At 51.8% G+C, this 244,457-nt stretch overlaps 14 protein-coding genes across 30 annotated transcripts; 6 read left to right on the top strand and 8 right to left on the bottom strand.

Annotated features, from left to right (window-relative positions):
• Positions 1-664: 664 nt before the first annotated feature.
• Comp (cartilage oligomeric matrix protein) lies at positions 665-8,045 on the top strand. The gene is made up of 19 exons (XM_051178078.1): positions 665-751; positions 973-1,058; positions 1,431-1,482; positions 1,856-2,025; positions 2,810-2,947; positions 3,099-3,173; positions 3,254-3,412; positions 3,495-3,599; positions 3,684-3,791; positions 4,148-4,307; positions 4,870-4,988; positions 5,159-5,211; positions 5,296-5,477; positions 5,614-5,792; positions 5,879-5,927; positions 6,332-6,528; positions 7,320-7,492; positions 7,703-7,842; positions 7,917-8,045. Exons 1-19 carry the CDS (start codon positions 676-678, stop codon positions 7,961-7,963), a joined length of 2,268 nt encoding a protein of 755 aa, XP_051034035.1. The 5' UTR covers positions 665-675; the 3' UTR covers positions 7,964-8,045.
• Positions 8,046-11,652: 3,607 nt separating this feature from the next.
• Crtc1 (CREB regulated transcription coactivator 1) lies at positions 11,653-60,461 on the bottom strand. 2 transcript variants are annotated; one of them, XM_051178079.1, is made up of 14 exons: positions 60,297-60,461; positions 35,112-35,228; positions 32,386-32,523; positions 31,503-31,564; positions 27,761-27,855; positions 27,235-27,320; positions 25,485-25,525; positions 24,957-25,165; positions 19,722-19,855; positions 18,454-18,756; positions 16,532-16,633; positions 14,058-14,144; positions 13,487-13,667; positions 11,653-12,463 (listed from the first exon to the last, which is right to left on the bottom strand). In XM_051178079.1, the coding sequence occupies exons 1-14, from the start codon at positions 60,420-60,422 to the stop codon at positions 12,252-12,254; spliced, it is 1,893 nt and encodes a 630-aa protein (XP_051034036.1). In that variant the 5' UTR covers positions 60,423-60,461; the 3' UTR covers positions 11,653-12,251. The 2 variants fall into 2 exon arrangements, with proteins under 2 accessions (XP_051034036.1, XP_051034037.1); XM_051178080.1 differs by lacking the exon at positions 14,058-14,144.
• Positions 60,462-68,649: 8,188 nt separating this feature from the next.
• Klhl26 (kelch like family member 26) lies at positions 68,650-90,522 on the bottom strand. The gene is made up of 3 exons (XM_051178081.1): positions 90,412-90,522; positions 73,538-73,720; positions 68,650-71,156 (listed from the first exon to the last, which is right to left on the bottom strand). Exons 1-3 carry the CDS (start codon positions 90,465-90,467, stop codon positions 69,575-69,577), a joined length of 1,821 nt encoding a protein of 606 aa, XP_051034038.1. The 5' UTR covers positions 90,468-90,522; the 3' UTR covers positions 68,650-69,574.
• Positions 90,523-97,320: 6,798 nt separating this feature from the next.
• On the bottom strand, positions 97,321-100,544 carry Tmem59l (transmembrane protein 59 like). The gene is made up of 8 exons (XM_051178083.1): positions 100,374-100,544; positions 99,429-99,573; positions 99,244-99,341; positions 98,896-99,042; positions 98,344-98,446; positions 98,035-98,146; positions 97,827-97,944; positions 97,321-97,707 (listed from the first exon to the last, which is right to left on the bottom strand). Exons 1-8 carry the CDS (start codon positions 100,527-100,529, stop codon positions 97,579-97,581), a joined length of 1,008 nt encoding a protein of 335 aa, XP_051034040.1. The 5' UTR covers positions 100,530-100,544; the 3' UTR covers positions 97,321-97,578.
• A 5,410-nt stretch (positions 100,545-105,954) lies between these two features.
• Positions 105,955-117,001, top strand: Crlf1 (cytokine receptor like factor 1). Of its 2 annotated transcripts, none has more exons than XM_051178084.1 (9): positions 105,955-106,190; positions 111,630-111,911; positions 112,134-112,263; positions 112,385-112,554; positions 113,796-113,953; positions 114,022-114,190; positions 116,186-116,373; positions 116,463-116,510; positions 116,727-117,001. In XM_051178084.1, exons 1-9 carry the CDS (start codon positions 106,067-106,069, stop codon positions 116,745-116,747), a joined length of 1,290 nt encoding a protein of 429 aa, XP_051034041.1. In that variant the 5' UTR covers positions 105,955-106,066; the 3' UTR covers positions 116,748-117,001. The 2 variants fall into 2 exon arrangements, with proteins under 2 accessions (XP_051034041.1, XP_051034042.1); XM_051178085.1 differs by having other exon boundaries at positions 116,468-116,510.
• Positions 117,002-117,207: 206 nt separating this feature from the next.
• Positions 117,208-119,753, bottom strand: Rex1bd (required for excision 1-B domain containing). The gene is made up of 5 exons (XM_051178086.1): positions 119,682-119,753; positions 119,518-119,600; positions 118,736-118,940; positions 117,879-117,958; positions 117,208-117,420 (listed from the first exon to the last, which is right to left on the bottom strand). The coding sequence occupies exons 1-5, from the start codon at positions 119,751-119,753 to the stop codon at positions 117,348-117,350; spliced, it is 513 nt and encodes a 170-aa protein (XP_051034043.1). The 3' UTR covers positions 117,208-117,347.
• A 1,171-nt stretch (positions 119,754-120,924) lies between these two features.
• On the bottom strand, positions 120,925-123,393 carry Uba52 (ubiquitin A-52 residue ribosomal protein fusion product 1). The gene is made up of 4 exons (XM_051178109.1): positions 123,356-123,393; positions 122,478-122,591; positions 122,216-122,302; positions 120,925-121,183 (listed from the first exon to the last, which is right to left on the bottom strand). The coding sequence occupies exons 2-4, from the start codon at positions 122,578-122,580 to the stop codon at positions 120,987-120,989; spliced, it is 387 nt and encodes a 128-aa protein (XP_051034066.1). The 5' UTR covers positions 122,581-122,591; positions 123,356-123,393; the 3' UTR covers positions 120,925-120,986.
• Positions 123,394-125,917: 2,524 nt separating this feature from the next.
• On the bottom strand, positions 125,918-135,447 carry Kxd1 (KxDL motif containing 1). Its single transcript, XM_051178108.1, has 5 exons — positions 135,399-135,447; positions 131,194-131,318; positions 130,139-130,291; positions 127,664-127,710; positions 125,918-126,674 (listed from the first exon to the last, which is right to left on the bottom strand). Exons 2-5 carry the CDS (start codon positions 131,292-131,294, stop codon positions 126,442-126,444), a joined length of 534 nt encoding a protein of 177 aa, XP_051034065.1. The 5' UTR covers positions 131,295-131,318; positions 135,399-135,447; the 3' UTR covers positions 125,918-126,441.
• Positions 135,448-139,647: 4,200 nt separating this feature from the next.
• On the top strand, positions 139,648-146,664 carry Fkbp8 (FKBP prolyl isomerase 8). 7 transcript variants are annotated; one of them, XM_051178093.1, is made up of 9 exons: positions 139,648-139,750; positions 141,134-141,435; positions 142,887-143,056; positions 143,133-143,221; positions 143,409-143,629; positions 144,391-144,563; positions 145,510-145,587; positions 145,847-145,978; positions 146,249-146,664. In XM_051178093.1, the coding sequence occupies exons 2-9, from the start codon at positions 141,159-141,161 to the stop codon at positions 146,333-146,335; spliced, it is 1,227 nt and encodes a 408-aa protein (XP_051034050.1). In that variant the 5' UTR covers positions 139,648-139,750; positions 141,134-141,158; the 3' UTR covers positions 146,336-146,664. The 7 variants fall into 7 exon arrangements, with proteins under 7 accessions (XP_051034050.1, XP_051034054.1, XP_051034053.1 ...); XM_051178097.1 differs by having other exon boundaries at positions 141,155-141,435; XM_051178096.1 differs by having other exon boundaries at positions 141,158-141,435.
• Positions 146,665-151,185: 4,521 nt separating this feature from the next.
• Ell (elongation factor for RNA polymerase II) lies at positions 151,186-196,979 on the top strand. Of its 2 annotated transcripts, none has more exons than XM_051178087.1 (12): positions 151,186-151,354; positions 180,574-180,621; positions 185,276-185,397; positions 185,533-185,696; positions 188,826-189,091; positions 190,861-190,985; positions 192,421-192,508; positions 192,864-193,362; positions 194,847-194,907; positions 195,008-195,179; positions 195,481-195,525; positions 195,621-196,979. In XM_051178087.1, the coding sequence occupies exons 1-12, from the start codon at positions 151,220-151,222 to the stop codon at positions 195,735-195,737; spliced, it is 1,842 nt and encodes a 613-aa protein (XP_051034044.1). In that variant the 5' UTR covers positions 151,186-151,219; the 3' UTR covers positions 195,738-196,979. The 2 variants fall into 2 exon arrangements, with proteins under 2 accessions (XP_051034044.1, XP_051034045.1); XM_051178088.1 differs by having other exon boundaries at positions 151,187-151,354; positions 192,885-193,362.
• Positions 196,980-198,749: 1,770 nt separating this feature from the next.
• Isyna1 (inositol-3-phosphate synthase 1) lies at positions 198,750-201,381 on the top strand. 2 transcript variants are annotated; one of them, XM_051178089.1, is made up of 10 exons: positions 198,750-198,878; positions 198,956-199,117; positions 199,280-199,412; positions 199,501-199,694; positions 199,850-199,999; positions 200,083-200,298; positions 200,422-200,586; positions 200,664-200,777; positions 200,864-201,081; positions 201,162-201,381. In XM_051178089.1, the coding sequence occupies exons 1-10, from the start codon at positions 198,759-198,761 to the stop codon at positions 201,364-201,366; spliced, it is 1,677 nt and encodes a 558-aa protein (XP_051034046.1). In that variant the 5' UTR covers positions 198,750-198,758; the 3' UTR covers positions 201,367-201,381. The 2 variants fall into 2 exon arrangements, with proteins under 2 accessions (XP_051034046.1, XP_051034048.1); XM_051178091.1 differs by lacking the exon at positions 200,864-201,081 and having other exon boundaries at positions 201,162-201,338.
• Positions 201,382-201,684: 303 nt separating this feature from the next.
• On the bottom strand, positions 201,685-211,210 carry Ssbp4 (single stranded DNA binding protein 4). 4 transcript variants are annotated; one of them, XM_051178100.1, is made up of 17 exons: positions 211,038-211,209; positions 206,757-206,829; positions 206,568-206,629; positions 206,402-206,486; positions 204,654-204,740; positions 204,112-204,171; positions 203,963-204,032; positions 203,769-203,839; positions 203,620-203,690; positions 203,379-203,424; positions 203,255-203,290; positions 203,122-203,176; positions 202,971-203,041; positions 202,807-202,885; positions 202,483-202,511; positions 202,296-202,403; positions 201,685-202,047 (listed from the first exon to the last, which is right to left on the bottom strand). In XM_051178100.1, the coding sequence occupies exons 1-17, from the start codon at positions 211,091-211,093 to the stop codon at positions 202,018-202,020; spliced, it is 1,089 nt and encodes a 362-aa protein (XP_051034057.1). In that variant the 5' UTR covers positions 211,094-211,209; the 3' UTR covers positions 201,685-202,017. The 4 variants fall into 4 exon arrangements, with proteins under 4 accessions (XP_051034057.1, XP_051034059.1, XP_051034056.1 ...); XM_051178099.1 differs by having other exon boundaries at positions 201,991-202,047; positions 202,180-202,403; positions 211,038-211,210; XM_051178102.1 differs by lacking the exon at positions 204,654-204,740 and having other exon boundaries at positions 211,038-211,210.
• An 8,691-nt stretch (positions 211,211-219,901) lies between these two features.
• Positions 219,902-224,197, top strand: Lrrc25 (leucine rich repeat containing 25). 4 transcript variants are annotated; one of them, XR_007834081.1, is made up of 4 exons: positions 219,902-220,188; positions 220,764-221,551; positions 223,081-223,255; positions 223,912-224,197. XR_007834081.1 is itself a non-coding variant. In XM_051178106.1 (3 exons), the coding sequence occupies exons 2-3, from the start codon at positions 220,773-220,775 to the stop codon at positions 223,184-223,186; spliced, it is 885 nt and encodes a 294-aa protein (XP_051034063.1). In that variant the 5' UTR covers positions 219,902-220,270; positions 220,764-220,772; the 3' UTR covers positions 223,187-224,197. The 4 variants fall into 4 exon arrangements, 3 of the variants coding, with proteins under 3 accessions (XP_051034063.1, XP_051034062.1, XP_051034064.1); XM_051178106.1 differs by having other exon boundaries at positions 219,902-220,270; positions 223,081-224,197; XM_051178105.1 differs by having other exon boundaries at positions 223,081-224,197.
• Positions 224,198-229,699: 5,502 nt separating this feature from the next.
• Positions 229,700-231,685, bottom strand: Gdf15 (growth differentiation factor 15). Its single transcript, XM_051178103.1, has 2 exons — positions 231,408-231,685; positions 229,700-230,460 (listed from the first exon to the last, which is right to left on the bottom strand). The coding sequence occupies exons 1-2, from the start codon at positions 231,679-231,681 to the stop codon at positions 229,829-229,831; spliced, it is 906 nt and encodes a 301-aa protein (XP_051034060.1). The 5' UTR covers positions 231,682-231,685; the 3' UTR covers positions 229,700-229,828.
• Between the last annotated feature and the right edge of the window lie 12,772 nt (positions 231,686-244,457).

The raw sequence follows: 244,457 nt of genomic DNA on the forward strand, positions 1-244,457 counted from the left end.
TTTTCAGTTCCCAGCCGTTTTCATTTTTATGACAGGCTGTCTCCCTAGCGGCGGGGGAGCAAAGCTGGGTGCAGCCCACTGAGAACAGAACCCCTGGGAAGCGGAGGTCCCCTACTTTACTCCATGCCCAGCACCCCTACTGTTTTCTCCACAGTAAAAAGGGGAAACTGAGGCACAGACATCATTTACTGGGGATTCTGTTTGTTTGGAGGTGCTAGGGCCCCCACAGTCCCCAAGCCCCCTATGGACCCTGCCTGAGCCACGTCCGTCCACAGTCCCTCCTGTCCCCAGCAGAGCCATGTCCACAGTCTCCTTTGCAGGGACCCAAAAAGTGGAGGGAGTGTAGGAACTAGAGCGCGTGGACCTTTTGATCACTTGTGACCACCAAATGTTACCTGAGAGGAGCGGAAAGAAATTGTCTTGCTCCCCGGAGTGCGATCCGGGAGCTCCACTTGACTCCCCGGAGGCTCATCCCTCTCTCTCTCTCCCCCCATCATGGTCTGATCAGCTGTAAGTCATCTCGTGGGGCTGTAGGGTGCGGCCCTGAATACAGAGCCCAGCCTGTTTACCTTGTGGCGGGCTCTGGGCAGGGCCGTGGGGGCTGTCCTGGGCTGGGCGCGGGAATAAATAGGGCTCAAGCTCGAGGGCGCAGTCAGTAGCCACAGCTCCGACGCCATGGGCCCCACCGCCTGTGTTCTAGTGCTCGCCCTGGCTGCCATGTGCGCGACAGGACAGGGCCAGATTCCGCTGGGTAAAGCCGCTAGGTGGGGGACATGTGTGGACAGGAGGCCTCCCTCCTGGCTAGAGATTCTGGCTCCTTGGAGTTTGGGGTCTTCTCTCCAGAGAGATTAGGCGGCGGGTGGAGCTGGAGCAGCAGGGTGGATTTGGAGGGTCCCGGAGGGGTGATGGGTGATAGTTGGCGAGAGGTGATGAGGTGGTTGAGTCGCCCATCAGTGACCCCTGCGGACGCAGGTGGAGACCTGGCCCTACAGATGCTACGAGAACTTCAGGAGACCAACGCGGCTCTACAGGACATGAGGGAGCTGTTGCGACAGCAGGTAAGGGAACAGAGGGAGACTGTTGGGACAGAACAGGGACAGGGTTGGGGGGGGCGGCACAGCACAGTGACGAGCAGAGGACAGGTGACAGAAAAGGACAGAGAAGGAGGCAGTGAGGGGACCGAGAGGACACGACAACAGAGCGGGCAGGAGTGTAGGACAGAGTGGAAACGGGGCGCGGGACAGAGCGCGGGGACCGGACACACGTGGTCACAGCCGGGGAGACAGTGGATCCGGCAGGGGCTGTGCAAAAGGAGTTAGAAAGAGGGAGAGGGGATACAGGCACCGGACTTCCCTGGGAGGGGGTCGTAGGAGGAGGGCAACCACGAGGAGGCACACAGGGAGGCATCCCATTGACCTCCTGCCGGACAGGTCAAGGAGATCATGTTCCTGAAGAATACCGTGATGGAGTGTGACGCGTGCGGTGAGCACAGCGGGGACTCGAGGGCCGAAGGAGGGTGGGGAAACAGAGCGTAAGGAAGGAAAAAGGGCTGGGGAAGGAGGCTGGCAGGGACAGGAATGAACGGGGACGGAGCGGATTGGACACCTGAGAGATGCGCGCAGAACCGTGACAGCGACGAACCGAAGGACCGCGCAGCGACAGGACGCACGCGCGAGTATGCCGCGCCCAAGCGGGCTAAAAAGAGCCCTCTTGAGGGTCGTGGTCAAGAACGGCTCCACCCTGGGCGGATCAAGCTATTCTGCTTGTGGGCGCGACCTTAAGGCTCCTCCCCTGGATGTGGTTCAGAGAGGCTCCCCCCCCCCCCAAGCTTGGCCTAATTGCTCCGCCTCCAAAGGGATGCAGCCGGCGCGCACTCCTGTCCTGAGCCTGCGGCCAGTACCGCTCTGCGCACCCGGTTCCTGCTTCCCCAGCGTGGTCTGCACTGAGACGGCGAACGGCGCGCGCTGTGGCCCCTGCCCTCCCGGCTACACCGGCAACGGCTCGCACTGCACCGACGTTAATGAGGTGCGCGGGCTCCCCATACCCTCACCGTCCTGACGCTACCCGGACCTACTCCACCACAAACTCCTTCCTTCCCGACAACCCCTTTATCCACCGAGGGTGCCCTCCTAACCCCGGGCACAAATCCAGAAGACCTCACATCTACCGCGGGAGCCCCACTCAGGTCTTCTCCATCACAGTCCCAGACGCATGCCCTGACCACGCCTTCTGCTCCTACTGACGCCCACCCGGACGACCCCTTGGGCGTTGAGGGTAGCTCTCCCCAACCCTTCTCTTCACCACTGGGGCTCGCTGGCCCCGACCACTCGTCTACATTGGAGAGTCGCCCTCTTCGAGCACCTGGCGATCGCCGCCGTTCCTGCACGTCCCGTCGGCCACTTCCTCCCTCGGCTGGGGATGCCCGTCCCCCAAGTTCATTTCCTCACTCCTAAGGGGTCACAACCCCATGTCCATCAAAGCAAAATCGTCAGCGATCCTTGGGGGTCTCTATTTGGTGTGGCACCCTACTCCAAGAGCTAGTTGATGGCCCTAGCTGCAAACCATTCTGGTCTAGTGGCTCACGCTTTTGGCCCCAGCTCCGGAGAGGCAGAGGCAGGCTGATCTCTTGAGTTCGAGACCAGCCTGCTCTACATGGTGTGTTTCAGGACAGCCAGGGCTATGCAGTGAGGCTATGTCTCCAATCAAACAACAAAAACAAACAAATCCATGTCCAAATCCGGGAAGCTCCAAGGTGCGGCTCTCGCGATCCAGCTAGGGGCCCAAAATCTTATGTGTTCCTTTCTCACAGTGCAACGCTCACCCCTGTTTCCCGCGCGTGCGATGTATCAACATCAGCCCCGGCTTTCGCTGCGAAGCCTGTCCATCCGGGTACAGCGGCACCACTCATGAGGGCGTGGGGCTAGCCTTCGCGAAGACCAACAAACAGGTAAGGGAAGCATATATTCGACGTTTATGTTAGAAAATTCGATCCACATCCTCTTTCCAGCGAGGAAGTAAGGGTGGAGAGACGGTTGCAAAGAGGAATGGTCCGAGTGGGGTGAAACGTGTGTTGTCTGCCGGTGATCTCCGTCCTCCAGGTTTGCACGGATATTAACGAATGTGAGACCGGGCAGCACGACTGCGTTCCAAACTCCGTGTGCGTCAACACCCGGGTAAGGAAGGCAGGAATGATGAGAATGGCGCGGGCGAGGCGTGGGTGGGTGCCCGGTTGACGGACTGCGCTTGCACACAGGGCTCCTTCCAATGTGGCCCCTGCCAGCCCGGCTTCGTGGGTGACCAGACATCAGGCTGCCAGCGGCGCCCGCAGCGTTTTTGCCCCGACGGGTTACCCAGTCCGTGCCATGAGAAAGCAGACTGCATCCTGGAGCGCGACGGCTCGAGGTCTTGCGTGGTGAGTGCCGGCACACAGGCTGTGGAGAAGGGGTCCGGGAGCTCGGGCGTGCATGGACACTGACACCGACTCCCCTGCGCAGTGTGCCGTGGGCTGGGCCGGCAATGGGCTCCTATGCGGCCGTGACACGGACCTTGACGGTTTCCCAGATGAGAAGCTTCGTTGCTCAGAGCCCCAGTGCCAAAAGGTGGGTGTGTCTGGGAGGGCATGATCGGGAGGGCGTGGTGAAGCCAGGTAGACACACCCTTCTCCTGGCGTACCCTCTCCCCAGGATAACTGCATGAAGGTGCCCAACTCGGGGCAGGAGGATGTGGATCGCGACGGCATCGGAGACGCTTGTGACCCGGACGCAGACGGGGATGGGATCCCAAATGAGCAGGTAAGACTGTGGGAGGGTTCGTGGGTGGGGCTTGGTCTCGCTGGTTATCTAGCTTCTGGTGGAGGGGCGGGACCTCTTGGAGATCTACGTGTCTGGAAATTTTTTTTTGTTTTGCTTTTTTAATTTATTTATTTACTTATTTGTGTGTGTGTGTGTGTGTGTGTGTGAGTGTGTGTGTGTTCCTGCCAGTGTGACACCGTATGTCTACTTGCAGGAATTGGTGTAGGCTCAGGGGAAAATTGAACTAAAGCTATGAGCCTTTAGTCAGGGCTCCCATCCCTCTGGCAACCAATCGGGACGTGATCTCTGTCCCTCCCCACCGTTACCTGGCTTCACTTGTCCTTTTTCCTATCTAGGACAACTGCCCGCTAGTTCGAAACCCAGACCAGCGCAACTCGGACAGTGATAAGTGGGGAGATGCTTGCGACAACTGCCGGTCCCAGAAGAATGATGATCAGAAAGATACAGATCGGGATGGCCAAGGCGATGCCTGTGATGATGACATTGATGGCGATCGTGAGCATGGATGGGGAGTGGAGGGTGGGACCCATCTCCCAGTGGAGGTGCTTTCAAGGCTTGGAGTTAAATGGTGACCTGCCCTGGTGTGGCCAAAGTCAAGCTGAGGAAAACATGAAGCCAGGGCTGGAGGAGAAGGGTTGAGGCAGGAACGTGTGGTACAGAAGGCCTCCCTGTGTACCTACCCAGTTTAGTATCCTGGGGTGGCATAGCAGAGGATGGCCTTGAGACAGGGCCTTAGCCTAGAGCTTTGGCTGTCCTAGAACTCACTATGCAGATCAGGCTGGCTTTGAATTCATGGAGATGTGCCTGCCTCTGCCTCTAGAGTGACAAAACTAGCTTTTTATTACATCTTAATTTATCTATTCTGTGTACCTGCACCTGTGTGCATGAGTGCCGTAGCACACATTGGAGGTCAGAGGGCAACCCGCATTGCATGCGGGTCCCAGACTCAAGCTCAGGCCAGCCCCTTGGCTGCCCATGCTGTCCCATGACTTGTCTGGTTCTGACACCATCCTAGCCTCACTCTTCAGATTCCTCCTTATTCCCTGACTTATCTCAGGACTAAGAAATGTAGCTGACAATTGTCCTAAGGTGCCAAACCCTGACCAGAACGACAGCGATGGCGATGGTGTTGGCGATGCCTGTGACAACTGTCCCCAGAAAGACAACCCAGACCAGGTGGGCCACTTCCTATGTGAGCCTTAGGTTTGGGGAGGGCACATGATGGATCCTGCCAAGGGCAACCTGGGAGTGGGGATTCTTGACTGGGGAGGACCTGGCTGTGGATTTGGGGGTGGGGACAGCTTCTGAGTCCTCAGCCCTGACTGTGACCCCTGACCCCATTTCAGAGGGATGTGGATCACGACTTTGTGGGTGATGCCTGTGACAGTGACCAAGACCAGTAAGGAGCCCTTGAGAAGGTGGCGACTGAGTGGTGCATGACAACACCTTCCCAGCGTACCATCGTCCCACCTCTTCACTCTAGGGATGGTGACGGACACCAGGACTCCCGGGACAACTGCCCCACAGTGCCCAACAGTGCCCAGCAGGACTCGGACCACGATGGCAAGGGTGATGCCTGTGATGATGACGATGACAATGATGGAGTGCCTGACAACCTAGACAACTGCCGCCTGGTACCCAACTCGGGCCAGGAGGACAATGACAGTAAGGGCAGCGAAGGCATGGTTATTATTAGTTGGTGTCTGGTCTCTGATGTGTGGGCATGGCCAGGAGCTTGCATAGCCTATTGGGAGGGGCTGAGCTGAGCCCACAGTGGCAGCTGTGCCCCATCTCCATTCAGGGGATGGCGTGGGTGATGCGTGTCAGGGCGACTTCGACGCTGACAAGGTTGTGGACAAGATTGATGTGTGCCCCGAGAATGCCGAGGTTACCCTCACCGACTTCAGGGCCTTCCAGACAGTTGTACTGGACCCCGAGGGGGACGCGCAGATTGATCCCAATTGGGTGGTGCTCAACCAGGTGCGGCCAGGGCTGGGGTGGTGGTTTAAGGGAGCCCAGGTGCCCCCTGCACAGGCCTGAGACTCTTGTTCTTCTGGCCTCCCCAGGGAATGGAGATCGTGCAGACCATGAACAGCGACCCTGGCCTAGCTGTGGGTGAGGTGGGGCAGGGCAAGGAGGGGCTATGGGGTGTGGCCACAGAGCAGGACTTGTCAACCTAGTCCCAGGAAGGGTGGAGAAGAGGGGAGACTAAGATGAGGACAAATGGCAGGTTGCTGGAGTGGGTATGGTAATGGAGGGGCAGGGGTTGGTTGGTCTGAGACCTGGGAAGGGTGAGTCTGGGACCGAGGGGGCTTTGGGGGCATGGACATAGGAGGCGTGGCCCTTGCGAGCTAGGGGGATTTGGAAGTGCATTAGGATGTGGCCAATGGTATGTTGGTGGTATGGTCGAATTTGGGGAACCCGGTTGAGATGGAACAGTCTCGGAGGTTCGGGTCTGGCTCTGTGTGTTTAGAGCCAGCACGGTTTGGGAGGCTCCATTCCTCTCTCCCCTTGTACAGGTTACACGGCCTTCAATGGCGTAGACTTTGAGGGCACATTCCATGTGAACACTGCCACCGATGATGACTACGCTGGCTTCATCTTTGGCTACCAAGACAGCTCGAGTTTCTATGTGGTCATGTGGAAACAGATGGAGCAGACCTACTGGCAGGCCAATCCCTTCCGGGCGGTGGCTGAGCCGGGGATCCAGCTCAAGGTGCTGGCTGGGCTCTGCCCTCTGGTCCCTGTGCCCTACACACACTATATCTCCCAATTTCACCCCAAAGCCTTCCAGCACTGTCCCATAGCCCTCAAAGTTGTCACCATCCCTCATTCTTCCTGCCCCACTCCCAGCCATTGCCACAGCTCACATCTTCCCACAAGCACACACACACCCTGAAGGGCTGGGGAGAAGCCTCCAGGTTGATGGGATCACAAGAATGGAGGCACAAGCATGGGGACTGGAGTTTGGATGCCCAGAACCCATGTAAATGCTGGGTCTGCATGGCAGCCACCTGATTCCAGACTTGAAAGGTAGAGACAGGAGCCCCAGAGCAAGCTGCCTAGTCAATCTAGTCACACTGGGGAGTTCTAGGCTTCATTGTAGACCCTGCCTTACAGAACAAGGTGGCAAACTATGAGGATAAACCTAACAGCAGCTTCCGTCCTTCACCTCCATGTGCATACACCCATATACATGCAGAAACATGCATCAGAGTCCCACATTTCCCTGGCCACCACACTTCTACAGACACCTGCAACAAGTTGACAGGTTCTCAGACCCCAGCTTATCCCAGCAGGCACCTGCAGCCTACAAGCCACCAGACCTGATAGATCCCCTAAGGTGCTCCTAAACTTCCACTACTACTCCCAGTGGCCTACCCAGGAGCCCTTGCTTGGTCTGTCCTCCCAGAAGGGCCTTCTGTATATTCCACCACTCATCACCCCTATCTGCTCTAACTAGATGGGGCTCTGATCCTCTTCCTCTCCTCCCCTGGCCTGTGGCAGGCTGTCAAGTCCTCTACAGGTCCTGGGGAACAGCTCCGAAATGCGCTGTGGCACACAGGAGACACAGCATCCCAGGTTCGGCTGCTGTGGAAGGATCCTCGAAATGTGGGCTGGAAAGATAAGACATCCTACCGCTGGTTCCTGCAGCACCGGCCTCAAGTTGGCTACATCAGGTGCGGACTGCCCTTGGGATGTTCTGCTTTGTTGTAGCTCTAGGAGAAATGGGCTCCATTTACAGTAGTGTGGGACTCTGGGCAGATGGCCCTGATTGGAACTGACAGGACCTGGCACTCGTCCCCGCTGTGGACCAGAGCTCTCAAGTGTGAGCCAGAGATGAAGGGGAGCAGAGGATGGGAATCCCACTTTACTGGTTCCACTCACAGGGTGCGTTTCTATGAGGGTCCTGAGCTAGTGGCTGACAGTAACGTGGTGCTGGACACAGCCATGCGTGGTGGCCGCCTGGGCGTCTTCTGTTTCTCCCAAGAGAACATCATTTGGGCTAACCTGCGCTACCGCTGCAATGGTGAGCTAGGAGCCAGTGGGCCTGACCCAGAAGGCTCCAGAATGCATTCTTACCTGTTGCCTCTCAATCTGCAGACACAATTCCTGAGGACTATGAGAGTCACCAGCTGCGGAGGGCCTAGGGACCTCAAGAGAGGCACCAATGCCTGATGGACTGTAGTAGCCTGAGCTACATGGGTCTGCAGGTCTGGTATCCCTCTGGAGGGGTGTCTGGCCTGGGGAGGAAAGGCTAATAAATAAAGTATGAATGTGGGGGACAGGCTGGCTCTGGTCTCTGCTGCAGGGGGCTGTGTGAATGGGCCTCCAGGAGGTCCAGGTCTGTACTCTGGTCACTCCAATAGCCAGGGGCATGCACCTTACTGCAGATGCTAACACCCCTGGAGTACTTCACCTTACTACAGATGCTAACACCCCTGGAGTACTACTGGGTATGAGTAGATGGGTACCCCAAGGTTGAGGAACCCCAGTCACTGAATGACTCAGTGGGAGGTGTGCAAAAGGCTCAGGCCTTCGTGGAGCACAGACACAGGAAGAACAAGATATCGAGGATAGGGGAGGAAAAGAGGGAGAGGCCCAGACGAAAACATTGGGTTTTTATTACATTTCATTACAAAGGGCGCAAAAATACAAAGAAGCGTCTGCGCCAGAAGGTGGGGTGGGCGGCCGTGCATGCCCTGAGCAACCTGACCCCCCATGTTGTCCACGGACATCCACAGCAGTGGAGTGCACATGCTGGGGACAGAGCCAGCCTGGGCACCAGGAAGGGGATGTGGAACCAGCCATTTGCATATATCAGAGGGGCTGCCAAGCCCATGTCGTTCTGTTTCCCACTAAGGGGTGAGATACCACCTGAAGACCAAAGCTGGCCTCTGGAATTAAGGCCACAGCTCTGTCCTTGTGTCCCCTATGTGATCAGAACTGTTTGGCCAGCTGGGGTGGATTAGCCTGGGCCTTGGTCACCTTGGGATTCTAGAGCCCCAAGCCCCAAAAGATGGGGGAAGCCCCTACTCCATGTGATGTATCTCTAGCCCACGGGAAAGGCTGAGAGCAGAAGGTGCAGCTGGCACTGTCATGGGGCCCTGCCAATGTCCCCATCCTGCTCAAAGGGTTGGGCCCCTGACCCCAGCAAGGTTGAGATAGTCATGGAAGGGAAACTGAGGCTCAGGGGACCCTTTGCCCTTGGGAGTACTCCAGCACCCAGGTCTGGGAGGGTATGGGTTCCTCCATCTTCTGCCCCAATAGGAGCCATGGCTATGACTAATGGGGTGGTGAGCAATTGTACCACGATGAGGGTCATGCCTGAGACAGGAATGATCATGGTTCCCAAGTCACCCCAAGTTGATCCCTGAAGGAAGTAGGGACACAGGAGTCAAGGAGAAGAGGGTATAAAAAGGACCAGGTACCGCCACACTTGAGGTGTGAAAGACCTCATCTGCCTCCAGCAGTTGAGACCACACAGTGTAGACTCTGCACCATGGTGCCCTCATCTGGACACCTCTTGAGGGACAATAGCCAGGCCTAGGGTGCAACTATACTACTGACCTGACCCCATGCCTGTGCTACATAGCCTCATCACAACCCTGATCCCCTCAGCCCTCTCCACCTGCAGCTCTACTGGGCATGGAAATCGTAGGAAAAACACAAAACCCAGGGTGCAGTGAACCAACTCCAGGCCCACTGTGATAGTGGCCAGTGTTGGCACAGGGTGGCTACCCCCATACCTCTTGCCTGTTCTTGTCCTGCATGCCAGGGCTATGACTCTGACATCAGGCCCAGTGTGACAGCCTTGTGTGCTGTGTGGTGGAATGTGGACCCCCGTATAAGAAGGTTAGGCTAAATATGCAATAAACTTTAGAGCACTCCCTGGCACAGATAGCCACTAGGCAGTGTTACAGAGAAGGAACATGACAGGGCCTGTGGTTGGGAGGCAAGTAATTTCTTAGGACACAGACAGGGGCTGGGACTAGCTGCATGCCCAGTCTGGAGACCTTTGGGTGGATAACCACTGCTGCAGGAGCGTAAAAGGGCAAGGTAAACTGACACCTGAGCAGAGTGCATTAAGATGCCCTGCTCTCATTTCTGAGATGGGGAAATGGGTCAGACAACTGCATGGCTGAAGACAGTGGTCAGGGGAGAAAGCATGGATGTGGGCAGAGGGTCTATGTACATGTTGCAGGGACTCCAGGGTGGTTGTTCCTAGCACACACAGCTCAATGGGTCACAGTATGTGCATGTCACCAGCTGGGAGTCCCCATGGCCTTGAGGGGTCATCTGGGATGTCTTGGCAATACTAGACAGGTGACTGGCATCTAGAAAACAAAGGTCACCCCCCCAAAGTCCCCCTGACACTCTAGGCCCAGGGTAGGGGAGAGTGAGTCCTTCCAGAACGTGCAGGTACCCCTGGGATGCTGTGGCAAGGACCTGTTACCTCATCATGGGACTTGGCAATGAAGAGTCACTTTATCACAGCCACATGCACTCCTGGCTGTGGGGCACTGAAAACCAGGCCACAAGCTTGGGAGGGTCATGGGGCCATGTCCCCCATGCCCTGGCTCACTGAGAACTTGTTGGAAGCAGGGGCCTTGCCTGAGAACTACATCAGGCTCTCTGCTCTTCTAAGGCCATTTGTTCAGGCTTCTACAACTTGGGGACAATCAGTCTCCAAGCACATGTACTCTTTGTTTTGGACTTTTTACACTGGGTCTCACATAGTACAGGCAGACCTTGAGTCTCCTGTCTCTACCTCTCTAGAGCTGGGGTGAGAGCTGTGCACTCCCATGCATGTCTCCTAAGGATGATGATGATGTCCTTAATATTCCTCCAAGGCCGCACCATGTGACAAAAGCCTGTCACTTGTACAGGTAAATCGGACAGACCAATGCTATGTCTCCAAGTCCAGGGGCATAGGGAGGCATGGAGATGGAGGGGCAGTAGCTTTCTCATGCAGGCAGCCACATAGTGGCTTGGGGAAGGACACACACAGTTCCTGTGCTCCCCAAGCCCCCAGCATGGGCAGTGGGCAACATCACTGAGAAACAAGTACAAGGTGCAGCCCTGGCAGACAGGCATGTAACAGCATCGAGCTATAACTTAGGGCGGTAGGGGAGAGCTTACAGGCTAAAAGTTGCCCACAAAAGAAAAGCCAGGTCCATGGCCCCCATCACAGGGAATGTTAGCATAGAGACTGGGCCACCAGTCACCTGCTGAGATCTGGCTGGTACCCTGGGGATGCTCAGAGGGAGTGGGTTCTCCAGAGCAGAGGCTTGTACCTAGAAGTCTTACAGACCTGTAGTTCTTACAGACATGTTCAGTCATCAGGACCTCACATCCAGTCCCCTCCTTGCCCACCCAGATCTTTGGAGTTGAGACTAAATTCAGGTGAGTGAAGTCTGGGTGTGCAGCCAGGCAGCTGGGCTTGCAAGTGCTTCAGGTTACGTATGGTTCCAGTCTGCTTTAAAAAAAGGTCAAGTGGGACTAGGGCTAACACATGCTTCCAGGCCAGAGAGGCTGGAGGATCAGCCACCAAACACTAATACAAAGAAAAGCAAAACCCACAGGGTTGCTGCCACCTGAGTCCCACATCCTAAGTAGCAGTAGGGACGGATCATGGGATTGGAAGGAAGGATGAAAATGGGCAGGTGGCCTATGACCCTCCATCTGCCCAGTACTGCCGTGCTGGGCATTGCCTGGCAGTGGGCAAAGGGTGCTTGAGAGAGGGTCAAGGAGGGGGCACTGGGCTGCTTCCATGGGCTCTGTCCACACCACATTCAGCCACAAGTCGATTGTCATGCTCTGAGAGCACTCAGGAATATAGAAGGCAGCCATCCAAATAGTGTTTATTCTGCTCGGGTCTGTCCCTTTGCTCTGCCATCTTCGCCCTGGGCATGATGGGCATGCGTGACCTGACCAGGGCTGGGGATGATGGTAGGAAGGGTAGGGATGAAGGAAGGCAGTGACAGCTGAGAACAGTCGGATGGACAGTGCACCTCAGCCTCTAGGGCGCTCCCACGCTCATGGCCCAGCCCCCCTCGTGCAGCACATCCAGGAGTGAGTGACACTTTGGGTATCTTGGAAGTGGACCACTGATGAGAGCTCTCACATCCCCAGGGAGGGGCCGGGGAGCGAGCGTGGGAAAAGTCCATGGGGGCCAGGCACTCATGGCCTCTGTGATCAGCCTGGCTCCAGGTGGACAGATGGACAGACAGATAGCCAGCCTGGTACACAGTGGCCTTGCGCCAGGCATCATGGGAGGCAAACAACCGGGGTAGCGGCTGGCAGGGGGTGCTGGGCAGCGTTGCAAGCTCAGAACCACAAGCTTGGCCGTTGGCAAAGGAGGACGGAACACTGCCATCCCCAGGTTTGGAGTGCGCCGTTTGGAACTGACCAGTGGTGGGTGGCGGGCAAGGCCACTCACAGGCGGTCCATTCGGAAGGTATCCTCGGTGGCTGGGTCAGCTAGGACCATATCAGGGTCATTCAACATATGAAGTCCGTCCAGGGTCAGAGGGTCGATCTTCAGTTCATCCAGTGGGAACTGATGGTCCGAGTCAAAGCTAACATCACTGACCCCTGCCAGTGAGCTGCTCAGTTCTTTAGAGAGGCTGGGGGGGGACTCTCCTGTCACTGTGGGGTGGGGACAAATGATAAGGCTCAGCCTTGGCTCCAGGGAACCAGAGTCAGGCCATTACACCTCCCACCAGTGTGAGAAGCAGTGGTGTGGGTGGGGGGTGGGGGCAGTTCACATCAGGGCTGGCTCTGCAGAGGGCATCAGAGTACCTAGGGCACCTGTCAGTGCAGACACTGGCACTATGTGCACTGAGCATGAGCTGGGCTCAGTCCTGAGTACAGATTGAGACCAGATATTTACAAAGCCACTTGCTTGTTGGCAGTATAACCTGCAGGGTGCACCCGCCTGACTCAGGGTCTAAGGTGCACATGTGGGTCATGGCTTCATGGCTACTCCCTGCCTGGCTGGTTCCCAGGCCCAGAGAGGAGACTGTCCTTTCTAGACTACTGAGTCCATTAGTGGTGGGGGACTGACCACAGAGCCTACCCTACAAGCCATAGGGACCCTGGGTGTGCCACAGGAGGGTGACACTATTCTCAACAGAGCAAATCATACTGAAAGCAATCCCTTCTTCAGGGAGTAAAAGAAAAAGGGAGATGGTGAGGGAGCTCAGGGTGGGGCAGCTATTGGAAACGCTGGGTTCTGGGCTGTAGAGTGAGGTGTGGCCACTTCTCTGCAGGATGGAAAGGCCTGTACCCTGGACATGGGTGTGGGGCTCTGCCAGCAAATGGCAGAGAGTAATGGGTTCAAATGTGACCAGCTTGGTCCTAACAGAAGGCTCTGGACACCCACCCTGTGGATGACAACTCTCCCTGGCTGGCTGAAGATGAGGACAAGAATTCATGTATGTGATGAGACAGTTGAGGGGTGACTAGAGGTGGGAACAGAGTGCAGCGTGAGAAGACCCTGAAGGGGGGAACCCATGTCATGTCTGCAGTAGGATGCGGGGACCATTTGGCCCCTCTGTCCCCCATCCTATGTAGGAACCCAGCCTCACCCCTGTCACCTGTCTGGCAAGGTGGTCTGTGAGGATACTCTTCATGCCCCCCAGGCTCCAGGCCTCCTGGAGTCAGCCTCACCCGTGAGGATGATGTTGGGAATTCCGCCGTGGCCTGTGTAGCTGAGCTGCTGGGGGTCCTGCAGGCCTCCATGGCTCCCGCTCAGGCCCATCATGGCAGCCTGGGAGTAGTTGAGTGTGGAGCCTGGGCTATACAGGCTGCTGGAGCTGATGGCGTTCTCCATCATGTTGAATTGTTCCAGCTATGAAGGGACCAAGAGAGGCCATGAGGACAAGGGATAGCAACAGTTCCTCCCACCCCGAGGCCATTCCTCACACCCATGGCCCTGTTGGTAAGGTGATGGATGGATGATGGATGGGCAAATGAAACTCAAGGCCACCACCAAATCCTCCCAGGCTTCTCCCTCCAGCAGAGCCCACTGTGCTACTGCATGGTGCTGGATGCCTACCCTTCCTCCCCTATGCCCTCAAACTCCACTCTGCAAGCTGAAGAGAGGTCAAGGAAGGTGTGGTCAAGTCACTCTTGCCAGGACCTTTGCCTCCACAGCCTGACAGCATGACAGTGGGCAGAGCAGTGAAGCCTAGGATGGTGCACAGGTTCCCGTGAAGCCTGGTCCTGGGTACCCGCTCACCTGGCGGGACAGCGCATTGGCCTGCCTGGCTGTCATCTGCTGCTCATAGAATGCATCCCCAAACACGCTGCCCAGGGTGGACGTGTGCTGTGGACAGAAAAGAGGCCTCCTGTGGTTGCACCCTGAGACCCAGGGATGGGGTGGGGACCTCTGCGTGGGTGGCAGGGTGTTCATAAAGTCCATGCTTCCACACAGCCCCTCTGTGGGGGTCTCACAGAGAGCATGCCCCAATGCTGGGGTGACTACTCCTTCCAAAACCCACTCCCAGAGCAGAGCGTTCCAAAGCACTGCTCTACCCTCCGCCCCCAGAGCCTTCATAGGGGAGGGAGGCAGAGACTGCAGGGAGGCCTTGGCTAACCCTGAAGCTGAGGATAGGCAGAGTGCACATATTGTATTTGGGATGTATTATGTTCTTGGGGAGACATGGGGACAGTGCTTAGGACACAGGACACAGACAGGGACAAGTCACTGCCTACCTAGGGCTGCCTGCCTATGAGACCCTGGGCTCTGTGGGGGGGCACATTAGGCAGAATGACAGAGGCTCTTTAGGAGCCATGGGAAAGCCAGAAGGAGCTCTTGTAGGTTGCACTGAGGACATGGCCTGGAGCAGGCTGGGACATGAACAAAAGCGCATGGATGGCCATAAATGTGGTTGTCACACCCAAAGCACCTAATAGTCCAGCCAGAATTACAGCTATCACAGGCCTGACAGGTCACTGAAGATGGGGACCCACTTTCTTTTCTGTGATAGAGTAGCTCAAAGAAGCCACTGGACCCCAGGCACTCCTGAATATGGTATGCAGTGCATATACCCAGTGAGACTCTAGGAGACATGTCCACAGCTTCCAGCTTAGTATGAACTTCACCTAGGCTGAAAGACAGACGTCAGCCTCACCAGCAGCTCAGGATTTCATCCAAGGGGAGACAGGGCTATTTTGGGGTGCTTGGGGTACTTCTGAGATGGTGGCTGATTCTTTTCCAGAGCCTTATGAAGCTACCCTTGAAGAAAGCAACTCAGGGTGCTCAGGGGTGGGGCTTGAATTCTAGCAGAGGACCAGGTCTGGCTGGACAGACATGGCATCATGCTCAAGCGATATGAGAGGGCACATGGCCAAGGCCCAATGGACATGTCTAAGAAACTCAATAGGAAGCCAGATGTGGTCTTGCTCAGGCATCTCTGGGTTCTAGTGGAACCCTGTGCCTCTGTAGTCTCCCACTGGAGCCAAATACCATGAGTCCTGTCCTCACCAGCAAGAGGTCTTTTGCACATCAGCAAATGAAAAACACCAGACACATAAGCTGAATGACACAGGGTGAGCGCCTGCCTGGACTAGGACAACCTGTTTCCTTCTGGGACAAAGAATATCCTATAATTATTTTCAGAAGTGTGCTCTGTGGACTCCTCCTTTGTCCTAGCTGCGTCTCTGTGTCCCTGGAGCTCCACAGCTCAGTGTGAATGGACTGGGAGGTCTTGACACCAGGTGGGCAGTCATGAAGCAGGTGGATGGCCCCTATTGGGGACTCCTATCCTTTTCTTTGTTTCTCAGAAGCAAGGCTCCCTGGTGCTCCTTCTGGTTCTAGCCTAGAAGGAAGTTATTGCTCCTGTACTTGGACTGCCCCTGTTCAGGGGCTGGGGCATTATTACAAAGGCCAATAAAAGTCTCTCTGCCTGGTGATATTTTAGGGTAGGGTGGACCCAGGATGGTGAGCCCCTAACAGGAGTTCTGCACAGAATGTGGGCCTGATGAGACTGAGCCACACCTTGAACCCTGAGTTAAGTATGGAACAGCAGGGCAGGAAGCCAGGAATACTTTCTTAGGCTGACCTGGGTCAAGGCAGGGGTCAGATCTGGGCCTGGTAAGGGAATCTGGGATTTGGTGCTCACCTGTACCAGGCCAGCAGAAAATCTGGTATGATGATTCACACTGATGCACTGGGGAGGCTGAAGCAGGAAGATTCAGAGTTTGAGGCCACTTAGGCTACACAGTGAATGAGGGGGATAGCCTGGGCTACATAAGATCCTGTCTCAAAAGCACAACCCAAATAAAACAAAGCCCACACCAGCCAAGTGCAGTCACCTACAGTCTGCTGTGTTGACAACAACTGGATCCAGGGTTGGAGGCTAAACAGCCACCACAGACTGGCTGATCATTGCAGCTGTGTCCTAGTGAGCTACCCCTTCACTTTTACAGGCCTTGAAGCTCCGGAACCTCTGAGCCACACTATGGGGCTGTTCTGTTATTCCGAGGACCTCTGAACTATGTGACGGGTAGCTCTGGGGCTATGGTTATCTATGCTGTGACTAACTTCCACGTCCTGCCCTGTGTCCTGTCATATTGGTGCAGGTGGCCTCTTTGGTGGGTGCACAACCCTGGGCTGATGGAGAGGACAGATGGCATGGAGTGGGTGACAGCACAGGTGAGCACTGGGCACATGGGATAAGTGATGTGCCCCAGGGCCAGGGGAGGCCCTACCTGTGGGGAACTTCCAGGGGAGAAGCCTTGATTGGAGACTGGAGAGGTGGGAGACTGGTTGGCTGGTGAGCCTGCACTCGTGCGGTACTGCAGAGCTGGTGCCTGTGATGACAGATGGGTCAGGGTTTGCTGACTTCTGCACTGGTCCAACAAACCCCAGCTGATGCCTAGACCCTCAACAATGGATGCCATGCAGGTAGTCAGTGTGGTTCCTGAGAATCCAGGTGTCTACCTTGAGCTAGGAGCTGGAGGTTCTGACTGATGTCTCTTCCTGAGGGTGCATGGAGGGTTGCAGGGACCCATTTGGAGCCCACAGCAGGGACTCCTGTCTGATGCAAAACCCTGGCCCTGTTCACAGCCAACAGCATTGGACACAGCACACTCTGGACACACTTGCACACACACCCCTGACATGTTTGCACATATACACTGTAATCCACACACTTCTATAAGCATAACACATGAACACTCATACAAATGCCACTCACCTGAACAACCCCACTCATGAACACCCCCCACTTGTGAATACAAACATTCCATTCATGAACACACATAAAACACCCACAAACACAGTTGCACACACTACCAACCTACATCCACACTCGCCCACAAACACAGTTGCACACACCATAGCATGCACCACTTACATGAACATATACATATGTGTGCACATCCATGGACACAGCCATCTTTATATGTACCCATGTCTCATCATGCATTGACATAATGCCTGCACACCTAGGCACATGACACACACATTACACACCTGCTGCATGTACCCTACAGGTGTGCTGAAATTCACACATTTACATGCCCATTCAAACCCCGACCCTGTACATTGGGCAGGAACAGCAGTTTCGCATGCTGGGGATGGACTTTTGGCCCATTGCCCTTAGCCACACATCCTAGCTGGGTCTCCATGACTACAGCAACACACTGGGCTACACAAAGACTGCAAGGAGCACATGACACACAGCCCATAGGGACCAGCCTGCCTAGGTCACACCCTCTGACACCTGAGGGGTGACTACCTCCTTGCCTGCTCAAGGCATTACCAGGTCCCAGCATCCTCAGAGGCAGGCTATGCAGGGGCAGGGCCTGAATTCTGACCATCTTCCAGCCCAGAGGCTGCATGCACCCACAGTTTTCCTGGTCTCTTGCTCTTGGTAAAGCTCAGTCTCCCAAGAGTATTTAGTGGCCTATGTGAGCAGGCTGGGGTGAAGTCAAATCCATATTTGGTATGGGGAAGATATGAGTGAAGGAGGGACCAGCAAGGTCACACTGTGAGGCAAGCTAGGTCTCAGAATTGGCAAGGAACGATGAGTATGGAGAATCCGCATGAGCGGTGAGCCACCCGGGTCTACTGTCCTTGGAGGCCAGCAGTCCCTGGGATGGGGGCCAGGCTCTGCTGAGTCTCTTCGTATAGATGGAGAACAGTGCTACCCTTGTCCCTGCATGGGTACTTCCATCTGGGCTCCCTCAGCAGGTTTCCTCTGAGGCTCAGAGCTGCTTGGTGGCATTGCCTCTTACTTGCTGGGTCACTGATCACCACATTCAGGTCAGTAGCCTGGGCTGAAATGGAAAAATGGGAAAAGCTCACAGTGTTCCCAAATGAGCCCTGCCATGTGGATGAACAGGAATGGGACCTGTCACCCCCATATTCAGCAAGGCACAGAGGTCATGGCTAAAATGGTGCAGCCCAGCACCTGTCTCTTCAACCTGAATCTGGGCCCCATGAGTCTCTCCCTTGCTTGTGCCTCACAGTCTAACCCAGTCCCTTCAGCTAAGAGGTGTAGTCTGGGATTTGTGACACTGTTTGTTTGTACCTGCATTTCTCCAGATAAACACTTATAACTGCCCAAGCTTAAACAGTGCAAGCTGTGAGCCCACTGAGTGTTCCGGAACCCCCTTCTCAGGCTTACCGAGGTGGTGTCAATCCCCATTGGTGGCTGGCTGGGGTTCTCTGCAGGAGACTGGGGCAGAGTGGATGGTACAGTGACTGACAGCGGTGGCAGCTGGGGCCCCCGTGTCAGACTAGCACTGGGCAGCAGTGGGCCGCCCTGGGGGAGGCCTACAGACACCTGTGGAGGTGGTGGCTGCTGTTGGGATACAGGTGGAGGTGGAGGCGGTGGCTGTGGCTGTGGCGGTGGCTGCTGGGAGCCAGCCTGAGTGAAGAAGGCGTAGGGCAGCTGTTGTTCCAGGGACAGTGCATCCATGGCCACGGCCTGCAGCAGAGGACAAGGATGAGGAGGAGGTGCTGGGCCTTGGTGCCGGCAGTGGTAAGGGAGGAACTGTGGGTCTGATCCCCACAGCCTGCTCTCCCTAGAGCAAGGAGGCCACACTCAGTGAGGGTGAACCTTAACCAGGCAGGAAATAACAAATTCTCTAGTAGGGCATAAAAAATAAACAGAGAGAGACCCTGGGCAGGGGGTGCACACCTGTCATCCAGCACTCAGGAGGCTGAGGCAGGTAGGTCATTCTAAGTATTCAGTCAGCCTAAGCTGCTGCTTCTGCCTAGTCCCCTTGATGCCTGCTGTTGGCCTCTCTACTACTCCAAGTCCACTAATTTAGCCGGGAGTGGCAACACCGGAGATGGGAACAGAAGGACGACGAGGTCAAGGTCATTGTTAGCTCCTCAGTGGGGCATGAACCTTGTCTTAACAGCAGACAAAAATACTCCAAAATAAGTACCATAAAAACACTGAGTTGTAGCCAGACAGTGGTGGTGCATGCCTTTAATCCCAGCACTCAGGAGGCAGAGGCAGGAGGATCTCTGAGTTCGAGGCCAGCCTGGACTACAGAGTGAGTTCTACGGCAGCCAGGGATACAGAGAGAAACTCTGTCTACAAAAAAACCAAAAGCCAAAACAAGCAAACCTACTGATTTATGTAGTATTTCTCTGAAATTGTCTTGATAATAGCACAAACAGGGCTGGAGAGTTGGCTTAGGAACTGAGAATGACAGCTACTCTTACAGAGGACAGGGGTTTAGTTCTCACACCCTCTGGTCTCCAAGGGAACGTGTACACGCATGGTGTACATAAACTCACTCAAACACATACACACATATACATAAAAATAAATAAACATATAAAACTGGTAAAAACAGGACCAAAATCCAGATCCTATAGGCCAGTGGGAAAAGAGGGGTTGGTGGATTCCCATCATCCCCACCCACCTCACCCTCGCACCTGAGTGATGGGTGATAACGGGGACAAGGTGGGTGACACTTGCTGGGCCTGCTGCCGCCTGGCTTCTGTGCTCAGGGACAGGGGGCTGATGACTGCCGGCTGGTGCTGTGGAGAAGAGCTGGGGGTGTTCATACCTGTAAAGGAAGAAGGGGGCTGAGGAAAGGTGGCCACATGGGCACAGTCCAGCTGCTCAGAGAAAAGCCAGTGGGTGCTGCATGTGGTCAAACCCAGGATGGGGCTTTGAGGAGGGCCGTCCCAGCAGTGATCATTCTGGGTCTCCAGCACAGCAGCCTACTTCTTGGCTTTGGTAGCCAAAGAGGGGTGTGTCCTATAGCCCTTGCCAATCAGCACTGCCCCCACGTAACGAATTGGAGCCATCTTGGGATCTTGGACATCATTCCTGGAAGTGCTGCCCATCATGGTAGAGGGCAGTTGTCAGCCATAGAAGGCTAGGAACCCTATAGACCTCTGGTGACAGGGAGAGCGGCATTTGTCCCTACCCAGCCCCATGGTGTTTCCTGGCTTTAGAAGATAATATCCTTTCCTACTGATGTATATCTATATTTATTTATTAAAATTTATTTAATTAATGTGTGTCAGTGTTTTGTACCATGTGTGTGCTCAATGACTGTGGAGGACAAAAGAGGCCATCAGATCCCCTGTAACTGGAGTTATGGATGGCAGTGAACCACCATGTATGTGCTGGGTCCTCTGTAAGAACAGCAACTGCTCTTGATCACTGAGCCAACTCTTCAGCCCATGTATAGTATGCATGCATGCATGTATGTATGCTTTGTTTTTCAAAACAGGATTTCTCTATGTATAGCCACTATGTATGTATGTATGTATGTATGTATGTATGTATGTATGTATGCATGCTTTGTTTTTCAAAACAGGATTTCTCTGTGTGTAGCCTTGGCTATCCTGGAACTCACTCTGTAGACCAGGCTGGCCTCAACTTCACAGAGAATTGCCTGCCTCTGCCTCTGCCTCTCAGGTGCTAGGATTAAAGGCATGTGCCACCACCGCCTGGCCCCTTTTTATATTTTTACTTATTCTTCTGAGATAGGGATTTGTGTAGCTTAGGCTGCTCTCAAGCTGGCTATGTAGTGAGAATGACCTTAAATTCCCAAGCAGCCTCCTGCCTCTGCCAGACTGCTGAGATGACAGGTATAAGCCAGCATGCCCAGATTTTGCTGTATTAGGGGCTGACCCAGGGGCTTTGTGCATGGTAACCCGACAACTGAGCTGTAAGCACTACACCAAAATGGACTTCAAGCTCCCATGCTGTTAACTGATAGGTAGCCCAGGTTGGCTTTAGTCTCAGAGGAATCTTGTCTCCCAGTGCTAGATCCCTGTGTCACTATAGCCCATCTCCCTTTCTGGCTTGACTCAGGCAACTCCATCCTAAGGGTTTCTGCTACATCAGGGTCCGCCCCAAACATGTCCTTTCCCCCTAAGGCACCTCTTAACGACATAGTAACCTGCATCCACATCTTTCTTCGGCACCTTCAGGGTGGTGGGGTTCCCTCCTTCTCCTACCAAGGCTGCCTGAACTGAAACCAGGTTCCTTCCCACTGCCCCAGCCCTACCCTGGAGTGACATGCCTGCACCTGCCAGGGCTTCTGCAGGCTGTGCTGCCCCTTCCCTCACCCCTTCCTGCCCTGAAGGCTCTGATCCCTGAATGTTGAGGTGATGAGGGATCTGGGTGAGATCAAGGGCAAAGGGGCAGAGTGGGGACCTTCTGCCTCATCCTGGGCATCAAGCCAAGCAGGCAATAGGCCTTTTTGATGACAGGGGAACCCTAAGGGCTTGCACTTGACACCTGCTTCCCCCATGTTCACAGCAGGGGCCAGCAGATGTTAACAGCACCCTCAGGCAGTCAAGGCAAGGTCCCAGTGTTGTGAGCATAGGGAGAACTTGGCACCATCAGAGCCAGGTGACAGTGCCTGACTCACCAGGAGATCTGGGGGCCTGTCTGCCTGCTCTGCCACCCAATCCACCTTGTTCCTGAAGCTGGGAGGGTGGGACCACACCCAACATGCCCAGGGGAAATGAGAGGGCAAAACACCTGTGTCCAGGCCAGGTCTTGTGGGGCAGCCTGCACTTATTCTCACATTCTGGTGGGTTGGTTGGGGTTGGCTCCTCTGCTCCAGTGGCAGAGCTGAGGCACTGTCTGGGAGGCAGTACTCAGCTTCCTTAGGGCCAGGACTCTGGGCTGCTGCCTTGCCTCTGAGTGACAGCCTCTCCTGTATCTATCAGGGCTGAGACATCTGCTGCTCAGATCTAGAGCATACACAGCCAATAAGGACCCACAGCCACTGTAAGAAGTGGTACAGGGGCTGCAGAGATGGCCCAGTGCTTAAAAGCACTGGTTGCTCTTGCAGAGGACCTAAGTTCAGTTCTCAGCATTCACATGGGCTCACAACTGTCGGTAACTCTAGTCTCAGGGAATCCTATAGTCTCTTCTGACCTCCTAGGACACCAGGCACATATATGGTGCACAGACATGTATACAGGCAAAACACTCACACACATAAAATACCTAATAATAGTGATAATAATAATAATACTAAACTAGATGCGGAAGGCTGGGACTTGACTGATAAGAGTGCTTGGAGCTCAGTTGGTAGAGTACATGCCTAGAACACACAAGGTTCTGTTTTAGTCCCTGACACATCACACTTGGGAGATGGAGGCAGGAGGATTAGGGAGGGGATTGAGGTCATGCCTGACTATACAGCAAGCTCTAGTTCAGCCTGGCCTCCCATGAGACTCTGTCTCCAAAAAACAAAGGAACAAAGTAAGTGGGGGTGAGGTGGGGCTGGAGAGATGGCTCAGTGGTAAAGAAGAACCCTTGCTTTGGTGGCAAATGCCTTTAATCCCAGCACTTGGGAGGAAGAGGCAGATATATCTCTGTGAATTTGAGGTCAGGCTGGTCTACAGAGTGAGTTCCAGGACAGATTCCAAAGCTACAGATAAACCCTGCCTCGACCCCCCACCCCAAAAGAACACTTGCTGCTCTTGGAGAGGACCCAACACCCTCTTCTAGCTTCAGTAGGCAACCAGGCATGCACGTGGTACACACAGATACAGACACACACACACACACACACACACACCACACCACACCATACCACACCACACCACACCACGGGCTGCAGGAATCACACTGCTGGCTGGTGTTTAGCCCCTGGTCTTCTGATCACACAAAGGCATTTTTAATTCTTGTCTAAGCACCACCACACCCAGAGAAGCCAGATGGGCAGGCAAACCACACAAGCACCCTGCTGGCAGGTTCCTCTGCCCAGCCTGGATCACCTATGGAGCGTAGCTAGCTGGAGGGGAAGTCTGGGCAGAGGAGGGCAGGGCGGGCTGGCCAGGTGGCAGTGTCCTGGCTTTGGCATGTAAGCCCTGCAGGTGGGGCCCTGTCAACCTCTATACTACAGCCAACAGTGGACACCGGGTTAGCCTGTGTACTGGCCTGCTGATAGGGTGGGGGAGGGGCCATGGTTCCCTAGCCGCCCCCCTCCAACCAGAGTCTGGCTGTGGGGTGGAGAGTTGGAGACTGTCTTGATCAAAAAGGTGCCCAGAATATGAAGTCCCTGTGAAGGGAGTGGTTGGCACATTTTACTGGGGTAGGGTTGTTTACAGCAGTGGCCTAGCAACAATGTCACATAAAGTCTTTTCCTGTGCTTGTTTACACTGTAATTGTTGGTGGGGGAGCCCTGGAGCAGGAGGTAGAGAAAAGAAGATAAAGGTTTGGATGTGGCAGCCTCTGCAGGGTCAAGGACCCCTGCTTCTAAACACCTGGACCCTCCCTGTGCCCTGGGCTTCAGTGCTAAGCACTGATAGGCATGTGACCAGGGGCAGCTCTCAAGTTCTGGCCCCACCTGCTCACCTAGAAGCCTAGGAAAGGGGCTGGGGAGGTGGTGTGTATGGCTCAGTGGTAAAGTGCTGGCTGGCACAGTTCTGTCTTTAGCATCTATGGAGCAGACACAAGGCCCCAGATTTCAGCCCTAGCTGAACAAGACCCTTGTATTCAATCTCAGGAAATAAAAACACCTAGGCTTACTGGTACCATTCCACCTGCTATTCCCCCTGACACACTAATATCAATGACAAACATGGCGGTCCCTTGTCTCAACTCCCTGATCAACCATGCCTCAGGGGTCACAGGTCTCTTTAGCAGCCCTTAATTCCAGGTCTGTAGAGCAGCTCCGGACAGAGCCCCCACCCCCACCTTTCATGCATTCCACCATCTGTCCTAACCCACGTTATAACCCACAGCACTAACAGCCTGGGGTTTGCTGTGTCACATCAGGGACAAGGGAGGCACAGGCCCACACTGAGGGAGGCTCAAGAGAAGGTGCTAGTTGGTACAGTGTGAGTGACGCATCACAAGAAGGAGCTGCCACACACAGGTGGCTTGTGCAAAGACTATGGAGTGAACAGGAGTACCCTTGAGGTCAGGGCTGGGAAAGAGTTAGAAGAGGGAGTATAGACTCAGCTTTCATGGGGTGGGGTAGGAACAAGGGGCAGGAGAAGAAGCTGAGAAAGTTCTATCTCTTGGTAGGGCTGACAGGTCATGCATTTAATGAGTAGGGGGTAAAAATAAAGAGGACACAATCACAGTAGCCAGGAAAAGCAGTATTGTGTCAAACTGGGAGCCAGGGGAATGGGCAAGGAGAAGCTGGGGCATGGAACAGGCCAAGGGTTTGAAAAATAAGCTTTTCAAAGGTGAGGGCAGCCTGGAGTGATGGATGTCCCAGTGGTTAGAGCCCTGGCTGCTGGAAGAGCCAGGTTCAACTCCCAGCATGCACATGGTGGCTCTCAACCACCTGTGACTCCAGATCCAAGGATTCAGCGCCCTCTTCTGTCCTCAGAAAGTACTGTGCACACATGGTGTACAGTCATAAATGTGGGCAAAACACTCATACACATAAAATATTAAAAAAAAAAAAAGTGAGCTTGGAAGGGTCAAGTCAAAGTGTCATTGGCAAATAAAGTCAAAGGCATTAGGGTTCCCTGCTGGCTCCCAGCCCTTCCTTGAAGCTGGGCGCTTCAGCGCCCAGCCATAAAACCACTTCTTGATTCCTATAGGCAATGCTCACTTCCCTACTGGCTGTGCTCTACAGAGTTTTGAGGACAGATGTGTCAGCCCTAGACACAGTCCCATGAACTCCTCACTGCACTGCATGCTGCTGTGGGATATGGGCAGCATGGGGGTCTTACCCTGACCAGCGCTGCTGACGCCGAGATGTGCGAGGCTGCCAGTGCTGCTAGAGCTGGTGAGAGCGGGGAACGGGGGCTCCTCGGGGTCCAGCGGCGTCGGGAGTGGGGAGGGAAAATGGGTGTTGGTGAGGTCAGGAAGGGAGCCTCCTGTGTTGTGGGTAGCAGGGATCAGGGCTGCCGTGCTCTCCTGCTCTGCAGATGGGAAGATGCTGGGGAGGCAGATGAAGACAGGATGTGAGGTCTGGGACTAGCTGGCCAGCCATGCCACCCCAGGACAACTGCAGTGGTACAGGAGGGGACTGCGAGGATCAGTGGTTACAAAGGACCATCTCTCAGTGAGCTGTGAATATGATAGGACCCCTGGAGGGGAGGAGAGCTGTCCACAGGGAGAGAGGACATGTATGCCATCAAATGACAGGGGTACCCTGGGTACCCACTGGTCATATGCTCATTTTCTCCCCTGCAAGCAGGTACAGGCTTGGAGATGGAAAAGTTCTGGTAACAGAGGGGTAAGGGGGCCAGACTTACTTGATTCCGGGAACCTCGCAGGACTTGGGCCTGGGACCCGTCTGAAAGAGAGCAGAACAGATGGCGGGTAGCAGGCAAGGCTGCCTGTGTGATGTTCCCTGCCCAGGGTCAGCAATCATGCAGTGCAGGGGTGGCTGGGAGGAGACCAGGGCAGAGCCAGGAACTATAGAAGGTCAATGGGGAGGGACTTCTCACATCCTCCCAGATCCTGGAGCTGCTCTTCTGGGTGGGCATAGCCAGGGTCTTTGCCAAAGCCCCAAGCTGAGCTCTAGGTTGCAGCACTGGGGACTCCTGGCTGCCTGTGGGCTCTGTGGTCCTCTGGGAAGCAGTGCTTCAGGCTAGAGTACAGGCCAGAGGATGCAGGGCAGGCAGGCCATAACTGGGTAGCTTGTGACTAGCAGCCTGGCTAGTTTATGGGACTCTGGCTGGGGAAGATTTGGAAAAGCTTTCTGGGCCAGCAATATGGCTCAACCAGTAAAAGAGCTTGCCACCATAGGTTGATGGTCTGAGTTCGATTCTCAGGACCCACATGGCAGGAGAGACCCAACTCCTAAAGTTGTCACAATACATTTAAAAACTGTAATTAAAAAAGAGAAAGACAAGTAATCCATGGACTCAGAAACCCCAATGGCTTTCTTAGCTGTGTGTGGCAAAGCCTCTGAGGTCTCTGAACATAAATTCATTCTGTTTCTATATTTTTATTTTGGCAAACTCATATAGCCTAGGTTGGTTGCAAACTCCTGCTCCTCCTGCCTTGGCCTCAGGGTGCTGAGATGAGGTAAGCATCATGCTATGAGACAGCTGTGTGACAGGCCACACCCACCCTGCTTCTGAACTGAGTCAAAGAGTTTACAGCTGTTGGGAAAGTCAGAAACTCTTTTCTTCTGTTTATTGAGGTTTTGGTTTGAGACAAGGTTTCTCTGAGTAGTCTGGGCTATCCTGAAACTCTCTATGTAGATCCACCTGGCATCAAACTCCACCTGCTTTGGCTTACTTGCTGGGATTAAAAGTGTGTAAGACCAAACCCGGCCAAATTATTCTTTCTTCAGTGTTGGGAATGGAATCCACACATTCTAGGCTCAGGTTACCCCTGACCCACACCCCCCAGTCTCCCTTTTACTTTGAAAGAAAAATGTTTATTTTTGTAATGTGTATTTTGCCTGCCTGCATGAATCTGTACCAGGTGTGTGTCAGAAGAGGGCATGGGTGATTGTAAGTCACTTCCTGGATACAGGGAACCAGACCTGGATCCCTGCAAGAGCCTTTGTACCTTTGTACCTTTTCCTTTTCTAAAACATTTGTTATTTATTTGTGTGTGCATGTGAAGAGTCTGGGCATGCTTGTGCGATTACAGGTGTGTGGAGGTAAGAGGACAATTTGAAGGAGTTAGCCCTCCTATCATGTGGCTCCTAGGGATGGAACTAGGTCACCAGGCTTGGAGAGCCCTCACCAGTCCTGCTTCTATTTTGTATTCTGAAGCAAGGCCTTGCTCTATGGCTCCTGCCTGTGCCTGGACACCAAATGCTGGGTCCCAGCTGGGACAAGTGTCTGTCCTTTTCACCACTGTGACCAGCCATAGATGTTAAATCCTTGAGCTGTTTCTAGGCAGTTTGACAGGGCTGCTGTTAATGTCAAAGCTTGGGTGCCAATCAAGCCAAACAAGAGTCCCACCTTGGCGAAGATGGTGCCACCTAGTCATTTGTTTCCAGGCTGGGTTTGGAAAAAGGTTGGCCCACCCAGCAGCTCTTACCTTCTTTGAGTCCCATGACTGCTTAGAAAGGGTCTTGTCCGTCTCAGACCTGGTCTCCTCCATGCCTGGGACGGCAAGCAGTAACACTGGGTGTGGGGGAAGAAAAGGATCAGGAAGACATGACTACACAGCCAAGTCATGTAAGGGCCACACTGACTGCATGGTCCTAACAGCAAGCTTAGGGGTTTACTGACACTGTAAAAGAGAGCCTAGTCAACAAGACAGACCTGCATAAGAGCTATCAGCTGACTTCATAGCACAAAGAAGCCAAGATGGTGACTGGAGCCAGGGGCCAGCCCCGAGAGCAGAAACACACACACAGGCCCAGAATATAGCCAGCACTCACTGCCTAGGCAAGGTTCCTACAAAACACATGCATTCATCAACACCCAGCTCCAGTAGCCGCACCCGAGCAACAGTCCCTGATAACATCTGATCTGCTCTGATTCTTCCTCTAAGAATGTCCACTACAGTCTGGTGACCTCAGGGGACGAGGGGCCACCTGAGACCAGGTTGCCTGGCATACCTCTCTTCTGGTGTGCATCCTGGGACCCTCCTGAGAAGGGTTCTGCCGGGGTGGGTGTCAATGTGCTCTGATGCAGGGCAGAGTCAGAGTTGGTCCTGGGGATAGAGAGATGGTGACACTCAGGCTCAGCCTTGATCTATCCATGTTAGATACAGCCTTAGTCCCTATAAACATCCAGAAACCGCCCCAGGGGCAGCCTGTGTGGGTCATTCCACCAGCTGTGTGATCACAGGTCTGCCTGGACATCTCTGGGCTCAATTTTATTATGGGCAAAATGGACACAAAAACAGCTTACAGCCTAGGACTGTTTCTACAGTCTCATGTAGGCCAGGCTGGCCACAAACTCACTGTACAGCTACCTTGGGCCTCTGAACTTCCTGTCTCTCCCTCCTGAGTGCTATGATCACATGGTGTGGCATGCATGTAGGGGCCTTTCCAGCCTGGCCTCCTCAGAACCCTCCTGTGTTCCTCAGGCTGCTCAGCATATCTCACTGAGTATGCTAGGATTTCAGATGTGTGCTACTGTGTCTGAATCCATGTGGGTTACAGGATTTGAACTCAGGGCCTTGTGAGTTGCCACCCAGCTTTCCATTCCCAATTTTTTTCTTTTTAAAGAATTGTGGTATTTTTAAAGACACACACACACACACACACACACACACACACACACACACACACACACGGTTTTTTTTGAGACAGGGTTTTTGGTAGTTTTGGAGCCTGTCTTGGAACTTGTTTTGTAATCCAGGCTGGCCATGAACTCACAGAGTTCTACCTACCTCTGACTCCTGAGTGCTAGGATTAAAAGGCATGCACCACCACCAACTGGCTAGATTTATTTATTGTTTATGTACAGGTATTCTGCCTGCATATATGCCTATGCACCATGTGACTGCCTGGTATCCATGGAAGACAGAAGAGGGCATCAGATCCCCAGGAACTGGAGTTACAGATGGCTGTGAAATACCATGTGGGTGCTGGGAATCAACCTGGGTCCTCTGGATGAACAGTCCATGCTCTTAGCTACTGAGCTGTCTCTCCAGAGCAGTTTTATATGGAGCTGAGGATGGAACCCAGACTTCATGCATGCTAAGTGAGCACTACCAACTGAACATCAAGCACTCCACAGCCCCATCCCAGTCTGGTTTGTTTTAAGAGAGTGTTATCCAGGGATGGTCCTAGCAACAGTGAAGACAGAAAGGTTGCTTGCACCCAGAAGTGTGAGGCCTGCCTGAGGAGCACAGTGAGAAACCATGTTTGAAAAACAATTGGGCCAGCAAGAGAGCACAGAAGCTTGCTGCCAACCAAGTCTGATGATCTAGGTATTAGCCCTGGGACCCAAGTGGCAGAAGAGAGATGCTCAAGCTGACCTGTGATCCCCACCTGTGGCACACATGCTCTCCCCCACAAAGCCAGGTGTGGTGGCACACACCTTTAATCCCAGTACTTGGAGGCGGAGACAGGAGGATCTCTGTGAGTTTGAGGCCAGCCTGGTCTACCGAGAGAGTTCCAGGACAGCCAGGGCTACAGAGCGAGAACCTGTCTCAAATGAGCCATAACTCAGTGGCTGAGTGCTCTCTTAGTACTCATAAGGCCTTAAGTTTCATCCCAAGCACCACATAAACTGGGTGTGGTGACACAGGCCTGTTACTTCAGTGGCTAAGGCTAAAGGGCAGGTGTTGAAGTTCATTCCCAGCTACATAGTTAAGTCCAGGGTTGGCCTAAGTCCATGAGACCCTCCCTCAGAGTATGTTAGTAAGTATCTCCACTATCTATAAACTGAGTCCTTGGGAATGTGCAGGACTCTGAGCCCATGTAGCTCAGATCTGACCAGCATCCCTCTGGTACAACAGTGCAGTGTTGGCGCAGAACCTTCACATCCTCCCAAGATGTCAGTGCCTCTGAGTGACAGGGCACTGGATGTGATGCAATTATTATATTGTTTTTATCCCCAAGATTTATTTTATGTGAATGTGTGTGCATGTAGTTCCTTTGGAGACCAGAAGAGGGTGTCAGACAGGGCGCTTGTGAGCTGCCATATGGTACTGGGACTCAAACCCAAGTCCTTTGGCGGCTGAGCTGTCTCTGCAGCCCCTTGTTTTGAGACAAGGTCTTACTGTGGAGTCCTGAATAACCTGGAGCTCACAGAGATCTGCCTGTCTCTGCCCCCCACATACTGAGACGACAGGTGGGGACCACCATATCCAGCAAATACCAATAAGCAGCAATTCCCATAGGTTCCTTTTGTGGTGCTGGGGATAGAAGCAGGGTACTCAGGCAAGGCACATGGTGCTTGCCACAGATCTGCATCTCATTGCCAAATTTAGATCATGTGTCTGAAATGCTATTTCCGTAGAGGAGAATGCCAGGCTTGGTGGAACACACTCTGTTCCTGCCACTCAGGAGGCTGAGGACCACTTCAGCCTGGCAATTTGTAGCTAGTCTGGGCTACAGAGTGAGAGGCTGTCTCATTAAGAGAACAAAATAAAAACAAAATAAGCAAGATACACCGCTGACTATTCAATTCTGAAAAGAAATAAGTAAGTAATATAAGCTGGGAGGTGGTGGCACATGCCTTTAATTCCAGAAATTGGGAGGCAAACACAGGTGGATCTCTGAGTTTGAGGTCAGCCTGGGCTATAAATTGAGTTCCAGGACAGCGAGTACTACACAATGAAACCCTGTCTTGAAAAACAAACAAACAAAAAGAAATATATAGAGAGAGAAGAAAGGAGGAAGGGGAAGAGGAGGAGCAGGAGGAGGAGGGAGAAGCAGGAGCAGGAGGAGGGAGGAGCAGGGAGGAGGAGCAGGGAGGAGGAGCAGGGAGGAACAGGAGAAAGAGCAAGAGAGCAGGAGAGAGGAGCAGGAGGAGGGAGGAGGAGCAGGAGGAGGAAGGAGGAGGGAGGAGGAGCAGGAGGAGGGAGGAGGAGCAGGAGGAAGGGAGGGAGGAGCAGGAGGAGGGAGGAGGAGCAGGAGGAGGGAGGAGGAGCAGGAGGAGGAAGGAGGAGGGAGGAGGAGCAGGAGGAGGGAGGAGGAGCAGGAAGGAGGAGGGAGGAGCAGGAGGAGCAGGAGGGAGGAGCAGAAGGGAGGAGCAGGAGCAGGGAGGAGGGAGGAGGAGCAGGAGGAGGAGCAGGAGCAGGGAGGAGGAAGGAGGAGGGAGGAGGAGCAGGAGGAGCAGAGGAGGGAGGAGGAGCAGGAGGAGGGAGGAGGAGCAGGAGGGAGGAGGAGCAGGAGGAGCAGGAGAGAGGAGGAGCAGGAGGAGGGAGGAGGAGCAGGAGGAGGGAGGAGCAGGAGGAGCAGGAGGAGGAGGAGGGAGGAGGAGCAGGAGCGAGGAGGGAGGAGGAGCAGGAGGAGGGAGGAGGAGCAGGAGGGAGGAGGAGCAGGAGGAGGGAGGAGCAGGAGGAGGGAGGAGCAGGAGGAGGGAGGAGCAGGAGGAGGGAGGAGCAGGAGGAGGAGCAGGAGGAGGGAGGAGCAGGAGGAGGGAGGAGCAGGAGGAGGGAGGAGCAGGAGGAGGAGCAGGAGGAGAGAGGAGGAGCAGAGGAGGAAGAACAGGGAGAGAAGTGGGGTTTAAAGGCTCCTGAAGACTTATCTCCACATTATGGAGAGAGTTGATGTCTGGAACCCTTTGGAAGCATCTGGCTCACTTGGTCACTTTCCAGTGATTGTGCCCTGCCTCTCCACACACAACTGTAGCAAATGTGTACACTGTGTCCTCCAGGAGGCAGGTGTCCCTGGCACTGACCTCCTCCAGCTGGTATCCGCAGGAGGCGAGAGGTACACGGTACTGTAGGGGCAGCTGTCAGCGTGGATGGGTTAAGGGAACCTTGAAGTGGGTTCTGAAACCTCCTGTGCCCATATGCTGTGGCCACAGCACAGGAAACCCAATGCACAGGCTGTGGAGCCAGGCTGCTGAGAGCTCCTGGGAGCAGCCTGGGCTCCCAGCTTGTGGCTAGGCCTGCAGACAGCTGGCCAGGAGGGCAAGGGGTGTTTCCTGCCTGGCTGGAAGCAGCTGCTGGTGCAGGGGCTCCCAGCAAGGCCAGACCCCTTCACCTACAATTCAGCACTATCCTCTAAGCCATTCCAATGGTGCCTCACAATGGTGCCCAGATGCCTCAGGGAGGCCAAATTCAACTGACCTCTTCAATTGAGGTGGCACCCAGCATCAAAGGCTCAGAAGCAAGAAGCAGGGAGCAGACAGATAGCTCCATCTTGCAGAGTTGGGAGTGGGGACTAGAATAACCTGGGATGGGGATCTCACTGAGGCAGCCAAGTTTGGAAGAGGACCCTGGCTGGAGTCCACCCTTCAAATAACAGAGCCCAACTGTATATGTGGAGTCACCATTGTGTCCATCTGGGCCTGGCTCTGTCTGTAGCCTTAATCAGAAGATCTTCTACTTCCTTGAAGGCTGCGCTCCTGACCATTCCTTGTGGTCCAGTGCTCTGTGGTTTGGAGCCACTCTCCTTAACTCTTCCCTTTGTCCCACTGACCCCACCGCTGACTCCAGCACACTGACTATCTCCAGGCTGCCCCCTAGATTTCCCCAATTTGGTGCCCACAGGCAACAGTGTGTGCCTGTTCCCCTGTTCCCTCCCAATCCCACATACATCCTCTTCAAAAAGGATATCTGTCGCCCATGCTTGTCAACTGACAGGGGCCGCCGGTGCGGAGAGCCAAGTCTACCTCGCTCACGATATACTCTGTCCACAAGCCCATGATGTCGTGTAGTCCGACTCGTGTCCAGGCCTGAGGACTGAAACGGTGTCTGGAGAGAAGGATAGGTCATGAATGGGGGTTAAGAAAGGAGAGGGAAGACCCGAACCCAGGTCACTGGCTTAGGCCTGAGGTTCCCCCAGCTCTACCCTCAGGGACCCCTGATCTGCAACATACCATATTCAAACCTCTCCACAGGCTTCTCTGGCAGCCCAAGCTCCAGCTGAACCATGAGACTGAGGTACAAAAGCTGACAGGGATGTCCCAGGAAGGGCAGGAGGCATGCAGTGCAGCCTGCATGTTCAGGCCAGACTGGGAGGTACAAGCTTTGCCTGGGTGCCAAGGGTAGCTCTCCCCAGCTGGCCAGGTGCAGACAGGCCTCCACCCTTTCTCCCAGGCCTGGCCAGCCTCCTGTCCCCACTTACGTCATCTCTGGAGGGTCCTGCCAAGAGAGGCCCCTAGGGCTTCAAGCCCAGAGATGCTGTAGGGCCCACCTGGCCTAGCATTTGCTCCCAAGAGGATTGAGGCAGAGCCCAGAACTGCTCTGGATTGAGCTGTGGGCCCCCTCTCCTACCCCCTCTGCTGCTCCCATCCCCAGCATCTCAGCCAGGCGCCACTGGGAGCCAATTACAGGCGCCTTCCAGGGCTATGGCCTGGCTGGCTGGGGATGCTTACCCACACCTGGTCTGGCACAAGGCTCCAGGCAAGCCTCTGAGTCCCCAAGGCTGCCAGAAACCTGTCACCATGTTAGGGTGAACTCAGCTGTCTAAGCCAGCCCAGGACATATCTTGGGCCCATGACTGCCTGGCTTCCTGGGCCCTGGGTCCCTCTGTCCCAAGTCACAAAATGAAAGCCATTCTGATATTCAAACAGGTTTCCTGCCAGTGGTGGCTGGAATGGACTGGCCACTTCTTTCTGTGTGTCTGCCTTCAGGGCTGGCTAAGAAGTGGCCACTGCCAAATCTCTCTGTGACCCAGAAAAAGAGCTTGCTGATTTAGAACTTTTCTATATATTTCCCCATGAAAAGGGACTGATCCCCAAAAATGGCCATGAACCTCACCGCCAGGGCCTGGGGAAAGAAGAGGCCAGTCATTTCTCTGAGACATCTATAAGCCCAAGGGGAAACTGAGGCATCCACCTCTCTAGGAAAGAAATGCCCCCACACATTAGGTCCCTCCCAGCTCTCTGCTCCCATTAGCAATCAAGACCCATCCTGCAAACAGACCACTAGCCCTCTAGACCCCACCCAGTCTTCCAATCCCCACCACTTCTCCAGGCCCCTCCCAGCTCTCCAGTCCTATTTGGGATCCAGCATTTGAGCATGTGCATGCTTCGGGGCTTGGACCATGCAGCTTAGGACACATGTGTGGACTCTGCTGCAACAGACCCCAGGTCAGGATATGTGCACATGGCATCTGCCCAAGAAGACCCCAAGAGTCCTGGGGGACTTTGAGCAGCACCCATACACACTTCCCAAGATGGCTGGCACAGAGTAGATTTGCTTCGGGAAGGTGGATGGAAGGGGAACCTCCCAGAGAGTCATAGGGACAGTTGTGGTGCACCCAGTGCCCACATATGGGTCAAGGTCTTACTGGCTGGAGCTGGACAAGGACAGCCTCAGCCTGGGGCTCAGTTACCAGAGACACCAAGCTGTGTCCAGGGCTAGCCCCCAAAATCCACTGCACTGAAGATGCAAAGAACCAACACCAGTGAGCATGTGTACCTCGGGCAAATGTGGGCCTAGTAGGGTCCCTTGTGCCCCGGCACTGAAAAGTGCATTGTGGTGACCATGCATGGTCAAGTGAAGATGCTGGAGTGGAGGGGGGTAGCTGGGAGGAAGATAAAATAGAGGTCACCGGCCCCAGAAAGCCAGTGACTTCAGTACACCAAGCCCTGGTACTCCACAGGGTGATTGATGTCCCCCAGGACCGAGCTAGCAGACCTGAGCAAAGCCAGGTAAAGGCTGCCTATCCCAGCAGCAGGTAGGAGAAGAGTCATGACTCAGGAGCCTGCCAGCTCTTTGGGGACATGCTTGTTCCCAGACGGTTGGTAGCACTGTGTTTGATGGCTGGAGGGCCCTGTCTGCACCCCCTCCTTGTACTTCTCCTGAAGACTGCGGTCTGGGGAGAGGAGCTGGCCCTTATCTACATTATTTTGACAGCGGCCTGTGGCCTGAGGGAGCCATGATGGGTGTGCAGCTCTGCCAAGAACCATCTGCAGACAAGTGGGGTCAGGCGGCAGGGGCTTCCTTCTGAGAACTGCAGATCAGTGAGGCAGCTGGAGCCAAGTCCCCCCTCCCCCCGAGGCCCAGAGCTCTTCCTGAGACCTCAAAAGCCTGCTGGCAGGTGCAGCAGCTGCTGAGTATTATGAGCAGCAGAGTGGGGGTGGGGATGAGGATGGGGGCTAATTCCAGGAGTCTGTGGAGCTCAGGGAACCCCACTAGGCTGCCAGGCTGCCCCACCTCCTCCAGCCCCAGGATATAAGAGAAGTGGGTGGAAAACAGCTCAGCCTGTGGGCCACCCAGTTGTCCCTGGAGTCTGTGGCTGAGGGGGGGCCCAGGATGGGGGGGCAAAGTTGAGACAGGAAGACTTGGAGTATTACCTAGGAGAGGGAAAGTGCCAGGAGTACAGGGAGGCTCACCTGGAAGGAGAAATCCATGCTGCCACTTCCAATCTGGTTCACGTTGGGCAGGGATCCACCATAGTACTGGCCGCGGCTGGGGCCCAGCTGTAGGTACTGGGATTTTTGCAGTTGAAGCTGGAGAAGCAAAGTCATCAGCTGTTACCATGCAGGAGGGGACATATTCTAAGGGAGCCCCACAGAGTACTCATATCTAGAAGGTTCAAGTGGTGGGGTTCAAGACCTATGTGGACCCTGTGACTGAGATTCTGAAAGAGGCAGAACCTACTGTGGATAGTCCTCCCTGAAGAGCCCCTGACAGTGAGCTACCTGGCTCACTCTGCTGAGAGCCCTGGGGAAGCCTGGCCAGAAACCACAGATATGCTAGCCACTGGGAAGCCTCTTTCAATGGTGGGAAACTGGTTACCAATGTAATATGTGTCCCAAGTCCCACAGGGCTGTGGGGCTGTCTGACCCTCAAGCTCTTGTCTGAGCACTAAGGATCCTGCATAAGCCTCTAGCTCCTTAGGGCCCTGAGGAAACAGGTGCAGCCACACATTTAGGTAATATGCCTGCTTGTCTCCAGATCTGCTCAGGAATGAGGAGATGGCCTCTGTGAATTGTAAGGGACAAGGGCAAATGTTTAATTGAGGGGCATGGCACATGGGGAAGAGAAAACGCTGTGTGCTCCGGCTGGGTCTGTGGTTGCTAGGGTCCCACACTGTGTATACAACATGGGCTGATTTTCAGTTCTCTCACATACAACTATCGACCCAACCTCCCACCCTTCCCACACCAGCCCTTGCTTCCTGGGGAGGCTTGGACCTTGGAGAGGGAAGCAGAACTCCAATTGGCTGCACACCAGGCCCAGCACCTCACCCAGGTGGACAGCTACTTCCTGTGGGCCTCAGTGGAGGAAGATGAACAGGCCTGGTTCTTAGGTGCCTATATTGGGTCTGTACTGGAGGTACCTACATTCTCAGTGGATGCCAGCTGGTCCCACCCACAACTCTCACTGAGTTCTTCCCAGCAGCTATGAAATATGGAAAGGGGCTGACAAGATGGTTCAGGAAGAAAAGGCGTTTTCTGCTAAGCCTGATGACCCAAGTTCAATCCTTAAGTCCCAGAGAGGACTGACTCCCACAAGTTGTCCTCTGACCTCCACAAACACTTTGTGTGGGATTTCACCCACACAAGTAAGTGTAATTAAAATTATGAACCAAGCACCAGGCAGTGGTGGCTCACACCTTTAGTCCCAGCACTTGGGAGGCAGAGGCAGGGGGATCTCTGTGAGTTTGAGGCCAGTCTGGTCTACAGAGCGAGTTCCAGGATAAACTCCAAAGTTACAGAGAAACCCTGTCTCAAAAAGAAAAAAAAAAGGAAAAGGAAAAGAAAAGAGAAGATACAAGTCAGAAGACGGTGCTTCCCATTGCCCACCCTGTCTAGGGCTGTGTCTCTCCTGACTTCCTGGGTCACATCCTTAGGTTCCCCCCCCCTTATCTGACTGAGCCTCAGTTTCCCACATCCTAGTCTGTGCTCTACCAGCCCCTGTGGTGACAGAAATGGCACTCTATGGAAGGACAGAGCCACAGTTCTTGGAGAACTAGGTACCAGGGCAGAACACATCAGGGCCATTGTGTTTATATCCTGGAATTTGGGGGCAAATCTCAGAACTGGGTCTGACCAGTAGGGCAATCGGGGCTCCTGAGCCCACCCTGCACAAGCCTTGCTCTCCTGCCATGTCCAAGCCTGCCCACCTTGCTCAGCACCCTGGGCCTTGCAGCTAACACCTTGTATCTAGGCTGGCATGGTGGGGACTCCACTATCCCTAGGGAAGTCAGGCCCTGTGTTCCTTGTCCCCAGGTGACTTGGAGGCCTTCAGCATATCCTCTCCATCAGAGTACCACTGTGACAGGGTATGGAGGTGACCTGTCATTCCAGCACACCCGGGCTGAGGCAGGAAGGGCAGGAGGTCAAGGTCAGTATCTTAAGTGTTTCTACTGCTGCGATGAGAAATCATGCCCAAAAAGCAAATTGGGGAGGAAAGAGTTTATTTGGCTTACACTTCCACAGCACTGTTCACCATGGAAGGTACTCAGCACAGGAACTCACACACAAGGCAGGAACCTGGAGGCAGGAGCTGATACCGAAGCCATGGAGGGTGCTGCTTACTGGCTTGCTCCTCATGGCCTGCTCAGCTGCTTTCTTACAGAACCCAGGACCACCAGGCCAGGAATAGCACTTCCTACGGTGAGCTGGACCCTCCCTCATCGATCACTAATTAAGAACATGCTCCACAGGCTACTCTACAGCCAGATCTTAAGAGGCATTTTCTCAGTTGAGGTCCCACCTCTTAGATGACTCCAGCGAGGACAACTATTCTTAACTACATGAGACTCTAACACAATTACTTGAAGCAGGAAACTTTGAGGCGACTCAGTAGAACAGCAGAAGATTTCTCTGTTAGTTTAGCCTCCATGGGGAAACCCTGGTAGTGTGGATATGAACAGTGGATGAAGACTGAGGCCTCTCTTTGGCAAGGAAAAGCGCCACAGCTCCCTTCAGAGCAACAGTGACAGCACCAAGAAGCTCTCAGTCTGACAGCAGTGTGCTGAGCCACCAAGAGCCTGAGAATGACCACAAATGGGCCGGCCATGCAACAAAGAACTCGAAACCCTGCCCTCCAAATCCTATCAGGGTTCGAGCCTTCCTTCCTCCCTCCCTCCCTTTCTTCCTGACAGGGTTTCACTGTGCAGCCCTGGCTGCCGTCACAAAGATCCACCTGCCTCTTCCTCCTGAGTATTGGGATTAAAAGTGTGCCACTACCACACTAGCTTTTTAAAGAGCATCACCATGTACATGGGGCTTCAAGGTCACCTTTCATTAGCTTGACCTCTGAGGAAGCTGGACACTGGACACTGAAGTCACCCATGCTGGTGGTCACTCAGTCCGCAAGACTGACCTCCAACCAGAACCCTGATAATCCTGATACCCTGGCAATACGGCCGTGCTGGCACACACTGGTTGGGCAGGCCAACCATGCCCATGTGGTGCCATGAGGATGGGACAACTGGAAAGCCTGCCCCCTGTCTCCTTTCTGGTTTAAACTCTGTAAGTCAAAGGACTTTCAGTACATGGTCAGTACATGAGTCTTTTCAGTACATGGTCAGGACAGAGGGTGACCCTGGAGTGATGAGATCCTGGCTTGTACCCTGTAAGTCTCTCTTCCTGCAGCCAAGCAACATGCCCTGAACCTGTCACACTGTGTTTCCTGAAGACACAGAGCATGTCTACAGAGGCATGCCAACCTGTATCTGCTGAGGAGCATGTGAATGAAGGAGTGAGCAGGTAAGCAAGCACGTGGATTGATACATGAGATTGAGGAATGATGGTACACACATGAACAGAAGCATGGCTGGACGTACCCAGTTTTCTTCAGGACTGCCCACAAGGATAGCCCCTCTGAAGCCATACTGCACCTAAAGCAGTAGTTTGAAACCTGTGGGTCAAAACCCTCTGAGGGTCAAATGATCCTTTCACAGGGGTCATATAACAGACATTTACATTACTGTTCCTAACAGTAGCAAAATTAGTTATGAAGTAGCAATGCAATGCTTTTATGGTTGGGGGTCATCCCAACATATGTGACTGTATTAAAGAGCCATGGTATTATGAAGGTTGAGAACCACCAAAAGTTAAATCACTTGTCCCTGATCCCCAGGCTATGCTAGCCACCTTGACAAGAGCAAGTGCATGTGGACACTGGCCCCTGAGGTACCAACTTCCTGGGAGATACAGTAACTCCCACTGTTCTGGGCAGAGCCCGTGGGATGCTTCCTCCACACCCTCCCAGCTGCTAGCAAGGGGTCGCAACACAGCATTACTTCTCAAGTCCTGTGAATCAAGCCCAGGGCCCAAGTCTATAAACAGCCCTCTCCAAGATCCTGAGAGCCTTGACAGAGGGTAGGCAGGCACCCACACACTCACTTCAGCCTGCCACCTTCTACTTGCCCTACTGAGGAAGGGCTGCCTTGACCTTCTGAGTGCCTACATTACAGGTATGTGCACCACAGAGAAAAACAAAGACACAGCTGGGAGCCAAAGTGCCACACTGCTGGATACCATCCAAACTAAAGGAAGGATCCAGCACTGGCCTGGTCACAGGCTCTGCTTGTAACTTCTTGACCCCCCACCACCATTGCCCTTAGCTACCAGCTGGTCTGCACTCCTGGATCTTGACTCTGCTGCAGAGAGCTCATGAGACCTGGAAGCTGCTGTGTTTAGAACCAGACTGTGAGTAAAGCCTGCAAGTGGGGTCTCCCTTCCTGACTCCTGGCTCTAGCCTTGGATCCTTCCAGAATGTCAGTCCCTGTCCATGCTGACCACCCTTCTACACAGTGCCTAACCATGGAGTCAAGGTGGCAGGTATCCCTGCCATGCCTTTCACTGCTGTTTTGTGATTAAGGGGACTGGGAGAGAAGCAGCCTGTCTCACCCTGTGGCCATGCTGGACATGTTCCATAAACATGGCATCTGGATGGGTAGCAGCTAGATGGGGCAACTCTTCTGTGTTCCCTGAGCCCTTCCACCCCAGAACAAATCCCAGGTGAACATGACAAGACCGGGTTAGAATTCTAGAGTTGTCCAAGTGCCATGAGCTGGGTAGCTTAAAGCCATGGGCATTCCTTGCCTCAATTCCCCCTGGAGACCCCTTCCTGCCTCATCCATCTTCTACACACTCTGGGCAGTCTAGGACTTGGGGTCATAGCTCCAGTGTCCCTGTCCCATGATGTAGCAGTCTTTGTCTCAGCCTTAGGTCATGCAGGGCTCTTTCCTCCCCTCAGGATCTGTGGGCCCCATGATCAATGGTCCCAGAAAAAAAAGATCACTGCATTTTTCCAAGAACCCCTAGATTCCCATGATTCCCTAAATGCCACTGTGGCAATTCCCAGAGACTCAACACTACCTGAGTACTCCTGGAATTCTGTGTCCACAGAGCCCCTGGCACTCGACACCCACAGATACCAAGGGGTGATAAACTGGCCCCTGGATCTCAACTTAATTGAGGTGAACTCTTTTTAAAAACATGTATTTTAGCAGGGGGTGGTGGCACATGCCTTTAATCCCAGCACTTAGTAGGCAGATCTCTATGAGTCTGAGGCCATCCTGACCTACACAGCAAGTTCCAGGACAACCTAGGCTACTCAAAGAAACCCTCACCCAAAACCATCATTTATTTGTTTGTTTGTTTATTTGAGACAAGGTTTCTCTGTAGACCAGTCTGGCCTCAAAACTCAGAGAGATCCACCTGCCCTGCCTCTGAGTGCTGGGATTAAAGGTGTGTGCCACCACCGCCCCAGCAGTATTTATTTTAATTACATGCACTTGTGCATAAGTTCACAGATGCCAGAAGGGGTCATTGGATCCCACAGAGCCTGAAGGAACCCAGGTTCTCTGCAGGAACAGCACTCAAACTCCTAACTCCTGCGCCATCTCTCTGGACCCTAAGAATTTTATTCCTGCAGACCCTGGGTCCTGAGCATGAGGATGCACTGCTGGGGAGATACTCTCTCAGGACAGTACTCTACTCCTCTGATGGACAACTCAAGCAAGCCTGGCAGGGAGACAGGGCCTGCCTAGCTAGGAGGTGGCTAAGCATGGTGGGGCTGTCCCCCAGACTAGGGCTCAGACTCCTCCAAGAACCCTCCCACTGCATATGGAGCACCTCTTCAGGAGGAAGACTCAATAGAGCCCCATTGGCCTCTCCTTGAGTGGGCTGGTCAGGGCATCATAGAAAAGCTACCTCTGGCTTTGTGTGAAGCCACTGTGGGAACCTCTTGGGGATTGGAAAGGACCTGGCAGTTTCCCAGGAAGACCTGTGCAGCCCCCACAACCACTAGCCCCTCCCAGCTTCACTGCTCAGATAGAGTGGCCTTGGGCAGGCCAGGACTGGCTGTAGTCACCATGGCAACAGGCCGGCCTTGTAAAGAGATTAAGAGGAACTGGCCAGCTGATGCTGGGGCTCTGTCCTTGTGCAGGGACTATGGTGAAAAGGAGCAGGGAAGGGGAGGAGAGGAATGAATGCTCTGTGTATGCCTCAGTTTCCCCTCACTTGTCTGACCCTCTGATCTCCCTAACCTCATTGTGCCTCTACCAGATAAGCCAGGTGCAGCTGCCTCAGGGTCTCTGCATGGGTACCAGCAAGGAGACTTGCTACTGCCTAGAACTCCACCGGGTTCTCCCTTCTGCACTTTGAACCTCCTTGAATAGGGACTGTCCTCTGTCACACTGTGACCTCCACAGTGGCCAAAAGCAGAGCCTGCAATAGAAGTAGAGCTTGGATGTGCCACAAGCAGCTAGAAAAATGCTTGAAAGACTGACCAGAAGAGCAGTTCTGGGTCCCTGGCTAGGAACACAGCTTTTCCCATGCCTACAGAGGACAACTGCCCCGCCTCTCATGGCTGTAATGGGGAAAGAGGTTCAGACACCAACCACACTTTCCCAGTGCTGAGGCCAGCAGAGGCTAAGGTCCAGCACACAAAGGCCCAGGGGTTCACACACTTGGACCCTGCGGCCTTGTAGCACAGTTACAGAAGAAGGCCAAGGGCAGGGGACTCTGGACATGGCCACCTTCCCAGTGTTCTCTGAGAGGGAGATTCTGCAAGTTCAGCAAAGGCCTCAAGGAGCTAGTGAGGTGCAGGAAGGGCTGGTACAAAGGCCCTGGAGCAGGGGCCTCAGATAGCGCCAGCCACCAGGAAGGGAACAGAAGCCACACAGCGCTACTCAGCACTGACAGAGACTGGAGCTCCTCAATTACTGCAAAGGATACCTCCCTGCCCATGCTGCCCCAGCCTTGTCAACCACCCACATCCCCAAGCTCTCCCCAGGAGGAGCCATCTGCTCCCTGCAGCTAAGCCCTCAGATTCTAAAGAGCAGGATGTTGCACCATCACAGGGATCCCAGCTCACCCTAACCCTGGTGGAGCAGAACCAGCCCCCGGGGCCAAGTGATCAGGCTGCTGACTGGCTAGTTATAAACAAAGCAAGGAAGCTGACAACATTTCACCCAACCCACTCCCCAAGTCCTGCCAGAAGGTGGGGAGAAGGCTTATGCTCCCCAAGTAATAGCAACAAGAATTTGGAATACCTGGCCCCTAGCTTTTCCCACTCTGTACTGGTATGGGAGTGGAGCCTCATGCATGGGGAGTGAAGACAGGGGCCTACCATGCTCAGCAGAATGGCACACAGCCCCACATGTGCTGGGCAAGTGCTCTACCCCTGAGCTGCACCCCAGCCTTCCACAAGCTCTGCTCCCTTGAGGGCCTAAAGGAAAGCATCCCAGACCCGAAGAACCCATATGTATTTTTCTTACATGCCCCACACTCCCTGACAGACCTCCAATTTAGCACAGTCCAGTGACCTAGGCTACCAGAGGCTTCACTGTGGCAGCAATGTACGACAGGGTGTGTGGGGGTGAATGCTACACCTGCAAAGGAAAGCCTGGTGTGCAAGCTGGGGACAATGTGTGAGGGGCTCTGGGATAGCTGATCCTGGGTGAGGGCGCTATGTCTCAGCTCACCTGCACTGAAGCCAGTCCCTCCCCACCCTGACAGTTCCAACTCTGTTTCTCATCTCTCTGGATGCTCTGGACATCTCTCAGCCCCACAGCTATGCAAGATGTGGCCTTTCATGTCTGGCTTCTGTCATGTCCTGACTGTCTGAGATTCATCTGGCCCACTGCATGCCCCTGGATGGGCACACCACATTACTGTTTATTTATTCCTCAGATGATTGACACTTGGCATACTTTTCCATCTTTTAGTGATTGGGAATAATCTGTGAATACAGTGTGCAAGTGTGCACACTTGGGGGGGTAGAACCATGGTTCTGGTGCTTCTGGGCTTCTCTGTGGCGTCTTCCCTGATAGCTAGCTGCATGTGTCACACTCCCACAAGCTTGAAGCTTCCAGCCTCACCTCCTCCCCAACACTTGTTCCTTTTTGGGTCTCTTTGTTTTTACAGTGCTGGGGGTGGAACCCAGGACTAGAAGCACACTATGCAAGTGCTCTACCCCTGACAGGAAGAATCTCAAACTCAGAGCAATCCTTCTGCTGTAGAGTCTCCTAACACTGGGGTTACAAGAGTGTACTACTATGTTCCATTTTAATTTTTATTAATTTATTTAAATCTTTTATAATTACTTGTGTGTGGATTTGTGCACATACAGGAGCCCACAGGAACAGAGATTTTGGAGCCTGCCTGAAGTAGGTACTGGGAGTCAAACTCAGGTCTCTGCAAGAGCAGCCAGCTCTCCTGATGCTCTAGCCCCTCAACCTTTTTTCTTTTCTTTTCTTTTTCTCCTTTTTTGTTTACTTTTGAGACAGGGTGTCATGTAGCCCAGGCGGGCTCTGAGCCTATGCTACAGTCTCTGAGTGCAGGAGTGACAGGTATGCCACTCACCAGCTGATATATATGCTTTTGATTTTGAAGGAACCAAAGGTTCCAACTCTTACATTTGCACTGTTTATAAATAAATAAATAACCAAAACTTTAATTATTTTATTTTTGAGACATGGTCTCACCACATATGAACTCATTTTATCCACCTGCCTCTGCCTCCTAAGCACAGGGATTAAAGGTGTATGTCACCATACCCAGCACGTTTGGATTTATGTCTGTTCCCTGCTGCAATGCTGCCAGGGTCCTGCTGGGTGACCAGGCTGAACTAGCACACTGAGGGCACTCTGCCCACAGGAGGGAATGAATGGAGAAAGACACAGGCATGTAGATTCCAGGCTGAGTCACCTTGGCCCCGGGTGGGCCTCCAGCCTCCCTGTGTCTCCAGCCCACTGTAAACACAGACTTGAGTACACAGGCACTGTGGAGCCAGGAATGCCTTTAATCAGGCTCCACAGCCGCTGCCAAATTTCCAGACCCGGGAATGAGGGGGAATGAGGGGGTCTGTGGCGGGCGGCGCCGGCTGTTTCTCCAGACAGTGGTGGAGGTTGGACACAGGCACTTGGGCCCAGAACTGTGACGGGTCCCTAGAGATCTGTACAGCACAGCTGGTTCTGTGGGGCCCTCTTCCCTCTATAGGGTACTCAGCCCTCCCCATTGGCCCAGTGCCCATTTCTGAGTGAGGCCTCACAAAGGGATGAGATACTCCTGAGTCCCCAATTTGCAAGAGCTACCAAGGGACCACAGGTTAACTGAGGGCAGAAAGCAGTCTATTACAAGCCAGGCTGTTTTGTGAGTCAATGGGGTGTCTTTTGCCACCATTCTTGTCTGTAGCTCTCTATGAAGATTCCATTAACAGCTGTACTGGGTCACACACCTTTCATTCCAGCACTCTGGGTGCAGAGACAGGCGGAACTCTGTGAGTTCCAAGTCAGCTAGATCTATATAGAGAGACCCTGTCTCAAAAAAAAAAAAAAAAAAAAAAAAAAAACCCAAAACAAAATCAAACCAAAAAAACACTTGTATTAGAGATTGGAGATAGATCTCAGTGCTGGTAGTTCAGTGGGTAGGGTGTGGTAGCTCAGTGGGTGGAGTGCTTGCCAAGCATGCACAAAACCCTGGGTTCTACTCCTAGCACCATATAAACTGGGCATGATGGCACAAGCTTGTAACTCAAAAGATGGAGGTAGAAGGATGAGGAGTTTGAGGTCATCCTGGTCTTTGTAAAACGCTATCTCAAACAACAAAAAAATCGGAAGCCTGGAATATCCACATACCTCAAGCCTTGGGGATGCAGTACCTCAGCCTGATAAAACCAGGGAGAGCCCTGAGGTGCCAGGGTCCTTCTGCGGGAGCCCATAGCAGTGTGGTTCTGCAGGGGTCTCTTGGCCTGGGCTCTGATGTGACCTGAGGTGTATGGCTGACCAGCTACTACCTCCTCCCCAAGTGGTTTGACTGGGACATGCCAGGCTGGTAACTATGGAAGTGTTCTGGGTTTAGATACCATGCTTGAGTCACACACCTACCTACCATGGGAGCCAGCAGGTGAGTAAGGTGATCACACAGGGTTTGAATCTAGGTAGCCCAGAGTAAATAGCCTGCACTACACAAAACTATGCCCTGCCAAGAAAATCATGCCCACCCAACCCTCCAAAGAGTCAGTTAAAAAATTAGCCCTGGACTTAATGAGAGAGATGTGGCCAGAAGCCAGGGGATGGCAGAATGGCTAGAGCCAAAGGAAGCCACAAGCAAGGGCAGAAAGAGAACTGTGCCCTGTTCTGCCCTCCCAATCCCACAAACCCACAACATTGAACTTCATCTCACTGTGATGTGGGGCTCGGCAAAGGCTCAGAGCATAGCAGGGACACAGCCAGCATCCTGAGTCTGGGCCATGGGCAGTAGAGGACTCTCAAAGTGGGCCCTTGGAAATGACGGAAAATTATGGCCATGTCTTCACAGCTGAGCTCCTCCCAGATGGGTTCTGCTTCTAGAACCTGCTGCCGAGAGGACCAAGGACAAAGCCTTTCTGTGGACATGTGAACTCATGCTGGCACAATACGGACACAGATCAACCTTAGGTGTACTTGGGCGTTGTCCCCTGGGTTTGTTTTGAGCATGACATGGTGTCACAGGGCCACACATCTTGCTCTGTCCCTCCCCATATTTTATACATTACTTTTACATTTATTTGTTTAATGGGGGGTAAGATGGATGCATGTGCCAAGAATACATGTGGAGGGTAAAGGAAAACATGGAGGACTCAGTTCTTTCCATGTGGGGCCTGGAGACAGACATCAGATTGCCAGCCTTGGTGGCAAGAGCCTTTACTGGTCGAGCCATCTTGCCAGCTCCCTTCCCCTATTTTTTGGGGAACAGGCCTCTCACTGGCCTGAGCTTCCTAATTAGACTAACTGAGCTGAGTAGCAAGCTCCAGGGATCCTGTTGTCCCAACTTTCCCAGTGCTAGGATCACACACATATGCCATCTTGCTTTGCCATCTTGCTTGGCTCTGACCTGGTGCCATGGACTAGAGGCTACAAAGAGCCAGCTCCCAGCTCCCTCCCACCTTTTTCTTCTTGAGACAGGCTCACTATGCAACTCAGACACTCTGGCCTCCTGAGTGCTGGCATGGCAGGCATATACCACATGTCCAGCCTTTACTCTTGTTACCAGGCCTCTCTGATAATCTGGGCACACACTGTGAGGTTCCAGTCCCCAAACAAATGGTCACTCAGTAGGAAATGCCTCACAGACGCCTTTCTTGCTTCCCAGAGTTGCAGAAGGCACGGAGCTCACAGGACTCAGAGACAGGCTGTACTGCATTCTGCAAGGTTCAGTGGCCTGGAGTCCTGTGCACATGGGAGAAATTGGGCTAGGCTAGATGTATGTGCATGAAGGAGATAGGTGGTATGGGAAAGACATCACCTCCAACTACAGGGAATCAGGACTAAAGCAGGGCTCCTGGGACCTTGGCAGCATGCCTGTGGGTCACTGTGCTCTAGAAACCTTATGTTCAAGTTGGGAGATGTGGCACATCTGTCACCCCAGTACTTGGGAGATGGAGGAAAGGGGACCTGGAGTTTAAGGTCATATTCCTGGCTGCAGGGTGAGTTCAAGGCCAGCCTGGACTGTAAGAGACTGTCTCCAAAACAAAAAATAAGGGGGGAAAATATGAGAGTTAAAACTGTGGGCACAGTTAGGTGTGGTAGCACACGCCTTTTATCCCAGCACTCAGAGGCAGAGGCAGGGGATCTCTGTAAGTTCCAGGCCAGCCTGCTTTACACAGTGAGAGCCTGTCCAACAAAATAAAAAAACAAAAAAAACCCAGAAACTTTGGTACCCTCTCACCTTCATGAGTAGAACAGACTGGGACAGAAGGGGACCTTTGAAAATGAGAAGAGGGTTTGGCAGGCAGCTCAGTCAGTTAGAGTGCCTACCACAAAAGCAAAGACCTGAGTTCTGACCCTCCTCACCATGTAAAGAGTTAGGCAGGCAACATATACAGCCAGTAGCCTCAGTGCTGGTGTGGTGTGGTGGGTAGGCAGATCCCTGAGGTTTACTGCCTGGATCTGACTCCACAGGACCAGAGAGACAAGAGGATCCTGGAAGCTAGCAGGTTTCCTGTTCACTGAGAGAACAGAAACAGAGTGCAGTTGTTCAGTGGACATAGAGATTTAGTTTTGTAAGGAGAAAAAGTTCTAGATATCTTTTCAATAATGGGCACTTGACACATTGTATTATATTTTACATTTAAATTGTTAAGTTAACAAATGTTTATGTGTCTTATTACAATAAAAATGTCCATCACCTGGAAATAGGAGTCTATTTCTCAACTCTCAATTCTATTTTTTAACTAAAAAAATATTTAATGCAATAAACAGTATTCCTTTTGATATATTTTATAGTCTACAAATATTAGTAACATCTTCTATGTCTTATGTTGAGAGAATATAACTGCTAAATCCAAAATGATATAGTACTTCAGCTACTGATCTGTGTCTGTCATTATACAGCTAATATATACCTTAGTTACTCTAGCTTTGTATTAAGTTTTGAAAGTGAAAAATCCTCCATCTTTATTATTTTGAGTTTAAGGTACTGTCTTATTTCATTTTTAATGAAGAGCAAGCAAAAGAAAATGGGAAGAGATGGAGGGCAGCAGGCTATATCACAGTGCAGACTGAGGAGCACAGTCCTGCCAGCCTAGGGCACTGGAGCAAGCAGAGACAGGAAGGAGCCTCTGAGCAAACAAGGCCCCTGGCTCATGCAGAAGGACTTGTCCTGAGCCAGAACACATGGCTGTGGGCCTAAGTCCCTAGGTTTGCCTCTGTAGTCCCAGGATTGCAAGCCTATTTGAATGCATGCATATGAGTATATATGTCCACATGGCCACATCTGAATGTGTGGAATCATATGTTTGCATGTGAGAGCACACACATGTGGATGTGTGTATGTACATGTGTGTTACACTGTACTATTCTGTGCCTCAGTGAGTCTCTGGGCCTTGGAACCACACCCTTTAGCAGTTCAACTTTAAATCCCACCAATGGGGTTAGAGGCTACTTGAGGCTGGACCACCTCAGGCAGACCAGACTGGCCTCCAACTTAGAGAACCACCAGCTTCTGGCTGGGATGAAGATATACACCATCATGCCCAAATGCAGGTGAACAAAATGGTGGCCTTCTCCAACCAAAGAACTTCTTTGGAAAGTGATCTGCACACTGCCATGCCACCTCACTCAGGTCATGGCTGAAAGTGGCCTGCTGCTCCCCAGGGCTTCCCCAAGGGTGATGGAGCCACAGGGAGATAAAGCAAAGCTGAGGTGGCCTCATTACTATGGCCCAAAATAGCTAGAATGCACTGAATTTCAGGAGTGCTCAGCATTGTTATGTAAGAATTCAGGGTTAGGGGCGGGGCTACAACCCAGGCCCAGCTAGCATCCCATAGGAACCTCACACTTAACTTCCACAGGCCCTGGGCATGTGAGTGCTCACAGGGCATAAGGCAGGGCTGGTGCCCACCCCAGTCAGACCATCCTATGCTATCATAGCTGCAGTGGCCTGCTCTGCCAGCACTGTGTCACACAGCTCAAATGCCTTGCTCTGTCTTTTCTTCTTTTGCCACACCAGTAGGTTTCTGTTCTATTTAAAATAAAGCCAACTTGCTTAGAACTCCACAAATAAAATATGAAATTACAGTATGACCTGAACTCCATTCCCAGGGCAGGCCCAATGAAAGGGAGAAGATATGCAAGCACATATTCATGGTGGCATGGCAAACAGGAGCAAAAAAGGGAAAACCCAGTTTCCAAGCAGAAATGTGTGACTACACATAAACTGGGGTATGAGAATGTTGCTCAGCCCTGAAAAAGGATGACACTCTGACATACCACAAGGACACACCTTGAAAACATGCCACGGTGTATCAGAAGCCAGAGAATAAGGCATGCACTCAAACCTACAGAGAAGGGCTGCAGACCAGGGGCTGCCATGGCTGCAAGAAGTGGGTGACTGCTTATGGTGAAAAGCTCTCCTTTTAGAGACATGGGGTGTTCTAGAGCCAGGTATGAGTTAACAGTTACACTGCAGGATAAATGCATTCAATGCCACAGAAATAGGCTGGGGAGGCTTCATTGAAATTAATAAATAGGAAAATGAGATGCAAACCCAGCCCTGCCCTGGGGCTGGCTGATGGAATGAACGAGGTTATCCACTACAGTGAGAGCTGGGGGCGTAGCTCAGAGGTGGAGCCCTGTTTAGAGTCCCCCAGTGAAAGGCTGGGGGCATGACTCAGGTGGAGCCCCTGCTTAGAAACCCCCAGTGAGGGGCTGGGGCGTGGCTCAGGGGTAGAGCCCTAGCCTAGAGTCCCCCCAATGAGGGGCTGGGGGCATAGCTCAGGGGTAGAGCCCCTGCCTGGAATCCCCCCAGTAAGGAGGCTGGGGGCATGGCTCAGGGGTAGAGCCCCTGCCTAGAGGTCCCCAGTGAGGGGCTAGGGTGTGGCTCAGGGGTAGAGCCCCTGTCTAGACTCCCCAGTGAGGGGCTAGAGGTATGGCTCAGGGATGGAGCCCTGCTTAGAATCCCCCCAGTGAGGGCCTGGGGGTGGGCTCAGGGGTGGAGACCCTGCCTAGTAAGTCTGAGGCCCTCAATAAAATGTGAACAAATGGGAAGTTCTCAGCAGAAAGGATGTGGGGCCTATCTGTCCCAGGGATGCAGGCCCCATAGACCCCAGTATCTCACAGTCCCTCTCATCCCACACAGGAAATCCCTGTTCTTTAACAGCAGGCTCTAAGCTGGGCCTGGAGGTACATCCCAGAGAGTCCTGAAGACCATGGGCCATCTCCAGATCTGCTCCTGCCTGTTCCCTGTGGTAGCAGATTGACCGGTCGTCCCCACAAAATGATGAACGTGTACCATGGTGGATGGTACATCTCTTTATGTTTAAAGTATCAGACAATTGCTTCCCAGTTACTCTCTGACTTTCACATGTGTGTGGCCTGACCCCAGCAAATAAACATAAAAAAAACAAGTTTAAAAAAATTAAGGTCATGGTGGTGCAAATCTTTAATTTCAGCACTTGGGAGGCAGAGGCAGGCAGATCTTCCAAGTTTGAGACCAGTCTGGTCTACAAAGACCAGTGGTTCTCAACCTTCCTGATGCTGGAACCCTTTAATACAGTATACAGTTAGTTCTTTTGGTTGAGGGTCACCACAACACAAACTCTCAACCCTCAACCATCAAACTATTTTTGTTGCTACTTCATAACAGTATTTTTGCTACTGTTATGAATCATAATGTAAATATCTGTGTTTTCTGAAAGTCTTAGGTAACCCCTGTGAAAGGATTTTTTACCTCAAAGACATCATAGCCCACATGTTGAGAACTATTAACAGAGTTTCAGACCAGCCAAAGTTACACAGGAAGGCCATGTATTTAAAAACAAAACAACAACAACAAAGCCAAACAGTGTTGAACCAACAAGATAGAATACTCTAGAAACAAGCCCTCATGGAAACAGTTGAGTAATTGCTGACATTGGTAGCCAGATACTAGATGAGAAAGAGTAGTCTTTGTATAAAGGGCTCTTTGAAAATTGCATTTTCACACATGGAGACAGGAATCTGGACAGCTCAGAATCCACACTCAAAGACCTGAGGTAGAACCTGCCACCAAGCCCAGCTCTGTCTGAGAAACAGCAGACCTATGAGGCAAGCAGCCTGGCCTGCACCTCAGGAACGCAGGAGTCATGTAGACTTGGCAGCCATTTTCTTGGATATAACACCAAACTCAAGCAATGAAAGAAAACAAAACAAAACAAAAAACCAACCAAGAATTAGTGTTTGTCAAAATTAAAAATAGTCATGCGTCAAAAGGCACCATGGATGGGGTGAGAGGAGGCTTGCTCCCACAGGAGAAAGACCGCTTGCAGCAATGCCTCTGATTAGAGTTAACCCATGGAGCCATGGGCTGCAGAAGATCTGAGCCAGCACCTGGGCAAGCACTAGGGAGCCAGGAGGACCTGGGACCCTCTCAAATTCTTGGTGTGACAGTGGCACTGCAGCCACCATGCAGAGTGGCACAGCAGACCATTTAAGCATGGGGTTGTGCTGGTACAGGCCAGTGACATGGGCAGTCAGGAGGCTGAAGCAGGAGGTTGCCCCAAGTTTCAGGCCAGCCTGGGATCCTCTGTCTCATGGAGGTGACCCCAACATTTGAGGGATTGAGGATCCAGCATTGGCTACATACACCCTGCCTCAAAATAAAACAAAACAAAACAAAACAAAAACCAAACAACTGAACTGCAGAGCCTGGCTGGGTGGACATAGAGCCCTAACCTTTGCAGGGAGCACAGCTCTTGTGTTCATTTCCAGCCTTCACAGAGAAGAAACTGAGACCCAGATGGGAATGATAATTGCTCCTCTACTGGGTTAGAGTGATATTTAATGGGCTATATGCCTGGGATGGGGGTGGCAGCAGGACTCCTGAGTTGAGTGTCCCCAGGTAGGCACCCTCCCAGGTCATCCATGCCATGCATCTATTTGCACTTGGCCTCGAAGTCATCCAAGTCTCCAGGGGTTGTGCATTCAACTGTACCACTAGTCACCATACCTGCTTGGTATAACGCTAAGGCTAGATCAGGATATCCCTGAGCGATGGACCTCCAACCATGGGTGACACTTCTTCAGGGTTACCAGAGGCTGCTGGTGAATACACAATGCATATCTGCTGAGTGCCTGCTGGATACACCACACACCTGCTAAATGCCTTCTGAGTACAGCCTATGCCTGTTGAATTTTGACTGGATACCATACACCTGCTGAGTGTGCCCCAGATGCCTGCCAGCAACACAGTACATCACAGTCAGCTGCTACAAGGACACTGGTACTGAACTCCTCTCTCCTCACAATGGTAGACAGAGGCCATGCAACCCAACTCACCTCTCCAAAGGGGTGCAGAGCTGAATAGCACAGGATGCAGCCTACCAAGCCAGAGACAGTGCTGCACCCTACATCCTCTTCCCAGGAGGACCAGGCTGGCCACACCTCATTTCCTCTTAGCAATGCTAATGTTGACTCTGCATCTGTGACCCTCAAGGCTCACAGTGGCTTCTTCATTTGTCCAGTCACGGCCACAGGGCCACACCTGTCTGGCACCCATCCAGCAAAGGCTACACAGCCACACCTGTATGGCACAGGCACCCACTTGAACAGGCTGTGCTGAATGGATAGTACAAGAGGAGTGACAAGAGGCTGTCCCCAGCCACAGTTGCCCATAAGCTCCAGGACAGACCTCCCACACCCCACACTGCTGCCAGAACCCCACTGACCCGTCACTGCCACAGCCTCAGAACCCAAGCCTTCCTCAAGCTTTGTACCTTTTCTTACTACTAGAGAACACACAAGGACAAGTGACCTAGAGGAGTTCACATCCAGCATGCACAGGGGCAGACAGATGTGCCTCACAGCAAATGAATGTGTTGGGGTCCACATCTGGTGTTGGAAGGCCAGGGACACTAGTATGAGACACAGGTTAGAAGCCACATGACATCTCACCTGAGCAACACAGATGTGTGATGTGTTCCTCCCTGGGAGCTACCATCAATACAGGAGCACCTCCAACCCTATACCAGCCCATCTCTTACACTGCCTTTTTGTGCAGTCTTCCATGGCCCCTGTTACCTACACCCTTTCTACTTCCCTCCCTGCCTACCTGCCACTCCCACCACAAAGTCTCTACTCTGAAAGCCATTTCTCTGCACATGGGTTCTGGCAGGCTGGCACACCCTGCCACAGCCTGATGGGCTGGCATGCTCCCAAACTACATGATATGATAGAAGTCACCCTGGCTATTGATGGGTCAGTCTGGTTTACCCAACTGGTGCTCTATGACATAAGCTCTCTGGGTCTCATGTTCCTATCTAAAGGGTGCTATCAGCGTCCCAGCACTGGTTGTGACATATGGCTGGGTTTCATGCAGTCATAGCTTCCACACACCCTCTCTACGCACACCCTATACACACTCAGGAACACTCCTCCTCTTCAGTGGACACTGCACAACACCCCTATGTCAGGCTTAGCTTCACGTAAGCTCTCTATGGAATAGCCAGTGGGGGTCTGCCATGGTGCTAAGACTAGGCTACAACCTACAATCCTCTTGCCTCAGCCTCCACAATGGTTAGGCAGGGGTGCACTGATGGTTGCTTGGTTAGAGTCTCAATATGTAATCAAAGCTGAGCTCAAAGTGGCAGCAATCTTCCCACCTCTAATGCTGGGATTATAGCCATGAACCACTATACTTGGTCTATGCTGCATACACGTATATCCGTCGGCACATGGAGGCCACAGGCTGATGCTCATGTTTCCTAAATTGCTTCTACTTTCCTTCTCTCGAGACGAACTCTTTCAGTAAACCACAGCTCACTGTCTGGGCAGCACCAGGAATCCTCCCATCTTTGCCACCCTGTGCTGTAGTCACAGACATGGGACATGGACCTGGCTTCTTCTGCTGATTCTGTAACTGATTTTTGGTCTTTATTTCTACATAGCAACACTACATCATGAAACCACCACCCCAGCTCTTGGTCTCATGCAGCCTGGGCTAACTCAGACTTCCTAAGTAACCAAGATTGACATTAGGCTCTTGATCTCCCTGCCTCCCCTTCCCAAGGGCAGGGATGGTAGGTGTGCCCATCAAGTGGCTGGCAGCTATGGCACCTCCTCAGCAGGAATCAGGTCCCACTATATCCCTGGCTGCACCTCACCTCTACATTCACATGAGGTAAACCAGAAAGCCACCAGCACAGTTACTCACCCAGCATAACCCAATTAAGTCCAACTTGCCCTAAACAAGGGACAGAGGACCCTAGTCGGGGACCATGAGATGACAAGGCAGGAGCCACAAGGTATGTACTGTACACTGACCCTGGGAAATCATGAGAGGGAGAGATACAACCCACCCCCACTCCAACCCTGACCCCAGAGCTTACAGAGAGAATTCTTGCCTAGTGCCAGTGGCCCAGGCCTCTTGTTAGTGCCTACACCAGTGCCATGCCCCACCTCTAAACACTGACTGCTGGTTGCTCTTCCTTGTGAGTCCTAAGCCATGGGAAGGACCAAAGTTAGAGGTCTGCAAAGCTGTGAGAAGCCCCAGTGAGCAACTGTTTTTTTTTTTGGGGGGGGGTCACACACAGGGCCCTACATTCCATCACCAGCACTGCCCGCAGGAGCACCCATGTTCTCTGCGTGAACAGACGGACCTGCACCAGGGTCAGCCTTCTGAGAGCCTCCTGGGCCACCTGCTGGACTGACCCAGGTGTATATTCTGTGCACCCAGCAGTGGACATAGTCTTTGGAAATAAGACCTGCAGGCCAAAGCTGTGCTATGGCCAGCACCAGAACTGTGACAAGCAATGAACGGCAAATGCAGGCTCTGCCTCCTGGGACATGAGGAATACAGACTTGGATTTGGAAACCAAGTCAACAGAAGAAATCACCCCACTAAACCATCTTCAGTCCCTTGCTGGGGGATCCTAGACAGAGGCTCCACTACTGAGCCATGATGCCATTTGTTGTTTGCTTTGACACATGGTCTGGCCATATAGCCCATAACTGGCTTTACTTTTTTTTTTCTGTTTGTATATTTGGGGAGGGGTGTGTGAGAGTGTGTGTGTGTGTGTGTGTGTGTGTGTGTGTATACTAAACTTGTTGCTTGCCCAATACCATGTGCTGGCTACATCTATGTTAATGGACAGAACTAAAATCACTTGGAAAAGGCAACCTCAGTTGAGAAAATGCCCCCACTAGATTGGCCTCTGGTGCATTTTCTTGATTGAGGACTGATGTGGCAGGGCCCAGCTCACTATGAACAGTGCCAGCCCTGGACTGGTGGTCCTGGGTGATGTAGGAAAGCAGCTGAGCAAGCCATGAGCAAGCCAGTAAGCAGCACCCTCCGTGGCCTCTGTATCAGTGTCTGCCTCCAGGTGCTTACCTTGAGTTCCTGTCCCCTCACCTTTAATGGGGAAAGGGTTGAGAGTTTTAAACTGGAATAATCCCTTGCCTCTCCAAGTTGATTTTGGTTGTGGTGTCTTATCACAACAATAGAGCCCTAAGACACAGCATGTGTGTCTCAGAACCAAACTCAGGTCATCAGACTTGGCAGCACTTTTCCCACTGGAACATATCATATCACCCCTCATACTGTCTTGAAATCCTGGAGCCTAGGGCTGGAGAGATGGCTTAGTGGTTAGGAGCACTTGCCGTTCTTATATAAGGCCAATTAAGGCTAACACCAGTTCCCAGGGATCTGATGCCCTCTTCTGCCTCCTTGGGAACTTAGCATTCACATGGTACATACTTGCAGGCAAAATACTCATATACATAAAATAAAATAAATAAAAAAACAAGTAGGAGCCAGGCAGTGGTGGCACAGGCCTTTAAACCCCACATTCAGGAGGCAGAGGCAGATGGATCTCTATGAGTTGGAGGCCAGCCTGATCTACAAAAGCTAGTTCCAGGACAGCCCTCAAAACCACTGAGAAACCCTGTCTCGAAAAACCAAAACAAAAAACAAAAAAACAAGTAAGTAAAGTCGGGTGGTGGTGGCACACACCTTTATTCCCAGTACTGGGAAGACAGGCAGGTGGGTCTCTGAGTCTGAGACCAGCCTGGACTACAGAGCAAATTCTATGACAGCCATAGCTGTTTCAAAAACAAAGCACACACACAAAAAAACAGAAAACAAAAGTGAACACAGTAACTTGGAAGATGGGTCAGTGGGAACAGTGCTTACTGGGTGAGCAGGAGGCAGAGGCAGGCCAATCTCTGTGAGTTCCAGGACAGCCAGGGCTACACAGAGAAACCCTGTCTCAAAAACAGAAAGAAAAAAAAAAAAGCAGTGGGCATGGTCATACATTCCTGTAACCCCTGAAGGGTGGCTGGGGCTTGCTGCCCAAGTTTCAGGACCAACAAGATACTCAGAGTGAATGGGATAAGATCAAGAATGGTGGATCAGTACACACGCACACCCCCCCACACACACACATAACTAAGAGGATGGTGGGAAGAAGAAGGACAGAGTCACACGGAGTTGCCAGGACACAGGGGTTGCAAAAAGGTGTCAAATCACATGATAGACCACAAATAAGAAATATAGATTAATTTAAGTTGTAAGAGCTAGTTAATAACAAGCCTAAGCTATTGGCTGGGCATTTATAATAATAAGTCTCTGTGTGGTTATTTGGGAGCTGGCTGGTAGGACAGGAAAGTCTGCCTACACACACATACACACACTTGGAAGCCTGGACTGTACACTGTAACTTATACTTCTCACCTTGTCACATGATTCTGAAGATAGCCTGTCTCAAAAACTGAAACAAAAGCCAGGTGGTGGTGGCACACACCTTTAATCCCAGCACTCAGAAGGCAGAGGCAGGTGGATCTCTGTGAGTTCATGGCCAGCCTGGTCTACGAAATGAGTTCTGGGACAGCGAGGACTACACAGAAAAACCCTGTCTCAAAAATCAACAGCAATAACAAAAATAAAATAAAGAAAAACAACATAGTAGTGAAATGACAGGGATAGTTGTCTTCCAGATCCTGAGGGACACTCTGCCACCATGATGTCACTGCACTCTGTACCTGTTGGATACTACAGGAGGGCGTTCTCCAAGAGGCTGCTGACTTCTGTCCCTGTCCCTCTCACCATTCCATTTTCACATGGCTAAATCTCCATGGCCCATTTCCTGTGACATCTTCTACATTTTACTCAGGGTTTTTGGAGATAGGGTCTCATGTAGCTGAGGCTGGCCTTGAACCCCTGCCCCATCCACTGCAGCCTCCTGAGTGCTGGAGGAGAAGTGCACACAACCATCCACAGCCATCTCCAGTGACCTTACCAGACCCATCTGCAAAGTCCTTTCACCAGGAAAAGTCCCACTGCCAGGTCCTGGAGCCAAGCAGAGACAGACAGTTTTCACAGGCCATCATCCAACTGCTATGGGGCCACCCACACCCTGGAGAAGCTTTTAAAGAGAGTAGTAGTAAGGAAGGTGTCACCCTTATCCTCCTGACAGCATCTTGGGGTATTTCTTCTGCCAAGTAGCACCCCTGGTAACCAGCAGCAAAAGAGAAGTGCCAAAGGGCCAGCTAGATGGCTCAGTAGGTATGAAGGTGATTGCTGCCAAGACTGATGACCTGAGTTCAATCTTCATGACTCACATGACAGAAGAACCAATTCCAGCAAGCCATCCTCTGATCTACACACACACACACACACACACACACACACACCTGTCACAGGTAAAGGCCAGAATGCTACCACTCAGCCAATACAGGGCCTTCTTGTATTACTGTTTTTGTGAAGAGAGGGCCTTGCTCAAATACCTGGTCTCTAGAATCCTCATACTTCAGCCTTCCAAGCATCTGGGACAATAGATACATGCCACCACACCTAGCTGACTAAGGACATTCTGTGGCCCAGGTCCTATGCCTAAGATACTCAGTATTAGTCATACCAAGAATCAGTATCCCAAGCAATGTCAGCAAATGACATATACACTACATCCACTCTGCCCCATCCTCACCAGTTGCCTGACCCCCTTGCTCAGGCCACCAGCCCTTTCTCTGCATGTTCCATACATCCACTTAGCCCTAGTAGTCTCCAATGTCCTCCCCATCTTCCTAGGACACAGGGATCAGGACATGTGGCATGACACCTGTGTCCAGGGTGCAGTTCCCAAGGGACTGAGATGTCCAACACAACAGACAGTGTAACCCAGTGCCATCCCAGAGAGCATGGGGTAGTGGGGGTGCAGGCATAAGCTGGTGAACTGCAGACAGATGACAACTCTTAAAGAAGAAGATGGTGAGACGCTCTGCAGGTGAATAGTGAAGTGGCTTGCCACCAAGACTAACGACCTGACTGTGAGCCCTAGAACCCACATGGTGGAAAGCTAACCAGCTTCCACAGATTGTTGTCTGACTTCACACCCATGTCTATCAAAATAAATAATGTAAACAACTTTCAAAAAATTTTAATCAATAAATTTTGTCATTTTTCCCCTTTTTGTGTGTGGCTATGGATGTGTGCACACACGTCTGTAGAGACTACGGGCCAGCCTCAGGCATTGTTCTTTAGGAGCCTTCAAATTGTTCATTTTTCAAGACAAGGTTTCTCTGCATATTCCTGGCTGTCCTGTAGACCAGGCTGGCCTTGAAGTCACAGAGATCCTCCTGCCTTTGGCTCCTGAGTGCTGGATTAACAGTGTGTATCACCATGCCCAGCCATTTTTATTTATTTATTTTTTATCATAGGTGGTATGTGCACCTGCACATGAGTGCAGGTGCCTGAGGAGGCCAAGTTCCCTTTGGGGCTGGAGTCATAGAGAGTTGTGATCAGCCTGACATGGATGCTGGGAACTGAACCCAGGTCCTCTAGAAAAGCATCAAGTACTCTTACCACTGAGCCATCTCTACAGCCCAGGGTTCCTCTTAACCTGGAGCCTGCTGATGTGCCGGCCCAGCGGACTGAGGCCACCTGATTGCCTCCACCGGCTGCCAGTGGGGGCACATGCTTCTTACAGAGCACTGGGGATCACACTGTTTTGATCAGCACTTTTCTAAACTGTATCCTTAGCACTACCTTTTTTTTTTTTTTTAATCTTCCTTTCTTTTCTAGATTTGTTTTACTGTATAGCCTAGGCTGCTTTAAAAGATCTCAAACTCACAGCGATCCTCCTGCCTCAACCTCCAGACTGCTGAAAGACAGGCATGTGCTATCACCCCCCCCACACCTGTTATGTGTATTTTGAACTTAGGCCCCTTATGGGACATCACACATGTAGAGGTCAAAGTCATCCTCAGCAACACAGTGAGTGCAAGGCTAGCCTGTGCTGATTAGACCCTGCCTCAGTATCTCTTCCACAATCATCCATTCCCAGTTCCTGGGAGAAAACAGACTTCCATCAAAACATCAGCCATGGAACTCTTTGTTCTGGCTAAACTGCAAACATTTGACACCAACTGTATGCAGATACCTACTATATGCCGTGGCTGCCCTGGCCTGTGAATGACACAGGGGTGACACTTTATTTGTTCATTCATCCACCAGCCAAAGGGAACGCGGCATGGTGAGAGTGAGAAAGCAGGCACATCCCAACACACATTTTTTTCTGCGACACCAGTCTTGGGGAAACAAGACACTGGTTATAAAATCACCGAAGGCTCTACCTGACCTGTGTCCCTGGCAGGTCACCTGGTAAGCAGGAGAGGGACTCAGGAACCAGAAACATGGGTGTCTGCAACCTAAACCCAAGAATGTGCAGAACATGCCACCCTCGAGGAGCATCCAACATCACACATTTGACATGGAGAGTCAGGCACCAGGCCACTCCACTGGGGCCAGTATCCCAGCACCTGAGGCAGTCACACCTTCACCTAGGCCAGGGGCAGCTGTCTCCTGCCATGAATGGAGGTACATCATCACCTTGTCCCCAGCACAGAGGCTGCATGGAAACCAAGCAGCTGCCTCCATGCTGATTCCAAACCTCTGGGGGCCCCATGGAGGGCCACTCAGCTATCCAAGAGGGACAACATCTTCACTGCAAAAGTAGGAATACCCAAGGAGAGCACAGGTGGCAATGATACACTCCCTTCCTCAGGTGACAAAGGAGTGGCAACTGTCCCCTCAGATAACAAATGAAGGGACCCTTCTCCTTTAAGTGCCAATGAAGGCTGACAACTGTTCACTCAGGTAGCAATAATGAGATGACCTATTCACTCAGGTAGCACAAAGGGTGACAACTATCTCCTGAGGTAGCAACAGTGGAACCCCTTATTCCCCCCCACAACAGGTAGTATGATGGGTAGCAACTGTCCCCTCACATAGCAATGATGGGGCCACCTATCCCTGCATGTAGCAATAAAGGATGACACCTAACACCTTAGGAAGCAATGAAGAAGATGCAGGTTCCCTGAGGTAGCAATGATGGAGTCCCTGTCCCATCAGGTAGCAATCAGGGAGGTGACACGTGTCCATTCTGATAGCTATCATGAGGGCGCGCGTCCCCTCAGGTAGCAATGATGGATGACACCTGTCTTCCCAGGTAGTTGCGATGGCACCACCTGTCCAGTCCAAAAAGCAACCTTTCGAGTAGCCGCTCCGCACCGGCTGGCGGCATGGGGACACCTGCGGCGGCCGCAGCCCCGCCCCCGCGTCTCTCCCTCCTCCCGTCCCTCCTCCCCTCCCCCGCGCTCTCACCCGCGCGGCCCGCGTCAAGCTCAGGTCCTTCATGACCTCCTCGAAGGCCGCCGTCTCCTCCGCCTGCTTCTGGTTGTGCAGTGCGATCTTCTCACTAAATTTCCGCGGATTGTTCGAAGTCGCCATCTTCTCGCCGCCGCCTCCTCCTCCTCCACCTCTTCACCCCCCCCCTCGCGGTCGCCACTGCGCAGACGCCGGCTGGGCCCACGGTCGGAGAGCAATACGCAGGCGCAAACGCGGCTGGACCATAGCGCAGGCGCACTGGAGCAGCGCCGCGGGGTGGGGGGGGCTGAGACGCATGCGCACACCGGAGCAGTGAGTTTGGATCGGGGAAGGCCGTGGCTACGCAGGCTCACTGAGCGGCTCGCAGTCCGCTGGACAGCGGTCACCTCCTTGTGGGTCCTGTGCTTTCCCCGAGTGACAAGTGGCGGAGGGCACGGCAGCCCTGATACCTGCATTCACTGAACTCCAGCAGTCATTGAGGAGTTCTGGGGCGCCCGCTTTGTACCAGGGCACCGGCTGAACCAGCAGCTGTGGCCCCTGGGGTACACAGCCGGTGAGGCGAGCAGACCTCCCTCCAGGAAGCAACCAAGAGAGCAGGAGGTGTAACTGGCTCCTGGGCAGAGCCTAGCTACAGAGTGAATTCAAAGTCAGCCTGTGACACAGGAGACTCAGTCTTAGGGGGTAAAAGTCGACTAAAGAAATGGCTCAGAGGTTGAGGGCACTTGCTGCCCTAGTGATGGATCCAGCACACAGGTAGAGCAGCTCACAAGCCCTTGTAACTCTAGTTCTAGGGCATCCAACGCCCTCTTCTGGTCTTGGCGAGCACATAGGTGCAAGTGCGTGCGCAAATTTTTTAACTTAAAAATATTAGAGGAGGAGTGGATGGGGAAGGCAGATGGGAGTTGGGGGAAGGGAACCAGAGCAGAGGAGGGAGGGGACACTGGTTGTTATGTAAAATAAATGAAAAAAGCATTAATTAAAATAATTAGAACTAGGGAGGTGTCTCCATGGGTAAAAGAACTGGGTGTACAAGCATGGGAACCCGAGTGAGTCTGAATCTCCAGCACACACATAAAAGCTGGGCATGGAGGGCCTAGTCCCTACTCCAAATGACTTGACAGATTTTGTCTGTCTTCCAGGAGGGAAGGCCTCATCCTCCCTGTGGAGTGGGGGGTGGGGGTGGGAGGGTGGTTGGGGAGCATGGGAGGGAGGGAGGAAGGAAGAAAGGGAGGGAAGAGGAACCGGGATAACATGTAAAATAAGAAAAATAAATTTAAAAAAAGCTGGGCATGAAAATGTGTGCCTGTGACCTCGGTGTTGGGGAGGTGAAGACTAGACATTCTAGCTGAAAAATGAGCTCATGTCCAGTGAGAGGCCCTGCCTCAAAGGAATAATAGGTAGAGGGGAATGGAGAAGGACACCTGATACCTTCCTCAGTGGTAAGTCATAGAAGCTGGACATTGTAATACACATGTCACCCCAACACATAGGACGCTGAGGCAGGAGTATCAGGAGTTCAAAGTCATCCTCCGCTACATAGAGATTTGAAAGCCAGCCTAAGAGACTGTCTCAAAGAAACAAAAGAAGTAACCAAATAAAGAGACCAATGTCCAGGCAGATCCAAGAGCAGTATCATGGAAAGAACCTGCTGTACCACCAGCATAAAGGACATGCAGATTTACATGAGGCTCACTCCACTCAGCCCATAGCCCCGCCTGTAACTGGATCTTTCCTGACCCTATGTGGTGGAAGTGATAACCTGCTTATTGGGCAATGGCTTGACCATGACCTAAGTGCACCTTAATCCACTGACCAACCCCCAGGCTTGATGGTGATGTGGAGAGAATCAAGCAGAGGGGAACCCCCTCCCATCTTTGCTCAAAGAAAATTGCAGCATGTACACCAGTTATCCCAGCACTGGGGATATAAATGTGGAAAGACTGACTCTTCTAAGGTTGGGCCCAGAGAGATGGGTCAGCTTGTAGTGTGATGGTTTGAATAAGAGTGGCCCCAAAGATGTGTGCACACCTTTAGTCCCAGCACTTGGGAGGCAGAGGTAGGCAAGTCTCCATGAGTTCGAGGCCAGCCTGGTCTACAGAGTGAATTCCAGGATATGTTCCAAAGCTACAGAGAACCCCTGTCTTAAAAAAATAAATAAATAAACAGATGGATGACGAAGTAAATAAAAAGTTGCAGTGGTCATGGTGTCTGTGGTAGTTTGAATGTAATTGGCCCCAATAGAGAATGGCTCTGTTAGGAATTGTGGCTTTGCTGGAGTATGTATGGCCTTGTTGGAGGAAGTGTGTCACTGTGGAGGTGAGCTTTGAGGGCTCATATGCTCAAGATATGCCTAGTTCAGTTCATCTCCTGTTGCCTGAAGATCAAAGATGTAGAATTTTTAGCTTTCTCCAGCACCACGTCTGCCTGTACAACACCATGTCCCACCATGATGATAATGGACTGAACCTCTAAACTGTAAGCCAGCCAATTAAATGTTTTCCTTTAGAAGAGTTGCTGTGTCCATGGTGTCTCTTCACAGCAATAGAACAGTGACCAAGACAGCAGGGAAACAAAAAACACAGGGACTATGTTTGATTCCCAGCATCCACACAGCAGCTCACACCATCTGTAACTCCAGTTCCAGGGAACCCAGTGCCTCTTTCTGGCCTCTTTGTGCATTACACGTATATGGTGCACATATGCTCATCAAGGCATACAGAAATGAGTAAATTATAAATAAATATTCTTGGAATAAAATAAACAGAAGCTTAGAAACTGGCTTGGTGGGTAAGCATGCTGCTGTCCAAGCATTATGACTGAGTCTGGATCTCACACACATGTAAAAACCTGGGTATGCCATAACCCCTGTACTAGGAAGCAGAGACAGGTGAATCCTGAGAGTTCACTGGCCAGTCAGCCTGGCTAAATGATGAAAGAACTGTCTCAAGGGAATAAAGATGAGACAGTAAGATATTTCAGATGTCCTGCCCTGATGTCTGCATGCTTGTAAATAGATGCAAAATACTTGCATGGATGCAACACACACACAAGATATACATGCTCACACACACCTACATGCTTGCACACACATGTTCCCACAAATGTAGATGCTCAGACAAACTCACACACAGACATACATGCTCACAAACATGTTCACACTCACACAGACCCACCCTCACATACATGTCCACACACTCACATACACTGTCACACACAGACATACATGCTCATAGACATATATGCTTACAGACTCACAAACACATTCACACAATGCTCTGAATCTCACAGATTCACATTCATACACACATTCACACACACACATCATTATTGTCATCATCATTATCATAGTAATGACAGCAAAGTAAGTTGACCTTTCCCTGTAAAATCAGGGCAGATGAATGCTGTCAACCTGAGTCACCTCAGCCACACATGACCTCAAGATCTCAGAATGGGAGGGGACTTCTATCTGTGATCCTCTCCTAGATCTTTCTAGATCTCTCCTTCAATGTTTCAGCTCATACATGTTTATTAGCTAATACAGTACATGCTATCTGTAGTGGTATGAAAATAGGTTTGCTGAATGCCCTTCTGCCTAGGGAACTCCTATTAATTCCTCAAAACCTGCTGCAAAAGGCTCCCTCTTTCTCATTCCCAAGCAGAAGTGAATCTGTCTCAACACATTTGCTAAAGAACATTACTTGAGATGCAGTGCACACCTGAAAAACCACTCACCCATGCTTCTTGAACCTAGCTATATGTGTGATATATGTATATGTTGTTTGTATGCATGTGCGCACGCGCATGTGTGTGTGTGTGTGTGTGTGTGTGTGTGTGTGTGTGTAGCTGGATAGCCCCAGGTTCCCTCCCAGTGCTGAAAACAACCAAAAGGCAGACCTGGAGTTCACCTGGATGGCAGTAATGTAAGGTCCCAGGTCCTGACTACCCACCCTGCAATTGAGCCAGGGCGGGTATATAAAGGTTTGCAGCCTAGTGTCGATCCTGAATCCAATCCCAAAGAGCCACACAGTGCAAAGAGAGAACTGACTCCTGCAATTGTCCTCTGACCTTCACACACACATACACACACTCACAAAACAAAGAAAAAAAAAAAAAACTAAAGAAGTGAGGGGCTGGAGAGAAGGTTTGGGACTAACATCACTGGCTGCTCTTGCAGAGGACCCAGGTTCAATTTCTGGCAGCTACACTGGGCCTGGCTTTTCCTGGCTGCCCAGCACCTAGGTTTCTATTCCCATTTGGGAAGCCGATCCACATGAATAGAAGTCCCCAAGTCAATGCTGGGAGTCCAACTATTGGCTCCCATTCTCCATCCGTTCCTGTACCCATAGCTTTGGCCACAGGGTTCCTCGGTTCTTTCTTTTCAGGGAGAAATGTCCACTCATCAAAGCCCTGAGGCTCTGTGATGTGTGCACAGTAGAGGGCAGCTGGAGTGAAATAGCAGCCTACTAGCTAGAACTTAGCAGCCAAACATGTTTCTATGCGGCTTTGGACACCTGTGTGGCAGGAATGGGACTGGCTTGCTGCTGGCATCAGGAAATACATGAGACAGAGACACAGAGAGCTGCCAGTGAACAGCCTCACAGCCAGAAACAACTGCAGCTTTGTCAGCCTGGACAAGACACAGTGCCCAGTCACCCACAGAGAACCATGTGGTAACAATTAACGAGGAGCTGTTGTTCTTAGGTGCTATTTTGTTTTTGAGACAGGGTCTCACTCTAGCCCCAGTTGGTCTGGAAGGCTCTCTTGATTACCTTTTTTTTCCTTGGTGGTGATGGTGGGGCTGAGACAGGTTTCTGTGTGTAGCCCAGGTTGTCCTGGACTCACTCTATAGACCAGGCTGTACTTGAGCTCAGAGATCTACCTATTGGGATTAAAGGTATACATCAACACACCTGGCTTGCAATGCTCTCTTGCAGTCCAGGCTGGCCTTGAACTCACAGAGATCTACCTGTGCTTCTGTAGATTGAAGAAGTGTGCTAGCCCACCTGGCTGTGGGGCTGTTTCTTATGCAGCAGTAGCTGACTGATTCACAGATGTGTTGTCTCTCCTGTAAGCAGATGAGATATGGGTGGAGGATATAGACTGGGTGTGGTGGTCTTAGTGAGAATGGCCACCAGTTGTGGGATAGGGAGGATGATGAGGTGTGAGCTTGTTGGAGGAAGCATGTCACTGTGATGGTCTTTGAGCTTTCAAAAGTCCACACCATTGGCAGCATGCTCTCTGCCTGGTGGTTGTTGTCTCTCAACATACACCTTCTCGGCTACTGCTGCAGCACGATGCCTGCCTGCTGCCATGCTTCCTGACATGATGCTCATGGACTTAACCCTGAAACTGCAAACCCAGGAAACTCTTTCTTTTTTAAGTTGCCTTGGCCTAGGTATCTTAGCTACAGAAAGTAACTAAGACACTGGGGCACTAGTTGGGGGCTTTCCTACTCAATGATAGTGGAACAGCACTGACAAGGTGGCTCCATGGATAAAGGGGCTTGCCACCAAGAGTGGTAACCTGAGTTCAGTCCCTGGGTCCTACAGAGGAAGATAAGAACCAGCTCCATGAGTTGTCCTGTGAGGTCCACATGTTCACTGTGCTATGCAGTGACATTAGAAGTAGCCTCAGCATCCAGGACTATGACAGCTTTCAGCTCAGGGTCTGGTGCCTCATTTCTTTGCTCCTTCTTAACCCTAACCCAGCCTCCTGGCCATGTCTGGCAGCTACTGCACATCTCCCTGTGCAGCCCAGGCTTAGACTCACCCTCCTCCTGTTTCAGCTTCTAGGTTACTGGGATGACAAATTGTGCTATGCCCAATTTTGTGTGCAAAAGTGTTGCATCACAATTGAATGCAGGGCCTCACACAAGGGTAGCCTCTTCATGGAGCCTCATACCTACTCCATCAATTTGCATCATGTGCATGTGCACAAGTAGAGACAGGAGTGAGTGTCCTGCTATCTGGTCCCCTCGCTGACCCTGTAGGTACAGTCTCCACCCTCCATGGCATTGGGTTACAGACATTTGTGACCACACCATTTGGGAGGCAGGGATGTCTCTTTGGCTGGCTCACTTACCTTGCTCCTCACAGCCACAAGATGGCTGCCGAAGCTCCTGGCTTCCCGACTACAGAGGAAACAGCAAGAGAGGGGAGGGGGCAGCAAAGTATCCCTTGACCCCTTGGAGATTGTTGGCCAGAGCTGGGAGCTGTGCCCAGATTGAAAAACAACCCCAGCTAACAGCAGTGCCAAGAATGGTTCGGACCAAATCTTAAATCAGCCCAAAGCTGGGCACATGGCTGCTAGCTGCATATCAGGGGTCTACTGTCAAGGAGGGAGTTGTGGCTGCTGGGTCAGTCCCTGGGAACAGAGAGGCATGCTAAGCAGGGGCTCTGCCTTGCATAGGAGTGCAGCTTGGCACCAAGTGGCTGTACAAGTGCTGGAGTTGGAGTGGTGATAGGCACTCACCCCTCTTACCTCTCTTAAGTATGGGCATCTTTTGGCCAGGTCTCTCTGGACCAGGTCCCAGGCTGCTGAGACTACAGCCAGGTGCTGCCAGCATTAGGAGAACACAGAGGATCTGAGCCGTGAGAACATTCAAGCTGGAGCTGAGTTCTGCAAAGCAGAGCCAGGGGCGGGCTTCCAAGCTGGCCAGGTCCAGGCAGATTCCCACCTCACATGGCTCCCTGGAGGCCCCCTTGGCCTGACTCACTTAGAGGCCCTAGAAGTCACACTTGGCCTGTCTCTCGGGCCTGAAAACCAATGTCCCCTGAGAGGGCAGTTTCCCACAGCCAGAGCCCAGGTGTGGAGGGAGGTGCCTGAGGACCTTGGCCAAGCCTCTAGGAAGAAGCAGGAAGCAGCCCAATGTCCCTAGGATCAAGGCAGTTCAGAGCCCTAAGACTTTAAGATAAAAGGCAGAGAGAGGCCAGGGCAGGACTGCTACAGACCTGAAGAGGGTATCTACCAGATGCTGGAGCTGGCTTCTGTATATGATAGGAATAGAAACCAGGGGCTCATACATTCTAGGTCTGTCCTTTGCCACTGAGCCAGCCCTCAGCCCCTCACTGGGGGATCCTAGGTAGAGGCTCCACCCTTGAGACACACCCTAGCCTGGTGGGCTTGCCCCTAACCGTGTGTGTGTGTGTGTGTGTGTGTGTGTGTGTGTGTGTGTGTGTGAAGCTGTGCACACACTGAAGCAATGGGTTTGGCATATCCAGGCTGGCTCTGTGAGCTTGAGTTACTGTGTATCCTTGCATTCAGGTGTGTGTGTGTGTGTGTGTGTGTGTGTGTGTGTGTGTGTGTGTGTGTGTATTGTGAGCATGCGCAGTACAAAGGCATGTTTCCCTTTCTTGGAAGGACACAGACATTCACTGACTGAACATGCAAGTCAGCTTCTGCTAATTAAAAACAGCTTTTTCATGTTTAAAGTTTACAATACGAAAAATAATTTTCCTTTCTTTAGGGGGGTGGAATAGGAGCCAAGGAAGGGGCAGGGGCCCCCAAGAACATTCCATAAACTGGCTCAGATGGATCTGCGCAATTCCCCTACTTAGATACAGCAGTGCCCCACACCCCGCCCCCACCCTGTAGGAGCCCCTGCCAGTTCATTGGGGACAAGATGTTGTGAGGTGTTATGTGATCTGGGGGCTGATGGCTGGCAGACACTTCACCCTGCCCTCTGCAAGGACTGTACTTCTCACTGGAGGCATCCTCTCTGGGGAAAGCTCAGGTTGGGGAGCTGAAATGCCTTGGTGGGTACCATTTGGATGCCCTTGGCAGCCTGGGCTCCTCCCTTCCATACATCAGCTCTTATTTTAGTAGCCTCTGCTGAGAACAATGACTGGGGTAGAAGAGTAGAGACCTTGGGGTGAGATGGAAGATGACAGCACCAGCCTTCTTAGGGGACTGACTGTCCTGCATGTCAGAGACTTGTCCCCAACTATGGCTCTGCACTGAGGTGGGGTTTGGGGGGCACCTGGGAAGATGGAGACAGACCCTGCTGACTCTGCCCCACCATGGCCTTTGAGGCTTTTCTGCAGTTGGGATGTGCAGCTTCTGGGGGGCTGCAGCTACCTGAAGAGATCCCTCACTAATACCCTCTTCCAGGCTGCTCAGCTCTGGCATCCTGCAGATCTGTGGGACAGAAAGCCCCAAAGTCAGAGGCCAGGCAGGCACTCAGCACAGGTCTTCTCCACCCTTCCACCACAGTCTTTAGTACATAAAAGGACTGATCAGCAGAGGTCTGCAGCAAAAGAGCGGGTTAATTACTCATATGGTGAGGGGGTCCCACAAAGGTGACATCCATCAGTGAGCAGCAAGAGAAACTTTAAATTGCCAGAGAACAAATCTTATTTGAAAGATAGTGGGGCTGGCTTACTTAAACAAAAGTGAAACAAAACACGAAGATGAGACTTTAGGGTTTAAACAAGACATGGCTGACACTCAGGGGGGCTGCTGGAGCTCATGGCCACAGCATCGTCCCCACCTACCCACCCCAGAGTCCAGGACCCATCAGTGCATCAGACCTGGTAGTGTATCCATCTGCGGCCAGCAATGGACACAGGTCATTCATTTTCTTCCACAACCTCAAGCTACTCTTGCAGTCACACAGGACACCCCACCTGACACAAATGGCTTTTGTTGTTCTGAGACAGGATTTCTCTCTGTGGCCCTGGCTGGCCTAGAACCTGCAATAATCCTCCCACCTCAGCCTCTAGAGTACTGGAACAAGCCACTATACTCACTTGGCTGTCTTCCTACCACCTGTCTGGGTGCCTCTGGGGCTCCCTCTGCCTCCTGCATCCTGAATGCTGCCCAGGCACCAGGAGAGCTGATTGACAATCATTGAAATTACACTCGATTGTGTGCACATGTGTGTCATGGTGCCCACGTGGAGATCATAGGGCAATTAAGAAGTCAGTTTCTTTTTCTGCCTTGTGGGTCCCAAGACACAACTGGTTGTCAGGCTTGGTGGCAGTACCTTTACCCACTGGATGGCAGGCATTTTAACCAGTCAGAAGAGAGGCAGGAGTGGTTTCCACGGGGACTTGGCTATTTTGTGTTCACAAGCTTTCTTCTGAGTGTCTGGCCAGGGTTGAGGGAAATAGAGGTTGAGCCACACAGAACAGAGCAGAGATGCACATTGGGCAGTAGCTGCTGTGATATGCAAACCTCTGAGACCAGATCGCTCTGCTGGCTCAGGACTGAGAGGTGGGGACCCCCAGAACTAGGGTTCCGACACTCTGAGGAACACAGCCAGGCCGGGATCAGAGCTACCTCCCGTGACCAGCGCGGGGAAGCAGAACCGCTGCGCAAGCGATGCCCGCGAAGGACTCAGGGAAGTGAAGGTCTCTCTCCCACTCGTCTGTCTCGGTGTTGTACACCTGCACAATGCCTGTGACGTTGTTCAGCCTCCAGTTGTAGCCACCCACGATGTAGATCTTCCTTTCTAGCAGGCAGCAGCCGGCCTCCGACTGGCCGGCACGCATAGGGGCCACACTAGTCCACTGGTCGGCATCGGGCACGTAATACTCCACTGCCAGCACATCGAAGCAGCGGTCCACGTGGTCCATGCGGCCGCCTAGAGCATAGATGCGGCCAGCAGCACCCAGCATGGCATGCAGTACGCGGGGCTCGCGCATGGGCGCCCTGGGTTCCCAGCGGTCGGCTGAAGGATCGTAGCATTGCAGTGCTTTCTTGTCCTCAGCAGAGACACCATAGCCGCCAGAGATGTAAAGGCGACCAGCAGCTGCAGCGCCCGCATGGCCCCAGGTGCGGCGCTTGAGCGGACAGGCAAAGTCCCAGCTGTCACGGCGCGGACAGTAGCGCTCCACGGAAGCCAGGCTGCCTGCGCGATTGCGGCCACCCGTGGCATAGAGCAGCCCACCCAGCGCAGTGAGCTGGAACTGCACTCGACTCTCGCGTAGTGCCCTCAGCCGCAGCCAGCGATTGCGCTGCGGGTCATAGCGGTAGCAAGCGTCCACAGCACCCTCTCCGCTGCGGTGCTGCAGGTGCTGGCCACCGGCCACGTACACAAAGTTATCTAGCACAGCCACGCCCGCGTGGCTGCAGCCAAGCTCCATCTCCGTGAGCTCTCGGAAGTGGCGTGCCCCAGCCTCAGGAAGCTGGAACACCTTGTTGCTGACCGCTCGGTCACTGTCAGTATAGGGCGTGCCTCCAAAGGCCACCAGGGATGCTACATCTGAACGCACAGCCGTACGCGGCGACTGCATGTCATGCTGGCGACAAGGTAGCACGTGGTAGCTGAAGGCCTCCAGTAGATATTGGCGACACAAGGCGTCGTCCAGCATGACGTCAAGCGTCTGCACACTGTCCACCAGCTCAGCGGGCTGCATGAGCGGAAAGCGCACATGACGCAGCACGAGGCTGGCACGGGCACGGCGAGCTGGATCATGCTGCAGCCAGCGCACAGCAGCACGGAACAGGTCAATCTCAGTGCAGCTCTGCAGCCGGTTGCTCTGCAAGAAGAAGACAAGGCGCTCCAGTGGCAGGCGCAAGAAGTCCTCCTCCGCCGCAATCTGCAGGAAGTGTCGGAACGTGAAGGCATCTACAGACTCACGTAGTGATGCCAGGCTGAAGGTGGTAGCCATCTGGCCAATGTGCAGACATGTTTCCACGCTCATGGCGGCTTTCAGAAAGTCCTCGCACAGCTCCACCACTGGTAGCATCTGCAGGAACACAGCAGCGCCCAGCACATCCTGCACGCAGTCCAGGTCCAGTGTCACTTCGGCACTGTAGGCAAAGTCAATGATGTGGCGTAGGCCTCGTGCAGACACACCCTGCAGCTGGATGACCGCCTGGCTGGCCTCACGCATGCCCCCGGTGAACATGGCCCTGGAGGTGGCAACAACACCTGTGAGCAGGGCTGTCAGTGAGCATTAGGTATGTTCTGCCCTCACCCCAGCCTTTTTGACCCTGAGCAGCTGCTTGGGAGCCAGCCATTCCTGCCAGCACCTCTGCCGGCCCCACAGCTCCCAAGGCTGAGCCGTGGATCTCTTGAAGAGATAGCAGTTGTGGTGTGCAGCTAGCTACCTGCTGCCTTTAGCTCCAGAGACGCACCAGCCTGTGCCTCCCACCACTACTAGTACACAGGATTCCCTGCAGGCAGGACCAACTTCTCAGCCTGGAACCTGGGAAGTAGAGATCCATGTGCCTGCCCTGTTTCCCCTAGCCTGTAACAAAGGTCCCAAGAGGTCCCTGCCCACAAGGGCTATGTCCATTACTGCTGTCTTCAGGGACTAGCTCCAGAAAGCTGACTCATGCCCAGACATGGCCCAGAATCACCTCAGTCCTCAGCCTATTTGAGACCTCTGCTAGGGGTCTCTGGAGCCATGTGACCCATACATAGGGGCTCTGGGAAGGCTTGGGGTCAAGTCTCAGCTTCCTGCAGGAAGGAGAGGGCTGGCTTGTGCTCAAAGGGTCCACAGGAGTCCTTGGGTGACACTTTGTCATTTCTGTGCCCTTATAACTGTGAACAGGCTTTGCTGATAGCTGCCAAAAAGGGGGGGGGCACGCCCTTATCATAAAAGATGATGCCCACGCACAGTGGTGTGCTTCATGCAGCCTAGGCTCAGGTCACACCAGGAAGGAGGCCATGGTGCCATGGAGGGCTGCCACCTAATGACATTATTCTGTGGGTCAATCTAGGGCCTCCCTGGGGTCATGAGGAACAGCTCCTGGCCCCAGCCCCTGCCTGTCCTTCAGACTCCCCACAAGCCCTTGAACACTTCAGTGAGCAAAGAGCCCAGACCAGATGATAGGATGGAGTTTTGCCTTTTAAGGCCTCAAGGGCTGCATCGCCAGAGCGGGGTGCCTTTAAAAGGCACTGCTGGCTGGGCCACCCACCCGCCCCCAAATCTAGAGTAAAAATAGCACCGATGCCCCAATTGGCTTGGCTGCAGCAGCTCCCCAGAATGGTTTCACTGAGCCCCCGGGAGGGCAGCTGGCTTAGAGGGACATGTGGCACAACACACATACCTGGGTGGCAGTGGACCTGGTCCTCTTAGGATAGGGGTCACAGCCTGCAAGGCAACCATTCCAGATTCTGCCCCTGCTGGCAGGCAGGGGCATCCCCTAACCAGCCAGCTCCACTGGGTCTTTAGTTCTGACTCAGTGCCAGAACAGGGAAAGTAGACACCCACGTGTCAGGGTCATGTGCCACGTGCCTGTGACCACGGGGGAACAAGAGGAGAGCTGTACAGGCTCACAGAGCCCCCACACAGACTCCACAGGACCTGGGCACCATGGCTTCCATGTCTCTCCAGTCCCTCAGCCATGTGCTTGAGTGACTTGGAGGGGATATGATGGCAGCAAGGGGCTCATTACTACTTTATTCTTGCTGGACACACATGCCCACACGAATGCCTGCCACAAAGCAGGTGTTGAATGAAGGGGGAAGCAGAGGCTCAGCTGGTACAGTGCCTTCCTGAGCACACATGGAGGTGGGAGCAGAGAGAAGACCAAGGTGCTCACAGGTATCTTGGGCTACACTGTGAGTGTAAAGCTAGCCTGGGCTACTTGAGTTCCATCTCAAGAGCAAAAAAGGGGTGGGGTGGGGGCAGGCAAGCCTGAAGGATGGCTCACTGGGTTAAGGCACTTGCTGCTAAACCTGACAATTGAGTTTGATCCCCAGGATCCACACAGTGAAAGGAGAGAACTGATGCCTACAGTGCCCTCCACCCTCCACGTGCACACCATGGCTCACACGAACCTCCTCTCACCATCACACACACACACACACACACACACACACACACACACACACACACGAAAAGGAAATAAAAATTTAAAAAGAAGCTGGGCAGTGGTGGTGCACACCTTTAATCCCAGCACTTGGGGGGCAAAGGCAGGTGGATCTCTGTGAGTTTGAGGCCAGCCTGGTCTACAGAGTGAGTGCCAGGACAAAGAGACGGAGAAACCTGTCTCTTAAAACAAAAACAAACAAACAAACAACAAAAAAAAAAAAAAAAAAAAAAAAAAAAGGAAGGGGACCTAAAGGTTTAGCGCATGTACCAGGACTGGAAAAGAAAAGAAACTTAGAAAGAAATCATAGGTCACCTCAATACCAGAAGACTGAAGGGGGGGTGTACTGTAGGTTTGAGGCTAATCCAAGCTACATAGTAAAACAGTGTCTTTAAAACAAAGAGGTGGCTACCACATAGGTCCCACATATAGGTGGCAGATGTGTGAACTCATGTCCCCAGGGCCAGGCTTACCTAAAGTAGTCACTGCAGGCTGCCAGGACCACCTTGTGTGCATGGAAGGCTTCACTGTTGACAGTGAGGACCACATCGAGCAGCTGTCCCTGTGCACGGAGGGCAGCCAGACCCTGCAGGAGGCCGGTGCTGTGGTCAGCTGCGGAGAAGGTGCACTTGAGGGCCCCATTCCTGTCAGCCAGGCTGCAAAGACAGCAGAAGAGATATGGCTCAGAGATTGCCAAGTGGCGACACACACAATGACATGAAGGACACTTGTAACTGTAGTACTGAGTGACAGAAGCTGCCCCATACAGTGGAGGATACAGACTAGCACATGAGGTAGAAGGGAAAGGGACCATTAAATACACAAGGGTCTCTTTGTGGAGCGATTGCAAAGTCCAGAAACAAGGTAGAGGCCAAGCCTGTACCATACAGGAAATACTGCAAGACTGTCCACCTGAAAACAGAATGCCCTAGAATCCCCTATTGTCCACCTGAAAACAGAATCCCCAAGAACTCTGGAAGTGGAAATAAGATCAGGAGTTCAATGTCATCCTCAGCTAGGACAGACAAGTATTTTCTTTAATTTGTCAAATACAAATAAACTAAATATTGTAACTGTAATTCTTGCTTGATAACTTTTGTTATATGTAATTTTACTATGTTAAAATTAAAACCTATTTTTTATTTAGACAGAAAAGGGGGATGATGTGGGATGTTCTTCTCTATGCTGTGAATATGTGTTGCTTTTATTGGCTGATGAGTAAAGCTGTTTCAGCCAATGGCCAGGAAAAATATAGCCAGGTGGGATATCCAAACAAATGCTAAGAGAAGGAAGGCAGAGTCAGAGAGATGCCATGGAACCACTACAGGAGTAATGTGCCAGAGCATCACTGGTAAACCACAGCCTCATGGCAATACACAGAGTAATAGGAATGAGTTAATTTAATTGTAAGAGCTAGTCAGTAATATGCCTGAGCCATCAGCCAAATGATTTTTTTTATTAATATTAAGCATCAGGATATTATTTCATAAGTGGCTGTAGGGACTTACAAGGGGGACCAGGCGGAACACACAAAAGCTTCCATCTACAACAGGGTGAGTTTAATGACAGCCTGGGCTGAATGAGAACCGATTTCATAAACACAAACAAATGGAGTGTGGTGGCACACGCCTTTAATACCAGCAATCAGGAGGCAGAGGCAGGTGGATCTCTATGAATTCAAGGCCAGCCTGGTCTATAGAGAGAGTTACAGGACAGCCAGAGACACACAGTGAGGCTGTCTAACACAAAACAAGGAAAACCAAAATACAAGCATATCCTCAGGCCCCTTAGTGGTCTGTCTCCATTTCCCTGACTCAATTTACTCCGTCCAGCCCCTAGCAGCCCCTCTGCTGAAGCTCTGCACATAACACCCCACCCTCAGAGCATGGAGGGACAATGCTGGAAGCCTCCATCATCCCGCCCACATACCCACAGGACCAGTCACCCTCCCCTACTGAGTTCTCTTTCTGTCTCTGTCTCTTTCTCTCTCACCCCTTTGGGACCTGCCCTTCCATTCCTAGGCCAGGAATGCAGGGCACTGGGTTTTCCAAGAAATGAGGAGGGGAAGGTCTGGGACCCCCTTCCCGCCAGTCCCCAAATAAGGAGTTTACAGAGTTGACTCCTGCTGAGGCTGCACATAGCACTAGTTCCCACGACCCCTGGACAGCTGGTGGGCCTCAGAGACCCTCAGGTGGAGGATCAGAGACACTGCAGAGCTGGGCACTGCCACCATTCATAAGGTGGAGTGCTCAAACCCAGGGTAAGGGTCTGTGGTATGGAGAGGCACAGGTTGCCCTGGGCAAGAAGCCATAAATCCTTAGGGTGGCAGGAAAGCCTAGGATCAGCATTTAATGCCAAAGTCTTGGGGATTGGCCAGCAATACAGGTCTCTGGCTGCTAGGGTCAGGTAGAACCAAGACCTTGGCTTGTCATGTGGTCTCTCCTGGACCAGGTGGAAGGTGCCAATCTCAGCAGCTACCTCTATTTTCTTTGAGCACAATGGCTTTCTGGCCAGGCTACTGTGGCAGTCTGAGATCCCACTCTGATTCCAAGCCCCGAACAGACTTGGGACTCAGCGACTCTGGGCTCCATCACAGACCAAGGGCCCAGGCCCACCCTCACCAGGCTAGTCCCATGGGTAGACCCAGGCCTTCCTGCAGCTTGCTCCCCAGAGTCCTGGGATGCTTATGGTCCTGATGACATCCCTCATGACCCACATGGATATGGGGAAGCAGAAACATTCAGTGGATATATACAGTCTGTGCAACAGGGCCAATGGTCATCAAAGCACACAGGCCTAGATTCCTGTCCCAACTGCAGAGGGGACCATGGCATCAAGAGCTGATGGACAGGAACCAACTCAGAGCTGTGTGGAAGCTGGAGCTGGCATACCTGTGCTGCCCCACTGAGGGAGACATTGAGGCTTCTGGGGCTGGTATCTGTGTCGTGGTGCCCCTGAGGGCCCAGGCTAGATGCAGTGCAGTAGAGGCCTGGGTTAGGGCACAAGCCACAGACCAACCGCCAGGCTTAGATGTTACTGTGGGGAGGTGACAGCCTGTGTGACCCTGTGCAGCCTCCTTCTCAGAAGACAGAAGTGCCTCTTGGTCCTGGGGCCTGGTTAATAATCCTGTCTTCAAAGTCCATGGGGTTCTGTGGCAGGTCATCCTGAGCTGAGAAAGACCCTGCCTCAATAAAACAGAATAAAAAGGCCAATGTGATGGGTAAAGTTGCCAAGTTTGACTCCAGGAAACCACAAGATAATGACGTCAGACTCGTGTTGTCTTTTGCCCTTCACATATGGGTACTCATTTCCCCAAGATAAATACATGTAATAAATCCAGACTCACAGGTTGGCTGTCCCTGGACAGCAGTATCCCCACTGTAGAGACCCTGGCTTTACATGTTGAGGGCTGGTACACACACAATCCTGCCACTGTGGTCCCGAGTCACCCACAGCTGCAGGATGGCCTGAGCCACGTTGATGCTCAACAGCTATGAGATGTAGCTTTGAAGGCCACTAATAGCAGTAACCCTTTGGCAGGGCAGTGTCCTAACCTCTCCAGGCCACCTACACATGTGGGCCAGACACAGAGGCTACTGACACCCAGGTCCTCTTCTTACCCTGCATCATTAATTCAGTCATCCATTCATACACACAATCCTACCTTATGACTTCACAGGCTTTAGAAGGAGCAGGGGGACACATGACATGTGTGTACACCTTGGATGAATGGTCTGGTCTGGAAGGGGCAGACATACTACTGGGGCCACAATGCAGCTGTTCATCCTGCTGGCAGGGAGCTAGCATCCATAGGGACAGGTGGGGAAGGTAAGATGGCACAGTAGTAAAGGTATTTGTGGTCAAGCCTGATGCCTGAGTTCAGTCTCTGAGCCTCACATGGTGAAGGAAGAGAGCTTACTCCACAGGCTCCCAGGCACAGGGCCCACCTCCAAGCACAAGTAAGTGCAATAATAATAATTTCTTAGAAGATCAGTGGATAGTTGGGTGGTGGTGGCACACACCTTTAATCCCAGCATTTGGGAAGCAGAGGCATGTGGATCTCTGTGAGTTAGAGGCCAGTCTCGTCTACAAAGCTACAGAGAAACCCTGTGTCAAGGGAGCAAGGTCCTTTGGAGTCACTGTGCACCTCCACAGCCCACAGACCTCCTGGAGAGGGGCAAACAGACCCTCTTGGGGAGGGGCAAAAAGCCAGAGGCAAAGACTTCCACAGTCACCTAGGGACTTCTCCTTAGTTCCAGGACAGAAGAAAGATTTTTGCACCAGGTGTAATGTACCAATGGAGCATGCATCCTTTGAACACTGAGCTACTGTGATTCTCCATATGTAAAAAGTATTATAAAATTAATACAAAGTCTTCATCCTATTAAAAGGTTCTTGGGGCTGGAGAGATGGCTCAGTGGTTAAGAGCCCTGCTCCTCTTAAAGAGGACATGGGTTTGTTTAGTTCCCAGCACCACATGGAAGATCACAACCATCTCTAACTTCAGTTCCATGGAATCTGGCTCCCTCTTCTGGACTTAACAGGCACTGCATACATGTGGTACACAGACTTTCAGGCCTGCAAAACACATGGATGATGTAGAGACTGGGAGCTGAGGGTTAACAGGAAAGGAGGCAGACCTGAGACCTGAGAGGACACACTGAGCCTTCCCACCTGCAAAGGGCTGTCACTTGGAAGCTGTGAGGAATGGAACCTGCAACCCATGGACAACAAAACCCACAGATGCTCATGTTCCTACACCATGATGCACCTATGTGGAACCTGTCACCCCCTAATCCACTTTCCGTCATCTCCAGATGACACTACACCTAGTAAAATCTACATGCAGTAGGGTGGAATAACAAGGAAGGAGAGGTCACTGCTGCCTAGCTTCAACAGTGCCCAAGACAAAGACATCAATAGTCTTCTCACCCGGGTCTGGGTCCTGCACTGTACTAGCCTGCCAGCAAGATGCGAGTCTCTGGTGTACTAGTGGCAGAACAGTCACAGGGTTAGACAATTCTCTGATTGTACCTGTGGCTGGCTCCATGGGAGGGAACCCAGGTTGGCACTTCAAACCTAGCCAGAAGCTGTTGCCCTGCAGGGCCTCCGGAGGGCACTACTACAGTTGCCTTGTTAAGCAGATGTTGCTTCAGTCTACACTCTGGGATTAGCACTGCTCACTTGTGGCCACTAAAGCTGGGCAGCGGTTAATGCAGAGGCTTGGTCAAAGTGCAGAGAGTTAAGTGACTGCATGCTGAGCCCTAGAGAGGACATCATATCGACACCCCCTGCTCTCTAGACTTAAGGAGCATTGTGGAATGGGGGCAGAAAGAATGTGAGAGCCGAGCTGGAGGATGGGGAGGGCTGTGAAGCACTATCCTCTCCACACACCATGATGACGGCAGGAAACCAGTGGTTCCCTGTACAAAAGCAAGCCAACAGGTTCAGCCACATTCCAGCAGGCAGCAGTAACTGGAATCAATTGAGTGTGCGTGTGTGCATGCGGGTGCGTGTGTGCACAGAGGAGGGGGTGGAGATGTTGGGGATGCATAGGATCACAACATGTATGAAATTATCAAACTAATAAAAGTTTATTTATTTTTTAAATGAAGGCCTGTGTGTAGCATGGACACATTTTTCTTCAAATGCTATCAACCCGTGGTTGCTTCCCTGAGGACATAGGCAGGACAGGAAGGGTCTTGGGGTCTCTGCCACAGGTGACCAGTGCCACATATTCAGGTGGCAGGGAGGTGTTCAGGGTACAGCTGATATGAGAGCAGCTTGGGAGGGCAAAGGAGCCAGATGGCAGTGCCCCAGGAGGAAGAAGAACCCTGCACCTCTGTCTCCGAGTCCTCTGCTGCTGCCTCCCTTGGGAAAAGAAAAGGTGGTGGGGGGACCAGAGCTGAGATGGCTCAGCAGGTGAAATCACTTGCCACCAACCCTGTTAAGCTGGCAATACCTAGGACTTGCATAGGAGGACAGGGATGAGGACAGGGATGACTCTCACAGGTCATCCTCTGACTTGTACAAGCACACAATGTAATGTGTGTACATGTACACACAGAGGCAGGAGGAGAAAATAAAGGTAATTAATTTGTTCTAAATGGGGATCCAAAGAGGTAACCAGAGCCTAGGTCCCCAAAGGAAATGGGTGGCCTGGGCCTGGAAGGCAGAAGCAGCAGATGTGACCAGTCTTCAGGTCTCTGCAGCTGGTGGCCTGGGCTGAGCTCCTGCCCCTCCTGGCTGAGCTGCCCTGAGGTGCTCTAAGCCCCCATGGTGAAGTATAGCTCTGTCAGAGCAGAGATGGACAAGAGGGTCATCCTGACTGAACTATGACTAAGGTTACCTCCACCAGCACCAGGACCAGAACTGGGAGAAGGGAGGACCCATTACTCAGAACAATTCTAGACAGTGGGTGGCCACATGGTAGGGCCCCATGAGCCAGTCTGAATCTCCAGACAGCCATTCGAGTCATAGTAGCTGGTCCATGAGTCACAGAGCCAGTGCGTCAGCAGCCCCAGACTGGACAGTCTCCAGGGGCCACTCACCACCCACCCTGGCTGCACCTCAACCTAGATTTGCCCTAAGAGTAGCCTGACATTCCACCTCAAGCCTGGCCCAGCCAGTCATCCTGCCATCTCCCTGCCTCCATGTTTCCCCAGTACCGCCCAAGCCACCCAGGCAGGGTCCAAGCCTATGCTGGATACAGCACACACTCAGGCCATCCAAAGTGTGCTAGGCCCCGCGGAGACCACCTGTTTGGGAACCCAGGTTTGGAACCCGTTTGAATTACCAGTTCCCACTCTACGGGGATTGTCACCTCCAATCTTGTTCTGAGGACATCATTTCAGAGCAGGCAGCTAGAGAAAGAGCCCACACACCCTGCCATGTCAGCTATATTACCAGAGCCTCAAGGGGCATTGGGAGCTGGGAGCTGGCAGGGGACACATGCCCTGGCTGATGGCCTTGTCCTCGAGGCCAGCTTTCCAAACCCCAGAACCATTCTTCTTGGAACATCCAAAACAGGCAAGAACAAGAAGGAATTTCATGGAAATATTTCTTGGGGGTTTAGTAAAATCTACCCCACCCCCACACAGCATGCAGCCTGCCACCTCATGCAGCCTGTTCTGAGGCTGGTCCCTGCTCCCCCAGCCAGGCCACTCCTTCTTTGAAAGCCAATTTCATGTTTATTGTCCACGAGGCTTGCTGGACTAGACACAGCTGGCTGGCTTATGCCCCAGCCACACTGCTGCCCCACCCGTGGTCCCCTGAACTGCAAGAGGGGGACAGAGTTCAGGGAACAGTGCAATGTCAGGTTGGTCACCTCAGATCAACAAGACCCTAGACATCTTCAAGACCATTCCCAGAGAGACTGAATTGGCAGGGAGGGGACAAAAACCTGAATAGGACAGTGGCGTGTCAACAGATAGGGGATGTCAGAGACACTGAATGAGGGGAAGTTGGGTTCAGACTATGTAGGAGCATGGTGGCCCAGGGCTTCATCTCACTGGGTCCTCATCTCTCCGGCCACCCTTAGACCCTTGCACAGAGCAGGTGCCAGGCTTCCCCAGTGCCCTGTAATTCCCCATGAGCTAGCAAATGTCCCTCCTGTAAAATAGGGAAACTGCCAGGTGGTGGTGGCCTTTAATCACAGCACTCGATAGGCAGAAGGAGGTGGATCTCTTTTAAGTTTGAGGCCAGCCTGGTCTACAGAGTGAATGCCAAGACAGCCAACACTACACAGAGATACCCTGTCTTTAAAAACCAAAATAATAATAATATAGGAAAACTGAGGTGGAGGGACCTCCCCTGGCTTTGGGCACCTCATCTTCCTGTCCATACAGCATTATGTCCCTATATGTCCCTATCAAAATCCCAGTGGCTCTACCAAGGCAGAGAGAGGGTGTACAGCTCTGGAGTTCAGCACACCCACCCTGTCCTGTTGTCATGGTTACCCAATATTTCTTAGCTCTGGGCACAGCACTCAAGCTACAGGATCAACTCACTGAGCTCTGGCACTTCCCACCAGCTAGAGACATGCAAGCCAGCAGCCCCCACTCACTCACGTCAGCAAGCCCTCCCCTGGGAAGTGCATGGCTCTCAGCCCACAGCCTGCTCCCTCCTCCTGCAGTGGCAGCACTCTTTTCTGAGTTACCTCTAATGCAGGGGGAGGGGGAGGAGGCACCTGCTATAGGCTTGCTCCAGGCTGGGCTGTGAAAAAGGAAACCCAGAACTTGGGAGGGGCAGGCAGAAGCCCCTTAAAAGACCAGGTGGAACTCAATGAGCAGTGTCAAGTCCTCTGTTCACAGCTTGCTATCTGGACTCATAGCTGGACCACAGTACTGGAAATCACCATGAGAATACCCTCCATACAGGGACACATTTTGCAGGCTGTGAGGGGTATGAGCATGTAGTCCTAACTCTGGCTCATTGGCTAGCAACCACGAACAGGAAATGCTCTGAGAACAAGATACACAGCAACCATAAGGACTCCTTCCCAGGTCAGGTCCTAGCTCCCACAGCCCTGACAGGCAGGTGCAGGACATCACTGAGATGCAGCTGGGACAACTGAGGCTCCAAAGCTGGGCCCACTCCCCAAGGCCCAGCTGAGTCGGGGCATAGAGCTCAGAAGTCAAGAGGGGGCAGAACACCCAAGCTTCACCCCAGAGGAAGAATGTAACAGACCCCACCGCCTGGTGAGGGAGACCCCTAGAGATGAGGAAAGAACCTGCTAGCTACCCTGGGAGACTCCAGGGCCATGGGCCCCAGGTCCCTGCCTGGCTATCTTCCCTGTTCCCTGTTCCATTCAGAACTTCATCCATCTACACCTAGGCTGGCTCCCCGTGGCTGAGATGGGAGTTCTGGGAGGCCAGCCAGAAGGGATCTTTCTCCTGTCACAGTGAAGGAGCTCAGTCATGTTAGCCCCTCAGACAGTGGGTAGATGGGTGGAAAGGTGAGTGGACAGAAGGCTGGATGGACAGGATTAGTGAACAAATGCTTAGGTAGTATGCACTCCAATGTGTGATCCCATGGCCTCTTTACCCTCATATACGTGCAAGTGGCCAGCTCCCCTACCCTGACCCATTACCCTGCACTCCCAGGTGCTCACAGTAAAGCCCACCTCCATATGTCATCAGTTCCCTCACAGCTCAGAGAGGTGCCTGTGCCAGGTACCTGTGCCTGTGCCAAATGGCAAGTGAGATCCAGTCCTGGGAGCTCTCTCCGACTGATATGAGTGGCCTCAGCCCTCACTATGTCCCATTTAGGGTGAAAGAGAGCAACAAGCCAGTTGTCCTTGGTAGACTGATGGGGCACATAGGTACATGCTAGGCCACCCAGGCCACTCCTGCAAACCCCCAGGATCCTACCTACAGCCCAGCAGCAAACCTCTCCATTTTGCAGTTGTCTAAACCAGCTCTTCCCACTCAACCTCATCTCTTACACATTTTCTGGGGCAGGGGCCCCAGCTCCCTGCTCTCTGCCCATGCAGGGGAATCAGGTAGACCCACTTACCTGGCCAACCAAAGCCTCCTGGAGCCCTGGCCACAGTGACTGATGAGATGAGGGAGTGGCCCACCCGAGGCAATCAGAATTATTTCTTTCCCAGAACTCACTCTGTAGACCAGGCTGGCCTCAAACTCGGAGACCCTCTTGCCTCTGCCTCCTGAGTTCTGGGGTTAAAGGCATCGCCATGGCCTAGCCTTTGCTGGGACTTCTTAGGCACCTCCAGATGGAGGTTCTTTCCCCTGTGGCATTGCCAGGTTGCAGGGATGTGCAAGCTTAGACCAGCAGATGGGCAGTGGCTAGGGAGAGGGAACACAGATTCTCTGAGATTCCTCCCATGTGTTCCTATGTGTCTATACACATGCATGTACCATGGCATGCATATGGAAGTCAGTCTTCTCTTCCACCACCAGGATCCTAGGCAGGGCATAATGGCAAGGGCCGCTACCTGCTGAACCTTCTTGCTGATCAGGCTGGCTGTCTTGAGACAGGGTCCTATTATGTAGTCAAATCTGGCCTGGAACTTGGACATCAGGTGCTCTGCTCCATCACTCTATACCAGATTCCTCTGAGACAAGGTCTCTCACTGAATCTAGAGGTAGGCTGCCAATCAGCCAACACCAGATGACTCTTGTCTATGCTGGGAGGCTAAGCTGATTGCAAGTGAACAGCAGCTATGCCAGGACAGCTCACTCCACTCTGGCCCCCAAGAAAGCCCATTAGAAAGGTCAACAAGCTGCCAAAACCCTCCTGGAGTGTTGAAGGCTGATGGGCAGGCAAGGGGGGGAAATCTATACAGTGATTCTGTGGGTCAGGGACATTTGTGTGTGTGTGTGTGTGTGCGTGTCCCAGGTCACTACAACACACAAGAGGTACCTCGGCACCTGAAGAAGGATGAAGACAGGAGGCAGGGTGTGACCAGCAGCTTTCCCCACACAGTGGCTGCTCAGGTGGGTGGAGTGGCTGCTTGGGGGCTTCAGGGGCTCTCTGGATGCCTGTCACTTGGCAGCTACCCCATCCAGCCCAGCACTGACCATCCGGGTAGCGGAAGATTCCAGAAGATCCCACATCTCCACTCTCACTCTCTGCTTTCAAGCATGGCTCAAATTCTCCCGTCCCTTGGAGAGCAGGCTCCGGATATCCAGCCCAGACGCCCCGCCCGGTTCCTGGCTTTGACCCCTGTGGAATTTCATGGCTGTGGTGTCAGAAAACATCTTCAGCCTCGATCCTCCACACACACCCCCACACACACACACACAACTAGTCCCTTTAAAAGCTGGAAGGACTCACCCTGAAGGCTGAGAGTGCTCAATTCCAGAAGCACTCACCCTGCAGAAGTTGAAGTTCCTTTGCTCCTGGGCACAGCCCTGGGCAGCTGAGCATGAGTGGATGCTCAGATCCTATTAGGGGATGCACAGGATGTGGGAAGTGTGCTGGGAAGGGCGGCTAAGAAAGGGCCAGGCTGGGGTTAACAAGTGTTAAGAGAGCCAGTCCGCCCAGCTGTATAGCAGCTACCAGAGCAAGGGGGGCCACTGCCTGGGGACCCCAAGGCCCCCACTTCCACTGCTTGCAGCTGGACAGTTCGGCTGCCTTCACTCACTTCCAGCTAAGGGAAAGCTATGCAAGACTCTCTTCCTACTGATTCCTAGACCTTGTTCCCAGATAAAGGATGATGATGGCTCTTGACCACTGGCATGGAGGCCTGTATATCTGCCAGGCAGCCCTCAGCATTCATGATGGCTCCTGAGGTCCTGGCCTCAGGTGTACATGCACATGCCCTAGAGGACATAACACAAGACTGGGCTGTTTAAGAATGTGCTAAGGGCAAGGAAGAGGTTCTCTTGTGAGAAACTGGGGGCTCAAAGTGTCAGAAGGTATATGATTTAGGAAGGTCCTTCTGGTCCAAGCTGGAGACAATAATTTATAATCAGGTCAAGGGCTTGGGCAGGGCAGCTGATAAGTGAAGGAAGACTCGTTGACTGGACTTCTGCCTTGGATGGCTGCTAACTTCTTTTACATGGAATGACAGACAGCCTTAGGTCTGGAAGAAGTCGTCACCATCACCACCACCCGACCAGGTCCACTAAGCAGAGAGAACCCCAGGGGCCTTTCTGGAAGAGATAAGATTGGGAGGCTAGCCTTGTGCCACCTCTGTCCATGAGACCCTTGCACACAGCACAGCTGCTCCAGGCCAGTCTCAGCCTCCCACACACCCTGATGGAATATCTTCATCTCCCAGCTCCCATCCCTCAGCTGTGTGGAGACCCAAGAGCCTATGGCCCCCACCCTGCTCAGTGCATCAGTGCCCAGTGCCACATACCACTGGCCCCCAAGACCACTCTATCCCAGGCCCAGAGGCTTTCAAACACAGCAGGGTCTGAGTGGCCCCTACTTTCTCTTCTGCCCACTCCTGGTCTACAAGTACAAAGAAGGTCAGGACACCGGGGACACACATTGCAAGTTAGGTGTCAGCTGAACTGAGAAATCAGGTGTGCTGAGAGTAGAGTTTCCCAGTGTCACTCACCCTTACCTCAGGGCCCCTGAGCTGTATCTCTTCATGGACGCCCTCCATCTCTATACTCAAGTGCAGAAAAAATGACCAAGCTAAGGAAGGGGTCAGCAAACTGCCAGGACTTCCATGCCAACAGGGCACTGGCCCCACTAACAAAACCTTTTTCAGGCCAGGCATGGTGGTACATGCTTTAGTCCTAGCACTTGGGAGAGGCAGAAGCAGGCAGATTCTGTGAGTTTGAGGCCAGCTAGGACTGTTATACAGAGAAATCCTGTCTCAAAAAACAAAACAAAACAAAACAAAACACAACCCCAAACTAACCTTTCCAATAAGCATGCCAACAGCAACGAAGTTGTCCCTGGTGCTCAAAGACTGCCATAGTCTAGCTTCATGTGTCCTGTGTGGCTTCAGCACAGCTCCTACCCCCTGATGACCACAGAGGCCAGCCAGTTTACCCCAGTCCCAGTCACCATGCTGAAGCACTGCTGTGCTTCAGGTGCTCCTCACTCCTGGTCCCGCCTAACTAGGGTGTGGTGAGTAATACCCAGGCACCCAGGGAGCCCTGTAGAGAAGCAGCAATCAGGTGACAGGATGGGCAGTGTGTCCCATGAGCCCCTCCCATGCCTGCATGACCCCGAGGGCCAAGGTCTGGCTTTGAAGTAGCACTGTCTTGATTGCTATCCCTCTGCAGGGGCCATGGTAGCTCCAGAATCCTCCTAGCATTGGGAAGAATCAGCCTCCTTAGAAGCCCTGGCTTTAGTGGAGACGATCAAGGGAACATTTAGACAAGCCTGGCTCGATGAGCCATGACAAGCCTTCTGGCTACCACTCCAAATGAGGCCAGAGGCCAAGTGACATCCCTATCTTTACAGCCCTGGAGGCTCAGCCCTCATTTCACTCAAAGATGAACTGGCCAGGCTCAATCTGGGAGGAGGTCTCTCAAAACAAGTGCTCTTTGTTTCCTGGGCCAGGCTTTGGCCTCCTCTCTGCCTGCCACCAGCTTGGTGGCCATGCTATCCACTGAGTTTCAACTCAGACATTATGACAGGCTCCACTAGGCAACAGGGTTTGTTGCTCCCAAGAGACAAGAAAAGGGAAGCCAGGTTCTCCTTCTCCCATAGTCAACAGAGAAATCAGAACAAACAAGTTACATAATGGAGGAGGCGGTGAGGGTAGTGTGGCCCTGAACTCTGTCAACATGACATAGTAGGGAACACAGATGTGACCTCAAACATGGCCAGCTGACACCATCCTTCATGGGCAGATGAGGGCATGACCTGACAGGCTGCAGAACTGCTCTAGAGATGGGGACACAGTCAAGGTCAGTGTCTCACCAAAAAGATCTGATTTCATGGAGGAATGTGGCCTGGCTGCAAGTTGGAGAAATGAAGTACACTATACTCTGTGTCCCAGGCTTCTAAGACAGTTGTCCAGCACAGACACTGGCCGCCCACAATGTCCTTTGAGAGAGAACAATCACCAAATCATACCAGTCACTAGATACCACACGAACACTTGCCCACCATTCTGCACAGAGCACCACTATTGTGCACACAGCCCCATTATTATGCACATGGCCCTACTGGTCTACAATGCCAATGACTAGCTCCAATTGGGCAAAATACTAAACAGACCTGAAGCCACAGCTGGGATCAGGATGTGGACTATTCCTACCGAGACCAAAGTGTTCTTTCAGTGGATCTTGCATGGCAGGCAGGGCTTCTAAAAAGGAATGCGTATGAGGCAGTCTGGCACAGTGTGTCCACAGTTCTGCTGCTATAAACTTCCAATGATGCTGTGAGTGGACACTGGGAGACGCAAGGGCAGAACAGACACTATCCCTAGCTCTTGCAGAATGGAGCCAGGCAAACATCTTTGCCTATAAATGACTAGACTCAGGGTGTTAGCTTAGTTTAGTTTCTGGGTTTGCTACTTAGTATGAAACCTAGGGCTTCCTGAGTGCTAAGCATGGCCTCTACCACTGAGCAGCCCCCTATGGCACATTTCCCTTCCCTTCCCTTCCGTTCCTTCCTTTTTGTATCTCACTCTGCAGCTCAAGCAAGCCTGAGCAGGCTGGCCTCAAATTTGAAGTAATCAATCTTCCTAAATGCTAAAATTACAGGTATCATGACAGTACTGCTCTTGTTAGAAACAGTGACAACCACCACACAAACAAGCAGAGACATCCACCAGGTGGCGACAATATAAATAAAATGGTGATTAGCCACATACTGGAATATTATTTGATCATGAAAAGGGATGAAACACTGATCTATGCCACAATGTAGATGCATCTTGAAACAGGAAGCAAGCTGAAATGAGCTAGACAGAGGAAGTGACATTTTAAGATGGATGAGGGAGACCAGGTGTAGTGGCACACACCATTTATCTGAACTACAGTGTGAGTTCTAGTACTGCCAAGACTACACAGGGAAGCCCTGTCTCAAACAAAACAACACAAGCAGGGCACTGGTGTTGCACACCTTTAATTCCAATGCTCAGGAGGCAAAACTGCTAAAGGGGGGATAGAGGAAGACATTTGACAGTGACCTCTGACCTGGCATGTACACATATACTACACATACACAAAAAACAAATGAATAACTGCCATGGATAAATGAATAAATGCTCAGTAGGTAAAGGCAGCTGATGACAAGCCTGTCAACCTAGGAGAATTGACCCTATATGCAAAGATAGCAGGACATGTCCACTGGGGCAATAGTGGCCCATGTGCTATGGGCATAACCAACTACTTCCTGCCTTGACACATCTAGAACTGGGAACTCTGTGAAAACACTGTCTGGGCTGAGCAGTGGTGATGCACGCTTTTCATCCCAGCACTCAGGAGGCAGAGGCAGAGGCAGAGACAGAGGCAGAGGCAGGCAGAGCTCTATGAGTTTGAGGCTACCTTGATGTACAGAGCAAGTTCCAGGACAGCCAGTACTATCACACAGAGAAACAAGTCTCAAAAAACAAAAATAAAACACAAAATCAAAAAAGATTTAAAGTTAACTTAAAAATAATAAGCAAACATGGATTTTGGGGGTTGGATACACACACTAATAAATTAAAATTAACATACTGCTCACTTCAAAAATGCAAAATACTCATTTAAAAAGGGTAAACTAGAAGGCTGGAGAGTTGGCTCAGTGAAGCACTGTCTGCTCTTACAGAGGACCCAAGTTCAATTCCCAGCACCTACATGGCAGCTCACAATACCTTTAACTCCAGTTCCGGGGGATCCAGCACCTTCTTCTGGCCTCCAAGGACACCAGGCATGCACATGGTAAACAGACAAATGCAGGCAAAACATACACATAAATAAGTAAATATCAAAATAATAATTAAGCAAAAATAACTGAAAGGAGTGAAGTAGTCTAGGTGAAGTGTGCATACCTGTTATCCCAATACTTTTGGAGGCAAGAGATCAGGAGTTCAAAGTCTGCCTGTGCTAAATAGTAAATATCAGGCCAGTGAGGACTACAAAGTGAGACCCTGATTCAAACAACAACAAAACTCACTGGGTGGTGGTGGCACACACCTTTGAGGCAGGTAGATCTCTGTGAGTTTGAGGCCAGCCTGGTCTACAGTGTCAGTTCCAGGACAGGCTCTAAAGCCACAGAGAAACTGTGTCTCAACCCCCCCCCACCCTCCCAAAAACAGGGGCTGGAGCCAGCTCAGTAGTTAAGGTTCTTCCAGGTGACCCAGGTGGAGTTCCCAACACTGTGGGTACAATGGGCAGCTCACAGCAACAGGTCCTCATCAGGCTCAGTCTTCTGGCCTCACAGACACAGACACACACCCTCCCATTCATTCCCCAATGTCTCCATGCTCCCCACTGCAGGCTCCCAGTCCTCACTACTCTTACTCTACAGTGGCTGTCACTTTCCTGGTTGCAGATGTCCCTGCTCTGCAGTTACTGGCACCTGTGTAGCATCCGTGACTGTGTCCAGACCTTACGCTGAACCTCCCAGGAGCCAATCAGCACCTCTGGGAACAGCCCTATGCCTCCTCTTGGTGACAGGGCTTCCCTAGTCAGCAATGACCCTGCAGACCCAATGCCAACTCAGCTCCACAGACTGCCAGTTCTTTCCCTGCCCAGAGCCCCCACATGAGGACCAACTTTACCCACTGTCACATGGACCAGTGATTTTGGCTCCTATACACTCAAGCCAAAGCGAGCCTGGAAGTCCTCCTCCGCCTCCCAAGGCAGGTTCCAGGTCAGTGTGAAAATGTAGGGTATGAGTACTTCCTAAGTCAGATGCTCTTCTTTTCAGATTCCAGATCAGTTCACAAATGTGTATAAAACACCTGCAGTGTGCTGCAGCAGGTTTGCAAGTTCAAGGCCAGCGGCACTGCACAGTCTCAGAAGTGGAGGTGGGGTGGGGGTGAGACTTAGCACAGTCCTCACAAGCACAAACCACACAAACAGGAATGTTGATATGGCTGTCATCCTGACACTGGGTTGAGGCAGTATCCTCGGCTACATAGCAACTTTGAAACCAGCCTAGGCTATATGACTCCTTTTCTTGGAAAACCAAAATAAATATTTAAAGATATCTGTCATCTTTATGAAAATTCCCAGGTTCAAGGAACCCTCTTCAGAAGTTGACCAGGGAAAAGGGGTGCCCCATTGGCCAAAGGGATGAATGTGGCTCCAGTATCTGAGGACAAAACCTTCAATCCAATTCTTTAAGGGAGACAGATTTGAACCCAGTGAGGGTGAAAGGAAGGGGTCTCAAAAAAAGACTCTATGTTCTCAAGACCCTTTCGCCTCTTTCACAGTGCTCAAATTCCCCAAACCACGCCCCCATCTCTCACAACCCTTGGGACTCCCTGGTCATCAGGACACTGTGGCCCCAATGTTCCCACTATCATGCTCAAGCCCCTTGCCCACCTACCAGGTCCCAAGACAGTTTTCTGCAAATCAGGACCTGCTGAGGTCTCCCAGTGGCCCCTGTATCTCCTGGGCATTCCCAGGCCCCCAGGTAACTAGCCTCAATGTGCCCAGGCATCTGATTCCCTGCCAGGCCCCTAGACGGCTCCCTGTTCATCAGGGGCCTGTGGAGGTCGCCATGTAGTTTCAATGTCTCCTTCAGGCACGACTTGCTCCCCTGCCGGGACCGGGGGTCCTCATGCAGCCTCCCACGCTCGTCACCTTCCCAGGCCCCCTTCGGCCTCCAGCTCCGCAGCTTCCAAGAAGCCGGGTCTCAGCCTGCTTTCAGGTCCGCAAGCTTGCTCAGGGCCATGGCAGCCGGAGGCTCTGGCGGTCCCAGGTCGGCGCCGCCCAGGCCGAGAGGTGCGTGCTCACGGAGGCGCGGGACCCACCTGCTTGGGCGCTCGGGACTCTGGCCAGAGCCACTACTGCCGCCGGACTCCGCCATCTTCCGTCGCGTACCCGAGCGACGGAGACGCGCGTCGACCCGGAGACCGAGGCCGGGGCAGCAGGCGGGGCCTACTGAGGACGAGGGAGGGGCTCGGTAAGAGGGCGTGGCCTAGGGCGGAGCATTGAGGCTCAGGGGCGGGGCATGATGAGAGTAGGGGAGGAGTCCGAGAACAATAGGCAGGGCCTAAGGAAGTCGGGGGGGACGGGCATGAGGAGGTGGGGCTTGAAGAGAGCTAGGGCGGGACCTGAGGCGGTAGGAGGCGATTAAGGGGCGGAGCCTGTGAGAAAGGTGGAGCTTAAGAACTGGAAGCAAGGGCTGGAGAGATAGCTCAGTGAATAAGAAGGCTGGGATTCAATTCCCAGCAACCACATGGCAGCTCACAGCTGTCTGCAATTCTGTTTCAGGGATCAGACACTCTCACACAGATATACATGCAGATAAAACACCAATCCACATAAAATTAAAAAAAATATTAAAAAAAAGAACTGAGCCTGGTGCTGGTGGCGCCCGCCATTAATCCCAGCACTCGGGAGGCAGAGGCACGTGGATCTCTGTGAGTTCGAGGCCAGTCTGGTCTACAGAGCGAGTTCCAGGACAGGCTCCAAAGCCACAGAGAAACCCTGTCTCTAAAAACAAAAACAAACAAAAAAGAACTTGGAGTGTCACAATAAGAGTCATGGGCAGAGCCTGAGAGTGAGCGAAGGGTCTGCGTGGGTGAGGGGTCTTAGGGGTTAAGGGCTGAAGAAGCCATGGTCCAAGGGTCTCTTGAGGAGTCCAAGGGTCTCTTGAAGAGGGGCGGGGCCTGAAAGACTGGAAGCTCTTAGAAGACAGGTCCTGTTTAAGGCAGGCAAGGACTTGAGGGCGGGGTGGAGGTTGGTCTGGGGAAGAAAAGGCGGGATGGCCTATGCAGGAAGTGGAGACGTGTTACTTCCCAACATAGTCAGTAAGATGAGGGCAGCCTGAGGAGCTTGTCTGGGGAGGTAGATCTATGCTGTATTCGAGGAGTGGAGGATTGGAGCCGCCCCTGGAGGAGAAAAGTAGCCCAAGATGGTGAAGGGCGTGGGCTGAGAAGGGAGTGGCCTAAGGTGGTGCTTAAGTCGTGCCAGGGCAAAAGAGAAAATGGGGGTCTTGTAATTAGAGCAGAGCTGACACTGCTGAAGGGGTGTGTCTGGCACAGGAGAAAGGCGGGGTCGATGGAAAGGCTGGGCCTGGGCGTGGGGTGGAGACCTGGTCGGGTTGCAGTGTGCATGGTTAATCATAATGAGGGGAAAGGGTCTGGAGATTGCAAACAGGGGCGGGATTTGGGAGGGGCCTTGGTATTAGGGACGTACCCTAGCCTAAGATGGGTCTAGTCGTGAAGGGCGAGGCGAGTAAAGTGTGGGCAGGCAATACACAGATGTGGGTGTAGCTGAGGATTGCACACCTGGTGAGAGAGGGTACCAAAGTTCCTGAGTTTACAGAACCATTCCCAGCCCGACCCCATCTCTGTGACTTCCCATCCTGTGCTCCAGCTCTCTGATTATATAGCATATTCAGAACCTCTGCTCTCAGGTCCCAACTCTCAAAACACCCTTTCTTCTCCTGTATCTGCTGCTCATACACCAAAGACGCATGGCGGCCTCCATACCCTCTGCCTCCTGCCTCAAGAATTCTAGACTCTCATGCCTCAGCAATTTTTTTTTTTTTTTTTTTTTTTTTTTTTTTTGTTAAGACTGTGTCTCCCAGGGGCTGGAGAGATGGCTCAGTGGTTACGAGCACTGTCTGCTCTTCCAGAGGTCCTGGGTTCAATTCCCAGCATCCACATGGCTGCTCACAACTGTCTATAATTTCAGTTCCAGGAGATCTGACACCCATGGCAAAACACATAATATAAAGATTAAAAAAGAAATGTGTGTCCCAGGCTGGGCTGCACCTGAACTCTCCTGCTGAGTGCATGTGTCACACATGGCTGTCTTCCTTCTTCTCTCCCTTCCATTCCTGTTTAGGATTCTGTGGAGTACAAAGCCTCTTGAAAAGGAGATTTTATGACACTGCAATCACTATGAGCCAGACTCTGCCCTGAAAGGGTGTAACTACCAGGACCCTCGAGCCTTTCACCTGTTTATTCTTTAGGCTTCTGAGCTGGTGACCTATTGTGAAACCCCAAGTAGGCAGAGGCAGCCTTGCCAATACAGCGAGTTCCAGCCAGTCAGCTAGGAAGAGCAGCTCCTTCACGTAAAAGTAAACACTAGCAAATGTGGGGCTCACTCCTGCCACCACAGACAACACTTAGAGGCTGAGGAATTAAGATCAGGAGTTCAGGGTCAACATACCTATAGGGCAAACAAGATCAGCCTGAGCTACCTATGGTTCAAACACCAGCTATTGCCTTGTGAACAGTACCAATCTCTGTAGTCCTCCATGCTCTGGGGATGAACTTTTGTCCACACAAGGGCTGCTTTAAAAACTCTGGCCCCAAATGTGCTGTATGCAAGCTCAACCCCACTGGCAGAGAGGCCCATAGCTTGCATGCCCTCTATACATGCTGCCCCAATCAATGTTGTCCATATGTGTGCACACTTCACACTCATCCAGATTCAATCCATGTCAGATACACAGCCCCAGCCTAGAGAGAAGCAAAGCATGCCTGGGGACCCCGCCTGTGTGTCACCCACTCTCAGGACAGTAGGCTCAAAATGCCTCAGTGGCTTCAGGATCACATGGAAAGGTCACAGATGGGTGTGAGCTGCCATGTGAGTGCCGAGAACTGAACTTAGATCCTCTGCAAGAGCACTAAGCTATTGAAATCTCTACCCCTTCATCTTTTTGTTTGTTCATTTTACAAGATGCTTTAGGTGGCTTGTGGTGGCACACACCTATCATCACAGAATTCTGGAGACTGGGGGAGAAGTGCTACTGCAAGGCCAGCCTGGTTTATGCAGCTTCTTTCCAAGAAAGATAAAAAGAGTGAATGGACAGGCAGATGGTGCAGCAGATGCAGGTGCCTGCTCCCAAGCCCAGCAACCTGAGTTTGATCTTTGGAACACACATGAACAGGAGAGGATTCTTGCAAATTGTCCTCTGTCCTACACACAAACACACACACACACACACACACACACACACACACACACTGTGGCTTGTGCCCTCACTCTTCAACATAGAGATAGAATATAGATATACAGCCTGGTCTACAAAGCCACACAGAGAAACTTTTTCTCAAAAAAAAAATAATAATAAAAGAAGGTAGATGGATGGATGGATGGATAGATACAAAAAAGTCCAGTTTTGGGTGTATGCCCCACCCTGGTCCACTTTGACATTATCTGAATCTGACCATAATTACACGGGACAAAAAACAAATACAAACATAAAACAAAAAACACTTGTAAGTGAAGCCACATTCTGAACTATTAATGGGAATTGGAACAAGGCCAACACTCCACTCATTAAGAAATTTGCTGCTGGTTATTATTTTATTGATTTGCACGTGTGCACACATATGTGAGTGCCTGCCACAGAGAATATATGAAAGTCAGTTCTCCTCTTCTACCATCTATCTAGGTTCCAGGGGTCAGTCAGATTCTGTCTTGGTGGCAAGTGCCTTTGTCCATTGAGAAATCTTCCCAAGCCCTCAGGGTTTTTTGTTACCAAAAGATACAAACACAAATGAACCGCCACAAAATGAAAACCTCTCAAGACCATCATCAACAGGTGTACTGGAGGCTCCTAATCACACAACAGCACTTGACATGATGACATTCCAGAGCATTGTAGGAGAGTCCACAATGTTCCAGGGAGACATGAGGTAGAAGGGCATAGTTTGGTGTCAGGAAGAGCTCAGGGGACAGCAATGTAACAAGGAAAAAGAAAGGATCACAGCCCCTCTTCACCCATTCAGACCTCCACAGAGTGAAACAGTCAAATGCCATAGAATTTGAGTACAGGCGGTGTGTCTATTCCTGTGACACAGAAACAGACCTTGCTGATCCATGGAGACAGGCCAGGGAAGGGGTTGCCTGGGTGAGCTGGTAGGGTTGAACTACAAAGACCCTTGGAATGTTCTGGGTGACATGGGAAAACTATTTACAAAAACTCCTTTGCTGGGTCCTGACCATGACTACAGAGGATACAAGTTCTGTCACAGGAAAAGATTCTGTTGCTGGGTAGTTTTATGAGGAGCCTTGACCTGACATGCCCAAAGCCATTTCAACACTGCAAGAAAAGGGGAAAGCAAGTTCATCCATTTTGTATTGTCTTACCTTTTCATTTATTGTGTGTGTTCATGGGGAATGTTCATGCATGTCCATGTATTTGGATGACAGGGGTCAACCTTGAGCTTGAGTATCATTCCTCAGGAGATGTCCACTTGTTTGTTTTTAAGACAGGGGCTACAGCTACTGTTGAGAATTTAAATACACTCACAAAACTCTGCCCGAGTTCCAGAATATTTGTGAAATGTATTATATTGCAGAATACCCATGGCATGCATAGTGGTCAGTAACAAAGGCCATTCCAGATAGTTAAGAGCTACACCAAGGAAGCAGGTCCTTTAGCTGGGTCAAGGATAGCCTAAAGACACAATGCCATTCCTGCTAGTAAGAGCAGAAGACAAGATATTCTAAAATGTTCCAGAACATTGGAATATTTTTATTACATTGTAGAAAAAGTTCAGAATGTTCCAATACATTCCAGGTGGATGTGATGTAGACGGTCCTAACAAGTGCCAGAAAGAGCTCAAGGAAAAGTCATGGGGCCACAGTGGCTCAGTGGGACAAGGCGGAGCAAAGAGTGTTGACAAAGATGTATTGTGAATGGCTTCCTCAGTGTGTGGGACACAGCTGTGACGGAGACACTCAGCACGTCGCATCTGGCAGAGGGACCATTTGTTAAACCAATCATCACAGAAGTGAACAAGCAATTAAGCAGCAGCTTAATTGTCAACATGATAAAAACTGTAGTTGAGACATTTTGACACAGGTTTCAGGCCAAAGTTGAAAGGCTTGGGAGATTCTTTTAGACCAAAGAACTTGTCAGGAGTGCATAGGGAACAGCCTTCAAGGCATAAGGAATAGCCCTTGTGAGGACCAAGAGGTAGCTTTAGTATGGGCATCTGACCTTTGCCCTCTGTTCCCTCCAGGAAGCCATGAGTACCTATCCTTCCCTCAGTGTCCAGGGTGTCCATGTTGTGTTGGCCGAACAGCAAAGCCTGGCTCCCTTCCTACCTAGCCCTGACAACAGAGTCACCCCCAGGCTGCTCTGTTGCTAGGGAAGTAGGATGCTGGTTCCCATGGCAACCCCCTGCTACCTGGACATATATGGGTGTTCCTGCAGTTTGCCATGAGCCAGCCAGGAACCTACTACCACCTGGTCTGCATGCCACACCAGGTGACAAAAAATAGAACCTTGGGGACAACTGAGGAAACAGAGGCTTCAAGGGCTGCAACAAGGCTGAATGTCAGCTGTGCTCTAATAGCATTCTCTCCTGGTAGAAACCAGTGGCTAGTAACCAGCTGGCAGCCTCGAGTCCCAAGATGTCCCAAGGGTTCGTGAGGTATTGCAAATCCCCTGATCTGAGCTATCATACTGAGGACAGGGTGGCAGCAGTCAGAAATGGCTGAGGAGAGACTCAAAGTAACATAAGATTCAAATTGGATCAAGGGGCTGGGGCCAGTGCTGTTAGTAGGTCATCTGTTCTGCATGCATGTGAAGCCCAGGATTCTATCCCTAGCACTTCACAAACCAGGCATGGCAACCCATACCTGTCATCCCAGTACTTGGGAGGTGGAGGTGGGAGTATCAAGAGTTTCAAGCCAGCCTGGGCAACAGAAAGAGAGACCTGTGATCTTCTGGCTAGATTACAGTGAGCCAGGGTAGATGCCTCTTCTCCATAGGGTTGACTGGAGATAATCCCAAATCATATCATGGGAACCTTGCTGATACAGTTGGTTTTGGGAGTGCTGTGTGACAAGAGAATACAGGAGACATTCATGTCTAATCAAACTTGTTCTTTACTAGATAGGACTGGAGAAAAGCTGGAGGGGACCAGAATGTAAGGGAAAGAGGCTCTGAAGGTGTTATGGAAACCAAGCAAGCTGAAGAGGTGAAGGGACAAGCATGAGGATGAAGGATGGAAAAGGTACCCAGAGGTCCCTTTGGTCAGAGAAGCCGGAGGACTAGAACTGAGCTAACTGGTTAGAGTAGCCACTTTGGAAGAAAGGAAAAATCATTGTTTCCCAGTGCTAGGGAATGACTAGGTGTTTTGATTGTCAATAGAGTACTCTTGCCAGTGAGGCCCCCTCCAACCTGTGCATAGTTCATGCTGCTGAAGATACACTCAAAGTCATTGAGAGAGGATACAACAGCACAGCCCAGTTACCTCAGCACTCAGAATGAGGAGGGAATATTGACAGTTCTAAGCCAGCTTGAACTACATAACTAAAACACAAACAATAACAAAAAAAAAAAAAAGCAATATAATATAGCAGGGGTTATGACTCAATGTTTGTAAGACTGATAGCCTAGAATTCCCCAGTAAGGGGCTGGGGGTGTGGCTGGTGTAGAGCCCTGCCTAGGATCCCCTAATGAAGGGCTGGAACATGGCTGAGGTGGAAGTTTCTCCCATCTCTCTGCTCAACCCAATTCCCTAGGGCAGACACAGATTGAAGCAGGCTCAACATCCTATCTTTCATTCACTTTATTTAAAGGTTTACTCATCCTTATTTCCCAGAAGGGAGTTCCCACCATTCCCTTTTGCGGGGCTGGGTCTCCAGAGATAAAGGGAAAAGAGCTTTAGCAGATGGGAACCCCTGAGACCTCAGCCCCCAAGTGAGGACACAGAGAAAGAAAAAGAAAGGCAACACAGACCAAGTTCATAGCCAGAGCATGTGAGAAAAGCCAAAAAGCCAGCCCCAAAGAAAGCAAGGTGGTAGGGGCAGAGAGGCCAAATCCCACCCTCCCCAGCCAGTCAGGTCCCCTGTCTCAAGGGAACTGAAGGGTATGCTGGCAAGAGAGGGAAGGAGGGTGGGGGAGAGTGAGGCCAAGTCTGGTCCCCACCCTAACCTTGGACTTCCGGGTGCAGAGTGAACAAATGTGGAGGGACCCCTTGCACTTAGAAACAGGCTGAAGATTACAGCGTTGTCAAATCTAGCTTCAACTTGTAGGGCGGGGGGCTGTCCTCATAGACAGTTGGCGTGGGAGGGTACAAAGGCCAGTCTGACTCCACCAGGAGACCCTTATGTTGCTCCACAGTCAGTGGCTGTAGGAATCAGGGCAAAAGTCCCTTGTCTGGCTTACCAAGGCAAGCAGGATTCCCCAGCAGGCAGCCCTAGGCTTCCTGCCCCACAACCAAGTCCCAAGTCCCCAGGTACTGCTCACCTGGAACTTGAGGTGCTGGCCAGGTGTGGTGACCAGGGTACAGCAACTCAGCCACAGCATAACCAGGATGGATAGGAAGAGACAGCAGAACAAGACCCACCGAGGTAACCCAGAGCGCCTGTCCCAAAGGTAGGCACTGCTCAGCTGTCTGACCTCACACAGGCACAGCCACACCCAGACCACCCCTGCCTCACCAACAGGCACCCACCGGGACATGCAGCTGAGCAGGTCATTCTCTTGTTGGTCCTCAGACTCCACGCTGACTTTGCTGGTCTTCGCTCGGGTCTTAGCTCTCCCTTTGTCCAAAAGGCCTAGGGGGTCTAGAAGGTGAGAGGGCACTCAACTCACCTGGTAAGGAGTGGAAAAGGGAGGCCAGGACTTGGGCAAGAGGATGTATAGGGCTAGAGTGGAGTTGCAAGGGATCCTGAAAGATGAACTATAGAACCTGGAGGTTGACTAGGAATCTTGGGAGACTGTGGAGCCCAAGAGACTGGTCATGAAACTTTTGCAATCTTACCCATGTGCACCTCCAGGGCCTCGGGGTGGGACCCCCTCCAGGTCATCTCCACTTGATGTAGGCGGCTGCCTTGGAGTGCAAAGCTCTCTACCACAGGTTGGGTCTGAGCAGGGAATGAGATGTTACAGAAAGATAACCTGAGTCCCAGCAGGTGCCTCTCAGACCCAACTGGGCTGGAGTTCCTTATTCAGGTGTCTAGGTAGCCCCACATCTCCTAGGGGGTCAAGCAGGAGAACACAGCCCCATGGGCCTTAAGCTCTTTGACAACCTCCAGGAATAGGAAGATAGCCAGGCCAAGGAAACAGAAACTAAGATGGCCTTGTGACCCAACCAGTAGGAACCAGAATAAACCCCTATTCAGGTGAAACCCCAAATGGAGGGCAGGTAAGATGGCTCATTAGTACAGGTGCTAGCTGCCCACACTGACAACCAGGATTCTGTCGATAGGACCTACATGAACAGTATGGTAAGAACAGAGTTCCTAGGTGTCACCAGGATTTTCACATGCCAGGAGGTGACTAGTGGACAGTCACCCTGTCACAACTGTCTTACCTGGAACACCACCACCTTCCGGTTGTCTGTCTGAAGGGAGTATGTCCAGGTGGAGGACACAAAGCCCTGGGCGGAACTCATGAGGTCGCTGCAGAGTGTAGAAAATAATTCCAGCAGGGACAGAGACCCACTGGGCTGTGCCGTTTTCTGGGAAGGGGAGACCCAAGACAGAAATATCAACAGACGCATGTTGGGCAACTGCCAAGTGGAATTAGACTAATAGTTTGGGATGTACAAGTTTAGTGTCCAGCAGAGACCCCTGCCCTCCGGTGAGTTAGCTGGGCATTCTGAGGCCCTCAAGGGGAAGAAGCTACACAGTCTTGTCTGCTTTTGAGATGTCAGTTTTACCTTCTGCTCCAGTTGGGTCTCAGGTTCAGGGCTCTGGCCCCAGCATCCCTCGCTGCAGGCCCGTTGCTCTGTAGCCTTCACGTAAGCCTCAGTGCAGGCTGTGGGCCAAAAGATGGAGTCTCTGGGGAGACTTCCCAGGGTACCTCTGCCACAGCCCCAGGTGCACCCAGCCTTTGAGGACTTACCTGCTTCGCATTCTGTCTCTGTGGCATTGGTCCTAGAGCTTCTGGCCACAAACCGGCAGATGGAGAAAAGGCGACAGCCGCGCTCACAAGCACTGATGAGGACCACCTTGTTATTAAAGGAATCTGAGGGGCCCTCTGGCTCAGGCTGGGAAGGGAGATAGGGACTCAGGCAAAGAGCCTTAGGGAAGTAGGCTGGAGTCTCCTAAAAATCCAGGCTGAAGTGAGGTTGTGAGGGTTAGGTAGGCATGTGAAGGAGGATGACTCTGAGAAACAGAAACTGGCTTTCTAAGCAGACTGGATTGTGAAGGCCCTGGTAGGAGTGGACCCCAGAGGTCTTCAGGGTAGAGGCTGAGAGGGAGGGCTTCTCAGATAGATGCCTAGAATTGTACTTTTGGGGACAGATTGGAGCAGAACTGACTCAAAGGTGTGGAAAGGAGAGAAGGGGGTGATGGGGACGGGACACACATTAATCCTTGTACACTAGTGGAGGGATGAGCACCACAGCTTCCTAGAAGCAGGTCTCAGCCTCCCCTTGGCATGTCACCCCTACACAAACACAGTGTTCATCCGAGGTGGCAATTCGGCTCTCCTTGGAAAAACAGTTCTGAGATACCCCTCCCCCTTCAAGCCACCTTCATTGCAGGCACCCCAGCTCCTCCCCATCCCAAAGAGCCTGCATCTAAGCTCCTCACCACTTCTAGGGACTATCTGGCTCCTATTCAAGGTTCTCGCACCCCTCCCCTACTTAAGGACCCACCATCTGAGGTGTCTTCTTGCAAGAACCTCTCCCACACCGGAGGTTTCCCCATCCAGACCTCTCCCCCTTCCAGGGACCCCAGCCTCCAGCACACCAAGGACTCGCATCCCCTCCCCCACCCGAGGGTCCGCCACTCAAGCCACTCCCCGTTTCCAGGGACCGAGTTCCCCGGGCGCACGGTCTCTTACCTGAACGGGTGGCGGGCCTGGATGGCGCTGGCGACACCGCTGCTGGCACCTTTGCGTGTTCCCGAGCTGCGGGGCGAAGGGGTCGCGCGCTGGCGCTGGGGCAGCCGGCGACGCCAACAACAGCAGCAACAGGAGCGGCAATGCTACCACAGCCATGGCGGAGCGTGCGCAGCGCGGGCCCCGAGTGCGGGTGACGGGATGCGGGACTCGGTGTTGACGTCACTGAGCGAGGCAGCCTGGGAAAGGGGGGGCTGCGGCGAGCGGGGCGGGCAGGTGAATCCTCACCCTAGCCTGGAACACCTTGATGCTCATGATCTGGCGTCTCTGCCTGGACTTTGACCTGTCGAACAGGGATACCAAGGAGGGCCTGGCCAGACAGGGTGACACTCAGGCAACCCCAGGGATGGAGGCCAAAAACAACCAGGCCAGGGGGCTGACAGGATCCTTAATCAAGGGATTAAATGGGGAAGGGGGAGTAGATTAATCAAGAAGAAGGTGAAGGGAAGAGGGGGGGAGACCAGAAGGATGAAGAGGTTGAAGGCCTAGAAAGATGGGAGGAAGTAAAAGGAAAATGGGGGAGGAGGCAGAATGAGAAGGGGACGGGACTGAAAGATGGGGGAGGGGAGAGGTGAAGATGGAAGGAGCAAAGAAAGACAGTGAGGGAGGAGGGGGACCATGAAGTCGTTGAGGACTAGGAGGAGTAAGACAAAGACTTCAAATGGAGGGAAAGGAAGTGGGAAGGAGAAGGGAGGCGCTCGGGGGCTGGGAGGGGGGGACGAAGACAGGAGGACCTTAGGGCTGGAGCCAGAGTGGATTTGAAACACAGGAGGCTCGGAACCCAGCAGACAACGAGACACTGTCTGCCTGCTTCTGAGACATTAAGACTCTTAGGGAGATACCTTCCGGGCAGCTGCCTCCTCCAGGAAGTCCTCGGTGGCCTTCAGGGCTCAACACTAGGGCGGCCTCCTTCCATTCCAGCACAGAAACAGACTTGAGGGAAACTAGTGTCTCCCTGGGACTCGGAGATCCCCACCACCCTAATGAGCAAACGCCTCTGGGCCGTTCACTCTTCAGTCTGATGGAAACTGAGGCAAACAGGGACACTGGCTTCTGTCTTGGATTCGGAGGTCTCCCGAGCTTCCTTTCTCCAGGAGCCAAGTCTGGGACTCTAAGCCCCACTGGCCTCTTTGGTACAGGTGCCAGCGGCCCGCGAGCCTGGTGGCTCCGCCCCAGCAGACCAGGAGGCTCGTAGAGTCGTCGGGTCACAGGGAGCCGCAGGTTCCGGCCGGGAGGAGGGGCTGGCGCGCTCCGGTCCTCGCCGGCCTCTTGCTTTCATCTCGGCGGCCCCGGCCGGCCCCCACGTGGCTTAATCAGGCGCGGCTGTGCCTGGCGGACTTGAACATCTGGATCCCGGCGCGGCCTCTCCCCCGCCCCTCCCGGGCTGGGCCTCCCTCCCACCAGCGCACCCCGGGCAGTCTCTGCGCGCTGGGAGTCCAACTAACTCCCCAAACTGTATGCCGTGGTGCATGCTTATCATCCCAGCACGCAGAAAGGCTGAGGCAGGAGGATCGCTGCGAGGTCAAGGCCAATCTGACCTACAAAGTGAGTCCTAAGTCAGTCTGGTCCACAGAGTGAGACCCTAGCTCAATAGACTAAACACAAAGCCTGTTTTCCCTATGTACAATACAGGTGGGAAACCTGGCATACGGACGTTTGGGCAGAGCCGAAATTCAAGTTCACGCTTGTCATTTGTAGAGTCCTGGGCACTTAACCCTTCCGCAATTATGGTCCTTCAGTCATTTCAAGCAAACACTCCTTTCAACAACGATTTTCTTGCTACAATTCTTTTTTCCTTGCAGAAACCCTATAGGGTGGGGTTGTCTCCCTTCCAAATTAGGTCATTAGAACTTTGCATGGTACAGGGGATGGGCCTCGGTGACAGAACGCAAGAGAGAAGCTGCACGAGGATGACCAAAAATTTGAGGCTGATTTGGTCTGCATAAGACTTGGGGGGGGCATCGATAAATGTGCAAAACAACATCCCGTACTTTTTATAAATGTAGAAACTGAGGCATCAAGATTAGGTCGCAGTTTGGAGCGTGCGCCCCAGGGATGAAAGTAGTTGTTGCTTCCAGGCCCCCCCCTTCCATTCGAGGCCGCTGGGGGGAAACGGAAGAGGACTTAACCCCGGCCCCCCAGGTGAGACCGGTTGCCCCTCCTGTGGTTCCCGGGGGAGCTGGTCCAGGTGAGGGGCGGGCGGCCGGCGGGCGGCCAGGGTCGGATTTCAGGAAATCCGCCGACATTCCTTCGGGGCTTAAGAGGGAAAGTTGACTCGCCGCCGCCCCGCATCCCCCCACTTCCTACCCCCCGGGGCGGCGAGGCCGGGGGCGGGGGGGGGCGCTGTCCGCGTGAATCAGCGTACTCCCGGCGTCCGGGAAGCAGCTACCCGGGTCAGGGCGGGCCGCAGACAAGCGCCCTTTGTCCCTAACCGCCCTCAGCACGACCCTACTGACCCCCACCCCCAGGCCGGGTAAGGCTGGGTGGCGCCGCGGCTTGCTGACACGGGGGAAGCTATGGGAGGGGGTGCGATGCTCCCCCAGACCGCTAACCATTCTGGGGCACAGCACCAGCCTCACGAGGATGTAGAGGGACAAGGACCCTAGCTTGGTGGCCCCAGAGCTCATAAACCCAGGCTAGGAACTCCTCATATCAATCTCTAGTACTTAAGTTGTAGCACACACAATAAAATTGAGGTGTGGTATCCCCAGTGTCTAGGCTGAGGACCAGGATGGAGGGAAAAAGCCTGGGGTATCCACAGACCCCAAACCAGGGAATCAGATGTTCACTACCCCATTACTCAGAGCACAGCCAGGTACAGGCTGGAGGGTGAGGTGATCCTGGAGGAAAGGCCCTAGCTCTGCCCTGACTGAGGAGTCAGACAGGCTTTGGTTTCCACTGATCGTGTTGCCTTGAGTGGTTTTCATCTGGGAATCCAAGGCTGGAGGAATCAACCTGATTGAAACCTGCCTTGCTTTTCTACAGGAGACCCCTGGGTGAAGAGTTCAGAACTAATAAAGAGCCCTTCCAGCCACTGCTTCTTACATTCCCAGCCACCTTCAATGACTTAGGTCAATATTTGTCAGAAGGTACACCAGGTCTACCTTCCTTTTCTAAGCAGAGGGCTGCACTGGGAAGGAAAGAGTTAATTCCATGGGAGCTTGAGGACAGGGAGCAGGTACTCCCTTGGCCCAAAAGGTAAGGTCATCCAGAGGTCTTAGGTGAAAGATCAGAGCGGGATGTGTGACAGCTTGGGTCATAGCAAAGCAAGTGTGCTTGGCCTACTCTGAGGCTCTTTTGCTGAGGCTCTTTTCTGGCTACTTGGAGAGTCAGGATTCTTTTATGACTTTAAAAACATTTTTCTATTTATTCGAAGTTTCCTAGCTCTCACTGGGCCCAGCATGGTGTCTGGGGGCCTTCAGGTATTCAGGACTCAAATATGTGACTACAGAGCACGCATTTTGATGGCCTATGCTGCAAAGACAGTCAAGTAGGGAGTCAAGACAGTCACAATGGAAGGCTTTCCAGAAGTCTTCCCAAGATCACAAAGAGCCAGGCCTTAGCCCAAACAGATAGGAGACTGGAGAAGAGCAGCTGGTGAAGATGATGAGGCAGGGTAGAACTGGGTCTCGATCCTCTCAGAGGCCCCTCTGCCTATAGTTAAAACAAAGACAGGAGGGAGGCTCTCTCAGCATCCCAGGGAGGATGAAAGGCCTGGACCAGGAATGGGGAGGGGGCTCAGAATCTCAAAAGGGGGTGTGTTTTGGAACCAGAACCAACAGGATTGCTGAGGGAAAAGCGCTCAGTCACTCAAGTCCCAGGTCGCTGCCTGCAGCACTTGGGCACACGGTGGGGGGGGGGGGAGCTAGCCCATTCCACCCGGGACCAGGGGAGGAGCATTCAGGAAAAATAAAGTTATTTGCTCCCAAAGCCTCCCTGAAGCCGAGGTTCCCGCCTCCCTACCTACCCAGGGGAACTGGAGTGGGGCAGGCGCTGTGGAGGAGGGGCGGCCATGATCCTGGAAATGTGGCCAAGACTCGCTACCTCCACAAAACACTCTAGGCCACTTGGCCACATTTCTCAGAAAGGACATGCAGTCAACCTACTATGCTCATCAGAGTTTAAGTTAGTTTTGGAATTTCTTCCGTATTTGCTTCTTCCCATAGTTGTCCCCAAATTATCCACTACAAAAGAACAACTGAGGTACAAGAGGCCTGGCTGCCCCCAGAAAAGTGGCAGTGGCTTCTGTAGTTTGTATTTCCCTCTTTTTCATTTGAGGCTGTTTGGAGGACCTTTCAGGAAGGAGTTATGCCTCCAAAGAAACCGCTAGATGGGCAGAGTCCCCTTTACTTTCGGGGAGCTGTAGTTGGGGGCTGTTACCCACCAGGGAACTCGATTTCAAGCGCCACTTCACCACAGAGACCTTACAGGTCAGGTTCCTCCCTTCTCTTCATGGGCATCCGGATAGGGTGTAGAAGAAGAGATGAAGATGAGATGCCAGGGCTGGTTGGCCACGGAGGGGTTCCTAAACCCCAAACAGTGGCCAACAAAAATAACCCAGAGAAAGAACTGGGCGCTCAGTCGGAGAAAACTATGCATCGCTTGCGGCTGCCCGGCTTACCTGAAATTGGCGGGCGGCGGCCGTTGTTGCAGCGATTACTCACCGCGTGGCGCACCCCACCCGCGGGCCGCTGAGATGATTTTTCCGTGGGGGGATGTGAAGTCTAGGGAAAACTCCTCAGCACCGATGCCCTTCTGGAATTAGGAATGCGGGGTTCGGTCCCCGTTCCCCAAGGGACACACCTCTACCTTGTGCCCACGCATAGGGGTTCCCTGCACAAGCCACCTGACACACCCAAACCCAGCACGCGCAGAGGACAGGCGAGGTGGGACGGGAAGCTAGGGACTTGTCTTTTATTTTTTTTCCTGTGCGGGCCGAGGCTGCGCACCGAAGATGGAAGACGGATGAAGACTTAGGGTGGGACCCATAGGACCCGCGCGCCCAGGACGTGGGACTCGGAGGCAACTTTCAAAGCCTGTGTGGAAGGAAGAGGGACGGGTTCAGAGACTGCTCGGTGTGTGTGTTGTGTGTGGGGGGGAGATGAACCCTAGAGGGTATGTGTCCCTGTAAGAGGGGTGGGGCGGGGAAGGAGGGTAGGAAGGATTGGGGTAGATTGGAGACCATGAAAAGGCATAAGGACTGCTAGTTAGGCACTGATGCAGGAGTTAGGGGCATAGGGTCCCAGATGACGCGGTGGGAAGCCTGGAACCGGCGGGACCGGAGAGGGAAGTCCCATGGGCGGGTGGGGAAGGAGTGGGGGTCTTCGCGCGTGAAGATGGGGTGCTCAGGGGTGGTGGCTGGAGGAGGCCGACCGGGTGGGGCGCGCGGTGCCCGCGGGCGGTGGGAAGGCCGGTGCGGGGCCCGCGATCCCCCCCCAGGGGCCGGGCCGGGGGCGGGGCCGGGCGGGGCGAGCGGCGCATTAGCGCCTTGTCAATTTCGGCTGCTCAGACTTGCTCCGGCCTTTGCAGTACGCGCCCAGCGACGTGCGGGCAGCCCTAAACTTCAATCTGCACCCCGCACAGTCGCCTCCGCCCCATTTCTGCTTTGCAGTCACCGCCCGCTGCACGCCACCCCCATGCCCGCCGGTCGCCCGGGCCCCGCCGCCCAATCCGCGCGGCGGCCACCGAGGCCGCTGTCCTCGCTGTGGTCGCCACTGTTACTCTGTGTCCTCGGGGTGCCTCGGGGAGGATCAGGAGCCCGTGAGTATAGTGTGCCTTGCTACCCACCTCCCCAGGGAGCCCAGGATCGGGTGCCCCAGGGGGCAGCTGAGGGGGAGAGAAGAGGGGGCGCGAGCGCCACCTGGACGGCCCGGGAACAAAGGAAGGCAGCCCTCGGGGCGCCTTCACCTGCGGGGCGCACGGTGCCACCACCCAGCGGCTCAGGGATAACCGGTAATGTGCCCGAGGCCTTCTTACCTGGATCGCCTTTAGGAGGCCGTCCGGCCAGGCTCCTTTTGAAGGACATCGTGTTGTCCGGGAACCCTCTTCAGGGTTCTGGGACGCCTCGGGGCGCTCACGTCTGCGTCTGGGATCACAGAGCGGAAGGGAAGCCTTCCGGGCTGGGGATGCAAACTTGGGTGCATTGGGTTGGGTGCTGGCACGGAGTAGGGTCCCCTCCCCCATGAAGTGATGAGCCCCGCGGCGAGGGTGGGGCGGTATCGGCCCCCCTGTTCTGACCGCCTGGCGTGCGGCCCGCAGTGGGGGTCCCCCGAGACGTGCCTCTCCGCGGGGTCGGCGCCGCCCCCTCCCCCCCCTGCAGCGGACCCCACGCTTTGGGATCCTCGAAGTCCCCTCCATCGGTGGAGCTCACAACCAGTCTCATTCAGGCTGCGCTGGGTTGAAAGCCTCCAGCTACCAAAATCTCAGTGAAAATCAGCGAGAGCCAGCGTGTCCGGGCACCGCGGGCCCAGAAGTCATTGTGTAAGGGGCATTCAGTGGGGATCAGCTGCCGAGAGAACCCCACTGTCCCTGGAGGAACTCCTGGCCTTGGGCCCCGTCACCCAACGCACACACCCCCGCCAGGATACGGTCTCCACATCCAGACCCTCTCTGGGACACACCCAAAGACACACAAAAGAGCCCCACTGGCTTGTGTCCCGTCACCCTGCCCTCCGACGCGCGCTGCAGCCCAGATGCGTATTCGCACACCATCGCGGCGCTTGCATTCCAACCTCGACACACACACACACACACACACGCACGCACGCACGCACGCAAGCACGCACTCGTGGGCCCACATTCATTCCACAGTTTGAGGCAATACCCGGGCACGCATTTGGCTGAATGCGCTGGAGGACTTTCTTACTCTCTATACCCCAACCGAGGACTCAGGCCACTCCTCTGGGGCACTACGCTGCGCTGCTGCTTTGCGTCTAGTAGCCTGTGCTGTTTGGCTGTGGACAACCCCTCCCCGGGAAACGGACCCACACTCCAGCTTGCCCAGGGCGTCTGGGCAGGTGATGAGGTGACAACCTGGGACCTTTCTAGGGAGCTGGTACCTCTACCAGGCCGTGGGTAGTCTTTGAATGCCACCAATAGCGCTAAGCTTTGTTTCCGGGCTGGCTACAGAGCAACAGGCGAAGGTGGCGGGGTGGGGGTGGCGCGTGTGGTTTTTCCTTTAAGGGGTAGAGAAATTAAAATAAGAGATTCTCACACCTCTGCAATCTGTTTGTAGTTACGGTGTGGTATGCCTTAACACCTGACCAGCCGGCCTGCGGGTCGTAAAAGTGTGCAGGTACCAGCGGGACAGGAGATGAAGACCCCTGGGGGATTGCTGGGATGGAGGCCACTTTCTCGCTGGCCTTTCAGGGAATCTCACACTTTTTCCTTTTAAAACACATGGTGTTCTTTTTAATAACAACAGCAATCCCGCATTGGGGAAGGGGGAAAGTAGCTTGTTTAGGCCCCAGCTTTGTGAGGGGAAGAGGGAAGGGAAAAGGAGGGTGTCTCCCTCTCCAGGATTAGGGGGCTGCTGTCAGCTGCTTCTCTGCCAAGCTTGACATGTGTGCGCCCTAGTCCCCAGTCTCCTTGGCCCATTGTTCGTGGAAGCTGAGAAGGAGGCTGGAGTCCTCTTGCCTTGGTGCTCCAGGGTGCAAGGCCTGTGCTCCACCGGTTCCCACCCTGGAGACAGTCCTGGGATCAGGAGAGAGGGTGCCAGGTGTACTGAGTACTGTTTTGGGAGGGGGCTGCACCCGGTTGCCCTGAGGAGAAAGCTTGGGCTGTCCTGTCCAGGCTGGCTTGGCCTTGCTCAACCCTACCTCCCCCCAGCCCCGAAGGGCAGCTGCAGCTGCTGGCGAATTCAAGCCAGGCGGGTGTGGTAAAAGGGCAGTACCCCCCTTCGCCAGGACCCCCCAGAGAGTCCCCTTCCTGACCAGAGGAAGGCCAGGGAGGAATAGAGGGGTGTGAGCATCGCCCAGGAGTGCAGACAGTGGGTTCCGGGGTCTGGGCAGTGCCTCCCACCCATGATGAGGGGGGCGCCCAGGCAGGAAGCGGTGGGTGGGCCAGGGTAGAGACGCTGGCACGCCCCAGTTCATGCCGAAAGAATTCTGAATTAGCGGGCGGCTGGCTGCCTGGGACCTCCGGAGCGGCCCCTGCTCTCCCCCCCCCTCCCCGCCTCCTCCGCTCTGGCCTGCTCCACCAGCTCCTTCGCACGGACATGGAGACCTCCCCGAGCCCTGGGCCAAGCCTCAAATGCAACTGCGAACGCAGGCTCCAGCAAGACCCGCTTTCCCCCAAGGCCAAGTTTGCCCAAGAAATAGTGCAGAGCCGGGCCCAGAACCATATCAGAGCCACCTCACCCATCTGGGGCATGAAGGACCATCCAGGGCTGCAGTTTACCTAACTGGGAACTTGAGGGTGGGGTGGGAGGGGGTAGTAGTCGTACAGCCCATCCTCCCAAGTACTTGGCGGAATCTTTTTAAAAAACGCAAGTCTCATGCCCACTGCCCAACTTGGGAGTCAATTTTCCTTCCTAAATGTTGAGAACCCTGCAGCCTTTCATAACCCTTTCCTTTGCTTCTGCCCCAGGGCCTTTGCACATGCCAACTGTGGCTACTGACTCACCCACCATTGCCTCTTGCTTAACTCTGGTCCCAAGATGTCAAGCACATAAGGCTACAGCCCCAACTCACTCTTTTCCTCCTTCCTTCCCTCTCTTCTGTTTCTGTGACTTTATTATTATTTGGGGGGGGGTTTCAAGACAGGGTCTCTCTGTGTAGCTCTTGCTGTCCCAGAACTTGCTCTGTAGACCAGGCTGATCTTGAACTCAGAGATCTGCTTGCCTCTGCCTCTCTAGTGTTGGTGTGGCCACCACATCCAGCAAGGACAACCATTTGGTTGTGTCTTGTTTTTGTTTGTTTTGTTTTTCAAGACAGGGTTTCTCTGCATAATCACCCTGGCTGCCCTGAAACTCGATGTGTAGATCAGGCTGGCCTCAAACTCACAGAGATCCACCTGTTTGTGCCTCCCGAGTGTTGGAATTAAAGACATGTGCCACCAACACCTGGCCTTTGTTGTGCCTTTATTCCCATGGTGACCTCAGTTCCTGACATACTATAGACTTTGAATGAATGAATGAAACTTGAGTTTTCTCAGCTTGAGTGAAGAAGAGGTCTCAGAGAAGTGAATTGAGTTTTCAGACAATCTGACTTGAACCCAGGGGCAGCTTGTCTTACTAGCCTCAGGGAGGTTCCCTATGAAACTCCACACATATCTCCAGCCATCCTGTGTGACTGTTACCAGGATGGCCATAGGCCAGGCAAGGAAACTGACTCTCAGGGGCTTGGAATGTGTTCCCTTGCTTTTCCCCCTGAGGTCCCAGCCTATGAGTAGAACAGTTGTGGGTGCCCCTAAGGGAGGTAGACAGGCAGGGAGACTGGGGATTCCAGGGTTGGTCACAGCATGGTTGAGGTTACTTCCTAAGGAGCATCCCGGTGACCCTGGGAGTGAGTTCTCCTCCTGTGTGGATTAAGAAGACTATACAGAGGAGAGTTGGGTAGGAATACTTGGGAATGGAGACGGGCCAGCTCTGGTGGCAGCCTTGTGAAGGGCCTCATGTGAACTTCTCTCATGGCCCAGAACACAGAGGCTTGGGGTTGCACAGCCTCAGCGTTGTGTGCTGGGACCTGAGCCAGGCACAGAGTGAAAATGAAGGCTCAGTCTCTCGGCCTGCCCTTTAAGGTTCTTCCTCTCCTCCTCCTATGACAGGATTTCACTGTATAGCACAGGTGGCACAGGCTAGCATTACATTTGTGATCCCATACCTTGTTTCATATGTACTGGGTTGATAGATGTACTAGGTTAGGGCTTTTTTGCCTAGATGTGCCCACTTGGCAGTAACACATATGTGAGGGCTAAGGAGAGGAGGAAGGATGTTGGTAAGCCAGGCTGTGCTTGAGTGATCCCAGATCTCTGGAGACTGAGGCAGGAGGATGAGGAGAATGGTGAGTTTCAAGACAGCCTAGTGTGCATAGCGAGACCCTGTCTCCCAAAGAAAAAGAAAAAAGGAGAAAAAACATCTTACGGGTTAGTGAGGTAGGTCAGAAGTTAAAGGCATATGCCTTCTGCCATGAGGTTCATCCCTGGGATGGATCACAGGTGGAAGGAGCATATAGCCCGCCAGCAGCTGACTTCCACAATGCATAATGGTACACACTGGGAGTTGTAGTAAATTAATAGAAAAGACTTACTTAGATCTGAGTAGGCATTTATGACCAACTTTTTTTTTTTTTTTTTTTTTTTTTTAATGTATTTTGATGCTTTGGTATGTCATGGAAGTGCTTTTTTTTTTTTTTTTTTTTTTTTTTTTTTTTTAAATTTGGTTTTTTCAAATTAGCTGTCCTGGAGCTTGCTCTACAGACCAGGTTAGCCTCAAACTCAGTGATCCGCCTGCCTTCCAAGTGCTGGGATTAAAGGCAAGGCATGTGCCACCACCACCCTGTGGAAGTGCACACTTTTAACTCTGGCACTTGGGAGGCAGAGGCAGACAGATGTTTGTGAGTTTGAGGCCAGCCTGCTCTACATAGGGCATTCCAGGTTCAAACTAGTCAAGGATACACAGTGAGACCCTGTTTTCCTTACTCTCCCAGGAAAAGAAAATCCCAAAATTATTTTGTTCTTGTGTATACATATATATGTCATAGCATGTAAAAGTCAGAGAACAACTTGTGGGAGTTGGTTCTCTTCCCTCTACAATATAAGTCTTAGGTTCAAACTCAGGTCTTAAGGCTTAGCAGCAATCACCTTTATCCACTGAACTATTTCACTAGCTCCTGATTGATTTATGGGTTTATTTTGAGATAGGGTCTCCTGTAGCTCTAGTCAGCACAAATTCATTGTACTCCCAAGAGTTATCTTGGACTTCTGATTCCCCTGCCTCCACCTCCAAAAGCTGCAGTGATGGACCATTGGCCTGGCTCTGGGAAGGTGCTAGGCTGTGGTGGGCATCTCAGAGCTGGCTTTGGCCTTGCCTTCATTGCCTTAGCTGCAGTGGGCACTTAGGCCTCAGTACTTCTGTTTATCTGTAAAATGGGTGATTATTAGCACCTCCTCCAGACTTCATGATTCATGCACGGATGTGCTGGAGGATGAGGGACTTGTGGGTTCATTCCATGCCTGACAGGTGTCTTTCTTTGACCCTAGATACAGCTGTGATCAGCCCCCAGGACCCCACTCTTCTCATTGGCTCTTCCCTGCAAGCTACCTGCTCTATACACGGAGATACATCTGGGGTCACCGCTGAGGGTCTCTATTGGACCCTCAATGGGCGCCGCCTGCCCTCAGAGCTGTCCCACCTACTTAATACCTCTACCCTGGCCCTGGCCCTGGCAAACCTCAATGGGTCCAGGCAGCAGTCAGGGGACAACCTGGTGTGTCACGCCCGGGATGGCAGCATTCTGGCTGGTTCCTGCCTCTATGTTGGCCGTAAGTGGGGCCCCAGGTCACCCAGAGATATGTCTTGGGGAGCAATGACAAATTTGGAGAGTAGAGCATGGGTTCTCTCTTGTGGGGCAGAGCCATAGGCAGGCTGGGTTGCATGTAGGCATGGCCACATCCAGGACAGGCACTGTAGCTCAGGACAACTGTGACTCCACTCTTCTGTGTGTACCTAGCTGCTTCTGTAAAGCTGTCACCTTTTTCTCACAGTCCCTCCTGAGAAGCCCTTCAACATCAGCTGCTGGTCCCGGAACATGAAGGACCTCACTTGTCGCTGGACACCAGGTGCACATGGGGAGACATTCTTACACACCAACTACTCCCTCAAGTACAAGCTGAGGTCAGTGCCCAGTGACTTCAGGCAGATACGTGCCTTCTCTGGTCAGATATCCTCCTGTTGAACCCCTGAGGCTGAAGAAATCAGGTCTAAGGACTAAAAAGGGACTCTCCTGCCTCCACAGGTGGTATGGTCAGGACAACACATGTGAGGAGTACCACACTGTGGGTCCTCACTCCTGCCACATCCCCAAAGACCTGGCCCTCTTCACTCCCTATGAGATCTGGGTGGAAGCCACCAATCGTCTGGGCTCAGCTCGATCTGACGTGCTCACACTGGATGTCCTGGACGTGGGTGAGCCCCCAGTGTCCACCTGGTTTTCAGCCCTGGACTCAATAAGGGTCTGACTCCCAGCTATGGTAGTTGCAGAGCAGTGGGTGTCCACAACTCAATGCAAAGACCTTCTCCCCAAGACAGGCAAGATCCCCCACTCTGCAGAAAACACCTGGCTTGATTACCCTCCCTTTCAGCAGCCCAGGTGTTCAGGAGGGAGTCCTGGGGGATCCAGAAGAGGGCGCCCAGGTCGGAGGCGCCCCAGGAAGCTGAGGAGGGAGCTGGGGGGTGAGGGTGGGAGGCAGGAAGTGGATGATCCCTGAGCAGAATTGGGCCTAATCTAATTAGGGTGTTCCCAGCCCAGAACAGCCTGGGCTATTTAACCCTTTCAGTGGCTCACTGAGGACTCCAGGAGAGACCAGTTTATACTCTCTCCAAGGTCCCTCAGAAGGGTTCCTGGGCACTCCTGGCTTGTTCCTACACCCCAGTCCACTTATCTCTTCTTGGCATCACGAAGTGCCACCTAACCTTTGGTTGTGCCCTGTGGCAGGCAGAGCTGCCCCACTGAGGCTCTTGGTAATGTACAGAAGTGGGCAGGGTGGGGTAAAATATGATAACACCTGTCATCCAGGTGTTCAGGAGGCCCTTGCAGAAAGGTCACGGTTGTTGAGGTTAGCCTGGGCTACATAGTGAGACCCTGGCTCAAAACAGACAGTAGCTTTAGCAGTCAGCTAGTGACTTGATACCCAGAGTGCAACTCAGGTCCTTACAGGTGCAGGGTATTGATGGCAGGTGCTGTTTAGTGAGCCTTCTGCTGCTAAGTTCCAGCTCCAGCTGGACAGGTTGCTGCCCTGTGGACAAGATTATGTGTCTTCCCTCAGAGACAGTGATGGTGTTGTTATCAGCTTACATTAACTGCTGCTGGCAGTTTCTGGAATAGCAAATGACAGTGGTCTATCAGGCCTGGGTGAGAGACAGCAGGTGGGGGTTGGCAAATGCAGGCAGGTGTTGGTTCCAGGAGCCCCTGGAGCCTGGATCACACCACTGTGAGGATCTGTCTTGAGACAGTGCTCACCAAGCACAGCCCTCAGGGCTGGAACCAGTTGCACATCTTTAATTCCAGCATTGGGGGGGGGGGTAGAGGCAGAAGGATCTTTGTGAGTTCGAGGCCAGCCTGATACATATAGGAGCCAGGACAGTGAGGCCTTTTCTCAAAAACAACAAAAAAACATCTCTAGTGACCAGGACTGCTCCACCCCCAGTGACCACGGACCCCCCACCCGATGTGCACGTGAGCCGTGTTGGGGGCCTGGAGGACCAGCTGAGCGTCCGCTGGGTTTCACCACCTGCCCTCAAGGACTTCCTCTTCCAAGCCAAGTACCAGATCCGCTACCGAGTGGAGGACAGCGTGGACTGGAAGGTGCCTGTCCCGCCCCGGGCCCGCCCCTGACCCCGCCCCCCGCATCTGACTCCTCCCTCACCGTGCAGGTGGTGGATGATGTCAGCAACCAGACCTCCTGCCGCCTTGCGGGCCTGAAGCCCGGCACTGTATACTTTGTCCAAGTGCGTTGTAACCCATTCGGGATCTACGGGTCAAAAAAGGCGGGAATCTGGAGCGAGTGGAGCCACCCCACCGCTGCCTCCACCCCTCGAAGTGGTGAGCACCTCTCCAGGGCGGGCTTGCCCCTCGGGAACCCAATCCAACTTGTCTTTTTTTTGATACAGGGTTTCAGGTGGCCCAGGCTGCCTTTGAACACACTATGTAGTCAAGGGTGACCTCGAACTTTTGATCCTCCTGTCTCCTCTTTCAGAAAGAGTGCTGGATGACAGGCAACCACCACCACAGTCATGAGACTAGCTATGTCACACTTCTGGCTCCAGATTGTTTAGCCTGTCAGTAGGTGAGGGGTGAACAAGAATGTGATTTCTTGTAACAAAACTGAAAACAGGCTGTTTTCACCCAAATATTCTGGAGTCTCAAGGAAAGTACTTTATATAAAATAGAACATTACAGCCAGTTGCTACATGGTCCTCCTGCAAGGACAGCACCTTTTGTCCAACACAGTGCCTTGTATCTGTCACATGGGGAGGGAGCCATCCCTTTCACCCTTGATATAGGGTAGCCTTGACTGCTCAGCCTCCTGCATGCTCAGAAACCAGGCATGATTCCTTTTCATAAGGTGGGAGGGCCCGAAGTTGACTTCTACTTTCTGAGCCTTGAACATGCTGTTTTTGTTCCATTCTATGAAATTGTCTTAAATGTTTGTCCTCAGTTTCCCTGTCTGTCCAAAGCTAGTGGCCCCTTAGTATTTGCAGGCAGTAGAGAAGGCTCCCATCCCCCACCCCTTTCCATCGGTTCCCCCAAGAGGGAGAGAATGCTTTTTCTTCCATGAAGACACTGAAACTCTGAACTCTCATAGACACACTCAGTTTAGTGATGATGAGATGATGGAGAAACTGAGTCTCGGGGAGAGTCCTAGAGGAAAAGAAGGTCAGAATCAGCTCCAGCAAGCTCTCCACCCCCCATCCGGGCCCCTCCAGGTTCTGGGCTGGGCGGGAGAATGCAATGGGAGGGGCCAGAGCCTTGGAGCTTTGGCCCTTGCTCGTGCCCAGCACCTGCGATTCTTGCACGGGAGCCAGGAGGCGGCTGTGTCCGCTCGGGAGAATAGAGAGGCCAGGGATAGGGTGTGTGTGGGGGGGGATTGGAGAGGGGAAGGCAAGCAGGGACTGTGGGGGCCGAGGCCGTGCCAGGGACTGTCAACGAGTCCACAGTTTTATTTATGATGTGAAGCCGATGTCCTTATCCTCTGGCCTGCTTTCTGGAAGATGGCTGAACCTGGGGGTTGGACCCAGGGGCGGTCCTCCCACCTGGCCCTCCCAGCCCCACCCACTCCATGTCACACCGGATCATTTTCTTAAGCTTATCTTGGGGGTCCGCCCCTTGGGCTGTCTCCCTCAATTTCTGGCACCTACTTTACCAGGGCCTTTTTTGTTTTGAACAGTTTCGTATAATTAAACAACTTTTAAAATGTCCTTTTGTATGATGTGTGTGCCTTCGTGAGCCTGCGTGCCACAGCAAAGCACACGTGTGAAGGTCAAAGGATAACATTCAAGTAGGCTCCTCACACCATATGGGACCAGGGCTGGCAGCAAGCACAATGACCAACTGAGCCATCTCACTATCATCCCCCTTCCTGTGTCTGTCTTTGTCCCTCTTTCTCTCTGGATAGTTACAGGTAACCCAAACTGGCCTTGACCTCTCAGCAGTCCTGTCCCAGCCTACCAAGTGCATGAAAGCTTGTGCCACCATGCTTAGGGGAGGGTCCCTCTCTCCCAGTGACTGGGGGTACAGCCCAGGACCTCTGCCTTCCCGTTTTTATCTTGGTCTGGCCCCACATGGTTTCCATAGTTTTCCTCTCCTTTCCTTTTTGTCATTTCCAACCGAATACCCGATTTTGCCTCCCACTGATTTGATCCTCTTAGCCCGTCTCCATCGCTGTGCCTTCTCCACTGGGTGGAGAAGGGGTCCACACCTGACACCCTACCCAACTTCCTTGCTGCGCTGCTGCAAGTCTGGTGTGGGAGGCAGTGGTTCTGCCCGCGTGCGCCCCCTGCCAGCTGCGCTCTGACACTGCCGCTCTACTCTCTTTAGAGCGCCCGGGCCCGGGCGGCGGGGTGTGCGAGCCGCGGGGCGGCGAGCCCAGCTCGGGCCCGGTGCGGCGCGAGCTCAAGCAGTTCCTTGGATGGCTGAAGAAGCATGCATACTGCTCAAACCTCAGCTTCCGCCTGTACGACCAGTGGCGTGCTTGGATGCAGAAGTCACACAAGACTCGAAACCAGGTAGCCAAGCGGAGGCTCGCCTGGGGGTGCGGAAGCTGGAGAGGTACCCAGGTGTGCAGTCTCCACGACATCACGCTCTTCTTTCCAAGCACAGGACGAGGGGATCCTGCCCTCGGGCAGACGGGGCACGGCGAGAGGTAAGAGGGTCCTGGTGTGTGGGGACTGGGGCTGAGGCAGTCTAGAAAAGGCCTTCCCACCTTCAGGTTCTCCAATGGGAGCTCTCTTCTCATCACTTCCTTATACTTAGCATATGAGCACCTACTGCATACCAGCCTCAAGCCGAGAACCGTAGTACACGATCACCAAGGTGCAGAGAGGGATCCAGGCTTAGTGTGGGCTCTTTCTGCTCTCAGGTCCTGCCGGATAAACTGTAAGGACAGGCCGTCCTGCAGCTTGCAGAATTGGAGGCCTGCCCCAACTAGGGCCCCTCTGAACTGTCACTTCGGGGGAACCAGAGAAACATCACCAAGGGCTGGGGCAGGAGCAGTGAGCTCCCACAGCCACAGATTTAGTCCGTGTAATGGTGAAGCGTGGGTGTTTCCCAGTGTGGGTAGGATTGGAATAATAACTTTGGTTACCCAGGGTCCTCCCTTCAAGAGTCTCTTTAAATAAATGAGCTGTTCAGGTCTTCTGATGGTGAGTGTGTTTGAGGCCTATGTGGTTTGGGGAATAGGAACATTCTCCACCTCTAGACCAGTCCTGTTCTCCAGGACACTAGAATACCTACCTGCCCTACACTCTTGGGGGGGGGGGTGTTCTACCAGCTCTCCCTGTTCCTCTGAGGAATGCTCCCCTCCCCCACCATACCCCAAGATACAGAGCTGATAGGAAAGCTGGGAGGGAGAATTCTTTATTTCATGAGGTGTACTGGAGGGCAGCCTGGAGGGGCATGACCTCAGCCAGCTGGCAGTCAGGGCTGGGCTGGACGCCATGGGCCTCTTTCCCATCTTCCTCTGGTCCCTGGGGAGCCGCCCTCACTCTGCAGATTCAGCATCAAACCTGAGTTCCTGCAGAACCTCACTGATCGCCTCCATGGTTTTAATTACCCTACAAGAGCGGATGGAAACTATAAATAAAACCCAGATGGGGTGAATTAGCTGAGCCGCACAGCAAGCGGGAAGGGGGACTATGGCAAGCCCCTGGCCCTCCTGCCTGCCGCCAAACCTCAAGCCCAGCCTGGGAGCATGCCCAGGAGGCGGGGTGGCTTGGTGGGTCACAGTAGGCTCATGGGAAAGGCTGTGGTGGGGGAGGGGAACTTGCCACCAAGAGGTTGGGATGTGTATGCTTGGAGACCTGCGATAGAACTGCAGGGGCTCACAGAGGAGCAAGTGTGACTGTGGCCATGGTCAAAATCCTGAAAGCAGCGAAAACTGCACATCCTGGGAAGCATGTATCTAGGAACACCAGTGTGCAAATGACCTCTTCAACTAGGTGGGTCAGCGCTGGGCTGACTGGCCATGTGGTGCCACTCTAAGGTATCAGGCTAAGGGGCCCACAGGGCTCACTTTATTTTCAACTGGTGCAAATTTTCAGGGTCCTCCTGTTCTGACACTCCTGGTGTCCCCATCACCTGCAGCAGCGCCACCTGGAGGAGAAAACAGGAGTCACGACAAAAGCCACATTGGCCTTTCTCAGCTGATCAAGACAGGGAAGACAGACCAGGAATGAAGCCCAGGGCTTTGGAGTTTGAGTGTGTGGGGAGTGTGGGTTGCTTTTAGGGCTCTCCTGTGGAAGGGCAGTACAGTATATGGACAAAGCTTGGAAAAGCCAGGGATGGAAGACAGGCATGGCCCCCAGCTCAGAGTCGGGATAGGGCATTACAGTAACAGGATGGAAACAAATCAAGGCAGGGTTTAGGGTTCTGTACTTTGAATTCCAGACAAAGCATTGTGGGCGTGGCTTCCAGTGGTCGAACCCTTTCACCTCTAGGATTGCCTGTAAGGTCAGGGAAGATGGAGCCTTGGGATCTGGGTCAAGGACCTAGGAGGTTATGCAACATAGAGCAGAACATAACTGGGGGCGTGGTTTAGGAGAAGCGGGGTGGCCCGTACCCCCTTCTTCGAGGTTGTGTTTTTTGAGGGTATTTGTGGACGATGTAGCTTGTGGATACAGTGATAATCCAGAGGTGGAGATAGACAGCCACATTGGGCGGGATGTTGGGGCCACAGGGTTCTTGGGAGAGCTTTCCAGAAGGACTGGAATAATTAGGCAGAATCTGGGAGGGAACCGTAGGCAAACATGAGACAGTGGGAGAGGGCCCAAATGCACTGAGGTGTGCAGCAGAAGGAGGAAGTGGTTGGGTGGCCGGGAAGAATGGGTTGTGACTTATGCCCCACCTGAAGGAGAAAGGTGGTGGTCTTACCGTAGCCAGGTGCGTCTGTTCCAGCTCCTGCAGGCTACGCACGTGGCAAGCGAGCACCGGCTGCGCACGAGGCCCCGCTAGTTCTGCTTCCACTGCCAGTACCTCTCGCGAGGCAGCGGCGAAGACCTGGGTCACCTCGTGCACGACACTCCGATAACGCGGGAAGTCGTGGTGCTGGCCGCTGAGCAGGTACTGGCGGTGAGCTCTGTAGCAGGCGGGGAGGATGCTGAGCTCACGCCCGACTCACAGACCACATTCCCTACTCCAGCCACCTGGAAAATCCACCCAACTCAATGGAGCCAAACATGAATCCCACAGACTGGAGAGAAGCTGGAGCTAGCCAATCTCTGCATTCCGAGGGCGGTGCTCCGGCTGCGGGCCACACCCCGCTTCTCCCAAACCAGTTGTTCTGCTATAGTTGCTACTCCCGGCCACGCCCCCAGCTCCACCCAAATCTGACAGGCAGACTCCTTCCGAGTTTTCAGAGCCACCCAGGGCTGTGCCCCGTCTTAGATCATGCCTCCGAGTACGCCCTGCTCTGGGCTGCATCAAGCTACCCGGACCAGATCTCCACAGCCTCCTCACCTCCTTCAGCCAGGTCCAAAACCCGGTCCTCCCAGCCACGGCCTAGCTCTGCCAGTCAACCACACTCCCAAGCCAACTGGGTCTCCACAGTCCCTCCCCTAACTCCCTCCGCGCAGGTCGCGGCCGGCGCGGCTACCCAAGTTGTCCCACTCTGCCGGGCTCTCCCAGGCCCTGCCTCCTCCTCCAGGCAGGCTTACTGGTCCAGGCGGCGGAAGGCCTGCGCGCGTTCATTCTGCAGCTGCTGGATCCTCCGTACTAACGTGGCGATCGGGGCGTCTCTCTATGAGGGCGTGGGGCCATGAAGCCGGCTCCCTAACCCATCCCACCGCCCCATGCCCGTCCTGCCCGCGCCTGGGCTCACCCAGGCCCACGCCGGCTCCGTAGATTCGCGGGCGTCCACAGCAGCATGCACATCGGTCGTGTCGGTGAGCATGACTGCGCAATCCCAAGGCGTTTGAGCGCGGCCACAGCATCCCCTGCCGACCGGGAGGTCCACGACCGTCATGCACGCTCATCTTGCTACTTAGGAACTGTGTACTGTTTCTTGACTCAGTGTGAATCCGCAGACCCTCGCGACACAAGTATACCAAATGGGGTCACAATCGTAGTTTAAACCCAAAATATTAATGCAAGGGTGGTGGTAACGAAATGTAGTCGGGGGATAGACAGATGTCTCATCGCCCAAGAGTAATGGTTGCTTTTACAGGACCAGACAGAATGCCTGTGCCCTCTTCTGAGCTTATGGGGTACCAAGTACTCATGCAGTCCACACAAAACATGCAGATGAAGCTTTAGAATATAGCTGGACCTAATGTGAACTGGGTCTGTGCGAAGACCCTGGGGCAGATGCAGATAAGTCACAGGGCTTTGTACGTTGCTATGAAAGTCTCCTTCCCAGAGTAACACTAGTGACATAAGGGTGATGGACACACATACATGGTTGACTGCAGGCTGTTGGCACACCAGATTCAAACCCACAAAACCCTTCAAATGCCAAGGGTATAGGATAAAAGCCTATTAAGACTACAAAGACAGCTATACTCACTGATGTGTGCCTGATACTCGAAGATACTCAGTGTAGCCTGTGATTTTATACTAAGGGAGAAGGGTAAAACCAAGGGCTGTGACAGACATTGGGAAGGTTGCTCTCTACATACACCACAGGCTCAGCAACTTAACTTGCATGTAGAACCAGCATCATATGGAAGGCTGGGTTGGGTGAGGTGCCCTTGCACACATACCCCAGATGAGACTAAATGCAAGAGTGCACAGATAAGATGGGGGAGGGATGGGGCTCCACTCTCAAAGTCTCCTTAGCGGCTGCTTCTGCACAATAGCTTCCAGGGCTTCAGATGATTTTCAGTTTTAACCCACTAGTCCACCTTCCCAGACCAGGATCAGCCCTCACTACCCCACTACAGATGCCCACAGTTGAGATGTGCAGGCGGAAACCCAAGTGTTACCAGTTGGGTGCGGCAGACACATGCCTATCAACTGGCAGACTTCAGGGCAGCCCGTGTGACATGGTGAGATCCCCTTCTCACTGTGAACACCCCTTCTAGCCCATTCCTCAACAGAATAGCCATTTGGACACCAGTTACTGCTCCAGTCGATGGAAGGGGACTTTATTTGGTCCCAGGGTCACGGGCCAGGCATGGCCGCAGCTTTATTTGACCTTCTTCTTGGGGCGCAGGTTGTTGGTGTGGCCACACTTCTTCTTGCGACAGTTGACTGCACGGGGGTGCAGGCGTGCATAGCACTTGCGGCAGATCATCTTGTCACAGTTGTACTTCTGGGCAAGCTGACGAAGAGATGGCTCGATGATGCCACCACGAAGGCGGAGCACCAGGTGCAAGGTGGACTCTGGTGAGGGAGACACAAGCTGAGCACTGCTCCACAGCCCAGGAAGTCCTCACAGAACCCTCAAGGAGTACCCTAAAGAGGGTTTTCACACTGCTGCCATAGGTTAGACCTCCTTAGTAAATAAAGTACTAAAATCAGTTCTTCCACTTGTGTAAGATACTGAGGCCTGAAGAGGGGGCTAAGCATCATGGTAAGCAGCTGTGGGTCACCATGTGGGGCTGGGGACACTCAGGTCCTACAGGAGTCAAACAAACCAAGAAAAGTGTCCAGGGGCCAGCCCAGGTACAATGAGGTCCTGCCCCACAGACATCAGAGCCAGCAAGCACTCAAGTGCTGTGACTGACAGCACTGCAGCCTTCCAGGGATAGAGGAAGCAGATCTACATAAACCCTGTCTCAAACAAACAAAAAGAGAGAGGGATAGGGAAGAGCAGAGCTGATGGTGGTACAAATAAGCCCACACACAAGATTTACTTGGATATTTAAAAAGTGAACAGGCGCCACCACAGCTCACACCTGCAACCCCACATCTCAAACTGACACTGTAGGACCAGCCTGGGTTAAAGTTGAGAACTTAGCTTAAAAAAAAAAAAAAAAAAAAAAAAAAAGTGGGCTGGAGACACGGCTCAGAAGAGCACTGACTGCTCTTCCAGAGGACCTGAGTTCAATTCCTAGCAATCACACGGTGGCTCACAACCACCTGTGGTGAAATCTGGTGCCCTCTTCTGGTGTGCAAGCATACATACAGGCAGAGCACTGTGTAAGTGATAAAACTTTTTTAAAAAGTTGTTTTTTAAAAAAAAGGTAAAGGCTTGACACAGAGGAGATGGGCCTGGTGACCTGGGTCCAGTTCTGAATGAAACACACACAAGGTTGAAGGGAACTGACTCCACAAAGCTGTCTTCTGACTTCCACACATACCCATAGCAAAGGAAAACTTAAGGGACAAGACATGCCACTTCTGGAGCTGTCCCATGTCACTAGTCAAGTCCTCCGCCCAAGTGGCAAATAGCCAAGCTGCTCTAGCCCTTACCTTTCTGAATGTTGTAGTCTGATAGGGTGCGACCATCCTCCAGCTGCTTGCCAGCAAATATCAGCCTCTGCTGGTCAGGTGGGATGCCTGTGCACAGGAGAAACCAGATTGTTGGTGGCTCTTTCCTGTAGCAGCTGGCACCACCTCAATCGTTCTTCACAGAAGAAATTAAGCTAAGGACTGCGAGCATTCCAGAGCTGGGAAAACACTGCCATCAATACCACCTCTACCCTCACGACAGAGCCCCAGCAACCCAGCTCACCTTCCTTATCTTGGATCTTGGCCTTGACATTCTCGATGGTGTCACTGGGCTCGACCTCAAGAGTGATGGTCTTGCCAGTCAGGGTCTTCACAAAGATCTGCATGTTGGCGTCTGCTAAACAAAGGAAAGAGACTCATCAGTTACATGTGTGGGAGATCTCTGCCTGAGCAGACTCAGTACCCGAGTAGCAGTACACTTCTTAGGAGGCTGGCCATTTGTCCACCTGCCGAATTGCCGTCCAAAATGCCCACCCTGCTGGGACCTGAAGCTGCCCTTTCAGCTAGTCTTAACTTTTCAGATCACTTCCATTAGGAAGGACAGAAAGCCCCACGCAACAGCATGCCACTGTCCTCCAACTCAAGGATCGAACACCAAACTCTTCTCCATAAGGCAGGCTACTCACTGTAACCTACTTTTCATGCACTGATATGACAGCTATGCATCACCACGCCAATATTTTTTTGAGACAAGATGTAAACCAGGCAAACTTTGCAGTCCTGGGTGGGCCACCAACCCCATAGCCCTGAACTTCTGTGTAGCCCAAGCATCTTCTGAACTCCGGATGGCCACAAGCCACTCCCAGGCACAGGCTGGCCCTGAACCCCCTCTGTAGCCACACTGGGACGAAACGCCCAGTGAATCTCTGGATAGACTCAGGAGTCGCTCTGTAGCTCAGGCCGGAGCTCTTTCTTCCTGGGACTCCCGGGCTGGGCTGCCGCGTGCTCGCCGCGAGCCCAGGTCCCCCGGCCGAGCCCCGACGGGCATGCGCGAGACCAGAGCGGCGCCCAAGGGTCACCTTATTCCCCTTGCCGGACCCCGCCACGTCTCCACCCCGGCCCAGCCACTAATAGCCCATCAGCTACACAGCTACCACCAACCAGTTCGGCCGCCTCGTTGAAGAGAAAGGTCGGCGGAACCGGAAAACCCCAGTCTCCTCTCAGAGCGCCTGCGCACTGAGCACGTTGCGCGTCGACGTCACAATCGGCGCCGCACGTTGTTCTCGCTCAAGGCTTCGGCCGGCGCCATGTTGGTTCCTGGCAAGAGAAGCCGTGCTTTGGCTAAGGGAGCAGAAGCCACTTCCGGTGGAGCCGCACCACCAAGGCGTGAGTGACTGGCGTCCCTGTGGAAGCTTTCAGTATTGCCTTCCGGCGTTCCCCAGCCAGCCGGGACTCGTTCTTCATTATTTTAGAGGCTGTGGCTAGTGTGGTGGTGCTCGCCTGTCACTGCTGCAGGCCAGCCTGTGTTACAGAGTAAGCACTGTGTCAGATGCCGGTAAGAAGGCTCGGCGAGGAAGGAAGGCATTTACCATCCTGTGGTGGAGGGAGAGAACCGACTTTGACAGGCGCTCAAGCACGCAAAAGAAAGTCTAATGGAAAAATAAATTTCGAGACAGGGTGTCACTGTTGCTCTGGATGTCCTGAACTCACTTTGTAGACCAGGCTGGCATGAACTCAAGAGATTGGCCTATCTCTGTCTCCTAAGTGCTGGGAATAAAAGAATGCACCACCACCGTCTAGCCAAAAAGAAAAATTTTAAGAGGCTGTGATGGTATTAGCCTTTAATTCTAGCGGATGGGAGACAGAGGCCGGGCGATTTCTGGAAATTCAAAGCCAGCCACGGCTCCATAGTGAGATTCTGTCTCAAAAAATAATAATAATACAACCATTAGATATTGGAGAGAGGGGATTTAAATTTTCCTGTGAGCTTGGTGGTGTGGCTGGTTTTGTTTCTCGAATATTCCCCAGGCCGTCAGGTAAAAAGCAATTATATGCGTACTATCTGGGAAGATAACTTTTGTTCTGAAAATATATTTTCCCCCAAACAATATAGTTAATGATTCTCCCCATCTCTCTACCCACCTAAATCCACACCTTTTTTGCTCCCATTAGAAGACATCTAAAATAAACGTTAAAAAAGAAAAACACAAGAAGCACATAGACACACATATAAACAGAGATCCCATAAAACACAAAGTTGGAAGCCATAATATACAAATAGAAGGCAAAAATGCCCAGACAAAAGCCTCCAAAATTAATATTGAGTTCATGTGACCATACCTTAAAGTGTGGTTTGCATGCCCAGAAAGACTCCATTAGAGAATTTTTCCTTTGCGAGTGGCTATCAATTAGAGATAACTTCTGGGTTGGGATGGGGCGCTGAACCCCTGTATGATTTAGACCCACACAGGCCGAGTGTGCTGCCAGTCTCAGTGAGTTCACAGACATGTTAGTCACACTGTATTTATACACCTGGTTTCTTCAGAGCCCTCGTAGTTTTATACTTTTCCTGCCTCCTCTTCTGAAGGGTTCCCTGAGTTCTGAGGGGAGGAATTTGATGTTGGCAGTCCATTCGGGGCTGAGAGTCTCAAACTCTTTCCCTCCCTGCACTCCATCCAGCTGTATATCTCTGTATTTATTCCCATCTGCTGTGGGAGGAAGCTTCTCTGACCATAGCTGTGCACTGATCTGATTCCTGGGCTGGTAGAGAGTAGCCCCTGAGAGAGTACTTTTTAATTTTATTCATCTATTTACTTACTATGTATTAATTTTTGTTTTTTTTGAGACAGGGTTTCTCTGTGTAGCTTTGGAGGCTGTTCTGGAACTTGCTTAGTAGACCAGGTTGACCTCAAATTTACAGAATGCCTCCCGAGTGCTGGGATTAAAGGCATGCGCCACCACCACCCAACCTGAGAAGATTCTTTTAATGACTCAAAAAGTATGCATGTTGAGTTTTCCCTACTAGTTAAGTGTACCCGTATGCAGTGTCTTTAGAGGCCAGAAGAGGGCACTGGATCCCCTCAAACCATCTCCAGTTTAGCCTGGCATTTTTATTTTTGGTCAGATTTCTCTGTGAAACAGCCCTGGCTATTCTGGAACTCACTCTGTAGACTAGGCTGGCCTTGAACTCACAGAGATCCGCCTGCCTCTGTCTCCTGAGTGCTGCTATTAAAGGTGTGTGCCACAACTGCCCAGCTACATATTAAGGCCATTTTACAGTGCTGGAGCTGGACCCTGGGGCCTACTGCCTGCTTGTCAGGGACTCTGTATAATCAGGGTGTTATGTCTGGAAGATTCATTTAAAAGTTCTCCATGGAGGTGGGTAGTGGTGACTCACCTTTAAGCCAAGCACTTGGGAGGCAGAGGCAGACAAACAAACATACATGGTGTGTGGTAGCAGGTGTCCTAGCTATGTCAGAGTAGCCATCAACCAGAAACAGTTTCCCAGATGGCCCCAGGACAGCAGGTGTCTCAGAGAAGGGGGTCCAAGAAAGGCTTGCCCCAGGCTCTGCCCTTGGATCTCACAGGGTACCTCTGGTACAGCCCAGTTTTGGTAGTTTACATGGTGTTTGGGCAGCCTCCTCCAGTGTGCCCCCCCATCCAGAATCTGCCCTGGTTCTGGGGTGTGAGCCCCAAACAGACGCAAGCCACAGCTGTGCAGTGTTCCCTTTAAGAGTCTTTACTGAGAACTTCTGACAGCATCTGTAAACATCAGTACAAAAATATTCCATTCAGTTGTTTTCTAAGGGACTGCCAGCCCGGCTCCTGGAAATGCCTGCTAGACTTGTGAGAAACAGCTCCCCACAGGGTCAAGGCTGCCTCTATCTTGTACCTTCTACCTCTCTAACTCTCCTCAAATCCAACACTTCAGAGTTAAATCAGCAGCTGCCAGGGTTAGGGACAAGCTCAGCCCTGCAAGCACCTTCTACCTTGGGGGACATCTGGCTTTGGTCTCTGGGGACTTTAGAAGTACTTTGAAAGCTGGCCCAGGCTAAGCTCCAGGATACCTGTAGCCAGCTCCACTGCCCCAGCTAGGGTGCATGTCCTGGCATGGGGAAATCCTGCTCTTAGGAGAGGCAGGGATTAGGGGCCCTGCCTATGACAGAATGGAGCGGCAAAGCTGACCAAGTGTGACCCCGGGAGGACCACTGCTGCCCTGAGCCTTTCTGGGATGGTGGGAAGGGGGGCTATTCTCCAGGTGTCTCTTCCTCTTCATCTGTGTGGCTGTGGCCGTTGATGGCAGGGGAACCAGGTTGAATATGTGACAGGTCCTCAAAGCCAGGACTGAGAGATGGTGAGACGGTGTCAGGACTGGTGTCACAGGAGCCTGTGCTCTGCTCTGAGGTGGCGATGGTTGTGGTGATACTGGGTGGAATGGGGTCTTCATCTTCATCTTCTAGGAATGACCCCTCTGGGATGTCTGAGGAAGGACCCCCATGCTGGTCAATTTATGGACCCAGGCCTTCCTGTAAGGGTGGCCCCTAAAACTCTTCCCTACCCATGGGGGCATGAGCTAGCCCATTTTACAGAGGAGGAAACTGAGGCCTGGGCAGGTAGAAGGCATCTCATCAAGGTTCCAGAGTGAGGCTGACTTAGAACATGCATTCTCATTTGTCATCTGGTATGGGAGACTGAGGCAGGAGGAATAGAAAGAATTTGAGGTCAGCCAGGACTACACAGTGAGAGCCTACATGAAAACTTAAAAACTAAGACAAAAACAAATGCCCAAGTTAGGTTCTGTCTGCTGCAGTATGGCATCTCCTGGGCCAGGTACCACACCTGCCCTGCCTCATCTTAGCATTCTATGGTGGAGGCAGAAGGGTCAGGAGCTCAGGATAATTTTTAGCTACATAAACAATTTGAGGCCAGCTTGGACTACATGAGACTATGTATCAAAAACACACACACACCAAAAAAAAAAAAAAAAAGAGAGAGAGAGAAAGAAGCCCTAGGAATTCCACCTATCTCTGGAGTGGAGACAGAGACCCAGTCAGCAGAAGAGGTGAGCTCAGAGAACCCTTTGAAAAGTTGAGTCCCAGTGCTATTACAGCCATAGACCTGAGTGAGAATTCAGTGTGGCTCCACCTCACTCATACCCCAGATAGTATCACTTCCCTCCAGTTCAGGTCTCAGTTTCCCCTTTGTGAAATGGAATGTTCAATCCCCACCTCACAGGTACTTACAGGTGACAGCCTGACTCACCAGGGCTCCTGGGTATGACATAGCTGTCACCATCCATTCCTGAAACCTGCCTGTAGAGGATACTGCAGCCCCTGCAACTTCCCATTGCAGAGGCCTCTCCACCCACCACCCATGGGACCCTGGATGGGCAGCTGTCCAGGCAGCCTTCAGAAGCCAGCCCTAGGTGGAAGGTGCTGGCAGCAGCAGGGTAGGGTGGGAGACACTTACGACTGAAGGCCTCTGGGTGCTGCCGGGCCAGCTTCCCCTTCAGTGTCCTGTGGGGAAGGGGACAGACAGGGATGAGCCACCAGCAGGAACCTCAATGGGCTCTGGGAACTGCCTGCCTCTCCCAGCCCTGGGCAGTGGTCTCCTCCTGTGCTAATGCCCAGGGCTCTTCTGCTTCTGTCTCTTAATTGGTTATAGCAGCACCCTGGGGGAAGCAGGAGCTGAGATCATGACAGGAGGTGACCACCATCTTACTGCTTTCTGTACCTCATTCTTTCTTGTTTGGCTCCCGTGTGGGGTCAGAGCAGTGCACTGGACTTTCCTCAGGCTATGTGCACCTTGTTCATTCACACAATGCCTCCCCAACACAAGGGTGACAAGTCATGTGCCCCCACATTTTTTAAAACTTCATTTTACCTTTAACTATGTATGTATATGTTTCTGTGTGTGTGTATGCACATAAGCAGGTCCCTAAGGCTAACTCCAATTCTCCAGAGCTGGAGTTACAGGCAGCTGTGAGCCACCTGACATGGTAGGAACCAAGCTCCAGTCCTCTGCAAGAGCAACATACACTTTGTAACTTTTTGTTCTTTTGATGTTTTGCTTTTCAAAACAGAGTTTCTCTGTCCTGGAACTCAGTCTGTAGACCAGGCTGATCTTGAACTCACAGAGATCCACCTGCCTCAGCCTACTAAGTGCTGGGATTAAAGGCGCGAGCCACCACCACCTGGATACACCTGACTTTTTAAATGTATGTCCTGAGGATTTGAACTCTGATCCTCAGGACTGCTCAACATGCACTTTACTTACCCAGTCATATCTCTTTTTGGTTTTTTTGAGACAAAGTCTTGCTGTTTAGCTCAGGCTGGCCTTTAACTCACTGGAATCAAGACCCCCAGTCTCATTTTCCTGTGTGCCAGTCATCACTCCAGTTGCCTTTATTGCCTTCGGGAGGGAACTGGCTGTTGGTCACTCTGCCCCGATGTCCTGCACCTCAGGTTTGATGTACAGTGGAGGAACTTCAGAGCACAGAGCCTCCACCCCGACTGTAGCCAGCCTGCTGTCAGTAGTGATGAGTACACAGCCGAGTGAGGTACAGCACGTGACAGGCTGGACTTGTCTCTTTTCTGGGGAGCTAGGACACATGGTGCTGACTGTCAACTCCTGGGGCTCACAGGGTTCTTGTGTACTCCCCAAAATACCTTCAGAATAAGCCTGGTGTTATAAGCTAGAAATGTGTGCTTAGAGGAAAAATTAGGAGCCAACAGTGGCAGGGCATCTTAGCACTAGGGATGTGGGGAGACAGGAGGATAAGGGGTCCAGGGTTATCCTCATCTATATGATGAATTTGAAGTCAGCTGGGGTATAAGACACCCTGACTCAAATAATATCAAGACTGTAATAAAAAATAAAGAGGCCAGGTGTGGTGGTATACCTTTAATCTCAGCACCTGGGAGGCAGGGGTAGGTGGATCTCTAGGATAACCTGGTCTACATAGTGAATTCCAGGACAGCCAGAACTATATAGTGAGACCTTGTCTCAAAAACAAAACAAAAAATAATAAAAAACAATACTAATAAAAAGAATTAAAGCCAGGTGTGGTGGCACATACCTTAGTCCCAGCACTCAGGGTCTTTGACTTCTGGACCTGCCTGGTCTACAGAGGGGCTTCCAGAATTTGAAAAGGCTGATCTACATCACCTAGACTTAGGTAGAGCTTATTTTGTCCCCTTAGCTCCAACTAGACTCCCCAGGCCAGGGCCCTGGGCTGCAGGAAAGGCTACATCTATGGTCTAGGTCCCCTGCAGCTCTAGCTACCCTGGGTCTGGGCAGCTGTCACCACAGCAGTGACAGATGAGCCTGCACCACTATGGGAAGAACCAAGCAAACCCTGACTGGCTTGTGCCCTCCTGCTCTGCTGACTGCACAGCCTGCCTTCTATCCAACACCACCCATCCTGCCTTTTGTGTCAGGTCCCAGTAGTATGGAACAGATGACAAATAAAAGGGAAATTCACTACTTCCAGGTCATTCTCTCAGAGGTCAGAACCGCCTTGTAAGACAACCAGAATACCCAGAGCTAGAGAGGGGAGCGGAAGGGAAGAGGTGGGGACCTTATGGGGAGGGGACTGGAAGGGAGGGGACCTTGGGAAAGAGGAACCCAGAGATGGGCTTTGGAGAAGTGAGAATTGTGAAGAAATGGGAGGGGCATTAGAAGGCAAGGAGAGAGGACCCTGAGAGGGTGGGAGGAGGGTCTGATGGGACCTCAAAGGAAAGGGTAAGGTTAAGGCTAAGTCCCTGGAACAGGGCCTTGGAAATAATGGCACTTCAGAGTGGAGGGGCAGGGCACTTAAAGAGCTGGGTGATAGACTAAGGGAAGGGCCAATCCTGTGAGGCTGAGGATAAGGGTTTAGAGAAGATGTTCTGTAAGGCAGCTGGCTATGGGGTCACAGGGGAGCTGGGGGCGGGGGAGGGCCACCTGATCCTGCGGAAGATACTGTCCAGGTCCCTTTTCATGTCCACCAAGGTGCGAGTGTGGTGCATGAAGCGCTCACTCATCTGCTGCAGTCGAACACTGGACAGACTGTTGAAGTTCAGAAGCATCTCGTTGGTTTTCTCAAAGCGATCCAGCCTGTGGGGAGAAGGTGAGGGCCCTTGCAACAGGCCTAGGAGCCCCCTTGGCCTGAGCTGAACCTTATGAGAGTCACAGCCTTGGCATTTAGTACAGTGCCACAGCCTGAAGATTTCTGCTTGCTGTACTGGTCACCCAACTCCTACTCACCCTTGAAAGCTCTATTCAAAGATACCCTTCTTTGTGTGGCAGCCTGCATTTTTCATGATGTATTTTTGTGTGCATGAGTTTCTTCTGACAGATTCCTGCTACACAGCCTAGCCAATGACCTATTCCACGTCCTTGTATTTGTTTTATTTGCTTGTTTGTTTTTTGAAGACAAGATTTCTCTATGTAGCCCTGGCTGTCCTGGAACTAACTATGTAATCCAGGCTGGCCTTGAAAGATCCGCCTGCCTCTGCTTCCCAAGTGCTAGGATTACAGGCCTGTGCCACTACATCCAGTCACAAGGCTGACATGTTATTTATTTTTTGTTTTTTTTTTGAGATAAGGTTTCTCTTTGTAACAGTCCTGGCTGTCCTGGACTTGGGAGGTAGAGACAAGCAGGTTTCTGTGAGTCTGAGGCCAGCCTGATCTACAGAGTGAGTTCCAGTACAGCCAGGGCTAAAGTTTGAGACTGTCTTTAAAATAACTAAGTAAATATGAGGTGGAGAGCCCCAGGGGAAGACAGATGCCAACAGCCTCTGGCCTCTGTTGGAAGGTCTGTCCACTAGAATGGACTGGAGACCTCTGCAAGCTTGGCAAACCAAAATACCAAGTTGCACCTAAGCCTGGTACCTGCCTTTCACCCCAAGCCCAGCTGAACTCAAGATGAGGTTGTCCCAGATGTGTGTAGTGGTGGGGGATGGGAAGGAAGGAGCACAGGGACAGGGGCATGACTGCTCTGCCCATAGCCTGCTCACATGTTTTTCTGGGCCAGGATGATGGCATTGACATCATCAGGGTTCACCATGCTGAGGAAGCGGCCACAGAAGACCCTCGAGGCCGAGTCCGAGGGGTCCATCTCTTTCTCCTCCACCTCCAATGCCTGAAATGACCAGAACAGGATGTGAAGTCAGCACTATGGCTGGTGAGGCTATCAAGAGCCCATCACAGCTCTAACAGTTGCCACCCAAACCTCAGAATACTTAGGCTAGGAATTTGGGGTGTTTTGTGGCCTAACAGAGATCCATCCCTAGAAACACATAAACCTGAGCATGGTAGCACACCTGTAATTCCAGCATTCAGGAAACTGAGGTAGGAGGATGCGGAGTTCTAAGATACCGATGGCTGAAGAGTGAAACAATCATTCTGTCACCCTCCATAGCTGGCACAAGAACCTAACTTTTCACATCAGAGTGAAACCATCATTCTGTCACCCTCCATGGCTGGCACAAGAACCTAACTTTTCACATGCACAGATTGACCAATATAATTTCTTCCCTCACTGTCCTGACAGACTTTGCAAAGCTGTCACCCCACTTCCTGTCAGGTTCTGTTCCTGTTTAGCTTTAGTTCAGAGTTTTACATTTGGTTTATATGGGTTATAGCATGAGACATGTATGGGTCACAACACTCATGCGACAGTCAGAGGACAAACTGCAGATGCTGCTTCTCCTCAGACACAGAGGCCCTGGAGCTGAGTGAGCAAAGGGCAGCCATGGATACCAGTCAGAATTCATGTCCTCTTCCAGTGAGTGCAGCAAGTGTTCTGAGCCATCTCTCCAGTTCCATTCTTCTACTATTGTTTGAAATAGGCTCTCATTGGCCTATAACTTTACCATACATGTTAACATGCTCCCAGGGATCTGCCTATGTCTACTTCCCATCTCACTATCACTGAGCTCCAGCTTTGTGTGTAGTTTCTTTAAGTATATTATCACCTGCATGATCTCATCAAATGCACCCTCTTCAAGACAGGGTCTTTCTATGTAGACCAGACTGCCCTTAAAACTCACAGAAATCTGCATGCTTCTGCCTCCTGAGTGCTGGGATCAAGACTGTGTACCATCATACCCTGCTTCTTGTGTTTCTGAGACAGTTTCTCACATAGTTCATGGTGCCTTCATGAACACCTGAAGACAATCTTGAATTCCTGGTCCTCCTGCCTCCACTTCCTGAGGGGCAGTGGGTATGCCTATCATCACACCTGCTTTCCCATGACACCTTAGTTATCAAGGGTCAGCTGGTCTACATGGAAAGTGACAACAAATAAAAAGGCCCTGTCTCAAAGATAGTGGAAGGCAAGGACTGACCTGAGGCTGCCTTTCATGTGCACTGTGGAACATGCATATACATACTCCAAGCAAGTTTCCAAATTCAGCTCTAAACTTGGTCTGGGAGCCAGCAAGATGACTCAGGGAAGGGTGATCCCTACAAAGCATGATGACTTAAGTTCAAACCCTGGGTCCAACATTGTGGAAATAGAGAACCAACTCCCAAAAGCTGCCCTCTGATCTACACATGCACACTATAGCAAACATAGTTACTTGTCAAACACAAGCTCATAAAATATACACATGAACATGTGCTAAAACCAGGCTTAGCAGGGCACAGCAACAGTGCACGCCTGTAATCCCAGTACTCTGGAGGCAGAGGCAGTCAGGTCTCTGAGTTTGAGGCCAGCCTGGTTTATACAACAAAGAAATCCTGCCTCAAACATACACACTTGTGCACACACACACACACACACACAAAGCTTGGTGGCTTACACACATCTCAGCACTTAGAGGACTGAGGCAGAAGGATTACTTCAAGCTTTAGGCTACCCTAGGCAACAGCACAGTTGATTCCAAGCCTGTACTCAAAAATGAAACAAAATATTTAGCACAGAAGCTAGCTATACTTTTATCAGCAACTTAAAGCCAAGGATTAGAGGCCCTGGTGGTCTGCCAGCCTGACTCTGGATGGCTTGCAGTTCTTAGCATCTAGTAGCAGATGATGGTCTCTGCTGTGCCCTGGTGAGCAGAGCTCCCCAGACCAGCTCAAAACGGGGGAGTCATAGCACCAACCCTTCTCTGATATTCAGGAAAATCCAAGGATCCTGACAAGACCTGGCTGAAAGAGGCCAACCTTGCTTGGGCAAGATTCACACATAGCTACTGGGCTTAGTGGTTTACTGGCAACCCACAGTTGAAAAGGTTAAGGCAGGAAGATCAGGAATTCAAGGCCAATCCAATCTCAGCCACAAGGATGAAAGCCACATGGGGCTATAGAGGGTGGTGTGTGGTGGCTTCCTCTATTCCAGTACACAGGCTACTGAGGCAGGAAAACTGGCACAAGTTCAAGGAAGCCTGAATTACAGTTAGTTCCAGGTCTCAATGGTGGGAGGCAATCAGGAATGTTGGCACACACCTTTAATCCTGTCACTTGGGAAGCAGACAGAGGCAGAGCATGAATGAATGGTGGAAAGGAAGTTGGGTTCTAGTATTTGGCATGAGAACTTGATGACCTGCCTTGGCATCACCAGAACTCATGTACAGCCTGACCCATCTGCAACCCTAGTACCTAGAAGTCCCAAGGCCAACTAGCCTGGCTCACAGAAAGGTGAACAAGAGATGCTGTCTCAAACACAGTAGAAGGCAAGCAATAAGTGGTGTCCATTGGTATTCTCTGACCTCCACACCCCACATACCCATACCAAAAGATAAAAACCATACATACTTAAGCCAGATGTGATAGTAGAGGCAGGTAGATCTCCCAGTTAGAGGCCAGCCTGGTTGGTCTACAGTGTCCCGGGATAGCCAGGAACCAGAGAAACTAGTTATGGGCAGGGAATGTTCCCTTCCATCCAAAAATCACACAGACCAGCCATGCAAAGTTATCAAGCAAAAGACAGATACATGAAAGTAAAATCCAGCACATGGGGAGGAGAGTAAAGCAGGAGGAATCAACCTTCAAGACCAGCCAAGACTTCATAAATTTTCCCAGGCACCCTGAGCAAAATAGACCCTATTTCAGGTGGAAGATGGCCTGTGACATGGCTCAGTGCCTAAAAAATGCTTGCCCCCCAAATAAATAGAATGTAAATATTTTTAAAAAGAAGAAAGACATGGAAAAGGATAAAGGGTAGAATCAAACAGGCTAATGGCTTCTCTCAGATGCAGAATTTTTACTGGAGATTTTGTTCTAGATCAAATTATTAGTCTTAGACAGGGGCTGAAATGGTGGCACGCAAAAAGGCCAGTTTGGGTTATACATCTTGATATCTAGGCTACCCTACGATGCATGAAACCCTATCTTAAAACACAGGCCAGGCAGGCATGACTCATGTTTGTGCCTGAAGGGCTGTTGTAAATTCAAGATTAATCTGTGCTACATAGTGAGTTCCAGACCAGCTTGGGACACAAGACAGTCGAAAATAAAAAAATAAATAAAATAAAACATGTAGCGAATGCCTGTGTTCAGAGCTAAGGAAGGCAAAAGATCAAAGTTCAAGGTCAAACTTCGCTTTTTAAGACACTGACTTAAAGAAAGACAACACAAGCCAGGCGTGGCAAGTCACAATTTTAAATACCAGTGCTCACGAGACTTGAGGTGAACGGACTTCAAGGAGCTGAAAACCAGTCTGAGCTATTTCAAAAACAAATTTAATGACCTTCCCCTCATACTTGAGTGGCTGAAGCAGAAGGATTACCAGGAATTGGAGGCTGATTTGGGCTTCTGTCTCAAAATAACACTACATCTCCCCTAGGAATGCAAAGCTGACAGAAAGGGCTTCACGCCTCAAGGTCACTAACAGGGAACACAAAGCGTCATAGCGCCCCAGTCCTAATCCTAATCAAAATCAACTCGGCGACACGAAGTCCGAGGGGGAGAAAACAAAAACAAAAGAAACCAAACCGGATAAGGCGGGGCTGAAACATGCACTGAGGCCCCACCCCTTCGAGAGGAGAAACTGAGGCACGCGTGCACTCCAAGCAGCTCAGGACTCCGGGCTGCGGACGGTCACACAAGTCGAGTTCCCATTCGGATCCGCCCGCGCCGCCGCTGCGCAGTCAGGGAAACTGAGAACGGCTCGGCCATAGAGCCCGAATGGACCCTCTTTCCCCGCTGCGGCACAGCCCGCGGCCTCCCGCCGCCCCACAATCCCGCCCTGGCCCGGCCGCGGCGTCGCCGGCCTAGGCACCTGCACATCTGGCGGCCTGGCTCGCGCTTCCGCGCCACGTTACATCATCACGCAGCGCCTGTGCGACGAACGTGCGTAACCTCGCCGCAGGAAGATCAAAAGAGTGACCAATCATAGGGCGATCTATGCGCATGTGGAGTGTTCCAAGTCTGGCTTCCTAGGCAACCTAAAAGTAGACAGTTAAACGTAATATTTTTATGAATCCTTTAAAAATTTGGCACGTGTATATGATGTATTTTGGGCTTTTTGTCTCCACTGTACCTTTTATCCCCAGGGTCACTCGCACTATTAATTTTGTTTTTAATTTTAGATTTATGTAAGGTGGATGAGTGTTTTGCCTGCAGATACCTATGTGCACCATGTGAAGTCCAGAAGAGGGAGTCAGTCTCCCTGGAAATGGTTGTGAGTCTCCATGTGGGTGCCAGGAGCCAAACCATGTCCTCTGCAAGAAGTGCTCTTTTTTTTTTTTGTTTTTCAAGACAAGTTTTCTTAGGGTACCCCTGGCTGTACTGGAACTCACTCTGTAGACCAAGTTGGCCTCGAACTCAGATCCACCTACCTCTGTTTCCCAAATTCTGGGATCAAAGGTTCCCCCCACCACCAGCTAAAACAGTAGTTTTAAACTCCTGATCATGAGAAACCTCTGCCTGTGTTTTCTCACAGCTAGATCCTCAGACTTACAATTTTTGTATACTTTTAAATCCCCATTCTATTCAGGGGATTCAAAACCTTATCAAATTAATCTTCTGGGGCTTGAGACTGACTATCCCTTCTCTGACGGAGGTCATGGGTCACACAGCATACTGCCTGCAACTTTCCAACCTTCTTGAGTTTGGAGAGACTCAGAAGTTGCCAGCTTGGAGCAAGAGGGGCCTCGTGTTTCATGCTGTCTGTGACTCTGATGTACACTAAGGATTCCTGACACTGAAAATACACCAGAACCAATTCTTTCTTACACTGTGGATGGAGAGCTGGCCTTGAACTCATGGCCATCTTCCTGCCCAGCCTTCCAGGTGATGGGAATGAAGGACTACAGCATCTTAATTAGCTTCTGGATAATTCCACAGTCTAGGTACCACAAGATGTCCCACAAAGTGGGGATGCCTGAAGTCTAGCTTTTTCAAGCAACCTGTTTTTTGCTTTTGTTAACTTTTATTATTGTATTATTATTATTATTGCCTACTTATATGTATTTTGCCTGGTGCCTCTGGAGGTCAGAAGAGGTCAGATCCTTGGGAACTGGAATTACAGACAGTTGTGAGCTGCCATGTGGGTGCTGGAATTGAGCCCAGGTCCTCTGGAAGAGCAGTCAGTGCTCTTAACCACTGAGCCATCACTCTCCAGCTCCTCTCCTTCTTTCTGTCTTTCCCTCTGTGCCCCAAGCAGCTGTTTAGAAAGATTCCTGATTTTTTCTGTCTGTATGGATCTGTACTAACCCTGAAGGTCTGCACTCCATCCTTAGGTGTTTGAAAGACCCACTCCAGAGTGATGAATACCAAATATGAAAGCTGCTCAAGTTGTTTCTATAGGACATCACATTTTCCTAGAGTTTTTCAGCTCTAGCCACAGTAAAGCTGGCTGTGGTACTACATACCTGAGATCCAGTCTGCAAAGGCTGAGGAAGAAGGCATTACCACACACCTAAAGCCAGTCAGTACTCTGAACCACTGAGCCATCTCTCCAGCCCAAAATAAAGGTAGTTTTCTTTCTTTTCTGAGACAGGGTTTATCTGTGAAACAGTCTTAGCTGTCCTGGAACTCATTCTGTAGACTAGGTTAGCCTAAAAACTCAGAGATCTCCCTGCATCTGTCTCTGGACTGCTGGGATGAGAGGTGTGTGCCACCACCACCCAGCTGGTAGCATACACCTTTGATCCCAGCACTTCGGAGGCAGAGGCACGAGGATTTCTGTGAGTTTGAGGCTAGCCTGGTCTACAAAGCAGATTCCAGGACAGCCAGGGCTGTTATACAGAGAAACCCTGTCTCAGGAAAAAAAAATTTAAAAATAAAATAACCAAGAGAAATGATTGTATGATATTATAAAGTAAGGAAGAAGACCATTAGTAAGGACACACAAGGCAGGGAGCAGTATAATGAGATAGATGGCTTACCAAGGAGCTTGCCACCAAGTCTGATGACTTGAGTTCAGTTCCCAGACCACCATGTTATGAGAGAACTGATGCCTGCAAATTGTTCTTTTACATTCTTGTATACTAGGGTGCATGTTCCTCCATTCAATATTTTTAAAAAATCCCAAAATGCAAAATAGGAAAAAGACATTTAGGGCCAAGAGCTCCCTTTACAGCTTAGCAAACACCTGCCTGACATTGCAAAGTTTCTCAGAACAACAAAAGAAAATGAAAACCACCAGATTCAGACATGGCCTAGTTCAAAGTCCTCGGAACTATAACTAGCCCAAGGTTTCTTTGAGGTCAAGTGAAAAGATAACTGATCTCTCTGGAAAGGGGTCACCTCATGGAAGGAAGAAGGCAGCTGAGGAAGGTGTGCACACCTCCCAATCAGGGCCTCTCCCTGGCACCCATCACGCTCTGGCAGAGGGGCATGGAAAAGGCGCCTTAAACTGTTGCAGCACGTAGTTAAGACTGTCCCTGAACTAGAGTATACTGGTTTGTCTCTACAATGTCTGCTTGTACTTGTACCTCAGCTTTGGGATACTTTTCTGTTAGATAGTCTCATGTAGCCAAGCCTGACCTTGAACTTCTGAAGTGCTAGAAGGACAGCAAGAACTGGCTTCCAGACCAATTCTGTACTTAGGGCTTCAAGGTAGCAGTGACAACCTCAAACAAAGGCAAGTTAATTAATTAAATACCATGTAGCCAGCAGTGGTGGCTCCCAGCAATCAGGGAGCTACAGCAGGAGAATTACTATGTTTCATGCCAACTCAGGTTATGTAGACTAATTAAAAATAAAGCAAAACACCTAAAACAAGGGGCTAGAGAAATGGCTCAGTGGTTAAGAGTACTGACTGCTCTCCCTGGTGCACGAAAGCACTTTGGGAGCACATTCCCCATGGAGGGATACTCCCTTAGCCTAGAGGCAGGATGGAGGGCCTAGTGCCTATTCCAAATGACAGATTTTGATGATTCTTCCTGGAAGGCATCACCCTCCCCATGGAGTAGGAGGGTGGTTGGGAGGGAGGTAGGGGGCATGGGAGGGAGGGAGAGGGAACTAGGATCGATATATAAAATAAGAAAAAATTATATATATATATATATATATATATATATATATATATATATATATCTCCTCTTCCAGAGGATCCAGGTTCAAGTCCCAGCACCCACATGGCAGCTAACAACTGTCTATAACTCCAAGATCTTGACACCCTCACACAGACATAATGCAAGAAAAATACCAATATTAATAAAAATAAATAATTAAAAAATTCTAAAACAAAACAAGTAGTCAGGAGAGCTGGCTCAAACAGGTCATTAAGGCACTAAGGTAGCTGAGGCAGGAGGAGAGCTGCCAGTGTGGGCTACACGGTCAGACCTTGGCTAATTAAAATATAAAACATAAAACGAAAGAAGACACAATAATAAAATAATGAATTGAGCCAGGTGTGGTGGCACACACTTTTAATCTCATCAATAAGCAGGAAGATCCCTTGAAATTCAAGGCCAGCCTGCTCTGGTCTACATGTTGAGCTCAGGGACAGCCAGTACTACACTGAGACACCTCGGCTCCACCAGCGAGGGAGGAGGGAGAATGAAATAAAATAAGTAAAATTAAGAAAAGTAAACACCTTTTTTTGTTTTGTTTTTCGAGACAGGGTTTCTCTGATCGCCTTAGCTGTCCTGGAACTCTGTAGACCAGGCTGGCCTTGAATTCACAGAGATCCTCCTACCTATGCTTCTCGAGTGCTGGGATTAAAGGCGTGTGCACCATCACCCGGCCGTAAACACCATTGTTTCATTGCTATTTTTCCAGAGAGCCCCCAAACGGGCCGCTCATGAGCTGAGGTGTTTATTGCTTATGTCTAATTCGCACGTAAGCAGGATGAAGCCAACCGAGCGCGGAGTCATACCAGGACAGGGTGCCGTTCTCCCCCCTACCGAGCTTCAGGCCACAATGCTCCCACTCCTAAAGCACCCCCCAGGTTAAGAACCCCTTTAAGAACAGCCAGCCGAGTTTAGCAGGAAGGAGGCGGCGGCATCTCGGGCGCGAGACGGATGTGTGCACCAGCCAATAGGCGCGGCGATCGCGGCACGAAGAACCAATGGGTGCGCCGGGGGCGGGGTGGCGCATCTGAAGCTGCTTCCCGAGGCACGGCGGCCGCAGCTGGGGGCGGGGAGGGGGCGCAGGACCCCAAGCGGGGTCCCAGAGCCGCAGGCACGTGTGGTGGGGCGTAGCGCAGAAGCCAAGCCTGGGGCCGAGCCTTCCGGGGCTTCGGAGGCCGTGATCTCTCCGAGGGTGTTGACGGCCGGGTGCGGGGCGGCGTTGGGGTGCGGGGCGCGCGGGGCATTGTGGGGGCTCGGGGCGGGAGGGTCTCCGGTCGGGGCCGGATCCCGGAAGGAGGCCCGCAGGTGAGGGTCGCAGGGCAGGGACGCGGAGCTCCGGGGCTTCTTGGGGTTTATGGGGCGGTCCTGACTGCACTTGGGGTGCTGCAGCCGGGTTGGGGTGCTCCGCAGACAGGACTGGGGCCAGGGAGATGCCGCAAGAATCCGTATTGGGGGCCTCACTACTCTTCTGGTTTTATTTTTTGAGAATGAGTCTCAAGTTTTCTATGCTAGTCTCCCAAGTGGCTGTGTAGCTCAGGCTGGCCTTGAACTCCAGGTCCTTTGCCCGTGCCTCCCTAGAGCTGGGATGACAGGCATGTACTGCCACACCAGGTTTATGGGGGTGCTAAGCCTAAAGCGTGCCTACTAGGAGGGCGCTCTATCAACGATAGATTTTAGGTGTAGATTTCTTGAGACGGGATTTCATGTAGTCCATGAATTCCATGACCTTAAATTCCTGATCACCCTCCCTGCCTCCGCCTTCCATGTGCTGGAATGACAGGCCTTTGCTGATGTCTGGCTTCTGTGGTACTGGGGATACAACCCGAGGTTTTGTGCTTGGTAGACAACTGCTCTATCGGTTCCTAGTGCCCTATCATGATTAAAAGCTGGAAGCAGGCTTGATCATAGAAGCAGTCTGGAGCCAGGGTCCCTGGGGTTGGGGATCTCAGTATCTTCAGGGCACAAAGCAAGAGACAGTATCTGACACTGATTCTTTTGTACTGGAACCTTTATCAGACAGGGTAGCTAGAGGCAAGAACTTCTAAAGACTCACCTCTCCCAAGTAACCCAGAGTTATAAAAATGGCAGTCCCAAGACCTCAGGGACTATCCCCACTGCCCCAATAACTCTAGCAACTTTTTCTTATGTGATCTAGTAACTTTATTTTTCAGTCCTGGCCCTACTGTTGGCTTGCTGTGTGGCTTTGTTCTGGGCATCTCTGGGCATGTTCATTCTTTTTGTGTGTGTGTGTGCATGTAAGCTAGGGTGTTTATAAGATTTTGGGGTATTTATAAAGATTACATGGCTCAGAGCTTGAGTTCAGTGTTCTTTCAACAAGCCATCCTGGGTAGGGTGTCCAATGTATAGATGAATGCAAGGCCTGGTGCTGCTGAGACACATTAGAGATCCCAGCTGTAGGGAATTGGAGCTGAGGGAGTTAAAGGGGCTGCCTAGATGAGATTGTCACCATAGTGCTTGACTGTCTGTCCCCTAGGGTCAGTTCCTGATCCCCCAGCAGCATGGCATCCTGGGCCGAGCCCTCTGAGCCTGCTGCCCGGCCGTCTGCTGTGGTCCCACCACTGGAGGACTTTGAGGTGCTTGATGGGGTAGAAGATGGAGAGGGGGAAGAGGAAGAGGAGGAAGATGACCTGAGTGGGCTGCCACCACTAGAGGATATGGGACAGCTGATGGTGGAGGAGACTGAGCAACCAGGAGCCCTGGCTCGGGAGTTCCTGGCAGCCACAGAACCTGAGCCAGCTCCAGCCCCAGCCCCTGAAGAGTGGCTGGACATCCTGGGTAAGTGTGAACAGAGCACAGGGTCCGGGGCCTCTTGACTGAGGGACTTCTTGTCTCCTGAGCTTCATTTTCCCTTCTCTTTGGGCTTGAAGTAACATTGGGATATCACTGGCTGATTTTTTTAAAATTTATTTTGAGATAACCTTACTGTGAAGTCCAGGCTGGCCTTGTGCTACTTTATAGTCCAAGCTGGTTCTGAACTTTGGATCCTCCTGTCTCACTGTCTTGCCCTCTTGAGTGTTGGTCTCACAGGCCAGTGCTATGTGGCCTGCTTCCCAGACTGAGACAGCCATGTTTTTGAACTCTGTTCATTGGCTAACACCTTGGCCTGCCCACACAATTTGTAAAAGGTTGCTTTTTATCTCCAGTGCTCTTAACTGTGTCTCAGAGGGGCTGAGTCACCTTCCTGGAGACACACAGCCTTTGCACTGGGTGCCAGCAGCTCCAAGCCAACCCCCACTGCATCTTTCCTAAGCATTTGTCTAGACACGTGACAGGTTCTGAAAAGTATGCCACTGCTCAACAAAGGTGTCCAGTTCTGTGCAGTCTTGACTTGCTTCATGGCATTTATTTTTCTCTCCTAGTGCCATCAGTAATTAGTATATATATATATATGTATGTATGTATGTATGTATGTATGTATGTATATATACTATACATATATATAAGATTAATTATGTTTACACTGTTATGCCTGCATGACAGAAGAGGGCACCAGATCTCATTCTAGATGGTTGTAAGCTACCATGTGGTTGCTGGGAATTGAACTCAGGACCTCTGGTACAACAGACAGTGCTCTTAATTGCTGAGCCATTTCTCCAGCCCCACAGTAATTATGTTTTGAGAAGGATCTTTTTTTGTTGTCGTTAATGATTGGTACTAGGGAATGGAACCAGGGCACCCTGCATGCCAGGCAAAGATTCTGCCACTGGGGTTCACCCCTAGCTCCTCACTGTAGGATTTTAGGAAGGTCTTTATAAAATCCAGACTAGCAGGAGCTGGAGAAGTCATTCAGTGTTTCAGAGCACTGGCTGCTGTGCTGGAGGACGTGGGTTCAATTCTCAGCACTTGCATGGCTGTTAAGTGACTGTAATTCCAGTTCCTGGGGATCTGACACACTTACCTGGACTTTCCCAGCACCATGCTCATGTAGTGCACAAACATATGCAGGCAAAATGCAAAATGCCAATACACATGAAATTTTTAAAAATCTAAAAAAAAAAAAAAAAATAAAACAAAAACAAAGAAACTCCCCCAGAACAGCCATGTTGGCCAGATATCCCCAATGCTGTCCTGTTGGGATAGGGCACAAATGTAAAGTGTACTAGGTCTTCTCAGTGTCACAAAAACAAGGGCAGCACAGGGTGTTCACTGCACCTGAAGGGTGGCGTGGTAGAGCAGAGACCCCTGTCTGGCCACCAGATTACAGGCTCACATCCCGGCCCCTGCAGGGAACGGATTGCTTCGGAAGAAGACACTGGTCCCTGGCCCACCAGGCTCTAGCCGCCCACTCAAGGGTCAGGTGGTGACTGTGCACCTGCAGATGTCCCTGGAAAATGGTACCCGCATACAGGAAGAGCCCGAACTGGCCTTCACACTGGGAGATTGCGACGTTATCCAGGTGGGAGCTGGGTGGTCAGGTGGGTGGCATCTCACAGGGCCTGGGCTTGTATGACCCTCACTGGCCTGTCCTCCAGGCCCTGGACCTCAGTGTCCCGCTCATGGATGTGGGCGAGACAGCCATGGTCACCGCTGACTCCAAGTACTGCTACGGTCCCCAAGGCAGGTGAGAGATGGTCTGTATATTCAACCATCACTACCATCCTTCCCATTTCATAGAAAGGGAAACCGAGGTTTGGGTTGACCAAGTCACAAGACTCAAGTGTATTGTATTAGATTGCTATGGATGATTGACATGGGCACTCCAGAACCTGAGGCCAGGTCTGAGTGTCTCCTATTGGTCACCTTTCCAGCAGGAGCCCGTACATCCCCCCCAACGCAGCCCTATGCCTGGAAGTCACCCTGAAGACATCAGAGGATGGACCGGACCTGGAGATGCTTAGTGGGCAGGAGCGTGTGGCTCTGGCCAACCGCAAGCGGGAGTGTGGCAATGCCCACTACCAGCGTGCTGACTTTGTGCTGGCTGCCAACTCCTATGACCTGGCCATCAAGGCCATCACCTCCAGTGCCAAAGGTGACCAGCCAGATGGGATGTGTGCATGTGGAAGTCAGAGGACAACTTAAGTATGGCAGTTGTGCCCTCCTACCATGTGGAAGGGACTCAAACTTGGTTTGTTAGGCTTTGTAGCAAGTGTTTTTATCAACTGAGACATCTTACTAGCCTATTAGATGGCTAGACTTTTGCACTGGCATTGGGGCCATAGAACATTCTAGAATATTCCAGAATATAGACAGATTCCCTGTTATCCATAGACTTCTGGTCAGTGGCTCCTTCTAGGTTTGTGACCAGACATGGTGATGATGTACGTGGTCAGAAGCTAAGGTAGGAGGATGGCAAGTTGTAGTCTAGCCTGGGCTACATAGGAAGATCCTGCCTTTGGGGCACTGTGGTGTGTGTTCTCTTGTGGTTTAGGTCAGAGGTGGACACTTGGGGCTTTTCCAGCCCCTGCCCACCTTTTCTGACACAGAGTCTGTCACTGAACATGATGCTTGGTGAGAGTCAGGTGGTCATGCCTGTGTCTGCCCTGTGCTGAGATTAGACTGCACTTGGCTCATAAGTGAACTCTGCCACCACACCTCATGCTTGTACACAAGCCTCAGTGTCATTATCCTGTCAGCTCAGCATGAGGGTGGTCTATATAGTGAGTTGGAAGCCATCCTGAACTACTTGAGAACCTGTCTGTGATATACTCAGGTGACCTTCTGAGGGCTCTGGTGGTGTACAGCCCAGGGGAGGAGGGTGGGACTCCTATGAAGTGACCATTCCCTCTACAGTGGACATGACCTGTGAGGAAGAGGAGCAGCTGCTACAGCTGAAGGTCAAGTGTCTGAACAACCTTGCAGCATCACAGCTGAAGCTGGACCACTACCGCGCAGCACTGCGTTCCTGCAGCCAGGTGCTGGAGCACCAGCCTGACAACATCAAGGCACTGTTCCGCAAGGGCAAGGTATACTGCAGCCTGTGCTGTCCCCTGGGCTAGAGTGCCCGCAGTTTGTGGTGAATGTTTTTTTGTATATGGTCCTCAGTGACTACTGTCTCCCCCAGAAGAAAAACTGTGGCTTTGTCCAGGCCTTCAGAACCCTGAGACTTGTGGCTTTCTGCTTGAGCTGTTTCTTCTGTCCAGATACCATAGATGGCATCATAGACAGGGTGTGATTAGACAATATGATTCTTCACTCCAGGCTGGGCTGGTGACACTGGGGATACAACCTCCCCACTAGTTTCTAGACTACCTCCTCAGCACAGGCTATCCCCTCTGCCTGGATTGTTTGGACCCAGTGCAATTGGTTCTGTTTTGTGATGGTGTTGGGGCTACACTCCTGGAGCCTCCTATAGGCCATGGCAAGTGAGGCACAGAGACACATGGGGTGTTTGAGAAACTCACCAGCTGCTGCTTATGAAGCACTATGGGTAGGAAACTAGCTGTCATGTTCTGGGAACCCGCAGTGTGGAAACAAGGCTCTGTGGCATCCATGGACCAGAAAGAAACCCAGCCACATACCCAAAGCCTAAGGAGGGATTGTAGCCAGGCATGCAGTATAGGCCAGTAATCCCAATACCCAGGAGACTGAGGCAAGAGGGTTGTCACAAGATCCAGGCCATCAGGGCTACAGCAGAAAAATCCAGAAAAATGGTTAGTTATTGGAACTGTCCCATCAGGGGAGATGCCTTCAGATCTGTTGGGGCTCTTAGGAATGTGGAGTGCTGAGTTTGACCTGACGCCCCTGTACTCTAAGAGTACCTATCCCTAATCCCTGTCACAGCCCAGCAGTGATGCTAGTGCCAGGCTGTGCCTCCACACCAAACTTTGGCTTAAGATGAGGGAGTCCTTGCAAGGCTGAGGAGAGCGAGGTTCTGGGTGGATACAAAAAGTGGTTGCCCCTCTCCCATAGGTGCTGGCTCAGCAAGGTGAATATAGTGAGGCCATTCCCATCCTGAGGGCTGCCCTGAAGCTGGAACCTTCCAACAAGGTAAGTAGAACTCTGGTGGGCTTGTCTGGTAAGTCCCCCTAGTTGTCTGCTTCTACTTATTGCATTCTATCTTTTGGCTTGTATAGGGGTGGGGCAGCAGCTCCCACTTTGTAAGAGCTGATGGGAGCAGGTAGAACCCCCAAGTCCCAGGGGCCCCACACCTGACAAACTTGGATAGCAGAAGAAGGGAGCGGTAGCGATGACAGACAGGGCTGCTACCTCCTGCATATGTTTATTGTGTGCCACCCACCTCTCACAGACGATCCACGCAGAGCTCTCCAAGCTGGTAAAGAAGCGAGCTGCACAGCGAAGCACAGAGACCGCCCTATACCGAAAGATGCTGGGCAACCCCAGCCGGCTGCCGGCCAAGTGTACCGGCAAGGGGACCTGGGTGAGCTGGGGTATGGCTAGATGGAGGGGGTCAATACTGGGGACACAGAATGGCCTAGGCTGAAGGAGGGGCTCTGGAGCTGCAGGACTTCTGGAGAGGGTTGAAGGCTCATGCAGATCAAAGAACATTGAAGAAGTGGGTGTTTGGTTTGGGTGTGTGTAGGGTGTCTTAGACACCTTAGACACGTTAAAGACTCTAGCTAGGATGTCTGTGTGATCATGGTGGTTGCTTCTGCTATGCAGCCAGCTTTACCCTTCCCTTTATCCACAGTCCATCCCATGGAAGTGGCTGTTTGGGGCGACTGCTGTGGCTCTGGGGGGCGTGGCTCTCTCTGTGGTCATTGCTGCCAGGAACTGACTGCCCCCTGCACACCTGGATCCTGACCTGTGCTCCCCAGTTCCCCCAGGCTCCCTATCCACTGCCCTCCCTGGCTAAGCTGCCTCCTCTGGATTGGGGGATCAAGGATTAAAGCAGGAAGGACTGAGGCCCTGAAGGGGGCATGGGGTGCAGCCCAGAGGGAGGGGCCCTGTTCCTCTAGACCCAGTTGTCTTTGTCCCATCTCTGCCCTCTGGGGTCAGGTCTCATTTTCCTTCAGTAGGCGTGAGGGCAGCCCTTACTACTAGTCCTGCCCATCTGCCCCCTGTCCAGGCTCCCTCACAGTGAATGAAATAAAGCCTCACCTCGCACCCCAATGCTTCCCGAGCCTCCTTCTGCAGAAGCTGGACCAGAGAAGGCCTGTGAGTCACAGTTGAGCCAGGCCCAGCAGTACAGCTGCCTTAAGGAGGGCTGTGGACTCAGGCCACGAAGAGCTGCACTCCAGAGGACTTCTGCCCAGCCCCACACTGCGTTACAATGTTGTGATTTTCTACCTGAAGTTGGGTCCTTTTGGAGTCCTGTGGGTTCTGGGGTCACTTACTTGGTGGGTATCACTAGTCTGGCATATATGAGGCATTGGGTTCCACAAGGGAGAGGTGGAAGACTTTGGCAGTCCTGGTCTTGGGGGAGAGGAGGGAGAAGGAGGAGGGGGTTTGATCTAGATGTGTGTGCATGTGGGGGTTATGGTCACCTGAGCAGGGTCCCTGTGTCTGGGGATTAGGAAGGCTGGTCCACAGAGGTGCCCTACTTAACTACAGTGACTACAAATTCTGCTGATGGTGAGGGGTCAGGAGAGCTGGGCCCTGCAGGCTGTGCTCCACCCTGCCTCTGGGAATAAGGGCATCACTTAGACCACACAGTCCCCAAACCTGTGACCTCACATGAGCTGCCATGTCCAGCAGAGGGTGATGGTCCATGCAGTGCCCTGCTGTTTGGGGATTTGTGTTTAAAGGTAGGGTTTCATGTAGCCAAGTCTGATCTTCAACTCCTCACCCTCCTGCATCCACCTCTCAAGTGTTGGGAGGGATAGCAGGTTTAGCAGGCGTATGGTATATCTGGAACTTACATGTTTTTAGTTTTCTTTTAAAAGATGTTTAGAGGTCCTGGGGATGAAACTAAAAACCTGTTTTCCAAAAGTCCTTTAAGAGTTCAGAAAGGGATAATTGTTTTCCCCTGAGTTACACAGCAGCTGTCCTGCAGATCACCAGAGCCCTAGCTGCCGTTGCCCTTCCTGATTGACTCTCTGGCCAACTCCAGTATTTACCTGGCCCAGCCTTGGTGATGAATATATGAGCAGCAGTGTGCTTGGCACCCAGAGCTGTTTTGATCTCAGCTAGGGTGTTAGAGAGCCCTACTGTCTACTGCAGAGTGGTGTGTAAAATCTTTTAGTCACACATACACACCTCCTGAGGGGCATCTGCTCACCAGAACCCGCACTAGTCCCATTCCCCCCCACAAGTACTTTAGGTCCACATTCCTCTCTATAAAATGTCCTGAAATTGGAATAGCATACACATCATTCTGCAGACATTTTTTTTAACCTTACAGACAGGTTCTAGGCTGACCTTGGGACTGCTAAGTTCTGGTGAGCCTCCTGCCTCAGTCTCCTGGGTAGTTGAGACTAAAAGCTTGCTGTCATGTCTGGCTTATTTTGCAGTGCTGGGACTCCAAGGTCTCAGTTAAGTTTTATTAAACTATATGTTGGGGATGCAATGGTGCATGTCACTTCTCTCCTTGTGGGCCCTAGGGATTTAACTTAAGAATCAGGCTTGGTGGCAAGCAGTTTTGCCCACTGAACCATCTTGCCAGCTCAAAGTACTCTAGGAATATAAGTCCATGCCCCTAGCCCCTTACTGGGGCATCCTGGGCTGTGGCAGCTGTCTTTGGAAGCTGGGTAGAAGTAAAGTAAGAGGACTGGATCCAGTGGTGAAGCCTGCCTGTCAGCCCAAGTCACAGTCTGAGACCAGAGGATTCCCAGTTCAAAGTTATCCTCAACCATGTGGTAAGTTGCAGTCTGGCCTGGATCCTGAAACCATGCTTCAGAACAAGGGGCTGGAATGGCAGCTTAGTGGCACAGAGGCTGGCAACCACCTGTAACTCTAGTTCTAGGAGATCTGATAACCCTCTTGTTGTCTGGAAGGCATCAGGCACATATGTGGTTCACAGACACACTTAGAAAAATAACTTTAAGAAAGTGGGTGGTAACTCCACGCCTATCATCTCATTGTGGAAGACCAAGGCTGTCTCAATCAAACAAAACATTTCCTGACTCTTTGCTGTGTGTTTATAGTAAAGCAATGGGCAAAAAAAGCCAGACATCTGGAGCCTGCAGTAGGCACCTCAAATAGGCACCATCTAGGATGACTCCCCCCATAATAATACCCTTATAAATCTTATGCTGGCTAGATGGTGGGGGTGCATATCTAGTGGTGGGGAGGCAGAGGCAGGCAGATCTCTGAGTTCCAGGCCAGTCTGGTTTACAAAGCAAGCTCCAGCACAGGTTCCAAAAGCTACACAGAGAAACCCTATCTCCGAAAAAACAAAAAAATCTTAATGTTGTGTGTGGTGGCACAAGAATTTAATCCTGGCCATTCAGAAGCAGAGTTTGAGCCCAGCTTGCTCTACATAGTGAGTTCCAGGGTTATAGAATAAGAATCTGTCCCAAAGATTGTGTCGCGTGTGTGTGTATACATACATGCATTTTTTTTCCCCCCAAGACAGGATTTCTCTGTAGTCCTGCCTATCCTAGAACTCACTCTGTAGACCTCACAAGATCCTTCTGCTTCTGCCTCTGGAATGCTGGGGATAAAGGCGTGCACTGCCTGGCAAAAGACATTTTTTTTAAAGGTGCCTGGCAAAAGATTTTTTTTAAAAAAAGAGTCAACGTGTAGATCTTTTAACACGTCCCAGCAATTCACAGTCTATTAAAAACTGTCCGCAGGTGCACAGTGAGAAGCAACGATGGACCCCGATCAGATGGAAAAGCATCAGCTGTTGATTACACGCACCAGAATATTGTGTGATTGATGACTCTTGAAATCAAAACAGCAGTCATACCTCAAAGGCCTCAGGATATGTGACCGCACTATGAAATGCCAACAGGGACTGGCAGAGATGCCAGGTGGCTTGGAGGGATCAGATCAGGAAAAACTGCAGATGGGCACCAGGCATGCATTTGACATGAAGGAATGTTCTGTAGCGGAGGGCAGTGGTGGTTGCGCAATATTGAGGACCTGATTAATGTTAGAGAGTTTGTTCATTGGAAACCGAGCCCATGACATGTGGGGGTTTTATCCTGTTACTGAACTTTTAGCATCGAAGACCCTCAGCACACCCCTCTATTTTCATCACTCAGGCTCTCTTCGTTTACATGACCACGCCCACCACCCCATTCTGTCAACATCCCACCTCCCCTTGCTGCGCGCAGGCCCCACCCACTTCGAGCTCGGGACGGATATGCGCACTCTACCAAAGCTGGAAAAAAATGTATAGATATCGGAGTAAAGGATCTGAGGGGTGGGGCTAACGTGCGTCCACGTGTTCAAGGCTCATGAATAATGCACGAGGCGGGGCTGGGGGGTTGGCTTGTGGAGGCGGAGTTCGGAAATGCCCATCTACAGGGGCTTGGAAAGGTGGAACAGCAGCGACGGAAGGTAGTCAGGCCATCAGGGTCCGTGGTCATCTGAACGGTAAACCCTTGAGAGTCGGCGTCCTAGATGCGACCTACCTACCTACCGTAACTCCGGAATAGTTCGGCTTGTTTGAGGGGCCGAGGCTGTTAACGGCGGGCCTGAGGCGTCTGAGGGCTTGGCTAACTAGGTGGCGCTGGGGTGAACACTTGGGTATTCTCCGCGAGTGAGGGCGTGGCCAGTCGTGCATTAGGCAGGCAAGCGGTGGTCAGGGAACCCTGCACGCGGTGGGGAGTGATCAGACATACCTCAGACATACCTCATGAATAAAGCAGCAAGCCTGGGTAGGGCGGGCTTTGTTGGAGCTTAGAGGCGTGGCCAAATCCGTAGCTCTGGTGCGAGCAATTCCTCAGTGACGTAGGGTTCCCGAGGAACTTGATAATGAACTGAAGTGGGGCGGGCTTCACCAGAGTACTTTTTTTAATATCAGTGTTGGCCGCCTCTCGGCAGGCGGGAGGCGTGGCGCTCGCGGAACGCCTGCACAGGTCTTTCCTCGGAGGTCAGAGGCTTGGCTATCTTGCGGGCAACTGCGTACAAATTCGTCCCCGTGGGCTGGCGCTACAAACAGGAAGGGGAACGTAGGCAGCCTTTCTTCATAAATAACACAGTTCGGCGGCGAGTTGCGCAACTGAGGGTTTGTTGGGTTTTGGGATGAGGGTGGGCTTCGAGCACGCCAGGGGGAGTGGCTCTATCCGCCTCATGAATAACGCAGCAGAGTCGCCAGGCGAGCGGAGCATTCGGTGAGAGTTTGGGGGTGTGGCCGCACGCGCGCGGGAGTTGTTTTTTTTAGGGAGGGAAGTTTCCTTGAGAGCCTGGGGGCGTGGCCAGTGCGCAGCGACAGACGCTGTTCGTCCCCGAAGACTGGCCTCGCGAGACCTTTGGGGCGTGGCCAGTTGCGTCGCGGTTTGTGTAGGCGCGTTCGCAGTGCGTGGGAGAGGCGTGGCTAGCCTCTTCGTGAATAATGCAGAGAGACTCAGTCTCGTGGCTCGCGGGCGTGGCCAGCTGTGCTCGTCTCAGGCTAAACGGTAGTCAGCCTGGTCCAAAGGGGCGCTCGTGGAAGGGGCGTGGTTGTGCTGGTCTCATGAATAATGCAGCGCGTCGGAGGGCGGTGGAGGGGGCGGGGCCGGCGTGCGATCGCAGTCACCGAGGAGGGGGGCGGGGGAGTGATGGTTTCAAGATGGCGTCGTTGAAGGAGGCTCGGAGCTACGGGCTGTCGTGCGGGCGCGTGAGCGACGGCAGCAGGGTGTCCGTGTTCCACGTGAAGCTTACCGACAGTGCTCTGAAGGCTTTCGAGAGCTACCGGGCCCACCAGGTGAGCGGTTCGGCATCTTGGCGGGCGGGCTGCGCCGTGGGGTACACCTGCGGGGGCTTGTGGGGGTCAAGGCCGAGTCCACATCTGGCGACACCTTGACCAACCCCAGTGACATCCTTTAGGTTGAACCTGCTGTATTTTTTTTTTTAAAAAACAGGTTCTTCCTATGTAGCACAGGTTGGCCCTGAACTGAAGGCCATCCTCCTGCTTCAGCTTCTTCAGTGCTGGGATGACAGGCGTGCTTGGACTCACTCTTAGAAGGGGTAGTTTACATAGAAACTTACTTATTGTCCCTAGATCCTGCCACCTCAGGTCATCCTGTCATCATGGACACTTTTGGACCAGGCTGTTGTATTTTTCTCATAGACTGAGGAGATGCTGGCCATAGTGTGGTGGGTGCCTCTCATATTCCACCCTCCATCTGGGAGAATTTGAGGCCTTTTGGTTTTGCCTCCTTGCTTGGGGATGGGATTGGGGACCCTAGCCATGTTCCTCTCTCCAGGGCCTCTCTGGCAGCATCCTGTGTCCACTGGGACAGAAGTTGCAGGTCCTCAGGGGAAGTGGTTTGAGGCTTCATCTTATTGCAGTTACTGGGGTGTTGGGTCTGTCTGGGACATGTGTTTGCCTGTGTTGGCGCAGGGGGTGTTGACGCAGACGAGTGAGCAGAGAGTAACTAGGAAGGAATGTGGTTTTCTTACTGCCTGGGACATGCGCGGTACCATTGGCCAAGCTAGAAATTTCTCACCCATTCAGCATTCTGGGTAGCCTACCTCTTCCTCCTGTATTCCCATCACTTCTTTGAGCCACTTCCTGCTTGTGCCCTCCTTTCTAGAACAGGATTGAAATCTCTTTGGGAAAAGATTAGTTCTTCCCTTGTCAGGTTTCATACCATAAGGCAAATAGTGCCCCTGCAGGTGAGGAGGAAGAGGGATTTGGGTGGTAGAGCCACTGGGTGACCGGCCCAGCCATTCTTCCTGGTTGGAATTCCAACCTGGAGTCTTTCCCCTTGGGCCATTCTGACTAGTCCTGGAGGATCAGGGCTTTTCCCAGAAACAGCTGGACCAGAGCGTGAGTCACTACTGTCAGGTGGACTTGGCACCTGGTAGCAGTGGCTGGCCCTTGCCCTGCTGCCCCAGCAGCTTTCCCTCCAGCACCACTGTCACACTGGTATTTTTAATTTTGGGTGTGGGTTACATCCCCTAACTAAGCTTGGCCTTCCTCTTGTGAGGACACTTGTGGAGTTACAGACTACTATGCACGCGCCAGGAGGAAGCCTGCTATGTCTGGCCACGTGATGACCAACCACGAGGGAGCCTGGGCATTGTTGCTGGCAGCATTCAGTTTTGGGGCAGTCCAACCCTGTGTTTATCTGGGAAGCTGACAGGGCACTTAAGTGGCAAGGCAATTTTGAAATTTAATCTCTTGTGAGCATCGGAGACTCACTCTACCCTAGGTTGGTCTCAAACACATGACTCTTAAGTGTCAAGATGGCAGACAGGCACCCACTACTAGCCCAGCTTCAGAGATACATTGTTAATTTTTCAATACAGGGTTTCTCTGTGCTATCCTGGAACTTGCTGTGTAGACCAGGCTGACCTCGAACTCAGAGATCCTCCTGTCTCTGCCTCTCGAGTGCTGGGATTAAAGGTGTGCACCACACCACACCACCACCTGGCACCAGCTGTTTTAAGTAGAGTCTTCATATGTAGCCCTGGCTGTCCTGGAACTTACCAGGTACACCAGGCTGGCCTCAAACTCACAGAGATCTTCCTGCCTTTGCTTCCATTTTTGTGCTGAGACTAAATGTGTGTGCCACCATGCCTGGTTCCAGTGTACTCTTACCCTCCGAGCATAGAGGGGATTGAGACAAGGGTACCTCTGACAGCAGAAGGGGCCACATTTATGATGGTGGAGAAACTTGGGTGAGCAGAGAGGTATGGGTCACCAACTGATGCTCACAGAGCCAGCACCTTCTGTTCTCCCTGCTTTGAGGTAAAAGCAAACTGCACAGGCCAGTTACTTTTGCTGTTCCAGCAGCTGCGTCTTGAGCTCACCATTGAGTTGTGCCACTACTTCTTATCTTTATAGACATGGTCCTCTCTGTAACCCAAGCTGGCTGTGAATTCAGCACTCTACTGCCTTAGCCTCCCTGACAGCCATGCCCCAGCACAATTCTGTAATAATTTTGAATTGCTAGGAGCTTTTTCTTAACTTCAGGTGTCCAGAGCAGGGGCTTGAAAGAAACTGGCTGTGTGGCCTAGGGAACGAGCTGGGCATGTCTCAGGACAGGGATGGGAAATGTGTGGTGGTGGCCTGTACTGAAACAGAAGGCCATGCCAGTTCAAGGCACAGCCACAGGGACGACTGGAGTTCATCCCACCTGGAACAGTGGGAACATCCTCTAATGTAAAACAAGACAAAACAAAAACCAAGTAGGCAGACTGCTTTGGATCCCAGGGGTAGGTTGGATGAGGCAAGAGGGTTTGGTGCTCAAGGCCAGCCTGGGCTAAACAACCTAAAGAAGTTCCCAAACCAAACTGGTACTGATGTGGCACTTTATCTGTATGTTTGGAGGCTCAGTGGGTGTGGCTTTTAGGAGACATAAGGATGTGGTCTTCTCATCCTTCTAGGACACTGGTGCTGCTGAGAGGCATGTCCCCTGATGGCCATGAGACAGGGCCCTTGCCTTCACCTATTCCATTGTTCTTCATTCTCGGTGGCTAGGTGGGCTCTGTGGCCACACTCCCTGTCCTTGATGGACTGGCACAGAGGGTTCAGGAGAAATTGATGGTTCCAGCAGGGTCCACACAGCAGAGCCTTGAGAGGTCATGGGCTAGCAAGGGCCTGACCACCTCCAGTCAGACCTTTCTTGGATTTGCAGAGTTGTCCCAGCTTTTACTGAGAATGGCTGTTGCCTGGATGCTGCGGCTTTATGTCCCTGGGTACCTGTCATTTGCTGTAGGAGGTCACCTTCTGGACCTATCCTGCACTGTCCTCCCAAGCAAGAAACACCCTCCCCTGTCAGCATAGGGCTGGCCTTTGGGCCCAGAGGCAGATATAAGTCCCTCACATTACACCTGATCTAGAATCCTCAAGAGTTGGCAGAGATAAGCAAGGGAGATCCACCAGGGTAGAAGTCAATAAGGCATGAAGTAGAGGCTGTGATGATCCAGTAGGGCTTTAGAAGGGTAGTAGAGGCCCTAGCTCATTGTGCTGAGTATGGGGCAAGAGGAGCACTGGTTAAGCCTGCATCTTCCTGGCATGGCTCCCCTGTCCATGGGAATTCCAGCCTTTTGAAATTATCAGGACACTACCCTGAATAGAGTGGGACAGGGTTCTCACTTTGTTCTGAGGCAGATGAACCTTGAAGTACATCATCTTTCCCCTTGTCCCAGGCTTCTTCTCAGTGCCCGGGAGCCTCAGGCCAGTCTACTAGTGCTCCTAGAGCAGATTCAGTGACTGACCATCCCACCTTACTGGCATGTCTGTGGTGTACCCTGTTTTCAGAGACAGTCTTCAGGTGAAGTCACAGGTGGTGGTTCTAGAGGCTGAGTCACCTCTCAGGATCTCTAAGCAGGAAGGTGGCTCAGGAGCCAGGCATGAAGGCCTCAGAAGGGCTGTGGCTCTGCCAGGCAGGGTGGAGCATGCTGGTGTGGGCATCAGGAGCATGGCGGCCTTGTGGTTTTGGCCTGCTAGGGCATGGGTTCCCCATGTGTGTCGCAAGGTAGGTGCTGGATGGTGCTGAGGCTGAGTCCCACTGAGGACTAGAGCAAGAAGGAAGCAGCCTGGAACTGGAGTCTTCAGGGGGTGACGGATGTGTGTGCTGAGGACCTGGCTCCTCCCTGGCCACTGTGACCCTTGACTGTGCTTCCGGTTGCCTGACTGTGGCCACAGTGACTGTGTGTAAACACCAGGCACTCAGAACCCACCCCTCTGACTCATCTGCAGGCCAGAGTTCATCACCCTGCAAGCAGCTTTGACAGCACACTGGATTGTGACATCCTGGTGGCCTTGAGGGAGCAACTACCCAGCATGGAAAACATGGCTACTTTTCCCTACTCACTCTGCTAGTCCCTAGGCCTAAGCTAGACCCACAGGAGACCCCAGGATGGGGGGCCTAGCAGGTGGTTCTGCTGGTTGACCTGGGTGCTCTTGAGTCATGTAGGTAGATTTGTGTCAGCTTTGCAGCCCCAAGTGACCTCACACTAGGGTGTAGGCAGCCATAGCAGGTGGATAGATATTTTGTCTGATTTCATTTTGTCCCCTCTTCTTAGGTGTCATGTAGCACAGGCTGGCCCTCTCCTCTGCTTCCCAAGTGTTTGAGTGACAGGTGTTTGCCACCACACCCAGTTGTTGTGTCACTGTTCAATAAAAAGAAAAGCTGGTGTCCACATGGCAGAGGTCCTGGGCCACGCTCCAAATGATATGACAGACTTTGAAGATTCCTCATGGAAGGGCAGAAAGGGATGGAGTGGGGGTTGGTAGGGGGAACGGGAGGATGGGAGGGTAGGGGAACTGGGACTGATATGTAAAACAAGCTTATTTCAAATTTAAATTTAAAAAATATATTTAAAAAAATGCTGGTGTCTAAATAGGCCATCCTGAGGAGACTATCCCACACTCATTGTCACAGCCTTGTGCTCTAATGACATCCTGGAGGCAGGAGCCTCCATGGCCAAGGGATGTAGCTCTCTGCTGAGTAACCAGGCCCAAGGGGTTGGGGTGGGCGCTGGCATCTGAGTGATCCCCAGATTCCCTGTATGTCTATTTGAAGTACATGAGAAACCTTGTCTTCATTTTACTGTGTGCACAACTATCATGGAGGGGAAGCCCACAAAAGACAGTTGTGACAGTCCCTGCAGCCTGTAGGGCATGGCCATCTTCTCTACCCTCCAACCTCCTAGATACGGTTTCTCTGTGTAGCCATGGATGTCCTGGAACTTGATCTATAGACCAGGCTGGCCTTGAACTCACAGATCTGCCTGCTTCTGTCTCCCGTGGCATTAGAGGAGTTCACCATCCCCACCACATATTTCGCCCCCTTTTTTTTTTTTTTTTTTTTTTTTTTCTTTACAGCCCAATCCCAGTTCTCACTCCTCTCCTCTGTTCTCCCCTCCTTCTCTCATCCACCTCACATCTACTCCTCAGAAAAGGTAAAGCTTCCCCTGGGATGGCAACAAAGTCTGTCCCATCACCTTGTTCAGGTAGGACCAAGCTCCACCCCCCCCCATGTCTAGGCTGAGCAAGGTATCTCTCCATAGAGTCAGTTTATGCATCCCAGTTAGATATTGGACCCACTGCCAGTGGCTTCATATACTGCCCAAGACATACCATTGTCACCTGTATTTCAGGGTCCTAGTTCAGTCCTAGTGCCAGCTCCCCAGTTGACTGGGGAGTCAGTGGTCTCTCAGTAGCTGTTCAGCTGGTTCTGTGTGTTTTCTTTATCATGGTCTTGACTCCTTTGTTCACATTATTGCTTATCCTTCACTTCGATTGTACTCAGGGAGGTTGGCCCAATCGTTAGTTGTGGATTTCTGCATCTGCTTCCATCTTTCTGGAAGAGGGTTCTAGTTTCTGTGGGGGTTGTAGATTGTAGGCTGGTTATACTTTGCTTTATATCTGTTATCCACTTATAAGTGAGTACATACTATGTTTGTCTTTTTGGATCTGGGTTACCTCACTCAGGATGTTCTAGTTCTGTCCATTTGTTTTCATAGTGCTGCCTACTACTCCATTGTGTAAATATACCACATTTTCTTTATCCATTCTTCAGTTGAGGGGCATCTAGATTGTTTCCAAGTTCTGGCTTTTATGAATATTTTTGCTATGAACATAGTTGAGCAAATGTCCTTGTGGTGTGAGTGTGCCTCCTTTGGTTATATGCCCAAAAGGCACAGACACATACTCCTGATGATCAGATACACATGGGATTTTGTTTCTTTCTGCCCTGAACATAAACAGTTTATTGTCCCTTAACCCTTAAAGCCACCACTGTTGGCCACCACTGAGCTGCATCCTGATTGGTCTCTTTGTTTGATTTTAATTTTTATTTTGTGTGAATGGCTGTTTTTATCTATATATCACTTTCATGACTGGTGCCAGATGAGGGCTTCAGATCCCCTGGAATTGGAGTTACATATGGTTGTGGGGCACTGTATGGGTGCTGGGACTGAACCTGGATCTTCTGCAAGTGCTCTGGCCTGCTAAGCTGTCTGTCCATTCCCTCAATGTCTTCTTTGTAGCTCTGGGAATGGAACCAGGCACTAGAGTATACTGGGTAGACAGTGACCACTGAATACCCCAGCCTCCCACTGCACTTCCCACACTGTCCCAGACAGGTTTCCCTGTTCCTTGTTCATACATGTATTCAAGGTATGCTGTGTGATCCTGGGGATGCCTGCTGTGGGAACCTTGAGTAGCACCAGGACTATTGTGTTTTCCTAGTGCACACCAGTGTTCTGGGTGAAGGTGTCCTAGGGAAGGTCTATGAAGTCAGAAGCCTGTGGTCTCTAGAGAGGAGGCTTAGTGCTAGGTGTTGCTGGTGTGGCCCTGAAGGGAGGTATGCTAAGCAGGGAGAGCCAAGCTGGAGGCAACAAGGCCCAGAGGAGGCCATGGGCAGAAGCTCAGGGGCCTGGGTTGGGACAGTGCCCCAGGAACAGGCCAGAGGACAAGTGCATGAGCCATGTCTGAGAAGATGGGTATCTCACTTAGAGCTAGGTTGACCCAGAATGATGCCTTCACCTGGCTCCACCTCCTAGGTGTTGGGATGACTAGTATGTGCCATGACAATCTTCGTTTTCTTTCCTCCCGTCCTCCCTTCTTTCCCTTCTCTCCCTTCTCTTTCTCCTGCCCTCCTTTTTTTCTCTTTATCCCTGTGTTTCTCTCTTAGCCACTTTCATTCTTTCTCTTTTTATGGAGATGGAACCCCAGGGCTTGTCTGTGTGTGTGTGTGTGTGTGTGTGTGTGTGTGTGTGTGTGTGTGTGTGTGTGAGTGCGCGCATGCATGCACGTTGTAGAAGTTGGTTTTCTTCTTCCACTACACAGGTCCTGGGAATTGAACTTAGGGTGATAGGTGCCATTACCCACAGTCATCTGGTGAGCACCATGTATGCAGTTTGAAGGTGGTTTGGATGTGTGTGGCATTTTCAAAGTAGCCTGTCCTTCCTAGTTCTCAAGTGACTCAGCATCAGATGGCCAGAGTGAGCACATTGCATTGGTGTTGACTGGCCCAGTGGGGGGTGCTGAAGCCAGGGCTGGGGGTTGAGACTCTACCACCTGGGCAAGTGTGACTGGAAATGCAGAGAAAGCATCTGGAAGACCTCAGTGTCTCTTGGGCCACACCTCCAGCTGTATGTAGCAGCAGGCATTATGGCAGCCCACCCAGGACTTGTGGATGTGGTTCCTTGAGATCTAGTAGCCCTTCTGGTCATCTTTTGCAAGCAGGGCCAATCTCTCTCTCTCTCTCTCTCTCTCTCTCTCTCTCTCTCTCTCTCTCTCTCTCTCTCTCTCCCCCCCCCCCTCACTGTCCTCACTAGTCCAAGGCCTTGAACTCACAGAGATCTGCCTGCCTCTGTCTCCTGAGTGCTGGGATTAAAGGTGTGTGTCACTGCCACCCAGGTAGGGATGCCACTCTTTATATGTTCTGCTGAATCTTTCCCCATTGACTGTCACATGCTTGGAAAGGGTATAACAAAGCCATGTCTCCCTCAAAAAGCCAAGGGACAGTCACTGGTTCTGGTTCTTCAAGGCCACTGTGCCACCCAGGGACCTTGGTGTTTGTGGGTGCATCGGGATGGTGCATGTCTTATTTTAATGACAATATAGCCCTGCTCTTATTTACACTTTGGCCTCTGAAAGCAGGGTGGCCAATGCAGTGCCTTCCATGCCCATGCCACAGATCACTCAAGCAGCAGGATGGGCCTCCTTGGGTGCAGGGTACAAGTCATAACAAATGACCAGAAACTTCTGAGAAGCCTTGTGTTGTTTTCACAGTATGCATCATCACTCCCCCTGGGCATGTGAGATGTTTCAGCTGCTACCTCCTGGCCATCTTGCTACTTTTTGTTTGTATGTTTTGAGAAAGGTGCTCTCTACAAAGCCTAGGCTGTTTTAGAACTCATTGTTAGACCAGGATAGCCTTGAACTCCTAGAGAACCCCTTGCCTTTGTCTTCTGAGCGCTGGAAATTCTCCACCACGCCGGTCCAGGCTAACCTCAGGTGTGCATGTACTCCTCTCACCACAGTGCTGGGATGACAGGTGTGCCATTGTGATGACTATCCCTGCAATTTTTTTCTTTAGATTTATCTTTATTTATATTGGCATTTTTGATACAGAGTTTCCTTGTGTATCTCTGGCTGTCCTGGAACTCACCATGTAGACCAGGCTTGCCTAGAATTCACACAGATCCATCTGCCTCTACCTCCCCAGTGTTGGGATTAAAAGTGTGTGACACCACAGTTGACTAAATTTATCTTTGTGTGTGTGTGTGTGTGTGTGTGTGTGTGTGTGTGTATTTGAGTGTGACAGCAATGTGTGTCAATTAGAGGACCTCCTCCCACTTTTATATAGATCCTAGGAGCAGACCCAGATTGTCAGGCTTGAAGGCAAATACCTTTACCACTGGTGATTGGCTTGGGCCAAGTGAGAGGAAGGTCTGCTTGGCTTCACTGGCTTAGTGAGGTGGTGTGACCACTGCCCATTACTGGACAGGCTTCCAAGCCAGTACCCTCAGGATACAAGATGAGGAGACTTAGGGAGGCCCTTGGTGGCCCTTAAGCCACAGAGGGGAAGAGAAGCTCAGTCCTCACAGTTCCCCAACCTTATAGCAGCAGGGCTCTGTCTTTTGATTGGCCATAGGCCCTGGCAGTATCCCCTGCTTGAATACAGATTCAGCTCTTCCAGCCCTCTTGACTAGAGGTTGGCAGTGGCCTCAGGCATGGTGCTGGCACTGTGAAAGAGAAAGAGTGGCCTATGGGGAACTGAGGTTTCTCCTGGCTTGAAAAACCACAAGGCCATGAAGCCAGGAGCTTCCCTCTGGGAGTGTTGAACAGGTGGGGCAGCCTTGACTCCCAAGCCTTCTTGTCTCCTGGCCTGTGTGTCATCCCTCCCCTTTGTTCCCACTCCTAGACTGGTCTCATGTTGCTGGCTGGAGGTGAGTGAGAAGGAGGGCAGGAGTGAGAGTTTCTGGGATGGCATTTGTGGGCTGTTGAGAGAAGCCTTAGCCTCTAGCAGGTATGTGTACGCAGGTGTACATGGGTGGTATGACTGCCCTGTCCTGGCCTGGAAATAGCAGTCAGACCCCTCAATTCAGGAGCTGATCCGGGTTGAGTCCTCACCTGCCTATCCTAGTGAGTGCCAACTTTTAGGCCTAGGTAACTCAGGACCTCCTTGCCTTCTTCCAACTGTTTTGGAAGCACTTTCTCTCATGTCCCCCACTTCTCTCCCACAAGTTTATTTATTTTTTTTGAAGTAGGGTCTCTCTATGTAGTCTTAGCTGTCCTGGAACTTTCTGCATAGATCAGGCTGGCCTCAAAACTCAAATCGATCTCCCTTCCTCTGCTTCCTGGGTACTGGATTAAAGGCATGCACAATCACAGCTGGCTCTCACTAGTTTATTTATTATAGGTGTGCAGGATAGGGAACACATGTGGACACCAAAGAACAACTTTGTGAGTTGGTTCTTTCCTTCCATCTTCATGTGAATTCCAAGAACTAAACCAGGCCTGCACAGCAAGTATGACTATCTGCTGAGCTGACTCTGAGGCTCCTCTCTCTCTGTTTTTTTTTTTTTTTTTTTTTTTTTTTTTTTTTTTTGCTTGTTTGTTTGAGACAAGGTTCTCTGTGTAGCTCTGGCTGTCTTGGAACTCTGTAGACCAGGCTATCCTCAAACTTAAGAGATCTGCCTGCCTCTCTTTCTCTCACTTTTTTAAGGTAGAGAGTTTATGTAGCCCAGGCTGCCCAAAACTTGAGGTCCTCCTGCCACAGCTGTGCCACCTCTACCCCCACCCCAGCTCTTTCCTTCTTATTCTTAAACAGAGGTTTTTCAAGGAAATTATGTTTCCTGCTATGAACCTCGTGGTCTCCCCACATCCGGGTGTGACTTCAGGCTCCAGCAAGGCTCTGAGATGATGATGACACACTGTCATACCCACAGTCAGTCCTGAGGCTAGAAGGTGGACAGGACCCTTGGGAGAGGACCCCAGGTGTTTCCTGGCCTCAGCTTCTGAAGGCTTGTCCCCAGAATCCTGATGGTGCAGGACTGTGTTCTTGTGTGGACTGTCCTGTTTCCTAGAGGGTCCTTACAGCTTCTGCTGTCTCGGCTGTAGGGAAGGAGCTTAGCTCCTGGTCTGTTACCTCCCCACTCCAGCCCAGTATCTTGTGCCTTTATAGAGGAGGTTTAGTGATCTGCAGGGTGGCTGCCTGCATTGGAGCCCAGCAGCCTGGAGCAGCTGGGGTGAATGTCTGTAACAGCTGAACTCCAGAAGACCCCGGGGGTGGAGGGTTCTGCTCAGGGCTTCTGCTTTCCAGTGTGTACTCATGTCTCTAGGTGACCAGCACTCCAGAGTGTTATGACTGGTAGAGACCTCCCTGGGAGCTGTCTGAGGGCAGGGGCAAACTGCAGCTAGAAGAGTGTGTTCCTTTCCTGTGGCTCTATTTTTGGAGTTGTCCTGAGGCATCCATCACTTGTTCCAGGGAAATGTGCTTGGCTCAGGGGACATTTGAGATGGGGAAAGGACAGTGGGGGCTTGTGCCAGCCTGCCCCAGGATCCCAGCTTCCTTAGAGGAGGGTGAAGTCAGCTGTGCTGAGCAGGGTTGGGGTTTGGCCCTCCCTGTTGTCCCCCTTCTCTCTTTGTCACGGCACTTGCCCCAGGGAAGATGCCCTGTTTTCTCCCAGCTAGGAAGGCCAGGCTCCATCCCTACAGAGCAGGGGTCTCCAGAGCCTGGCCACCACTACTATAGCTCCACAAGGTGGAGTCACCTCCTATCCTTACAGGAACTGCCCAGGGTCCTGACTTTGAGGACTGTCTGCCCCAGGACCCCAGATATTTCCATCCTCTTTTCCTTCCCATTCTCCTCTATTGTGTGAGTACATTGAAACCCTGGCTACCTTATGAGGTGACAGGAATGATTAGCGAGGATGGCTGTGATCCGAGGCAGTTCCTGAGGCTAAGAAGCTCAGGATAGTTGCAGGTATGTTCATCTTCTGCCACATGTCTCACCCAAGGGAGGTGGCCTACAGCTGGGAGCCCGAGGGCTTTCGCAGGTGACTAGAGGATTCTAATAGCAGGATTTAGTTCCCAGCCACCTACAGGCCAGGTACTTTATCTAAGGTGTGACCACGCCAGGGCAGCAGCCTGTCATGTACCAGTAGAAGCTGCCTATGCATCTGTGACCCAGATCTTAGAGGTAGGCTAGGCTGAGGGCCAGGGATGGTCCCCAACCCCTCAGTCCCAATGCTGGGGTCACCACGTCGAATTTGGAGTCCTAGAAGCTGAAGGGGGTGGGTTGGTAGGAATATAGTTCAGTCGCTGAGGGGCCTTTGTGAAGTGGCAATAGGAATCATGCTTGTAGCTTTCGTGGGCCATAGTCCTGATCTAACCCGTGTGACTGTCCCTCTGCTTGTGCTTGACAGGTAGCCAGGGGCAGCCAGGTTCCAGGCCTTCCTCGGAGGCGGATGGACACCATGGCTGACAAGAGACAGAGGTGATGGGGGGGGGGTGTTGCTGGCAAGACTGTACCGTCTAGACCAAAGGCAATGCCATTATGTAGTTCAGCTGTCCCACCCTCCAGGGGAGGCACTTGCAGCCACTTTAGTCTCTGTGTCTCTGCTGTCCTGTGACAACTCTGGCCCTTAGCCACTTGTGGTCAAGCAGGGGGCCAAAATAATGTGTGCTAGCAAAGGTGACAAGGGTGTCATAGTGCTCATTGGGCCTGCTCAAAGGTTTGCTCTACTGTTCTCAGGATGAGCATCTGAATACAGGGGAAGCCCCATGATAGGAGGGTGGAGTAGTGGCTTCAGGGCCAGGTCAGTACTGATTGTGCATGGGCCCTGTGTTACCTAGACACACATGTAACATTTGCTTAAAATGAAACACTAAAAGGTACAGCCCTTACTACACTTGTACCCTGGGAGAGCCAGTGGCCCTGCCCTTTGCTTCCAGCTGGAAGATGGCTCATGCCTTTATTCCTGGAAGAAGCAGAGCACTCTCTGAATTCAAAGCATCCTGGTCTACATAATGAGTTCCAGGACAGGCAGGGCTGCACAGTGAAATGTAGTCTTTAAAAATATAGATGTATGTATATATTGGGGGTGGGGCACAAGCTAAGCTATAGTGTCTTTGCAGGGCTATGGAGTCACTTGGTTCTTCCTTTCCACCTTTGCATGGGATCTGGGGGCTGAACTTGGGTTCTGGCTGTGTAGCACTTTAACACTGAGCTGTCTCTTGAACCTCTTTTATTAGTTTTTTGAGATAACGTCTCACTTTGCTGCCCAGGCTTCAATTTGTGAGATCCTTCTGCTTCAGTATGTCCTGTGCTGGGATCCCATGTATGTACCACCACACACAGCAGATGGTGGACAGTTTTCCTTTGGCCTGGGTTAGGCTTTCCCTTTGGGGCAGGAGAAGTTCCTGAGTGGGAAGCTATCATGGATCTGACCACTTAGACTCCCTCTCCCTCTGGGTACACCCCCTGGTTCCTCCTGTGCCAGATACTGAGTGGAATCCATCCTGGCTCTAGTTTGTCTGTAGTGGCTTCTGGGCATTCCTCACTCATGCTGGCTCCATGTGCTGCTTCCCACAGGTACCTGGCCCATCATGGCTTGTGCTTTTGGCTCAGGTGACCGCCCCCCCCCCCTCCACCTTGCTTCATTTCTGTCAACTTGCTGGGTGGTGGTAAGACTGCTATTCTGGAAAGCTGGCTCTGCCTGCCTGTGCTGGACAAGAGGGCCTCCCTGCTCTTGAGTTTGGCTATTTAGTATGCAGATTGTTAGGACATGCAAAGCTGACAGCAGTAGCTGATGTGCCTGCTGCCCTCACCCTGAGCTCTGTGTGCCTCCCAGACATGTACCCGTCTTCAGTTTGTGTCTGCTGCTCTGCATGTCACAGGATCAGAGTCTGAGTAATTTCCCTGATAGCTTTGCCCAACACTTGCTGGATGATTTCTAGGTTATGAGATAGTTTTGGTTAAAGCCAGACCATTCTTCCTTTCTTTGTTGGGGCCTGTCTCATCAGTGGCTCAACAGGGACTTTTAGTTTGCCCAGCACTTTTTCCTCTGGCCCTTGTCCCTTTGGTCACATTATGACCATGGTTGGAGAGCAGCACATGGAATTTTTTTGTTCTTGGGTTTTCTTTTTTAAATTTACTTATTTTTATTTTGTATGTATTGGTGTTTTTCCTGCATGTATGTCTGTGTGAAGGTGTTGGATCCCCTGGAACTGGAGTTACAGACAATAATGAGCTCCTATGTGGGTGCTGGGAATTGAACCCAAGTCCTCTGGAAGAATAGACAGTGCTCTTAACCATTGAGTCATCTCTCCAGCACTGTTGTTTATTTGAGACAGGGTTTCTCAATATGGCTTTGATTGTCCTTGAACTCACTATGTAGATCAGCAGGCTGGCCTTGAACTCACAGAAGATCCACCTGCTTCTGTCTTCCAAGTGCTGTACACATAGGTTCTTGAGGCTGCTGGAGGAAAGCTTGTCACCAAGGTCCCATGCCAGGTAGTAGTTTCTCTTTCTGACTTGGGCTATCTACAGGGCTGGCCTAGCTCCCTTTATTAATGTAGAAGTCTTGATTTGTTTCAGGATTTTTAAAGGAGCATTCAGTAAAACAAGGCAGGAGCTAAAGGGAACTAAGACTGTGTGTTAAGTGTGTGTGTGCTGGCATACATGTTGTGTTTTGTGTGCAGCTGGGGCTGTTACACATACTGTTTCTACAAGTGAGGTAGATTTCTACCTCCCTATGACAAAGCCCAGAGAAGCTGAGGATCTTAATTGAGGTTATACAGCTTAAAACTGGCTTGCCCATATTGAGCCGGAACATTCTAAGTTCAGCTGCTTCCAGGGCCCATGTGTGTTGTTCCTGCTTTGTAAGGTTGAGTGAGGTAGGGCTCCTCCTGAATGTGTATTCCTTATTCTCCTGCAGTTCTTCCCTGCTGGGTAAAGGATGCACCTAGACCTGGAACATCTGGACAGGGACCTCTTTGTTGCCCTGTGCACCTGAGTTTTCAATCCTGGTCATAGCCACCTGGTGCCCCAGGTGGGGAGAAAAGCTCTGCCCCATTAGAGCAGGTTGGATCCCTTCCCCACAGAGATTCTCACAGCACTCAGTGGTGTACAGTGTGAAACCCCTGCCCCAGAGTCTGCAAACCCTAGACCTCATCTCTGCGAAACAGCATGGTTCTACTTGGTCATCCTGGGTGCTTCTGAGAGGAGGGACAGAGGACACATGGGTTTATAGGGAGAATTATGGAATTTATTTATTTATTTATTTAAAGGCAGTCTAATAAAGGCTAGGCTTGCCTTGGACTCTCTATAGCTGAGCATGATCTTGAGGTCCTAATCTTTTGTCTGAGCCTCTGAGTACTGAGCCTGGAAACCAGACACACACACGCACGCACGCACACACGCGCGCGATTAGTAAGTGTTCTGTTCACCAAGCTGCAGCCTCAGCCCCACCCCCAACACTTTAGAGCGGTTTTGCTCTCCCAGCAACATAGAGTGGACTATTAGAGACATCTTTCTCTCACCTGCACAGCACCCCAACCTGTCAGGGTTACAGTGGAAGTCTTGTGTTCACGTGGCACTGTAACGGCGTCCAGTTCACAGTTCCATTCTGTCGCCAACATGACACCTGCCACTTTGACTTTCTCTTGAGGGAATACCAGCCAGCATGGTAGGGGACCCTTGAAGCAGGAGCAGTGGAACTGGCAGCAGGTCACATGGTGGCAGCAGACAGGAAGCAGGGCCGGCCTATACCTCTCAATAGCTGCCCTCAGAGACCTATTTCCTCCACCCCACCCCAAAACACACACAGAAAACTGTCCCTGACTGGGGAAGAATATGCCCGCCTCAGACAATGGTCCAGGTCTGGGCTTATAGTCCGAATGCCTACAGTCGCAAAGGTTTCAACATTGTTTAAAAGCCCTGAGTCTGTGTGAAGTCTAAAACCAGTTACAGATGTGGCAGCCATGCCTGTTGTTCTGGAGGATCCAGAATTCAAGGTCATCCTCAGCTATATAGTGAGTCTGGCCCACATGAGACCTTATTTCACAAAAACAAAAACCCTTCAAGTTACATGCTCCTGACATACAGAGTGCTGGGATTACAGGCATACACCACAACTGCCTGGTATTGTTTCGGTATTTTTTGAGACAGGCTCTTAACTTTGTAGCCCAGGCTGGCCTGCCCCTTCTGTGTACTGGGGATATTGGGTATGTGTTGTTATGGTCAGCTTACCCTGTTGTATTATACAGTTTATTCCTCTGCCCCACGACCCCCCCCAAACCCATATTATACAAGGAGATCTTTATTTTTCCACTTTTTGACACACATCTTTAACCCCAGCACGCCTAAGGTTTGAGACCCACTTGGTCAGCACTGCATAGTGAGCACTGTCTTGGAATGGAACAGAGGAGAGCACCTTTTATGGGTGTCCTCCATCCTGCAGAGGCAGGCACTCTCTTGCTGTGTGTTTGCCCACCAGCTCCAAGCACATTATCCTGTCTGTGCTCTTCTGGACATAAGAGTGCTGGGGTTACAGATGCCTGCATCCATGTCTTTCTCTGGTTCATCACCCTGGCCTGGGCTATGCTTTTGTTTTGCTTGAGGCGGGGTCAGAACTGCCCTCTAACTTGCTGTTGTATAGCCAAGGCCTTGCCTTGAGTTCCTGATCCACTAGACTTTAGGTGTGTGCCCCCATGCATCATGTGACTACTGCAGCCAACTCCCAGGGCGATGTAGGGGAGTGAGCTTTTGGGACCTTGAGGTAGTATCTGCCATTTGTCTTAATGAGACGTTACCTGGGGCAGTGGGTGTGCCACATTCATGGTGGTGCTGAGAGTTCCTTGTCACTAACCACATCCTCACTGGCACTTGGCAGTGTCATTAGCTTTTGGCCATTTCCTCACAGTTAGGCTATGACTTCTCACCATCATGGGCAGACATGTGATGTCACAGACTATAGTGAGAGTTCACCTCCTGCCTGCTGGTACTTGTGCTGCCCTAATGACCAAAGGCACAGAGTGTTCAGCAAAGCTGCTTCCTACCCTTGACCTCAAGCCAGGAAGAGGAAGGAGGAAATGTGCCTGGCTGCTGCATGCCTGGTCTGTGCAGGTCCTGCTGTTTTGAGCTCCCTTAAAGGTGTTCCTGCCCTGCTGAACTGTCTGAGCCTCAGTTCCCTTGAGTGTGGAGCACATGGAGTATTGCCTACCTACCCCAATAGACATTGATCTACCCTGCCATTTGCCCTCACCCTTGGCAGTTCCTCCCAGTTTTTCCTTGAGGGTCCTATGACACCAAGGCATCTGTCTGTGAGACAGGTGCCAGGCTCATGGGTACCATCCTGGAATTAGTGTTCTTACAAGGCCCTGCACTCCCTGGCTGACAGTGTGTCAGGATCTTCTCCATAGCTAGAATGACTGAGAAGTCATTCTAAGCCCGAGGCTCAGTGCAGTGGGCCGCTCCTTTATGTCTCAGTACTAGTGAACAGCCCAGAGTTGAGCTGCAGTGTGAACTCAGGCCATCCTAGATTCTGGAGCTTGTGGTCACCTCCTTGTTCAGAGACCCCCTGAGTATGTCTGGGTGGTATACCAGAGGCCAGCTGTTCCCCATATTAGGAAAGCAAATAGATATGCCTGTGCACAGGTAGTCTGTGTGTACATGTGCACCCATGTGTAGAGTGTGGGTGGGTGGGAGGGCCATAGGTGAACTGATGGCAGCTTTGTGTCTGAGGTGGTCTCTAAAACACCCCTGGGACAGGAAGGCTGTTCTTTGAGAACCAGCCAGCAGGTTACAGGACTGTGTCCTCCCTGGCCCTGCTGTACCTGGTGACTAGGGGTCAGAGGACACCTGTGTGTGGTCATTGTCATTGTGTGCCTCTGCTTAGACAGACCTAAGGGTCCCCATGCCAGACTATTAGCTCAGGGATCAACAGTGTTAGGGTGGGCTTTTGGTACTTATCCCCACATACCTGCTGTCCATGGGATACTGTGAATGGGGCAAGGTTGCCAGCAAGCTGGGAGTCATTCAGGCAGGGAGATGGCTGCAAGGAACATTATAAACATGGTCCTCACAACCGTGTGTAAGAGCACTTCACAGAGCATTCGTGTGGGCACCTCAGGGCTTCAAGATGAGGCTGGCCAACATCTAGGCATTTGGGCTGAGATGACCAATGTCCTGGAAAGGTTTCCTTATGAGGACACCTGGGAAGCTGGGGCTTGGTTGGTGGTACCAGAATCTGAGCTGAGGTCATAGAGGCTTGAGGCTGACAGGTGTGCATTCCCTCAGTCTCCTCAGTAACCTGACTGGATAAAACTGTTGAGAAACTTCCCAAAAGTGACTGTTTCCTGGGAGGTCAGTACTGCTGCAGAGAGCTCTTTGCAGAGGAGCCCAGCTACCTCCACCTCATGCTTATCTTGTCACCTTGAAGATCAGCCCTTTTTTTTTTTTTTTTTTTTTTTTTTTTTTTTTGACTCAAGGCAAATGATAAATGACAGCAAAGAGAGCTGATGAGTCCAGCCTGCAGTCCTCCTAGCCATCCCCATGGCTAGCCACCACAGAAAACTTTGCAAGTGCTGGTGACAGGGACAGGTGCCATAATACCACCTGATAACTGTGTCTTAGCGGAGAACCTGCCTTTCTTCATGTTTGAGTTGGGCCTGCTTGCCCTAGCTAGCTTTGGGTCAGATCATAGCCTGCATTATGTGGGCCAGTGGGTACAGCTGCCTGAGCATCTCTGCTCCCACACCCACTCTGTGCAGACTTTGGGCAGCACCTGTCACAGTGTCTCCTGCACTCAGGGTTCTCTGCCCCACTGTAACAGCCACCTGCATAGCTGGGAGTGAGAGGACAGCAGGACCTGAGTGTGCTCCAATGTATGTGGCTTTCTGTGCCGGGGTCAGTCATCTTCCTGAAGAAATGCCAGTAGGCTGATGCCAAGCATCAGCTTCTTCCACAGACTAACCAGAGACCAAGGTGTGTCACCCTGAGATAGGGACACATGAGGTAAACGCAGCCTAGGACCGCCCCTCTGATATAGTCCCTCTACCCACTGATGTCACTGTTCATGTAGGCTCTGCTGGCCACAGTTCGGTGACAGTGGGCAAAGTCCCTGCAAGGGAGAGAGGTGGCAGTGGCTGGAGTTGAGCCTGTCAGACAGCACAGACCAAGTCTGAACAGGTGACTGGACCTCAGAGACCTGGCCACTGGGGTGGGCACCAGTGCCTGCCATTGTGTCTGTAGGTGGTCTCTTTGAGCTTGCGTTTGAGAAGGGATAGGAGTGAAGGATGAAGCAAGGTGGGTTCTTGGGTTGGCCCAGGGAGGTCAGTCTGGGAAGTGCCCTGGGGAAGTCAAGGGCTGTGGTTGAGTGCACAGGCCTGCTGGGAAGTGATGTGTTGTTTAACAAAGTTCTGAAGTTCTGTGCAGGTCATGAGTGGGGTTGAGCTGGCAACATCCAGGTGAGATCAATGGTATGGTGGCCAGGTTGGGGTTGTTCAGGGATAACAGAACTTACTGTCCTGTAAAGCTGGATGCCCACACCCTCATCCAGCCCATATCTTCTCTGTGCTTGTCCTGTGGTTGAGATTGGGGGTGGGCCATTCAATTTAAGGGGGTACAAAGTGCCATGATTGTGGCCGCTGATTTGGTTGTGGTTTCCTCAGAGAGCTCATCTTGGCAGCCCAGAGACTGCCCTGACACCCTACAGGAGTGGTACAGGAGTGGCAGGGCCCCTTGGGTAAAACAGGTAGCAACATCTTTGGAGGCAGAACTGGGTAATATCCTCCTGACTGGCATCATTGGGATCAGTGGGCAGGAAATGTGTCTGTCTGAGAAAGCTGCTCTAGAGGCAGGCACAACTACTGCAGGGATTTGGGTTATTGGATTTTCAGTATTGTGGTAGTGCATGCAGGTGGATCTCTGTGAGTTCAGGGACAGCCAGGACCACGTAGTAAGACACTGTCTCAAAACAACAACAAAAACAACAAATGAGGGGTTGGAGAGATGGCTTAGCAGTTAAGAGCATTGGCTTGTCTTCCAGAGGACCCAGGTTCAATTCCCAGCACCCACATGGCAGCTCACAACTGTAACTCCAGGTCCAGGAATCTGACACCCTCAAAAAGACATGGGGGTCAAACACCAGTGCACATAAAAACTTTTTAAAAATTAAAAAAATGAGCAAACTAAGCAATAACAATAAAATACTAATAAAACATCGCTTTTCAAAAAGAATAGGCTTTTGTTAGTTGTTTTTTAAAGAACAACTGAGGGTGGTGGCATATGCCTGTCGTTTCAGGGAGTTGGAGGCAGATGAATCGAGCTCAAGGCCGGCCTGGACTTTATGAGACCTTCTTTAGAAATGACACAAGAAACTCAAGACATCTAGATAAGTGTGCCTTAGAGCCAAAGCATAGGCTCCAGGCTTACCTGGACTCTTAAGTTCTTGGTGCTGCCCTTAGCAACCCCAAAACATGCCCCTTCCTGACAGTAAAGGTTTTGTGTGCAATGTATGTAAAGAGAACTGGAGGTGGTGGGCACACTCATCCTGGCAGGTGGGAGCTGATGCAGGAGGTCAATGGTTTAGGCCCACAATGGTTAAGTAGCGAAAGTCTTGACTTTGGGGTAACCATGATTGGAATGTAAAAAATAAAACAAAAACTTCATGACTTTAAAAAAAAAAAATAAAAAAGGCACTGCTGGGTGTGATGGCATACACCTTTAGTCTGAACACTCAGGAGGCAGAGGCAGGCGGATCTCTGAGTTCAAGGCCAGCTTGGTCTACAGAGCGAGTTCCAGGACAGCCAAGGCTACACAGAGAAACCCTGTCTCCAAAAAAAAAAAAAAAAAAAAAAGTAAAACTAGTGTCCCTGAAGGAAATAGACAAGAAGAGGGAGTGGTGGGCAGAGATTAGAGTGACAGTCACAGGGAAGGATGCTAGGTAGGGGCTGCCTCTGTTTCAAACCAGTGACACTGACCCAAGACAGGACAGATTTTGGTGTTTGGAGTTTCCAGATCAGGGGAATTTGTTACATAGCCACAGATCCCTCACACTATCTAACCCCAATGGACACTTCAGAAAAGGCATTCACGGGGACAGAAAATGAGTTTGAGGGGAATTGACAGCAGGGCTGGGCTCTGGGTAGGCTGTAGGAGGGTGGTGGTGCCATCAGTTATAGCCTTAAGAGTGTTGCTCAAAGAGCCAGGCAGATCTCTGAGTTCCAGGCTGGTCTGGTCTACAGAATGAGTTCCACGACAGCCATGGCTACACAGGGAAACCCTGTCTGGAAAAAACAAACAAGTCTCCCTTGAGATGTTACATTGTGAGCCTGCTGGGTCCCTCCTTGAGTTAAACAAGCATGCCTACTAAGGGTTCTGACAGGTGATAGAGCCACAGCTATGGGCCTGCTTTCCAAGCTCCTAGTTATTCACATTGCAACACCATTCCCAGCACGGTCCACACTCATCTTGCCAGGAAGCTGAGGGAGAATTCCTTAGTGGCATTTCTCAGCGGGCTCGGCTTTACAGGAAAGGGAGGCTGCCAGGAGCTCTCTGGCTAGGGCTTAACCACTGCAGCCCTCCCTCTCCACAGCATGCCTCTGAAAGGACAGGACAGCCTGTGGCCTGGTGCCCCAGGAGTTCTGGAAGAAGGGATCCATATCCTTCTTTCTCTCCCTGGCCTTCTGTCCTGGATGGAGAGTAGGGTGTAGATGGAGTGGGGACACACTGCTCAACACAGTTGACATATAAACTGTGAAGCTCCTGGCTCCAGGAAAGGGCACAGTATGTTCTGTCACCCTCACCCAGTCTTGTCTGGCTCTAGATCCAATCTGTCCGTCACATATCTGGTCTTTGCAGCCTTGAGACCAGTGTCTCAGACACAGCCTTGCTCTTCCAGACTCAGGGTGCTGCCACAACGTAACTGTCCAGCTGGAGCCACGTGTCTCTATAGCCATCAAGTTAAATTGGAGTATATATGCCTTTCAAATACTTGACAACATTTTTAATATGGGGTTCAAGACCAGGTTTTTCTGTATAGCCCTGGCTGTCCTGGAATTTGTTCTCTAGACCAGGCTGGCCTCAAACTCAGAGATCTGCCTGCCTCTGCCTCTCAAGTGCTGGGTTTAAAGGGGTTCGACACCGCTGCCTTACAGTTTATTTTATTTTTGTGTGTGCATGTGTGTTGTGTGTTTAGTTTCCTGTGGAGGGTTCAGATTCCCAGGAGCTACAGACATTGATTGGTAGCTGCCCTGTGTGGGTGCTGAGAACCAGACTCCATCCAAGAAAGATCAGTAAATGTTCTCAATCAGGGAGCCAGCTCCCAGCCCGTGTTTTTGCTTTCCCTTAGAACATTGTGTATAGGTGCTTTTGCTTGCATGTCTATTTTTCTGTCTGCACCATATGCATATCTGGTTTGGGCAGAGGCCAGAAAAGGGTGTCAGATCCCCTGGAACTGGAGTTTTAAAAAGCTGTGAGCTGCCATGTAGGTGTTGGGATTGAACTCTGGTCCTCTGGAAGAGTAGCCAGTTCTATTAATTGCTGAGTCATTTCTTAGCCTGCCCACCATTGTTATGGGGCAGATTAGACTGGCTTCTAACTCATTACATAGGCAAGGATAACCTGGTCTCTTGCTTCCACCTCTCAAATGCTGGGATTACAGATGTGCACTACCATACATAGTTTATGGGGTGCTGGGGATTGAACCCAGGGTCTCATGCATGCTAGATGAATGTCTACCAGTTGAGCCCTAGCCCCTTGCCTGTCCTTCCCCTTCACCTCCCACTTCTTTTTGAATTAGGGTCTCTCCTATGGTCCATACTGACTTTTCTGTGGTAGCCACCAGGAAGCCTGGGCACTAACACTGTCCTTTTGTTCAGTGAAAGGGTCCCAGTCTGTCTTCCCCTAAAATTCCCAAGGTACGTCAAGATGCTAGCTTGCCTCTGGACTGAGTGTGAGCACCTTCCCCACCCTGGCCCTGCAGTGCTGAATATATCAGTCCATCCTTAGCCACACTTCTGTAAGCTCTCCCCCCTGCCTTAGAGCTTGCATAAACACTTCCTGTTGCTTCATCTAAGCTGCTCTGTGGAGATGAAGAGAGGATTCCAGGCTCTATGTCCTGATGTTTGCCTTTGTGTGTGGGGGGGGGGTGGGAGGGGCACAAAGGGGAGGTTGGGATCAGCCTCACCTATCCCCACTACATTGACCTGTCCCTGGAATGGGTCGGTGCTGAGGGCATCCAGACCCAGTGAACAAGACATGTCACTGCCCCACAGGATCTGAAGCCAGCTGGCTCTCAGCCTTTTCATTGTGAGCCCTGCTGGTGCTGCCAGGCAAAGGTGGTTGCTCTACCAATACTCTGGCTCACAGCTGTGTCCTCTGCCAGAAGCTTGGCTTCAGCAAGCTTCAGGAGTGACACCCGTCCACCAGACAGTATGGCTATTGCCGCTACCTGCCCACAGCACATAGTCACGCTTATTAACCTGATGGGACCAGGAAGGGTGTCACCTTCAACTACTCTAGAGATGTGACCTTCTTAGCCACATAGGTTCTCCTGTGCCCACCATTGCCCTAAGGCCACAAATGACCTTCCACATGCACTAGGGGCCAATTAGAAGTTGCTGAGAACTGAGAAAGTGTCACACTTGCTATCACCTGGCCCATAGGACTGTATTGCTGTGGAAGTGGCGCTGTAAACTGTAGGACCCTGAAGGCAGCAGCCAGCTGGAGATGCAACCCTGGACTGCAGCAGGGCAGGTCCCTGCCAGGATAGCCAACTGTCTTATACTTCCATATCACTGTTCACTCACACAAGGCAGGAACCTGGAGGCAGGAGCTGTTGCAGAGGCCATGGAGGGTACTGCTCACTGGCTTGTTCCTTAAGGCTTGTTCAACCAGCTTTCTTAAACAACCCAGCCCAGAGATGGAACTACCCACAATGAGTTGGACCCTCCTTATCAATCACTAATTAAAGAAAACGCTCAGCCCCGTGTCATGGGACATTTTCTCAATTGAGGCACCCTCTTTTCAGATGACCCCAGCTTGTGTCAAATCGACATAAAACTAGCCATCACAATTGACCCTTTGTTAGCTTGACATACACAAACACATCACTCATTGTTAAGCTATAACCTTTCCTTGTCTTTTCCCCCAAGATCACACATTAATATCAACATTTACAACATAAACACTCCAAATTGTAAAAGTCCCACATCTTTGAAAATTTAGTGTCGGACTAGAGAGATGGCTCAGCAGTTAAGAGCACTGACAGCTCTTCAGAGGTCCTGAGTACAATTCCCAGCACCCATACAGTAGCTCACAATCATCTGTAATGAGATCTGATGCCTTCTTCTGGCCTGCAAGCATACATGCAGACAGAACACTGTGTACATAATAAATAAAGAAACCTTTTAAAAAAAGAAAAATCAACACCCCTGATGGGAGATGTCATTCTGTATATGTGTCTCATACTGGTTTAATGAATAAAAGCACTGTTGGCCAATAAGAAAGCTAGATAGGCGGGACTAGGAGGCAAGGAGGAAAGAGGAAGTAGGAAGGAGGGTCAAGATGGAGAGATGGGAGAGAACAAAACCGCCGGCCCCAGCTCTCTGGTAAGACCACGTGGAAATACATAGAAATGGGTTAATAATTAAGACAGAGCTAGCGGATAAGAAACTAGTACCTGGCCAACAGCATTATATCAAATACAGAGTCTCGGTGTGTCAATTAGGGCTGGTGCGGCGGCAGGACAAGACCAGCGGCGGGCAGAAAAACCTTACTCCTTACACACCCCTCCAAAAAAAAAAATCTGAGACACTGAAATTTTTGCCAGGTGGTGCATGCCTTTAATCCCAACACTCAGAAGACAGAGTCAGGAGGATCTGTTGAGTTCAAGGACAGCCAGGGCTACACAGAGAAACCCTGTCTCGAAAAACAACAAAAATTAAAAAGCAAAACGTCTCAGTATCTAGTCTCTGGGATCCACTCAAGATAATCTGGGCTCCTCCAAGGGGCTTGGATTATTTCTCTGGCTCTGCCCTGAGGCTCTGCACACATAGACAGTTCAGTCCACAGCTGCTGCTGACCTTAGTGGTCATTCCATGGTACTGTCATTTCCAAAATGCTAGGGTCATAGCTCTCTTCAGGGACTCTGGTCCTGCCACACAGTGTCAAGCCTCATCTGCTTTTCATGACCTCTACCTGCCTTCAGAACCAATACAACCTAGGTGACTCTGCACTCCTAAGTTTGTCTCCTAACAGGAGGTACAACATCGGCCACTTCTGGAGCACAGCTTGTGTGTGCTGATCCTGGAAAACACTTCCCAGAAGATTTCACCTCAATGACACCAGTCTCTTAATCACAGCTGGTTCTTTAGGCCCAGCTGAGCAACAGGTATTGACCCAGGCAAGCAATGGTTTTACTTACTGGTTCTGATCTCTTGTTAATCACAGCTGATTTTTCAGCTCCAGCCAGTCAGATATCACAGCTTGTTCACTCACAAAAAAGTGGAGTCTTTGCTTCCCTCTGAAACTTCACAAGCCACTGCTCTCAACTTTCTTATATTCCAAGCTCACTGAGCTCTCAACACCCAATGGCTTTTCTGTCCCAAAGTTCCAAAATTCTCCCACAATCCTTCAAATAACATGGTCAGGTCTCTCAGCAGTACTCCACTATCCCGATACCAGTTTCTATTGGTTAAGGTTACTGTTGCTGTGATGGGACATCGTGACCAGAAGCAACTGGGGGAAGAAAGTGTTTACTTGGCTTATACTGCCATATCACTGTTTATCATTGAAGGTGGAACCAGTGCCAGTCACTAGTGCTGGACTACAGAGAAGCCCAAGTTCCACACTCCTGCCTCTATCCCACCTCCCATGTCCTCAAGTGGCACCTGTCCTACCCTCCACAGCCGTGTTTCCACCATCATCCAGTGCCCCATAGGATAACAGCCACACTGCTGGCCATTCTTAATGCCACCTCTCTCCCTGCCACTGCTCACATGTTCTGTCCCCCTTTTTTAGTCAGAACAAACCTAGGTCTCACCTTCCACCCTCACCCTGTAGCATATCACTGTGGTGTTCATTTAGATAATACGTCCCAGTAGTCAGCCTATTTCCTGGGGTGGGGGGCACAACACTGTTATCTGGGCATTATTCCTACACCTACCTGCTCCTCTTGGGGTAAACCGAGAGTCCCATGATGGGTGTTCCCTCTCCTCTTCTCCACTCAACTTCCAGGTTTGGTGGCCACAGTATTTCCTTGCCTCTCAGTGGGTCACAGGCCAGGGGAGACCCATGAGGCTGTCCTCCTGTACACAGTGAGCACCCCAGCAACATGGTACCAAGCACACGACACTCAGGGTAAGTGAGCAGGCAGATAAACAGAAAGGTAGCCCTGTCTGGGCCCAGCATGCCTTCCACTGGCAATTATGCAAGCAGGACAGCACACCCAGCCCTGGTTACCAACAAGTTCTATTGAGACAGAAGGGCCTAGGATAGGGGAACCCTTGCAGGCCTCTGCTATGCTCAGAAGATGCCCACACTGCACCCAGGTCCCCATCCAAAGAATGGGATGGGTCCATAGGTGGTGGCTTTTCTTAGCTTATCTCACTGAGAAGACCTGGACATAATTCTGTGTGGCCAATGGAGCTGCTTCTAATGGGGTCACTGAGTGGCCACACAAGAGAGGCAAGGACATACTGTGCCACCAAACCTGGGAGGTGAATGGAGAAGAGGGGAGGGAACATCCATCATGGGAATCACCGTGATCACCTGAAAAGGCTTTCCTCAGAGCCTAGCATGCAGACAGACGTCTTGCCAGGAGTCCTGTGCCCTTCTAGAGTGGTGCTGAGAGATGCATTAGTGGAGAGGAGGTGCTAGCATTAACAGCTACAACACCCTGCCTTAGGGTGGCAAGACTGTGTTACTTCTTAAGGTTTGGTTTAAGTCAAGGTCTCATGTAGCCCAGGCTCGTCTCAAACTAGCTGGGAATGACCTTGAATTCTGACTTCCTGCCTTTGCCTCTCAAGTGCTGGGTTTATAGGTGTGTACCACCATGCCTGACTCTAGGTTGCTTCTTTCTCAAGCTTGAAATAGCCACTACATAGCCTTCCTGAGCTACAGGATTGCGCTCCAGTACAGAGCCCCCAAACCCCGCCATTCACTGGCTTGGACCTCTCCTGCCACCAGTTAGTGCCTATTGGTGTAGGGTTAGTGTTGGAGCTGCCTAGACATTCAGCAGCCTGAATCCTAGAGGACTGTGTCTTTTCTTACTGAAACAGGCTCTTGCAGAGCTTCTGCAGGGTCTAGACCTGGCTGAAAGGGTGGGCCTTCATCTCAGAAGGTTCTTGTATATACCACCAGGTGGATCTGTGTGTGTGTTGGGCAGCCTGCATTAAATGAAATTTGTGTACTGGACCCATTATTACAACAGAGGCTCAGGATCAGAGGGTTGCCAGGGTGGGTGTGGTAGGAATAGGTAGCTTCTTGAAGAAACTTAGCTCCTTGGGTCTCTCAATGTCTTTGAGTCTGTGCTGTGAAGAGCTTGGATGTGAGGCACCTAATATCCTTCACATGGCCTGGCTGCATTGTCCCAGGACAGAGGAGCCTGGGGTGAGAGCCACAGCCAGCCAGGCTACTAGGTCCCTCCACAAGACCACCTGCTGGGCTAGAGGCAGGAACTAGTAGGGTGCACACCCTGTTCCCCTCTCTCCTCTGTATTGACTTACCCAGTGGGCCTTCAGCTGTCAGGCAAATGGGCCAAGGCTGTGGTGAACAGCTGTGGTCCTCGGTTTGTTGTGGAACACTGAGCAATGCCCCTCCTGATCTGGCTTTATTAATCTTTCTCCCTGTGGGTTCACTGTGACCTTGTGACAGGTGTGGGTCATGGCACATTGCCCAGAGGCTGTTAGCTTTTGAGGCAAGGTCTTGTCCTGCAGCCCATGCTGACCTGGGACTTAACTATCCTCCTGCTTCAGCCTCCTGACTGCTGGTGCACTGCTGTGGGAAGCTTGCTTTGTCTTTTGGGGCCCTTTGGGAACTGTAATCAAATGACCAGGGTCTGAGTAGGTCACTTAGGTAAGCTGCTGGGTGGGGTCCTTAAGTGAATGCTTATTGATAAGAGGAAAGGTCCCATCCTGTATGGTTGGGAGCCTAAGTTTGTGATGGCAGCCAGGTTACATAAGGTCAGCCTTCCTAGGTCTGAGGAAGACTTGAGTGAGCTCCTGGGCATCTCTGTTCTCATCCTCCGAGAAAGCTATGGGAACAAGTGGAGTGCCAGCGTGGCCATAAGGCCACTCTCAAAACTGGCCTCTTGGCCTGCCACCCCCAAAACCCCATGCACATTGTGGAGGATGTGTTTTTTCTTGCCTTGTCCTTGTCCTGGCCTTCAGAAGTCTGGTGGCATGGTAGATCCCCATGTTCTGCTTCTGTACTAGCCTCTGCAGAGCTTACCGGGGGTGTGGGCATGGTGAGCCAGGCTGCTTGCTGTTCCTCCTCCTGAGCATCTTCTACACCTCAGGTCCAGTGACTGATGGTTCAGCCAGAAGGGACACCTACCCTGTCTGTTGCCTTTGCTCTGAGTGGCTCTATAGAAGCTTTCCTCTTTCAAAGGCTTCCTTTAACTTGTCTTCCATTTATGGTAAGATAAATGGCCTCAATGACCGTCCAAACATGTGTACGAATCCTGAATAAAGAAAGTGGAAGGATAATGAGTGGGACTTCCCTTTGCCCTTTGGCCCCCTAATCTACAGAGACTTCCACAGAGGGAGGCAGTACACAGAAATGGCTCCTATACAAGTATCTGAGTGGTGAGGGATTTTTTTTTTTTTTTTTTTTTTTTTTGTAGTCAGGATCTCCCATAGCCCAGGCTGGCCTTAAACTTTCTATGTAGCCAAAGATGGCTCCAGGCTATGGTTCATGCTCCTGTGAGCTGGGATTCATACATACAGCATATAGCCATGGGACCTGAGGTCACATCTAGGTCACATTCTGCTTCTGGATGGCTCCACCAGTTGCTAGCCTTTGAAACCCCAAAAGTGTGTGTGCTTTAACTGTAAACTCTCCTATTGTTCTTGGTGTGGCATATTTAAGTGTGCCATGGTGCTGGGGGTGGCTCAGTGACAAGTATACATACACCTGGTGTGCCCAGCATCATACAAGACCAAACAACTCTGCCACCCTATATAGTGTGTGCATATGTGGTTCTGCCCTGTGCAAGGGTGTGGGGTGTCACACTACGGCCTTGTCTTCTTAGCACCTGTTATTTTGTTGTGTCTGTCTTAAGGGCATTCCAGAAGGTCTACCTGTCATTGTCCCTGAGGACATGCCACCACAGGGTAGGAGATTGGGTTGTGCTGTGGCCATGACCCCTCCCTCACCCATGGCCTCAGCACAGTGGCCTTCATATATGCTGCTTTTTGTATGTGGTCCTTGTATGTGGTCCTTTTGTGGAGAAAGGTGGATGCTGGGTGTTCTGTGACATGGCTGAGCAGCTGGCCTTTTTGTGAGGGGCTGAGCCTGTGGGCGTGACTTCGGGTCACTGGAAAGCAAAGAGGGTCCAAGGAAAGGAGCTCTACAGACAAAGGAACCCTCACTGCCTGCACCTTGGGGGCCGCCTCACTGTGTGCCACCCCCTTGGCTGGCTGACCCTTCCATGTCAGCTGGTGGCACTGATTGTGCCTCAGTCCCAGTGTGCAGTACCCACCTTCCCTCAAGCCCTGCCCTGCCCTGCCCTGCCCTGCCCTACCCTACCCTAGGAGGCATTGGCACTACAGCTGTGCATCCATCGCCTCCATACCTGAGAGAAGGTGGCCTGGACCCAATGGACTCAGGAACAGACTGGAGGCTCTAGGCTCTGCTTCTGTGATTTTGGCTCTGGCAGTTGGAATTCCTACTGGCTCTTCAAAACCCTTTGTATCTCTGATTGTGTTTTGTGCCCTGGCCCTGTGTGGCTGGAAGGGTGTGGGTTTTCTGTCCATTGAAGTTTTCCCTTTTTGTTTTCTTGTAGGATTCTGTGTCCCTGAGACCATCCATCCGATTTGAAGGAAGTCAAGGAGTGAGTGTTTCCTGTCCTGACACACATGGGCTTTGGAAGAGGGCAGGCACAGGCTGGCTCCTGCCTGTCCACCTATGGGTGACCCCAAACCAGAGCCAGACACCCAGTGAAGACCATGTGTGAAAGCAGGGTGATCATCTCACAGTGATCCTTGGGGTGCCCTCTCATGAGTGGATGCCATTCCAGCTTCCCCAGGAAGGGCATATGTGCAGTATTTCAGATAACAGTGTCTCCATGCAAATTCTTCCACCCCTGATCACCTTGTGGTTCTGGGGAGGGAGCTGAGGGCTTCCTACATGCCAGGCAAGTGCTTTACTGCTCAGCTCCATCTTCAGGCTTCTGTCTCAGTCACTGTCCTATTGCTGTGAGGAGATACCATGACTGAGGCAGCTCTTCTAATGCATGTAACTGGGGGTTTGCTTATAGTTTCAGAAAATTAGTCAATTATCATCATAGTTGAGAGCATGGTGGCACACAGGCAGACATCGTGCTGGAGAAGTGACCAAGAGTTTTACTTCCTGATCTGTGTACAGAGAGAAAGGCTCTGGGCCTGGTATGGGCTTTTGAAACCTCACAGCTCATCCCCAGTGACACACTTCCTCCAACAAGGCCACTCCTAGTGACTAAGCATTCAAATAGATGAGCCTGCGGGGCCATTCTCATTCAAGCCACCACAGCCTTTTTCTGTCCCTCAGCCAGCTCCCATTTGGCACAGAGACTTACTAATTAAATGAAGGTGTTGCCTTTAGATTAGGCTTGTTGTTATGTAGCTCTTATAACTTAATCCATATTTTTTTTTTCAAGATTATTTATTATGTATACAATGTTTTGCCTGCATGTATCCCTGTAGGCCAGAAGAGGGCATCAGATCTCATTACAGATGTGGGTGCTGGGAATTGAACTCAGTTAAGAGCCAGTGCTCTTAACCTCTGAGCAATCTCTCCAAGCCCTACTTAACACTTATTTTTATTAATCTACATTCTACCACATGACTTTTACTTCTGTCCCATTCTATGTCTCTCTTGTGTCTAGATTCCTCTCCTACTTCCCCTCTCCCTGCCCAGAAGTCCTGTCTGTACCTGTTGCCTAGCTATTGGCCACTGAGCCCTTTCTTACACCAATCACAGAAATACATCCTCATACAGTGACCAAATAACTCACATTTCCCCTTCTTGTCTAAATAAAAAAGGACATGTTGTAACTTTAACTTAGTAAAACTATATACAATAAGAACATTTGTCAGGTAAGGATTACATTTTTAATATCCAGTCCATTTGTATTTGCAAATTCAAATAAAGTACTGCATTATCTTTGTAGCCTTTTAAAAAAACCTTCATAGATAAACAACTTAAGTTCTTGTTTCTCAGCCTTATAAACTTATGTAAGTTTCTTTTCTGAATTTGGTAACAAAGAATACTGTGTAACCATAACTATCTGGTCTTCACCCCCATCAAGAGACCTGAGAAGGATATACTATTACCTGAGTAAACAGGAAGTGCAGAGCAAACAACTTCCAGAAGTAACAAATGACAGACATCTGGACACCTGGACAGTCACCCAAGGCTCCCCCATGTTGGCATGTCCATCTTTGGTCTACAGGCCTAGAGTATCTGAAGGAATTTTGAAGGACTGTCTTAGCAAAGTTGTACAGTCTCCTTTTGTGTCCTGATTGTTCAATTTGGACAACACTCTGTCAGCAACAGAGGCAAGGGGAGTTTCTTGCTCAGTGGCTAACTTTGCCACAATGAAAGCAAACTCCATTTGAGATTCTTTGATGCCCATCATCCTTTTTTGAAGTAGATTGGTGCTGCCAGGAGCAGACATGTCTTACTGCATGGAAAGCCTTATGTTACTAAAACATCTTAAATACTATAATCTATAGGGCTCTGAAGTGTTTGAAGACCATAATGTGTCTATCTTAAAGATATCTGTATGACATTGAAAACATACCTAGCATGGGCCAGGCATTGGTGGCACACACCTTTAATCCCAACACTGGGGAGGCAGAGGCAGGCGGATCTCTGTGAGTTGGAGACCAGCCTGGTCTACAAGAACCTGTTCCAGAACAGGTTCCAAAGCCACAGAGAAACTGTGTCTCAAAAAACTAAAACAAAATAAAACAAAGAACGAAAGAAAGGAAGAAAGAAAGAAAGAATGCCTAACATGGCCACAAATTTGATTGTTGGCTAACTACTAACTTCTTAATTATGTTAAATAGTTTATAATAATAACTTTCAAGGACTAGAAATTTGCATTACATTGGTTTTGGGGTTTTTTTTTTTTTTTTTTTTTTTTTTTGGGTGGTTTTGTTGTTATTGTTGTTGTTCCTTTGTTTTTTAGTTTTTGGAGACAGGGTTTCTCTGTGTATCCCTGGCAGTCCTGGAACTCCCTCTGTAGACCAGGCTGGCCTTGAACTCAGAAACCTGCCTGTCTCTGCCTCCCAAGTGCTAGGATTAGAGGCTTGTACCACTACTGGTAGAGTTTACTTTTGATTTTTAATTGTGACTGTATGTGTTGGGAGAAGTGTCTATGCACAAGTGCACAGACAGTGGAGGCCAGAACAAGAGTGTAGGGATCCCCTGAAGCTGGAGTTATAGTCAGTTGTGAGCCACTATGTAGATGCTGGGAACTGAACTTGGATCCTCTTTAAGAGCTACTGAGCCATCTACCCAGCCTCCCTGTATCTTGTTTTAAACTGAGAAAACATGGCTTAAAATGTTTCCCAGCCGTTAGCTCGACACTCAACTTAGTTCCCATGGAAGACTCCCTTTCTTCTCACACAGATCATCTTGAGCCAGGATTACAGTGAGGTCAGTGCCCCAGCAAGCAGGATGGCCCCTGGCCTGTGTCCTCAGGTACTCTAGAATGGGCTTCACCCACCTCACCAGGGTCTGTGCCTGCAGATGCTGAACTTAGGCCACCCTCACACCTCGGACAACCTAGAGCCAAACTGAAGTTGGTTACTAGGGCTGGCAGCTGAGACCTACCTAGAAGTGGCAAGTGCCAGCTGCACTGCCTGCCATTTGAGACATCAGCAGGCTCTGAGCTACACATCAGATTATCATCACTGCACATAGGCACCACTCTGGGCAACTGACACTTTCACCTCAGCAGATCCAGCCCCCTGTATGCCCTGTCCCTAGAGGTGCAAAGCTCCCTTTCTCACCCAGAGGGATCTGGGTCAGCAGTCTCTCTGCAGGCCCAGTCCAGAGCCCCCAGCACTGAGCAGCATATGGGACCTCCATGGGACCCATCCATGGTCTGTGTACTGAAGGACCCTGAGCTCAGGATGCCAGACCTGTATAAGGGGATGCACAAGGAGCCCAACTGTCATTGACTTTGACAACAGCCACATGCGGCTCAGGGCTTGTGCCAAGGGAATGTCAGCTACAGCCTAAGCTGGGAATATGTGTCAAGGACAGGTGGCATGGAAGCTCCATATGCTGGGCACATTCAGAAGCACCTTGCAGTTCCCTGAGTGGCTGCTTTCTGTCCCCATTCAGTAGAGAGCAAAAGCCACAACTGGGACCTTGGCAGATGACATGACGTGCCCGGGCATCATTGCCTTCACAGCTCCTTGTAGGCTGTAGTGAGTGAGTGAGTGAGAAAGAGAGAGAGACTGTGCCTGTGTGTGTGTCTGTGTGTGCACGTATAAAGCTGTGTGCTTGTGATTGTTGAATGTGCATACCTCACACCCTGGGTGAGTTTTGAGAGGCAGGCCAGACGCTGGGTGCAGGCAGGCCACTGACTCTCTTTAGACCTGATAAAAACATTCCAAGGCTGGAGCTAGGGTTCAGTGGGTACATTACTTGTCTGCAGCATTCTTGAGGCCCTCAATTCATCCCCAGTGCCAAGCAAACCAGGTATGGTACACACCTGTCATCCCAGCCCTGAGGAGGTGAAGGCAGGACAGTGAAGAGTTCAAGGTCAACCTAGGCCACATTGTGAATTTCAGATCGGGCTGGGCTACAGACCCTGTCTCCAAATACAACATTTGAGTGAGGCAGTAGTGGTGACACATGCCTTTAATCTCAGTACTCGGAAGATCAGGGACAGGTGGATATCCATGAGCTCAAGACCAGCCTGGTCTACAGAGTGACTTCTAGGATAACCAGAGCTGTTACACAGAGAAACCTTGTCTCGAAAAAAACCACACACAAAACAAAACAACCTACATTTACATCAAGGCAGACACAGGCAATGGGGCTTTTCAGGTTTGGTTGCTGGGCCACACAGGGCCATAGGATGGAATACACAAGTCTGTCTGCAGGCATATGCTCAGAGGGAGGGTGCAAGCTTCCTGTTGGCTGCTATGGCAGCTGGGTGTGTGTTACCTTCATGGATGTCCTAAGTCAGGGCAATAACCCCATTGACCAGGAGAGAATCTGAATGAGAGCCCAGACTAATGGCCTCCCCAGAGCTCAGTGATTGGAGTGAGCCCCTGTGTTGCCTAAGCCTGGCAAGAGGGTGGGAATGAGTGACTGTCTTGTCCCTTCATGCCAAGAGTTGCCACGGAGATAGGTGCCCACATGTCCTGCCTGCTGTGCAGGTTGCACATTGGCAATCTATGCATGGTGTTTATAAGGAATAAGTGCTTGGTTGTGCTGCAGCCTCCCTATGCCAAGAACCACAGTGAGACCCGCTTTCCCTACAGCACATCTCCATACCCCAGCCTGACTGCCCCGAGGAGCTGCGGGCCTTCTCCTTCTACCTCTCCAATATTGGCCGAGACAGCCCTCAGGGCAGCTTCGACTGCATCCAGCAGTATGTCTCCAGGTAAGGCCACTGCCCTCAGGCCCCTAAGGACCCCAAAACTGCCACACTACACTGCTGCCTCTTTCTGCAGTGCCCAGGCTCACATGGCATGGTTCTGGTGACACCCTAATGTTGACACTTCCTCTTGTTTTGTAGCCATGGAGATGTACACCTGGACTGTCTGGGCAGCATCCAGGATAAGGTCACAGTGTGTGCCACTGACGACTCCTACCAGAAGGCCCGACAGAGCATGGCGCAGGCAGAGGAGGAGACTCGGAGCCGAAGTGCCATTGTCATTAAGGCTGGAGGCCGCTATATGGGTGAGTGGCAAGCAGGAACTTAGTCATGCTCTCTGCTCTAGGCAAGGTCAGACCCTCTCCCAGTCTGTGGTATTGGGGACCTTCATCAAAGATGTACAGGCTATAGACAGGTCAAGGGTCCCACTTAGCTCTCCAGCTGTCCCTAGCCACTCCTCCAAAGGTCACTGTGGCCACAGCTGCAGACTAGGAGGTGAGGTGGATGGACTTGGCCTCATTAAAAAAAAAAAAAAAAAAAAAATCCAGCAGTTGAACAGCACCAGGCATTGTCTTGTCTGTATGGTGGTTTGTTTTGTTTGTTTTTACTTTTCTGGTAATGAATGTATTCCTAATATACAAGTACAGCCTACTCAGCCTGTGATGTTACTCACGTGTATGTCAGTTGGTATGTTCCTCCCTGGAGAAGACTTGTTACGAGCAGTTTTCCCACCAGCCTGGTCCCACAGCCGTATCAGCCCCAAGTAACACACAGAGACACTGTATTAGATACAAAGCTGTTGGCCAGTTACTGGTGTTTCTTATTGGCTAGCTCTGGCTTAAATAATAACCCATTTCTATCAACTTAAGTATTTCCACATGGTCTTATCTTACCAGAGAGAGGGTCCGGACCTCTTCCTCTCTCCAGTCTCTACATCTTGAATCACAAAATTGACCTTAAATTTGTATCAATAAATGAAAATCCATTCTAAAACAAAGTAATCATATCTATACCATAATCCCCTTTTTACCTTTAAAAAGATTGGTTGTGGTCATTAACCATTTATAACCAACCCCATTTAAATGAAAACAAAAATTTATAGATAATGTTTGGGAATTTGGGCTTCATTCTTTCCAAACTGCTTCCTGCTGGTAGGGGGCACTGTCATGGGGATCCTAAGAAGATACAGAAATCTGCAAGGCCCACCTGTTTTGAATATTGGATCACCTGGGACACTGTTTTAGGGGGTCTTGCTTGATCAAACCATGTTAGTCTGGAAGGAATCCACAGCATTTCATTTTCTATGGAAACAAAAATAGAAATTGTTTTCCCCAGTAACTTGTCCTTAGACTTAAATTTGGAAGTCAAAGCATTTTTTAAATTATAAATTGGATTAATCCAGCAGCATTTCTTTTAACAGTTGTTGCTATTTCCTCAGCGGTCAAACAATACAAAGACAACACAATAGCATGTAGTATCCAGACTCTCTGTGTACTTTCCATCTTCACATGGCTTTTTATTACTCAATTTCTTTTACTTCTGTTTTTTTCATTTATTGAGACAGAGTTTCTCTGTGTAATTTTTGCCTGTCCTGGAATTACCTCTTTTTACCAGGTTTACTTTGAAATCATAGAGATCTGCTTCCCTCTGTCTCCCGAGTGCTCGAATTAAAGGCATGTGCCATCACACCCAGCTACTTTCTGTCTTCCTTCCTTCCTTCCTCTCTCTCTTCCTCCCTTCCTTTCTTTCTATTTTTTTTTTTTAACCACTTTATCCTGTTTGTTTTTCTCTCCCAAGCCTACATATATTTTAAAACTCACTGTAAACCTTTAGAGGTTTTCCCTTAATCTGAGTGTATCTTTACTGTACATCTTTATCTCCTTCTGGCCACCAGTCTCTTATCTGCTAAACAACATTGCTAAAAATGAAAGCCACGGCTGTTTTGGCTGAAGTGTATCCAAGATGGCTGGGGTACATTTATCACCAGCACCTAGAGCTGTGCTCACTGCCTTGGTCTATGCTGCCATCCAGTATCATGTTGCTGGCTTGAAGATGTGGTCACTGCCAGCTCTTGTACACACCATTAAGTGGTTAGCAGTGTTTGCCGCTTATTCTGAGTCAGGAAACCTCCCTTAAAGGAGCCATGCAAATCTTTGCTTGTCTGCTAGCAAAACAGAGCCCAACTGGAAAAAATGCTGCAACCCGGAAGCTTTACTTGTCTTTGTTCTTTTGTTTCTAAAACCCCTTTTTAAGTTTTTGTCAAGTTTTAAGTGAAAGCTTTCCGGCCCCACGTTGTAAGCACCATTTTGTTACGAGCAGTTTCCCGCCAGCCTGGGGAAGACTATTTCTCAGGAACTTACCATCCTTAGTTTCCCTTCATGCTTCTTGTAGGGCTGGGGCCTCCTTGTCCCTGTCCACTTTAGCATATGTAGTCAGTTTGAGGCCAGCCTAGTCCATGTGAGACTTTGTCTTGTGGAATGGGCAGGTGGGGTGGAGAGATGACTCAAGGGGGGACCCAGGTTTGGTTCCCACATCCAAGTGGAAGCTCACAGCTATAATTCTAGTTCCAGGTGATCCAGCCCCCTCTACTGGCCTCCTTGACCACTCTTGCACACATGGGCTCAGACATGCACACAGGCAAAACATTTGTACATAAAACAATAAGTACATCTCAAAAAAAATAAGAATTGGAATTTCACATTGCTCCTACCCTACCTGACATGTTTGTAGTGGAACAGCTTTGGATGGGACTTCAGTAGAGTGAGCATGGCTGGACTTCATCCTATGTGCCTGTGGTATTGGGGCTTTGTGCTGTCTTTGATGATAGAGGCACTCTCCTCAAGGTCAAGATGGTGTGTGCACACATGCAAATTTATCTGTGGTTCTGTGGGTACAATTTAGTTAGCAACCTCATTTTTGTCATACCTTCTTATGGTACCATGGTGACTTCTAAGACTAGTGGGCACCCCTGAGGATGAGGCAGGAAGATGGAGAGTCAAGATATAGTGAGACCCTGTCTCCATATTAGACTGAACCAGATTGTGAAGAGAAGGGTCCTTCTGGCTGAAGGTCTCCAGGTGCTGGGTTTGCTGTGTCCTAAAGGGCTATTCAGAATTTCCTCCTGATGCCTACACCTGCCACAAAGTGCTGGATGAGGCTGCAGTTCAATCACAGACATGGGGTCTCTGCTGCATCTGCTTCTAAAACTGCAGAAGCGAGCACAGTCAGGCTTGGGGCTGCTGCAGGGCACCTGTGCCTCCTGTGGTTGGCTTTCCTAATTCCAAAGACTGGCATGTGTCAGCCCCAAGTGCACACTCACAGTTGTGCATTTTCTCCTTACCTCTCCTGCTACCTGCTGCTTTATGTGCTGTGGGCGCTGATGCTATTCTGAGTCTTGCACCTATTGCACCCTGAGACCCAGGCTCTTATTGCAGGCAAAAAGGTTCAGTTCCGGAAGCCGGCACCAGGGGCAGCCGATGCAGTGCCCTCCCGGAAGCGGGCCACCCCCATCAACCTGGCAAGTGCCATCAGAAAGAGCAGTGGGAGTGGGGCCAACAGTGTGGTGCAGAGGCCCTTCCGAGACAGGGTGCTGCACCTGCTGGCCCTCAGGCCCTACAGGAAAGCTGAGCTACTGCTGCGGCTGCAGAAAGATGGGTTGACACAGTCAGACAAGGACACCCTGGACAGTCTGCTGCAGCAGGTGGGTACAGACCAGTCTGACCACACATGCAATGAGCATTGTAAAATCAGTTCTGCAGGCTTCCTGACTCTACAGTGGTCTCTGGGGCCGTGGGCGTGTCCTCAGTGCTTCCCTAGCAGGATCCATGACAGGCATTGTCCTCAGACCTGTATGGTGTTAGAGCACGATTTTAGCAGGCAACCACTGCCTGGAGACCTGCTCAGAGCTATGTCTTTGACTGCTGTTAGCCATGCACTGTTTAGGGGAACAGTCGGGCACACCTGGGCCATGCCTTCCGGCTATCCCCACCCATGATATTTCCTGGGGCTCTTCAAGGCCATCACTTGTGCTGACTTCAAGCCACTAGCCAACGGTGGTGAGGGTGCTCAATGGGCAAAGAAGGTTGCTGTCTGATGATGCAAATCTGGTGACCTGAGTTCAGTCATGGCATTTCCCACCCTGATAATAACTGAAAAACAAATCAAGGGTCTGGTGAGATAGCTGAGTGGTTAGGAGCAGCAGCTGCTCTTGCAGAGGACCTGGGTTCTGTTCCCAGCACCCCATGTGTTGGTTCACAATTATCTGTAACTCTAGTTCCAGGAGATCTTAAGCCCTCTTCTGGTCCCCATAGGCACCAGGCATGTGTATAGTGCAGAGACACACATTCAGGCAAAACACCCACACATGTAAAACAGATTTAAAAAATTGACAGCTTCAGCCAGGCCTTGGGGAATACCATATTGGGGTGACCAAGCCCCTGTGCTCTAGGTGACAACATAATAACAAAAGTTTCACAGCTCTGTAATCAGGAGAGACTATGGTCAGCCTCTACCTCAGGCCATGGAGTACACACAGCATGAGGCTCCCAGGGCCTGTTTTGTCAGCCGTGCTGGGTCTGACCATAACCAGCCCTACCAACCGCACTATGAATGTTTGGTGTATCTTGTGGGATAGCAGGCCCCCACAGGTTTTAAGTACAGGCCTGTCTTGGGGGTTACAGCCTCCACAGTTCACCAGAGGCACTGAGCACCTGCAGTAGGACCCATAGCCTTTCATGCCTGTCAGCACAGGCAGTGCTGTTCAGGTGTATAGCTAGATCAAGAGAGTCAGAAGTCTGCCCTAGAGCAGGATGCTAGTAGTAGTAGATGGTCAGTGGGTCCATATGCCATCATGGAAGAGCCTGTGTATGAGGATATATGTCCATGCAGTAGAGAAGCTGTGAGTGAAGGGCATGGTAGTACACCATGTAAATCTCAGTGCTATCATGAAGTGGGAAATTATTCAGCCAGTGAAAGGCTCTGCCATCTTGCCATACTGGCATACTTACTTGTGATCCTAGCATCCCAAGAAATTGTAAGTTCAAGGCTAATTTGGGATATAAGGCAAGGCTGTGACTCCAAATCCAGAAAATGTAACCCATTCCTCTCAGATGGCAGCAGAACTCAGAGTACTTACAGGTTGCAGCCTTGATACAGCTGAGTGGCCTTGGCCCCTTCAGGCCCCTCCGATGAAATGCTGAGCCTCAGCTGACAGACAGCCTGGGATGAGCAAGAGAGGACTGGCTGGTGGTCACCATCTGAAAGGGATGGGGGCTTATGAGGGGCTGTGGCCATATGGATGGCATGCCTCCCTGAACCTGTTGTGATTCATGTGCAGGGAAGTTGAGTTGGGATAGCATGGGTACACAGGTGCCATCACCATCCATGTCCCTGTAGAGTTCTATGTTTGCCAAGTACTCACCACCCCAGACTCTATGTAGTGATGGTCAGTGACAACTTCATATCCCACAGGTGGCCAGTGTAAACCCCAAAGACAGCACGTGCACACTGCAGGACTGCATGTACAAAGATGTGCAGAAGGACTGGCCCGGCTACTCCGAGGGCGACCAGCAGCTACTAAAGCGTGTGCTCATGCGGTAAGCTCCTGTGTAAACGTGGGTGGCAGCAGCCCCACCCTATCCAGCCCCAGCCTCAGAGGCCTTGGACAGGCCTCAGCCTGACAGATAGCTCACAGTCACAGCTGTCCCTAACCAACTATGCAGGCTCCTCCAGGCCAGGGTGTCCCATTCATGTCCTCCAGGCTTCTGATGAGCCTCTTGGGCACACAGAGTGCATGAGGCAGACTCCAAGAGAGTGGCACAATAATTAAATGCTTCCCCTGGCGCTGGTGATGGGACTGGAGAGGCTAATTGGTTCTTGAGTGATTTCTCACTGGAGATTCCTATTGATTCTTCAAGTTCAGAGTTAGCAGCTCACTCTGGGCTGGTCTCCTGTGCCTTGGCTGGACCTTAGGATTCCAAGTGCTTGGAGAGGCTGGGAGGGCATATCTTGACAGAAGCCCCAGGCTTCATGTCTGCCAAATTCTTTTAGGCAGCAGGCACAGCTTTTGTTTTATTTGGTTTTGTTTTTTTTTTTTTTTTTGGTTTTGTTTGGTTTGGTTTGGTTTGGTTTGTTTGTTTGGTTTATCCAGATAGGGTTTCTCTGTATAGCTTTGGAGCCTGTCCTGGAACTCACTCTGTAGACCAGGCTGGCCTTAAACTCAACAGAGAATCCATCTGCCTCTGCCTAGAGGGCGCTGGGATTAAAGGTGTGTGCCACCAATGCCCAGCAAGATCCACCTTTATTTTCTTTTCCTTTTTTTCCAAGACAGGGTTTCTCTGTGTAGCTCTGGCTGTCCTGGAACTTCCTCTATAGACCAGGCTGGCCTCAAACTTAGCAATTCATCTGCCTCTGCTTCCCAAGTGCAGTGCTGGAATTAAAGGCGTGCACCACTACAGCTGGGCTTCTTTCTTTCTTTTTTTTTTTTTTTTTTTTTTTTTTTTTGGAGCCAGGGTCTTACAGAGACAATGCAGGTCTTAACTTCTGACTGCCCTCCTATCTCCACCCTACACTAGTACTGGGCTGACAAGTGTGTGCCCCCTTGTCAGGGGTTACCTGCACCCAAGTGCTAAAGGTATCTATCCTGGGCCTCTGACTGGTCCACAGGCAAAGGTGTACTCCATCTGGCAGGGCCAGCATGCCATTTCCTCTGTCATGAGTGATGAGCCATTGAGTGCTCAGTACCAGGCCAGGGTGGGAACAAGGGTAACACCTTGTACATAGCAGGACCACATATAAGGTCACAGCTGTCACGCAGGATGGCTTTTGTGCTAGTGGGGTCTCTGGTGCTCACTGCCCACACCTCAGCGCACCAGGTCTGGAGTCCTCCCTGAGGACCCAGATAGGCACTGCCAGGCAGCTATCCCGAATACAGCCCAGCTCTGGTTCTGGGAACCTGGCCCTCTTTGTGCAGATGTAGTCCCCAGGGCACAGTGGCAGTGCCACCATAGTGCCTCTACTATTCTTCTGCAGGAAGTTGTACCAGCCACAGAGTGCCATCTCAGACCCCACCAGCTCCAGCCCACCCAGGGAGCATGGGCGCTCTGCCTCACCCTCTCAGGTACCTGCCTGGGGATGGATGAGTGTGGGGTCTTCATTGATGCCCCACAACCCTGTATGGCCAATGTCCATGGCCTGAGCCAGCATGGGGAAATTGCTTTCTTCATGGGTGGGGAATGTCTGCCTGGGGGCCGTGTGCCTTGCGGCTGTGTCCCTTTACCTTCCATTGCCCACAGCCCTGTATATGCAGAATACCTGTGAGTGGCCTTGCTTCCCTCCTGCCACTGCCCAGTTAGGGCAGGCATCTAGTGAGCCTTCTTTCTACCCCTCTGCCTTTCCCTGTTGTATGGCCCGCTGTGTGTGCGCGCCCCCGTGTGGCCACAGCAGGCCCTGAAGGTGGCTGCTGGTTCCCACAGGCTTCTCTGCCTACTTTTCAGAAACGGCCACAGCCCACAGAGTTCATTGACCCCCTGGCCAGCAAGAAGCCCCGGATCTCACACTTCACACATCGAGCACAGCCCACCCTCAATGGCAAGCTGGGTGCCCCCAATGGCCACGAGACCCTGCTGCCCACGTCAGGGCCTACCTCCATGGACACCCACAGCTCTAGCCATCTGCCCCCACGGCTAGAGCCCCCACGGACCCATGATCCCCTGGCTGATGTCAGCAATGATCTAAGCCACAGTGCCCAGGACTACAAGCACCAGGAGGCCACCCCATCCCCAGCCCCTCACCTTGGTCTGCCTCTGCTGACGGACTTTACCCAGTCTGAGCAACCTGCTGCCTCCTCGCACATCCATAGCCGACCTAGGAAGAAGTCCAAGAAGCACAAAGACAAGGAGCGGCCTCCAGAGGGACCCCCAGCCCCACAGTCCAATGATCCTGCTACCCCTGCTCTGCTCCCACACACCCTAGGTCAGTAGCACATGGTTGTCTCTCGGAGCTGCTGGGATGTGGGGTGTGAAAACATCACTGGGGTCAGGGCACCCAGGCAGGGGTACCATGGAAAGCAATGCTTCCTGGGAACACTGAGATGCCCTGGGCCAGAGGCAGAGGGAAAGTGAACAGAACAGCTATATCCACGGAGGGTTGAGGTACAGACAGGTGTGGTGTGCTGAGCCCAGGGAACAATGGCTGCTGGGACAGGAAGACACCGCAGGACATGAGATAGAGGCATCTGGACCTCTGTGTCCAGTGTGGTGAGAGCATGGATGTGATGTCACAGGGCCTGTGCTGGTTATATGCTTCGGTGCTTTGGTAGCTTAGGGGAGGAGGCTGCATGTGGCTGAATGTCTACTGGGGCCACTGTGGGGCCACCATTGCCACACCTGCCAAGTGCTATTAGAGGCCTTAGCCACAGACAACCCTGGCTTTGTCTGGGGACATTTTGAGGGTCGGGCACACTACCCTAAAAGAAACTACAGCCCATCCTGATCAGAAACAAACCCAGAAGCCAGACAATGCACGCCTCTCTGTGATAGCCCTGCACATGTGGCCTCTAGAAGTCAGAACTAATTGATGGGTTACCTAGCCCCCTGTGCTTAGTTAGGCAGGATGTTGTAGCTGCATAGGACACTCCTTTTCCCTCCTTCCATCAAGGCCCATGTTTAGTAGGGCCTCAGCAGACATCTTAGGAGTACCCCACCCCACCATCTCTATACCTATGGGGCCTTCTCAGCCTGGCCAGCTCCACAGTGCAAGTGTCTTGACAGTTGCCACCTGCCACTGAGAGCCCTGCAGCTTGTAGACCAGCACCATGGGTTAGGGGCCCTGAAGTCACAATGAGTTAGGCTAACAGCATTTGTTTGAAATGGTGTATGGAGACCTTGAGCTGCTAGCCCAAGTAAGTAGCTACAGAATGAGAACCTATAAATGAGTTAAATGGCAGGAAAGTGGTGTTCTGCCTGGCAGGCACTGTCTGTGCCTTGCTCGCCCCTTCCTAGATTCCACTAGCTCCTGGTAGAAGGTTTGGTGGGGGTGCCATGATAAGGACCCCTCCTGGCTGCACAGCCTGAGTGTGTGCGCTGTGCAAAGGAGTAGGATCTGCCAGGGCTGTCCGTAAAGAACAGTGCCAACAAGGTTTGGAGTTGCTGTCTGCCAGAGACCACTTCTGCCCTGTTTTCTTTGTGGCCAGGGTTTATGTCTCCAGCCTAGTACAGATGCCCTATGCTGCCAGACACTGGATGAGTTCTGTGGGGTTTGACTTCAAGCCACCGTGTCTAGAGGCCACTTGGAAAGGAGCGTGTCTGGGCTATGTGACTATAGCCTGGACACTGGGTCCCCACTGTGGCCAGCTGGTCTTGGCACATGATCCACTGCTACTGCCCAGACTTGTGGCCATCAAGCATGACTTAAATCCCCCACACTGCCCTTGGACTAAGGGTACATTACTCATGCAGGTCTGAATGGAGCCTGTGTCAGTGACCCCACATCCGCTTCAGAGAGTCCAGACTATTTGCTGTGAGTATCTTACCTAGTCTATGCCCCACCCAGACCCTGCCTGAGCCAGGTGCTGCCACCCACTGTGCCCTTGAGCCCAGCAGCCCTTTTTGTCCCTCAGGAAATACCCTGCCATCTCGTCACCAGAGCAGCGTCAGAGCTACAAGAATGACTTCAACGCTGAATACAATGAGTATCGGAGCCTGCATGCACGCATCGAGCAGATCACGCGCAGGTTCACACAGCTTGATGCACAGCTCAGGCAGCTGAGCCAAGGCTCCGAGGAGTATGAGGTAGTGCGGGCTACCCAGAGCTGGCTGTGACCCATGCCCAGGGTTTAGCCATGAGTCCCTGCAGTAGGGTCTGAGCACAGTGTGTGACCTGGGCTGGGGCATGTACTTCCCTTTCCCTAGTGTGGCTACTTTACCGTGTGTCTTCCCCTGCCATGTGTTCTGCACCCTTGGAAGAATCACAGGAAGGTCACCTACTTCCTGTGGCTATGCTCTATCTATCTAGTTGGTCTCTTTCAGAGAAGGTTTTGAATTTGGAGCTTCCCCAGGTGGGACATAATTAGTACTTGGTGTTTTCCCCCAGACAACCCGTGGGCAGATTCTTCAGGAATACCGGAAAATCAAAAAGGTGTGTGAGCCAAAGTGGGTGCTGAGTAGGGAGGCCTGCCTGGCTCAGGGGTGCTGGGAAGATTTGTCTCACCCACCACTTGGGTTTCCTTACAGACCAACACCAACTACAGCCGAGAGAAGCGACGCTGCGAGTACCTGCACCGCAAGCTGGCACACATCAAGCGCCTCATCGCAGAGTATGACCAGCGGCAGCTGCAGGCCTGGCCCTAGCATGCCAGTGGGCTATCCCGATGGCTCTGCCTGCCTTTTCTAATTTTCTATGAACTCGGCCCTTTAGCTGCCGCAGAGACTGTCTATTTTTGTACTTTTTCTACTCCGTGCCTCCTCCATGGCCCGTACCTCCAGGGCTAGAGGCTCCAGGGACAGTTAGCAGAGTGCCAGGTCCTGCTGCCTGCCTTCAGATCCCCACTGGCTAGGTCACTGCAGCTCCTAGGCTGTACCCAAAGCCCTCCACAACATATGGTCTTCTGCAGCTCCCTCCCCCACCTGCCCTTCATGTCACATTGAGGCTATGTGGTCTTGTGCTGTTGGCCCTGCTCCATCCCTCCATCCATTTGTGAATTCTGGGGTACTCTCTGCTGGGTTCCCATGGGGTGGGGGAGGGGGCCAAGGGTGATGCCTTGATTACCTTCTTCAGGGCGCAGGCCTGTGGCCCCCAATTGCTGCTTTCTTACTGTGCCTCGTCTTCTCATACCCCAAATCCTAGGGGCCATTGGTGTGAATGTGTGTGTGCATGTGTGTGTGTGTATGTGTGTGTTTGGTGTGAGTGGGTTCTCAGCTGTGCACAGAGAGGGAATCTATGATGGGGATGTGTGGGAAGCGGTAGGGTCACTGCTACTCATAGCTGCAGAATGGGGAGAGCAGAGACTCAAACCCAGATGTCTATTTTTTTAAACCTCGGTGGCGTCTCTGGATGGTTTCCAAAGAGCCTGGCTACCAGGAGACCCTTGCCTATTACAGTTCCACCCCGCTCAGCTCCTAGCTTTCCTTTGGGGTCCCCAGACCCTAGAGGAAACCAACATTTCGTATTTAAATAGCTGTTGGTCTCTAAATGGGGCTGGGCCAGATTCTGCACTGTGCATGCTCTGCGTGGACTTGACCCAGTGTGCCCCTCTCCTGCCCTGGGACTCCACCCAGGGACCGTTAGCTGAATTGGTCTGTTGTTTTGTTGTCTGAGATTTATGAAGGGAAGGGCAGGGCCAGGCTTGGGCTGCAAGGCTCTGGCAGGTTAAAGATAGTCTAACTTATTGGTGGTCTCTGCCTTTGGACTGTACCAGTGGGTGGTCTAATTTGAGCCATGGAGTTGGTGTTTACAGTCTTCACTTTTGCCAAACTGTTACAATTGACAGGATAGGCTCGCCTCCCCGGGACTTTTCTCAGAATCTGTCTTTTGTACACTAAGCAGGTGAACCACCGACTTTTAAAGTCTATAATAAATTTGATGGACTCAAATTCCCTCCCACTGTGCCTTGTGTATGTCACTGCAGGGTGTGGGGTGGCCCTAAGTGAGGTCCAGGGCCCAAGCCCCTTGTGAGGCCAGCCAGGCAGGCTGGGGTGGTGGAGAGCTACTGTAGAAGTGGGCACCTCCATGCCCGGCACAGACAAGGTGGGTTCTCATGCAGCACCAAGGAGAGGGAACCATAGCTCTAGCAGCTCTGAAGGATGGAACGTTTTTTTTTTGTTGTTGTTGTTGTTTTGTTTTGTTTTTTTTTTTCTTTTGTTTTTTCCCAAAAATAAAATAAAAGGCAGATCACAGCAGGAGGTGGTGTGTGTCTTAAGCTGGCCACCCAGCCCTCACTCAACTTGAAGCCATGGAGCTGAGCAGTGGGCACACCACCTTCAGCCGCCCACTCCAAGCAGATAGCAGAGGCTGAGTTTGTGCCAGGGCAGAGTCTGTGAGCATGTTTGTTTTCAAAGGAAAAAGTTAAAGACAGCCCACAAGGGAAGGGCCAGGGTCAGTCAGCCTCCAGGCCTTGGCTAGACTTCTGAGGCGGCTGAGGGGGTGGAAGGAGAGCCAGGCGCCCTGCGGGCCACTGTGTACCCACCACCTGAGAACAGCCTGGCCATGATCTTCCATCGCCATCCCTGGAACCCGGAGCCAACCATTGTCCCACACAGCGCTGCCCACCCCAAGATGTCCAGGCCAGAAAGGACTCTCCTCCTCAGCCTAGCTGACTGTCCCAACAGCAGGCTTCCTGCCTCAACCTCCCAAATGCTGGATGACAGGTTGGCCTGCAGGCATAATCATTATCTAAACAAGGCTGATTAAGTCATCTGCCATTTCTGTTGAAGTACACCCCAAGAGGACAGGAAAAGACCTTTTTTGGCACAATCTGCATCCTCAGCTCACAGGTCAGCCCCACTTGCATCCCAGTCCCTCTCCGTAGATTTAACTTTAGGGTTTACAGTGGACCGACTTCTGCCTGTAATTCTCCCTCAACAATCTCTTCATACATGAAAACCCTTTCCAACAGCCCCCTCTGGGAATCACCGGGATGTGCTCAGTCCCCTTTCTGTTCGTTCATAGTGGCACTGATACAGCTTATCTGAAACAAAAAATCCTGATGCCTACAAAGTATAGTCCTCCCTCTCGTACACACATTGGAGACCATCTACCTTTTTGGCCCAGCTCCAGCAATGGAAAGTTTCCGCTAAGAGGAGGCCGCTTGTTTTGGAAAGTTCTGGGGGTGCCTCCCCCGCCTGCCTGCCGGGTTCCCACGTTTCTTATCTCAGATGTCTGCCCAGGGGCAGGCTGTGCTAGCCTGGCCATCCTGTCCCCTCCTCTTGGCCTGGCCACATAGGCCAGTACTCAGGACTGGGGGGTTGGGAGAGGAGAGGGCAGGTCAGACAAGCGTGCAATTCTAGGACCCCCTAAGGCCCTTCACCCAGCCAATGCCCCGCCTCCCTGACGGTGGCTGTCGCTCATTGGCTGTCGTGTGGTCCCGGCACAACGAGGGTGCACAACGAGCCAACAAGCACAGCACTCGCGCCTAACACGGCTTCCGGCCACCTGGGTCTCGAGCACCTCGAACCCCGGGCCGCTTGTCACGCCCAATGGGGGCGTGGTCTGGGCGTGGCCTCAGCGCTTTTCTCGGCTGTTCGCGCGCTCTGGAGCCCTGCGCTGTCCGCCTCAGTAGTCGGAGCTGGTGAGTGTGGTCCTGTCCTGGGGTGGAAGGCGGTCTCCTGGGCGGAGGGCCGGCGCTTACAGGCTCTGGCCCGCAGATCGCCAAGATGGAACCCGCTGCCGAAATCCTGGTGGATAGCCCGGACGTGGTCTACAGCGCCGAGGCCATCGAGGCTCGCTATGAGTACCGGACGACGCGCGTCAGCCGCGAGGGCGGCGTGTTGCGGGTGCGCGCGGGGCGTGGGTGGCGGCGGACACCGAGAGCCCGAGGTCCCGAATCTCACTCCCCACCCGTCGTCTTTAGGTTCAGCCCACGGCTACCCGCTTCACCTTCTGCACCGCCAGGCAGGTGCCCCGGCTCGGGGTCATGCTTGTCGGCTGGGGCGGGAACAACGGCTCCACGCTCACCGCGGCTGTGCTGGCCAACCGGCTGCGCCTGACCTGGCCCACGCGCACTGGTCGCAAGGTGGGGGCCCCGGGCAGCGATAAGAAGGCGGGAGGACCCCGAGGGGCGAGGCGGAGCCGGATGAGGTGTGGGTGACGTCATCCCTGCTCTTGGCTTGAGCGGAGATGGGGCGGGGCCCCTTCCCCTCAACAACCTGCTCCTCCCCCCCCCCACTTCATCCAGGAGGCAAACTATTATGGCTCGTTGACCCAAGCGGGCACCGTGAACCTGGGTCTGGATGCGAACGGCCGGGAAGTGTTCGTCCCTTTCAGCGCGCTGCTACCCATGGTGGCCCCCAACGACCTGGTGTTTGACGGTGGGCGGAACGTCGGGGCGGAAAGGGGGTATGTGTGGGAAGGCCCATGGTCCAGGATGGGTTCAGTGTGAGGGTCCCTACAACCTAGGTTGGGATATCTCGTCATTGAATCTGGCGGAGGCGATGAGGCGCGCACAGGTCCTTGACTGCGGCTTGCAAGAGCAGCTGTGGCCCCACATGGAGAGCCTGCGTCCGCGGCCCTCCGTCTACATTCCTGAGTTCATCGCTGCCAACCAGACAGCACGTGCAGACAACCTCATCCCTGGCACACGCGCGCAACAGGTGGGGGCCTCAACTGCCCCCTGCTAACTGGCCACGTGGTCTTTCCCTTTGCCTACATACCCAACAACCCAACCCCGCCCCACCCTTAGGTAATGAGTGGCTTAAGCCCCTGGAGGGCTTGGACAACTTCTATCTACTCTTCTATCTTTTCCCAGTTGGAGCAGATCCGAAAGGACATTCGAGACTTCCGATCCAGCGCAGGATTGGACAAGGTCATTGTGCTGTGGACTGCCAATACAGAGCGCTTCTGCGATGTGGTCCCAGGTCGCAATGACACGGCCGAAAACTTGCTTCGTACTATACAGGTGGGTACACGCCCAGGCTTCCCTGGGGGGACAAGGCCAGTACACAGGAAGCCTTGGCTGACTGACTGCCTCTCTGCCCTCAGCTTGGCCTGGAGGTGTCACCATCCACACTTTTTGCTGTGGCCAGCATCCTGGAGGGCTGTGCCTTCCTCAATGGTTCCCCACAGAACACACTGGTGCCCGGTGCCCTGGAGCTGGCTTCCCAGCGCCATGTGTTTGTGGGCGGGGACGATTTCAAGTCTGGTCAGACAAAGGTCAAGTCTGTTCTGGTGGACTTCCTCATCGGCTCTGGCCTCAAGGTAGGGGGTGGCGGGGGGAGGGGAGCTTGATGAAGTGCAGTAGCAAGGCAGCCAGGGCCCTGGGTTAGTGAGGGTACTGCAGAGCTGGGCACACCTGCATTCACCATGTCTCTGATCACACAGACCATGTCCATCGTGAGCTATAACCACTTGGGCAACAACGATGGACAAAACCTGTCTGCACCACTGCAGTTCCGCTCCAAGGAGGTGACAAAGAGCAGCGTAGTGGATGACATGGTTCAGAGCAACCGTATACTCTACGCACCTGGAGAGGAGCCAGATCACTGCGTGCGTGGGGGTGTGGGCAGGTGGGCAAGGGCCTTGGCACCTGTGGTGGGGCTGTGTGACCTGATGCATCTCCACAGGTGGTGATCAAATATGTCCCCTATGTGGGCGACAGCAAACGTGCCCTGGATGAGTACACCTCAGAGCTGATGTTGGGTGGGACCAATACCCTGGTGCTTCATAACACCTGTGAGGTATGGAGGGCTGGTGGGTCAGGTGTGGGGGGGCAGGGCAGGTGATTCTCCAGCCCTTGTCACACCCCTCTCCAACCGCCACCCAGGACTCCCTCTTGGCAGCACCCATTATGCTCGACCTAGTGCTGCTCACTGAGCTCTGTCAGCGCGTGAGCTTCTGCACAGACATGGACCCTGAGCCTCAGGGCTTCCACCCAGTGCTGTCTCTGCTCAGCTTCCTCTTTAAGGCACCGCTGGTGCCTCCCGGGAGCCCCGTGGTGAACGCACTCTTCCGTCAGCGCAGCTGTATAGAGAACATTCTCAGGTGCATGTGGTGGAGGGTGGGATGCAGGGCTGTCGGGGCAGTCTTGGGGTGACCCTGCTGAGCTCCCATGTCTCCTGCAGGGCCTGTGTGGGGCTCCCGCCCCAGAACCACATGCTCTTAGAGCACAAGATGGAGCGCCCAGGCCCAGGCATCAAGCTAGGAGAAATGGCAACCACCAGCCTGCTGCAGCATAAGAAAGAGTCCACACCTGCTGCCACCAATGGCTGTACCGGTGATGCCAACGGGCACACTCAGGCCCCGACATCAGAGGTGTCCACTGCTTAAAACAAGTGATCCTTTCATCCCTAGCCCTTTCTCTTTTCTTATTGTCCCCAGGACCTTGCTAACGGATTAAAAGGTTCCTACCAGACAAGCCTTCTTGTGGCTGTTTATAAGGTACTGGCTAGCCGAAATTTGGTATGTACATCAACCTCTGTCCAAGTTCTGGAGTTAAATGCATCTACCATCAGCCTCATCAGCCTGGCCCCTGCCTCTTCCACTACACCCCACACACCCCTCACACCCCCACACCCCGCTTGGTCAACACAAGCTTCACCCACCCATCTCATCCATGGCTACAAGTCAAATTAGGGACACCAGTGGTACCAAAAAGACAACCAAATGGTGTTTATTGGCAGTACCCTGCCCTGCAAGCCCTGCAACAGCACACAGGTTCAAAGGTCCGCACTTCTCTGAGGTCCTTGCATATGTGCCTGTCTCTGTGTGTGTGTGCATGTGTGTAGAAAAATGAAGTTCAATGAATTCCTCCGTCTGAGGTCCTTGCATGTGTGCCTCTGTGTGTGTGTGTGTGTGTGTGTGTGTGTGTGTGTGTGTAGAAAAATGAAGTCCTTCGTGGGGGACCTGCCGGCCATCTGGGCTGGGCAGGAGTCCTGGTGGCAGGAGCGCGACCCGAACACTGGGTGCAAGACAGGGCTGTCACACGCTCATGGTCATGCCAGGGGAGTACTGCGGAGAGAGAGGGCGGCCCGCAGGGCACTGCTCAGCTCTGGCCAAGGCTGGGGCCCGCCCTCCCGGGGACAAGGGGGAACCCAGGGGAGGGTGGGAAGGAGGGGAAGGTACCGCGGCCGCCCCCCCCACCTGGCCCGCCGCGGTCATGGTCTTGCTCTGGCCCCGCGGCCGCCCCGCCGGGATCTGCCCGCCAGGCCCTTCCGGCCAGCCGCGGCCGCGGGTGGGGAGTCGACGCAGGCGCTTACGCTTTCACTCGGGAACGAATGCAGGAAGGTCCCGCCAGCCGCCATCTCGCCATCGTCGCGCGGGGTCCCCGGGGGGTTGCTCAGGCCGCCCACTGCGCCGGGGGAGTTCTGGGGGCAGCGCCTGTCAGCACGTGGGTCCCCTGCCCCAGGCCACCTGCCCCCACCCACCCAGCGTGCACGACCTCACCTTCGGCACCCTGTCCATATCGCCCGAGCCTGCGGGCAGACAAGAGGCTCAGGCGCTGATATGGAACCCAGGGATGGGGTACCCCGGGGTTCCCACAATCTGGAGGCGATGGAGGGTGCAGGCACTGCATCCAGGGACCACCCAAGAGCTTGGGGTCAAGGGTTTCTCTGAGCCACCCCTCCCGTGGTGTGGAGGTTAAGGCACTAGCGAGTCTAGCTCTAGCGGACGACGACCAGGGACCCTCTTGTTCCGGTGCCTGCGGGGGGTTGGGGTGGGGTCACGGTGCCCGCCGATGAAGCCGCTAGATGGCGCCCGGCCACTCACCCAGGGATCCGTTCACGTGGTGCGTCTCCATGGCGCCCATAGAGGCCATTGGGCCCTCTGTGCCGGGGCCAAGCGGGAACTGCGGGCACAGGGCAGCGTGGGGCTCAGGCTGGCTGCCTCCCCGCGGGGTCCCCGTCAGGTGAGGCGCACCGGGCCCCACTCACGTTAGCCCTGCCGGCGCCCGGCCCGATGGGGTTCATGATGGTATACATGTTCTCACTGGAGTTGGTGGAATCTGGCAGGGAACGGCAGGAGCTGTGTGGGTGGGTGCATGGAGTGGGGATCCTGGCCCACCCTAACACACATGCCCTTTACCTCCAGGACTGGGCATGATGGGTGTTCCCGGGGCGCCGCCGCCTCCTGCGGGTCCCTACATGGAGACATGGGATCTGTGAGACATGGCTTGTCCGGCCTGCACCCTGCAGGTCCCACACCTTCAGGAACTCACCGTGTAGCTGCCAGGAGATGAGGAAGCAAAGGGGATCTGAGAACAGGCAGGGACAATTGTGAGCCTCAGTGGCCAGCAGCTAGCCCGAGCCCTCCTTCCCCAGCTCACCCTGCCTGCCACTCACCGAGTTACCGCTGGGACTGGCCCACGGGCCACGCACCCCCGGACCCCTGGAAGAGATGGGGGCGCTGCAGCAGCCCAGGTGCCCAGGGCCCAGCAACCCGTCATTCCCTGGGGCTAAGTGAAACTTTTGGCCTCAGTTTCCCCTCCAGACAGTGGAATAAACGATGCCCAAGTTGTCCCTGAATATATGGCCTGCCTCTAGGCTGGGTGACCACAAGCCTAAGGGTTCCCTAGCGCCTTACATGTTCATGGATGGCAGGACCTGGTTGGTGGCAAGGGAATTGGGTGGGAGCCTCATGGCAGCTCCATAACCCTGTTGAGGCAAAGGATTAGTCAGAAAGAACCTAGGGTGTGGTCTTTCTGTCCCACAATGGGTTGGGCCACCCCTTACCTGGGACCCAACACTGGCCATGCCCCTCGGAGGTGTCACCCTCTGCATCGGGCCTCCCAGGCTGGGGTGCCCTGGGCAGAGATAAGGAAGAGGGCTCAGGCTTGGGCATTCCCAGGCATGGACACCACATTCAAATGGGGCCTTCAAGTAGGTATGAATCCCATGAAACAGCAGCTGGAGTGTCTGTTACTCACCCAGTGAGCGTGGGGAGGGATCCATGGCACTGGGGATGAGGGGCTGGGAGCCAGGGAGGCCCACAGGAGGCTATAGAGGGGGGCAAGCTACTGAGTTGAAGGAGACACTCCCATCCCAGCTTCTCCCCCCCCCTCCTGCCCTCTCTCACCTGGCTCGGCATCCTTACGGTGGGCCGGGCACCCCCTGGGAATCGTGGTGACATGAAGGGCTGGAAGATTGGGGGGGGTCAGCAATCTCCATATTGAACTTCCTCTAAAGAAACCCTGTTCTTACCATGCCTGGGGGGGGGGCGGGGCGGAGGCTGGGACCTCCACCTTTGCTAGTTAGTCCCCTGCCTCAGAGCCAGATTGCAGACCACAGTCAGCTGGTAGAGCTGTGAGAGGGAGCAGTGCAAGGCAGTGGTGTGTGAGGGCCCTAACTGACTGGGGCTCTGAGGAACAGCTACACATCTTGAGGGTGGGTAGGAAAGCTACTGAACCTGAGTGGAGGGGATGGTGGCACAGCCTTCATGCAGCAGATGAATAGGGCTGCGGGACCATCAGCCACCAGTACTGAGAACACATACCCATGCCTGTCACTAGCGGCACACATGTTCACACCCACTGTGGAGACAGACCTTCCACTGAATTCTAGCCTGCACCTCACCCCCATCTCAACTGTGAGGACAAAGGAGGCCCCAGGCAGCCATACCTGAAAGAAGCCTGCTGCCATAGGACCTGCCCCCATTGCATCATTAGGGGCCATGGCTCCCATCACAGGGGTAGGGGCTGTGGTACTCTGCAAGGATATGAAACACCAGAGGATAGCATGAGAGCCACAACAGGTGGCTTTCTGAACAGGATTTACCCTCATCTGTGCAGACAGCCTGGGGATGGCATCATGTGGTTAAGCTGGGACATCAATTAGGACCAGAGAAAGGAGCTGAAGTGGAGTAGCCACACCCCCAGACTTCTGTGCTTTCCGTTCATCCCACCTGACCTGTTGTTATGCTGACCCACACCCCCAAATGTATGCAGCCAGTCCTTGCCCCTAGGGCCCCTTCCTTCCTCATCCACCCATCCTTCCAGGAGAAAGGACCAGTACTCTGGGTAGGGTCCCCAGCCCTAACTCTCAGACAGACAAGGGCCAGGCTTGAATGGCCCAGGCTGACCGTCCACTTCCACCGCCTGCTCCAGTTATGGTGACCAACAGGCAGGAAACGGGAGGACTGAGAGCCCAAAGTCTGGAAGGGCTGACCTCAGGATGGCCCTTTCTGTTTGACCCTCTCTTCTCACAGTCTTCCCAGATGGAGGACATGTGTCCCTGAGGCTGTGCTGGCTAGCACAGAAAAGCTTCTGGTGTGATTTCTGGAATGGGGACAGTCCCTCCATAGCTCAGGGCCAGGTCCCGGGTGACCTGTTCCGGCTGCTGGGAGGTTGCTGCAAGCACTCTAGGCTAGCCCCGGGGAATAAATGACAGTAGCCCACAGTAAAAGCACACTTGCAAGGAACCCGGGAAATCATTGTAATCCCAGTAATTTAGGAGTTGTCATGGCCAAAGCCCCTCATGCCTAGCTTGTCCCCCAATCCCGAATGCCAGGTCCCTCCGTGCAGACCAGCTGGGCACTGCGGGAGGGCAGCATGAGAAGGACCCCCCCCTTCCTGCCCCTGTCAATCATCCCATAGCGGTAGCAACACTGCCTCTGCCACCATCGGCGGCGGCGTTACCATGACAACAGGCAGCCGCGCAATATCGGTTTCCAGGACACGCCAAGGCCTCAGCTGCCCTGGTGCGCCTAGGACCAGTCTGCTCTGGCCCCGCCCTTCGACGCCCACGCTGCCATAGCAACCGGCGCCTAGGGACTGCGGGGCGGAGGCAGACACCGCCTACTGTGCCAAAGGGAAACTGAGGCCAGGGAGTTGGCCTTTACCCCCCCCCCCGGAGGCGGGGGGATGTCTGCAGTTCGAAGCCAGCCTGGGCTACATAGGAGTTCCAGGATAACAGAACTTAGTGAGACCCTGTATGAAACAAAAAACAAACAGAAACTTCAAGGAGGCTGAAGAGGCAGCTCAGCAGTTAAGAAAGAGACTGGCTGCTCTCACAGAGGCCCCAGGTTCAATTCCCAGCACCCACATGGAGGCTCACAATCATCTGAAACTCCAGTTCCAAGGGATCTGACGCCCTCTTCTGGCCTCCACAGGCACCAGACATGCACATGGTGCACAGACAGACTTGCAGGCAAAACACTCACACACATAAAAAGTATTTTTTAAAAATAATAAAGAGGGGTGTGGTGACACACACCTTTAATCACAGCACAAGGGAGACAGAGGCAGGTGGATCTATATGAGTTCAAGGCCAGACTGGTCTACAGAACAAGTTCCAGGACAGCCAGGGCTACACAAAGAAACGAACAAACACAAACAAGTGATCCAGATTGCAGAACCCTGGACACTTACATAGTCCTGGAAGACTTTGGTCTCAGTGGCGTGTTCACAAGCCTCTCTGCGGTCTGGTGCTGCACAGTAAAGGTCCCAGAAGACACTGGGGGCAGAGGTAACGAGGTGACCCGATATACCCCCCAAGTTCCCGCTTCCCTCTGTCTGCTCTCACACATGCACATACCACCACCAGGCGTGCAGGAAACCAGGAGGCTCGCCCAATGTGATGTTCTTTTCCCAGCGTATCTATGGGGAAGAGGGTGAGTGAGGGCAGGTATCCAGGAGGAATCTGCCAACCCTACCAGGGACAACACAAGTCTGACAATGCAGGCCAGCCTGGGCATCCCAGGGGAGGGGACGGATGCTTACTCACCTCAGACAGGAAGGTCTGTGCTGACTTCTGGGCCCCCACGTGCAGCAGGTACTCATACACATACAGCGCAAGCCTACAGGCAGTTGGTAAACATTTCAGGCTGCTCAGCAGAGGGGCACCCATGGGCCCAGCACAACACAAGGCCATGAGCAGGCTACCCAGTCGATGCTTCATTTAACCCACAAAGCTTGTTCACTGCCCATACTAGAGCCTCAGTTCCACCAATCACAGACAACAGCCTCTTCAACTTACTGGCAGCCAACTCCTATGCATTCACCAACAACCCACCTAAAGGTCTCTCCCAAGGGCCCCATCTTCGTCCTTAGTATCTATCCAGTGGTAACCATAACCTTTCTTTCCTGTACGCAAGAAGACAGTAATGGTGCCTCTGGGGAGTGAGGAGGCAGATAACCCTGCAGAGACTGCAGCCTGCCTGCTGAGACTCGTTCTCCATGGGCAACCATAGTGGGCTAGGCCATCCCACCCACCCTTCCTTCCACGGCAGCTCCTATGCCCAAGTGTGTCACCCACTTGCTGGGCACTAGTCCTTCTAGCTCACACGTATGTCCTCTGGGAGACACCACTGCCTCACTAGCCCCACAGGTGCATGAGGATAAAGGGACAGGCTGGAGGCTGGAGAAGCAGACCCACAGGGCTCCAAGGGTCTCCTGCAGCCCTCCTCACCCCACTCTACCTGGCTGAGGGCCTCACCCTGAAATAATCTACCTTTGACTCAGGCCCTGTGTTCCTCGGCCTTCTCTGCACCCGCACATCCTTGAGTGCCTCCCACCATTTCATTTCTGCCCCAGGGCACACTCAGGACGTTGCACCTTAATACCCTTCATCATTTTTTAGCCTCCCATCCATCTGTCCATTAATTCATATACCTGCCTGTCCATCACCTACTCATTCATTCAGCCATTCATCTATTTACTTATCTGTCCATCTATCTGCTCACGTGTCCACCTGCCTACCCTTTCATCCATTCCCCCATCCATTTGTCCAATCATCTGTCCGTTGGTTTGCCCTCCTTGTGCAGTGGCACACGACCATCCTCCTGGGGCCTATGTTGTTCTCTCAGATGCACACAAGCCGACCACAAAGGATTGAGATCTGTGATTGTCACCTGTACCATGTGAGCTGTGTGGGATGGCAGCATGACCAGGGTGGCGTCCCAACCCTGTCCCCCTCTTGATAGCCAAGAAGGAGCTGTGGATCCCAGAGCATCCTATTGTGTGGTCAGAGATGGAGCTGAACCCTGACAGGGATGAGGGCTGAGCAGACAACTCGGTGATGCCCAGATGTCACCTCTTAACTCCTGTGACATCATTCTCCATCTTTCTTGCCACAGCCTGTACATCTTCTGGAGCCCTCAGAGCCTCCTGCCTTCCCCTTCCCTCTGCTTCTTAGCAGCTTCCCCACATCCAAAGGAGGCCTCAGGGATTGGGTGTCAGAGTGAGCAAGCATCCCAATCATAAGGCTAGCACAACCACTAAGGAGGTTGAGACAGATAGCCAGAGGGACACAGCAAGGCCAGGTCTCAAGTGTGCTCAACTGTCCCCTCTCCCATCATATCTCAGATCTGTTCTCCTCCCCTGCGACTGCTTGCTCCAGGCCCTGCACTGTAGCAAACTCCAGCCCCAGGGCCTTTGCCTAGGCTGTGCCTCCTGACTCCAGCAACAATGATCTGAGGTGTTCCTGCAGTACCCAATTCTGCCCTATGGCCCACTCACCCTATTGTCTCTGATAGTTTGGGGGGGCACAGACATAGGTCCTGAGACCCCCACCTACTGGCTCACTGTCCTGGATTAGCCCAGCTCCTCAGATTCCCCCCAATTACCCTGTTGCAGAAAGTAAGCAGACAGAGGGACTAACAAAACAGGACAAGCTCAGCACCCTTCTTGCTAGAAGTGTTGAGTGGCTTGGAGCCCAGACTATGGAGTGTGGACAGTTCATGTTAGCTGGCTCCCAGTGTCCAAAACACCACTGCCACTGCCACCAGAATCATGGGGAATCACTGTAAAGGCCACCCCTACCAGCACCAGGCAGGCTAATCATCTAACCTGTCACCAGGTCCTGCCAAGGTCTTCTAGTGACCCTGTTACTCTCAGGCCTTCCTCCCTAGATGTGTGGGTCTTAAACAGCATCTTGTCACCTGTGTCAAGGGGAAGGTAGCTGTCCTATGTCATCTTGAAGGCTGTTCAGAGAAGCCACCTCACCTGCTGGATAGCACAAGATGGACACGTGCCTATGGCTGATGCCCTCACACTCCAAATAACACAAGGTCCACTGAGACCGCAGACTTACCCTCAACACTCACATGCAGGGTCTCTACCTAGCAGATGGTGGTACCCTGACCCCTAGAGCTGGCTGCCCAAGGACAGGGTACAAGCAGGCCTGGGATGTGGATGGAGTGCAGAGTAGAGACAGTGAACACTCACCCCACTTCTCAGAAGAGAGAAATGAGGGCTGGGCCATCCAGTCACTGAGAGACTGGAGCTGGAAGTCTTGACCCAGAAGGGCCAGCCAAACAGTGCAGCAAGGGGGCCAAGGCAGGGCGCCTGCCTACCCTCTCTGTGAGGACCCCAGCAACATCCGAGAAGAGGCCTGGGTCACAGGGTCACCAGGACCAGCTCCCACGCAGGCCTCCTGCCCACCACTGTTGCCCGGCTTTGGCTTCAGTGGTTCCAAGAATGGTTGGCCTCTTTCCTGTTCTTTGTGAGCCCCACAGCCCAGATGCACTGTTTTTTTTTTTTTTTTTTTTTTTTTTTTTCAGAAGACTTTGCTATGTAGCTGGACTTCGGTGGGAGATCCTCCTGCCTCAGCCTCCAGCACACACTTTCAAAAACACAAGCCTCTATCCACACTCAAACTCAGGACTTCTGCCAACACTCGACCCAGCCACACTCCCTTCCTACCCCACCACAGGGCCTGTGCAGTGAGCCTGCCACTATACCCTCTTTCCCTCTGCCCCTCTACTCTTCTCCCAACCTACCCTTGTGGGATAAGTAGGCCGGTGCTTTCTGGCCTCTCACACAGGCCCCAGGCTGTCAGGTCCCCACCCATGCCCCAACTTAGCATAGGACTCTATGTGAGCTAAGATTCTTCAGGCTGAGGACCTACCAGGTGACCCAGACAGACAGCCCCTGCTTCCCACATGGGCAGCAACTCAATGCAAGGATGGGCCATTGAGTTTACTGACCACAAATGAGGCCGGACCAACCACAACACAAGGTAGCCTGAGGGGCCAGCCAGTTCCCAGGAAGGACACATCACACCTCAAATGTGAGTGCTGAGCGCCCAGAGCACGCAAAACCTTAACATCTTCATCCACTCCCCTGCATAGGCCCCCAGGTAAAGAAGGCCAGCTCAGGTGGTACTAGAAGCTGGTCCACCTGGGCCATTCATCCTGTATCTCCAACAGGCGTAAGATCAGAACCACTCTAGGCCACACAAGGCCACTGGGTGGTAACCCACGACACCAGCCCTAGGCTGCAGCTTCCCTTCTGCCCTTGTGTCCCACCTATGCCCACAAGCGACAGTGGAGGGGTCAGATGTGCCCTTACAAATCTCACAACCTCAGGGCCCGAACACCTCACCTCCCTCAACCTCCTCAAATCTTCAGCCACAATGTGTCCCAATTCAAATCTCCAGTTTTGGGCTTGCATACATGGAATTCCTGTCCTAAAACCTGCAGCTTTCCATGAGCCCCAGACAGCCCGACCCTAATGCTCACACCTGTCAGGTCTGTGTGATCCCAGAAACATCGAGGTCTTGCACCCCTGTGATGCTGTGTGCCTGCCCTGTGATTGCTCACATCCACAGTCTCCTTAGAACACATAGTCCTCTGATCCCGAACCCCATCCATGTAGCCCCAGCATCCCCTGGGGTCTTCTCTGACCCCTTGACCTCCGGTACCCTCAAGTGTCCTGAGGCCCCCAGGCTCCCTTGGATTTCCCAAGCTACAATACAATCTCATGTCCTCTATATCTCACGCGGCCCAGAGCCCCTGAACTCTAGTGCACCCAATATAGTCTGTCCTTTGTGTCTCCCGTGTCCCCAACAGGTCTCGCATGTCCACAATCACACATCCTTGAGGTCTCGCGTGATCCCACGAGCCCCTTGACCTCGTGTGTGCCCCTGAAATCGCTCTCCATTCTGATCTCCGGTAATACCACGAGTCCTCCGGATCTCGCGTGTCCCCCTGAAATTCCGCACCCTTCTAGTCCCACGTGACCCCACGGCCCCCGGTCCTGCGTAGCCCCCGCGTTGCGCACTCACTTCTCCCGCGCCTGGCCGTCCGAGGGCGCGCAGCCCTTGCCCGCCTTGCCGTACATGCTCCGCACTATCAGGCGCGCAGAGCCATCGCCGCCCGCGCCCCGGGCCCCGCGGCCATGTCCGCGCGGGAGCTGTGGCCGCGGGTGGGTTCTAGCCGCGCTGTTCTCCGTGGGCTGTTCCGGGAAGCGCGCCACCGCCGCCGCGCGCTCCCGCTGCTCTTAAAGCAGTAACGGCGAGAGCACGGGTGGGGCCCGCTCTGGGAGCACGCACGCGCAGAGCCCGCGAGCGCGGCACTGCCCACCAGCAGGCTGCCTGCGACTTAGCCCCGGCTACCGTATCTCTCGCTGAGATGCCCACGCGAGTGACACGCTCTAGCCGCTGCCTTGCAAATCGAGAAGCTGAGGCAGAAAGAAGACTGCGAGTTCCAGGCCCACCTCAGCTGCGGAGGTAGACTCCCAGACTCCCGGGGTTGTGGGTATCTCCGCTTCAACTCCAGACATGCACTGCTCTCCTGACCTCAAAGTGTAGCGCCCACGACATTCTGTGAGCCCACATGCAGCGCTAGCCCTCTGTGAGGAGTTCCATCTTTTCTTTTGAGGATTTGATGTAGTCAAGGCTCGAACTCATTAAGCACATGAGGATGACCTTGAATTTGTGATCCTGCCTCAGCCTCCCTGGTGCCTTGCCCGGGTGTAGTGCTATGGATGGAACCCAGGGTTTTGTGCGTGCCAGCTCTGGACCAGCTGAGCCCCAGTCCAAGCACATTTTGTTTTTCTGTCTTCACTCGAGGCAGGCAGACCCCTGAGTTAGAGGCCAGCCTGGTCTCCATAGCGAGTTCCAAGACAAAAGGATATATAGTGAGACCCTGTCTCAAAAGTGGATCGAAACAAAACAATGTTTCATGTAGCTCAGGCTGTCCTCCAACTGCTTTTACCTCTGGAGTACTGGGGTGACAGGCGTACTCGCCGAGCTGACAGCGTGCTTCCCCCCTCCCTGCGCGCACACGCACGTACATAACAGGAATGAGCGCACGTGTGGTCGTGGCTCATGGGAGTCAGGAAGACGTGCAGGCGAATGTTCGATGTCCTTGCAAGTGTCCCTGTTTGGGCAGCGACGTTTTTGTTTGTTTGTTGTTTTGGAGGGGTGGCAGACATAAGTAGGTCTTTATCCTCCCGGAATCTTGTGTGGCGCAGTCGTGGGCACAGATTGCCTGTGTTACGAGTGTGAGAGACAGCCTGCAGGTTACCGCGGCCTTGAGTCGCGCGTAGTATCCTGGGTGCAGACAGATCCCCTTGCCCAGGCCCCTCTGCCTCCCCCCTGGCCGGCGAACGGAGCTCGAAAAGCCAAGACGCAGAGCTTACAGGCTGGCAGGAAAAGCTGCCACGCCTCCTCCCCCCAGGGCTCAGGGGGGCGGACACAGGCCTTTCCCATTTCCTGCCTGGCCAGCCGCCCCCTCCCCCAGTTTCCTCTCCCTGCTGTGGGACTGGCGACCGCTTGTTGTCTGAAAGGCCGTCGGGGGTCCTGGGCCACCGAGGACAGCAGCTCTTGGAGCTTCTGCTCTTGGCGAATTACAGAGAAGGTGCCAGTGGACCCGGGATGCTTACATAGCACGCAGCACCGAGATCCCTTCCAATCTGTGCCCCCAAGGTCCAGCGCTGCCCAGGACACCCTGTTTCCCCTCCCTTAGCCATAGATCTTTGATTAAGTGTCTTCACCCACCCCCCGGAGCTATTTTTTGAGCGCCTGCTATCTACCGGGCTCTGGGGACCCAGTGGGGACACTTTGCTACGACTCCTGGAGCAGAGAACCCACCGCGGAAAACTGGCAACACTAACAGGGCGGCGGCAAGGTCGGCGAAGCTCCCGGAGGGTGGGGGCGGACACAGGGAGGAGGGAGGGGCGGGGCGGGGGGGGGGCGCCCTCAGCCCTGCAGGCTGCTGAGGGAGGCTCTGCGGGCGGGAGCGACTGCACCGTCGTCATAGCAACCGAGGCGCTCCCAAACACAGCTGAGAGTCGGAGACCTGAGTTAGCTGGACTCCCAGTTTGGGCTTATCCATGTGAGGGAGAGGGATGGCACTGAAGCACAGGGAAGGAGTCCTCAAAGGTCACAACCAGTGCAAAGGCCCTGGTGTGCTGGAGGCAGCAGAGCAGGGGTCAGGGCAGAGAGCATGCCCGCTGGCTGTAGGAGTGGATGAGATTTATTTCAAGAGCCACCCTGAGAGGCTGGGCTCAAAACTATTCCCTTGGGCAGGCGAGATAGCGCAGTCGGTAAAGGCACTTATCACCAAGCTTGATGACCTGAGTTCAACCCCCAAAACCCATATGGTGCAATGTGATTTACACACGATGGCACAGTGGCACGTGTAGTCACACACATAGACACAATAAGTAAATATAGTAAAACATTTTTGGTTGTGAGCCTAGCCTTTAATGGCTGAGCCATCTCTCCAGCCTAGTATACTCAAATAAATGAAAGATATTCCCACAAGTACGGTGATCAGGCGACGGGCGGGAGGCGTTTGAAGCCTGCTCCCCTTTCTCTAGGGTGTGGTAGGGACCAGATGGCCTGCTTCGCCAAGCCGGCCAGACTCTGCAAACTGGAGCCTGATCCCCAAAGCACGCAGAGGACCTGGCCTCCAATCCTGGCTCACAGAAGACCCAGGAGGATAAATCTTGTTTCTTCCCTTGAACCTCCAGCCCGCGACGGCCCTGTCCACTAGAAGAGCCGCCGCGTCCCCGTGTGGCGGGCATCGGCACTGCAGGGCTGCTGCTCCTCCCTCTCCTCTCTTTCCTGTCTCCCTCCTCTGTCCTGTGTCCCAGGCCTTTCCTGCCCCTTCTAGATTTCTCCAAACGCCTTGCTTGTCACCATAAGTGACACTGGTGCACCTCCCCGCCGGGGGCCACAGCGCGCGAGCGGAACGGCTTGGACTCGCACCTGCAGCCCCACCCAGCTGTGCGTAGGAGGCGACACAGCTGGAGCGCTGCTGTTCTTGGAGACTTTTCTCTCCGCAGCTGTAATTAAGGGTAATTTTCTAAGTGCAACACAAAATTTAAAACCCAAACACCACCGGGAAGGGAGCAGCCGCAGCTGGTGCACGCGGCGAGCTCGGGTTGCACTGGGGGCCTTGGCCTGGGGTGAAGGGAAGATAGGGTCCTGGGCCGACCAGTTCTGAGCTCAGCCTCTAAGGGTCCAAGGTTCCGAAAGTCGAAGTATTGGGGACAGAAGCCTGTGTGTGCCGCGATGTGGCCCTGTTCAAGTGCCCAGCGACCCTTCTTCCCTCTCTGAGTCACGGGGCCAGGGGAGGAAGCGGGAATGCCAAGTGGTCGCCCTCGCCAGACCGCAGCACAGCGGGCAGAGTTCTCCTGTGCTTCCCACCTCCTGCCTCCGCCCTGCTCGTGAGGACTTCTGAGACACACCAATCCTGGACTACTGCAAGACAGGGAGACAACTTCTGGTGTGTGCTGTTTTCGCCTAGGACGGAACCCCGTCGTCCATTCCACCTGACCTCGGCTCCAAGCACAGGGCTTCATTCTTCGGCTGAGTCTCCCAAAAGGCGTTGGTACAATCTGTTCTGTGGAGGAAAGAGTGGGATGAGTGACAAAGCAACCTGACTGAGGATGCACAGCAGGGACCAGAGACTGGATACTCATTTATGTTGACAATGCATGCCCCCTTCACATCCTCTCATTTCGTATGGGAAACACTCTATAAGTATTTGCTGAGCCGACTAACCAGAACCGCTTCTATCCTGGATTTCCTCAAGGCTGTCGGATTTCCTGCTCCCTCAAAACAGCCATGGGCTGTGGTTCCACATGCGGCCACGCGATGGCAGCAGAGAAAGAAGCCGCAGCCAAAGGGACCTTTGCCCTGGCGCATGCGTCCACGTGAGCGTCCAAATAGATATTTAAGGGAAACTCTGAGACAGTTTCCCATCTCAGCCACAGAGGGCAGAGGGCACAGGCCAGTGACACCAACCTGGCTTAATTGGCTTTTTTTCTAGGGGCTGGAGAGATGGTTAAGTGGTTAAGAGTGTTGGCTGCTCTTCCAAAGAACCCAGGCTCCATTACCAGCACCGACAAGATCGCTCACAATTGCTATTAGTCCCAAAGATGGGAGGAGAAAGACCACTAACCCAGATCATCAATCATATCATGGCCAAATTAATTAAAGCAAGCAATTACTTAGAGCATAATTTTTGCCTCTCTGCCAATGCAGCAGCAATCCAAATCAGACCAGATCAAACTGAATTAGAAAAAAAAAAAAACACGTTTAATAAATACAATGTTCTCGAGTGTCCTTCCAGCCCCCCAAAAGGAGAGGAGAAATAAAGACCTGAAAAATCACGTCTATTTTTTGGGGGGGGCGGTTTAAATACCCTGTGGGAGTGGTCTTGAGCATCTCTAGGGGAGGGGTCATCATTTGGCAGGTTTTCTGAGATGCAGCAGGGTTTGGATGGAGATAGGGGAGGGGGGCTTGGGTAGAACTTCCACCATAACATTCCAGACTCTTTGGGTCTATGGATGCCAGGGGTTGGGATGAATCTTCTATAACAGATACCTCCCCTAAGGCAGATTTCAAGAGGTGAGCACTGGATGTGTGGAACAGCTGGTGGGCCGGGTGGGGGATGTTCTAGATGGGGAAACAGGTGGGGTTACAGGAGAACATAAAAAGTTAGTCCCTCCTGAAACAAAGACGTGGTTACAAGGTAACAGGTGGTTATAACCAAACAAAGGGAGCTTGCAGGATGGTTATAAGCAACTTTTTGAAACAAAGACATGATTGCCATTCTGAGAACAGGCAGTGCAGAACCATTTGTTACAGGTGTTACAGGTGGGGCATAGCCCAATCCTTGAGAAACAGATTTAACTATAAACTGGAACGAATCTAGTTTGTCTTTAAGATGACTGACTTTGAAGGTCAAGATGGCGGCAGGCTGGTTCTTCCCTGTGTGTAATTCCAGTTCCAGAGGATCTGGCAGTTTCAAATGGACTTACATACAAGCAAAACACCAATACACATAAAGTAAAAAATTAGCTGTTTGACTAGCATTGCAATAACCGCATCCCAGTGGTGGAGATTTTCTGTATCCAGTAGATGCTCAATAAATGTTAGTTCTTTCTAAACATTCGAAATCTAGGGCTGAGGGCATGGCTTAGGTAAACTGCTTGCCCAGCATGCACCAGACCCTGGATTCCACTGCCAGCATTACACACTTCACATCTGTTAACTAAAGTTGGGGAGCTGGCACCTACACCCCACATTCTGCTGACTGGTTAGAATGTCAATGATTGCAGGGTTGGAATTCTGCAGATTTGTAGTCTAATTATTCTAAGCTATGGTAGCGTCTAAATAATGAGTCATAGCCTCCTGTGTGTAACTGACAGGTAAATCCTTCTGTATTGTACAAACAGGGCTCTAAAATCCACTAACCCTGAGGATCTCAGGATCTGTGTGTGGCTGGAGAGATGGTTCAGCCATTAAAGGGGGTTACTGACCTTGAGAGGAACCATGTTCTCTTTCCAGCCTCCAATAGCTTATGATGGCCATATACTCTGGCACTAGGAGATTGGAATCACTCTTCAGGGCTTCCTGGGACTTACACATGTGCTCACACACAAATCCACACACTTAACTATGCACCTACACACTCACCCTCACACACTCACTCACGAGCTCACACACTCACTCATACTCTCATACATAAATTTTAAAAATCTTTTTAAGCCAGCCATTGGTGGTGCACGCCTTTAATCCTAGCACTCAGGAGGCAGAGGCAGGCGGATCTCTGTGAGTTCGAGTCCAGTCTGGTCTATAGAGCAAGTTCCAAGATAGGCTCCAAAGCTACAGAGAAACCCTGCCTTGAAAAAAAATTCTTTTTTGAAAGGGCTGAGGGCCAGGAAAGTCTGTAAATAAAAGGCCTTACTTGCGGAGCACAGAAACACTTTACAATCTCCTGGATCCCCACAAACAGTACTCCATGAATCAGGCAGTTTCACAGTGTCCACTCAAATGCTGTCAGATCTTCCATTTACTTACAGAAGTTAAGAAACCAGTCAAGCAACCTGGGGCCTCAGTTTCTGCAGCAGGCTTTCTTGGACTTGCAGCCCAAAACCATGGTGCAGAGACTTACTAAATATGAATGTTCAGCCTTAGTTTAGGTTTGTTTCTATCTAGTTTTTTTTTTCTTACAGTAACCCACTTTTATTGATATATATTCTGCACTGAAGCTCATTTACCTTATCCTGCTTTCCTGCTTCCTATCTGCATACCAGCCCTCCCTATCCCTCCTCTGCCCAGCTATTGGCCGTTCAACTTTTTATTAGACCAATCATGTGCCTTAGGCAGGCAAAGCAACACATCTTTACATAGTTAAACAAATATATTCCACAACATTTTTGCATATCTGTGAAATGGACATAATATTATAACTGTCTCCAAGATTGTAGGCAAGGCCTACACCCTCAGTGGGGGATCCCAGTCTCCTGTGTAGCCCAGGCTGGGCTGCCAAGTGTGGGCCAGAGAGAAGGTCCTAGATCCACAGTCATGAGTGTGGCCATGTTCTTGTGGTTCAGAGCTGTTTCCAAAATCATCTGAACCAGAGGTTCCCATGGACTCCCATGTAGAAATGTAGTTTACTGTTGCACTACATTAGCCACCCTGGCTGTGGTCATGCCTATTTTCCCTACAAGTGGCTTCTATAATTCTGTGGGTTGTCTGCAGTTGCCAGGGCCTGCAGAGGAAACTCTGTTAAACAGGACTCAGAAACCATTTTCTGGAGTCCAACCCCTGGCTGTTGACTGTAGCCATATTGAAGCACAGCACAGTTTTGGGTAAAGTGTCCTGAAGCTGATTGACAGTAACCTGTGAGTATAGCAAAGCTTAAGTGTATCGCCCGTGCTTAAGATCTGTTCCACGAATTGGGCAAAGGCCTAGAGATTGAAATAAAGAGACAAGACAGGGGGTCATTCGTTCAATGGCAATGTCAGAATGCCAAACACTGAATGCCGTTTATTGAGGGGATGGAACAGGCTTAAATACTGATTTACAGCACAGTGGAAAATAACAGGATTTTTAGGCGTGGCTCCTCCCCACGAGGTGTGTGTTGTCACCAGGTGTGTGTTATCAAAATGGGAAGAGTACCAACAACAGCTTCGGGACAAGGAGTTCCAGCAAACAGCTTCAGGCTTGCTGAAGGTGCCTCGGGGGTCCATGCAGGGCCCTACACTTAAGCCTTGTTTACATTGAGACTGTTTACAGCATAGAATCCCTTCTGTGTAGGGAGAATGACTGAGATCAACATAAAGGTCTGTAGAATCTTGAGTGAGCACTCTGCAGATAGCACATCCGGGACAGTAACCACCTCCATCCCCAGCTTCCTGGATGGGAACAGGAATGCCTTCCTCCTTCTCCTGGGAGAGACAGCCCTGCTGCTCACGTTGCTGGTTTCCCTAGTGGTTATCCATGAACATGAGCTCCTCTTGCCCTGTACAAAATACCATCATGAGTGCCAGCACAAGCCCTGCTCCTACCCCAACGCTGGGGAGGCAGAGGCAGGAGGATGACAGTTCTGAGGCAATCTAAGCTACACTGGCTGAACAGATAAAGATCACAGTTCAGAGTCCTTTACCTCTAAACTCTTTGGAAACCAGGAACTGGGTTTACAAGCCCCACAGGCGGGAGAGTACCCCATAGGTGGGGACAGCCAGTGTTTGCTTGTCAGTTTCAACCTGGCCACTGGGATCTTGGTGTCCCTGGCCACCTTCCACATCACCTGTCACTTACTGAGGTCATTGTTTGGCCAGTAGCCCTCCCCCTTCCTGTGGACAAGAATGGACTGTGCCCATTGCAAAGAGTCCTTATGGCTCCTTTGGCCAGCAGGAAGAGGGCCTGGGGTTTGAGGCCTGGGCACCTCTAGAGGAAGGGCTGTGGGGGAAATGGGCCATCTGTGGTTTCAGAGAGCCTGGCAGGGAGAGGCAGCAGAGGGAACTAACCCCACAGGCTGGAGCCCTGGGGCCATGCCCAGCACAACAGCTCGGATGTGGGTACAGCTCAGTGACTCAAGGGGCCTTGTAACATTAGAGCTCAATTGTGGAGGGTCACATTGGAGACAAGGGTGCTGAGGGCTCCGTGTCTACCTGTCACTATCTCTAGGGGTCTTGTGTGTGTGTCACTGGCATTTAGAGAGGTTTGGGGGAGTCTCCCAATATCTCTAGCTTTCAATGGTCTCTGGGAGCATTTGGATATCTTGGGCTACCCTACAGGTCTGAAGTGCTGAGGACAGCTGTGATCTCTGTTTGTGTCTGGCCCTGCCTGCACCACACCCAGCCTCCTAAATGAGAACCAGCTGCACCCCACTTCCTTGCCTCATCCACTTCTTCTTTTCCTTCCTTCTTTTTTTTGGGGGGGGTGGGGAGCATTCGAGACAGGGTTCCTCTGTAGCTTTGGAGCCTGTCCTGGAACTCGCTCTGTAGACCAGGCTGGACTTGAACTCACAGAGACCCATCTTCCTCTGCCTCCCTATGACCTGTGAGAGGCCAGCTATTCTGTCCCCTGCCCTCACTGCCAGTTCCTCCTTTCAGCTTCTTCCTAGCTAGCTTCTCCTCAGGCCACAGGACCTTAGCAAACTCCTAGCCATATGTTGAAGCTCCAACTTTAAAGCTGCCTCCTCTAGTATGCCTTGAGGTATCCTGCCCCTTTTTCTGGGCCTGTCTTGTCTCCATGGCAGTGTCATTGCCTAGCTGTTCTTTCTTATGACCAGATACCCCTAGTGCCTACGCAGGACTGAGCCGTTTGTAGTGATTGTTTGTTGAGTGAATATTTGCAGAGCCAAGCAGAAGTCAGGAAGCGGGTGGGGAAGCTGTGGGCCAAGGAGCACAGGGTGAGGTCACTGGCTTCCAGCAAGAGAGAAGTGGGGTACAGCAGCCCCTCCTCCTCTGTGAGAGAGCCTGAGGCCTACAGAGAGAGGCCCAGTAGGTCTCCACGCTGCCCCTGCACTCCAACACATGCTCCTCTTCTCCCAGGCGCTGGGCCCAGAGGTGGAGGAGAACGACAGGTCAACAGATCGGTGGCTCCCAGGCACCTCGGTGAATCTCAACCCAGACCCTAGGCCCCCAAGGCTTGTGATCCCACAAAGTCCAGAAGGTAACACCAGGAGGTGAGACCCAGGCATTCATGCAGCTGGTTAGGAAAGGGCTCCTTCAGTCCCAGGCTGCCCTGCAGAGTACCAGGGTCTGCAGGTAAGATATTGCCAGGCCCCAGGCTGGGTGTTGTCCACAACTACCCATCTGCATATAACATATCTTGGCCAAGATCACTGTTGCAGATGATCTGAAGTGGGGCAGGTGTGTGGGAGGGTGGTCTAGTCTTCCAGCAGTTACCTGATGCATCCATTTCATAGATCAGAAGATGGAGGCTTGGGAACCAGAAACATGTAACCAGGGGCCAACAAGGACCCATGTGCTTCCATGTCATATGAGCCTGAGTTGTTTGAGGGTGTTTTATTTGGGTTTGAGACAGGGTCTCACTATGTAGACCAAGCTGGCCACGAACTCAGAGAGATCTACCTGACTCTGCTAGCCAAGTGCTGGGATTAAAGGTGTACACCATCTCCTCTAGCCTGGATTGAATTATTAATGTAGTTTTTTTTAACCCACAGTATTCAAACCAGGTAGGGAGAGAGGGGGAGACCACAGGGTGAGGTTGCCATCTGACACCCGTGTTTCCACACAGGTTCCTAAAATGGGGGCCACCGCGGCCAGGTTGTTGTGGTCATGTCTCCTGCTTCTGTTGGCCCTGCTCCACGAGTTGGGGAGTCAAGACCTCACCTGCATGGTGTACCCAAGTGATGTGGACTTGGCCCAGACATTCAATGACACCTGCCTCAATTTCACTGGCCTTGGCCTGTCCCTACCGAGGACCCGGCCACTGCAGGCCAGCCACGTGCAGGTCCTTGACTTGTCTAGGAACGGGTTGCAGGCACTACCTGGAGCCTTCTTCGCCAACCTGGGGAAGCTGCAAACCCTAATTGTCACTCACAACCGTCTGGCCATTGTGGACCAGTTGCTGGCCCTGCGTTGTGACTTGGAGCTCAGGGCTGACTGCAGCTGTGGGCTGACCTCTTGGCACGATATTCGCCAGTACAACTGCTCTGGAGAGCAGGAGCTGCTGTGTCTGCACCCAGATACCGGGACCCTGAGGAACCTCTCCACCTTCCTGCAGCTCAGCTGTCCCCACAGCTTGGCCCCAGGGATCATCGGTGCCCTTGTGGCAGGGACTATCTTCCTGGCTATGGCTGTCAGTGGATCTGTGCTGGCCTGGAGACTTCGGCGACACCAAGGAGCCAGTATCCAAGGCCTCAGCAAAGACCAGAGTTCATACAGTGTCCCCAGACAGGTGACAGACTTCCGGGCAAGGCATAGCAACCAGTCACCGGACACACCACCAGGCAGGTCCATACTGGATTATGAGAATGTCTTCATGGGTGAACTGGATGAGGACCACTCACGGGCTGCACCCAGGTGAGTGACACCTGTCCACAGTGGGCGACTACTCAGCCTCAGCTGAAGGTGGTGTGTGCCTGTCATCTCAGCCCTCAGGAGTAAGAGGCAGGAAGATCACCAGTCTAAACTTTTCAAGTGGGCCCCATGCAGGCTGTGTGGCATTGGCCAAGCAGCTTCACAACTCTGTGTGAGGATTGCAGACCTACCTCAACTCCAGGGGTTGAGATAAGGCTCCCATGTGTGTAGGGGTCAGCTCCTCACTGTGTGACCTGTGAATCCAGGTCGCAGCTCTGAAAGGAGGAGGAGGAGAGGCAGGGCTGGGGTGAAGTGGGGTAAAGCAGCTCTGACTGAGTGCTGTCCTCGTCCTCCTGATATGAGAACTGCACCTTCCTGTGATATGGGCTGCTGGTGCTGCCTGTCTGTCTTCCCAGCTCTGTGGGGTGGAGACACTTCTGCCTCCCAAGCTTGAATCCACATGAAACTCTTTCTCAAACCAAACTCACAAATAGAGAGAAAAAAAGAAAGAAAAAAGTGGGTGAAGTTTGTGGGCCAGGTCATGGGGACCAGCTAGGAAGAAGGAAGAGAGGGCGGCTGGAAGCTGAGATCAGCGTAACTCTGTGCTGAGAAGGAGGGGTATGTAAATGAGATGCAAATGTTGAAAAAGCAGAAAGGGAAGGGGGAGGTCACTAACCTAGGCTAAGTCCCTCTATTACCAATTACCACCCCAGTGGGAAGAGATGCCCACCCTGGGAGTCCTCCCACCCTCAAGGGGCTCCCAGAGCCTCTCACAGCCTCTTTTGCCCTCTGAGGAAAATGACAATAAGGAAATAGCCAGAGGGGCCGAGCCAGGCTGGAGTGCTCACCCAGAAATGCCTTGGGCACCACTACCTACCTCACCACAGTCCAACTCTGGGAGGCAGAGGCAGGAAATCCAAGGCTAACCTGGGCTACATGAAGGTGGGTTCTGGGCTGGAGAGGTGAGCAGGCATCTGCACCACAAACTTTCTTGCACATACACTCCTACACACGTCATATATGCATACATACACACACACTCACGCACACACAATATAGGCACGTGAAGTCACACGCACACACTATGCAGGCACACACATGGGTATGTACACGCGCCTCTGGCACACACATGCACCACACCCACATATGAAGATCAAATTTAACGTCTTTTTCCACCCTTGTGTTTTGATGGTATAGGAACCAGGCTTTTTCTGAGGTGCAGCAGTGATTTGCCCACCACTGGGTGCTGAGTGGTCAAACCTGTGCCCATGAGGGGCAAGCTCATCCAGACCGCCCCCAACTACAAAAGAAACAAGCACCAATAGGCCCTTCTCACCCTTTGGACTTACTTAAGAGTTCAAGGATTGTGTGTGTGTGTGTGTGTGTGTGTGTGTGTGTGTGTGTGTGTGGGAAGAGGAGAAAGAAAAAGAGGAAGAGAGAAAGAGATGGGGGGAGGGAGGGGAAGAGAGAACTCCAAACTCCACAGCCCTTTGTGACCTTGTCATGGCCCTGACCCCCCTCTGTCCCCTAAGGAACCCTTCTGGAGACACGGATTTCTACGTGAATTACAAGGGTACTGACCTCGACCCTCTGCCTATCTACTGCAACCTGGAGACCCTGGGATGGGCCCCAGCATAGGAGGCCCCGGGCACAGAGCCCCATGCTCCCCAGGACTCTCAACCTCAGAGGGGACACAAGGACCCTCAGGTCAGTGTGAAGGTGGTGCTTGATAAATGCTGTGGGCCACATGGGGGCAAGGCCAGGAGTCCACATCTCTATCTTGGATTTCCAAGTGGCTCTGTACCCATCCAGGGCTCCCCTCCCCTCTTCGCCCCTCCCGGCCCTCCCCTCCCCTCCCCCGCGGAGCTCAGGGATGCCGGTCAGGGCTTCTAGCCTGTGTGGTGCCCCTGCTGCTCCTTGTGCCACTTTTTCTTTCCTTCTTTCTTTCTCACATGGCTTCACTGCTCACCAAATAGACATACAAACAAATTAAAAACAAAACAAGCCCACCCAACGAACACTTCAAGGCTGTGGTGGTTGCTCTTGGTTGTCGACCTGCTACATCTGAAATTAACTAAAACCCAAAAGTGAGGGAACACTGTGAGGGATTGCTGCCTAATTCCAAGCGGGAAGATGCACTTCTTTTTCTTCTTTCTTTTTGTTTTGTTCTTTGAGACAGGGTTTCTCTGTGCAGCCCTGGCTGTCCTTGAACTCACTCTGTAGACCAGGCTGGCCTCGAACTCACAGAAATCCACTTGTCTCTACTTCTTGCTGGGATTGATGGCGTGTGCCACAAATGTCCAGCTAGAAGATCCACTTCTAGTCGGAATCTTTGAGATGTCAGACACATGCTTTTGATCTAGATCTTGAAGTGGGAAAACACGCCTTTAAATCTGGGCCACAACTTCAGCTGGAAATCTAATAGGACATAGAAGAAGGAAAATTTTGCTTTGTCTGCTTGCCCTCAACTTGCTAGCACATCCCTGGCATCAGAACCTACTTCTTCAAGACTTCAGTATATACTGAAGACCAGCTGAGACATCTAGCCTTGTAGACTGAACAACTACTGGATTCTTTCTGTTCACAGCCTGCCATTGTTGATTACCTGGACTGCAGCCTGTAAATCCTTCAATAAACCCTTTCCCTATGCATAGAGAGTCATTCTGTAAGTTCTGTTACTCTAAAGAACCATGACTAACAGCACGCCACTCCCGAGAAGCCTTCCAAGATTCCTCAAACTCAGTCAAGCTTCCCAGAGCTCAGTGTGACACCCCATGCTGGTCCAGTTCCTGCTGAGGCAAAACCTGGTCAGGGGTACCCCTAGTTCAGGGGTGCTGGCTGGGTCTTTTTTGGAGGAGAAATGGGAGGAAAGTCCCCAGAAGGAAAATGTTTGGATAGGGTTCCAAGTTTGGATAGGAGAATCTGCAGTGGGTCCTGCAGGGTGCCTAGGAGCTTGGGGAGTGGAAAGGGAAACCATCAAGAGCAGTTGGTGCAGGCTGAAACTTCTGAGGACAGATGGACCAGTCTGCTGCTTTGGTGTTTGACATCCCTGTGGGTTCCTGTTGCTGTGCAGGAGACCCAAGGGAGCCACCAGGGATGAAAGGCCTGAGTCCTGGATAGCTTACAGACTTGTTCCTCCTAGCTGCTCACACAACTGCAGTACCAGCAGACAGGGGGCAGTGGCTGGACCCTCACACATCACTGTCAATTAAGAAACCCCCCACAGGCTCTCTGCTGAGGGTCCTCTTTACCGTGGGCCCTGCCCAACCCTACCTCAGGACCTTCAGCCTCAGCCCTGTCTCACCTCACACTTGCCCCATCACGTGGTTTTTTTTTGTTTTGTTTTGTTTTTGTTTGTTTGTTTGTTTGTTTTGAGACAGGATTTCTCTGTGTAGCCCTGGCTGTCCTGGAACTCACTTTGTAGAACAGGATGGCTTTGAACTCACAGAACTCAGAGATCTGCCTGCCTCTGCCTTTCAAGTGCTGGGATTAAAGGCATGAACAACCATCCCCAACCTATCAGGTGACTTCTTTACCAGACCTTCTAAATCACCTGTTCTTTCACTGATGAATGATGTAGAAAGGGACACTCTTGCACACGTCAGAAGGGTTTACACAGGTGCGAGGGCCTGGACTCAGCAATTCTGAGATACATATGAGGAATGTCTCTCCTGGGAGAGTGTGAGTGGAACTTCCTCATAACTTATTGTTTACTCTTTTCATAAGAAAGACCAAAGGCAGTATTATCGTGAAAGCAATTTCTAGAAACAGCAAGGCTGATGATCTCTTCCCTGCTGGGGTCAGCATGGTCTGGTAGAATTTCAAATATGATGATCTCGGGCTGCCTATATTTGAAAAGGTAACCCCCATCATACTGGAAGGGCCATTAGAAGAGCGGCTAAGGTGAAGCCAGGCACTGTTCCTGTGACAAATGACATAGATTGACTTTGATATTTAGCACAGTCCAGACATGCTACAACTCTTTTAAAATGTTTAAAAAAGAAAAAAAAAAACCTTTATTTTATATACATTGGTGTGAAAGTGTCAGGTACTCTGAAACCAGAGTTACAGACAGTTTTAAACTGCCATGTGGGTGCTGGGGGATTGAACCCTGATCTTCTGGATAAGCAGTCAGTGCTCTTAACCACTGAGCCATCTCTCTGGCCCTTAAAAGAATTTTTTTATTGTGTCGTATTTGTGTGTGTGTGTAAGAGAGAAAGAGAGACAAAGACAGAGACAGAGAGAGAAAGAGAGAGCAAGTGAGCACATGGAGATCAGAAGACATAGGACAATTGCTGTCAGGAGTCAGTTCCACCATGGGACTAAGTGAGTCCCTGGGAATTGAACCCAGGTCGTCAGGCTTGGGTGCAAACCCCTTTACTCCTGATGTCTCATTCATTCATTCATTCTCACCCACTCATCCTTACATTTTGGGGGCTCGTCCGGGATTTGGTTGACCCCCCCCCCAGACTCAATTCCATTGCCAGTTGGAGGTAAGAGCTCACAACCTATATGTTTGACGTATGTCTGATGCGTCTGATATTACGTGTTTTTGACTCGAGTATTTGAATCTGTGACTGGCCTGCATAGGACTTGTATAGGACCACAGGGGGAGACAGATGTGTCCTGAGACCCTTGGTCCCGCCCTGAACTAAAGTCCCGGGTTGTTTGGAGGAGGGAAGGAGACGAAGTTTCTCTTCTCCAGTGGACGGCCGGCCTCTGGACTTGCTTCCCTCCCGCTTTGTAACTTTGGTTTGGGCACCATTTGTCTACCGCACGGATTTGTCCTTTTTGTCAGATTGTTCTGTGTATGTTTTTGTGTCCTTCTGTTCCTACTGTTTGTGTACATTTCTACTCTCCCCATGGGTGAACAACTAACTACCCCACCTAAGTTTGACTTTAGATCCACAGGAGAGCAGGGCCTGAGACCCAGCTATGAGCACACTCGTCCCCTGCTCTCAGGAATGTGGCAGGGCAGCTAGAGCCGCTGGGGCTGAGCTTCAGCAGAATGGCTGAACAGCCATGGTGCGGCCTGGGCAGAGCCATGCCGGAATGGAGGGACAGGGTTATGACTTATGACCCTGCCACCGCACATGTTTGGTTCCCAACACCAGCCTCCAGGGCTGACCCTTCTCCCCAGATCTTTGTAATTGGAAAACTAACCACCCCCTTTTTGGAGTTCCTTATCTTCTCTCTCTAGGCTATTTGAGATGATTATCAACAGTTTCTGCTTGAGGCTAGAAAAATATCCCTGGAGCCGATGGGCGGCCAGCACAGCTGAAAAAAATGAGATTGACTTGGGATTTCTTTTGACTCACCCCAGTTGGGCAACACTGCTGAAGGTAGGGAGAGCTTAAAAATCTATCGCCAGGCTCTGGTGGCAGGTCTCTGAGGTGCCTCGAGACGGCCCACCAATTTGGCTAAGGTAAAGAGAGCACTTTTTGACCCTACTTCAGAAGCCCAGAGAGCTTCGGTGGCTCTGGTCTTCATGGGGAAATTGGGCCACAGATATTAGGAAGAAACTCCAGAGACTGGAAGGGTTAAGAGAAAGAGAAAATGTATGAAAGGGACAGAGAAGAGAAGGAGAGAAAAGAAAGACAGTAGAGAGACAGAGAGCAAAGAAAAAGCGTGACAGAAGACAGGAAAAGAATTTGACTAAAAAATCTTGGCTACAATGGTTAAAGAAAAAAATAGAGAGAGAGAGAGAGAAAATTAAAAAAATTTAAAACAGACTAGGGAACCTGGGCAACAGGACCCCACTCGACAAGAAGGACCAGTGTGCATATTGTAAAGCAAAAGGACACTTGGCAAATGACTGTCCCAAGAAGACAAGGTATCAAAGTCCTAGCCTAAGAAAGGATAAAACTAAAGGGAGACGGGGTTTGGACCCCCTCCCCGAGCCCAAGGTAATTCATGGACTACCCGAAGAACAGTGGACCTTGGCGTGGGCCGGGTACCCCACTCGTTCGAGGTTACATCCCACCAGCCAACTGCTTTTTGCCTTTGAATGGAAGGACCCTGACACGTGCAGAACTGGGCAGCTCATCTGGACCTGACTGTCCCAAGGGTTTAAAATTCCCCAACGATGGCCAGGCAAGTAAGAGAATTTCTGGGGACATCTGGGTTTTGCAGGCTAAGGAAAAAATTCTCCTGGACCCCAGAGCATCAGGAGACATTATTGATGCCATTAAGAAGGCCCAGTTGAAAGCACCTGCTCTAAGCATTTTGATGTAACTAACCTTTTACCCTTAATGTGGACAAGCGTAAGGGGGTCGCCTGGGGAGTTTTGACCAAATCCCTAGGGCTGTGGAACAGACCAGTTGCTTATCTGCCAAAGAAGCTTGATCCTGTAGCCAGGGGAGGGCCTGGCTGTCTAAAAGCTATCGCTGCTGACAAGTTGACTTTGGGGCATAAAGCAACTATAATAGCCCCCATGCATTGGAGAGCATTGTCCGGCAGCCGCCAACTGATGATGACCAACGCCCGTGTGACTCACCACCAAAGCCTGCTTCTCATTGAGAGACTGAGTGGATTGTGTTCGCTCCACCAGCCAGCCTCATCCTGCCACTCTTCTGCCTGAGGAGACTGGTGAACCAGGGACTCATGACTGCCATCAACTGTTGGTTAAAGAGACTGGAGTTTGTAAAGATCTTAAGGACATCCTGCTGGCTGGAGATGTTGACCTGTTCACTGCTGGGAGCTGTTACATTGTAAAAGGTAAAGAAAGGGCTGGGGCAGTGGTACTGCTAGACATTAACAGGCAACAGGTATGCTTTTTCATCTGTCATGTGCATGGGCCTGTCTCAACCATGTGGGTAAAAAAAATTACTGAAGAAAATTTTCCGAAGATTTAAAATACCTAAGGTAGTAAAATCAGACAATGGTCCAGCTTTTTTGTTGCCCAGGTAAGTCAATCACTGGCCAAGATATTGGGGATTGATTAAAATTGCATTGTGCATACAAACCCCAAAGCTCAGGTAGAAAGCATAAATAAAACCATTGAGGAGACCTTCACTAAATTGACTGCGGAGACTGGCGTTAATGATCGGATAGCTCTCCTACCCTTTATGCTTTTCAGGGTTAGACTGTTTGGGCTGAGCCCCTGTAAATGGCTCTGTGGGGGCCCTCCACTTGTGGAAATTACCTCTGTACATAGTGCTGATGTGCTGTTCTCTTAAGCCTCTGTTTGCTAGGCTTAAGGTGCTCGAGTGGGTGAGACAGTGAGCGTGGAAGCAGCTCTGAGAAACCTACCCGGCGGGAGACTTGAAAGTTTCACATCACTTCCAAGTTGGAGATCCAGATTACATTAGATGTCACCACACGGAAACCTTGAGACTGGGTCCTCCTCCTCTGGACCCACCCCCACGCCACTCCAGGTTATAGGACCCAGGGACAGCCTCTTACAACTGCCCATTTTTATTTCTCTCTTGTTGCTTACTATTGGAAAAATTGTTACTTTTGTTATGAGTGCTGTCCAGATTATGGTGCTTAGATAGCAGTACAGGAGCCTCCGGAGCCAAGAGGAGGCTGCTTCTTAAATTCCATAGTTATAAGATTAGAACTATTGACAAGAGAAAAGGGGGGAATGAAAGACCAAAAAAGTAATGTTAATGATGGACTGACCTGGAAACCATTATCTGTTCCTTGGAATTTGCTAGCTTATTCTCACAAGGCCCTGAGATAAGAAAAATTCACACTGCCCCTCCTTTCCTGTGAGTCAGCAGGTAGTAAATAGGGTCCTTAGGAAACAAAGAGATAGCTACAACTCTGGTTTGCCCAGACAAAATTAATTAGCACACCCTGAGGCCCTAAGGTCTATTGATCCTAATAGCAGACCATCCAGCCTCCAAGGGTCATGTACACAATGGACAGAGGGTCCCACCCCCTCCCTAAGCTTGTGGGTTTGCCCCTGGGCCCAGGGGAGGGGGCTTCTCCCTAGCCAGCGTGCTGGAGGAGCCCGTTTGCGCAAACGTTTCCTGTTCATTAAAGCCTCTTGCGTTTTGCAGCAACTGGACTGGACATTGAGTTCTTGGGGTATCCACCGAACCTGGAAGACTCCTCATTCTGAGGGTCTTACAATCCCTAAGCTACTTACTGTTTTGGGGAAAACTGAAGCTTTCCAAGGTCAGACCCCCATAGAAACCGGTCTCATATTTATTACAGAGCTTTAAATAAATAGACAATACACCAACCCAGCCAGACCCCCCATAAATTAATAATATTAATAAATACAAATATAAATAGCAGGGTGGAGTGCAGGTGAGGGGCACAGCCCGGAGCTCATGCGCAGTGGCAGCCCCGGGCCACCATGTCATCGTAGGTCTGTAGCGACACACCGTTGTTTGTCTGGTGCATGAGGACCACTGGGGTGTAGCTGGAAGGGACGCAGCAGGGGGCGGGCACCCTATCGGGCTGCAGGCCATGCAGGCGCGCCTTGATCTGAGCATGTGTGCTGGCCAAGCGGTAGAGGTGAGGGCACTCGCCCACACACATGCTCAGTTGCAGCTGGCGCGGGGACAGCACCCAGTCGCTCCAGCCCAGGTCCTCGAGGGTCGCCTGCACAGTCTGCAGGTGACAACACCGCCCGGGACCCAGCGGGCAAGAGTCTCTGAGGCGCGCATGCGCGCTGCGGCGCCCCCTACCGGCGGGCGGCCGCAAGTGCAGTTCTAGGCGCACGCCGCTAGAGGGCGTCACGGCCACGTCGGGGGGCGCTGCCAGGCGCAGGCGCAGTGCGCGGTTGCGGGGTCCCCCGAGGCTTAGGGCACGCTGCAAGGTCGCGGTGACGTCCCAGGGTCGGGACGACGGTGTCAGCAGGAGCAGCGCTCGGTGCACGCGGTAGGCTTCGGGGAGACCCTGGGTCAGCGACGCCCGGCGGACGTGGAGCAGCAGGTGGCCGCGCGGCCCCAGTCGCACTGAAGAAGAAACGGAAAGCCTGTGCCCGTCCCTTGTGCAAGATGCACGGCCGTCAAACATGGGCGCGGGCCCAAGGTCTCTACAGCGCTGTGTAGACCATGCTGGCCTCCCAGATACTGCCCCAGCCTCCCTGATGGGATTAAAGGCGTGCCCCACCACGCCCGGCTAAAGTAGATAGCATTTTGAAGCAGGATTTGTTGGCTGACACCTGCCCTCGCAGAATTTGGGGGACGGAGGATTGTCCCGAGCTTGCTACGAAAGTCGCTCTCTCAAAAAAAAAAAAAAAAAATCTCAAAAGAAAGATTTAAAATTTGGGGCAAGGTCTCACTATGTAGCCCTTTGAACTCATGGCAAGCCTCCTGCCTCAACCTCTGGAGTAGTTGGGGTGACAGGCATGCGCCACCACAGCCGTAGCCACGGAGTCTCGGCTCAGAAACCGCGCAGCAGTTCATTTGGAGTCACAGCGCTGGCTGATTTGGGACCCAACCTGCCTGGCCCTACCCCCCGCCCTGGGTCCTAGCGCCGACACGACATCGCTGATCCTCCTCTCCCACCCAGGCGCTATCACTTGTTACAGTCACGATTGCGTCAGATTCCCAATCTAGTTCCTGCAGGTTCTTTCCTCGTGGCTCCCACCTGACCGTTGTCCCTGCCTCCTCACTGCAGGGCCCCCGCCTCCTGATCCCCGCTCTCTCCCACCCGAGCGCTGTGCACCTTCGGGAGCGACCCTGATGTCTCTGGACGTCATCTGTCCAGCTCCGGTCTGGGGACGGGTTGCTGATCCTGCTGCCCACAGGACTGAGGCCATCCCAGAAGGGACAGGGTCTTCCTACCCTTCACATCTGGGGAAACTGAGGCTCGGACGCTGGGCGGAACCTCGTGGACTTGAATGTGTTGGTTAGACGGGGAAGTGTGTTGCTCAGATGGGTTCCCAGGTGCCACTCACCTTTTGGAGTGAGTATCCGAACAGTGGGGATGGGTTCTGAGTTCGAGTCCTCCTGGCTCTGGTTGGCATGCAGCCGCCTCAGCAGGTCCTGGAAGCGACCTCGTAGTTCATGGGCGTCAAGTTGGGACTCCAGGTGGGAGCGTCGCTGCTCGGACAGTGCCAGAGAGTCCCCGGGCGAAGGCCATGACATCAGCAGTAGCAGCATCATCAGGAACAGCAGGAACCTCAGCTGCGAGCTGCCTGGAGGCTGGGCCTCGGGCGCAGGCAGGGCCATGTTGGTTGTGTCCTGCTTGCGGTTTTGACCTCAACCTTCTGCCACCGCCTTTATAGTCCTGGACTCTGTCCGCCCCGCCCCAGCTCACGGTGCCAACTCGGGTGACCAGGCTGATCCGGGCGGGAACCCCGAGGGCTGGGGGTGGGGGATGAACCGCAGGGTCTGGTGACAGTGAAGGTTGACCATCCCCACAGAACATGTGACGGAGTCCAGACTGAAGTTCAAGTGAATTCTTCCTTCCCCTTGAGACCAGCGCTCTCTCCCTCTCCTTCTCCTTCTTTTCCTGCCCCCTCCCCCACCAAAGATAGATGTTACACAAAAGAAGCTAAGAAAAAGCTAGACAGGACAAGTTTGGGCAAGTCACCGTGTGCATGCCTCAGTGTCCCAGAACTACATCTTACAGCCCTGACCAAATGAGCTGTGATGGAAGGGCAAGGCACAAGCCGGGGATCTGCACCTGCTCTGTGTCCTCTTCCGCACACCTTCCAGTCCTTCAAAACTATGTGCAAACAGCCCCCGCTCCAGGAAGACTTAGATAACTTTGCCTTTCCGGGCTTACTTGGTGCTCACATCTAGGTCCCTGCCTCTATCTCCACAGACTGGCCGCCCCTCTTGGGGAGAGAGGGGCAAGATGTCCACAGTGGGCCTTCTTCTTATGAGTAGGTCCAGACAGGAGGCCATCAGCCCCCTGGGGAGCTCGAGGGTCACCACAGGGGAGTCAGGCAAACCCTCCCCAGATGCCCTAGGCCCCTCCCCTGCAGACCCAGGCCCCGCCCACAAGGCCCCTCCTCCCGCATACCTCTGGCCCCCTGACCTCAATGCTACCTGTCCCCTAGGACCCTTTACCCAAATGTGCATCTCTTCAGGATCAATTTGGATGGAGATAGCCCCAACCTCAGCTCGCAGCTGTGGGAGTTCTGAGGTCACTGCACCGCGTGAGTGGGGGGCACCCGGCCGGTGCGTGTGGGGTTCTGGGATTATTTTCATCCCTGACTTTTTCTGCCCCTCCACAGGAGCTGGCCTGGGTCACACTGCGGCCCACTGCTCCTGGCCAGACATCCGGGCCTTCTGACAGCGGAGCCTCAGTTTCTCTCTCTGTGAAAGGGGGCAGAGGCCTGCATCTCTTGGGTACGAAGGAGGACTTGAGTTGTACCCACACTACAGAGACACCATCCAGCGATCCCCGTGTAACCCTGGACAAGTTCCTCAGTTCTTCACCCAAGCAAAGGCCGGTGGTCTGAAGATGGATCCCTTTCTCACGGCTGGGGAGGCTGTGGGGGCCGCCTGGGGTCTCTTGGGGCACGGCTGGCTGCGTGGATGTGAGGCGGCCCGTGAGAAAAGGGCACGCGGGACTCATGCACCCCGAATTAGGTATTTGGCTATAGAGGTGGGAGCTGAGGGTTGCCTTCCTCTCCTGGGCTGCTAGGCCGCTCCTCGCAGGTATACTCGACTCGAGTTGCCGGCGCCCCCTGGCGGCTGCGGCCAGAACGTCGGCAGAGCGCTCCGCGTGGTGCCGGCTATTCCAGTCTAGCATGGTGTGATACAAGCCTGGCTGTCTGTTCCTGGCGCTTCTGTACCCAGCCTGGCCCTGCAGGCCAAGAAAGCAGCAACCCCAGGTCGCCCAAGGCTACCTCTCTGGACCTAGGTATCTTCTTAAACTGCTGCTCTGGTCCCAGGCCTGGCTCAGTGGCAGACTGCTTTCCTAACAACATCTGTGCTAGGTTCTGTTTCACTTTTTCAAAAAAAGGATGGGGTGTCAGCAAGGGTTCCCCAGGCCCCCCCAACTGATGCATAGGAACAGCTAAGCCTCCAGCTTCATCCCATGGGGTCACCACAGACTGTGGCAGAGGTCTACGGACCCCATGTGACCTGAGTACACAAAAGGCACTCAGTAAAGGCACCAGTACACTTTAATGCCATCCAGACTGGGGCTAGCTTTTGGGGGGGTGTCTAAGTCCCCAGAGAAACACATATGTCAGAGGCCAGCCTAAGTTCCTCCTGCCCTAGCACCCTCTCACTCTGTGACCCCAAACCCACAATCATCCTACCTCACTCTCCTGAGTGCTGAGATGATAGGACTGAGTCACCCAGCTCTTTTCCTTACTGTATACTATTCCACGCTCCCTACACATAGTCGTAGTGGCAACCCTGTCCATCAATGGACCCCTGTCTCTTTAAGACCAGGATCAGTTAGCTGTTCACTGTGTTCATGGAATGTTCTCCAAGAGCTCCAGAGCAGCAAGGCTCCATGGGGTCCCTCATCCTCCGATAAGCATCATCCACCCTCCTCCCAACAGAGATTTCTGGTTCAGGAAACTCTGGAATGTGGCATCCTGCCAACTTGGCTTTCCTTCACCAAAATCCTCAGTTGATGACCTCATAACTAGTTCCAGAGCCTTGCAGTGGAGCAGGGTGGCTCATTTGTGGGCAGCCGGCCAGCCATTACCTCAGCGGGACAGGACCCTGACTTCCTCGCCAGGAAAAGCATTGCTGGATCATGAGGCCATACACTGGGGCAGAGGTGAGCTGCCCACGATGGGTCAGCCCATCTGTGTCAACACAGGAAAGCACCGGTCCTGTCAATGATGCACCAGAGCAATTGGAAATGTCATAGGACTCACTAGAAGACAGGGCTGCCTGCTGTCCTCATTTCATGATGACCTTGGGGAATCAGGGTGGTCCTGGGTCATCCGGGACAACCCCAGTGCCCAGCCCAGGACCTCAGATGAGGCTTTAATGGGGCTGCAAGCCCAGATTCACTGGCTAAGACATTATTAAATTCTCAGCGATTATGTCAGTTCAGGCAGTCAGAACTCAGAAAGGCTCCTGCAAACTTCATGTTGAGCAGCAATGCACCTCTTGAACCCCACTTTTGAGCTGGTGGTGCATGTCGTGTGGATCTCTGTGAGTTTGAGGCCCAATCTACAAAGCTACACAGAGAAACCCTGTCTCAAAAAACAAACAAACAAAAAACTCACTTTAGTGCCTTATCTTCTTCCTATGTCTTGAGAGCTCTTGTCCTGACCTCTCAGATGTGGAGTATCTGGAGCTCCAGGGTCTGAATTTTTCTAGCAGTTTTGAGATAGGGTCTGCCTAACCTTGGCCAGTCTCAAACTGTTGACCCCTGTGTCCCAGCCTCCCAATTACTGGAGGACCAGATGCCTGGCCCAATATAACATTTATCACCCCATCATGTGACACTTTGCTCAGTTGGTGGAAGGCAGTCTGAGGCTGGAAAAGGGGCCTTGTCAAGGTCACAGCCAGGAACCAGTGAGACAGGCTGGAACCCAGAATCCACCTTCCTGTCATGTCCCCCAGGGTAGGGGACAGGAAGCCAGGCCTCCCTTGCTGGCTGCCTCAGTCTGAGCTATGAGGAAGGAGTCTTGAGGGCCACAGGGTTTTCTGTAACTGGTTATCTGTCCGTTCTTCATTACTTCATCCAGTCATTCATCCCTTCCTCCCCAGTCTGCTTCCGTGCTGGGGGTGGCGCCCGCGGTCTCCCTTTGCTCCTGACCCCCATTCAGGCTGACACCCTGAGCCCTGACATGTTGATGCTGGATTTACTTACAGAAATGGTTTTATTTCTAAAGCACACATGACATAAATGTACTATTTTATGTAATACAAATATCTCCTCTCCTGGGTTCTAGAACATTTTTTTTTTAACAATCATGAGTTTTGGGGTTTTTGTTTTTCGAAGGTTTTTTGTTTGTCTATTTTTTTTTTTTTTTTTTGGTTTTGTTATTACATTTCTAGGTTTTCTTTTTAAAATTTATTTATTTTTATATTATGTACACAGGTGTTTTGCCATGGGTGTCGGGTCCCCTGGAACTAGAGTTGCAGACAGTTGTGAGCTTCTATGTGGGTGCTGGGAACTGGATCCCCCAGTCTTCCAGAAGAGCAGACAGTGCTCTTAACCACTGAGCCATTGCCATTCTATTCCAAAGAAAAATGCAGACGAAGCTCTGTGGGCAGGTCCCCCAGCGGGTTTCTCCAGCCGCTACCTAGAGTGTGAGCCTTCTCCTGCTGTGTTGGATGCAGTGGGGATAGGGGGAATGCTGTGTCATGAGGTGACTGAGGCATTTCTGCTGTTATTGAGAAAGCACCCAGGCATGCAAAAAAAGAACAACAGAAAAACAGCCACTAGGAATTGAGGCTGGAGGACAGGGGCTCAGCCAGGGTCATGGGGCAGCTTCAAGGATAGTGTTTGGGCAAGTCACAAAATCTTGGCTCAAAAAGGAGACTAAACAGGAGGCTGGGGCAGGCTTGATTGGTAATGTGCCTAGAGCTCAGGTGGCAGGGTGGTTGTAGTTCAGGGTGGTTGTAGCTCAGGTGGCTGGAATTAAAGGCGTTTGCTACTACCTCCCAGCTTTTTTTTTTTTTTTTTTTCTTTTTCTTTTTATAGCATCTGGGGAAATTTTCTGTAAAAACACATTAACTGACCCAGAGAAAGGGCAGAGTTCCAAAGATGGCCAGGCAGGACCTCTTCCATCCTGAAAATGTGTCTGTGAAAGTGGACATCACAGCTTGAAAACAGCAGAGCAAGCCAGAAGGCTCACCTGGACTGCACCTCACACCTAGGCTCAGCCTTGGGACCTGCATGGTGGAAAGGAAAAATGGACCCCTACAAGTTGTTCTCTGACCTATGTACCCATAGCTGGTTTACCTTACTCACCCCCCAGCCAAATAAAGGTACGTAAAAGTTTTTAAGTTGTAAGCCAGCTTAATTAGCAGAGTGCATGTAGCTCAGTCGGTAGAGTTTTTGTTTAGCATGCATAGCCCTTGTATCTCCAGCTCGGCCTGCACAACTGGTGTAGTATGCACACCTGTCATCAAAAGGAAGGATGGCTCAGGATCCCCAGAGAGACAGAGGGCAGGGAACAAGAGACAAAGACAGGAGACAGAGGCAAGGGAGAAGGGGAAGGAAAGGGACAAAGGACTGCCTTTGGGTGGAGAGGAGACAGATGTGGCACATAGGAAAATGGCAGTTTATAAAGGGGAAGGGGGAAACCCTGTTTTAGGATGAGGTATTGTAAGACCCTCAGAATGAGGACTCTCCCAGTTTTGGTCGGTACCCCCCAAGAATTCAGTGTCAAGTCCAGTTGCTGCAACACGCAAGAGGCTTTAATGAACAGGAAACGTTTGAACAAATGGGCTCCCTTAGCACGCAGGCTAGAGAGAAGCCCCATCCCCCCACACACACAGGCTAGAGAGAAGCCCCATCCCCCCACACACACAGGCTAGAGAGAAGCCCCATCTCCCCACACACACAGGCTAGAGAGAAGCACCATCCCCCCCCCACAGGCTAGAGAGAAGCCCCATCCTCCCCCCACACAGGCTAGAGAGAAGCCCCATCCCCCCACACACACAGGCTAGAGAGAAGCACCATCTCCCCACACACACAGGCTAGAGAGAAGCACCATCCCCCCCCCCACAGGCTAGAGAGAAGCACCATCCCCCCCCCACAGGCTAGAGAGAAGCCCCATCCCCCCCACAGGCTAGAGAGAAGCACCATCCCCCCCCACACAGGCTAGAGAGAAGCACCATCCCCCCCCCCCCCCGCACAGGTGTTTTTAAAGGCAAAACCCACAAGCTTAGGGAGGGGGTGGGACCCTCTGTCCATTGAGTACGTGACCCTTTGAGGCCGGATGGTCTCACTGTTAGAGTCAGCAGACTTTAGGGCCTTGGGGTGTGCTAATTAATCTTGTATGGGCAAACCTGAGGTACAGTTACCTCTTTGTTTCTTAAGGACCCTAGTCACCACCTGCTTACTCACATACTTTTTAGTGCTTATTGTTGTCTTTCCCTAATGCATACCTTAAAACTTACTTTAATATTGATGTTTAAGTTTTCCACAAGGAATAATAACAATTCCTAACAGCAGTCTTTGAATTCTCCGGAAAGAAGATGGGGCCCCGCATCATCATTTCCACTTGATTCAACCTGATGCATCTGAACTACAAACATCACCCTAAAACCGGTTTGAGACTGTTTTGCTCGAGACAACTCATGACTAGCTAGCTGTAATGGTGCACCTTGTTATTACACCCTGGCCAGAGTTTCAAATAGAACTACAGCCAAGAATTTTCTGCCACACAGTGACTAGCTACATATGTCACAGCCAGTTCTGTTGAGAAATTTGGTTGCTAAAAATTTTCTTCCTACAGGATTCCATTTCACCTTAAGATAACGACGCCCCCTTTCCCTACCCTTGGAATTTTGGGATAATAGTCATCTTCTTTGGGTTGGTTTTAGTTACTTAGGGTTGAGTATGGAAGGTGATGCTTACACTCGGGTTTATCTTTTAGACAGGAATAGGGTATGGTTGGGAAAGATATGGTTTAGATGGGATATAGGTAGATTAGCCTATTTTCTTGTGAATTTGAGTAAGAGTGAGATGGTATTTTACAGCTTACATTGTTATATATTCTTATATGTGGTAAGCTATGTAAAATTAAGTTTATATTTTGTTATATTGTGTGAAATCTTTCCACTTATGATGTTTTATGCACATTATTCTTACCATATTCTATGTATGTATATTTTTACTTATGTTCAAGACATTTCGTATATTGATACAATTTATGCACATTTATTCTTGCCATATGTATACTTTTCTTGTATTCAAGACATTTTGTATATTGATACAATTTGGGATATTTATCATGCTGCCCTTTATAGTTCTACCTCTTGTCTTGACATCTCTACTCTACCTCTATTTTAGGGATTTATATGTATGTATATGTACATAATTATATTGTTTAGGTATTTGTTCCTGCTTTACTCAGGGAAGTTTCAATCAGTTTTTTAGCTAAGTTCCTGAGTATTACAGATTATCTTCACTCATGTTTTCCTGTACCTATGAGATTAGTCAGATACAGATGCTTAATCTTCAATCACTTCATAGACATGCAGAACATGGCATTTAAATGTTTTAATATTAGTACTCCATTGACATGAGACACTGTTGCTCCTGACAGCACCGTGCACTTTCCCGAAAATATGTTGGACACTGTTGTTGCTCCTACTGGAGTTCATTCTTGCCTAAGCTAATGGCCTCTTGGGCAAAGAACTGCCCCCACCTTGACCACTGATTTGGACATGCAGTCCTATGTGCTTGCAGGAGACAAATATAGAAGACTGCTTGACCTTGCCAAGTCAGGGTAAGACAGCCATTCTACCTCCCTGCTGTTGTTGTGGTCTGTCAAGTTCTCTTGGCTTTAGCCAAAACTGGGTGTACCAACGTTGCTGTGAGACCTAGGGTGACTGTACAGGTGGCTTGCTGTTTCTGTCCTTGCTGCACCTTTTGGAAGTTGTCCATCCACACTTCCTGTCTACCCTAGTATTGTTAATTTCCTTCTCAGGTCTTGATGAGTTTGAAGATTAAACTATCACAACTATTATTCTCTCTTCCTAGTTAGATATATTAGGTACTAGACTTACGTTTTCCAGCTTAGGACAACTCTATTGTAAACTCTGTTATGCCTTCACCCTAGGACTAGATAGATATGTAGGTCGTTTTGTTCTTGATTTTCCTTTTCTTAGAGCACACTTGTTATTCACTGTTTTGTATATAGTTTTGTATTAAGCCTAAATCTTTTCTTTAGACTAAAAGGGGAATTATAGTGGGATATTCACTTTGTCTCCTTCTGTGGCATTGACCATGCCCATTGGGGGGTGGAGCCAGGGGCGGTAGTGACCTGTGGAAGGAGGTCTAAGGAGCCGGGGAACCTTCTCTTGCTGGCGGGACGCCGAGAGGAGAGCATCGGGTGGAACTTGCTGGTGTTCATCTATCTAGGTTGTAAGTTATTTCTCCCTGAATAAACATCTATTAGGCCTATTTGTTTATCCTGATCCTTATTTAACTGCAATAGATAGGGGCTGGAGAGATGGCTCAGAAGTTAAGAGAACTGACTGATCTTCCAGAAGTCTTAAGTTCAATTCTCAGCACCCACATGGTGGCTCACAAGCATCTGTAATGAGATCTGGTGCCCTCTTCTGGCCTGCAGACACACATGCAGAGATAACACTGTACACATAGTAAATAAATAAATCTTAAAGAGAGAGAAAAGTTAATGATCAAATTGGTATACATAAAACATCAAGCCGGGCATTGGCAGTGCACACCTTTCTTTAATCCCAGCACTGGGGAGGCAGAGGCAGGCAGATCTCTGTGAGTTTGAGTCCAGCCTGGTCTACAGAGCAAGATCCAGGACAGGCTCCACAAGCCACAGAGAAACCCTGTCTCAAAAAACCAAAACAAAAAAACAAAACAAACAAACAAACAAAATCAAATGCTAATAAATATAATTCAGGAAAAAATAGAAAAAGGAAACAAAATTGCAGAGAACCATGGAATCGGCTTGTGTAGCTACCTTGGGAGGCATGAATCATAGGTTTTTCTGGTTATGTTTCTCTGTATATTCTCTTAGTAGTCAAATGTGAAAGCTGGATTGTACCAAGCTTTTTCTTTGGTGTAATTTGAAATGTTTTTTACTCTTTTGGCTCTTTTGAGGGGCCCACCACCCAGCTCTCACTTCTTGTCTTAAATTAACAGGTCTACCTTTTCCCTCTGGGATTTTACCTTTCTTACTCATGCATATCTTACTTTCCTTCTTACTCGGTATCTGGCTGCTGACCTCCTCTCCTTGTCCTCTCACTCCTCCTCCTCATCTCTCCTTGTATTTATCTTCTCTGCCTGTCAGCCCGCCAATCCTTGCTCCTGTCTTGCTATTGGCCATTCAGCTTTTTATCAGACCAATCAGGTGCCTTAGGCAGGCAAAGTGAAACAAATGCAACACATCTTTACATAATTAAACAAATGCAGCACAAACAAATGCAACACATCTTTACATAATTAAACAAATGCAGCACTAACAAATGCAACACATCTTTACATAATTAAACAAATGCAGCACAAACATCTTTGCTAAGTTAAAATAATATTCCACAACATTTCCCCCGTTTTATCTAAATAAAAGAAAGTGTTTTACCTTTCAGTAAGACTATATTACAATAAATAAGAACAGTTATTGCAGGGTGGTAGTGACATACATCTTTAGTCCCAGCACTGGGAAGGCAGAGACCAGCCTGGTCTACTGAGCGAGTGCCAGCACAGGTGCCAAAGCTACACAGAGGGGAAAAAAAAGTTATCAAGTAAGGATTACACTTATAATATTCAGCCCCTTTGCATTCAGAGAAATCACTCTACTGTCCATTCAGTCTTCATGAGTCCAGAGCTCTATACCCTATTTTCCTTCTATCATAACTATGGAAAACTGTAACTCATTTAGTCTTTAACTTCATCATAGACCACTAAAGACTGTAATATCACCTAACAACAGAGACATTTGGCTAGGTGGACAGTCACCCAAGGTTTTTCTGCAATGTCAGGGCATCCATCTTTGGCCTACAGGCCTAGAATATCTGGCAGACATTTCTGTGAAGCAGGAATTTTGAAGGACTGTCATACCTTATTTTGGCAAAGTTCCACAGTCTTTTTCCTTTGTGTTCTGTTTGTCTATTTGGACAGCACACTGTGAGAAGTCAAGGCAAAAACAGTTTCTTTACCCAGTGGCTAACTTTGCCATAAAGAAAGCAAACTCCATGTGGGGTTTCTTCAATGCCCAGCATCCTCTCTGAGGCAAATTGGGGCTGCTAGGAGCAGTCATGTTTCACTGTCATGAAAGCCTCAGATTATTAAACATCTTAGATGCCATATTCTGTAGCATTTGAATTGTTTGAAGTCCATCTAACTATCTAAATATACTTGTTTAACCTTGAATATATACCTAATATGTCTACAAGTTTGATTATTATAGGTGACTAACTACTAACCTATATTTCTTAACTGTACATTACATTTTAATAACCCCAAACAAGAGTAGAAACATACATACAGTATAACAAAATTTATATCAATTTACCTTTTTATCCTATATTTCTTTATTCTACTAAATGATGACAAACATTTGTAACCCACCAAATAACCAAAAAACAACCACCCCACTATTGATGTTTAATAAGGATCAGGAGAAACAAATAGGCCGAATAGATGTTTATTCAGGGAGAAATAACTTACAACATAGACAGATGAACACCAGCAGGTTCCTGCTCCCAAGGATGCCTCCCAATGTGCTCCTGTCCCGATGCTGCAAGCAAGAGAGCTCTCCGAGCCCCCTCCTCAGACTTAGCTCCCCCAGGTCACCTCTGGCCCTGTCTGCACCCCCAATGGGCGTGGTCTATGCCACAGGTGCGGACAAGGTGACTATCTCACTACGCCCCACCTCTTGGGAATGTGGGTATCATGTTCTCTAGACTGCTTCCAGTTGTCACTGGGTGAAGGCATCTTTTCAGGGTCCCTGAGAAAACTGAGATAATGGCCAAGTCCTGGAAAAACTAGTTATACCATTTGTTGTCCAGTCTCTGTGCAATTGGAAAACACAAGGTGACTAGTGTGTGAGGCTGGACAGTCTCAGCCAGCAGCCTTAAACCTGTTCCGTATGTAGAAACTGCAGCAGAGGCCCACTGAGGCTGGATCTCCTGGGCCACCCATTTTCATTGGTGTCCGGTCCCCTTGCTCTGAAAACACACAAATTTTCAAAGGTAATATACAAATCTGCATCAACACAACTATGGACTGTGTGTTGTTCACAAGCCAGCCAAAGATGATCCTGTGTTCTATGCTTGAGCAGGTAAAATACACATCACATTTCCTGTAATTTTTCTTTCTTTTTTCCTGTAGTTTTTCTAGGTTTATTTTATTTATTTATTTATTTATTTTGTATCAGTAGCCAGTATCTTTCCCAAATCAATACATTTTTAAAGTTCCATCTTATCTAGTCTGGTTTATTTCAGCAGGCCCTCAGCAGCTGTCCTTTACTTATCAGTAAGCAAAAAAATTCAAGGTCAATTCAGCACCATATAGGATCCAGATTCCCTGTATGTATTTTTCATCTTTACACGGCTTATTCTATTATATAATTTTACTCTTTCTTTAAGGATTTTATTATTTTTAAACTGTTTACTCTCTCTATTGTCAGGACCCATAGGAAGGAGTCCATTCCATCTTGCCATGAGTTCAGAGAACTCAAATCTGTCTTTTTATCCATAAGACATTTGTTTGGCGGCTACAGGATGTCTTGGCCTTGGTAGTGGATGTCTCTTATCTAAACAATAGGCTTGGGCTCAGGTGGGTTTACTTTAAACCCTGAAGGCAGATGTGGCTACCAAATACCTGGAGGATTAAGGGAAGTAAGTCTCTGTCCCTTATACAGGATAATAGAAGTCTTCTGATGTAAGGAGTAAGGTTTTTCCTCCCGCCGCTGCGCCAGCCCCAATTAACACTTTGAGGCTCTGTATTTGATATTATGCTGTTGGCCAGTTATTTGTTTCTTATCGGCTAGCTGTGTCTTAATTATTAACCCATTTCTATGTATATCCACGTGGTCTTACCAGCGAGAGGCGGCTGGTGGTTCTACCCTCTCCAGACTCTCCATCTTGACTCCTCCTTACTACTTCTTCTTTCCTCCTTGTCTCCTAGTCCCTCCTATCTTCCTTTCCTATTGGCCAACAGTGCTTTATTCATTAACCAGTATGAGAAACATATATACATAATGGCATCTCCCATCATCTCCTCTTTTCTGTCTAAATAAAAAGAATGGTTTTAACCTTAACATAGCAAAATATATTACACAACAGTTATCAAGTAAGAATTACAGTTAACAATATTTAGTCCATTAACATTTACTAAGATTTAAGAAAATATTCCATCATCTATTCTATCTTTGTGAGTCTAAAGTAACTTATCTTTAACCCTAACTAAGGAAAACCATAACTATCTGTCTTCAACTCCTTCAAGGACCACAGAAGGATAGTATATAAACTCTAGAAATGACAGAGATAACTCAATGCCTGGTAAGTCACCGGAAGTTCTGTAATCTTCCATCTTCAACCCATAGGCCATAGTATATCTGGCCGACTCTTCAGCAAAGCAGGAAACTTTAAACTGTCTTCTTGTATTGGCAGTTTATCAATCACTTTTCTCTGTGTCCTGCAGACTGTCTGGCAGATTCTTCCATAAAGCAGGAACTCTGTAGCAATGTCCATCTTGAATCAGCAGTCACTTTTCTGTGGGTCCTGCATGTCCACTTTATACAGCATAAATCAAACAGTCCAGACAAGAGCAGTATCTTGCCATATTGGGAGCAAACTTCATAACTCCTTTCTTCAAGGTCCATCTGACGCAAGGTCCTTTCTGATGCAGGTGGTGTTGCCAGGAGTATTTGTACCTCATTGTCACGAAAAACCCTAAACCATTTTAAATGCCATATTCTGCAGGTCTTGGAAAGGTTTGAAGAATGCTTATTCATCTCAAATACATCTCTAGAAAACCTAACTAACACTATAAATTTTGACTATTATAGGTAACTATCTATAATCTGTACTAAATTATACATTACATTCCTAAATGAGCTATATAAACACAATACCTAAACAAGAGAAATATAGATATCACAAAATTGACCTTAAATTGTATCAATAAATGAAAATCTATTCCAAAACAAAGTATTCATATCTATACCATAATTCCCTTTTTACCTTTAAAAAGAGATTGGTTGTGGTCATTAACCATTTATAACCAACCCCATATAAATGAAAACAAACATTTATAAACAATATTTGGGAATTTGGGTATCTTTCTTTCCAAACTACTTCCTGCTGATAGGGGGCGCTATCATGGGGGAATCCTAAGAAGATGAAATCCTGGCTGTAGT

This window comes from Phodopus roborovskii, unplaced genomic scaffold (genome assembly GCF_943737965.1).
Source record: "Phodopus roborovskii unplaced genomic scaffold, PHOROB, whole genome shotgun sequence".
NCBI lineage: Eukaryota > Metazoa > Chordata > Mammalia > Rodentia > Cricetidae > Phodopus > Phodopus roborovskii.

What these genes read in the sequence shown, in the direction of transcription:
- Ssbp4 (XM_051178099.1), bottom strand. Translation starts at nt 211,093, where the DNA reads ATGTACGGCAAGGCGGGCAAGGGCTGCGCGCCCTCGGACGGCCAGGCG. An exon ending in CACAGACCTTCCTGTCTGAG is followed by an intron (nt 206,630 to 206,756) that starts GTGAGTAAGCAT and finishes TCTTCCCCATAG; the next exon opens with ATACGCTGGGAAAAGAACAT. An exon ending in CGGGCGCCGGCAGGGCTAAC is followed by an intron (nt 202,886 to 202,970) that starts GTGAGTGGGGCC and finishes CTGTGCCCGCAG; the next exon opens with TTCCCGCTTGGCCCCGGCAC.
- Comp (XM_051178078.1), top strand. Translation starts at nt 676, where the DNA reads ATGGGCCCCACCGCCTGTGTTCTAGTGCTCGCCCTGGCTGCCATGTGC. An exon ending in GGGAGCTGTTGCGACAGCAG is followed by an intron (nt 1,059 to 1,430) that starts GTAAGGGAACAG and finishes CCTGCCGGACAG; the next exon opens with GTCAAGGAGATCATGTTCCT. An exon ending in AGCCGGGGATCCAGCTCAAG is followed by an intron (nt 6,529 to 7,319) that starts GTGCTGGCTGGG and finishes GGCCTGTGGCAG; the next exon opens with GCTGTCAAGTCCTCTACAGG.
- Klhl26 (XM_051178081.1), bottom strand. Translation starts at nt 90,467, where the DNA reads ATGGCGGAGTCCGGCGGCAGTAGTGGCTCTGGCCAGAGTCCCGAGCGC. An exon ending in AGTCCCGAGCGCCCAAGCAG is followed by an intron (nt 73,721 to 90,411) that starts GTGGGTCCCGCG and finishes CTGTCTTTGCAG; the next exon opens with CCTGGCTGACAGGAATGGGG. An exon ending in GCCTGCAGTGACTACTTTAG is followed by an intron (nt 71,157 to 73,537) that starts GTAAGCCTGGCC and finishes TGCCACCTCCAG; the next exon opens with GGCCATGTTCACCGGGGGCA.
- Kxd1 (XM_051178108.1), bottom strand. Translation starts at nt 131,294, where the DNA reads ATGGACCCCTCGGACTCGGCCTCGAGGGTCTTCTGTGGCCGCTTCCTC. An exon ending in ATCCTGGCCCAGAAAAACAT is followed by an intron (nt 130,292 to 131,193) that starts GTGAGCAGGCTA and finishes TTCTCCCCACAG; the next exon opens with GCTGGATCGCTTTGAGAAAA. An exon ending in AGTATCTTCCGCAGGATCAG is followed by an intron (nt 127,711 to 130,138) that starts GTGGCCCTCCCC and finishes CCTTCCCCACAG; the next exon opens with GACACTGAAGGGGAAGCTGG.
- Fkbp8 (XM_051178093.1), top strand. Translation starts at nt 141,159, where the DNA reads ATGGCATCCTGGGCCGAGCCCTCTGAGCCTGCTGCCCGGCCGTCTGCT. An exon ending in TGCTACGGTCCCCAAGGCAG is followed by an intron (nt 143,222 to 143,408) that starts GTGAGAGATGGT and finishes TCACCTTTCCAG; the next exon opens with CAGGAGCCCGTACATCCCCC. An exon ending in CACTGTTCCGCAAGGGCAAG is followed by an intron (nt 144,564 to 145,509) that starts GTATACTGCAGC and finishes CCTCTCCCATAG; the next exon opens with GTGCTGGCTCAGCAAGGTGA.
- Gdf15 (XM_051178103.1), bottom strand. Translation starts at nt 231,681, where the DNA reads ATGGCCCTGCCTGCGCCCGAGGCCCAGCCTCCAGGCAGCTCGCAGCTG. An exon ending in TCGGATACTCACTCCAAAAG is followed by an intron (nt 230,461 to 231,407) that starts GTGAGTGGCACC and finishes TTTCTTCTTCAG; the next exon opens with TGCGACTGGGGCCGCGCGGC.
- Crtc1 (XM_051178079.1), bottom strand. Translation starts at nt 60,422, where the DNA reads ATGGCGACTTCGAACAATCCGCGGAAATTTAGTGAGAAGATCGCACTG. An exon ending in GGATGCACACCAGAAGAGAG is followed by an intron (nt 27,321 to 27,760) that starts GTATGCCAGGCA and finishes CCCCACACCCAG; the next exon opens with TGTTACTGCTTGCCGTCCCA. An exon ending in TGGGGATTGACACCACCTCG is followed by an intron (nt 16,634 to 18,453) that starts GTAAGCCTGAGA and finishes CTGTCATCACAG; the next exon opens with GCACCAGCTCTGCAGTACCG.
- Lrrc25 (XM_051178106.1), top strand. Translation starts at nt 220,773, where the DNA reads ATGGGGGCCACCGCGGCCAGGTTGTTGTGGTCATGTCTCCTGCTTCTG. An exon ending in CACTCACGGGCTGCACCCAG is followed by an intron (nt 221,552 to 223,080) that starts GTGAGTGACACC and finishes CTGTCCCCTAAG; the next exon opens with GAACCCTTCTGGAGACACGG.
- Ell (XM_051178087.1), top strand. Translation starts at nt 151,220, where the DNA reads ATGGCGTCGTTGAAGGAGGCTCGGAGCTACGGGCTGTCGTGCGGGCGC. An exon ending in GATTTGAAGGAAGTCAAGGA is followed by an intron (nt 180,622 to 185,275) that starts GTGAGTGTTTCC and finishes CTTTCCCTACAG; the next exon opens with CACATCTCCATACCCCAGCC. An exon ending in CTAAAGCGTGTGCTCATGCG is followed by an intron (nt 190,986 to 192,420) that starts GTAAGCTCCTGT and finishes ATTCTTCTGCAG; the next exon opens with GAAGTTGTACCAGCCACAGA.
- Crlf1 (XM_051178084.1), top strand. Translation starts at nt 106,067, where the DNA reads ATGCCCGCCGGTCGCCCGGGCCCCGCCGCCCAATCCGCGCGGCGGCCA. An exon ending in TCGGGGAGGATCAGGAGCCC is followed by an intron (nt 106,191 to 111,629) that starts GTGAGTATAGTG and finishes CTTTGACCCTAG; the next exon opens with ATACAGCTGTGATCAGCCCC. An exon ending in CACACAAGACTCGAAACCAG is followed by an intron (nt 116,374 to 116,462) that starts GTAGCCAAGCGG and finishes CTTCTTTCCAAG; the next exon opens with CACAGGACGAGGGGATCCTG.
- Tmem59l (XM_051178083.1), bottom strand. Translation starts at nt 100,529, where the DNA reads ATGGCTGTGGTAGCATTGCCGCTCCTGTTGCTGCTGTTGTTGGCGTCG. An exon ending in CAGGCCCGCCACCCGTTCAG is followed by an intron (nt 99,574 to 100,373) that starts GTAAGAGACCGT and finishes CTCCCTTCCCAG; the next exon opens with CCTGAGCCAGAGGGCCCCTC. An exon ending in AGAGACAGAATGCGAAGCAG is followed by an intron (nt 99,342 to 99,428) that starts GTAAGTCCTCAA and finishes TTTGGCCCACAG; the next exon opens with CCTGCACTGAGGCTTACGTG.
- Uba52 (XM_051178109.1), bottom strand. Translation starts at nt 122,580, where the DNA reads ATGCAGATCTTTGTGAAGACCCTGACTGGCAAGACCATCACTCTTGAG. An exon ending in CAAGATCCAAGATAAGGAAG is followed by an intron (nt 122,303 to 122,477) that starts GTGAGCTGGGTT and finishes TCCTGTGCACAG; the next exon opens with GCATCCCACCTGACCAGCAG. An exon ending in AGACTACAACATTCAGAAAG is followed by an intron (nt 121,184 to 122,215) that starts GTAAGGGCTAGA and finishes CTCCCTCACCAG; the next exon opens with AGTCCACCTTGCACCTGGTG.
- Isyna1 (XM_051178089.1), top strand. Translation starts at nt 198,759, where the DNA reads ATGGAACCCGCTGCCGAAATCCTGGTGGATAGCCCGGACGTGGTCTAC. An exon ending in GCGAGGGCGGCGTGTTGCGG is followed by an intron (nt 198,879 to 198,955) that starts GTGCGCGCGGGG and finishes CGTCGTCTTTAG; the next exon opens with GTTCAGCCCACGGCTACCCG. An exon ending in TCATCGGCTCTGGCCTCAAG is followed by an intron (nt 200,299 to 200,421) that starts GTAGGGGGTGGC and finishes CTGATCACACAG; the next exon opens with ACCATGTCCATCGTGAGCTA.
- Rex1bd (XM_051178086.1), bottom strand. Translation starts at nt 119,753, where the DNA reads ATGCTCACCGACACGACCGATGTGCATGCTGCTGTGGACGCCCGCGAA. An exon ending in CGGAGCCGGCGTGGGCCTGG is followed by an intron (nt 119,601 to 119,681) that starts GTGAGCCCAGGC and finishes ACGCCCTCATAG; the next exon opens with AGAGACGCCCCGATCGCCAC. An exon ending in AACAGACGCACCTGGCTACG is followed by an intron (nt 117,959 to 118,735) that starts GTAAGACCACCA and finishes TTTCTCCTCCAG; the next exon opens with GTGGCGCTGCTGCAGGTGAT.